The sequence below is a fragment of the Nuphar pumila genome, chromosome 11 (assembly GCF_984573655.1).
Source record: "Nuphar pumila chromosome 11, dmNupPumi1.hap1.1, whole genome shotgun sequence".
NCBI lineage: Eukaryota > Viridiplantae > Streptophyta > Magnoliopsida > Nymphaeales > Nymphaeaceae > Nuphar > Nuphar pumila.
The window spans coordinates 93,680,495-93,968,852 of record NC_143259.1 but is presented as its reverse complement, the minus strand read 5'-3'; the positions used below and the strand labels follow the sequence as shown (position 1 = coordinate 93,968,852).

The window sequence follows — 288,358 nt, the reverse complement described above, 5'->3', positions numbered from 1 at the left end:
GAAATGATATCACATGGAAAATCGTGAATTAGGACTTGAAAGATATTTCTGAGGAAAGCAAAAATCGATTTCTGGGGAAATCTTGAGATTTTATGAAAATCAATTCTGAGAAAACTTGGTTTTTCTGAATTCCAACTTTGAACTTGAAAATACAACTTGAAATTTCAAATTTTGAACTTGAGAAACACTTGAAACATACTTTGAAATTCAATGTCTTTGGGAAAATCGATTTTGCTATAAGACGGGATATTTTGAGAAAATGAATTTCTTTGAATTGGAATTTGAATTGGAATTGGCAAATGCATGAAATGAATGAATATGATTTTGAGGAATTGAGAAATACTTTTTGTATTTTTGAGAAATGCAGTGCATTTTGAAGTTAGCCTAAGAGTGTAGGCTGAATGTGGCTAATGTGAAGATCATAAATTTGGGTATCATTCATATTCTGACTATGGCCATAAATACGAATTCCACCAAGTTTATAAACTTCATAAAAGCTAGTGCATGTGTCATTCGTGTAGACCATGGTGAATTTATAAAAATATGCATGAATCATCATCCATCACACATTAAAATTATAAAAATAAGCTATATGCAATGCAACCTATGCTAAGCAGGAAATGTAAATTCTTATTCCAAAGTTTAATTACATCACTATTGAAATTTAAATACATGAAAAATAAAGTCTTCAATGTACCTGCAAAACTAGAAAACTTGGTTAATGAAAATATGTTGGCTTTTCTAGATTTATCCAGTAATATCTAGAAATTACTGGATTTTGCTAGATATAAGCATTTTCCTTGATTCCCTTAAATCAAAAGTGATAAAGTATGAAATAAAATGGAATAAATAAGGAAGATAAGATACGAAATTTCGAAATTGGGGTCCAAATGACCAAAATACCCCTAATAACAAGACTATGGCCTTGAAATTAGGGCTTTTTAGAAAGATATTTGGATAAAATGCAAGTTTTGAAATTTGAATGGAATAAACTCAAACCAAATATGCTATGACATGATTAAAAATATGAAATTAGGGTTAGGGATTTCGAAATTTAGGTCAAATGACCAAATTGCCCCCGATAGCAAGACTATGGCCTTGAAATCAGGGTTTTCTGAAATAGATTTTGGTAAAAACTTAGGTTTTATGCACTAAATGAAATCAAATGAGCATCAAATTAAACCTAAAGCATCCTAATATGATTATGAACATGATTAAACCCTAAAAATATATGCTTATGCACGAAAATCCAATAATATCACAAAAACTGTGATTTTAGCCTTGTTTTTTGATCTTTCAGGAACCCGGTTTTGCAATTTGCTTGATTCAGCCATTAAATGGATTCAAAAAACCATAAAAATTGGTACCTGCACTTGTTATAACCCTAATGTTGAATTGGAATTATAAAAATAATTTTTTGACATTAAATTAACCCGAAAATTGCATTAAACCCTAAAAATATGCTATTTTTGACCTAATTCACCAACCAGTCTTAATCCAAGACCTGAACCAGGGGTCAAATCTCCATGGAAATTTATGAAATTTTACAGAGACTAACTAAGAAGAAAAAAAGAGATTTTCCCAATTTACAGATCTGAAAAATCATCTACTGTTAGGGAGAAAACCTTCCGGCAATCTGAGCTAAAATATATCACTCTTAACAGGGATTAAAACAGCTATTCCAGATTGAAAATACAGACATAAATATAAATCCTAAACAAAGATCTCTGAATATTTAGTGGTGAACATTAGACAGAAAAATAATAATACTCACTTTTTACAGATCTAGAATCGGATCTGTGGTTTGGGATTTATGACTAACACAAGTCTGATTAGGGTTTTGGTAAACCCTAACGAGTTTTAAATTTAAAAATAGATTCTCTAAAGGGGAAAAAATATTAAACAGTAATCAAAAAATCTGAAAATTTTACAGCAGACAGATCTACTCAATGTGAATCCATAGCACTTTACAAATCTAAAATTGGATATAAGATGAGAGAAATATCATAACAGCAAGTTACCTTCTTGATTTTAACCACGATTTTAAAGCTTTAAAAACCTGGTTTGATGTCTGATTTTTTTGACAGGGTTCCCGAGATCCAAAACCTCTGATTTTTCTACAGTAACTCAATAACTCAAGCATGCATCACATATAAAAAAATAAGAAATAAATAATGAGAACTTCAACCCGAAATAACACTATCTTTACTGTTCTAAATCTAGAACACACAGAAATTTAAGAAACTTGACAAACCATGCATTAACTAATGTAAATAAATAAAATAAACCATAAAACAATAAATAAAACTTATTTCTATGCTATAGAACGTAAAATAAACATGAATAAACCATGAAAATAAAATAAAAACAGGGAATCAATGGCTGGAATTTGATATCACCTTTAAAACATAGATTTAACCCATTAAAAAGGGTAAATCATATATTTTATTGGTTAATAATGTAAAGAATCATATTAAAATTAATTCTAATGGATTAAAATCTCTGTAAATCATCCAAAACAGGGTTAGATCACCTTCTTGGATTGTTCTTGCTGATTCTTAATGGTTCTTGAGGTTGAATCCATGGTTTAATCCATGAAGGGGATGGCACCAATGGCTAAAATTGATTTAAAACATGAAAAAGTATTGAATAAAACTAAAAAATATTAAAAATATTACCTTGGTGCTTGCAGCAATGGAGGAAGGGCTGGAGAGGAGAGAGAAGCTCCAAGAATCCAATAGGAGAGAGATGGGAAAATCGACCCCCCTTATGCATCTATTTATAATAAAAAATTAGGTTTAAAAATTGTCAATTTTAAAAATTTTGGACTCTAAAGGGTGGGGCGATTTTTGGGTGGAGTTACCTATATGCCCTTGGCCTAAATTATCCTAATTAATCCATAATTAACCCCTAGCTAAAACTAAGAAAACCCCCAAATGTGGTGCCACTTGGCATTTTCTCACATTGGGTTTTTAAAACTCCTTTAAAACTCCTTTAAAAACCTTTAAAAACACTAGTTTTAAAAACTAACTTTCAAAAATGAGTTTTTCAAAATGGTTTTGACTCTTCTAAACCTCTAACACTAACCAAGACATCCACTAACCCTAGTCTAGCCCTGACTGACTCGAATATGGCGCCAACCCGAGTGGGCCCTACTTGAGTTTTTACAAAAAGATGATTTTAAAACTTGAAATTGAAGGAGTTTTCAAAAGCTTTTTCAAAAGCAATTTTAAAATTAGGATTTTTGAAATGGCATAGGGTTCTAACTGAATTAGAATCCCTCTGGATATGGTGCCAACTGAGTGGGCCCACATCGAGTTTTAGAAATTTTGAAATAAACACTAAAAATGGCTTTGAAAAGGGGTTAAAATCGATATTTAAAATTCAAGATCTTTGAAAATAGGGTCTCAAGCGAACTGGAACTCCGAGTTAGAGTCCTGAACTCTTAGGACTCTGAGATTTTAGATTTTAAAAGCCAAATGAAAGAATTTTCAAAAGATTTTATCAAGAAATGATGAAATAAGTCAGAAAACACAGTCAGGGTTAGACTCCTAACTCAACCGAACTCTAAAATAGAATCCTGAACTAACTGGACTCTGTAAAATGACCTAAATTTTAAAAACAAACGGAAAAGATTGAAAATGGAAGTAAAACAGACTTCAAAACAGACTCCTGACCGGATTAGGACTCTATGACAGAGTCCTGATCGGACTGAAACTTTCAAAATTTTGAGAAATTTGATGAATAGAGGAATTCAGAAGCGACACCACCTCAATGGGTCTCATCTGTGAATTGAAATCGATTCAAATTTGAATTTGAAATGAATCCAGATTGTTTCCTTAAGAAAATATTTCGAAATATAAAGTGCTGGGGTTGGAAAATGACAGAGTATTGAATAAAAACCCAGGTTTTGAAATTGATTTTGAAATAAAAGCTTTTAAAATTCAAATCTGGATTGAATGTTTTGAAAACAGGAGTGCTGGATCTCGAGAATGAGATGTAATGGCATGCAATGCTATGCAATGCGATGAAATGATATGCCGAATGCATGCAATGATATGCAATGACACATGAAATGGACAAACACTGGATGAGGGTGAAAATTTGGGGTGTTTACAACAGGACAAGAGGACAGAATCAACAAGCAAAATGACAGCCCTCTAGTGAGCATCCAACTAGAATTAAAACCCCAAGGGAGACCAAAACATGACGGTTGGGGATACGACCATAATTTTACTCCCTTAAAACAGCCGCTCGAGCAAGTTTTGGAATACATGATAGCCAAAGGGATGGTTAGACTCCCCAAGATAGAGGATCCTCCTGTGACCATGGGAAGGTTTAAAGATCAATTCTGCAAGTTTCATCGGACAATGGGTCACAATATCGAGCATTGTTTCATCTTCAAGAATATCTTTTCAGACTGCATTAATAAGAATCTCCTCATTGAAGATGAAAATGAGGACTAGTCATCCTGATTGAGCTTTTTCCTCAATCATTCAAGAAGCTGACAATGCTAGCATTTTCCCATTTCTCATCTTGCTTTTATTATTTTGAAGGAATAATGCAATCCCATTTGTCTTTCCTTGATTTTTCATCTTTCCTTCAATACATTAATAAAATTATCAAGTTTTCTCATAAACCTGATGTCACCTCTTATTCTCCTTCTCTGCAAAATGTTCTTGCATGAGGAATGACCCTCTTCAGAGTCTCTGAATCGATCAAAATTCAGTTGATTTGTTACCGTCGTAGAGCATTCTTCGAACATCAATTATCTTCCTTTTGTCCAAAATTTCACTCCCCAGTTATACTGGGGCATTATTTTGAAAATTGTCTTCAAAACATCTTGTATGCAGGCATGATCAAACAAATCTCTCATTTTGCACACATGTGCATCTATTTACATCATTTTGCATTCATTTACATACATTTGCATTCATTTGCATTTGCATGCATTCATTCGCATTCATTTGCATCCATATGCATCAAATTCACTTCCCCTTCAGGTTAAGGGATAAACCTGAGTTTCCTCTTCAGGTTAAGGGATAAACCTGAACTACCCATTCAGGGTAAGGGATAAATCCTGAGACCCCGACAGTTGTTTAAGTCATCGTGAGGATAAAGAATGGAAATCTCTCATCAGAATCAGTTGGGTAAATTTTTAAAATTCCAGTGTTCGTGCTGGTAAGATTTTCAAAAACCAGTGTTTGTGCTGGTAAAATTTTCTAAATCCAGTGTTTGTGTTGGTAAATTTTCAAAATTCAGTGTTCGTGCTGGTAAGATTTTTAAAATCCAGTGTTCGTGCTGGTAAAATTTTCTAAATCCAGTGTTCGTGTTGGTAAATCTTCAAAATCCAGTGTTCGTGCTGGTAATTCTTCCAAAAACAGTATTCGTACTGATCCATTTTCAAAACCCAGTACTTATACTAGTTCATTTCCAAAATCCAGTATTCACATTGATACATCTTTCAAAATCCAATTGTTATTGGTCGGACTTTCAAAATCCAATTTTTATTGGTCAAACTTTCTAAATCTGGTTTACTGGTTAATGTTTTCAAGCCTAATCCATGCTGGTCTAGTCTTCTTGCGAGATTCGAGTTCTGACTCGAATTTTCTTTCCTCAAGGATTCGAGTTTCTACTTGAATTTCTTTCCCTTCTTAATTGGTCTAGAAAATTAGAGTTTTGACTCAAATTTTCTTCCAAAACCAATTCAAATGTCCTAGAATTGGTCTAGAAGATTAGAGTTCCAACTCAAATTTTCTTTCAAATCCAATTCAAATGTCCTAGAATTGGTCTAGAAAATTAGAGTTTCAACTCAAATTTTCTTCCAAATCCAATTCAAATATCCTAGAAGCGGTCTAGAAAATTAGAGTTCCGACTCGAATTTTCTTCCAAATCCAATTCAAATGTCCTAGAATCGGTCTAGAAATTAGAGTTCTGACTCGAATTTTCTTCCAAATCCAATTCAAACGTCTAGAATTGGTCTAGAAAATTAGAGCTCCGAGTCTAGTTTTCTTTCAAATCCAATTCGCTTAGCTTTCCTTTAAGGGTTTGAACTCCTACTCAAACTTTTCTGCAATTTAGTAATTGGTCTAGAAGATCCAAGTTCCGACTCGAATTTTCTTTCAAAACCCAATTCATTTAGTTTGTCCTTGAAGATTTGAATTCTGATTCGAATCTTCTCTCAAAACCCAGTTTAGCATCTGGTCCATTCAAAGCTCACAAGTTGAATCCTTCCTTCTTAAAATATGGTCCTTAGGTTAAATTTCTATGGAATTAATCATTTGTAGGCTGAATCCCTGCTGAACCAATGTGATCCCTAGGTTAAATCCCTATGGAATTGATAGTTCGTAGGTCGAACCCCTGTGAAACCAATGTGATTTGTAGGTTAAACGTCTGTCAAACCAATATGATTCTTAGGTTTAATCCCTTTGCAACCAATCTCATTTTCAAAAATTCGATCTGTAGGTTGAATTCCTACTGATCCCCGGTTCTTAGGTTGAACCCCTTCAGAACTAATCCCACTGCCAAAAATTTGATCTATAGGTTGAAGTCCTTCTGATCCAATATTCTTTATAGTCCTTAGGTCAAACCCCTTTTGGATTGGTATTTTTCTAAAATGTGATTTATAGGTTGAAGTCCTCCTGATCCAAGTTCTTAGGCTGAATCCCTATTGAACCCATGTTGTTCCCAGAGAACCAATGTCGTTCTCAATTGAACCCATGTCATTCCCAGTAAACTGATTTCTAATTTCGACTTTCGGGTCAATGAATTTTCAAATTCAAGCCTTCGGGTTACAATCCTACCAACATCAGTCATTTTCCTACCTTCGGGTTACAACTTTATTAATATCTATCACTTTCCAAGCCTTCGAGTTACAACTTCATCAATGTCAATCAATTTCAAATCATCAAATTCGGTCTTTCAATCAAAATCCTACTTTCGAGCTGGTCGGTTATCAAAATCCTGCTTTCGAGCTGGTCGGTCAACAAATCCTGCTTTTGAACTGGTCGGTCAACAAATCCTGCTTTCTAGCTGGTCGATCAACAAATCATGCTTTCGAGCTGGTCGGTCAACAAATATTGCTTTCGAGCTGGTCGGTCAACAAATCCTGCTTTCGAGCTGGTCGGTCAACAAATCCTACTTTCGAGCTGGTCGGTCAACAAATCCTGCTTTTGAGCTGGTCGGTCAAAAATCCTGCTTTCGAGTTGGTCGGTCAACAAATCCTGCTTTCGAGCTGGTCGGTCAACAAATCCTGCTTTCGAGCTGGTCGGTCAACAAATCCTGCTTTCGAGCTGGTCGGTCAACAAATCCTGCTTTCGAGCTAGTAAGTCAAAACAAAACTCAACTTTTGAGTTGATCTTTACTGAGTGTTTTCAGGACTCAATTTGGTCATGGATGTGTCAATTAGACCTCAAGCAATTTATTTCAGCAAAGATTTCAAGAAAATTTTGCCAATTTGTCATTAAATACTTGTTGATTTAAAAAATCTTTATTGCACAAAAACATTACCTTAGAATACTTTCAGTATTACTTTCGGAAGGACAAAGCTTTCGCAAAAAAGGATTCAAAATTCAAAATCTTTCTATTGGCCAACCAAAAGGATGAATAATAGATCATCGATATGGCCAACAAAGAAAATTCAATATTGTTGCAAAGCCATAAGTGATCGGTATTGATCGCAGTCAATGGCACATTTTTAAAGATCATTCTTGGAAAATAAAGCAGTCAAAATATCATGGGTGACACAGAAAAATCCATTCAATTTTCACATCTCCTCAATCACCTAAGCTGCAATTAAATATCTGCAAAAAGGATCTCTCAATTGTCGTCAAGATAAAGATGAATTATGCGAGTTAGACCCCCGGGGCCAAAGAAGATTTGGATCATCTCCGAGATGAAGGAGTTTGTGACGGATCCTTCCAGGGAAAGTTCAGATCACCGTCAAGATGAAGGCGACTGCGATGAGCCTCCCAACAAACCCTAAAGGATATTTAATTTCTTCTATCACTAAGAGATTTCCAACCAAAGAGCCAATAACTGTCAATATAATCCCTGAGAAAAAAGAAGGATTGAAGCATCTCTGAGATGAAGGAGTTTGTGACGTACCCTTCCACAAAGAGAGAGAGAGAAAAGTTCGGACATCTCCAAAATGAAGGATGATGTAATCCCCAAAAACCCAAGAGAGCTCTAATTTTGCCAAAAAAAAAAGTGGGCAGAAAGATCATCATGAGAAAAGAATCCCAGGATATCATATTGCCGAATCTTCCAAGAATCTTCTTTAATTTTGTGAAATTCTATTATCAATATTCTTTCACCAATTGCTTCCACAATATCAAGAATACTCGCTTTTTTGTTCATATCAGGGAAATTGATAGCCTCCTTGAAAGAAAGTCAATTGCAAGAAACTTGAATTCAAATCTTGATTCTACGGATGTTAAGATTAGTCGGAAGTAATACTTCAGGTAGAAAAGAGAGAATACTTTCAAATTAATGTGCATCATTTCCAATTATTTTGAATCAACAGTTTTTCAACATTTTGACAATATTTTCTAGCTATCCTGACGCGAAGCGAGAGCTTGAGGTTCATCTTTGGCACATCTTGACATCAGTTGTTATCCTCTTTAGGACTTGATAATGGGAGTTTTCAAAATTTCTTCCCTTCTGTTGGTATAATCTGAGCGCCTGGGCTCTCAGATTCGCACACTTCTCTATGTCACCACTGTCCCACCATAGACAGTCCAATTTCGACTTGAGGTTAAGTCACCAATCATTTCCTCGCAAAAGGTCACCAATTTCAAAAGTTATTTAGTCTCATCAATGAGGCGCCCAAAATCAAACCCCTTTTCAAGCTTTAGAGACCCCAATTTCATCTTTTTGCAAAACCCCTATCGGATTCATTGTGCGGAAATCCGAAGGTTCCATCATGATTTCTTCCTTCGAGGATTCCATTCATTTCTCGCCCAATCAGGATAAGGGTACAAACCTGAGCCTTCTTTGATGAGGTATTTCATTTTTCGCCCAATTAGGATAAGGGTACAAACCTGAGCCTCCTTTGATGAGGTATTTCATTTTCCGCCCAATCAGGATAAGGGTACAAACCTGAGCCTCCTTTGATGAGGTATTTCATTTTCCGCCCAATCAGGATAAAGGTACAAACCTGAGCCTTCTTTGATGAGGTATTTCATTTTTCGCCCAATCAGGATAAGGGTACAAACCTGAGCCTCCTTTGATGAGGTATTTCATTTTTCGCCCAATCAAGATAAGGGTACAAACGTGAGTCTCCTCTAAGGAGGTATTTCATTTCTCGATCAGGTTAAGGGTTAAACCTGAGCCTCATTTTAATGAGGTATTTCATCTCCCAGTCAGGTTAAGGGTCAAACCTGAGCTTCGTTTCTACACGAGGTATTTCCTGTCTCATACAAGTTAAGGGCAACACCTAAATCTCACTTCTTTTAAAGTAAATTCTTTCTTCTTCATTCTTCATTTCATATCTACCATTTTCATCAGGGTTAATTTCTTCATACCCAGTCAGATCCTTCTAACTAGGGCATTTTTATAGCCCAAATTTGGTGTGTTTTTCTTTGCCACTAAGCTCGTCTTCAAGCTGACTTAGTAGCAAAGAGGGGCATTTGTAAACACCCTAAATTTTCCTCATCCATTCTCAAATAACCCTCCTCGGGCAGTGTCAACCCTGTTAGGTCAGTATAGGAGTCAAACTCTGAGTCAGTTTCAGAAAATCACTATTTTACCCAATTTCATTAGGAAAATTACCATTTTACCCCTAGGTCATCCCGGACCCCAGTCAGTCGGAGTCAACCAAGCTCATTGATCAGTTTAGAACATTTAGAATATCAGTCATTTCAAGCTCATTTGAGTTCACAGTGACAAGGCCATTTTCATTTCTGACAATTCCTGCCAAAATGGGATCAATTCTTTAGAAATGAGCTCATTTCTCACTCAAATCTAAGCCAATTGTCTTCAAGTCAGTCATTCACAGTCAGTCATATTCCTCTAAGTCTAGCCTAAGCTCACTAGGAGTTCAAGGGCTCCAGTTTGAGTTCAAAACCACTTCCAGGTGTCTAGGATCCCATTTTAGCCCATTTCAGCTCGTTTAGCTGAAATTGAGCTTAGTCCAGTCAGTTGAGCTAGTGTTCAAGCTTCAATTTTAGTTCATGTCAGTATTACTGATCTTGGTTCTAGCTCAAACCCAACTCAGATTCGTAATTCACTCCAGTGACCATTCCGTACCATTTCTCTAAAAATGACAACTTTTCTTGAAAATTTAATCAGAAAGGTCAGTTGAGTCAGTGTCTAGTCAGTTCACTTGAGTTCTGAAACTCTAAAACCCAGCTCATTTTGGTTCAATTCAGCTTAAATTCTAATTTCTAGTGTCACTCTAGCCCAGTAGAGTCCAAAAACCATTTCTTGAACCATTTTGCAAATTTTATCAATTTTAATATCTTTTGAACAGGTATAATTGTCAATCGGAGTGTAAAATCCAAAATTCTTCATTCAGGGTCTGCATTTCGCATAACATTTCATGTCATTTCATATCATTTCTCAGGATTTCATAACATTTCATCATATCACATTTCATTTTCAAAGTCCAGAACTCCAGTTTTATAAATTTCAATCTAGATTGAGTTTTAAAAGTTTTCAGAAATCAATTTCAAACCCTGGGTTTCCAAAATTGACATTTTTACACTCGAGAGTCTAAATTTGGAAATATTTCCTCGAGAAAAACAATATGGATTTCTTTCAAAATTAAATTTTCAAAATCTATGCTGGATTATCTTCGCAACGGGGTATTGAACTTCAAAATCCGAGCTTGTTTCAAAAACTGACAAAAATAGCTTGTTTTGTTTGAAAATTTTCTTAAAAGACTATTTTACCCCTCTAATCGTCAAAATGAATTTCAAAAGTGGAATTTGGACCCGCTCTGAGATGGTCCATCCATTTGCATTTTCTGTTTTAATTTATAAAAAGAAAAAAAATTACTTTTCTTTATTAATTTTTTATTTTTATTTTTCTTTTATTTTATTTTATTTCTTTATTTTTGCTAAAATGGGACCCACAAGGGGGTCAACCACCCTAGCCCACCTTCCAGCCCATTTCTTTTTTTTTTCTTCCTCCATTTTCCTTTTTTTCTTTCCTTCTTTCTTTCTTTTCTTCCTTTTTCCTTCCTTTTTCTTTCCTTTCTTTCTTTCTTTCTTTCTTTCTTTCCTCCCCCTCCACTCACGTATGGCAGCCCAGCCCCCCTTCTTCTTCCTCTTTCCCTCTCCTTTCTTCCCCTTTCTTTCCTTTTCTTTCTTCCCCTCTTCTTTCATTTTCCTTCCCTTCCTTCTTTCCCCTTTCTTCCTTACTCCCTCCCTATTTCCTCCAAGGCAAAATGGGTACAGCCATTCACGTACGTGGATTCATGGAACATCTTTAGAAACTTAGGTTTTGATTTTTATCAAAACCTAAGTTAGCATAAAAGCTGAAAAAACTGATCCCATTCCAATTCAACGTGTCTCTCTCTCTCTCTCTCTCTCTCCCTTGAACTCTCCCTTTAGCTTTCCCCTTTGCTGCTACAAACACACAACAACTTCCCCCTTTGTGTATCAGCCATTGCCACTCTTACATGCTTGCAGTCAGCCACCATCTTCACCTTCCAACAGGTTCAATCACCATCGGCAACTCCTCCCCACTCCAGCACCACCACTAACTGCATCAGCCCTTGCACCTTTAGCAGCCTCAACAAGCTCCTTCTAGCAGCCACAAGGAAACCTGCCATCCTTGTTGCAGCCCACCTCCAAGATCCCTGCTCTAGCCCCATCGTCTTCAGCCTCCATTGAAGTCCAGCCAGCAGCTTCTTCAAGTCCAGATTTCAGATCTTCATCAGCAAAAGTTCCAGCACCCGTTCCAGCACTAGCAGCCGCCAACCAGTGTTCCAGGTCTACATAGCTGCAACTGCTCCCCAGATACGGCCTATTCATGTTGGTGTCGATCTTGCCAAGTGTCGTATGGTTTGCCTCTTGATTGTCCATCAAATTAAGGTCCTCTTGGTGATGCTAGATGATAGGAAACAATGAGTTTTTGTTTTTTTTTTTCACTTTTCATGATAATGCATACATAAATGAGAGGATTCATCCAACCAATGGATTGAACCCCTCATTTCAATGGCTATATCAAATCAATATTTTGCCTCCATGCTTTTCCTTTGTTTTGTTTTCATATAAATTGTATAATTTAGGTATTGCTTTTGATTTATTTTATTAGGTATATTTCACATGCTTCATTAATGCATATCTTGTTAGTTTATAGGTTTTCCATTTAGCTCTTCAGTCTAGTCATCATCTTATGCTCAATTTTTGGTCGATAAATCTCGAAGATTCTGTTATGCTAGTCTCTTTATGTCTGTGTTTCCTTGCCAAAAACCTATATCTATTTGAATTTTGGATCCCTTTCTAGCAAATCAAACTTTAAACTAAGTTTTGGTTCTCCAGAAATTTCAATTTTTGCTTTAGCAGACAAGAACCTCCGACACCACCCTTGTGGGGGACTCTAATCATTCTCCAAAAATCACGGTGGATTTATAATCGAATTTACTAATGATCTGGAAATTTTGAGATTTTTCCAAGCAGTTTTGATCTCTGTCAAAAATCGGATTTCCCAGAGCCCTGGAAAAATCTCGATTTTCCTTCGTCAGGGTATAGACACACCCTAATGCATCAAGTCCGCTCAATCTGTAGCTTGTCTGCAAAAACTTTCAACACAAAAGTTGTTTCTAACATATTTTACTGTCATTTTCCAAAATTTGGAGATTTTTTGAGTTGTTTCATTATTTTTATCGAAAATTTCTTTTCTATCTGACAGATTTCAATATCCAGAAATTCCAGAGATTCGGGTCTCTAATAACAGTCTGCCCTTTTCCAAACCGTAACCTGAATCCCAATGATGCAAAAAGATACATTTTTTCCCTATCTAGCAGGGTCATTTTCCCACAATTTCAAATATTTTTCCTTCTATCTACCATTTTTCCCACATTTTATCCTCAAACCTGTCTGTTTCCCCCAAATCCTAGAGTCGCCGGATTCCAATCCGACTTGCCGGAGTGGTACAGCTCTGAACATAGGTCAAACCCAGAAAATGTAAAAGGAAAAAATCTTTTCCATACTGTCCTATGTCACCCTATAGAATTTGGGAAACTTTTATGGAAGTTTGATATCCGAAATCCCCTTTAGAATCAACATTTTAGACAAAATCACAAAATTTAGGGTTTTTATTTGAATTTTCATATTAACAAAATACAAAAAATATATATATTTTAGCTCCATTATCTTTTTAGGGTTATTTTAGGTGTATATGCCAAATTTGGCTTAATTCCAAGTTTATTTGCTCCATGTGTTAGTTTATCTTTAAATTCATAAGCGAAAATCAAGTTAAAGTTGATATTTTATGATATTTTTGCCAATTTAGGGTTTTATTCATGTAAATAAGCATGTCATATCGTATTAGGGTTAATTTCAATCTCATTTGCATTTCATATTTTTCAATTTTGTAAAATTTATTTTAGAAAACGTTGGTTTCAAGGCCATAGTCTTGTTATCAGGGGTATTTTGGTCATTTTGACCATAATTTCGAAATTTCATTTTCTACTTCCATAAATTTTCATGCATATAATTATATTTTATCATATTGTATTTGATTTATTTCATTTAATTTTCAAAATTCGAAAATTTACTAAAATTCTTTCAGAAAACCCTGATTTCAAGGTTATTAGGGGTATTTTGGTCATTTTGACCCCAATTTCGAATTTTCAAGTTTATTTTCGAAATTTATTTATTATTTATTATGTTTATCTCAAAGAGGGTATGATTCTGGGTTTTTATCTGAATAATATCTGATAATTTCCCATATTTTTGGATAAATTCAGAAAAACCTATATTTTTAAGCTAACACTGATTTCTAGTTTTGCAGAAAATTCAAGAAGACTTAGTTATTTTATTTTTTTTCTTTATTTAATTTAATGTAAAAAACAATATAATATTTGGAATAAGAGTTACATTTCTGCTTAGAATAGGACTACATTGCATATAGTTTAATTTCTGTAAATTCCAATATTTGATGTATGATTTATGTGCGTTTATTTCAAATTCACTATGGTTGACAAGAATGGCACGTGCATAAGCTCTTATGTATTTTATAAACTTCGTAGAATTTGTATTTTTGGTCATAGTCAGAATACGAATGAAACCTAGATTTATGATCTTCATATTAGCCACATTCAGCCTACATACTTAGGCTAACTTCAAAAATGCACTGCATTTCTCAAAGTTTCAAAAGAATTTCCCAATTCCTCAATAAAATTCCCTTTCAAATTCATTCATTCATTCAATTTGCATCATTTTTAGAATCATTTCCCAAATCCAATTTAAAAAAAAATCAAATTTCTCAAGGATTTACCAAGTCTTTCTCATGATTGGATTTTCTCAGAATTCTGAGTTTTCAAATGATATTTCAAAGCATTTCCCAAGTTGAAATCAAGATTTTCTAATGTTTCAACATTCTCAAATTTCAAAATCCTAAATTTTCAGAAATTGATTTTCTCAAAGTTCCCATTTTCCTGAGAAACCATTTTCCATTTCAAAAGTCATTTTTCAATGAATTTCTTGATTTTCTTAGAATTCTAAAATTCATTTTCTTAGAAAAGAAAATTCCAAATCTCAAAAATCGATTTTTCCAAAGTTCAAGTTTTCTTGAGAAATCACTTTCCAATCCACTTTCTGATTTCCAATGAAATTCAATGATTTTCCCATGAATTCCAATTTCAAGCACTTTTTCAATCATTTTTAAGCATATTTCAATTTTCCAAAGCAAACATCATGTTTCTCAAACTTGCATTATTTTCAAAATTTCATAGCACAAGCCTGATTCTTTGTGCATTCTAGGAAAAATATAGCATAATTTAGATATTTGAGTCAAGTTAAAGAACATAATTAATCCTTGGTTCAATTACCCCTGGTAAGGGCGCCAGGAATGGTTGAACCTCGTACCGATAGGCTGATCCCATTCCACAAAATTTTCCCATAAATTTTCAAAACGGAGGTGAGTTAATTTTTAAAAACCATTTTCAAAACTTTGGTCAAGTTTGACTCACAAAATTTGTTTCTCTCTCGCAAGGGAGGGGGAAAAAATTTGCGATGACAACAGGTGGGCATGTGTAAAGTGTTGGAATGTGAGGTTCAAAGTACACAGATGAGAAATTTAAAATCTCTTCTAAAGTGTACGCCTCACAAATGGAGTCATCTACTCTTGCTTTATTCCAAAGCTTTTTTTTGAGGTCAAACATGCACATGTCAACAATATACATCTCGGATTACAATAAATTTCTCAGTAGCGGAGTGACTTGTATGACACTTCTTTTGACCTCGTGCTACCATTTTTCCTTGTCTTTGGCTTGAACCGAAGATGTCCACATGATGGACATGATCTACTATTTTCTTAATCTTTGAAATACAACATGCAGTAATTTGGACAATCATCTATCTTTTGATACTTCATACTTAGAGCATTGACCATGACCTTCGCACAATAGAGATTTTCTAGCAATTTCTCATTTTTGGGCAACATAGTCTTCACAATAGAGAATAGATGGTCAAAACATAATTGACTCAAATTATACTTTGATTTCAAATTTAGTTGTTAAAGAACTGTAGACAAGATAGTGTGACTCTCGCAGCCATTCCACAGTGGCTCATCAGCATCTCTAAGTAAGTCATAAAATCTAATAGTTGCATTGTTTATTGCTTCTTCCTCTACCCCAGTTGGTGCATCACTATGTCCCATAACAGAACCCATTTTCGGTCCTGCGGCATCAAATATCAAATCAACATATTATTATCGTGCACCACATCCACCTGTGCATCAAAATTATTCCAAAAATTCTTCACCATGAAGCGTCCAATTCTGATAACCACTAACAAAACCCTTTATATATAGGTGATGTCTAATGCCATGAGGTTCTATAAATTGATTATTCTTACACATCGTGCATGGATATCTGATCCGATCAGTGTGATCCATTGTATTGACACTTTTCGTTGTGAATTCAATAAAATAGTCAACACCATCCATATATTCATGCGACACCTTATTATCAACTATCCTACGATACATCCATTCACAGTTTGCAGTCATTTTGTCCTATAATGTTATGAATATTATCATCACCAGTTAAACGAGAATCTTAATAATACTATGATGAAAAAAATATCTAATTTATCTACTAATTCTTGTTTGGTGATTGTTTGTGAGCAATTTTTTGTTTCAATTAATGCGTAAATTTTCTTTCCCTCTATACCACAAACATGCTTAACATAAAATGCAATTCCATGAACTATTATGCATGCATTGATAATTCAATAATTTCGTGTGTAACACCATCACATCATATTTATACACATCACGAGGATATTTAGAAATATAAAATTAGATTTCATAACACAATACATTCATTTGAAGCATGTTTTCATGATACAATTTCACATGGAAGGCATAATCAAATGAAAAATAACTTCATGCAAGCATGGATACAGACACATCAAACATTGCAATACATTCAAATTATTCATATCTAAACAATGTCAAACATGTACCAGCAGCAAACACACTCCAATATCCCGCTAACTACTATCATGCCTAGCATGAAATTCGTACTCCAAAAATAAGAATATTTCTATTTTCATACATTAAAATCATGCTCAGTATGATCTTCAAACTCCATCAAAGTAGTCCAAGACATCCACAACTAAGTGAGTGTGTGAACATAAAAGTGTTGCATCCAAAAAATTAAATAACATGTGATGCGCTTGCATCACTTACTCACCACGGGTATTTACCCGATTTGCATTTTGCTTGTTTATTTTTTCATAGCATTTTAAGTTGCATGCGATGCTTAGCATTAAGCATCGCACATTTTGCTCTGTTACGCACCTGCAATGCACATTACTCTTGTCTGCCAAAGACAAAGACACAAGAAAGTACCAGCCCGATAGAGCAAACACAATGGTAGGGGGCAGATCCCTCTGCCATTGTTGCTTAAACAAGATCAAAAAGTACCAGCGGCAGGGGTGCGAAGCCCCCTACCGGTTGAGCAAACACAACGACAGTAGGGGAGGATCCCCCTGTTGTTGTTGCTTAAACAAGTGCAAGGGGGCTCCACCCCGTGCAGGCAGATCTCCCTACCGCTAGAAAATATCAGCGGCAGGGGGGCTCCCGCCCCTGTCGGCCGAACAAAAAGAATGGCAGGGGGGCAGATCCCCTTGTTGCCCCTGCTTAAACGAGGGCAGAGGCGCTCTGCCCCCTGCCAAAAAATACCAGTGACAGGGGGCCGGATCCTCTGCCGCCCTTGCTTAAACAAGGGCAGGGGGCGCCCCTGCTAGAAAATACCAGTGGCTGGGGGTGTGGATCCTCTGTCGCCCTTACTTAAACAAGGGCAGAGGGTCCGCCCCCCTGCCGAAAAATAACAGCAGCAAGGTGGGGCGGATCCCCTGCCACCCTTACTTAAACAAGGACAGGGGGTCCAACCCCCTGCCGAAAAATAACAACGTCAGAGGGGGCGATCCCCTGCCGCCCTTGCTTAAACAAGGGCAGGGGGGTCGAGCCCCCTGCCGAAAAATAACAATGACAGAGGGGGCAAATCCTCTGCCAGAAAATATTGTTGGCAGAGGGGCGGGTCCCCTACCGATAGTATTTTAGAAAGAGGAACAAAGGGGAGGCACGGGTATGAGAGGCTCACCGGCGTACTTTCCTATTGGTGGGTCACCGGAGAGCGGGGGCGATCGTTGGAGAACAACACAGGGTTGTTTGGAGGAAGAGCGGGTGCGGATATATAAAGGTGGTTGTCGGAAAGCGGGAGGTGGACGGGGCAGTCGCCAGATAGCGGGAGGTGGCTGGGGCTGTCGTCAGAGAGCGGGAGGTGGTCGGAACGATCGTCAGAGCGTGGTAGGTGGCCGGGGCGAGCAACGCAGGGGCGGTCGAGGGAACAGCGGGTGTGGAGGGGGTCGGGGTGGTTGCCGGAGAAAGTGATGTGGTCGGGGTGGTCGCCGGAGAGCGGAAGGTGGCCGTGGAGGTCGTCGGAGAGTGGGAGATGGTCGCGGTGGTCGTCAGAGAGCGGTATGTGGCCAGAGCGCATGGCGAGTATAAGAGAGAGAGAGAGAGAAAGAGAGAGAGAGAGAGAGAACAAGCACATTTTCATGCTCTAGATGGGCGTTTAACATCCAAACTTAGCGACGAATTCGAGACAAAAATTTTATCGCCAACACTGACGCTAATTAGCCACAGAATAATATCCGTCGCTATGTCGTCGCTAAGTTCTGACATGTTTGCAATGGAATAATATACATCGCTAAGTAGCGGCGAATATTATTCCATCGCTAATCCTGCAACTAATTTCAATGTTAGGGATGGTTCATTTTCTCTCACTAATCCATCGCAAAATTGTAACAGATTATTTTTGTCACAAATTTTCATCGCTAATTGACATTTTTCTTGTAGTGTGAGAGCAGAGACAACAAGGGATAGGTGTGATCATCGTAAAAAATTTCCTTTCGTAATATTCTCTCTCTCTTCCTTCTCTTTTCATTTCTAACCTCTATTTCCTCCTTTCTGAAGAGAGAAAAATAAAAGTCAGAAAGAAAGAGAGAAGAGAAAAGAAAAAGAAGAGAAGAAGAACTCTTTTGCGGGATCTCACTTGACCTTAATTTTTGAAAATATTTGAGAAAATGACTCGCCTCTATTTTGAAATATTTGCGGGAAAACTGGGAGACGAGATTTGCTCGTCGGTACGAGGTTTGATCATTTCTGGTGCCTTTACCAGGGGTAATCGAACCAAGGGTCGAATTTATGCCTTTTGCTTTGCTAAAATATAATCTAAGAGTTTATTCTAAGTCTAAATGCACAAAGAATCATGCTGGTGCAATGCAGAGATGTATGCTCTTTTTGAAAAATTGATTTTGGAAATCTCCAACTGTTTCTGATAAAAATAGAGTGAAGAAATGGTTTTTAACTCAGAACTTAAGATTTAAAGTTCTAAGTTTGTGGAATAATCAGAGATTGGGAAAATAATCTAGATTTTTGAAAAGAAGGATCTTGAAATTGGGATAAAATGAGAAGAAAGGAAACTTCAAAGTCGTAAATGGACTTTGAATCAGATTTTTAGAACTCGGGTAAATGTTTTGAATTCTAACTTTGAAGTTTAAAGTGAGAAATGAGTTCTAAGAGATCCGAATAAGATTGAGAAATAGATTTGGCTTTTGGAATTTTCAAGATAAACTTTGTTTTTGAAATATAGAATGAAAGGGAGTTGGTTTTGAAGAATTGGAATTGAGAATGGGTTTTGAATCCAAGGTCAGGATCTAAGATAAAATTGAATTCTGGATTTAGAGTGGAGTTGGATCCTAGATCTAAGATCCAAGATAGAATTTGGATCTAAAGTCTGAGATTCAAGGTAAAATTGAATTTTGGATCCTAAAGGGGTTTTGGATCTGAAGTCTAAGATCCGAGAGGGAGTTGGATTTCTAGATCCTAAAATGGAGTTTGGACCTGAGATCCAAAATATGGAACTAGATTCTGGATCCTAAAATGGATGTGGATCTGAAGTCTGAGATCCAAAAGTAGAAATTGAATTATGGATCCTAAAATGGAATTGGATCTGAAGTTTGAGATCCAAAGTGGACATTCGTACTTGGAAATCTGGATCCAAGTTGGAATTAGGATCTAACTTTGAATTTGGATTCTGATAATCCAAATGGGACTACTGAAGATGAATCTGGGTTTTGAAAACCCAGATTGAATTTAAAATTTAAGAAGAGTCAAATTTTTTAGATTCCAAATCAATCTCAAACTTTGATTTTGAATTTGGAAATGAGAAAAATTAACTTGGTTTTGAAATAGAAGATAACTTCAAAGTTAAGTTGAACTTTGAAGTTTGGATTAAAATTTTGAATATAAACATGATTTTGGAATTTTTTAAAGTCAAATTGGACTTTGAAGTTGAATTATTTTTGAATTTTTGAAATGAGACAGAATTGAATTTGAATTTATAGATAAGATTTGATCTGAGAAAAGAATTTACTTGAAATTTTGAAAAAGGAATTTGGAAAATATGATGCAATTCTATCCTAAATGATGAATGAATTTAAAAAAAAAAATGAGATTGGGTTTGAAAATCATATTTCATTCTTTAAATGAATGTAAATAGGATTAATGATATAATACATTTCTGGCTATGGTCTTTGAATGTATTATATAATAATCATATCTAAATTCAAATGAAGAATCAAACATATTTTGGTGCTTTTATAGAGTTTAGAATGAAATTAATTCTCAATATATCCTGACTATGACCATTGATATATGTATTGAATCAATTTTTGAACTAAACTTTGATAAAAGAGAGAAATACTTAAAGAAAACATGATGAATTTTAAAAAGGATCCAGTGTTATTTTATAAAAGATAAAAATGCTAAGTTTTGTTTACATCCTGACTATGGCCATTGATGTAAATCATCAACTTAGGATTAGTTTACCTCTTACGAAATGGTGCACGTGCCATTCGTGTTTCACCATTGTAAGATTTTGAGAAATAAAAGCAAAAAACATGAAAATAAGCAATTTATGATACTTACAATGCTCATTCATTCTATCTAAAATAGGAAATGTAAATTCTCATTAAGATCTAACTATTACAAGACAAAAAATTGAATTTACAATTTCCAATGGTGATATCTTCCACATATTCCCTGCAGAACACTTGATTAATATGAAAGATAGAAAGAGATTGCACATATCACATGGAGATCAAAGGTGAAATGCTCACATGTCAAGATATACAGTACACAAGATGGTGTAAAATAGCTCAATATAAATTACAACAAAACTGGAAATTTGTTCCAACAGTAAATGAACATTTCATGTTTAATCAGGAATTGATCCAGCAATGAACAAACCCATGCTGATAACAAAAAAAAAAGTGTAAATTCATACTTGACGTTAGAATACATCTAGGCCCTAACCTGTATATTGACCATCTTATGAAATGTCAGGTAATTCATCACAGTCGGTGATTGAGTTAGCAGTCACCTGGTGGGTTTGCAAGGAAAATGAAGAAATTCAAAGGTAAACCTCATGATATACAGCTAGGATGGGTGAAATGGTTGGTAGTATGGAGATGATACTGTAAACATGACCATGACAGGCAAGGTGAATGTAGATCCTAGTGAATGCAGAAGATGGAAGAATGTTGGTGGATGGATAGAGAAAAAGTAGGTACAAATGGTACGAAATTGATGAATTTAAGCCAAGCCGACCACTATGAGGGGTAAAAAAAAAGAAGAAAAAAAAAAGAAAAGAGAAAACTACATTACCTGTGGACATATGGATGTCTAAACAAAGAAGATATAAACTGACAGCTTAATGATCAAAGCAACTGTTGTGTTTATAAAAAAAAAATGCTAACCTGGTTGTTATGGGGAGGTTGATGGAGGCATTATCATTTACTGACTTCAGGAGAAATTCACAGAGTTTCATAACTCAGAAAATATATTCACTTTGAGTTCTTATTGACCACAACGACTGAAATTAATATTAACTAACATCACTGCCCATCTAATGCTGAATTTGATCCTATCAACATTGGATAACTATGAATGGCAGATTCACCTCATCACGGCTCCTTCTGGAAACTTCAAAACATCAAGAAGCCTACCTTCTCATGCACACCAAAGCACGTAATTAGTGCTAACAACATCCAAACCAATGGCCTCAGTATTAGAAGCACCAACAGGAAACTGTACAACTTTTGTCAACTTGGAAAACATAATGGAACAGATTCAAGTTGGTGATCTGGGATAAGAGCAAGGAACAACTTATGTTCCTCTTTCATTAATGATACCAACCTACTCGTTGTGCTTCCAGAAATTTTGTTTTTTTTTTTTAAAAGAGTTCATCGTATCTACCTCTCCCAAGCTTAAATCTATAATAGGCATTATTGATGGCTTTCCTTAGAAATCTTGGTATTGATAGGTTTTTATCAATGGACCAGTAACTGATTTTGCAGTAAATCAGTTTCTGGTCTGTGATGAAATAGATCCTGTGACCCTTTTAATGAAGACCCTGCACCAGTAGGTCAGATAACAGAGCAGGAAAGAATGTACTTCAAAACGATATAACAAAGGAAGAGAAAGAAAAGAAAGAAAAAAAAATGATGACCCAAAACAAGAGAGGGATGTGATACAACTTGAATCAATAAGATCGAGATTATAATGAACACTGTGAAATGGGTCAGAGAGCTATATGCCATCTTCTTCTTCTTTTGTAGTATTTAAACAAACTTTAGATACAGGTATTACGAAACCAGCTACCAGTGTAATCTGATATCGCAGGTACTAATTGCAGACTTGGCTTTTTATAAAAAAATGAAAACGAAGGTGCAGATTGAACAAAATAAAAAAAATCAGATGTTAATCACAGGCATTTATAAAAAAAATGAAGACGAGAGTTCCAGTCCACTAGGAAATAAAAGGAAACAAATGTATAAAAGCCAGATATCCTATTAACTGTAAATTATGAAAAGAAATATTATACTGGCACGATATAAACCAAAATGATGAAATGGATGGAGAAGGAGAAAGGAAAAAAATTTGGGGAAATGATGTCTGTGAAGATGCAGAGGCTATGCAAACAGAGTAAAATGGCCACAGGAAAACAATATTCAGTAACAAACAACTTGCGTGATACTGAAACATGGGGACTTTATGATGCAAACATGCTTAAGGAGCAGGGATAAGATGCAGGGTTCATCGACACAATGCAGATACTAATGATAGACTTGCCGACAACGACATTGCATAATGCTAGGTTTAATCAGTACACGATAAACTTGAGAAGACATGGATCAGCCAACAGATTGAACCGAGATTAGCATAAACAAATCAAATTACTGAATCCATTATCCTGAACTCAATAAAATGAGATCGTAAAAGAAAATAGCAAATGCGAAAAGGATGTTGGAACAGGATTGTTCCCCTTGATTTTGCTTATTTGTAACTCAGTTTGTTGTCCACAAACTGATGTTACAAAGTGTGCATTAATGGACACGAGTTAAAACACAGAGAGAAGAAAACAAAAAAAAAGATGTTGAAAATAGAAAGAAAGAGGAATGAAACAAAACAAAAGGGAAATTCAATAACGAAGAAGAAATGAACGATGAAAAAGAAGAAGAAAGAAGAGGATGAGGCACTTACTTCCAGAGGTTGAATTCCTTTGGACTCCTGCATAAGAGATGTTGTGTGGAGGCCGGGATGAGACCCACAGAATAAAAATGGATGCCTCACGATGATGAACAATGTGAAGAGAATGGATGATCGATCCATGAATGGGGGGTCTCCTCTTAAAGGGAAAGAGGATGGTTCCAGAGAGGAATTCGTTGAGGATCAAAGGTGAAGAGAAGAAGAGACTGTTGAAGATTGACGGTGGAGAGAGGAGGAGAGGGAAACGCGCGGGAAGGAGTCGTTGGAGCTTTTCCTCTTTTCCAAAGAGCGGATTCCCTTTTAAGAAAATTTCTGTAAAATGGTTGAAAAGTGAAATTTTTAGAAAAATCAACATAAAAAGTTTCAAAAATATTTGTTTTCTTCGTAATTTTTTCGATTTTTTTGGTTTTTGTGTTATTTTATATTTTTTTTGTATTTTTGGAATAAAATCTAAGATTTTTACGAGAAAACAAAGATCAAAAAAAAATTTGTGTTTTTGCAAAATATTTACAAAAGGGAATTTTTCTGAGAGTCAAAAGCTATTTTGAGAAAATTTCTTCAGAAAATGGGTTTATATCTGGATTTTTTAGGAAATATTTGAGGTTTACAACCTCGCACTGAGAAATATAGGGCCATTTTTTTGTATTTTTATAAATTTAATTTGGAAATCGGACAACAAGGCTCAGATTTGGGTTTAAAGCACTGGGTTCGGGTCTGGAATTGAATTTTGAATATATCAATATGAAATTCAATCCAGAAAATCTGAAGAATGACAAATTTAGCTTTGGTTTTCTCAAAAAATGGAACCAGGGGCAAATAGGTCATTTTTACAACCCTTTGAAAATTTTTGGGTGTTCACAATAGGAGAGAGGTTGGGAGATGGTGATAGGACGTAGGATCTGGTGGTGGTGATGAGATGGTGGGTGGTGGTGAGATGAGGGATGTGAAGTGTAAAAATAAATCTTCTCTTGGTAGGAAACATTCGAGAGGGTGTTGTGTGTTCTCCCTGGAACACAAAATTCATGTGTTTCGGTGTGTACAGAGGAATATCTTGGGACCCGCGATAATTCATATGCCAATGTTGCCCACAATGACTTTATAATAAATAACATATAGAAAAGGTAGATATGCTTTTGACAGAAATGTCCTCCTGTAAGATAGATATGCGTTGGACGAAAATGTCCTCCCGCTCCCCATATATAGATTTGCATGTTCCGCCTTTATTTTTAGCTTGTGCTACAACACATGGCCGCCTTCTCGTTCCTGCCTTGTGTTAGATAGAAAACTTTTTCAGGTTCGTTCATACCTTGTGGAGATAATTATAAATTGAACAACTGGTTCGATCATTGGTGGGCGACAAGGAGGATTTGTCGGCCATCTCTTTTTACAGTCATGTCTTCTTCTTCATTTTCGTTAGGCAGTATGAAAAAAAGCAATGACACACAAACATTCCAACAAGTGCCATTAAAGTGTGGTGAGTACCTTTCCATGTCATCATGCTATTATTGAAGAACGTATGTCATCGTGAGTGTCATTAAGGCATTGTTTTCTTATTGCAGGTGGATTTTATCATTTCGATAGTTGGAAACTTGAAGATATTTATAAGGCAGTGGGATCTCCTAATAAGAATGCGTGGTTACAGATGCGAGCAAAGGCCTCTACCCAATCCGGTATCGTCCATTCACTCAGTATATGCAATGTAACCAAATCGCGGTTGTAGTAACATGTATAGCGATTTGTGAGATATTATTTTGTTTATAAATATCGATTTGTAATATATTATGCTGAATTATCGTATATTGATTTGTAAGATATTATGTGTTTTCTAGTGTCGATTTATGAGATATTGGTTTGTTTGTTGATATCGATTTGTAATATATTATACTGAATTGTTGTATATCGATTTATAAGATATTATGTATTTTCTAGTGTCGATTTGTGAGATATTATTTTGTTTGTTAATATCGATTTATAATATATTATGTTGAATTGTCGTATATCGATTTGTAAGATATTATGTATTTTCTAGTGTCGATTTGTGATATATTGTTTTGTTTGTTATTATTGATTTGTAATATATTTTGCTGAATTGTTGTATATCGATTTGTAAGATATTATATATTTTCTAGTGTCGATTTGTGAGATATTGTTTTTTTTGTTAATATCGATTTATAATATATTATGTTGATTGCCATGTATCGATTTATAAGATATTATATGTTTTCTAGTATCGATTTATGAGATATTGTTTTGTTTGTTAATATCGATTTGTAATAAATTATACTGAATTGTCGTATATCAATTTGTAAGATATTATGTATTTTCTATTATCGATTTGTGAGATATTGTTTTGTTTGTTAATATCAATTTGTAATATATTATGCTGAACTGTCGTTTATCAATTTGTAAGACATTATTATTTTCTAATGTTGATTTGTGAGATATTATTTTGTTTGTTACTATCGATTTGTAATATATTATGTTCAATTGCCGTATATTGATTTGTAAGATATTATATGTTTTCTAGTATTGATTTGTGAAATATTGTTTTGTTTGTTAATATCGATTTATAATATATTATGTTGAATTGTCGTATATCGATTAGTAAGATATTATGTGTTTTCTAGTGTTTATTTGTGAGATATTGTTTGTTTATTACTATCGATTTGTAATATATTTTGTTGAATTGTCGTATATCGATTTATAAGATATTATGATGAATTACCATATACCGATTTATAATATATTATATTGAATTATCATATATCGATTTGTAAGATATTATATGTTTTCTAGTGTCGATTTGTGAAATATGGTTTTGTTTGTTAATATCGATTTGTAAGCTATTATGTTGAATCTTTGATATTGTGATTCATTCAATTGTTTCCTTGACTTGCTTAACTAATCAGTAGTCGTTGTTATATGCATCTTGAATAAATCGTAGTAAACGCATGCGCTAGCTAACGCTAATTGATATTTTGCTCATGACAGTGTTGAGCATATTAACTAGTTGCAGTAAATATGATGTATCTCAATCATTGGGAAGTCATGAAGCAACAGATATCCGTACTATCAACGCACCTGAAGAATTGAATATGTGCACTAATGATGCATATGGTGAGAAGGGTACAGGTATTGGATTCACTCTTGACTTGAATATTTCAGCAGACAAAATGCAATTCGATAATGAGGTAGATGATCATGATAGTGCACTTGACAAAGATGCAGACACCTCAAGTCTACATGATAGTATACTTGACTCTGTTCCTATAGAGGGAATGCAGTTTAATAATGAGGAAGTTGCATACAAATTTTACAATGATTATGCCTTAAAACTTGGCTTCAGTGTTAGAAGGTATTCTTGGGCAAAAAATACATAGGGTGGCATGGTGAGAAAGGCATATGTTTGTTCTAAACAAGGTTGGAAGAAGTCAAGTAGAAATCCAACAAGAAGCAAGCCAGATTCAAGATGCGGTTGTCCAGCGAGAATGGTGTTAAGAAGACTTCTGAATGGGAAATATGTAGTTCGTACTTTAATCAATGATTATAATCATGAATTAGTCGCTTCAATTATGACTCCTATGTTAAGATTACATCATAAAGTAACTGAAGCGCATGCTGTAATTGTTGAAATAGCTGATAGCGTCAGCATTACACCAAGGAAGACATACAATTTATACACGTATGTAGATGGTGGTTGCGAGAATGTACCATTCACACCTATGGATCTAAGAAACCACTTGAGAAGGAAGAGGTTAGAAAACATGAAGAATGGAGGAATATATTCTTTGGTTGATTACCTACAGAAAAAATCAAACATTGACCTTGGTTTCTTTAGTGCAATGCAACTGGATGAAGATGGGTATACTGTAATATGTTTTGGGCAGATTCAAAGTCAAGAATAGATTATGAATGCTTCAATGATGTGCTTATTTTTTATACGACAGTAAAGATTAATACGAAACAGTGGTCATTTGCGCAGTTTGTCAGAGTGAACCATCACTCACAGAGTTGCATATTAGGAGGCACTTTTTTGTATGACCAGATAAAGTAAACCTTTCAATGGTTGTTAAGAGTATTTACACAGGCAATGAATGAGAAGCACCCTGGAGTTGTACTTACAAATAGTGATCATGCAATTGCGGCTGCAGTGTCTCATGTATGGCCATATGCACGTTATCGCCTATGTTTGTAGCATATTTTTCAAAATACAACAAAGAACATAGTACACATTTTTAATCAGAAGACATGGTTTGATAAAAAGTTTAGATAATATGTACTTGAGAGCATAGACGAGGTCACATTTATGTCTGATTGGGAGCAAATGATTCAGATGTACAACCTTGAAGACTGTGTGTGGTTACAACTTTTATATGCAGACAAAGAGAAGTGGACATTGGCATATGAAAGACAATACTTTTATACATGTATGATAAGCACACAAAGAGCTGAATCTATGCATGCCACACTAAAAAAAACATTGTATTCATGTTTAACAATATTTCGTTTCATGAAACAGTATGAATTATTTATAGACGGACTTAAACAAAATGAGCTTGAATAAAATGTAAAATGCTCCAACACCTTCTCTGTAACTTTGGGCATGAAATGATTGACACGACCTGCAGATCTGTATACAATAACTGTATTTGAATGGACTAAGAAGGAGGTTATACAGGTCATGAATTGCAACATAGAAGAACGTATGCAATATGAGAATATGCACAAGTACCATGTTGTATGGGAGGGCGAAGAGCATCCAAAAAGCCAAGAAGCACATGTTACGTACAATGTTGACAACAGAACAGTTGAATGTAAGTGCAAAATGTTTGAATTCAAAGGTATTTTATGTCGTCATGCATTAAAGGCACTTAATCAAGAGAATATACAAGAAATACATGAGTCATATATAATGCAAAGATAGATGAGACAAGCAAAGATTGAACTGCTATATACAAATAATGTCAGTCCATCTAGTGTTGATGAGAAGTGCCACATAGACTTCTTTTACCAACAACTATGTTGGTCACTTATGCATGTTGCAGATTTGACATCGAAAAGCGAAGAAGCTTATGTATATATGAGAAAAGTGTCAAGGAAATTACTTGAAAAAGTGCAGTTAATTCACCATAAATCTGTTATAGCTCATGAAGACCAATATAAGAAAACAAGATTGAACAACGTAGGTGAAAATCACGCTTCTTCTAACCCTTGTTAAAAGTTGCGCCGAAGGGTAAACATCATCTTCGACAAGTCAAAAGTAAACATTTTAGATTATGATGAAAATATTCACCTAGCGAAGAGTATCAAAAAGAAACCTGCCTGTGATAGTAGTCATCAAAGGAAAAAGGGTGCACTGAAATTGGTTGGTAAGAAAATGTCTAAGAAACAACCAACCCCTAGGCAACCAAGCCTTTCGCGTGAATAGGTATGTAATACAATATATTGTTTTCCATGTAAATTGTATTACGTGCAACATATCAATATTTAACTTGTGTAATTTCCAACATGCAGCAATACAATACAGACGTGCACTATAATGTTAGAACCTGCAATCCACACGATCTGTTTGAGTGGAACGATGGCATGAGTTTGACAAGTCTTTTGGTATGTAACAATTTTGGGAGGATGTTTGCATTTCTTGTTGAACTTAATGTAGTGTCTGATATTGTTTTGTTTCATGACAGGTTCAGTTCAATTCAAAAGTGAGCAATGCAACACAGGAATCACGTGTGGATTCTTGAGCTACAAAATAGTTGTAGCATTTAACTTTCATATCTTACAAAATGTTGTAATTATTAGCATTCTATAATTTGTTGTTGTAGTTCTATAATTCTTTGTTGCAAATCGATAATTCTTTGTTGTAATTGTATAATTCTATAAAAAAAATTTGTAAATCAATAATTATTTATTGTAATGTTATAATTCTTTGCTATAATTCTACAATAGAAATCATACTACAAATATCATAAAAATCGATACTAGAAAACACATAATATCTTACAAATCGATATACAACAATTGAGCGTAATATATTACAAATCGATACGAAAATTCAATATAATAACTTACAAATCGATATTAACAAACAAAACCATATATCACAAATCGATACTTGAAAACACATAATATCTTACAAATCGATATACGATAATTCAGCAAAATATATTATAAATTGGTATACGGCAATTTAACATAATATCCTACAAATCGATATACGGGTGCACTGGAATTGGTTTGCAAGAAAATGTCTAAGAAACAACCAACCTCTAAGCAACCGAGCCCTTTTTATGAACATATGTGTAATACATTATATTGCTTCCCATGTAAATTGTATTGCGTGCAACTTATGAATAACTAACTTGCGAGGTGAAAAGGAGGATGACAATGACAATGCATGTGAGGTATAGTGAATTAGAACATGGTCTGCTCAATGCATTTGTTCATCTGTGTGGTTTTTAGTCTGTAGTGTATCGTCAACCTTTTATATCTTTTGCATTAGATAATGTTTAGTTTGAGACAAAGGGAAGATGATGACTTTGAATACGAAGTGCTATTGCGTGATCGCGGGTAAGAATCGAGAAACCTCCATCTTTTCCACCCTCTGTTTCGTTGTTGTCTTATCGTGACACACCAATATCGTCGAAGAAAGCCATGCTAGAGAAGCCAACCCCACTAAGAAGCCGGTTGCAGTTGAAATTGGAGTCATCATCTTCCCCACTTCAATCTTCTCCTCCAAGATTGTCATACCATGTAGCCTCATTGTCGAGGAGACTCATGTTGGAGGAGCCTCCAAGAAGAAGGTCTGTGAGATTGCAGGAGCCCACACGTTCACCATCAGCATCTCTTCTGTGCTTGCCATATCAACAATTCTTTATTGTAAATCGATAATTATTTGTTGTAATTCTATAATTCTTTGTTGTAAATCGCTAATTATTTATTGTAATGTTATAATTCTTTATTGTAATTCTACAATAGAAATCATACCACAACTATCATAAAATTTGACACTAGAAAACACATAATATCTTACAAATCGATATACAACAATTGAGCATAATATATTACAAATTGATACAGAAATTCAACACAATAGCTTTAAAACCGATATTAACAAACAAAATCATATCTCACAAATCGATACTAGAAAACACATATTATCTTACAAATTGATATACGGCAATTCATCATAATATATTAAAAACTGATATTAAGCAATTCAGCATAATATCTTACAAATCGATATACGGCAATTTAGCATAATATATTACAAATCGATAATAACAATCAAAACAATATCCCACAAATCGATATTAGAAAACACATTATCTTACAAATCGATATACGTCAATTCAGCATAATATATTACAAATCGGTATACATCAATTCAGCATAATATCTTACAAATCGATATACTATAATTTAGCATAATATATTACAAATTGATATTAACAAACAAAATAATATCTCACAAAATGACAATAGAAAACACATAATATCTTAGAAATCGATATATGGCAATTCAACATAATATATTACAAATCAATATTAATAAGCAAAACAATATCTCACAAATCGATACTAGAAAACACATAATATCTTACAAATCAATACACGGTAATTCAGCATAATATGTTACAAATCGATAATAACAAACAAAATAATATCTTACAATTCGATATATGATAATTGAACATAATATATTACAAATCGATATTAACAAACAAAACAATATCTCACAAAAATCGATATAATATCCTATAAATTATAAGATGTGTCGATTTTTAAGATATTTGTATTATGATTTTGAAACGTGTGCCTGTTAAATTTATATTGTTGCGATTTGGGCACTTAAAGTGACGATTTGCATATTCAACACACGTGTGACAGGTTTGTAATTTTGGTTTATGAATCAATGTAAATTTTGTACACAGTCTTACAAAATTTGTATACACAGTCTACAAAATTTGTTACAAATGTCTGTACACAAAAAATTTGGAAATTGAAAGTTGAACAAAAAATTGCTCTCTCTCTCTCTCTCTCAGTAGAACGTAACCCTCTTCACGTTATTCTTGAGAACATGTAGATGTTTAAAAGGACTTCCTTTTACTTCTGGGGGCCTCGCGTCCTTCGTAACTTTCTAGGTAATCTTGAAGTCTGGGTTTTTGTATCTTCCTCAACTAAAAAATCCTTCAATTTTTTGCATAATTTTGTATGGAATCTAGGTATATCATCCTGGAAAAAAAAAAACCCGAAAGTCAGACCAATATAAAAATGTAGTCACAAAAAATATAGGATAATAAAACATGTTTAAGTGTACAACATATATCGGTGAATTCTAGTGCTCGTTTATAGTGTATTGCTTCAATATACTTCATTACAAATATGCCACAATCGATGCCATTATTTTGTAGTGGAGCATCCTCTGCGACATGAAGTCTCCATGGGCCAATGTTGACACCCAATCGGTCTCTAAAAAATCCAACCTGTGGTTTATGCAAAAGCAAGTAAATTCTGGGACACAACACAAGATACAGTAATCTTAAAGATAGAAACTTACCAAATGCACAATGTCACGGTCTACACCAATGTTATAGTTCAAGGAGTTGTATAACCATATTTTTTGTTCTCGTACATCCAACACGTATGAGACCCAATGCTTTTCTGATTGCCACAATATAGGAATCAATATCTGCAAATTGATTATAAAATATCTTAAAAAATAGATGTGGAAATGCATATTGTTACCATAAAAATTGATGTTAAAAATCATCATATAAATCAATATTAAGAATCAAACCAATATCTTAAATCGATATTGGGAATCAGCAAAGAAATCGACATTAAGAATCAGAATAATATCTTAAATCGATATAGAAATTCCTATTGATAGCTTAAAAATAGATATTAAGAATCAGCATAGAAATTGATATTAAGAATCAAAACAATATCTTAAATCAATATTAAGAATCAACATGGAAATCGATATTAAGATTCAAAGCAATATCCTAAATTGATTTAAAATTTTGTATTGATATCTTAAAAGTTGATATTAAGAATAAAAAAAATATTCTAAATCGATATTAAGAATCAAAACATCTTAAATTGCTATGAAAATTCATATTGATATCTTAAAAATCAATATTTAAAATCAAAACAAGATCTTAAGTCAATATTAAGAATCAAAACAATATCTTAAATCGATATTAAGAATCAGTATAGAAATTGATATTAAGAATCAAAACAATATCTTAAATCGATATGTTGATAGCTTAAAAATAGGTATTAAGAATCAACATAGAAATCAATATTAAGAATCAAAACAATATCTTAAATCAATATTAACAATCTAAACAATATCTTAAAAATCGATATTTAGAATCAGCATAGAAATCGATATTAAAAATCAAAACAATATCTTAAATCGATATGTAAATTCCTATTAATAGCTTAAAAAAATATTAAGAATCAAAACAAGATCTTAAATAGATTTAACATCTTACAAATCGATATGGTTACAAACCTTTTCACTTGAACAGAAGTCTGTCATTTGGTCATCGTTACCTCAATATTGCAGTTCGTCTAAAAATTCAGCCGCGTATGTCATTCGGCAGACAATACTCTGTATAGTCTGTTTACAACAAATATCACTTGTTAATATACATACCCATGGCATAAGTAAGTGTATAACTATGACCAAATGACATCCTTCTCCTTTTGCCTACGCTTCTCTTCCTCCTTCTCCTTATTATTCCTTTGCTTTCTCCTATCCCCCACCTCCTCCTTCTTTTGCCTTGATTTCCTTTGCTTTTTTTCATTATCCTCCTTCTTCCTTTCATTTTGCTTCTCTTCGTCATCCTTCTTCTTCTTTTTTATCTGTACTTCTTCCTCATCATTCTTTGTTGGATTATGATCTTCAATATCTAATGAATTAGGCTTTGCTCTATACTTTACCAGCAATTGCTCCCTTTCTTTATCATTCTTAATCTTCACTATTCTGTAGTATGCTTCTAGTTGCTCATACAAAGCATATTGTTCGATGATTTCGTCAAGAGATTTTCCCACTGACGATGAAGTGTTTCTTCTCTTAGGAATGTAAGTCATTGGTAACCTGCACAATACAAAAACTCATCGAGATGACAAAGGGTGATCCGACAAAAGAAGGTGAAGCGTTAGATTTTTTGTAGAACGTTTAGGGGAAAATAATGCGAAGAGCTCCTTTTATAACCGAGGAGTTCAATGCTTATAAGACCCGCCAAGATTTTTTGTCGGTTCACGCTTTTGGAGGTTCATATTTTATAATGACGTCTTTGTCGGCCACAAAGATTTGCCTTTGTTACAAAAATATTGTCATAGTATAACGCAATTCAATGATCAAATATCATACACATCGATATGGAAATTACTGTTGATAGCTTATAAATCGATATACAGAATCAAGATAAAAATCAATATTTAGAATAAAAAAATATCTTAAATCGATATTAAGAATCAAAAAATATCTTAAATCAAAATGAAAATTCCTATTGATATCTTAAAAATCAATATTTGGAATCAAAACAATGTCTTAAATCGATATTAAGAATCAAAATAATATCTTAAATCGATATTAAGAATCAGCATAGAAATCGATATTAAGATTGAGAACAATATCTTAAATTGATTTGGAAATTCGTATTGATATCTTAAAAATCAATATTTAGAAACAAAACAATATCTTAAATCGATATTAAGAATCAAAACAACATCTTAAATCGATATGGAAATTCCTATTGATTTCTTAAAAATCAATATTTAGAACCAAAACAATATCTTAAATTGATATTAAGAATCAACATAGAAATCGATATTAAGATTCAGAACAATATCTTAAATCGATTTGGAAATTCGTATTGATATTATTAAAATTGATATTTAGAATCAGAACAATATCTTAAATCGATATTAAGAATTAAAACAACTTAAATCGATATTGAAATTCCTATTGATATCTTAACAATCGATATTTAGAATCAAAATAATATCTTAAATGGATATTAAGAATCAAAACAATATCTAAAATCCATATTAAGAATCAGCATAAAAATCGATATTAAGATTGAGAACAATATCTTAAATCGATTTGAAAATTCGTATTGATATCTTAAAAATCGCTATTTAGAATCAAAACAATATCTTAAATCAATATTAATAATCAAAATAATATCTTAAAGGTTTAGGGTTTAGGGTTTAGGGTTATGGTTTAGGGTTTAGGGTTAAGGTTAGGATTTTTAGGGTTTAGGGTTTTTAGGGTTTAGGGTTTAGGGTTTAGAGTTTAAGGTTTAGGGTTAAAGGGTTTACGGTTAAAGGGTTTAGGGTTTAGGTTTAGGGTTTACGGTTTAGTGTTTATTAATATATTATGAGTTTAGGGTTAGGGTTTAGTAAGATATTAAGGGTTAAGGGTTTAGAGTATAGGTTTAGGTATAGTAATATATTATGGGATATATGTACCGTTTTGTAAAATATTAAGTGCTTTCTAGTATCGATTTGTTAGATATTGTAGTATGTAATTAAAAATTGTGCATGAGGAATTTATATTGTAGCGACATGAGGTGACCATTTGCGTGTTCAAATCATTGCTCATTTAGCGATTTATATGAAAATCGCTTTAGGGCTTCGTACTTGTAATTAAATAGTTGTCGCGTGAATCACTATCATCAACAAGTATACATCACTATTTTATCTAACGTATAAATTGTTTCTGCTTTAAATATACAAACTGTTGTTTTAAATGTACAAATTGTTGTAGAAGTCACACTCTTAATAAGTATATATCGTTGTAACATTTGGGATTCAACAGTAAATGTTGTTCCACATCTCGCTCGTTGTCAAAAATCGATATGCTTTGTGAGACCTGGATTCTGGTTGACGATTTATGTGATTTATGCAATGACGTATATGTCGGCCACAATGATTTGCCTTTGTATAGAAAATATTGGAATAGTATAACGCAAATCATGATTTGTAATCTATTATGTTAAATTTTTGTATCGATTTGTAATATATTATGCAACATGTATAGTGATTTGTAACATATTATGTATTTGCTAGTGTCAATTTGTAAGATATTTGTATTATGATATTGAAACATGTGCATGCGCATTTACATTGTTATGCGATTGCGGTGGCAATTTGCATATTCAAATTGTTGTTCAATTAGCGATTAAAATTGAAATCGCTTTACAGCGTCGTAGCTGTTATTAAATCGATGTCACGTGAATCGCTATCATCAACACACATATAGGATAAGTCGTTTCTTTAATTGGCACAGTAAATAACAACTCGATGCATAGTATAATGTGATGCAACTGATGATCATGACAGATAACATGAAGAATGATGTTCATGTAGATTTAATTTTGCATGGTCGGCAGCAAAAAATCCTTTGACTCATAAGTGCGCGTAGTTTTTATTCTCCTCCTTCTTCCTTTGCTTTTCCTTCTCTTCGTCATTCTTCTTTTTCTTCATCCTTAGTTCTTCTTCATCTTTCTTTGTTTGTTTTTCATCTTCAATATCTGATGGATCAGGCTCCACATAATAAATATCCAACAATTTGTTTGTCTTTTTTATGGTCAATGTTTATTATATTTTGGTACTTTACATAACCCTCATATATATCGGATTGGTGGATGATTTCTCCAAGAGTCATCCCCTCCAACGGCGAAGGCTTTCTTATCTTACGAATTGTAGTCATTGTTAACCTGCACAACACATAAATTTAACAGCAAATCGTTGTAGAAATTGAACCCTTCGTAAGTTCATATCGTTGTAAATCATAAATCACTACTACATTAAATGTATAAATCGTGGCTGCTTTAAATGTATAAATCATGAATCATAAATCGGCTAAATCGCTACTACTTGAAACATATAAATCGTTGTTGCATCGAACAAATCGCTACTGCATTAAATGCATAAATCATTGTTAAATTCAAACTTACAAATCGTTGTAAAAATTTAGCCTTCATAAGTACATATCGTTGTAATGTTTTGCCTTTGCTTTGTATCATTGACTCTAGATTGCTACCCATGCCTGGGTTGCGCTTGAGGAGGCCTTTGCTTTGTACTCACACAAACATGAGTGTTGTCTCCTTTAGAAACTTCAATAAAAAATTCACGTAAGGTGGCTAGACCTGATTACCTAAAAAAATTCATTGCAAAATATGCTCATGGCATAATAAGATGGAATATATAGGGCTTCACACCAATAGATAATATTCTGAACGCAAATATTAAGCATAGTCACAAATCTCATCATCGGGATTTTCTCGGGAAAGGAAAATCTCGAGTTAATTTAATTTTTCATAAAAAAAAAGATACAATTTCTACATTTTTAAATTTTAGATATATAAAATATACAAAAATTTAAATATCACATTTCATACATGATAATAGCACGATAAAAAATGATATTTTGAAAATAACATGTTCTCTTGGGATTATACACTTTTGTGAAATATCATAAAAAAAAATCAAGAGATTTTCGAAAAATGACCAATATTTGCGACTATGATATGAAGAGTGGATATGGGTCTCGCCAAGGCCAACCTCACCCAGACATGTTAAAAGCTCAACCTGACTCTTGTCGAGTTTGAACCAGGCCCAGCTCTTGTTGGGTTGAGTTCTAGGTGGGAGCGTTTGGGCTCTTTAAACCTGACTATAAAACCAGCCAGTCTGGGCTGGGCTCTGTCGAAATATGATTTGGGCCCTACTCCAGCCTGGGTCATTTACTAATCAAGTGAGGTTGGGCCTGACACTGATGGAGAAAACCTTGGCCCATCTCGGGTTGAGTATGAGATGGGTCCACCCTTAGCACCTAGCATGCATAGAGCTAAGCAACCATTTTCTTCTTTTAGTTTTTTTTTTTGAGTTTTAATCGAAAAAACCACCCTAGGCGGAGAGATCTAGCAACGCTGGCTCAGCCTGCCATACTACGGTATGTGTCCATGTCGTATAAAACTTTGATGGCTTACCCTGGACCCCAGGGAGTGGAGGTGGCTAATGGGCCAGTTAGACCTGTTAACCAGACTGAAACCAGCTTGTTGGAATCCGAACCAGCACGGCCCAAGAGCTACAGTAACGGTCCGGGCTCAACCCGTGAACCGTGTAGTGGGTTGTGCTGGTTTCACCCCTTCAGCCCAAAAACTTGTTACGATTTGGACCCGTTTAACCCATGAATCAGACTGAACCAACCCGCAAACCCACCTCAACCGGTCCAGTGAACCGTATTCATATGAAGGAGAAGACAAGTAGTCTTAATTTTAATTTTAGTTGTAATATTTATAGTTTTAGATTTTTTTCTTTCTAATTTTAATTTGAAATCTACTTGTAATTTTTTGTTCATAGTGAAATTTTGGGCTGCCAAGAGATTCATATTCAAAAAATGAGTGTAGCTAAGATGCGTATGCTTAGATGGATGTGTGAAAATGCAATAAAAGATAAGATTCGAAATGAGGAGATAAGTAAGAAGGTAGGTGTTGCATTCATTGAAAATAAGATGAGAGAATCGTTTACGGTGGTTTGGACATATTCAGCAAAGGCCTATTAATGATGCTCCAGTTAGAAGGATGGAGAAATGAAAAAATATATTATTTTAAAGAGGTCGGGGTAGGCCTAAGAAGACTTGGATGGAGATGATAGAAAAGGATATGAATGCTTTGAACCTCACCGAGGACATGGCATTGGATAGAAATGATTGGAGGAGAATGATTCATGTGGAAGACCCAGAATGATTTTCTTTTTTGGTTCATATCGCCGACCCCAATTGTTTTGGAATGAAGGCATAGTAGTAGTAGTAGTTGTTGTTGTTGTTGTTGTAGTGAAATTTTGGATTTTGGCCCCGTGATTTTTTTCCTTCGGGGCTTTCCATGTAAGATCATGGTGTCCATTTTTCTTTTTTTCAATTATGTCGGTTCAACCCATGAACTGACCCAACCATGCCAGTTTCACTGCATGTGTGGTTTGGCCTTCTCACAAACTATCTGTTTCATGAATCAGCTTGTTAATGGGCCTGAATTGGTGGGTCGTGTGTCGGGCTGTGCCGGTTCAGGCCCATCTGCCACCTCTACCAGGCAGTCGCCAAGTTTGGGGCTTTTTTTATAGTTACTACAGGACCAATCATAAGGAAAAACACGTTTACAAGCAACTCAATGTAGCAATGCTACCAATCATAGATACCCCTTTGTTGTCTTATGAAAAAAAATCTTCATCTTCCAAGGCAGAAAATATTTCCTAACTTGTCCAACAAAAACCAGAGCACATAAAAGAGAAAAGCAACAAAAAGAGGCAATCAAGTGTGATACTGGACGTATCTAGCACAAAAGAAAATGTCTCACCAACTTGGAAAATTGACAAGTTTGCATAAAAGCAAAAATATCAATCCTTCTCTAACAAAAAATGACAAAGAGATATCATATTTTAAGGTACATAGCATGTCCCTTCCCAATGTATCCTATTGGTAGGCAATGGAGACAGATGGGTGTATGTTAACCCTGGGTGGGGCCTACAACGTGTTGGATCATTTTTCAGATCACGCAGTCTCACAATCATCATCATGATATAAAACATGATATAAATCATAATATGCAGCAGAATACAAATCATGATTAACAGTAGATCGAAACAGAAACAGGGAGCAGGCATGTCGGGTTCCGCATTACACCAAAGTCCAGACATAAGCAAATGAACAAACAATTGCATAGAACCCAATAAGAACAACGAAAGCATGTTAATACTGTGTAAAAGGCTAAGGCGTACAGAAGTACTCCTCTTAGAGAAGATTTGCCCTCACATACAGTGCAAACAGGGTTCGACGTCCTTCCCCCAGGATACAATAGCCTCGACGATCAGAATCGGTGCACTCTGTTGGATCGTCCTTCGAAGACAACCTCTACGAACTAAAGTTGCAGAAAAATCCCTTTTCGGGATAACTCAGGAGAGAGAGAGAGAGAGAGCAACAGGAAAAGAGAAAACCGCAGAGCCTTTCTTCATAAATTTGAGCATCTAGCTTCTGCGTAACCCCAGCCCTAACCACACTTTTATAACCCACGAACGGTTACAAAACGTAGTAGGAGCATGTTACGAAATTCGAGGCATTGAGGCCCATTAACGGACTTCAAAGAGTCGAGATCAGTTACGGCTTTGGTCTTGATTTGATATGGCCCTAAAGGGCCAATTACCCGAACCTGAACCTGAACCCAAACCCGAACCGGCCCAGCACAGCGGGCGCGCGGGCGCGCGTGTGTGTGTGGTAGTCATCCCAACCTCTTGTTCTTAGGAACAAGTGTAAGAGTTTACATGTAGGTTATAAAGCCTACAATGAACTCAAACACCGTCAATATGGGACTATTCCACATCATCAAAACCTAACTTTTTCCAAAAAAAGGAAAAACAGCCTATGTTTCTTCTTATGAATTCTCTCTCCCCTCCCTTCTTACACCTAACACAAGGACATGTTACATAACCTGCCTTTGAAAGCATTTTTTTTTTAAAGGCAAGCTAGGAGCCCGCCTTTGAAAGCATGTTTTTTTATGAAAGGCAAGCTGGGGTTAGGCAGACCCTATCAGTTATACAAGGATATCATTGGGATTTAAACTTGCAATGTCCCAACACAAGGTGATGTGCACTAACTTGCAACGTCCCAACACAAGGTGACTTGAGCTAGCTGCCTCTACCAGACAAGTGGGGAGGGTGGTGTATGTTCGCCCCCGATGATTCACTGAATCCCACATCTGTGTTCGGAGGTCCCAAAAAGCACCACATCTATAAGCACATGGGGCTCATATTCCCGTGTATGTTGACATCACTCAGCATTGGAGTCTGGTGCGGTTGCAAAGACTTAAGTACCCTTTCTTTCTATTCTTGCCATAAAATGACAGTTTGAGAAAATGACAAAAATGTCCATTCAAAAAAGGAAAACAAATGGTTCAAAAAAAGGGCAAACATGTTCTTCATCCAGAAAGTCGATGATGATGTTGACTCTTCAAAGTCTACACAGCGAAACGAACCTTAGCCGACGATCTGATGGTGATCCGGCGAAACGATGGTGAGCCAACGATCCGATGGTGAGCCGGCGATCCGATGGCCATCCGACGAAACGAACCTGAGCCATCAAAAATGTTCGTTTGAACTTTTCATCATCATCTTCTTCTTTTTCCTTCTCCGTAAAACACTGTAAAACCCTCTCTCTCTAGAGAAGAAATCAACGGAGGCAAAGAGTTCCCCCTGGAGAAGGCCATGAACATCAACCCTCTCACTCTCTCTCCCTTCTCTTTCTACTTCTATGCAGATCCAGCAGACGATCCTACATTGCTCCATCAAACATTGACTGACCTGCACACTGACTGTAGCATTGTTCAACTTGATGAGTTGTGGAGCCTCATTCATAGTTTTTGCCCTTATAGGAGGGGGTTTGGGGGCTCCTCCTAGCGTGTGTAGCATCATTCAACTTGATGAGTTGTGGAGCTTGATTTAGAGTTTTTGACCTTATAAAAGGGGGGTCCGGGGGCTCTCCCCCAGCGCGTAGCAATTTATAGTATTATCGGGCCTTCCTACAGCGATTTGTAGTGTTTTCAGGTCTCCAATGAGCCTCACAACAATTTATAGTGTTATCCGGCCTTCCAACAGCAATTTGTAGTATTGTCGAGCTTTCTTATAACGATTTGTAGTGTTTTCGGGTCTCCAACGAGCCCCACAGTGATTTATAGTGTTATCCAGTCTTTCAACATCGATTTGTAGTGTCTTCCGCAAATTACTATAGCGATTTGTAGTGTTTTGGGGTCTTCAACGAGCCCCACAGTGATTTATAGTGTTGTCTGGTCTTTTAACAGTGATTTGTAGTATTATCGGGCCTTTTTACAGCGATTTGTAGTGTTTTCGGGTCTCCAACGAGCCTCACACCGATTTATAGTGTTATTCGGTCTTCCAACAGCTATTTGTAGTGTCTTTCGCAAATCACTATAGCGATTTGTAGTATTTTTGGGTCTCCATCGAGCCCCACAGCGATTTATAGTGTTGTTAGATCTCACTATAGTGATTTGTAGTGTCTTCTGCAAATCACTATAGCGATTTGTAGTGTTATTCAGTAAGCAAATCACTGTAAATCGCTACCCGAATTAGGACCAACTTGTCAGGGTCATATCTCCCTAACCGGATATCATATTCCAAATCCGTAAAAAATGGTGCTTTTGTTATTAAGTCTAGTTTATTCTTGTCAAATTTTAGCGATTTCTATGGTCAATTCATTCTTTATTTTAACTAAAAACCAGACCCCTATTATTCTGTGTTATTTGAGTTGCACAACACTACAAAAGTGTAGGCACTGGGAATGTACATGGAAGTACACTTGACTATGTTCCGGTAGAAAGAATGCAGTTTAATAATGAAGAAGCTGCATATAAATTTTATAATGATTATGCCTTAAAAGTTGGCTTCAGTGTGAGAAGGTTTTCTTGGTCAAAAAATGCACAGGGTGTCGTGGTGAGAAAGACATATGTTTGTTTCATGCAAGGTTAGAATAAATCAATGGGAAATCCAACAAGGAGCATGCCAAAATCAAGATGTGGATGTCAAGCAAGAATGGTTTTGAGAAGACATCCGAATGAGAAATTTCTAGTTCGTACTTTAATCAGTGATCATAATCATGATTTATCTGCATCATTTATGACTCCTATGCTAAGGTCACATCGTAAAGTAACTGTAGTGCATGCTGCAATGGCTGAAGTAGCCGATAGCGCCGGCATTGCACCAAGGAAGACATATAATTTTTTGCCCACATAGATGGTGATCGCGATAATGTGTCATTCACACCTTTGGATCTAAGAAACCACTTGAGAAGGAAGAGGACATATAACATGAAGAATGAAAAAATATGTTCTTTGGTTGATTACTTACAAAAGAAATCAAGCAATGACTCTGGTTTCTTTAGTGCAATGCAACTGGATGAAGATAGATATGTTGTGAATATGTTTTGGGCAGATTCAAAGTCAAGAGTAGATTATGAATACTTCAATGATGTGTTTGTATTTGATACTACAGTAAAGATTAATATTAAACAGTGGCAATTTGCGCAGTTTGTCGGAGTGAACCATCACTCACAGAGTTGTATATTAGGCGTCGCATTTTTGTATGACCAGACCAAGGAAAGCTTTGAGTGGTTGTTCAGAGTATTTACACAGGCAATAAACGGAAAGCAACCTAAAGTTGTACTTACAGATGGTGATTACGCAATTGCGGTTGCAGTGCTTCATGTGTGGCCAGATGCACATCATCGCCTATGTTAGTGGCATATCTTTCAAAATGCAGCAAAGAACATAAGACACATAGTTAATCGGAAGACAGGGTTTGACAAAAAGTTTACAAGGTGTATACTTCATAGCGTAGACGATGTCACCTTTATGCTAGATTGAGAGGAAATGATTAAGATATACGACCTTAAAGACTGTCTTTGGTTACAAAATTTATATGCAGAAAAAGATAAGTGGGCATTGGCATATGGAAGACAATACTTTTGTGCAGGTATGCTTGATGGAGCAATATAGGATCTTCTGCTGGATGTGCACAGAAGCAGAAAGAGAAGGGAGAGAGAGAGTGAGAGGGTTGATATTCATGGCCTCCTCCAGGGAAGATTTATTTCTCGGATAATCCTGCAGTGCAGAGACTGAGTCTTAAATAATCATCTTCGGGGCACTTAAGTCTTTACAATTATTCTTTTTCTAGAATTGTCATTTTTTTTGCACCAATGAAGGAGAGGGTACTTAAGTTTTTGCAATCGCATCAAACTTCAATACTAATTAATGCTGACAAACATGGGGATACGAGACGCACATGCTTAAATACGTGGTGCTTTTTGGGACCCCAAAGCATGAGATGCCCTGTTCGGGGGGGGACATATAACCTGCTTCAGACAAGCAAAGCTGCCTTTGAAAGCTATGGACACACTCACGCACTAGCAGGGTTTGATCTGGCACCTTCATGTCGATGTCTTCACTACCCCACTGGCCACATGAGCGACCTCCACAATGGTCTATATTCTACTGTTATTAGAAGCAAGTTCACCAGAGCCACCGGTCCCATATCTGACATGTTCGTGTACCTACCTGGAAGTGCCCCCATCACTACCACTTCCAATTCTTGTCTAATATGAACAGGTTCACTTGCCTTTTTCTTCTCATCAAGAAGCAAATTGGCAAAAATTTGAAGCGGTTTTTGTACAAGTATTTGACCAAATGCGCTACTTATGTATCTTTTGAATACCGGGACGTCACGATACAAAATTTATCAAACCCTTCAAGGTGATACTTGATTTACAAAATGCCACCTAACTTATTTTCTGTTTAAAAAAAAGCTGATATTTTAGTTATTACATTTTAACTGCCTACTTTTATAAATCATGTTTCAAAGACACACTTGGTCCACATCAGTGGAAAGCAGTCAATCGGCCTTTGTTTAGTTTTTTTTTTTTTTTTAAAGAGGAGTAATTAAAATTCCTTCATTGTTAATTTGTTTAACAAAGGAACATAAGATTAAATGAGTTGTTCGGTAAAAAGGACAAAAATATCATTTTATGCCTTGCCTAAATATTTGAACCAGCGTTGTTAAAATCAAATAGAATTGGCAGACTCCTTTAAAAAAAATTGTTTTGAAAGGCAAGCTGGGTTTAGGCAGACCCCACCAGTAGGGATTGCTATGGACCGCTCTGTCTCAAAATCTTGCCCTCCATCCCTGCACGGTTTTGATTTTAACCTTCATCCCCGCCTTCTTCCCTGCACAGGTTTTGATTAATTTTAACCTCCATCACCGGTTCAAACGGGGTGAGGCGGGGTGTTTCCTTCGATCTATTATTATCTCTAAAGAAGGATTGGAGACGAAGTGGAGCAGGGCAAGGCAAGGCGGGGATCGGGACAGGGATGGGGTGGGACAGGGCGGGAGAAAGCGTATTCATCCTTGCACGGGTGTTAATTTTAACCTTCATCCCCACCTCATTTCTCATTTCATGTCATCCATCCCTGGTCCAAACGGGGCAGCCCCCCCGGCGTCCACTGCCATCCCTACCCACCAGTTATTATTCAACGTACCAATGGGTTTTGAACCTGCAATGTCCGACCACAAGGATACGTGTACTGACATAGTAAGTACGTCCCAGAGTGGCTAGGCCTCTGTTTTTGGGGCTGGTTTCTCAATGTAAATATAAAAAAAAACAGGGAGAAGTAGTTTTCTGTTGTTAAAAAAAATGAGTTATGTACTAGATGCTCGACTGCTCTGTATAATTCAAATTCATATAAAAGTACTCATAGTACAAAATGATACATGGTTTTTTTCTCGTAAGGAAAAGATGAAAATACGGAAGGCCAGTATAGGAATTGACCACAAATATAATTTTGGTTACTTATAAAACAAATGAGGTGTGCATTTGAAATACTAATTCTTTAGGTATGACACTGAATTAATAAATCTATTAGGTATGTTCTTGTAAATAACCCAAAAAAATAAAGCAGCAGTTTCCATTTTACCGGACTTGTATTGAGCAGACAAAGGTTTCTTTTATATGCAAGTACACATGTCAAATCCATTGGTTTGACCTAAAGCTTCATATAGTTCCTTAACCAAGTAAACAAAGAATTAGAATAAACTTCTCTTCTCTAAAATAAAGTGAACAAGGTTAGGCATATTCTATGTGGGAACCAAAAAATAATAAAGGGCATGCGGTTGCCCTTTTCTGACTTGCTTTTGGTGCCCAACAAGAGTGTCAACGGGTTGGGTTTGGTTCGGATTCAGGTGAAACCAGACTTGGACTTGATTTTCGGGTATAATATCCAATTTGAACCTGGGTTTAATTGAATCATAAGAACTACATGAACCAGACCCGGACCATACCTGGTAAAATTATATTTTTTATCATGTTTACATTAAAAATTTGTGGGTCCTAATCGAAACTCGGGTTGGGTCTGGGACTGGTATAAAATTTCACAAACTATACGTTCATGTACTTTGAGTCTGGACTCGGATCTTAAATGGGTCTTCTTATTTATCACCATACCTGAACTCTATAGGGTTTGGTTCAAGTTGGGTTCGAGTAAACCAGACCAGTTGGCATCCCTAGTGCCCAAGTACAAAGCTGTTTGTCACTTCAAAAGCCAAAAACAACTATGGTTGTCTGACAAGGGATTAATTCAGATGCAATGTGATTGCACAAAAGACGTGATGCCATCATCTCAAATCAGGTCTGAGTTTGGTTCTACTTGGATACAAACCAAACCCAACCCGTTGATATCCTACCTAGTATATTTACTTGTTCATTCAAGTTAAGGAGCCAGCATTTCCAATAAATCAAGTAATCACAGCATAACGGAACTTTGCATTGCAACAAATCCTCAATCTATTTTATCCAACCCATTTTCTTTTTAACTTTGTTTAGAAGTATCGGATCTCAATTTGAAGGAGATCTTTGGATTTAAGATCCGAGCCTGCCTCGACTCCCAAATCCAAAGAGCTGACCTTTATCTGTGATCCCTCATTTAATAGCCTTGATCTTGATGCAGGGTTTGCACCCAAAACTTGTCACAATCGTATCCGACCCTTGACACGTCAAAAAATATTAGATAATACTAAAAATATTAAAATAATTTAAACATTGCAGAAACTATTTTGCCAATCGCCAGTAAGACGATGACCACTTTGCAAAAAAACCTTAAAAATAAGTCTTGGTTTCACATCGATTTTTTGACTATAGAATATGAATCCGCCGATTCTGACCAATTCGTAGCGACGCTGATAACATTATTCTTGAAAGGCAAGCTGGGGTTAGGCAGACCCCACCACTTTGGTTTGAACATGCAACGTCCCACCACAAGACGTGCACTGACAGCTCCTACCAACCACGCTGAAGGTTATATATGACATTAATGCCACTGCCGGAAAACAAGGATCCATCAGATCGACCGGGTCCAGACCAAAGCAATAAATGCTGTATCTGTTTTGTTCAGCACTAGTGTTTATGGCTTCATTAACTGCGAGTGGGACCCAGTTCACTACTAAAAGACCAACCAGGATCTGTTCTATCTTGTGTGAAAGGGTCACTGAAAGATGCAAGACACAAACCATGGACCTGACACGCTTACTGGTTAAAGTAGACAACTCGTGAACTTCATAATGTTTCCCAAAATTAATGCACCCACTAACTCAGAAAACTTTTTCCTTTTAGGGAAAAAAAGTGTATTGATTACAATGATATTCGAACTCTTGACCTCCTCCACTAACTCAGAAAATTTGATTTGGGCTGCTTCCAAACGGTATTAAAATATGAGACAGGATCAGATGGGAGCGACCTCTGATGGTGATGCCATGAGAGAGGTCTCTTCTTAGATGCCGTTCATCTTAAGATGAACGACAACCAAACTATTATGGGTGAGATGTCCATCACTTGGATGGGCCCCACCCCACCCTTTTGTCTGATGCCATGCATTGTCTGGATGAGCATCATCATAATGATTTAAAATGGACGACACACAATGGACCTTCTGCATTATTTAATGTGTATCGGTCATTTCTAATAATAATGCAAACGGATCCAATCTGAACATGTTAAATATGTACAAAAGTCAGATCTGGATCGGGTCGAAACAACCAAAAATCATAAAAGTGACACTGGAAATTTCTAATTTTTTAGAATAGATGACATCCAAGGCATCATCAAGTTTTATTAAATATGAGTGTGGATAGTAAGTACCTTACTTTTACTTACCATCTCGGCTAAGTATGTCTCCGTGTATAAAAAAATGTATTTTTTTTATTTTTACTCGGAAAAATCACCCTCAAGATAAAAAAACCTAGTTGCGCTGGCTCTCCCCTGCCATACTTCTGATAGCGTAAAACTTCGTGAGCTTATCCCTTTCCTCCAGAGAATCACCATGCTTGAGCTTGTGCAAGGGGTGACACCCATGAGATTTGAACCTAGCCCGCCTACCTTTGGGGCTGAATAGTAGGTACCTTAGGTAAGTCCAGTAGTTTACGTCTTCAAATCTGAGTCATAGAGACAAATATTATGAGAAATTGCCTGAAAGTTTAAAACGGCAATTTCTCACGAGATTTTCAAAATATTGCAAGATTTATGAAAAAAACATAAATACTGCAATTTAAACACGATATTTACATTTTAAACGGCTATTTATCGTGAAAAAACCGTGCATTTTTTATTTTTAAGTAATTTTTATTAATATTTTCTTATTAAAAATATTTTTATATTTTTAAATTTATTTTTTTAGCGCCGAGATTTTGCCAAAAAAATGAGAGATTTAAGAAAATTTTTAAATTTCTCGAGAGTTTTTGAAAAATGAGATTTTGCCCATAAAAATATTTGTCACTATGATCTGAGCATCTACTAGAAGGTTTCGTTCTTTTTTGGAAAATTTGGTTGAAGGCTAAATTTTCGCCCTTTATTCTAAAAATAGGCCATACTTTTCTGCGAATTTCATGATATGGGCCACAAAGCCTAATGGCTATGTCAATGTCACATGGACACTTCATTTTGAATGCGTCCCTTGATGACACAATCAGACACTTCGATACGGACACTGACATGTTTGGTGATTATTTTAATACAATTTAATAACATTTAATACTTTTTAATATTATTTTAATAAATTTTTTGTAATATTAAAATATCAAACAATAATTTTTATTGATTAAAAAATAAAAGGTCTGCCTTTGACTTCTTGTGTCTTATTTTCCAAAAAAAAAAATTCAAACTTGCAAATCAAACCCACCTCGCATCTTTTCAAATTGAAAAATACAAAATTTCAGGGGACCTTCAGAGTTATTTAATTTTTTTAAGCAAATCTTCCATTAAGTTGCAACTGGCAGGAGGCAGCTATTAAGAATTGTTTTTCCAATCTGCAACTTGGTCAAGAGATCATTACTCTGGGTTTGTAGTGTTAATATTCAGTAAGAAGGAAATGATAACTTAACCAACTATTGAATTTGAAAAATAAGCCATCAAAGTGTTCTCCTAGTAAGGATGTCATTTGGGCCGAATCATGCTGGGTCTGACCCTGAAACTGAAATGTAAGCAGTAGAGCCAGATCCAAATTAGATCCAATAAAGTAAGGATGAATGCAGATCCAAAATATATTTGTAAATACTTGACCCAGTAAAAATACAGAATAAAAGCAAGTTATTTAAAATGTAAAAGATACAATATAACAAGGTTTTGACCCAAATGTGAATTAGATCTGACTTAAAATACTGATCCAAATTTGAAAATTGATCAAATGAATGCACAGATGAAATCTTGCTTTAAGGGTCTGAATTCAGAAATAACATGTCAGACTCCGAGTTTTCACCCCTATGGAACACGTCCATCTTAATTAAAAAAAATGCCAATTATGGTCTTGATTGTTAGAAATGCAAATGGATTATATTTGCTAGCCAGTTCCAACCTGGATGCCTCTACATTAAGTCAAGTCAAATCCAGAACATTGATGATTGAGTTTTTTTTATGATGAGGAACCCTCGCTGAAGCAAGAAAAACCTCAGGTGAGACCCCACGACCACCCTGCCTTATGATCGAGTCTTGTTGGCAGAGCCGGACCTGTAAAGAGGCCAATGAGGCTTGGGCCTCGGGGCCTCGGGGCCCCCAGGCCCAAAAAAAATTTAGGGGCCCATTTTTAAGGCCGGAGCTCCCCATTTGATATAATATAAATATTTAGAATATCATATTTGTTTAGTAAAAATATAAATCTTATCGTTATTTGAATGATGATACTATCAGGTTGTGTCTTATTCTCTTAACTTTCTTGTTTCACTGTAATTTCTGATTTCTAATTTCTGTTAGCAGTTAATTTTTGTTAGTTAATTACTATTAATTATTGTTAGTTAATTTCTGTTAATTGATGTTATTGCTAGTTAAATCTAAAAATAATATAAACATTTGTATTAGTTAATCTCTATTCATTAATGTTGAACAACTTGATTAAACTGATTTGATAACTATTTTTGCCTCTAAAACAATCAGATAGGTAGTTTATATAAATATTTTATACATTTTTATTTAATATAATATAAATATTTGGAATATTATATTTGTTTAATGTGAATGCAAATTTTATTGTTATTTTGATTCTTTAAAAAAAAAATCGGAGGCGCTGCCCCCGAACTCCTACTATTAATAGGGGGGCCATTTTTTCCCTCCGCCTCAGACCCCATAAAACACAAGTACGGCTCTGCTTGTTGGAACTTGATCTAGATGCAGATAAGCATACAAAGTCGGGTTTAAGTCACTGTTATTATTATTAACTTGATAGCCAAGTTGGGGATAATCCTTATGAGATTCCAACACAGAACCCTCAGTTATAATAGTGCAACATAACCGTCCAACTATCGCATTCAACCTCATCAATATTAGGTTTAATCATGAACACTCTACTTTTGCATACAATAAATAAAAACCGAGTCAAGGGAATTAATCTCAAAAAATAAAAATAAAAGACAATTCTCAGTACTGCATGTAATTTGAATACACTATATAAGGAATTTTAAGTTTGCAAACAACCCTTGCCATTTTTATAAAAATATATGTTATGTGTCTCCCAAATTCTCGCATGTGTCAACCATACTTTCTTTTCTTTTCTTTTTGTTAAAAGGTGCTTAATCTCTCTCTAAACGCTATGCTCACACTTCTTAATTGCAGCAACTAGCACTAAAATAAAATCCCTCTCTCTCTGAGTTTTTTTTATTGAAACCCTCACCAAGAACCGGGTCACTTAATGGGCCCTACCAGGTAAAACATGGGTGAGATCACTGACATCCAAGCTCTCATAGAACCTACCAGTTAAAGGCACCTGCACAACTGGTGGGAGTCAAACCTGGGACGAAGGGTTCAGCACCTTTTCCTCGGGCCTACCGCTACTCGGGCAACCTGAATGGGTGTTGTCTTATGAACATAATAGATTTTTTTAATGAATAACTTACTAAAATTGAGGTGGAATTGCCCCACAGCTCACTCAATACTTGTCATGAGTTTGTTTTTTAAAGAATAATAACAAGTGAAGAAACCAGCTTGATGTCTCACACACTTTAGGTGAGTGCAGGGTTTTTATTATATATACCTTTGTTCAGTTATCTGATATACATATGTTACAGTTAAAATGATGACTAATTACACGTTAACCAGGATCAAGAGAAATCATTTTATAAGATAGCAGATATCCTTGTTTGATGAAACAATTGTTGTATTCACGAAACCACCAGCATGATGTTGATGAGTCAGCATACATTAGAGGAACTGATTTCTCCGGTTGCTATATAGAAGGCAGCGTTAATCTTGATGAGTCACCTATATTAGAGGAACCGATTTCTCTATAACCATGTTAACGCAGCTACGTTAGAGGAATTGATAATTTTGATAACTCTAGGTATCAACCTGGAGGATTATCGTTTGAGATTATCGGTTCAGAGAGGCTTATCTTATCACTCCCCTACAAGCTCAATCGGGGGGCCCGCACGTTGAGCTTGTGACGAAGATTGATAAACTGCGTGAATGGGAGCGGTTTGGTGAGTCCATCCGCAAGCTGGTCATGAGAGAAAATAAACTAAACTTGAAGGTGACCCTTGCGAATGGGGTCACGAACAAAATGAAAGTCAATTTCAACGTACTTGGTCTGAACATGAAAGATAAGATTGGCTACAAGATAGAGAGCACTGATATTATCACACCATAGTACAGGTGATGCGTGGGAAGGAAACCCAAGTTCACATAGGAGAGAGTGTAACCAAGGAAGATCATATGCAGCGCAGGAAAAGGATTTATATTCAGCGCTCGTACTGGAACGAGCCACAGTCTTTTGCTTGCGAGATGACATTTGGACAAAAAAAAAACAACAAACCCGGCAATCATCGGGACAACCTGCCCAATCCGCATCTGAGTGGGCACTGAGCTGAAGAGAAGAAAAGGACTGAAGTAGTAGGCCATGATGCAAAGTCTCCTTTAAGTAGCACAAGATTTTCTTCACAATTGTCCAGTGAGCATTAGTCGGTTGATGCATATATTGGCAGACCTTGCTGACAACAAAGGCGATGTCGAGACGAGTAAGAGAGAGATATTGCAGGCCACCAACAATGTTGCGATAGAGTGTGGGATCCTGGAACAAGGGCGAACCATCTTTGGATGACTTGAAGAAGGAGCCCATAGGAGTAAAGACGAGTTTAGCGTTAGCCATGAAAGCTCGCTTAAGTAGTGAGAGTGTAGAGCCGCTGAGAAAGAGTCATGCCAGCAGAGGAATAGAACACCTCGATACCAAGAAAGTAACTTTGCCGCCCAAGATCCTTAATAGAGAAAGCCAAACCAAGACATGAAATAAGGTGAGAGATCTCTGTGGAGGAAATATTGGTGATGATGATGTCGTCCACATAAACTAAAATATAAATAAGAAGACTGCTCTATTGAAAAATAAAAAGTGAAGCATCTGATTGAGAAATAACAAAGCCATGAGAGACCAAGTAAGAACTGAGGTATTGATACCAGGCCCGCGGAGCCTACTTGAGACCATAGATAGCGCAATCAAGCTTACAAACATAATTAGGAAACTGGGGATGCACAAAGGCAGGCGTTTGGCTCATATAGACATTTTCATCCAAGAAACCATTAAGAAAGGCATTGTTGAAATCCAGTTGATGAGTATGCCACTTAAAAGAAACTGCAAGAGATAGAACCACACGAATGGTGATGGACTATAGGTCTCAAAGAAATCAACACCTTCCTCATGTTGAAAACCTTTGGCGACAAGATGAGCCTTATAACGAGCAATAGAACCGTCTACATGCCTTTTGATGCAATATACCCACTTAGAACCGACGATATTCAACTGGGGGTGTGGGGGAAAGAGATGTCAGGTGCGATTTTGTAAGAGAGCAGCGTATTCATCCTCCATGGTAGAGCACCAATGTTGATGCTTGATGGCTTGCTTGTAGGTGGTGGGCTCATGCTCGAGAAGGTGTGCATTGAAGGCAAAATAAGCAAGAGGTTATAAAGACGTAAAAAAAATGGATTTAAGCGAACCCGTCATGAACCGGGTTACCATTTGATAAATGTGATCAGAAGGCTAGGCAGTGGGCAAAACAGGGATAGATGAGGCGGGCTCAGAAGAAGTGGCCAAAGGGCCAAAAGAATTAGAATCGGGTAAGGGAGAGTCGGGTGAACACGACATAAGGGAGTCAGATGCAGGAGACGTTGGGAAGGGGGGGGGTGATCAGTCGAGTCAGACGCAGGTTCAGAAGCGGATAAGAGGGGGAGAGCATCAAGTGAAGGTAAGAGATTAACTAACATCACCCTAGGGGAAACACCCCACTGAGCAAGGGTGGACATAGGGACCGAAGAGGAAAGCCCTGGAGGAGCAGAGAGAGATTCATCAAAGAGCACATGACAAGAGAGATAAGTGTGAGCAATAGGAGGATGAAAACAAATGTAGCCCTTATGATGAGAAGGACAACTGAGAAAGATACAAGCATTGGTTTTCAGTTAGAACTTGGTGGAGTTATAGGAAGTAACAAGAGGGTAGCAGACACATCCAAAGACATGAAGATGATGATATTCAGGGGACTAATTAAGAAGAGGTTGTGAGCTATATGACAAAGGGATGGCCAAATGAAAGTTTTTTGCTTTTCCAACAAGACAATGTTCACAAACTATAGTACGCTTATTATTAAAAGAAATAACATTATTGGATTTAAGGAAAGATATGATCTTCTTATTTGCGTGCCCGAGGCGTTGGTGCCAAAGATCAAATATAGATGGAAGTCTTGCATAGGATGCCATCATTGAGGTGTCACTCATCTTAATTGGGTAGAGTCCTGTGTTGGTTTTTTATCCCTGAAGAAGAATCTTGCCTGTCTGCCGATCCTTAACAAAAAAATGCAAAGGGAGTTAATTCAAAAATACAATAATTTTTCTCCATGAATTTGCCCACAAATAATAAATTTTTGTAATGACGGACATGTGAAGCGCATTCTTTAAAGTAAACTTAGAGCCTTTAGAGGATAAAACCAAATCACCAATATGAGATATGGGTAATATCTTACCATTCTCAATCATAATGGAATCATTGCCCTAATAGGGGGATTTGTTTACAAACTATTGATCATCTATAATCAGATGATTGGTGGCACCAGTGTTAGGATACCAACGGTCATCAGTTGATTGGTGTAATGACATGAAGGAAAAGGCTTTGGGAATATCCCAATAGTTTTTCGTAATATGACCATGTTTTCCACAGTTCTGACAGATAACAAGGCCCCGTTGATTTTGGAAATTGTTGGAGGGTTGATTAAAATTTTGGGAGGGACCCCTACTCTGACCATGACCTTGATTCCAATGGTCCCTATTGGGGCTACGACCGCGATCACTTTCTCGAGTGGTTGTAAAAGCAGTTTGAGAGGATTCTAGACTTTTGGCTTGCTTCGAATGAAGCATAATAACCCGCCTTTCTTGATTGATCAAAAGATCATACAAATCAACAAATGAGTGACAAGTGGCTCCGGTGGTAATTGAGGTGACAAAGCTCTCATATTCGATGGGGAGACCGTTGAGAGTGATTTGCACGAGATCAATGTCGTCAACTGGGCTATTTGCAGCAACAAGAAAATTGACCAAGAATTTGATTTTATTTAGATAGGTGTCCATGTCCATGCTTTTTTTCTTAATGAAGGTAAGATTCTTCTTCAGGAGCGTAACTCTCAGTGGCGATTGAGAGCCATGAGACTTCTCTAGCACGACCTAGGCTTCTCATGTAATTTTGGTTCTCATAATTTGACTCAGCATTGACTAAAAAACTATAGCTTTGATCCAGCTTAATGCAAGTTGATCGGACTTGCGCCAGATGTATAATGCGGGATTTATCTCTTATTTTTTGCCTTCTGAGGGAACGAACTCAGAGGGTTCAGGAGAAAATCTATATACAAATTTGAGAAGATCTTTACTCATTATGATTGGCTCTAGTTGAAATCTCCAAAAAGGGTAGTTTTCTTTGTTCAACTTAATGTATACGAGACTTGCTATGGCATTTCACTGGGTTGTGGCAATGCTCGAGGCCATTAAAGCACTCAAAGGAGCTTGAGGCTCTAATACCATGAAAGAATAATAACAAGTGAAGAAACATGCTTGTTGTCTCACACACTTTACACGAGTGCAGGGTTTTTATTATATATACCTTTGTTCAGTTATGCGATGTACATATGTTACAGTAAAAATGATAGCTGATTACACGTTAACTAGGATCAAGAGAAATCATTTTACAAGATAGCATATATCTTCATTTGATGAGACAATTTCTGTATTCACAAAACCACGAGTGTGATGTTGATGAGTCAACCTATGGTTGCTATATTCAAGGAACCACCAACGCTAATCTTGATGAGTTACCTATATTATGGTAATTGATTTCTCTATAACCATGTTAACCCACCTATATTAAAGGAATTGATAATTTCGATAACTCCAGGTATAAACCTGGCGAATTATCGTTTGAGATTATCGGTTCTGAGAGGCCTATCTTATTAGTTTTCAAGGAAATTGAATTTGTGATGTCCAAGGCTTCTGGACATCCTGCTACTCACCTTAACCAATTAAGTGACTCTCTAGAGAAAACACATTTTAGATTTTGTGTGCAATAAGAGCACGTTTGAAAGCGAGAAAATGGTAAAAAAAATGCAAGTAGGAAAGAAAAATGATGACTTTTCCAACAATTTCAAAAAAGACATTTTTTTTTAAAGAAAATCATTTCTAAAAAATGTGGTTTTTGATAGAAAAAATCATCCTTTGAGAGGTGGAGGAATTTTTTGTCTCAAAAAAATCTTTTTGATGAGGGCAACCATTGACCGATAACACATATCATCCCATGAGCTACCATAAAAAGAGCTTCCTTCATCTTCATCTTCCTCTTCCTCCTACTCACCACCATTTTCAGGTCTCTCTCTTGACCACCTCTCTCTCTCTCTTGACCACCTTTCATATTTTTTATTAAAATACTATAAGAAAAACAAGTTTTTTGGCATAAGTTTGTGGCAGCGCCATTGTAAAATGGGTGTTTCTGGCGCAGAAAGGGCTCTCTAATTCACTTTCTCCATATTCTGTATATCCTGCAAAGGGCCTTTCTCTAGCTTTTGTTGTTTAGTAGTAATAATCAATTGATAATGTATGAATGATGCATTACAGGCTTTTGTTGTTTAGTAGCAATAATAATAAATAATTCATGGATGACACATTACACTATGTGTTCATGTGAATTTTCATTCGAATATAATTGAATACATGGATGCATAGATATTTGAATTGTAGTTTGCCATTTTGCAAGCTTTGTTTGCCATCTTTGACACATAGATTTAAATATCTGGTTAACACCATCTTTTGTCTTCAGGAATCATCAATTCTTACATTGTGTTTCTTTGTTGGTTTATTGCTAGAAGGTTTGATCTTTTTGCAATGCATGTCCCACCATGTTAACTGGTGTTGATTGTGTTTTATGTATGTTCACATGCTTCTTGCTGCTCACAAAGTTGACTTTTGATGACAGTTTTCTTCAACCAGTGGACTAAAGCAAAGAAACAAGATTATTATTTTCCTTGCTCTATTGTCTAATGTTGTTTGGAAAAATTGTCTCTCAGAGTTGTGGTGTGAGAAAGTATTTTTTCCTTATGTCAATAGTTTGATCAACACCTTTGCCATGACATGGGGAGTCCTTTGTGAGATTGTTGCAATTGAGAGGCACAAAATCATCACTATTTATTTACTTTTGATGCTAATAACTACCTATTTGCTCCTTTTGTTTTTTTTTAATGCAATGGCTTTTACTGCATTGGGGCTGGTTAAACAAGGTTTATTAATTGAAGAAGCTTTGCTCCAGAGCAATGAAGATGTCAGAGGGTTATCATTACGCTAGATTATAGCCAAAAGAACCTAATTTTTTGTGATTACATGCTAAATCTTATTTTTCAAGTATAATTTAGATTTTAGGAATTTTACATTTTAATTGCTAATTTAAAATTTTATTTAGTGAATGCATGCTTAATCTAATTTTATTTTTAAGTATCATTTAGATTTTAGGGGTTTTATATTTTCATTACAAATTTTATAATTTATTTAGTGAATGCATGCTTAACCCAATTTTATTTTCAAGTATGATTTAGATTTTAGGGGTTTTTTATTTTAATTGCTAATTTAAAATTTTATTTAATTATTGCATGCTAAATCTATTTTTTTTCTTATATATTATTTAGATTTCAACTTATTATTCAATTTTCAACCAATGCAAAATCCTAGACTAGCATCAACGCAAAAATAAAAAATGTTTGTTGAGTCATTCAGTATTTGCTATGTGATATTGACAATGCAATATTGTTTACAATAACTAACAAATTATCAATGCATGTTTTTTCAATGCAGTAGCAAGGCAATAGGTTGTACAAATGCTTTGACTATTGTAGCCCTTCACTCTAAACAAAAGCTCAAGGTTGTCATTAATTAGTATGGAAAACCCATAAGGTGAGAGGCACAATACCTTAGTAGCTTCATATGAATCATCACAGAAGATCCTTACCAGACACCTTTACATTTTTTTTACTTGGAGTGCATTACCAAATTCTTACAAGGAGAATGCTTGGGCTTTAGTTCTGGTCTGTGTGTGTCTATATATATATATATATATATATATATATTATAATTGATTTGATCTTTAGCATTTATTCTTTCAACCATATCTAAGATACGTATATTGTTAATGTCAGAAAAATATGAAATTTTGGAGATGATGAAAGGATGTGTGATGAAAGAATACACTAGAGCCTGGAGAAACTTCATGTTTGAGCTTAGTATGATCTACAATAAGCATAGAAATCTCAAGGAGCACCTAATTGCATGCTCACCTTACATCTTTGACCATTAATGCAAATGTTTGATGCGTCGTTTTGATTCTCGTTAATTAAAGGTTGCATTTTTCATTATATGTTAATGTTGTATGCATTCATTATATCTGATTATAATAGTGTATATATATCTCACTTCATATGTTTGTAGGAACTAGGTACAAAGAACACAACCAATCATGCTCAAATTTTTTTTTACACACTATGGGCAAAAAATATTTTGCACGATATCGACAAGAGAATATATGTATCATATTTTGCATGGTTGTCATTCATGTATAAGACTTTACACTTTTTAATCATATTACATTTATTGGTAGGTTGTTCACTACAAGAAAATTGTTAATTAGCGACGGATTTTTTCCGTCACTAATTAGCGACAGATTAGCTAGAGATAGAATCTGTCGCTAATTCGCGATGGATTAGCGAAGAAACAAATTTTATCGTTAATCTGTCGCTACTTAGCGACGGATTAGCGACTAAATTTTTTGTCGCTACTTTTTATTACAAGAACACCATTTTAGCGATGGATTTAGAGAGGAAACTCTGTCGTCGCTAATCCGTCGCTAATTAGCGACGGATTAGCGACAGTATATATTTCGTCGCGGTTTTTGTATTTTGATTTAGCGACGGCTTAGCGACGGAATGTTTCCGTCGCTAAGCCGTCGCTAAATATCGCGTAAATCCCTAATCCCATCCCTCTTTCTCTTTTTCCTGTTTCGCTGTATTGCTCCCGCCCGCCGCCCTCTCCCTCCCGCCGCCCGTCGGCTCTCGCCACCGTCCGGCCGCCGCCGCCGTCGCCTCGCCGACGATCCTCGCTGCCGACCTCCCTGCTTGGCTAGCGGCTGCGCCAAGGACTCCGAGCACCGGCGACCCGCCGCCGACCTCTTCCTCCTCCCTGCTGTTCCTCTGTGGCTGCTGCCGGGAGGTGTTGTCTCCCCTTCGCCGGCGACTCGCAACCGGCGTCCTCAGCCGCCGACGACCGACGATCCTCCCTGCAGCCACCTCTTCGCCTCCGCTCTGAGTTCCGGCGACCCAGTGGCCCCCGAGCTTCGCTCCAGGTCTCCCCCTCTCTGCTGTCGACTGCGCCGGCCACCGGCGACCTCGCCAGCCGCCGCTCCCCGTGCTTTCCGGCAGGGGGGTCGACCCCCTGCGTTTCCGGCAGGGGGGGTCGACCCCCTGCCGGAAAGGCATGGGGGGTCGACCCCCTGCGTTTCCGGCAGGGGTGGTCGACCCCCTGCCGGAAAGGCATGGGTGGTCGACCCCCTGCCGAAAACGCAGGGGGTCGACCCCCCCTGCCGTAAAGGCACGGCAGGGGGTCAACCCCCCATGCCGGAACTGCCTTTCCGGCAGGGGGTTTAACCCCCTTCCCTGCCAGAAAGGCAGGTGGTTTAACTGGCTAGGTTGAGATTTAAAATTCAAAAAAAAAATTAATTATAAAAAAAAAATTCAAATCGAAATCAACTGGCTAGGTTGAGATTTAATCAACTGTGGTTAGTTAGAGTATTTCATAAATTTTTATCAATTTGTTAGTTTGTTCTAGTTAGAGTAGTTCATAAATTTTTATCAATTTGTTAGTTTGTTAATGTCTACTGGTAGTTAGTTTTACTTCAATTTGTTTTCTTGAAATCTGGTTAGTTAGAGTATTTCAATCTATTAGTCTTTTATAATTATATTTTTCTTAGATAGATTGGTATTTAATGTTCTAACAATCAGTTAGTTAGATTAGGGCTATTTGAATTCTTTATGATAGTGGTGGTTAAATGGAGTTCACATCTTTTCTAGTAAACTAATTGATTGATTTACTATTCCTTTGCTAAGTAGTTCAGATTAGAAATTGTCTATGACTTTATGTTAGTCGACTGGTTCAACATGTTATAGCTGGTTTGTTAAATTAGCATCTTCTAGTTAGATTTAACTTAACATATATACTATTTTTCTTTTCTCTTCTTTCAATTAGTTAGAGTTGTTTTAATTTGTTTTAATTTTTTTAGTTAGTGTTTCATCTTGTTTCATGATTAGTTAGTTTGTTACTTAATTTGTTTTGTTTTTGTGCAGATTTTTCAACGGAACCAACTCATGCTCGGCCACCTGTGGTAAGTAAATGACAAAAACAATGCAAATCGGGTAAATACCCGTGGTGAGTAAGTGATGCAAACGTATCACATGTTATTTAATTTATTGAATGCAACACTTTATTGTTCACACACTCACTTAGTTGTTGATATCTAGGACTGCTTTGTTGGAGTTCGGAGATCATGCTGAGCATGATTTTAATGTAGAAATATGGAAGTGTTCTTATTTTTGGAGTACGGAGTCCATGCTAAGCATGGTAGTAGTTAGTGAGATATTGAAGTGTGTTTGCTGCAGGTACATGTTTGCCATTTATTTGATATGAATGATTATGATGTATTGCAATGTTTGATATAATTGTATCCATGCTTGCATGTAGTTACTTTCAATTTGATTTTGACTTCCATGTGAAATTTTATAATAAAAGCATGCTTCAAATGATTGTATCATGTCATTAATAGTTTGCACATGAAAATATTAAGTTATCAATGCATGCATCAAAATTCTTGTTATTGTTTGACATAGTATATTGCATGATAAATTTGATATTTTCTTCATCGTCGCATTCTGATTGTTTTTTTCTTAATTCGTTAGGATATTATTCGTAACATCATACGACAGAATGACTGCAAACCGTGAATGGATGTACCGTAGGATAGTGGACAATGAGTTATCGCATGAATATATGGATGGTGTCGATAGTTTTATTGAATTTGCAACGGCGAGTGTCAGTACGGTAGATCCCACAGGTCGATTCTTTTCTTGTGTAGGCTGCTAGCGATAATCAGGGTAGTGGAGCTGAAGGGACAGATAAAGACAATGAACAAGAAGACGCACAAAATCTTGGCGATGATTAGAGGACTGTGTTGAAGAAGTTCTATTTTTTTTATTTTTCCTAATTGTAATTGTTGAATTGTAAATAATTAAACTTCTTAGTTTTAAGGTGGAACGATTAATTATTATAGATACTTGTTATATGAATTTTTTTGTGTGGTTTGTTTTTTATTTACAGGAAATATAAATTGTACAGGAAATATAAATTGTACAGTTCTCGGTAATTAATTTTTAAATAAATTTTTTTTTTATTTTTTTTCGTTTTTGCGACGGATTAGCGACGGATGATTCCGTCGCTATTCATATTAATCTAGCGACGGCTTAGCGACGGAATTAAATCCGTCGCCACGCCGTGGTCGCCGTTTAGTACCGGCGGATTGGCGACGGAATATAGCGCTCGTTATTCCGTCGCAATTAGCGACGGACTTGGCGACGGAATTATTCCGTCGCCAGTTAGCGTCGAAATATTCGCGACGTAAGCATATTGTCGCCGCGTTGTCGCTAATCCGTCGCTAACATGGTTAGCGACGGATTAGCGACGGAATGTGGTCGTCGCTAATCTACTGCTTTGTTGTAGTGGTTGATGATGGGGTGAAGCCTTTTCGAAGGCAAATATTTTTCATAATTCGTACCAATAAAAGGCTAGGGTTGTCAGTGCATAAACAAATAAATTGATGGTAGACCTATTTTCTATATTAGGGTTTATTATTATTCATAAATATATATATATATATATATAAACAAAATATTAAATATAGGTCCAAGCCGAGCATAACTCTTGCATCAAAACACTGTGAATCATGAGAAGATATATGTAATGCAAGAGTGATTCATAGGTTTGGAATATGAGGTCGTAGGGTTGAATATGCTATTTTTTAGAATAGTGTTCAACAATCAATCAAGTTCCTCAAGCTCCTTAGGTAAGTTGATATAACCAAAGATTCTAAGTTGGTTATATATATATATATATATATATATATATATATATATATGTGTGTGTGTGTGTGTGTGTGTGTGTGTGTGTGCAATTCTTTCATCTATGTTTATTAATAGACCTCATATACAAGTATGATACACTTTCAGTTTTGTGACTATCTTTCCTACATATAATTCATGAACTTGGTTTTTTTTATTATCTGACATTTATATGTATATGGATTTTTCTATATTGGTTTGAATATATGCCTTAACTTTTGAACTATTTTCTTTTTATGCATGATTTTTTTTATATCAGGCTAAATATATGCATGATGGAGTTATGGAGGGTTGAAATTATATACATGCATGTGTAAATGTTGGAGTTATAAAAGGTTGAAAATATATATAGTTTATGCATGTATACTTTAAATGTTATGTTTCTTGGAGGCCTTCAAATATAAATGTTGGAGTTATGGAGGGTTGAAGGAAGAAATATATATAGTTGGGTATATATGTATGTTTTAAATGTTGTGTTTCTTGCAGAGCTACAAATGTGAATGTTGGAGTTATGAAGGTTCACTATTGAATGAATAAAATAAATGATAAGTATAATTTAGAATACATGAATGAATGAAATAAATAAGAAGTATTATTTTAATAAAAAAATAAAATAAATGCATGAAATGAATGAATATATATATATATAAGCTTGTTTATTTGGTGATGAATATATGAATGATTGTAAGAGTTAGTTTACATTGAATGTAAAAAATGAATTTATGTATGAGCAAGTCTATTTTATAATGAATGAAATGAATGTGTATATTCATTTCGAAGGAATAAAATCAATGAGCAATATAATGAATTCATTTCATTCATTCTTAAATGAACATGCTCATATATACATTCATTCAAAAATGAATAGAGGTCCGTCCGACACCGTCCGTCGTCGACGTCCCCGACCGCCGGCGGCTTCCAGGTACATGTCTCCCTTCCTCATCTTCCTGTTTTCCTGCAAGAGGGAACAAACTCTCCCCCCTCTACCTGCAGCTCCGGCAAAGGAGTGATGCCTCCCTGCCTTGGGGTTTTCTGGCGAGGGAAGGGGATGGACCTCCCCTTTTCCCTTTGTTTGGCAAAAGGGGGATGATGTCCCCTTGACCTGTTTGCTTCCAACAAGGGGGGGAGGGGGGGGGGGGAGGGAGCCCCTCTGCCCATTGTGGATTTTCGGAAGGGCGTGAAAAGCCCCTTGCCCTGTTGTTTTGTCGGCAGGGGCAGGGCCTCTGCCTCATTTTGTTTCCCCGATAGGGGGTGGCCCCCCTGCCTCGCATTTTCTGGCAGAAGGTGGCACCACCCTGCCATGTTGTTTTTTCGATAGGGGGTGGGCTTCCCTGCCTTGCATTTTCTAGCAGGGGGTGGCTCCCCTCTACCTTGTTATTTTTTCGGTAGGGGGGTGGCCCCCCTACCTCGCGTTGTCGGGCAAGGAGTGCCCCCCCCCCTGCCTCGTGTTTTTTGCCAGAGGGTGGCACCTCCCTGCCTTGCTGTTTTTCTGACAGAAAGTTGCCCCGCCTGCTTCATGTTGTCGGGCAGAGGGTGCCCCCCTCCTGCCTTGCATTTTCTGGCAGAGGGTGGCACCCTCTGCCTTGCTGCTTCTCAGGCAGGGAGTCCCCCCCCCCCCCCCCCCCGTGCCTTGCATTTTCTGACAGGGGGTAGAGCCCCCTGCCCTTTCGTTCTTTCGGCAAGGGGTGGCCCCCCTGGCTTGCTATTTTTTCGGCAGGGGGTGGCCCTTCCCTGCCTTGCGCTTTCTGGCAGGGGGTGGCCCCCCTACCTTGATGAGTCTCTCGCAGAGGGAATGCCCCCCTGCCTTGGTCAGTTTCGGCACGAGGCAAGCCCTCTGCCTCAATCGGTTTCGGCAGGAGACAAACCCCCCTTCCTCGATGGGTTTCGGTAGAAGGGTAGGCCCCCTGCTCTGCTTGGTGTTCGACAGTCTGGAGCAGACCCCTTGCCCATTTTCGACAGGGGGCAGGGCCCCCTACCCTAATTGTTTGCTTTTTGGCAAGGGGCAAGCCCCTGCCTTCCCTTGGTGCCCTCTGCAACCTTAGTAATGCATTTCTATTCTTAAATTGAGAACTAACTTCGTTATTTTCTAGGTTGCACTATAGAGTCTTCTCGTGCCACACTGCATGAGATGGTGATCACATACGCTCGCAAGCGTATGACCTCTAGCACCCCCTCAAGGTAGGGGTTTACGTAAAAAGAAACTAAAATAATGTGGATGTTGAAAAGCAATGACTTAATGTAGAACTAAAGACACTTAATGAAGAACTAAAGACATGGATATATATTTATATGTTATATATATATATAAGTATGTACGTCTTTTACTTTCAGGATGCGGTTTCGCGATCCTGATCCTTTTCCCTTTCTGCACTTTACTTTTCATTGCTGTCATGCTATATGTGCCAAGGCTTTTTCTTTTCGTACTTCATTTTCTGTCCTTTACTTCCAAGATGGGGTTTTGCGTTCCTGGTCCTTTGCTTTCGCTCTTTTCTTTCCAGTCCTTTCATTCATGTTAGCCCTCGGCTTTGCGCCTTGGCAATTATTTTTGTATGCTTGCCTATCTACTTTCAGGACGCAGTTTCGCGATCTTGGTCCTTATTTACTGTACTTTCTATCTATTGTTTTTCTTAGGTCCGCGCTTTGTGCCTTGACAATTGTTATATGTATATATATATATTTACTTATGCCTTTACCTTCAGGACGCGGTTTCGCGTTCCTGGTCCTTCGCTTTCTTGCTTATATTTTCTGTAGCCCCGCGCTTTGCTCCAAGGCATCGTTCGAGCACATGTCTTTACATCTAGGATGCGATTTCACGATCCTGGTCCCTATTGATTTCACTTGTTGTTGCCTTTGTTATTTTCTTTATATATATATATATATATATATATAGCAAATTTCACTCTTCTTTTTGTGTAGAAGTATCAAACCACTGCCACAGTTGTCGGGTTTCGACAACAGAGCTTAGCCAAGCGCAAGAACGCAAGTATCAACGTTCAAACTTCACAGTGAGTTATGAAATTGGATACTGGTTTTCCTAACTTGGGAAAAGAGCCTCGTCACACGTAGGGCTTCTATTCCTCGTGTTTCGGGCAGCGATTGGTTGTATGGTACTAGTGCAACGCTAATATTGATTGGCATGGTGCAATGAGTACCCCGAGGTAGATCAAACCTCGATCGTGCAAGGACACTTGTTTAAAGATACACATAAATGGTTTCATGCTCCTTCAAAAGCAAGATGCTCGTTTGGGTCTAATGGACCAGAGCATGAAGAATGAGGCGGCGATTAAGAAACTCCCATCGCGCTCGATTCGACTTGGCTTTCACCAAGAGAGAGGACGAAGGGTACCAACTCCAATGGACAAGTCATTAATGGCTATTTACAGACAAAAGACTCGACTTTCTCAGTCATCGGAGGTTAGGGGAAAGAGGCTACGAAAGATAGCCTAACACTTCTGCAGCAGTTGGATGCATCCCTACTGGGCCTTTGGGGACTTGCTCTCTCGGACATCAGTCGTCCCCTTATGATAGGATTCAACCTGTCAATCGAGGTATCTCAAAATACATAGCATAATAAACCCTCGGTTTGGTCTCGACTGTTTTGGCTCGTGTGCCATGTACGTACCCGCACGGTCGATTAATATGTGATAACTAAATTGAACATGTTCACATTTCAGTTGATTTTTTTTAATTGTGGTATCATGTGCTAACCATAGTTATGAGTTTCTTGTGCATAATGATTCCTTTACTCACTGTTGATTCTGTAGTATACTTGATTGCTTTAGTTGTTAGTTGTTCTTATTATTTTTGCACTCTTACTAGTTTTTCACGAAACTGACCCATTTTTTGGGCATGTGAGGAGTAGTATGGAAAACAGGCGATGGTGCATGCGACGTGGCTCAAAGTTGTACTATTTCTTTCAGATTTCGGGTCATCGTTGCAAGGTTTTTGGTTTTTTTTCTTTGTAAAAAAGTGGGTCAAATACGAGAAAGATGCAGACAAGTGCATGGAACCAAATTATATGGAAATATTTATCATACATTTTAGTTTTTTTATTAAATTAAATCTTATGGAAGTGATCTACAACATTTGTTTAGTGTGAAATGAGTTTTGAATAATATGATTGTGACACATAAGTAGCCTTTTAAGAGATTAAAAAATGAATGATCTACAATGCACTAAAATTTTACGAGTAAAAAAACATATTTTTTGTTTGAAATAACACAATCCAAGGCTTAATCCTTAGCAACCTTGCCTTCGTGAACACATCTATGTGGTCAAATTGAGTTGATAAAGTCTCAACATATGATTTTCAGCTCAATAGTTCTATATAATTTGGCCTATTAGATAAACATTTTCTACCCTAATGGGTAAGGATTAAGGAACCCTCTAGTTGGAACTCACAGGGTGAAGTTCTTTTGATCAAACCTGACATCATCAATATGTTCAACATGGTCAAAACAATAGAAATCAAGGCCTTGGACCATAATTTTTCAATGCAAAAATATACCATTTTGAGATTTGAAATTTTAGTACATTGTAGGCCTTTGATTGTTCAACCCTCATAAAATTTGACATATACATTACAAAAATGTGATACAAGGGTCAATGCTGTTCATTTTAATACGTAAATCACATCTATAGGATTCTTTATCCACTAGGATAACAAACATTAATATATATATATATATATATATATATATATATATATATATATATATATAGAGAGAGAGAGAGAGAGAGAGAGAGAGAGAGAATATTGGCTACTAACGAAAGTAACTAACTAATGAGCTAGAAATCATAAGTACTAGTTGTATGACTCGATCTAACCACATAGATGCGTTCAACATGATTATTTGTAGAGATCAAGAGTTGGATCATTTTTTTTTTATGAACAAATATGATCTTTTGAGTTATGAAATTTTGGCATATTATGAGCGGTTGATTTTTAGACCCTTTAAAAACCTAATTACTTGTCATAATCACATGATTCAAAGCAAGTTTCCTACTAAACAAACCATGTAGATCAAATAAGTAACATTTGATCAACCAGAGAATTGGAGTTTTTTGAAGTAAAAAATGATTTCAACTCATTAGTTCCTTACATTCATTAGTACCCAATATATATATATATATATATATATATATATATATATATATATATATATATATATATATATATATATATATAGAGAGAGAGAGAGAGAGAGAGATTACCTAATGTTCCACTATGATATAGAAAAGCAGGTTAAATATGAGAAAAATGGAGGCAGGTGCATGAAACCTTTTCCTAAAAAGCGAATCTTAACATTGCATTTCAAGGCACCATGCAAGTTTCCATCTCACCAATTTTTCTCAACTAAGTTGACACTTCCAAACAAAAGCACACTGGTAAATTTTTTATTTTCAAGATGCTAAGAATTAGTCCTCTAAGCAATTGCATAGAATAAGAACTTTTCAAAAGATTTACATAGTTTTATAGTACTTTCAACATGACAACCGTGCCGGATTTATGCCGGTCAATGCGGTCCGGGTAATGCAGAGTCGGGATAATCCGCGGAGATTCCGGTTATAATTCGCTCGGTTTGAAGCTGCGGGATTTACCGATTCCCTGGCGTTTTGGAGATACACCGGGTGGATTTTTTTTTTGTTCGTCGGATTCGGTTTTTGTACCTTCTGGTTAAATTCTCGTGAATGAGTGTCTGGGATTGAAGGGATCTTGTGGACTCCTCGTTTGCAAATTTGTGATTGGTAGTCTTCTAGGGTTTCGTGATTTGGAATCTTGAATGATGAGGATTCGACAATTTCGGTGGAATTTCGGAATTTCGCGTGCGAGTTTCATCTCGAGCATTTAGTCCTTCAGGTATTTCGTTTTTGGGTTTCTTTATTCTTTTCCAATTTCTGGATTGGTTTCCTTTTTCCTTCGTTATTTTTGAGTTTATGCATTTTCTTTTATTCTGATGGAATTGCGACATTCGATTCTTCTTCTCAAAAAATTTCGTGATGGTGAAGGTAATAATTAAAGGTGTCGCATGGCTGTGCGGATGCTACGGTAACATCTAGGTTGATCGCGATGGCGAAGGTAGTCCATGAAGGATGGATGGTCCGATACGGACGGTGGAAAATTGGGCGTTCATTCATCCATAAGCGATACTTTGTTCTCGAGTCTCGGCTTCTCTCATATTATAAAAAGGAGCCACAGGATAATGTGGTAAGAATCACGATCACTGAATATGTCTGGATGCATAATCTGGACCAATTTTATTTTACCATTGCGTTTCCTTTATTCTTTTACTATGATGGCCTAAAACTTTGACCTGTAGAATCATTTAATGGGCTTTCGAAGAGTTCTTTGACAACTGCTTGATTTGCGAATGGAAATTATTTCTTTGTATAGTCACTGCAGCGTTAAAGATTTTGGTAATGGAACACTAGTAAAATAACACAATTATATGGCCAATACAAATTGCAAAATCTGTTTGACGTACCGGTGAATTGTGTTATATTACAAATCAGTAAGTTGAGATGCAAACAGCTAATAGTTCACTGTTGTGATTCAGAGATTTTATGTTGTATGTTACTTTATCTGCTGAGTTTGCAGTTGACATGAGCAGTATGGGTTTGAATGCGCTTCACTTCTTCTACATGTAGGTCCCAATCAAAACACTTCTTATTGATGGGAATTGCAGAGTGGAAGACAGGGGCTTGAAAACACATCATAGGCATGTAAGCCAAAGAATACAAATCGGTACTTCTGTTCCTTTTGAGTTTGTTTGGTTATACGTTGATCTAACTCTGCCAGTCTAATGTCATGCATAGTAGCTATAGTTTCTTCTGGGGATTTCTTCTCTTAGGGTTCTCTTGGGGGAAATGGAAAAACTTATTTTTCATTGTGTTTTTAACTGTCAAAATCATGCTCATGTATAAAGATTGGACTGAGCAACTATGTCACATGGGTGCGGGTGCGGGGATTAGGCACTTCCAAAAAACCCGGGTGCAGGGGTGCATCAGGGGCAAAAATGTAATATACATATATATATATATATATATATATATATATATATATATATAAAAGGGGGTCCGGGGGTTCCCCCGACGCGGTTTTTTTCAAATTTCATTTTATATACAGCTACACGATAGCGCACCCATCTCGTCAGGAGAACAGTGAATACTAATAGCCAGCAAGGCTACCACCATCATTATCATTTATTATAGCATTATCATTTATTATGGAGAGAGAAAATCCTTTACGAAAAAGAAGGATCAACAAGGCTACCACCATCATTATCATTTATTATGGAGAGAGAAAATCCTTTACGAAAAAAAAGGATCAGCAAGGCTACCACCATCATTATCATTTATTATGGAGAGAGAAAATCCTTTACGAAAAAGAAGGATCAGGATTGAAAAGGCAGGAGCAGCAGTAGCTGTCAGCAGATTTTTTTAAAAAAAAAATTCCGCAGCCCATTTCATAGGGATTTTAAAAAAAAAAAAAATTCCCAAAAAAATGGACCTAAATGATCCTGGGTGCGGTCAACGCACCCAGGATCGGGTTGACCGCACCCACACCCGCGTCGCGTCGACGCGGGTGCGGCACCCTGCTCTCCGAATCCCTGTGACATAACTGAGCAATTAGAGAAACAAATGATTATTATCGAAACATTTTATTTACAATAATAAATTATGCATAAGCACACAGATATATGCAATTTGTAGCATTTCGTACGATTTTTTATGATACATGTGAATTGACTTAGACGAGATGATTCTTATGCCACTCTTAACTGCCTATGCCATTTTATCTTTGTGGTAATTTGGGACACGCTTGGTTATTTGCTTCTTTAATGAAATGCAAAGAATAGTTAGAAAAAGTAGTGGATCTCCTATTTTGTGGCATAATATGATTAGGCTCAAATCTCAAACAAAAGGAAGACAAGTAACGGATCTCCTATTTTGCTACGATCGTTTGATATACTAAAAGTGATAGAATATCTTTGATCTAAGGTGGGTGGGGGTCAAGAAGGAGGAGGAGGGGATGGGGCAGGAGCTTGGGCGTTGGCCGTAGGGCATGGTCAGCATGTGTAATCATGTCTTTTCTCCATGCAATCTTCTCCTTTATATATTTGGTAAGCCATTGTCATGAAATAGCATGGAAACCAAGACATTTCAAAACATAGTCCAAATGCCAATCAAAATGTATTTGAATACTCACAATATACAAACTTGATACGAGTTGTATGAATAAATGATTTTATTCATAATGAATAATAAAATACATAAAAGAAATAAATACATAAGGACCTCACTATAATACACTAAAAAAAACACACAAAAATCTATAAGGTACCCATCATTCTCTCATCCCTCACTCACACACACCCACTACAATTTATAGAAAGAAGAGAGGAAAGAAGAGAGAGAAAAAGGGATAAGAAGCCCTTCTAGACATTGGAGCTAGTCCAATGGCTAGAAGTCTAGCCGTTGGACTAGCCTCCAACGGCTAGCCTTAGGTTGACTAAGATATATAATATATATGAAGATATATATTATATATATTAATTTATATACATACATATACATAGAAAAGTACATTCATCTTAACACCCGCCCTCAAACTTACGGTGACTCACTGTAAGTTTGCAATTACAAAAAGAAGGAACCCATTACATGAAATGTCTTCATTGACTTCATCAAGTTCTTCAATTTGGTGCTTCTTTAAAGGGTGCTCTTGTTCTTCAATCATATGCTCCATTATACAGAGGATCTTTAGGATCTTCAATATCATCAATTCTTGAAAATCTATAAATAGAGCTAACTAAACATCGCAACTATGCACATATATATCATATGAAGATTTCAAAAGATAACTATATTAGTTATATATTATGGAGAGAGGATGGCCAATCATGCCAAAAATATAATTTATAGAAAAATATTTAATAAGTCAATTTAACATTTTTCAAAATTATTAATTTTTCAAAACACAATAGGCATTGAGAGCCTCACTTCAGTCAATAATTTTAAGAAATCACCGTTCTTAATTCATAAGAGAACATAATTGCATATAAAAGGAAAGAGATGCATGCAAAAAATATTTCAAAGATAAGCTTCATAAATCATTAATTACTTTAAGAAAACATGCATCGTTCAAAATCAATACACACATATATTTATCATGAAAAACATATTAACTGTGTCACAAGGATTCGGCCAGACATGTGCCGCACCCGCATCGACGCGACGCGGGTGCTGCACCCGGTGCGGTCAACCCGACCCTGGGTGCGGTCAATGCACCCAGGGTCATTTTGGTCTATTTTTTTGATTTTTTTTTTTAAAATTTGCACTATGAAATGGGCTACGAAAGTTAAACTTTTTTTCTTAACGGAACCAATGCGCGCCACGTAAGACGACTCTTCATCAAGCTTCTCAATCGAATGCAGATACGTCAACGTAAATCTGACACTCTAATAAGTGTGTGGGAAACCCCAAGGAGTTTTATAATAATGGTTTCTGCAGAGGTGTGGTCCCCCAGTCACATGGGCAACTGAAAGCCCCTTCAAAATAGCGATCCTGTTCACGTGACCATTTAATTGAGGGCCTTCCTTGAAGGGCTCTATGTTGGCGAGGAGGAGGTGGGACGGATGAGGGATTTGACTTGAACGGTCCGAGACCTAAGGGCGCATTCATGATTGACGGGCATCCCAAGCACATTGTAAGGTCGCTTTCGCCTCCACAACTTGATGCAGACCGTAAAAACTTGCAAAACAGCCCTTAGGCCTTAGCCCTTAGCCCTCTCCTGTAGTTATAGAAAGACCAACATTAACCTTTTATGTATAAAGTATTACAAGGAAAAAGAAAAACTATTCTTAGTAATTTGACTCTTGGTTATTATTAAATTAAGGGACATGAATAATATAATAATAGTAGTAAGGTAAAGTAGTAGGGGTGGGGAGGAGATTACATCAGTAAAGTATTCTTCGACAAAGAATTATTGTTTGGTGGGGGAATGTGGGAAGAGTGTGGGTGCCCTATGAAATGGACCTGCGCCAGGGGGAACATATATATATATATATATATATATATATATATATATATATATATATATATATATATATATATATATATATATATATTACATTTTTTCCCCTGCCACACCCCCGCAACCGGGTTTTTCGGAAGTGCCGAATCCCTGCACCCGCACCCGCACCCGCACCCATGTGACATAGCATATTAATGCATAAAAGACATGAAATATGGATTTTTCAAACATACATCAATAAGTAACTCTGAAAGGAGTTTAACTCATAAAATCCAATAAGGGAGAGTAAATTTTTGCGTAGACTTTCTTTTGAGAACAAAACATTTTTACACAGCGGAATATATAGTGATTCAAATCATTCAATAAAGATCAAGACAAGACAAGACAAGTATGACAAAAAATGAATTAATCAATTATTTCATTTCCAGAAGCAATGTTAACTATACAACTAATGTATATATGAATGAATCATAAAAGGCAAATATGGGCCAACTAAGGGCATACAAAGGCACAATTCAACATACACAATCACAAGTCCACTAGGACAACATAAAAAAACCAAGGGTTTGCATTAAATATAAAACTAATAAAATTTATTGATAATATACTTAGCAAGAAGCATTAATTATGTAAAAACACACAGGACAACCAACATAGAAAAATACCTTTAATTATGCAATTAAAAATATTTGGATAATCATGTTAAAATGTACATACATTTATACTTATATATATATGGTAGTATATATACGTACATGTATATATATATATATACTTGTATATATAATATATATTACATATATAGTTAATAATATATGTAATATAGGGAGAAGTCAAACTAAGTTTGACTTGCCATTGTGAGCCATGCTCCCTCTCTAATCTCTCTCTCACTACTCTCCCTTGTGTATAAATAAGGGTGTTCTCCCCTTTGTTATGCATGCCTTTTGGCACATTCTATTTGTTAATAAAGTATATTTTTATCCCCTTTGTGGAGTTTGTGAGAGTGATCCTTTGGAACACCTTTATGGTTCTCTTTGTGGATGTTGTAAGTGTGTTCCTTGAGAGAACACTTTCGTTGAAGATTGGAGAACCTTTGGTTCATGATTGAAGTCTTTTTGTTTCATTACAAATCACAAGTAATCATATAAAGATGCAAAAAGTCTTTAATCATGAACCAAAAGTCTACTAACTAGAGTGGATAATCACAAAAGTGTTCTCTAAGGGACACATTCACAAATCCCATGAAGGGGATACTCACAACAACGAACACAATATAAAAAATATACATTTCATTCCATAAATCAAGTGTGCAAAAGCATCAAAGTATATCAATAACCATTTCCCATACAAGGACAAATGAGTAATAAAATTTAGAAATTTTATAGAGAGATTTATAAATCCTACATAACACAATGAATGATATTTGACAAATCTCAACAATAGTTCAACCACTACAACCAATCACCTCAATAAACCTCCAAAACCTCAAAATTCAAGTGTATCAACTATTAAAACAAGAGCATAACCACAATGTCGCTAAAGGGCTAAAACACACACAAAAGTGTGAATACACATCTTTTGTCTACATATAATGACATTCAAAACAAGTGTATCGACGATTAGGAGCATAATCACAATGCCACTAATGGGTTAAAAATACTCAAAAGTGTGAATAAACATCCATAATAACAATGGTCAAATAAATAAATGAGTGATACACTATACTCACAAAACTAGAGATCAAACAATCGTCAGTTAGAGCCAGACTACTGAGGTGCACATAACTCACCCCAACAAAAAGGCGAAGAAAAAATGCTACATCATATACAATTCTGTGATTGGCAATCAAATTCCATAAGAAGGCAACAAATACTCACGGAAATCAAATTCCAAATACGTGAGTTCATATATAAGAACTGATTTGAAAAAAAGAAAGTTTCAAAAAATAACGCTAGATAAAAAATTTAGAATGAATATAGTGTAATCATGTGCACAACAAGATGTAAATTGATGCAATCTTATGCAAACAAGATGACAATTGATAATTTTTTACAAAACAAGATTATATCAATAGCAATGAAGGATGAGCATGGCCAATATAAGCAAGCTATATAGAGAGGTAGCTCAATCTAGATTATAAGTGTACCTATGAAACAATAGTGATTTTTAACATTAAATGGGCCAAAACACATAAAAAATTTTCAAAGAACTGTAGTGTATACACAAGTACAACTAATCATGAATTCCTTCAAAGAGATAAAAGATCATGTATATGCAATAACTTTAAAGCCATATATCCTATACAAAAGCTTATGAAGGATCACATAGGATATGCATAGGAACATGCACAAATAACCATAAAGATACTAACATACCCAAAATATATTTTTGAATTATCATATTTACGCAAGAACCAACAAAACAATAACTCATTTTTAAGAGAAAGTAATAATTTCAATTAATTTGAGAATACATTTAATTTTTTAACAAAATACCAAACAACAAATTTGAAATGACATAATCATTAATGGCACATAAAGACATGCATAGACATATGTGTATGAGACATGACTATGTAGATGATATACCAATAGAGCAATCTCATGAGAGCATACAAACCATCCATGACATGACTAATGAGCTCATACATACAAAAATTTAAAAATTCTTAATTAGCACATCCCAATGAAAGCACCACATAAAATTTAAAGAACATGCTTTGATATGTCCATAAAGTCACTAATTACGATAAAAGACAATACAACAACAACAACAACAACAACTACGCCTTCATCCCAAAACAATTGGGGTCGGCGATATGAACCAAAAAAGAAAATCATTTTGGGTCTTCCACATGAATCCTTCTCCTCCAATCATTTCTATCCAATGCCATGTCCTCGGTGAGGTTCAAGGCATTCATATCCTTTCCTATCACCTCCATCCATGTCTTCCTAGGCCTACCCCGACCTCTTTTAACTAATATATTTTCCCATTTCTCCATCCTTCTAACTGGAGCATCATTAGGCCTTCGCCGAATATGTCCAAACCACCGTAAACGATTTTCTCTCATCTTATTTTCAATGGGTGCAACGCCTACCTTCTTACATATCTCCTCGTTCTGAATCTTATCTTTTATTGTATTTCCACACATCCATCTCAGCATACGCATCTCAGCTACACTCATTTTTTGAATATGATGTCTCTTGGCAGCCCAACATTCTGTACCATATAGTAAAGCGGGCCAAATAGTCGTCCTATAAAACTTTCCCTTCAACCGCAATGGCATTCTACGATCGCACAACACTCCAGTTGCACTTTTCCATTTCATCCACCCAACCTTTATCCTATAATTTACATCTCCATCAATTTCTCCATACTTTTGAATGATAGATCCCAAATATTTGAAACAATCATCCACCAGTATTTCTTGCTCACCAAGCTTCACTACACTCCCATTACTACTTCGTTGCTTACTAAACCGGCATTCCATGTATTCTGTCTTACTCTTACTCAACTTAAAACCTCTTGCTTCCAATGTCTGTCTCCATAATTCTAACTTAGCATTAACCCCAGCTCTAGACTCATCAATCAAAACAATATCATCAGCAAACAACATACACCACGACACATTTTCTTGAATTGATCTCATAAGCTCATCCATCACTATAGCAAATAGGAAAGGGCTTAAAGCAGATCCTTGATGTAACCCAACCGTTATAGGAAAATTGGTTGTTACCCCTCCACAAGTGCGGACATTGGTTACTACTCCTTCATACATATCTTTAATTATACTAATGTACTTAAGAGAAACACCTTTCTTCATCATTGTCCACCAGAGAACGTCCCTAGGTACTCTATCGTATGCTTTCTCCAAATCAATAAAAACCATATGCAAATCTTTGTTCCTCTCTCTATTTCTCTCAATAAGTTGTCTAAGAAGATGTATAGCTTCCATAGTTGATCTTCCAGGCATAAAACCAAATTGATTCTCCGATATCATGACAACCTTCCTCAACCTAGACTCAATCACCCTCTCCCAAAGTTTCATAGTATGACTCGTGAGTTTTATACCACGATAGTTTGTGCAATCTTGTATATCACCTTTATTCTTATATAGAGGCACCAAAGTACTCTTCTTACACTCATTAGGCATCTTATTTGTCCGCCAAATCTTGTTAAAAAGATTTGTCAACCATTCTAAACCTTTCTCTCCCAAGCATTTCCAAGCCTCGATAGGTATACCATATGGGCCAACTACCCTTCTTGATTTCATTTTCTTCAAAGCCTCTGCAATTTCTTTCTTTTGAATTTTGCGCATGAAGTCACGATTCATCTCATGAAAAGGAATGGACAAGTCTCCAAGATCCTGAGCATGCCTTTCATTAAATAGCTTATCAAAATAATCTTTTCATCTCTCCTTAATCTCCTCATCTTTGACTAAAACCCTTTGCGTTTCATCTTTAATACATCTAACCATACCCAGATCCCTCGATTTCCTATCTCTCATCTTTGCAAGCCTATAAATATCCTTCTCGCCCTCTTTGGTATCCAACTTATCATAAACCTCCTTATATACCTTATCCCTCGCGTTCCAAACAACTTTTTTAGCTTCCTTCTTTGCTATCATATACTTCTCCAAATTCTCATTATCACGACTCTTACTTAGATTTCTATAACACTCTCTTTTAACCTTAATAGCTAATTTGACATCCTCGTTCCACCACGATGTATCCTTACCTAGCGGTGCACCGCCTTTAGACTCACCTAATACCTCCTTAGCCACCTTTCTCATGCCACCCGCTATTTTATTCCACATTGATTCCGAATCCTCCTCGAGACACCAATCAACTTCCTTAACTACCTGCTCTACAAACATTCCCTGTTTAGCTCCTTTCAGTGCCCACCACTTAATTCTAGGATCTATCAAATGTCTATCCCTTTTGCGGCATTGTCTAATTCTAAGATCTAAAATTAAGACTCTATGTTGTGTAGCTACACTTTCTCCCAGTATAACCTTACAATCGATGCAACAACCCCTATCTCTCTTTCTAAGTAGGAAAAAATCTATCTGGCTCGTATTAACCCCACTTTTAAATGTTACTAGGTGAGACTCCCTCTTCCTAAACCAAGTGTTTGCTAAGATCATATCATAGGACAAACCAAAATTTAAAATCCTTTCTCCACTTTCGTTTCTTTCTCCTATACCATAACCTCCATGGATACTCTCAAATCCATCCCTACTAATGCCTACATGCCCATTAAGGTCACCGCCGATGAAAAGCCTTTCTCCATAAGATATCCCTTGTACTACTACATCTAAATCTTCCCAAAATTGACGCTTAATGGAATCATCTAAACCTACTTTAGGTGCATAAACACTAATAATATTAATAATATCCGTACCTAATACTAATTTAATAAGTAAAATCCTGTCACCCTTCCTACGGACCTCAACTACATTATCTATAAACTCACGACTCATAACAATCCCTACTCCATTCCTATTCCTATTTATTCCTGTATACCAAATCTTATATCCCCAAGGTTCTATCACTTTTGCTTTCTCACCTACCCATTTGGTCTCTTGTAGACATAAAATATCAATCTTTCTCCTACACATAACATCTACTAACTCTACCAACTTACCAGTTAAAGACCTTATGTTCCAAGTGGCTAACCTAATGTTATGGTCTTGGACTAACTTCTTTACCCCCACCCGTCCAACAAAGTGAGGGAACCCTTGCCTATTTGGCAGCACACCCGGGCGCCGGTGTGACGCGTCGCTTCCGGGCGACGACCTAGCAACCCTTGCCCATTTATCACTGCCTCCGGGCCTATAGAGTACATCGCGTCGCTCAGTAGGGAATGCCCCAACGAAATTCTCATATTGGTTCATATTCATAGGGTATGACTAAGTTTTTATGCTGGCTGTCACAGGCCTACCGCAACCCTCCTCCTTTATCCGGGCTTGGGACCGGCAGTGTATAACTAAATAGTTATACACAGGCGGAGTTGATAAAAGACAATACATATAACAAAAATTAGCATTTTTGTAAACAACATGAAAAACATATAAGCATAATATTTAAGATTTTAGGAAACCACATATTCTTGCAAAATATAATTTTTCATTAGGATATTTTTCAAAAAATATATATTCATAATCAAAATATATATTTCAAGTAAACATGCTTACGCAAAAACATATGTCAAAAGACAATAATTTCCATAAATTCTAATTTTAATTAATTTGAAAATATATTTATTTTTAATAAATAGCTACAATATTTCAAATACATTTTTAAAATCTATACCATAAAAATTTAAAGTAGAGAATAAAAAAAAATACATACCGAAATACGAGAGTCTTGAGTCCAAGCTATACATCAATTCAAATCTTTATTTTAAAACACAAATACGAACAAGATGCCAAGTCCAAGATGCCTTGCTCTGACACCATGTCACGAAATAGCATGGAACCCAAGACATTCCAAAACGTAGGCAAAATGCCAATCAAAATGTATTTTAATACTCATAATATACAAACTTGATATAAGTTGTATGAATAAATGATTTCATTCATAATGAATAATAAAATACATAAGGATCTCACTACAATGCACTAAAAGAACACAAAAAAATCTATAAGCTATCATTTTCTAAACTCTCACTCACACACACCCACTATAATTTACAGAAAGAAGAGAGAAAAAGGGAGAAGGAGAAGCCCTTCTAGCTGTTGGAGCTAGTCTAATGTCTAGAATTCTAGCCGTTGGATTAGCCTCCAACGGCTAGCCTTAGTCAACCTAGGTTGACTAAGATATATAATATATATAAATAAATAAATATTATGTATAAATAAAGAAACAAATATTCTAAATATAAATATATATAATATATATGAAGATATATATTCTATATATATACATAGAAAAGTACATCCATATTAACAGCCATGAGTTGGTTTTGGTCGCATGGATTAAAGTGGTCAAATTCAATTGATTTCTATAATGCTGTATGAATTAGTTTCACACAAGGTTACTTGAAGCTCCAATAGGCATGGGGAAACACACTTCCCCAAAATACGCTTTGGAAGCGCAAAACACGACACTTCCAAGCACCAATTTTAATTAGGAAGCACACTTCCCATTTTGCTTTCCACACGCTTCCCGATTGCTTCCTACTCGCTTCCCGATCGCTTTTCACTCGCTTCCCATTCGCTTCTCAATATCATGAAATAAGTTTTCTTTTTTGGAGGGGCTTGAAGCCTTTAACAAATTTTTTTTGCCCAATATCAGGAAAACTCGCTTTTTATTCGCTTCCCACTCGAATCCTAGGTCACTTCCCTCTTCTCTTCCTAGGTCGGTCCCGGTTCACTTCCATTCTCGCTTTCGAGACGATTCACGGTTCACTTCTAAGTCGTCCCGCAGCTTCCTAAAATTTTAGAAGTGCCTCGCTTCCCACTCCCGCTTCCTCGACTGACAACTATGTTCACACAACAATTTTAACCAGTTCACTTTCAAGCCATTACTTTAATAAATAAACATTTTCATCAATTTAAGTAGATGTAATAAAATAATTACAACATTGCTAGTGATTAGCTTTTAATTTATTCTTATGTACTTTTCCTCTGCAGTTTTTTTTTGTTTCGTATTTGTGTAATTTATTTTTAATTGCTACTGTTTGTTGCAGATGGTCTATGTCCTTTCAATTTATAACATGAAAGAGAAGAACCACCGTATTACTGTAAGTTTTCCTGATATTTTTTTGTATATGTTTAATTTTTGATTGATCATTGCTAATTGAAAATAGTATTGGTTATCCGTAACATCTTCATCTTTTGTCATATACAATCAGTTAGTTCCCTATTAAGTATATATTCTCATTCTTGGAGACATCCCTAAGTGACCACCGGGGCCTTTTGCTTCGATCATCGTAGTTGTGAAGTCGGACTAATACGCATAGTTTATGCTGTCAAGTTTAACCTGAATAAGATGAATAGATTCTCATTTCTCCATAACACACCAACCACCAATTACAATTCAATTTGCTGCACACAAACACCAACAACAGCACACACAAGACAAGATATGCTGAATGTGATAGAATCTCAGAGCAACATCTCAAACAGAATGCCGATGCAAAGACTTGCTATATGTTCTGCTATAACTGAAGTACCAATGCCAAAAGAAACCCAAAATTCTGCAACACAACTCCAAATAATGCAGAAAACAGTCATAGAGTGCTAAAAAATGGCTATTTTAGCAGAACACCCAATCCACTGCACACAATCGATAGGACTGGGAAAAACCCAACAGCCTATAGAGCCCAAAATATGGTTACCACCTTCTGTAGTCACCATCAAACCGCAGCAAAAACCCATTAAAAACCCCGATCAACTCACCCAAATCACTTCTATCACTCTTCTTACATAAAAACTACTCAAATCAACATGATTTGGGTTACAAAAACATGCAGCACAGATCACAATCAACAGATTCTTCAAAACTGTCCCAAACCAAACTTGGGAAACCAAAAATATAAAAAAAACAGCAGAAATTCCAATACATTACCAAGTGCCGCAATTCTTGATTCAATAATCTTGTAAAATCAAGCACTATTGAATCCCCAAGTCGCCAGAGTGAAAATCTACTGACCCAAAATGACATCACACAGATTGATAAGGTTTTCTTGCGCCTCAAGGCGCAGAGGGCCTCACCTCAAGGCAAGGCACGCTATTTGCGCCTTGAGGCGTGTTTTTGATAACTATGGATACTACCCAAAAAACTATTTTGGCAATAGTTGCATTTAATTTTTAATCGGTTTTCACTTGTTACTTGAGTGCACCATTTCCATGCCGGATCTTTCGATGCCATCTTCCCCCCAAAACACTCAATAACAATCCAACAATAGGGATTTTTTTTTATCTTAACTCACTTCCTTGAGTGAAAGAAATAGGTGAAAATAGACTCTTGAGAAAATCACAAAATCCCTCTCCCTTGCACATGAATCGGCTCCCAAATCGATCTCATGGAACCTAGGGTGCGTGGGTTCCCTTCCAACAACCTCTACACATGTACAATTTGTCCCTTAAGAGGTTTTTTAAACCCAAAATGAAAAAGACTCAATTTTGGGTCTTTTTAAGTGCGCCGGACCCATATCATACGATCACACGATATGGGGTGTATCGTACGATACGGGTCGATACATGGGTGTATCGTACGATACGCCCGATATGGGTACGATACACACTCGTATCGCAATACGAGTGTGTCGTATCGTTAAGGCAAAAAGTAATGATACATATCATACTGTATCATACGATACGACACAATAGAGACAACTTTGAGTCCAACAGCTCTATTGAGGTCTCCCTTTCTCTTGTATGTGTATAAATAAAGACTTTTATCCCCTTTCATTTTTTAATGCTTCTCTTAACCTATGTCACATAGACTTTTCTAACATGGCACCGCACCCGTGTCGCACCCGCACCGGGCGGGTGCGACACGTGGACACAACTTCCTTTATGTTAGGTGAAGTCAACCACACTGAGGTCCATTTCTATCAAAAAGTAGATTCAGTTAACCCTACTCAAGTCCATTTTTATCTATATTATATATATAAATATATAAATACACACAAATACACATAGTGTTAACTTAAAACTGTTAATATATATATATATATATATCCTCCCCGCACCCCCGCACCCAAGTTTTTTTAAAGTGCCAGATCCGCACCTGTACCTACATCCACACCCGCAACCGCACCTATGTGACATAGCTCTTAACCATTCATGTTCAATAAGATGAATATTTTTTATGTTTTGTGTTCTTCTCTTTAGTTCTTTAATGTCTTGAATGCACTTAGTGTTTGTGTTGTGCCTCTGTGCTCTTGTATTGTCCCTTGATTGGACTTATGTTTGTGCATGTGCACTTTGTGTTTATGAAGCCCTTAGAGGCCCTCATTTTGTATTTCAGCATATTTTCTTAGTTGGGAGTCTTGGGGCCCATACCCAACCTGCTCCATCCATAGTAAGCATAATAATGCTTAAACAACTGTATATAGGTCCAAGGTATAAGCCTTGCAAAGTTCTAAAAGTTATTAAAATAAAGAGTGAAGTCTAGTTATAAGATATCTTGATCTAAACAAATGCAATAAATTCGATGCTTTTGAGTTTTGATATTTACATTTTTTTTCCTAGTCTTGTCAGAAGTGTGGTCTTAGCATTCTTCCCCTTTACAAGAGGTATCATGAACATGCTTTGAATTTTATTCTATTGCCTTTACCTGACCCAAAAATGCACTTGTAACAATTCTTTTTTGCTAATAATTTACTCACTTTAAGGTTGTAGAGAACATTTCCAAGCTTTTGTGCCAGGTAAAGTGAAAAAGAAACAGTGTCGCTCTTGTTAAGAGTCATACACCGTTAACAGGGTTACTCTTCTCATAGGCCTTTAAGCCACTATGCATGGCTTAACCTCATAGGCTAACTGTAGTTGACCTTCTATTAGTTGAATGAGATTCATGACATGAGTTTGTTTTTGCCTTTCAAGTCATAAAGTTCAAAACTTCAAATGTTGATAGATTGATTATAATGACTGCCAGACTGCCAACAACTATCCTTATGCTAACTTAAGTGTAATGAAGACTGTCTAACATGGCAGCATCAGGGGGCGTTTGATATGCCGGACAAACACCACACAGGCAGAACTACATGGCATGTTTTCGGTACGCACTAGTCTCACCCCTAGGGTGTGACTGGCTGTTCCACGCAGCTTCTTTAGAAAAGCACTATGCCCTGTTGTCCGTCCATATCAATGCGGTATCATGAACATGCTTTGAATTTTATTCTATTGCCTTTACCTGACCCAAAAATGCACTTGTATCAATTCTTTTTTGCTAATAATTTACTCACTTTAAGGTTGTAGAGAGCATTTCCAAGCTTTTGTGCCAGATAAAGTGAAAAAGAAACAGTGTCGCTCTTGTTAAGAGTCATACACCGTTAACAGGGTTACTCTTCTCATAGGCCTTTAAGCCACTATGCATGGCTTAACCTCATAGGCTAACTGTAGTTGACCTTCTATTAGTTGAATGAGATTCATGACATGAGTTTGTTTTTGCCTTTCAAGTCATAAAGTTCAAAACTTCAAATGTTGATAGATTGATTATAATGACTGCCAGACTGCCAACAACTATCCTTATGCTAACTTAAGTGTAATGAAGACTGTCTAACATGGCAGCATCAGGGGGCGTTTGATATGCCGGACAAACACCACACAGGCAGAACTACATGGCATGTTTTCGGTACGCACTAGTCTCACCCTTAGGGTGTGACTGGCTGTTCCACGCAGCTTCTTTAGAAAAGCACTATGCCCTGTTGTCCGTCCATATCGATGCGGGACAATGTCATGTGGGAACCATGTTGTCCCTGCATATCAAATTCATCCTTAATATAATTATAGATTTTCCTCAAAAGTTTTTAGTTAGGGCTGCTAAAGGAGCTGAACAAGCCGAGCTTGAAGTGTCAAGCTTGGTTCATTCTTGTGGCGGGCCAAGCCGAGTTCGAGCTCATAATGAGCCTGAGTTAAATGAGACGAGAACGAGCTAGCTTGTTTATAGAAAAAATACATTGGTTTAGAGCTGCAAGAAATAGGATTAAAAAAAATACATGTAAAATATATCTAAAATATATATTTTAATGCCCAACGAGCTTATACAAGTTGAGCCGAGCCGAGTAGGGATGTCAACGGGTCGGGTTTGGTTCCGACCCAGGTGGAACCAGACCTGGCCCCGATTTTCGGGTATGGTATCGGGTTTGAACCCGGATCTAATCGGACCCACCATAAGAAAAATCATACCCAGACCTGATAAGAACTACATGAACCAGACCCGGGCCATACCTGGTAAAATACTAATTTTTTATCATTTTTACATTGAAAAATTGTGGGTCTTAATCGGACCGCGGGTTTCTGACCCGGGTCTGGTATAAAATTTCACAATCTATACCCGGATCCATGTATTAATCGGACCTTCTGGTTCGGACCCGGGTCTTCTTCTTTATCACCATACCTGGACCCTATAGGGTTTGGTCTGGGTTGGGTCCGGGTAAGCCCAACCCGTTGACACCCCTTAGAGGCGAGTACCTATTGTGCATTTTCAGCTTGCTGAGCCTATTTTACAAGTTTGAACGAGCTCTTTAAGAGCCGAGCCACGAGCGTCTCAGCCTGTTTCCCAGCTCTATTTTTAGTAGGGTCAAGGGTAATATTTTATGCATACCGTCCATTATCTAATTGATTTTTTTTAATCCCTGAAGGTAAATAGTCAATAGATGGCTTCTACCTATAGGTAGCTTGCTCATCACATATAACTAATTTTCTTGCTTAAACAGACCTCAACTGCTTGATAGGAGTGGGAGGTCTGCATCCTAAGCTGCTAGATATTGACTTTGATATGCATGCTAATATAGTATTTCTAAAGATGCAGTGTCCCTGTCTAAAAGGAAAATGATTTCTTCATTTGATGCTGCAAACTTTCCTCATGTTTTTTTCCCTTCCAGATGGCAGCATTTAATATTCAAGATGCTTTGATTTGGAAGAAAAAGATTGAATCTGTTATTGATCAGGTACGATATTAAACATGGTGATCTCTTATGCTTTTTGTTTTCTGTTTTATAACATGACCTTGTAGACATTGTAGGACCGCATAATGATCTTTTGAAAAGCAAAACACTATCGTTTTCAAAACTCACTCTCTAACAGAATGCATTTTATTGAGACCATGGTCTCTCACCATCCTTCTTCCCAACATCATTGGTGGATGGGAAGGACAATGACAGTAGTTATTAAAACTGAATCACCTATTGTTTTCCAGTCATTTTATCTCTGGAAACTTCCTGAGAAAACCATGCCAGAAAACATCACCTGTGATGATTTCATGTGGCTATTCTGGAAGGCTTACTTTCACTTTGTTCTCTCTTTGAACCTCTCTATCCCCAAATAATCTTCCCACTATAGAGTATCAAGGAAGTGGTCAGGTGGCTGGAAGTTGATGCGACATTCTTTTGGCATGAATGATTGTTCACACCATTTTCGAACCACCTATAGCAGCAGGAATATAATGTAACGAGAGAGAGAGGGAGATGCAATGAAATATATGAGAAAACAAAGACAAAGTGCACAAGAACTATTACAAGTCCATTAAAGAACAAAAACAAAAGCACTAAGGCACTGCACAAGCATAAAGTGAATATACAAGACTTTAAAGAGTCAAAACAATAACACAAGGACATAAAAAATATATCTTTATTGAGTAGAATGCTTGAGGAAAACATTAAAAATAAATGGGTTTTTTTACCTTTATTTATACACAAGAGGTAGTCTCAATAGAGCTGTTGGAACGGTCCACCAACTCTATTGATGAGTTAACTCTATGTTGAGGAGTCCAAAAAGAACCTAACTAAAAAAGCCCATTAAAACCAAGGCAATTACAAAAAATATAAAAAACAAAAATAAATGCAAAACTGTCCCTATAGGTCAGACCTATATACAAAAAATAAAAAGACTAAAGTGCTCCTGATGGGCATTACTTATTACAACAAACTTTATATATATATATATATATATATATATATATATATATATATATATATTAAAACTCCCCTCAAACTTACGGTATAACCACTGAAAGTTTGAAAATACAAAAAGAAAACAAAGGGAAGGATCCAAGTCTTTAATGATAATCTTCTCCAAATGTTTGCATCGGCTATCTCCATCTTCATGATGCATCAAAAATATAATTTCTTTATCAACCAATAGCATCTTTGAGAACTTGCAAAGAGAACAAAACAAAGGTTCCAACTACACAAAGGAAGATATTCTTACCAAATAGTTATTAAAAAAAAATGTTTTAACCCAACAGTTTAAAAAACAGATATAAAATACATGTATTTAGATTCAAAACAAATATATATATATATATATATTGAACAAGAATAACTATTATTAATTCATATATATGAAGGGAGGATGGTTAAGTAATAACGATATTATAAACTTAAAATTTTTTAAAAATGAATTAGATATGCACCTTAAGTAATAATTTTAAGATTTTAGAAACATTAGTAACAATTCAAGCCAGGTACAATACCCATTAAGGATAAACACAAGGAATATACTTCAAAATAAATTTTTAAGAATTTCACAATTAGACAACCATAATCATGAGAGTGACATATTTTTCAAGAAAACATAAATTCTAAATATATATTAGACATAAAATATCAATAAGATATAAACAAATTAGCAATAAAGTCCTAAAGGCTTAAGTATTTCAAATAAGATACAACTCATATGAAAACAAATATATAAAATATAAGAACTCAAAGGAGCTCACAAAACGAAGAATTAATTAAATTCATCAAAAAAATGCAAGATAACCAACGTGGAACAAATCTAAATATCTTCAACATATATATCCAACATGTAATTAAAGCATATTCAATGCGCATAATAATTCATGAAAATTTTTCAATGAATAAACATTTTCCATACAGGAAAAACGGGCAGTGGAAAAAAAAATAGAAAGTTCATGGAGAGATTTTAAAAATCCCACATTCAACAAATTATAACACAAGGAATGATAATTGCATAGCTCAACCCCAATTTGCTCACCACAAGCAACCACCTCTTTGACCTCTAACGCCAAAACCTCAAAATTCAAGTGTATCAGTGCATAGGACAAAAGATCAAACACAAATGTTAGCAATAACCATACCAGTGACCATGCACTAGCAATACTGGCTATCTCACAATACAAACCAGCTACAACCGCAAGAGGTGCACATCCCTCACCTCATAGATGATTGTAAAACTTCAAACAATAACATAAACTTCAACGGGTTCACATAACTTACCACAACCATGGTTGTAAAACTGATAAACAAAAATCTCTTATAAAAAAAAATCACTCAAATAAGAGGAAAGGGTGGAGAAAGCAAGATAGACAAATATATTGTAATGAAGACAAATTGATGTGAATAAGCAAGAAGATTTGAAAACAATATTCAAATAAAAGCAATAAATTTTGCAATAATATGAGATTTAATCCATGAGGACTAAAAAATGGTCACAAGCAAATAACAATAGATCCATCACTAACAAAAATCTATGCGAGCATCCAATAAACAATAAGGGCCAAATAAATAATTAAGTGATACAACTCACTCATAGAACTAGAGGTCAATCAACTGTCAGTGAAAGCCAAGACAATTGCCAATACAACATCCGTAAACTTGGCAATCTATTCTGACAATAAGATAGAGGTGCACATAACTCACCTCAACAACTAATTCTGGTTCCACACCATCGAGGTGCATAAAAACAATTGAGTGATACAACACACTCATAGAACTAGAGGTCAATCAACTATCATTCAGAGCAAAAAATATTGACAATCTATACTGACAAGAAGACAAAGGTGCATAACTCACCTCAACAACTAACTCTGGTTACACAACACCGATGTGCATAAAAAAACCATTGAGTGATACAATATACTCATAAAACTAAAAGTCAATCAACTGTCCGTCAGTGTAAAAAATATTGGCAATCTATACTGACAAGAAGAAAGAAGTGCACACATAACTCACCTCAACAACTAACTCTGGTTCCACAACACAGAAGTGCATACAACTCACCTCGATAAGGCCAAGCAAATAATAATGGATATATCAAAAGAAGAGTGATGAACTAACAAAGCCATATAAAGAGGCAAATAAGAAATCCTTGAAAGACACATTCCAAGGAACAAGAACCGATTGAACAAAAATTACAAGTCAAGTGAAATCCTCAAATAAGTTTAGTAAAAGATACGACAAATGCAATCATATGACAAGATAAAATTTTCACTAATGAAAGTCTTTAATAAGAATGCCTATCAATAAATACAAAATGGACAAGGACAAAAGTGAACCACAAAGGGTACACTTTCAAAACCCACAAAGGCCAAACATAGGGAAGGATCTAAAAAAAATATAAATTTTATTAATACCAAGTATGCAAAAAGCATAATACTTAAAACTCATGTGTGGTAACATGTGAAAGAAAATGAGAACCTCCAACAATGTTCTCCAAATCACCAAAAATAAATATACAAAAGAGTCACAAGAAGATCCACCGAAAACACCACCAAGAACCATAAAATAGCCTCACACACAAAAGCCACTCAATGAGCACACAAGGAACACTCACAAATAAAAAATATTATTTTATTCAACATCAATCCATGCAAGGAGCATTACGAATAAGAGGGGTTTCACCCCATATATATACACAAGAGTGGTAAGCTCCAAACTCCAAAGAGCTGTTGGGAAGGCCCAACGGCTGTTGACTAATTCAAACTTAAACATTAGTGAGAAATAAATTAACTAATCCTAATCCTAGTTACACACACACACACATATATATATATATGTAGATAAATATATATATATATATATATATATGTATTTACATTATGTATATTTACATTTTTAACAACATGATGTAAAGAACATGTAAGATAATGTTCATTAAGGAGCCATGAGTCTAAGAAATATCACAACCACAAGGACCACTAAAAGGGCCAACAATAGAACTCACAGGAATATAAATATTTTTAATAATTTTAAAAAGCACACTTAAAAAACATTCATAAACCTCATAGAGGAGTTCAACATAAATTCCACAAGAATGAGTGCATAATTCCCATAAAAGATCAAGTTTTGTACGAAGAAATCATGCTCAATTCCTTATGTACAAATAGACAAACTCATTCATCAATGTGTATGTAATACAATCACAAGTGCACAAGGATCATATATCAATATGAAAAAACATTTATTCAAGTTTCAAAATAACAAGATATCCATGATCACTAAGACCTTAACCACATAAAATCTTTAATACTACATAAAATATTCTATGTTTCACATAAGAATACATCAAAGAGAAAAGAAAGAAGTTCAAACACAAGTTAAGAAAAATCTCATAAAATCATACTTGTAAATGGCACAAAAAGCCATTTTAAAATAGATATTTCAAATCATTTTAAAATATTTAACAATATTAGGAAAACAAAGTCCAATATAACAAAAAACACAATAAATTTGAAGTCATACATAAGAACATGTTATAACCATGAAGTACTTGAATAAAGCATCTAAGTGCTCATATACGTGCGTATTAAATAAAGAGATTTCAAAAGCCTAAGATTCAAACTAGATCTCGTAAAGAATACACATATAAATATCATTTCACAAGACCAAATGAATATTTTAAACCTAACTCCATTTTTTTTAAAGTATTTAAAGGTTTTAGTTTTAACACAAATAACAAATATTTTTCAAAGATAAGAAAAATGAGTGCTTTCTCATACATAATGCATGAGATAGACAACTCAAGAAAAAATAAATATTTAAGATATATACCGGGTCAATATCTCCCTTGAATCCAAGCTATACATCGATCACGATTCCTTCACGAAGCACGAACTCGAACCAAAGAATCTCAAGACCCAAAAAGGAAAAAAATACCAAGAAAAATTTCTTGGCTCCGATACCATGTAATGAAACATGTGAAAAAAAATACAATGTGCACAAACACTATTACAAGTCCAATAAAGAACAAAAACAAAAGCATTAAAGCACTACACAAGCACAAAATGCACATACAAAACTTCAAAGAGTCAAAACAATAATACAAGAACATAAAAAATATCATATTTATTGAATAGAATGCTTAGGAAAAACATTAGAATCAAACGAGGGTTTTTACACCTATATACACAAGAGGTAGTCTCGATAGAGATGAGTTGTTGGACTGTTCCAACAGCTCTATTGACTAGTCCAAAAAGAACCTAACTAATAGAGCCCCTCAAAACCAAGGCAATTACAAAAAATATAAAAAACAAAAATAAATACAAAACTGTCCTTATAGGACAAACCTATATACGAAAAGTAAAAAGACTAAAATGGCCTTGATAGGCATTACTTATTACAAATATATATATATATATATTCATTATATTATATATATATATTCATTATATTATACATATATATATATATATATACAAATTTTAACAAGAGAGAGATAGACTTGTTTAATTATAATTAATTAAAGTAAATGTCATCCAATGCTCTTAAATGCCCAAGTGCTTTTAGTAAAATTAAGGAGAGAGTCTTTTTTAATTATAATTAACTAAGGAAAGTAAATGTCATCCAGTGCTCTTAATTTCCCAAGTGCTTTTAGTAAAATTAATTTTTAACAATGATTTTATGCAAAAGTAATTTCCAGAGTTATACTAAATCTTAAATTCTCATTGGCTTTGTACGATGGAAAGTTTCTACCAGATTACTTTCTTTCCCGTTGCCACTTCTACCATTCTCTGCACCTTTTCTTTTCTTTTAAGAAAATTCTTTTCAGGAAAAGGAAGAACCAAAACCATGTGTCATCTGTCATCTTTTAAACAAAAGGTTCCATCAATTTTTTTATGAGAAATATTTGAAACATAAAATTGTTCTCAGCCATAGAGTATTTTAGTAAGTTTGTAACAGAGTAAAACCTAAAGATCAAGCCCCCACTGAGGAATGCTACGAAAGAAGTGACCACATTTGCTAGTGCAAGGAAGCATCTGTCTCCCTTATCTTTCCAACTCTACAACTCCGTTGGGAAATCATGTTTCTATATATATATTGTGACAGCATTTGAAGTTTTGAACTTAAGATATCTCAAATAAATAAATGAACTCAGCAAATATCTTTAGAATGATTAAGTAATTGTTAATTTTGGGACTATGAGGACTATGATTTAAGGCCTCATTTGTTTCATTCCCATTTAAAGAAAAGGATTTTCATGGGAATGGGCATGGATTTCCAAAAAATCCTGCCAGCTCAGCCTTCCCATGTGAAAGCTTTCATGGGGGGAAGGTATGAAAGGTTTTAGATGGTGCAAAAAACTGCCCACTTGTGCCAACATCACACTTTCCCGCCATGATGATTTGATGTTTGTTTCATTCATGGTGGGAAAAGTTTACATCAAGATTGCCAGCTCAGCACTTTCCCATGCAAATTGCATTAAACAAATGAGGCTTAAAGAAAGTCTTTTAGATAGATCTTAGAAAGATCACTTAGGAAGATCTTTGAAATTGTGGAAATTTATGCCCTTGGATGGCCATTGGCATCAATTGCATGCTATTAGGTCTTAATAGTCTGACTTCAAATTTGATCGACCACTTTAGCAGTTTATGTTTAATTAACACCTTATGTTTTCATATTTCATATCCATTGTATATGGGATTATGTCTTTATCGAGCAACAATAAATATATACTCCATATAGTTTTTAGTAACCTGCCCACTTGTGTCAGTTGAAACACTTAGAATTGGCATGTTAGATTCATTATTAATTGGTTGGAATGTGACCATGTGTTGTAACGACCCCAACTAATACCCTTTGAAAATGCGGAATATTTTTTTTTCTAAGAGTTACGGAAAACTTACCAGAGACCCGGGGTCCTCACAGTTCTAATTCCTACTGGATAGCCAAACACCACAAACGAACTTACAACCATCATCCATAAGAACCAAAACAATATCTTTATTTATGAATAAAAGTAAATTTCAGAGACAATGTTTTATTCGACTGAAAATAAAGCAACAATTGAAAAAGCAAGAAGAACTGAAATAAAAGAAAGAGCCACTCTGTCCCCTGCTGAAATTGTCAAGATCCAAGTATGACTCTTATCCATTCCCAGTAGCCAGTCCAACTTCACTGCTCACAATTTTCTGTGAAAAACCAACAAAGTAGGGTGTCAAAACCGAAATTCTGAGCACAACTACTTCTAAAGAAACCAGGTGAGACAAAGAACATGGATAAGATTTCATGTAATAATTTGAGTGAGTGCAAATATAACAATTTGCAGCATTTAAGTAATCATACATGTAACAGTTACATATGCTAAGCAGGAAGAAACAATAAATTAGTAGCATATAGCAAGAACTAAGTAACCAAGTCTGTTAGCAAGTGCCTTTAAGAAGTAAATAACATATACCTACCATCATATCATGATTTAGAGAACAATTCAAATATGCATGATCTAGTGCAGACAGGAAAATGCATGATTTCTTTTCGATGCATGAATCATTTTATTATCTTACCTTTAAGTTCCATTTTTTTTTTCCATATGCATGCCCTATTAAATGCATACAACTTTAGGTTCCTCTTTTTAATTACCATTGCCCACGGATACACCAAGCATTTACAATCCCCGAGGTTAAGTTAGGTTCCCAGGGTAGCTTAGCACACAATTTGTAGTTTATTACTGGGTTCCAAACTTAGCCCTCGACCAAATCACCTTCGGAACATTAGACCTCCACATCTAATGTCGGAGACACAAGGGACACCCCACACTCACATGTGCCACTTCCTTGGTACAAAAAACAATCACAGCTGTAACAAACACACCACCCCCAGGTAAAATGACGGACTCTCCCTAAAACCATTGCCAGGATAAAGAACCTCAATATCGGGTTCATGAGACAAAATTTCAGCATACAAAGTTTTTGTATCCTCGCAGTCTCACCAAGACCGTATCTCTAAGATTTTCATTCTCCAGATGGAAGATCCCAGAACATATATTACACTGTTCTTTATTATGTTTTTAATTTACCTCAATTCTTTAAGTGTGCAACAACATATGCAAAAGTAAAGTGAAAACCCGCACCCTCCCTTGCGGGAACCCTTACGGGACTCCAACCCGTGAAAACCACAGGAACAGTGTATTAGTATACCATACCAACTTATGTGGTTTAAGTGATGCAGTAAAAAACATATGTGAAAAGAAAACAAACCCACGGCTCTCCAGGCCGATGATGGTCCAATTAGGCCATCGGTGCATCGTATGCAAAAACCATAACTTGCAATGTATGCAATGATTTCAACATGATTCCAAATGCACATTCATTCATACTAATGAGCTACCACAGTCATATGCATGTGTTCACCATCCATATGAAATTGTTTTCATGTGATCACTTAACATACATGCATTCATTCATAAGTACATGAAAACATTTATGCAGGATTGTACATGCTTAGACACTTACCTATGCCAAAAACCCAAAGTCTCTCCACAACTTTATTTCCATTGCACCTAAGTTAACAGCCTCAAAAATCAGTATCAGTTAATCAACTCATATTGCCCATTGGGCAAGATGTGAAAGAATTCCTAAAAGAATCAAGGAATCGGTGAGAGAGAGAGAGAGGGGAGAGAGAGAGAAAAGAGAGAACTCGATATTTGGGAATCGGCAGCCACTCTTGACCTAGAAGCTGCAGTAATGCTACATTAGTCTTAATAGGGTTACAATAACCTTTTACAAGGACAAAAATGCCCCTCATTAGTAACACATGTTATATTATAATACAAAGGAAACAAAACACGTGATTGGATATGGATCATTTATCGGATCCATATCCAATCCATACTCCATATTCTAATAAGATGTCCCATCCTGCGTTATAGCAACTATATATATATATATTTATCCAATCGTGTGTGTGTGGCAGGAAGTTATACGTGTGTTTGGCTTTTGTCAGAACCCTTAACAAACTTCCTATGCTACAATAACTTATCTCAATCATAACACAACAGCTAAAATTTATAAACATAACCATAAGAACAATCAAACAAACCAAGAATAGTCCAAGACCACAATTGTATGCTCAAACTGAAAAGAATCTACACTGCACTTTGTACTTAGTTTAATAAACAGGTAAAATTGTCAAGTTGTTTGACCCATAGTACTACGAGAATTGTGAAGCCTATATTATGTTAGGTCCAATGGTCACCAAGGCAGAAGAGGAAATCTGATGATTTCTAAAATCATAAAATCAGGTAAATAATCATAGGCCCTACAAAAGTGGGCAAGTTGTGGACTGAGACTGACTTTAATATGAAAATCTTATAGGGAACCAGTACAACATACAATCATAGCAAAGGCAATATCCTGAGCATCTTGATCATATGTATAAAAAAACATAAACTGAATATGCTACACGAGAACAACATGCAACCAATGCTAAACACAATCATTAACCGGTAACCGGATTTGCAAATAGTCTATGAAACCATAGGTAATCCGATTTTATAATAACTATCAAATAGTACAAGCGCTGAATTGACAACAGGCTACCTACAATCCCTATAGCCACATTGGCAGACATTTATCAGGATATAAACTAGTAACAGATAGATAGTACAACAGTCCATTAAAAGATCTGATTTCATATAATCTAACCCCCAAATCGAATAAAACTCCCTTTATAATAGACATCCGAGACCAGACATCCCCCTTTTAGCAGAAAATCAAAATCGTACATCCCCATCACAGTGGAAATCCGAAATCCCTAAATCATAGATTTGGGTTTTTGGATTAGGGTTGATGGAAACCCCCAATTCGTCTAACCTCACCTTGGAGACCCTGAAATCCCTGAATCAGTCGATTTAGGATTTCCATTGTCGTAAGCCCTTACCCTCCCCTTTTTACATAGGGATTTGCGGTCGACCCCATTGGATCTTGAAAACAAAGAAAAACAACCATCTAAAAGGGTTTCCATGGATTCTCATCTCGAATCCATACACGAAATCGAACCCATCTTCGATTCCTCACCCAGATTCTAAAGAAGAACCGTACCTTTTTCGGTGATTTTTCGATGATCGGAGGCTGCTGTGGCGGGAAGATGCAGGCTGGTGTCGCTCCTCTCCACTACCGTGGAGGAGGGTGCTCGCTGTGGCCTTCGATGGCAGCCGGTAGTCGAAACTTGCCGGCGACGGAGCCCCTTTCTCCGGCGTGCGCGCGCACACACACACACACACACAGAGAGAGAGAGAGAGATGACGACGACGACGATGTGAGTCCTCCCTCCCCTCTGCGTTGCTCTTAAAGAGCTCGGGGGGGGGGGGGGGGGCGATTGGGGAAACCCTAAAGGGTTTCCATGTTTAACGAGAGGCGAGAAGGGGGCTTAACGAAACCCTCTCCCTGTGACCCCTTTGTCCCTTGCAGGTTACAGATCCGGGTTGGATTCCGATCCGACCCGGGTCTGAAAGGATCTTTTTTTTTTAACCACGGGGCATGGCCCGGATATGGGTCTGAGTCCCAGTTCTAGCATGGATCTGTGGTTTGCCCGCAGTTTGGATCCGTAGGTCTCGCGGTGTGGATCCACCAGTAGGATCCAAATGGATCCACTTGCGGGTCTACATATTAACAGGTTATGTACATGTATATATTATGTTTAATATTATTTGTATTATCCTTAGTTATTTTTCTTTCAAATATATATATATATATATATATAAGTTATTATACGTATATAAATATGGATCCTTTATGGATCTTGGATCCAAAAATTTGGATCCCATGCCCAACTTTAGAAAAATGCCAATTATTTTTAAATAAATTTAAACAAATAATTGTCAAAAATCGAGGTTATTACATGTCTAACGATCCCAACTCATACCCCTTAAAAATGTGGATTTTTTTCTAAATCAATTGTGAAAATATTCCCAGAGACCTGGGCCTTTACAGTTCCACTCTCAATTAGATAACCAAACATATCACAAGGGATTTTACATTTATCACCCCAAACCATAACAACTCATTATTTATTTATTTGTGAAAGAAAGAGTGTTTAAACAATATTTGCAAGAGACATATCAGAGTTATTTAAATGACATAAAAGTAAATAAAGAAAAACTGAGTCACGCTGTCCCTACGTGAATTGTCTAGCAAAAGTATGACACTTGTAGCTCTCCCAGAAGCTAGTCGCTTTACTGATCTCCTGCGGTTGCGAAAAACCACAGCAGTAGAGTGTCAGAAATCCAAGGAATTCTGCGTACAAGTACCTCTAATGAAATAAATGAGCATAAAGAATACATACAAGATTTCATGCAATAACTTAGAAGAAAATGCAATGATGACAAATACATAATTCAATTAAACATTCATGCAATAAAGAACAATTATTAAGCATAAGAGAACATTTAATAAATAACAAGAATCACTATTTAAGCAATACAACCATGTAACATGTATGCATTCACCAACATTTAACTGTTAAGAGAACAGATAAACATGCATGATCTAATGCATATCAGGAAGCATGACTTCAGTGCAATGCATGAGTAAATTACTATCTTTCATTATAGTTTTTCTTTCATATGCATGTCCCTGTTAAATGCATACAATTTAAGTTCCTATTTTTAATTACCGTTGCCCACGAATACACCAAACGGGTAAAATTTTCTGAGGTCAAGTAGGGTTTCTAGGATAACATAACACACAAGTTGTATTTTATTATTTAGTTTCAAACATAGCCCTCGATCGAATCACCTTCGGAATATTAGACCTCCACATCTAATGTCGGGACACTAAGGACTTCCACATCCAATAGTGTCACTTTCTTGGTATACCAAAACAGTTGTGTCTACGCACTACTTCCAGGTAAAGTGGCGGACTCTCCCTAAAACCGTGGCCAGGAAAAAAAACTTCAACATCAGGTTCAGGGGTAATCATTAGTGCACACAAAGTTTTTTAATCCTCGTGGTCCCCAAAAACCGAATCTCTAAGATTTTATTCTTTCGATGAGAGATCTAAAAACGTATATTATACTATTCTTTTATTTTTATTTGATTATTATTATCCCATTTCTTTAATTTGTAATTCAACATGCAAACAAAGGCAAAAACTCCATATTCCCCTGCGAGAACTATCACGGGACTACCGTCCGCGGAAAAGCATAGAACAATGCAAAATGTTAAAGTGATTTTTGCGATGCATTATAAACAAGTAAAGAAAGAGCAAACCAAAGTTCGAGGCCCACCAGGCCTACGATGATTCATTTTGATCATCGATGCACCATATGCAAAAACCATGAATAACATACCACAATGCATTACTTTTGAATGCTTCACAATGCACATTCATGTAGACCAATTAAAGGTGCACATAAAATGATGATAAACATGTGCATGTGTATGTGCATGAGTTCACTACTTCACATTCATTGCATGTTTTCATTCGATTCACACATTCATGTCAAATGCATGATTTCATTGGATGTACATATTCATTACATGCTCTCACTCAATATCCAAATTCATGTCAATGCATGATTTCATTTACTGCATTTATTCATAACAAATGCATGTTTTAATTCACATGCTTACTTCACATGCAAGCTGTCATTCATGAATCTCTTTACTTAACCATGTCGCTACTTATGCAACTATACACATGTAACATAATCTTAAATTTCAGATTTGCACGTGCTCACAAAATAGACATGTAATTAACATTGCATTTGAATATTGATCACGCAAAATTAGTCAATCATAAGCATGCGAAAATTACTTTCTAGCATGCACATAGCTGAAGCCTTCACAATGGCAAAAATCTGAAAATTTACAAAGGCAACATATAATGTTTTTTTTTTTGTAAAAACAAGAATCTAGCACCCTCATTTTGTTTTTTCTAAAGGGGTTCATACCCAGTCGACCTAGTCGGCTGGGGTTCCTAACAAGCCCAGCCGACCTTAGTCAGCTGGGTCGGGTCTCGTCAACCCTGGGACCCTGTCCCAGTCCTGCCTAAGGGCCAGACTGGGCCAGGTAGCTCCCTGCCAAGCCGGGCTGGCCGAGTCAGCCCAGCCAACCCTGTCGGCTGGGCTTGACAGCCCATACACAGGTCTAACCCGCGCCTCTGTACGTGTGCTGTCATGGAAATAACTAAATATATTTAAAACAAAAAGCTCACTAGCATAATCTTGAAAAATTCTTTTTCAAAAACAAACTATACATGTATCATGCAAGGTTCCATAATGAAACACACTGTAAATATTCTCAAGATTGCACATACATGTGTTTACAGATTTAAGGCTCAAATATGCAGAGTTAAACATGGTTACATTCACACATGACTGTAAACAAATCAAATCATATGCACGTTCATAAGTCTAACAGGAACATTAAGCCACTTATGTATGCTTATTCCACAATGCATATGTATTCAATGTTTTCAGCAAACACATCATTACACACACGTTTTTCTGAAAAATTCATGCATACAACATGATTCCAGCATATATTTTCATGCATATAAACCACCCATATCAAGATCCATTCATGGGAATCAACATCCATCAAAGCGGTTTCTAAAAGAACCACTTCTACGCCAAAGAAATTCTGTTATAACGTGTACAGATTTTTTTTTCCATGAAAAAGATGAAAGAACAACCGGAAATCAGCCATGGAGTAAGATCCATAGATCATCCTCCGTGGGTTTTTGAGGAATCAGCCATAAAAACGTTTTTCCCATGGATTTCATCCAAGATATTGCATAAAATCGAACCGGCATTCGATTTCTCACTTATATTCAAAAGAGGAGACCGATACCTTTGTGTGAATCGAAAGAAACGAGAAAAAAAATGGTGGAAAAGGGGTTGGATGGCTGAAGAAATGCCTTCTTCTTCTTACTTCTTCCTTTCTTTTATCTCCTTCCCTTTCTCTCTCTCTCCTCTTTCCCTCTTTCTTTCTCTTCCCCTTCTTTTTTTTTCTGTATAAATCGTGGGAGAGGGGGTGACGCCCCCCCTTCTCCAGCCCTCTCTAAGAGAGTTTCCAAAAAGGAACTCTCTCTCCATCTTGTTTCCAACTTTTTTTTTTAAACTCTTTAAAGGTTACTTTTCCACATTTGGTATTTTTTTTAGAACTTTTAAAACTCTCTCTTAACCTCTCTCAAGCAAGAATAAAAACTCTTTTAAGAAGTCCTACTCAGCCCTAAAATAAAAATTCGGAATTAATATAATATAATATAATATAATTAATGAACTATTAAATATTAATTAATTAAAATTATCTAAAAACTTCAAAAAATAGCCAAATTAACCCAGAAGGCTCCCTAACCTTATTAAACCCCAAATTAAAGCTTCATATTGAATTTAAAGCTGAAAAACTTGGGGCTTGGATTTGGATCTGGACCCGGATCCAAAAATCCAAACCCATACCCAAAACGAAAATGGATTAAGATCTGAATTAAATCTAGATTAAAGTAGGTCTTAAATAAGATCCAAATCCATAATAATTTGGATCATATGCCTTGGATCCCATCCGATCCAGTTCCACAAACTGCTCAATTTTCAGAAAAACGCGATTTTTTGGCCAACCTGAACTTGAAATCAGGAAAGTAAAATATCGTTGTGCTCAAAATTTCAAGACGCATCCAACGACATATTACACGAATATCAAATTTCGAATTTCGCCAAAAAATAACTCGAATTTCACTTGAATTTAAAAGTCGAAATTAAAACTCTCTCAAGCTTCGATTGGCTCGCCTCAACCTTATCGATGAGACTTGGGACAAGCCCAGACTCAAGGACATCAGTCCAAAAATCGAGCCTGAAACGATTTTCCTCCTAGACTTAGCCAGTTTTGACAAAATTTAAAAATGGCCAAGTACCAAAATACACGATATTACACCATGACTACCAAACATAGAAGCTGGACTTGGTTTGTCAGTTCTTGTTCCTTTCTCTTTCCTCTTAACAGCATATACCCACATGTATCAGTTGAAGCACTTAGAATTGGCATATGCATGCAGTTCTTCTCTTTATTGCTTTTTTTACTCTGATGATATATTTATTTTTACAGCATCAGGATTCACTTGCAGCCAATGGGAACAAAACATATTCTTCATTTGAGTTTAAGACTCATGATGATGAGAGAACTGCTTCTTCATCAGATCGTGAGAGTCAGTAAGTAGCCATTTATACATTCTTATACTTTGATGAGCTAGTCTTATTCAGAAATGTAGCTTGACTGAGGATTCTCTGTTTTATCTGAGAAGGTTTCTTGAAGTTTTGAGATACTAAAATGTTCTGGGACATATTCTCTTAAAGCAATGTTTCATGAGTCCTGCAGGGTAACTGCAACAAGCTCTTGTTTCTACAAGCTTTTAATAACATCTGTGCGATACATGTATGTGAGTTGATGTTGATGCTTGTGAATGTAGTAATGACAGTCCGATTTGCATAATCGGAATGAAGATGGGTCTCTAGCATATCCTAAATGAGTGCTAATGCTTGCAATGAGGCCTTTTAAACCAAATATGATTTATCAATGGCAATCCTAAAATTTATTCATCAAGATGATGTGGTCAGTAGCAATGTTGTAATTACTGTATCGGAACCGGATTGTATGAGCCTGAAATATGGGTGTATCATACTGTATCATATCGTAAGATACAGGAATAAACTCGAACTAAAAATAACAAAAAATCAGAAAAATTACAAGAAAAGAAAAAAATCACCAAAATTTTAAAAAGTTCATAAAAACTCATAGAATGCAATAAAAAAAAGAACATGAATATATGCATTATGAGTAACTAAACATAATCATGGACTAGTAAAATGTTCGAAATCTGATAACACTACTAACAAACATTTAACAAAAGTCACAACTCACAAGAAAGAATGTTTGATATCAAAGTTGTATATTACGTAACAACGAAAAATAAGAAGCATCCTAATCTATCAATTATAACACCCATTTATCGTGCAATACGTACCATATCGGTACGATTATTGTAGTATATATGATACAGGTGTTGTGTCGTATTGGTTCGTCCACCGATACACCAATACAGCGTATCGTATCGTACGGTACAATACGATATTGATAATACTAGTCAGTATTCTAAGCATTGAAACTTGAAAGTCATTTTTTCTGGTTGGAGAATGAATGGGATGGTGTAATAAACGGGGAAAAAATACTTTTTTTTGGCTTGGATTCGGGTCGGATCCGGACCCGACCCGGACCCAATTGAGGCACCGCCTCCCTTGGGCCTTCTTTAGAAAACAAGGCAGGGGGTTTCAAATACGACCCCCCCCCTCACTGCCTCTCGGTCTCTCTCGTCTCCTCCGACTCCTATCTCGCTCCTCTGCGTTGCCGAGCACAGCCACCTGCGACCCTCCTCGTCGGCCTCTGCGTTGCCGAGCAACCCCATCGAAGACCCCCTCCTTCAGGCAGCCTCAGCTCGTGCGACGGATTCCGCTCGCGCTCCGCGACCCGAGCTGCCAATCGCGTACATCCGCGGACGACAACAAGCTTGCAACTCTCAAAGGTAGGGGAAGATTGCACAGAAGACTTGGACAATTGAATTAAGTTCAATTAACTAAAAATGGACCATTAAATAAATAAATAAATAAATAAATATATATATATATATATATATAAATATATATATATATATAAATATATATATATATATATATATATATATTTATACGAGTACGCATTTAACTTAAGCACGTGGTTTCACGATCCTTGCCCTTTACTTTGCCGTCGTGCATCACGCAAAGGTTTTGCGATTGCACTCCTGCTTAGAGTTCCTTTACTTGCCGCTGCGTGTTGTGCCGAGGGTTTGCGTTGCACTTCTGCTTACCGCCTTTACTTTGCCGTCGCGCTTTGCGCCTAGGCTCTTGTTTTTGCATATGTGTTAGTATTGCCTTGCTATTGCAGATGATGTGCAAGTTCTTGCTCTTTGCGTATGCCTTAAAGGCATCCTCGTGGAGGATGCAAGGGGTATTTACCACTCTCCCTCTGACGACAAGAATTCAGTCGGGAGCGAGCGACATATCCTCATCTAAGGAAAGGGATACCTCGCAAGGATCCTGGTTCTTCGTGTGTGCAGTCCTGCAGAGTCGACTTGAGATTTTAGGGAGCTGCGCAAAAGCATCAAAGACTGCTCCAAATCGAAGCATTCGGAAGGATGTGACTGACTGGTTCTGCTCGCCTTTTTGACTTATCCCGGGTGATCCCGAATTGGGGGTTCGAGCGAACTTCTTAGCGGGTGTTCTGTTGAGAAACCCGTATCCCGTCTATCGAGGCCGGTATCGAGTCATGCAAGACATGTAGATACCCCGATAGCGGATGTGATTCGAGATAATCACATGCATAATGTTAGCACAAGGTACTGCTGTTTCAAAAAATAAAGTAAAGTTGATAAACTTTAGATCTTTGCGAAACACTCCTGTTGAGGCTTCTATTGCGGAGCTATACCCCCTTTATCCTAGAGTACTTATAGTCGTGCACGACACGTCTAGTATTGCGATGATCGGATGAGACGGTCGTGCGACCTCGAACAACGATAAATGTAAAATGCTGTAATCACATAAATGGCCTCACATTCGCCTTCACAAGCAAGATGCTCGAGTAGTTTAAAGACCACAATATATGATGGGTCGTTAGTTAAGCAACCCCTAACATACCTTTTCGCTTCTATGTGTCTGTCAAGAGAGAGGACAGAGCAGTACAAACTCCAATGGACAGGTTGTTAACAACCACCCTACGGGCATTTGATCCGGCCTCCCCAGTCATTGGAGTTAGGGGAAAGGGGCTAGATTAGTTAGCTCAACACTTTTGCAGAAGTTGGATGCATCCGTGGCACAACCTCCTTTGGGGTATCCTCTCTCGGCTAAAGCCGTCCCTTTGGAGCGAACTCAACTAGCTATTCGGGTTATTGAAAATACATAGAATAACAGACGCCGAAAGTAGTCTCAGTTGGTTCTACGTTTTTACTGCGCGTACCCGCAGGCTAGTAATTATCGAAACATAAAGTCTGTTCACACTGGTCGTTGGGTTGTGAGATTCACTTGCACTACGGATTCGCTTGCACTACGAATTCACTTGCACTACTGCTTCGCTTGCACTACGGATTCGCTTACACTACTAATTCGCTTGCTTGCTCGATAGTTTAGTATGCTACTCGTTGAGCTGTGCACGCCTGTCAAGGTGTTACTCTAGTTGGTTAAACTGCTTACGTAGTTCTTTGCGGAGTAATAAGGAGCTTCTCATACTAGTTAAATGCTTATAATAATAGCATTATGCTAATTGCTACATATTAGCATCTGACTTGCTTTATCCCTTGGTCGAACTGTTTTGGTGCTTATTGTAGCGTAGCACTTCTTGGCTTGCATCTCTTATGATTGATGTGATTGCATACAACTCGTAATCTACAAACTGGTGGCAACTAGGATTGATGTGGCCGCTTGTCTTATAAGCTACTTAAATATTGTGATATAATTGCTGCCGTATGATTGCTTATGAATGGCTTGTGCTGCAATGGTTTATGCCTTACGATTAATTTAATTTCTTTTTGATGGACTGAGCCATTTTATGGTAATTATATGTTTTACGAGCATTGTTATGAGTGCTTGTCTTATTCAGTTGTTTTGTTTGGCTGACGGGTAGAGTTAGTTACTCTTCGCCCATAGAATCAACTGGATTGCCATATCTGCGCGTTCTCATGTGTCGTTTACGCATGCTTTAAGGGCCTATTTGAGGATTGCAATATTCCTTGTGGCAAAAATACGATGCGGAGGAATATATGCTTCTATGTGAAGTGATACGATGCGTATGCTAATATACATGCTTGTGCCCATATTGTGGCTACTGACCCCAAGAGTGGTCAACTGTTCGGAGCAGTCGATTGTATAGATGCGTGTATCATCGAGTAGGGTGTCTGTCGAGGACCTAATCTCCAAAGGATTATCTGCGAGGGCGTGTATGATCAAGACCAGGTACCCGGCTAGAGTGGTAGATTCTCTGTGAGGATATACATGTAATGAAAAGAGGCGGAAGCACCAATAGGGCAAAAAGTCACTCTTTAAGAGTGACTACTAGAGCCAAGAACACAAACACCAAATGTGCACACACAAAAACTCACAAATATAGAAAATGACTTAAAGTCATAAGTTGGATTTATTGAAGAAAGGAAGAGAAGGGTGTAAAAACCCATTCTTACAAGAGGGGAACACCTCCTCTATTTATAGAGGAGGGCACAAGAAGGGACCACAAGGGGGCTCCCTTGTAGTCGTTGGGAGCCCCCAACGGTCAGAAATCTGACCGTTGGGGCCCCAACGACTACAAGAGTGGGGCCCCTTGTGGTTCAAACAAAAGGAAAAATAAAAAAAGAAAAAGGTAAAAAAGGAAAAGGAAAAAAGAAAAAGTAAAAAAATAAAAAGTACATTTGTAGTTTTACAAGAATACCCCTATCAGGTATTTCACTAAAAAGAATATGTATATATATATATATATATATATTTTAACACGCCCCCTCAAACTTTACGAGGAGAAGACCGAAAGTTTGCTAAGGAGAAACATAAATCGTGGAGTCGGGAGCGCTTTGGTGAAGAAGTCAGCTAGTTGATACTCTGAAGTAACATATGGTAATGAAATAGTCCCTCTAAGGTATTCGTCTCGAACATAATGGAAATCCATTTCGATATGCTTTGTCCGCTCATGAAAGGTGTGATTGCTGGCAATGTATATCGCACTTTTGTTATCACAACAGAGTTTGGTAGGAGTGGAAATGAGGACGCCCATGTCAGCAAGGAGACTTCTGAGCCATACGATTTCTATAGTTGTCATCGCCATAGCCCGATATTCAGCTTCAATAGATGATAAGGAGACCTTCTGCTGCTTCTTGCATCTCCACGAGATGAGAGATTTACCTAAAAAAATACAAAGACCCGTAATTGAGATACGATCATTGGGATTTCCTCCCCAGTCAACATCAGTAAAAGCAGTCAATTCAAGAGATGAGGAAGAGGATAAGAAGAGTCCCTTGGAGATGGTATTCTTGATATATCGCACAATTCTTATTACGGCTGCCATATGAACCGTGGTAGGTGCGTGCTGAAACTGGCTCGCTGCATGAACCGCATGAGCTATGTCAGGACGGGTGATGGATAGATAGGTGAGGGATCCAATTAATTGACGGTAGGGAGTTGGATCTTCAAGAAGAACACCATCTTCAAGTCTTAGTTTCGCATTGATAACTTCGGGAGTCTCAACTTTCTTTTCATCAGATATTTCTGATTTGGTACAAATTTCTGCAGCTAACTTCATTTGAGATAAGATGTATCCTCGTGCGGAATAAGCCACTTCAATTCCTAAAAAATATCTCAAATAACCAAGGTCAGACATATCAAAAGTATCTTTTAGCATAGACTTAACATCATTTACTCCCTTTTTGTCATTCCCAGTGATGATCATATCATCAACATACAGCAGAAGCATAATAATGGAGTCACCTGTCCTTTTAACAAAAAGAGCAGTATCAGTATAGCAAGAAAAAAAACCTAAATTGATTAATACATTAGTAAACCTGTCATACCAAGCTTTAGGTGCTTGCTTAAGTCCATATAAAGCTTTTTTTAATTTTAAAACTTTTCCATTTAAATTCATACCTGGAGGTGGTTCCATATAAACTTCTTCATTTAAATTACTATTCAAGAAAGCATTTTTAACATCAAGTTGAAAGATTGGCCATTGTTTAACAGAAACTATAGCAATAAGGGCTCGAACACTAGTCATTCGAGCAACTGGGGCAAAAGTTTCATCATAGTCTACCCCATACTCTTGGGCATATCCTTTGGCTACCAACCTAGCCTTATATCTTTCTAATGAACCATCACTCTTAGTTTTTACTTTAAACACCCATCTACATCCAATGGGTTTCTTGCCATTGGGAGGATCAATGATTTCCCAAGTTTGCGCCCTTTTAAGGACATTAAGTTCAAGTTCCATAGCTTCATTCCAATGAGCATATTGTTTAGCATCATTGTAATGAGATGGTTCATGAAAGGAGTGAAGAGCAAGTAGACATGCTCGATAATTAGGAGAAAAAGAGTCATAAGAAACAAATCTATTTGGTATCTTGGGAATGCGATTTGATCTTCTTTGAGAGGTTTCTTCTATCGACTCACTTTGAGAAAATCTTTCAAGGGCACAAGGAGGATTTCTTTCATTCCTTCTAGAGTAGACTTGTATTTGTCTTGAAGCATTTTCTTCTAAGTTTTGATCATTATTTGGATGTTCAACAAGATCTTCATTAAGAGGTTCACTAGGATCAACATGATCATCTATGATGTTTTCTTGAGGTAACAAGTCAAATAAAAAGGAATAGTCAATATTTTCATTTGGTTGATGCGAAAAACCATTTTCTTCTTCGAGGAATGTGACATCTTTTGAGATATAAAGTTTATTCTTAAGTATGTCAAAACATCGATATCCTTTTTGTTTTTCGCCATATCCCAAGAAAATACATTCATTAGCTCTAGGAGAAAGTTTATCATTTTTGCGAGTTAAAACAAAGCATTTACATTCAAAAATTCTTAATCTTTTATAATCGGGAGACATATTGTAAAGTTTTTCAAATGGAGAAAGATTTTTCAAAGAGGATGAAGGGATTCTATTGATGAGATATGTTGAGGTTAGAACTGCTTCGGCCCAAAAGGATTTTGGGATATTTTTTGAAATCAATAATGTTATTGTAGTTTCTATTATGTGCCTATGCTTTCTTTCCGCAAGACCATATTGTTACGGAGTGTTGGGACAAAAACGTTGATGACAAATTCCATTTTCTTTTAAGTAACTTTGAAAATCATTAGACATATATTCTCCTCCCGAATCGGACCTAAGAATAGATAGATTTCCCAAAAATTGATTTTTAACCATTGCATGAAACTCTTTAAAGAAGGAGAAGACTTCGGATTTGCGACTTAGGAAGTATATCCACGTAAATCTAGTGAAGTCATCAATAAAGACCACATAATACGAAAAACCTCCTTTAGACAAGATTGGAGAGGGTCCCCACACATCGGAATGAACAAGTTCAAATGGCCGAGTGGTAAAGTAACTTCTTTGAGGAAACAGAGTAGCTTTAGATTTCCCAAAAATGCAATCTTTACAAGTCATGTGATTGTCTTTACAAGTATTGTCCAAAAAAGGGAAAAAAGACATTTTTACAAAATTTGGATGACCAAGTCTCTCATGCCAAATTCCAATACTTTTGTCTCTAACAAGATTGCAAGATGATTTAGATGGAAGAGTAAAAAAATTTATAAAATAGAGATCACCCCTTCTATGGCCTTGCCCAATCAGCTTCCCTGACTGGAGATCCTGCACGGTGCAATCTTTTGGTGAGAAAGAGACTTGGCATCCATGATCGGTGATTTGGGAAACGGAAAAAAGATTTAGATTAATTTTTGGAACGATTCTTACTTTAGAAACGAAAAAGCTTTGAGAATTTTTAAAATCAAGTGTTCCAATACTTTCAATTTTCAAAGATGTTCCATCGGCCGTTGAAACATAAGAGGGTATGGGTTCAGAAAAAACATTTGAAAGAGAGTTTTTATGAGATGTCATATGAAAAGAAGCACCAAAGTCTAGTATCCACATACCTGGAGGTGATGAAGAGTAGGCGATGGCGGCTCCGGATGTTGAAGGAGAAGACTTGAGAAGGTGTTGGAGAACTTCGGAGATATGATTAAGAGTTTCTTTGATATTTCCTTCTTTGGTACTTTCTTCCTTCTTTGGAGAACTTTCTCCAACCGCGGCAACCTTTCCTTTAAGCTTTGGACAAACCGGTCTAATGTGCCCCGGTTCATTACAATGGTGGCATATAATTCCCTTTGTAGGCCCATTGCTATTTTTGTTAAAGTGGGGAGGTCTATATGCTTTAACATTCGATCCGGGCCTATTAACGGCCAAAACTTCATCACTCCTAATGCTCAAGCCAAGTCGAGTTTCTTCTTGACATATCTCGGCAAGGGCATCTTCAATAGGTAGGGCTTTGCTTCTATGGAGAAGAGATGCCCTCACTTGTTCAAATTCCGGGCGAAGACCATGGAGGAATTGAAAAAAGTACTCCTTTTCAATTTGTTCCCTTCTTAGCTCAATATCTTGTGGAGCAACCCATTTAGGCTCAAGAAGGGCAAGCTCATCCCAAAGAGGGGTTAGAGAGCTAAAATAGTCGCGGACACTCATATCCATTTGTTTGGTGGAACGGATTTTTTCTTGACAAAAAAATTGCTGAGCAAGATCCTTTTGGGTATACATACCCTTAAGGAAAAACCAAGCCTCATTGGCCCTTCTAAGTTTGGCAATATTAACACAATTTTTAAGGTCTACATTGTTCATAAACCATGCCAGAATTTTGGCATGGTTACTTTCCCAATCCTCAATTTTGGATTGATGTTCATTAATGGCTTTGATGCGCTTATCGCCATCTAAAGCTTTTTCAACTTCATTTTCAATTTTTGTAAGAACAAGAGAGGGTTTGGGAGTAGTTCCCATAACAAAGCCCCAAAATTTCTTACCTCTTAGATGATTTTCCATAGCGGAGGCCCACATGAGATAGTTGGACCCATTTAGCTTAAAAGAAAGCTCCACTTTAGAGTCACGTTCCATCGGCACCAAATATGCTTCATTTCTTCAAAACTTTGAGAGGCACGCGTTCCAAGGTGACAAAAGAAAAGCTCAATCACCAACCGTGCTATGATACCATGTAATGAAAAGAGGCAGAAGCACCAATAGGGCAAAAAGTCACTCTTTAAGAGTGACTACTAGAGCCAAGAACACAAACACCAAATGTGCACACACAAAAACTCACAAATATAGAAAATGACTTAAAGTCATAAGTTGGATTTATTGAAGAAAGGAAGAGAAGGGTGTAAAAACCTATTCTTACAAGAGGGGAACACCTCCTCTATTTATAGAGGAGGAGGGCACAAGAAGGGACCCCAAGGGGGCTCCCTTGTAGTCGTTGGGAGCCCCCAACGGTCAGAAATCTGACCATTGGGGCCCCAACGACTACAAGAGTGGGGCCCCTTGTGGTTCAAACAAACGGAAAAATAAAAAAAGAAAAAGGTAAAAAAGGAAAAGGAAAAAAGAAAAAGTAAAAAAATAAAAAGTACATTTGCAGTTTTACAAGAATACCCCTATCGGGTATTTCACTAAAAAGAATATGTATATATATACATATATGTATATATATACATATATGTATATATATACTTACATATATACGAATGTATATATATATAAGTATATGTATATATATATATATATATATATATATATATATATATATATATATATATATATATATATATATATATATTAACAATACACTGTCCACGAACGGGTAGCCGCAAAGGCGGTGAACTCCTGTGAGGAAGTGTATGGTCCAAGACCAGGTATACCATCTAGGGCGGAATTCCTTGTGAGGTTATACATTTCCCAGACCAGGTGATCCGGCGTTGATCTTGTTGTTTGTATTAGTGGCTATCGACCCTCAGAGCGGTCATTTGTGTTGATGCGTGTATCACAATGATTTTCATTGGATATGACATTTGTTGGAGACCAGTTTCCCAAAGATTTCGCTGTGGGGGTATGTATGATCAAGATCAGGTGACCCGGCTAGAGCGGTAGAATCTCTGTGAGGATGTTCACTGTCCACGAACGGGTAACCGCGAAGTCGGTGAACTCCTGTGAGGAAGTGTATGGTCCAAGATCAGGTATACTCTCTAGGCAGTAATTCCTTGTCAGGTCGTATATCTCTTGGACCGAACTATCCGACGTGGATCTTGTGTTTTTGCTTACCATAAAAAGTTATGGTGAGCTGTGGCGATCTCCTGAGATTGTTTGTGATAACCAACTATGAATTCATAGTTTCGGCTTTCTGTTTTAGCCTGATTACATGCAGGACTCAGATGTGAGAATCCGATCATTAGCGATTTGAGTTAGTGATTATGTTTTGGACCTTCTACGGAAGGGTGAACTTTTCTAAGAAAGTATGACGCCTTAGTGAGTCATAACAGGTGGCAGTTGGCCGCGTAAGGTTTTGAAAGATGAGAATAGATTAAGGTTGTTGAGGACAAAGTGCTTGTTAGAAGTAGTGAGTGACAAACGATGTCCTGATGGTGATTTTGTCCTGATGGTGATTAGATGCAGAGACCTCGTTCTAGGAACGAGAACAAGCTTGTTGCATAGTAGTTCACAGCTTACGATCAAATGGATCGTATGCTGCGTTGGTCAGTTGCACTGCTTGCTTTGAATTGCTTACTTGCTTTGAACTGCTTACTGTTTGCACTACTTACGCATTTGCACTGCTGACTCGCTTGCACTACTTACTCGCTCGCACTACTTATTCGCTTGTACTACTTACGCGTTTGCACTATTCACCTGCTTGCATTGCTTACCTGTTTAACTGCATATCTGTTTTAAAACTGCGTAACCTACTGAATTAAATGTACTTAATTCAGTTTCTTGTAGTCTCTCTTGTGCACCTACTAGTTTTTTCGCGAAACTAACCCATTTTATGAGTATAGGTGATGATTAGGTATACTACGGGCGATGGCGCGAATGCAAGATGACTTCAAGACTTCTTCTTCCTGCTCTTAGCTCGCGTCCTGGATGCTTGAGTTTGTATCGGATTTTCCTTAGGATATCCGAATCTTGTGAATTTTGGTTCTTTTAGCTAACGTGCTCAAAGTATTCAACTTGCCTTATAATTTATCAAAAGAAAAATCTTCCGCTAATTTCATAAACAAACTCTGAAGGAAAAAGATATTTCTAGTCCCTTGCCTGTTTTTCTGAAAAGGTTCGCAAGTTTGAAATTTGGGGCGTTACAGATGGGATCCTGTGAAAGGATTTCCACCAAGATAACTGCCATTTACTCTGGCTTTTTGGATTTTGACCTTGTCAGCTTTGTAATGAAAAGAGGCGGAAGCACCAATAGAGCAAAAGCACTCTTTAAGAGTGACCACAAGAGCCAAGAACACAAACACTAAAGGTGTACACACAAAACTCACAAAAGTAGAAAATGACTTAAAGTCATAAGTTGAATATTATTGAAGAAAGAAAGAGAAGGGTGAAAACCCCATACCTTTACAAGTGAGAGCCTCCTCTATTTATAGAGATCGAGGGCTAAAAAGGAGACCATAAAGGGGGCTCCCTTCTAGTCGTTGGGAGTCCCAACAGTCATAAATATGATCATTGGGGCCCCAACGACTAGATGGGTGGGCCCCCCTATGGTCCTACAAAAAGAAGAAAAAGAAATAAAAAAAGGAAAAGAAAAAAAGGAAAAAGAAAGAAAAAAGGAAAAATACAAAAAGGAAAAAATACGTGGTGAATTACCAAAACACCCCTATCGGGTTTTTGGTTGTACAGAAAAATAAAAATAAATTATGTATATATACATATATGCATATATATACTTATATATATATATATATACGAATGTATATATATATTAATATACACATAATTTAACACGCCCCCTCAAACTTTACGGGGAGAAGATCGAAAGTTTGCTAAGAAGAAACATAAATCGTGGAGTTGGGAGCGCCTTGGTGAAGAAGTCAACTAGTTGATATTCTGAAGTAACATATGGTAATGTGATAGTTCCTCTGAGATATTCGTCTCGAACATAATGGCATTCCATTTCGATATGCTTGGTCCGCTCATGAAAAGTATGATTGCTTGCAATGTATATCGCACTTTTGTTATCACAGCAGAGCTTGGTGGGAGTGGAAATGAGGACGCCCAGGTCACCAAGAAGACTTCTGAGCCATACGATTTCCATAGTTGTCATTGCCATGACCCGATATTCTGCTTCAGTGGATGATAGTGATACCTTCTGCTGCTTCTTGCATCTCCACGAGATGAGCGATTCACCTAAAAAAATGCAAAGACCCGTAATTGAGATACAATCATTGGAATTTCCTCCCCAGTCAGCATCAGTAAAAGCAGTTAATTCAAGAGATGAGAAAGAGGATAAGAAGAGTCACTTGGAGATGGTATTTTTGATGTATCACACAATTCTCATTACGGCTGCCATATGAACCGAAGGAGGTGCATGCTGAAACTGACTTGCTGCATGAACCACATGAGCTATATCTGGACGTGTGATGAATAGATAGGTGAGGGATCCAATTAATTGACGGAAGGGGGTTGGATCCTCAAGAAGAACACCATCCTCAAGTCTCAGTTTTGCATTGATAACTTCGGGAGTCTCAACTTTTTTTTCATCAGATATTCCTGATTTGGTACAAATTTCTGCAGCTAATTTCATTTGAGATAGGATATATCCTCGCGCGGAATAAGCCACTTCTATTCCTAAAAAATATTTCAAGTATCCAAGATCAGACATATCAAAAGTTTCTTTTAACATAGACTTTACATCATTTACCCCCTTTTTGTCATTCTCAGTGATGATCATATCATCAACATATAGCAGAAGCATAACAATGGAGTCACCTGTTTTCTTAACAAAAAGAGCAGTGTCAGTATAGCAAGAAGAAAATCCTAAATTGATTAATACATTACTAAACGTGTCATACCAAGCTTTAGGAGCTTGCTTAAGTCCATATAAGGCCTTTTTTAATTTTAAAAATTTTCCATTTAAATTTATACCTGGAGGAGGTTCCATATAAACTTCTTCATTTAAATTTTCATTCAAAAAGGCATTTTTGACATCAAGTTGAAAAACTAGCCATTTTTTAACAGAGGCTATAGCAATAAGAGCTTGAACACTAGTCATTCGAGCAACTGGGGCAAAAATTTCATCATAATCTACCCCATACTCTTGGGCATATCCTTTGGCTACTAACCTAGCCTTATATCTTTCTAATGAACCATCACTCTTAGTTTTTACTTTAAAAATCCATCTACATCCAATGGGTTTCTTGCCATTGGGTGGATCAATGATTTCCCAAGTTTGTGCCTTTTTTAGAGCATTAAGTTCTAGTTCCATAGCTTCATTCCAATGAGCATATTGTTTAGTATCATTGTAATGAGTGTTAAAAGACATGTAATTCATATATATATATATATATGTTTATATACATATATATATATATGTATGTATTATCTAAAATACCCGATAGGGGTATTTTAGTCATTTCACAAGTACCCGATAGGGGTACTTGTTTCTTTTCTTTATTTTTTGTAAATTCTTTTTTTATTTTTTACTTTTTATTTTTTGTATTTTTGCCCACCTAAAAGGGGCCCACCATGGAGTCGATGGGGCCCCCAACAGTCAGATTTGTGACCGTTGGGGGCTCCCAACGACTCCATGGGAGCCCCTAGGTGGCTCTTCTTTTAAGGCCATAAGGCCACTCCTCCTCTCCTCCTTTTGTGTATAAATAGGGGTGAACCCCTCTTGTATTCTCAACTCTCGAGAGCTCTCTCTCTTTTCAATAAGAGACATTTATATTTTTATGTTGTGTTGTCTCTTGTGGGTTTGGGTGTTAGCCCTTTTGTTTGTTCATTAGTGGATGTTGTAAGTGCTTAATGCACTCTTTGCTTTTCCGCATATTTCATTACAATGAGATAGTTCATGAAAGGAGTGAAGAGCAAGTAGACATGCTCGAAAGTTTGGAGAAAAAGAATCATAAGAAACAAATCTATTTGGTACTTTAGAAATACGATTTGATTTTCTTTGAGAGGTTTCTTCGATCAACTCATTTTGAGAGAATTTTTCAAGGGCACAAGGTGGATTTCTTTCATTCCTTCTAGAGTAGACTTGTATTTGTCTTGAAACATTTTCTTCTAAATTTTGATCATCATTTGGATGTTCAAAATGATCTAAAATGGGAGGTTCACTAGGATCAATATGATTATCTATGATGTTTTCTTGAGGCAACAAGTCAAATAAAAAGGAATAATCAATATTTTCATTTGGTAGGTGCGAAAAACCATTTTCTTCTCCTAGGAATGTGACATCTTTTAAGATATAAAGTTTGTTTTTGAGTATGTCAAAACATTGATAACCTTTTTGTTTTTCACCATATCCTAAGAAAATACATTCAATAGCCCTAGGAGAAAGTTTATCATTTTTGTGAGTTAGAACAAAGCATTTACATCCAAAAATTTTTAGTCTTTTATAATCGGGAGACATATTGTAAAGTTTTTCAAATGGAGAAAGATTTTTCAAAGAAGATGAAGGGGTTCTATTGATAAGGTATGTTGAGGTTAGAACCGCTTCGGCCCAAAATGATTTTGGAATATTTTTTGAAATTAATAGTGTTCTTGTGGTTTCTATTATGTGTCTATGCTTTCTTTCCGCAAGACCATTTTGTTGCGGAGTGTTGGGACAAGAACGTTGATGACAAATTCCATTTTCTTTTAAATAGCTTTGAAAATCATTTGACATATATTCGCCTCCCGAATCGGACCTAAGAATAGATAGGTTTCCCAAAAATTGTTTTTTAACCATCGCATGAAATTCTTTAAAGAAGGAGAAAACTTTGGATTTGCGACTTAGGAAGTAAATCCATGTAAATCGAGTGAAGTCATCAATAAAGACCACATAGTACGAAAATCCTCCTTTAGACAAGATTGGAGAGGGTCCCCACACATCGGAATGAACAAGTTCAAATGGCCGAGTGGTAAAGTAACTTCTTTGAGGAAACGGAGTAGCTTTAGATTTCCCAAAAATGCAATCTTTACAAGTCATGTGATTGTCTTTACAAGTATTGTTCAAAAAAGGAAAAAAAGACATTTTTACAAAATTTGGATGACCAAGTCTCTCATGCCAAATTCTAATACTTTTGTCTTTTACAAGATTGCAAGATGACTTAGATGGAAGAGTCAAAAAATTTATAAAATAGAGATCACCCCTTCTATGGCCTTGCCCAATCAGCTTCCCTGACTGGAGATCCTGCACGGTGCAATCTTTAGGTGAGAAAGAGACTTGGCATCCATGATCGGTGATTTGGGAAACGGAAAAAAGATTTAGATTAATTTTTGGAACGATTCTTACTTTAGGAACGAAAAAGCTTTCAGAATTTTTAAAATCAAGTGTTCCAATACTTTCAATTTTCAAAGATGTTCCATCGGCCGTTGAAACATAAGAGGATATGGGTTCAGAAAAAACATTTGAAAGAGAGTTTTTATGAGATGTCATATGAAAAGAAGCACCGGAGTCTAGTATCCACATACCTGGAGGTGATGAAGAATAGGCGATGACGGTTTCGGATGTTGAAGAAGTCTTGAGAAGATGTTGGAGAACTTCAGAGATACGATTAAGAGTTTATTTGATATCTCCCTCTTTGGCACTTTCTTCTTTCTTCTTTGGAGAATTTTCTCCAACCGCGGCTACTTTTCCCTTAAGTTTGGGACAAACCGGTCTAATGTGTCCCGATTCATTACATTAATGACATATCACTCCCTTTCTAGGCCCATTATTTTTGTTAGAGTGAGGAGGTCTATATGCTTTTAAATTTGATCCGGGTAGGCCAAAACTTCATCACTCTTAACGCTTGGACCAAGTCGAGTTTCTTCTTGGCATATTTCGGCAATGGCGTCTTCAATGGGTAAGGCTTTGCTTCTATGGAGAAGGGATGCCCTAACTTGTTCAAATTCCGGTCGAAGACCATGAAGAAATTGGAAAAAGTACTCTTTTTTAATTTGTTCCCTTCTTAACTCAATATCTTCCGGAGCCACCCATTTGGGCTCAAGAAGAGCAAGTTCATCCCAAAGAGGGGTTAGAGAGCTAAAGTAGTCCCGGACACTCATATCCATTTGTTTGGTGGAACAGATTTTTTCTTGACAAAAAAATTGTCGAGCAAGATCCTTTTGGTTATACATACCCTTAAGGAAAAATCGTGCCTCATTGGCGCCCTTCTAAATTTGACAATATTAGCACAATTTTTAAGGTCTACATTGTTTATAAACCATGCCAAAATTTTGGCATGGTTACTCTTCCAATCCTCAACTTTGGATTGATGGTCATTGATAGCTTTGATGCGCTCATCGCCATCTAAAGCCTTTTCAATCTCATTTTCGATTTTAGTGAGAACAAGAGAGGGTTCAGGAGTGGTTCCATAACAAAACCCCAAAGTTTCTTACCTCTTAGATGATTTTCCATAGCGGAGGCCCACATAAGATAGTTGGACCCATTGAGCTTAAAAGAAAGCTCAACTTTAGAATCACGTTCCATCGACACCAAAAATTCTTCCTTTCTTCAAAAGCTTGAGAGGCACACATCCCAAGATAACAAAGAGAAGCCCAATCACCAACCGAGCTCTGATACCATGTAATGAAAAGAGGCGGAAGCACCAATAGAGCAAAAGCACTCTTTAAGAGTGACCACAAGAGCCAAGAACACAAACACTAAAGGTGTACACACAAAACTCACAAAAGTAGAAAATGACTTAAAGTCATAAGTTGAATATTATTGAAGAAAGAAAGAGAAGGGTGAAAACCCCATACCTTTACAAGTGAGAGCCTCCTCTATTTATAGAGGAGGAGGGCTAAAAAGGAGACCATAAAGGGGGGCTCCCTTCTAGTCGTTGGGAGCCCCAACGACTAGATGGGTGGGGCCCTTTATGGTCCTACAAAAAGAAGAAAAAGAAATAAAAAAAGGAAAAGAAAAAAAGGAAAAAGAAAGAAAAAAGGAAAAATACAAAAAGGAAAAAATACATGGTGAATTACCAAAACACCCCTATCGGGTTTTTGGTTGTACAGAAAAATAAAAATAAATTATGTATATATACATATATGTATATATATACTTATATATATATATATGAATGTGTATATATATATATATAAGTATATGTATATATATATATATATTAATATATACATAATTTAACAAGCTTATCCCCATAATCATGAGTCAGAGAGATATGAGTATCATCATCACGGCCAATGAGACACCATCATCATTGTAATAATGCAACTGTGGCTGACCATATATATGATTAAATGAATGATGCTTTTTTACTATTAACTGCTAACTTTAATTATATTGTATTATGTTAATATGGCCTAGATATAGAATAACTCCAATTCAGCCAAATAGAAAATTTTAAAGTAACTAATTGTCCAGTCAATTGGTATGCATGGTCTCTTGAAGACTTGAAATTTTATAATACTAAAAGGGTCAAGCTTTTTGGAGTGGTTTCTGTTATTGTGGGTTTTCTCCAATGGAAGAGTTCTTCAGATAATTCTGTTGTTGTGGTTCTCTACAATGATAGAGATCTTAAGATTATGGAATACAAGTTATTATCAGTGTAATAGGAATGTGGGCCAAATACAAGTATTAACTTACATACAAAATTTTGGAAATATAAGTTTGTTCAGTTTTTTTGTTTACTACCTTGAGCGATTTTGTGTTTCATCACAAAAATGTGTTAATGGGTTGTGATGCTATTGCTTTTACTTATATAATTATCTAGAACAGCATGAAACTGAACTTGCCATGTTATTAGAAAATGAAAGTAGCCTAGAAACTATGGCACACAGGTATGCCAAGATGACACGGATCATGCCATTTTTGTGCAGTTTTCATTAAGAATGGTATATAAAGGGACACTGACATATGCACAAGTTTTACATTTGGAGATTAGATCTATGTAAATAAAGTGTGGTACACACTTTATTTACATAGATCTAATCTCAGAATGTAAAACTTGTGCATATGTCAGTGTCCCTCACTTTATTTACATAGATCTAATCTCCAAATGTAAAACTTGTGCATATGTCAGTGTCCCTTTATATACCATTCTTAATGAAAACTGCACAAAAATGGCATGATCCGTGTCATCTTGGCATATCTGTGTGCCATAGTTTTGTAGTAGATGACAGGGATCATGCCATTTTTTGTGCAGTTTTGATTAAGAATAGTATATAAAGGGACACGACATATGCACATGTTTTACATTTGGAGATTAGATCTATGTAAATAAAGTGTGTACCACTACAGTACCACCATAGAAGCGCGCGCACACACACACACACACACACACACACACACACACACACATATATATATATATATAGGTGCAAAATGATACATGCTAAATGAGTTTTTTCACGGTTTTTCGTTTTATTTTTAAATTCTGACTGTACAGATGTGATCTATGTACTTGATTTTATAGGGATCAGCTGTTGAAGTGTTTGATTCGGACACATGGGTGGGTTTCTATAAGGTTCGAAAAATCAATGGTCCAAAATCTTTGTAAATTTTTGAGCTTCCAAATATCATTTTTTCATTGAAAATACATGATCTAGGTGTGGATTCCTCGTAAATCAACCATGCCCAACACATTTATGGGGTAGGAACTGTGAAAAAAACATCGGAAGGGCAGAAAAACCCATTTAGCACTTATCAATTTCACACCTACCCATTTCTCTCTCTCTCTCTTTATATATATATATATATATATAGGGAAGGGGGACTGTCCAACCAAAGGAAAGTACAAATCGTCCAAGCCACTTTTAAAAATCATATTTAATAGCATTTTTTGGCAAATCTGACCACACGGATGCGATCTTTATGATCCAAACCTAAGAACTGACTCTTATTACTTTTGATGCATATATTTAATTTTTATGACCTAGAAAACTTCAAAAATTTCAATCCGTTGATTTTCAGCACATTATAAAATCCTATGTACACATCTGAAAATTTTCTACAAGAGGTTTTTGACCATAGAGATGCATCCATACAGTCTTATTTGCCAAAAAACACTTTTAAAATCGATATTTGAAAGTAGTCGGGACGGTTTGTACCAAGGTTGCCAGACTAGGAAGTAGAAGTAGGAAATGATACGGGAAGCAAAAGCTAGAAGCAAGACATTTTAAAATTTGTAGGAAGCGAGAAACAATAAATACAAAGGAAAGCAGTATGAGAATTGAATCGGAATCAAAATGGAACGTGGATAAAAACTAAAACAAAATGACTATTCTTAAATTTCATGAATTTTTAATGTAAGAATTAAATTATTGTCAAAATCTGAAAATGATGACTACCGATTTAGAGAAAGCACAACATGAAAATGACACGTGGACACGAAGATGCGTGATGCAGATTCAATGTGCAAGTTCAATTTTTTTTGAAAAGCAGGGCACGAGGACAATAAAATTTTGAATTTTTAATGATTAAAAAACTATTTTTTTGTCATTTTAATATTAAAATTTGTTTTTTATTAAAATAATACTTAATTTTTTTTTTAAAAATCATAAAATAATATTAACATATTAGCCATACATGTCAGTGTTTGTGTCCACGTGTTCGAGTGTGGCTGCTAGTGTAATGGGGGACATGCCACCAAAATGGTGTGTTCCTATGACAGGATTTTATATATTATATTATATATAATGTGTGTGTGGTATTGTACCACCATAGATTATGGTGGTACACACTTGATTTACATAGATCTGAGCTCCAAAAGCAAAATCTAACCGTTGGATCATGTTTAACAAGTTGTATTTACTATTTTCATGTGTTAAAAAGTTGACCGAAATATGGTGTTTTATACAATTTCTGGACCACCCTTATTTTCATGAATTGTGAGTTGTTGATTTTCACTGTCGCAAAAATAGGATCTTGTGACGTATTAGACATGCTAAAACCTTCTAACAGAGGACATAAACTGTGCTAAACACATCCATATGGTTAGATCTACCATTTGGTGGCTAGATCCAAACAAACAAAAGTGTCTACCACCGTATGGTATCATGGTACAAAACCACCTTTTATTTTCTCATATATATATAAAGAGAGAAAGAGAGATGTTCTTGTCTGACTATAACGCCCCAAAATCGTGGACTTGAAACCTTTTATAAAAAAGGTTGAAAGCTTTGAAATCAATTATTTATCAGAGTTTAAAACAGAAGTTCAGCGGAAGATCGGGTTCAAAACAGCAAGTCTCTAGACCTTGGGCGCATTACAACACAAAAGCAGACTTCCCCTTATAAACCGATTTGCAATTCAAATATATATTTTATTGAAATGAAAAGAAGAACCATATTTTGGTAATATAGTTTTAGAAATCCAGAGTTCTAATCAAAAGAGATTCTTTCAAGGAAACCTTATACCACATCTATCAAAAGAGTCCCCAGGAGCGTAACGTCAGGAAAGGGCATTGCCTCGAATGCATCGCGTCATCGTGCCATCGCAAGCTGTCTATCCTGTTCACCATCTGCCCATGAAATGGGTCAGTCCCACAACAGAGTAGTAGGGGTGCAAATGACAAGAAAGAGCAAAGGCTGCAATAATCAAGATAACCACTAGCTCAAGCAGGAACAAGCAAGACTAGCAGATCTAACCAAATGTGCTGTGGAGTAAGCAAAGCTCTAGTAAAGCAAACAGCTACACACAAGAGCAGGAAAGATCAGGGTGCTAAACAAACAACTATAGCAATCCTACAAATATAATAGGTGAAGAGTAACTAACTCTATCCACCAGTCAAGCAAAACAATTGAATAAGACGAACATTCATAATGATGTTCGCAAAACATACAAGTACCATTGAGATGACTCAGTCTATCGACAAGTAGCTATGATAAGCAATCATGTAGCAGTTATATCACAATATGCAACAACTAGCATAATGCTAGTATAATAAGTAATTGACTAGTATGAGAAGCTAGTCATTACTTAGCAGAACTGCGCAAGCAGTTTAACCAACAAGGGTAATGCTTCGACAGGCGTACCTAGCTCAACGAGTAGCATACCGAACTACCGAGCTAACAAGCAAGCAAGCAATGCACGTCACAACATGCATATCCCATGATCATGTGTATAAGTTATATCTTGTCTCATTACTGAGAAGGCCGTTGTGGGTACGCACAAGGCAAAACGTAGAAACAACCGAGATCGTTTCGGGGGTCCATTATGCTATGTATTTTATTATACCCCCAATGACTGACTGAGTCCACTTCCTAAGGGGACGGCCAGTGACCAAGAGAGTAAATCCCCAAAGGCAAACAAAGGCCCAATGGATGCGCATCCGAACTTCTGCAGAAGTGGCCTAAAGGATTTCCCCTAACCCCCGATGACTGGGGAAGGTCAGATCTTTACCCGAGATTGCCATTAATGACTGCATCGGAGTTTTGTACCATCCATCCTCTCTCTTGATGAACTGTCCCGACTGAGCACGACGGAGGGTTTCTTAACTGCCGTCCCATTCTACATGATCTGGTCTTTCAACCCAATCGAGCATCCTGCTTGTGAAGGCGCATGATTATTATTTATGTGAGTTATATGCGCTATTGCGCGTTCGAGGCAACCACACTTCTCATCCTACTCACCGCAGTACACAACATACCTATTCAAATGCACAACCACGATGAAAGGGGTCAATCCATAGTGAGGGTAGAAACATCACTCTTGTGATCTCAAACACATGCCATTATATGTTCAAGGCAGACATAGGCCTCTCATCCTACTCATCGTAGTACGCAACATACCTGTACAAAAGTACAACCACGATGAGAGGGGCATTGATCTCTCGCAGGAAATCCCAACACTTCTGCTTTACAGAAGCCCGCAGTGAACTCATTCCAGTTCCAATTGATCGTGCTCGGGTCCTTTAGACAATCGCAAGCAATCTGCCTATTAGGCGAAATCAACGTAACAAGATTAGCTTAATGTGTTCATACACGCTTAGATGTTACTATAGACCTTTCGTCATGCTCTTCGTAGTCCAAACATATCGTACGTGACTAAGGGTACAACTATAAGAGGAGGAACATGGATCCCTCGTAAGAGATCCAACAATACCTTCACGAAGGAGGGAAGGCACTACAATCTTGGTTGAACCAGAAAGCCTAGAAACTGGGTCTCGCATCAGAGGCGATGTAACGCCGATCTAGCGATGGCGCAAGTACCTCGCTAGGATCTCCGCCCTACTCATGCACAGACTTCTTAACAAGGTTATTTGTGTCGTATCGGATAGGTGAACTAAGGTCGTAACACACATATCCCAAATACATCGATTTGGGAGATCCGGTCGCTATCTCTGCTTTACGAAGCTATACATCTTGAAAATAGGTTTGCACCTAGGACGATGTCTTTGGAGAACCGAAGTGCATAAGTGTGTGTCGTGGCTTATAAGACAAGTGAAACGATATACACTATACACTCGAAGCTGCACTCAGGGAGTGCAAGTTGATAAAGGACAAACCCGTGCACATACCAATACAATGGCAAATCAAGGGGCAAGACTCGATGGGCGAAGCTGCACCGCGAGGGTATAACGATAGAGCTACACACGAGGTATGAGATCATACCTCGATCATCGTAACGCACAAGCAGGCAACTACGTAAGCAACTCGTGAGGTATGAGATCCTATACTAACTACGCAAGTGTAAAGGATGACTCATGAGGTATGGGATTGCACCTCGATTCGACGATAAGCGTAAACAAGTAAGGAAGCATACAACAGAGATAAGAATACATGCACGAAGGGCAAACACAAGGTAAGGACGAACACAAGCAAAAGGCAAGTGCAAGCGCAAGCACGACAGTACAAGAAAGTAAAGTACGAAGATTAAAGCAAATAGCGAGGCCACGACGCTTAAAGCGCTGGGCAACAAGTAAATGCAAGAAGTAAAGTGCAAGAACGTAAAGGAGGACCAGGGTTTGCATCCTGGAGAACAAAGCAGACATAAGCAAGTAAATGCTCTAGGACTCTAGGGTTTTTTAGGTTTTTTTCCAATTAGAAATTAGGTTTTTTATTTTGTTTTTATAAATGAGAAGAATGCAACATTAGTTTCTGTGTTTTTATTTTCAATCAACATTACATATGATTGATGATTCCACATACTTGATTTTAGTTAGAAACAAAAAAAATAGTTTTTTTTTTTAGATAGCATATATATATTTGAATGATGTTTGTTTAGGATTTAGGTTTTTGATTTAGTTTTAATTTTTAAAAAGCATGAGCCATGAATATTTTCTTAGGTTTTAGGGTTTTAGGTTTTTTTGTGTTTTTTTTTTCAAATTAGCATTTAGGTATTTTTGTGTTTTTTCATTTCAATCAACATTAAACTTGATCCCATGCTTGATATTTTAGGGTTCTTTTTCAATTAGTATATATATATATATATATATATATATATATATATATATATATATGGTGTTTGTTTAGGATTTAAACTTGAACCATGAATGCTTTATTACATTTTAGGGGATTTTGTGCTTTTTTTTCTTTGAATTAGCACTTAGGTATTTTTGTGTTTTTTCATATCAATCAACATTAAACTTGATTCCACATACTTGATTTTAGTTACAAATTTAGAATTTTAAAGTTTTTTAATTATTATATATATAAATGATGTTTGGTACGATTTATGTTTTATATTTGTTAAAACATATGTAATAATACCATAATACCCGATAGGGGTATTATGGTCATTTCACAAAGTACCCCATAGGGGTACTTATTTTGTTTCTCGTATTTCACTATTTTTTATTTTTCTTTTTATTTTTATTTTTGTATTTTTTGGATACCGAAAAGGGGCCCCACAATGGAGTCGTTGGGGCCCCCAACGGTCACATATGTGACCGTTGGGGGCTCCCAACGACTCTATTGGGAGCCCCTTTGGTCTCCTCTTCTTATAAATAGGGGGAACCCCCCATGTATGTTGTATTGCTCTTGAGAGCTCCTCTTCAATAATAGTGATATTATTTTTCATGTGTGTAGCCTTTTTATAAGGCCCTTTGTATATCCCTTAGTGGATTTTCTCTCTTGTGCTTGTTGCATTTGTCCGTGTGGGACATAGTGAATGCTTTAGCATTCTTGGTTTCTTCCGCTTATTTCATTACATGGTATCAGAGCCATAAGATCTTCTAAAGGTAAAATCTTGTCTCTCTCTACTTCCTTTCTTTCTCACATCTTCCTTGTGTAGCAATGGAAGTCAAGATCGATCTATCATTCAAACTCAATGGAAAAAATTACATGATGTGGGCATCCGCAATGGAGAATAATCTCAAAGGCAAGAAGCTTTGGGGTTATGTAATGGGAACCGTTCCGGAACCCCAACTTAAGCTCACAAAGATGGAAGGAGATCAAGAGAAAGCACTTGAAGGCGATGCTCGTCTCAAGGCCATTGAAGATTATAATCATCAAATGGAAGATTGGGAGAGCAACCATGCAAAAATCCTTGCATGGTTTATGAATAATGTCGAACTTAAGGTATGTGCAAATATTGCAAAATTCCGCCGGGCAAATGAAGCTTGGTTTTTTATGAAGGGTATGTTTACCCAAAAGGATCTTGCAAGAGCTTATTTCTTGCAAGAAAAAGTAAGAACCACAAAACAAGGCGACATGAGCATACAAGATTACTATAGTGCTCTAAATCTTTTGTGGGATGAATTGGCTCTTTTAGAGCCTAAATGAGTATCTATGGAGGATGTGGTTCTAAGACAAAAACAAATGGAACAAGATAGATTGTTTCAATTTTTATTTGGGCTTCGTCCCGAATTTGAACAAGTGAGATCCTCACTTCTCCATAGATCCACGTTTCCTCCCTTAGAAGAAGCTATTGCCGAGATTACTCAAGAAGAGACTAGGCATAGCATGGGTAAAAGCATAGAGGAAGTTCTTGCCGTATCTAAACCCGGCAATCATGTTAAAACATACAAACCACCTCATTTTGGTAAGCAAGGGAGTGGTGGAAGAAAAATGATTATATGTCACCATTGTTATGAGCCGGGACATATTAAACCCGTTTGCCCAAAGCTAAATGGGGCATTCAAGCCAAAGGTGGCTTCCGTTGAAGAATCCACCACCAAAGAAGATGACGGCAAGAACGGGGATCTCAAAGACACTCTTGGACAAATCTCCTTGGCTCTTCAACAAATCTTAAAGGTCACTTCTTCCACCTCCGGTGCCGCCATTGCCTCATCATCACCTCCCGGTACGTACTCTTGGATTTTAGATTCCGGAGCTTCTTTTCACATGACCCCTCATGAAAATGCATTAACCAATGTGCACACCAATTCAAAAATGTCTTGTGTCTCTACGGCCGATGGAACTTTTCTCAAAATAAATGGTGTTGGAACTCTTGATTCTAAAAATGTTCAAAATTTCCTTGTTCCAAAAGTTAGAATAGTTCCAAAATTAAATCTTAACCTCTTTTCCGTTTCTCAAATAGCCGACCATGGATGTGAAATATCTTTCTCATCCCAAGGGTGCTTTGTGCAGGATCTCCGGTCCGGGAAGCGGATTGGGCAAGGCCATAGGAAGGGAGACCTTTATTTTATGGATAATTTAATGCTTCCAAATACCTCATTTTGTACTTATGTCCAAGACAAAAATATTGAAACTTGAAATAAAAGGCTTGGACATCCAAGTTACTCTAAAATGTATCTTTTTCCTTTTGGACACAAGTTTTGTAAAGAAAAAGATATCAATTGCAAAGATTGCATTTTTGGCAAAATGAAGTCTACTCCTTTTCCTATTAGATCCTTTGTGACAACAAGACCTTTTGAATTGGTGCATTCCGATGTTTGGGGGCCATCTCCGGTTCTATCTAAAGGTGGTTATTCATATTATGTTACTTTTATTGATGATTATACTAGATATGTATGGATTTATTTTCTTAACTTTAAATCGGAAGTTTTTAACTTCTTTAAAGAATTCCATGCAAAAATTCAAAATCAATTTCAAAGTCAAATATCCATTCTTAGATCCGATTCGGGTGGAGAATACTTATCAAATGATTTTCAAGCATATCTAAAACAACATGGCATTTGTCATAAAAAATCTTGCCCAAGAACTCCTCAACAAAACGGTCTAGCGGAAAGAAAACATAGGCATATTTTGGAAACCACTAGATCCTTACTCATTTCTAAAAATATTCCTAAAAATTTTTGGGCCGAAGCCGTGTTAACCTCCACCTATTTAATCAATAGGATGCCATCTTCAAAATTGAATAATATCTCTCCTTATGAAAAACTTTTTAATATGACACCCGACTACAATCGTCTTCGGATTTTTGGGTGTAAATGCTTTGTTCTTTTACATAAAAGAGATAAATTGTCACCTAAAGCAATAGAATGTGTATTTTTAGGATATGGTGAAAATAAAAAAGGCTATAGATGCTTTGATCATAAAAACAATAAGTTATTTGTCTCCAAAGATGTAACCTTTTTAGAAGATGAAAATGGATTTGACATATTGGAAAAATCAAATGAAATTGATTATATGTTTATCAATGATCTTTTAGAAGATTCAAATGATGACTCTTTGAGTCATCCGGAAATTTTAGAAAATACTCATGATTCTCATGATGATGATGTATCACCAACTAATGGTGACAATCTCCAAGTATACACTCGGCGTGAGGAAGCCCAACCTATTAGTGCTTTAGAAAAATTCTTGCGGCTTAATGAACCCCTAGAAGAAACCTCCCTTAGGCGTTCTTCTAGAGAATCAATTCCACCTAATAGGTTTGTCTCATATGAAACTCTTTCACCTAAATATAGAGCTTGTCTAATAGCCTTGCATTCTTACTATGAACCCTCCCATTATAATCAAGCAAAAAGTATACCTCATTGGGTTGAAGCAATGAAAGTTGAACTAGATGCTTTAAATAAAGCTAAAACTTGGGAAATAGTTCACCTTCCTCCAAATAAGAAAGCTATAGGATGTCGATGGGTCTACAAAGTCAAAACAAAAAGTGATGGTTCCCTAGAGCGCTATAAAGCTAGATTAGTTGCTAAGGGATACTCACAAGAATATGGCATTGATTATGAGGAGACTTTTGCTCCCGTGGCTCGCATGACAAGCGTTAGAACTTTAATTGCGGTAGCATCATCTAAGAAATGGCCTATATTCCAATTAGATGTTAAAAATGCCTTTCTTAATGGTCAGTTGAATGAAGAAGTATATATGGATCCTCCGCCGGGAATCAGTGTTAACCAAGGTCAAACCCTTCGGTTATTAAAAGCCTTATATGGTCTTAAACAAGCCCCTAAGGCTTGGTATGATAGATTTAGTGCTATCATGTTACAATTGGGATTTCGCTCATGTTATACTGACACTGCTCTTTTTGTTAAAAATGAAGGTAATAGTATCATCATCCTTCTGCTTTATGTTGATGATATGATCATCACTGGCAATGATGAAAGCGGTATTCTTAAAGTTAAAAATATGTTAAAACATAATTTTGATATGTCTGATATGGGTTTTCTCAGGTACTTTCTTGGCATAGAAGTTGCATACTCTCCTCGAGGGTATATACTGTCACAGATGAAGCTTGCTGCAGACATATGTTCCAAATCTGGGATTTCAGATGATAAAAAGGTGGAGACTCCCGAGGTTATCAATGCTAAACTACGACTGGAGGATGGAGTTCTGCTGGACGATCCTACGCCCTACAGGCAACTCATAGGCTCCCTCACCTATCTGACTATCACCAGGCCCGATATTGCTCATGCTGTGCACTCTTCAAGCCAATTTCAGCATGCTCCTACATCTGTGCATATGAGTGCTGTGCTCCGGATCATTCGATATATTAAAAATACTTTGACTAAAGGGCTATTCCTATCCTCAATCTCTTCCTTAGATTTACTAACTTATACTGATGCTGACTGGGGAGGAAACCCAAATGATCGAATCTCAACTACTGGCTTTTGTGTATTCCTAGGAGATTCGCTAATTGCTTGGAGGTGCAAGAAACAGCAGAAAGTCTCATTGTCTTCTACTGAAGCAGAATACAGGGCTATGGCAACCACTACAATGGAGCTGGTGTGGCTTCGAAGTCTTCTTCAAGATATGGGAGTCGAAATTACCGGGGCTTCGAAGCTTTGTTGCGACAACAAAAGTGCTATCTACATTGCCAGCAACCACACTTTCCATGAGAGGACGAAACATATTGAAATGGATTGTCATTATGTACGTGATGAATATCTTCGTGGGACAGTAACACTGCCATATGTCACTTCAGAATATCAACTTGCTGATTTCTTCACCAAAGCCCTGCCTGCTCCTCGCTTCTTGTTCCTCCTTGGCAAACTTTCGGTCATTCCCCCGTAAAGTTTGAGGGGGGGTGTTAAAACATATGTAATAATACCATAATACCCGATAGGGGTATTATGGTCATTTCACAAAGTACCCCATAGGGGTACTTATTTTGTTTCTCGTATTTCACTATTTTTTATTTTTCTTTTTCTTTTTATTTTTGTATTTTTTGGATACCGAAAAGGGGCCCCACAATGGAGTCGTTGGGGCCCCCAACGGTCACATATGTGACCGTTGGGGGCTCCCAACGACTCTATTGGGAGCCCCTTTGGTCTCCTCTTCTTATAAATAGGGGGAACCCCCCATGTATGTTGTATTGCTCTTGAGAGCTCCTCTTCAATAATAGTGATATTATTTTTCATGTGTGTAGCCTTTTTATAAGGCCCTTTGTATATCCCTTAGTGGATTTTCTCTCTTGTGCTTGTTGCATTTGTCCGTGTGGGACATAGTGAATGCTTTAGCATTCTTGGTTTCTTCCTCTTATTTCATTACAATATTTAGCTTTTTTAAATAGCATGAATAATTAATTTGGTTTTAAGTGTTTTTGCTTTTTTTTCAATTAGCATTTAGGTGTTTGATTTTGGTTTTTTAAATAAGGTGAATATTTAATTAGGTATTTTAGTATTTTTATTTTTAATCAACATTAAGCATGATTCTACGTGCTTAATTATAGTTAGAAACTTATAAATTTTTTTTTAAGTAGCATATGTATGTGAATGATATTTGTTTAAGACATGGTTGCCAGATTAGGAAGCAGAAGCAGAAAACGATACGAGAAGCAGAAACAAGAAGCGATGCATTTTAAAATGTATATGAAGCGGGAAGCGAGAAATAAAAAAAGATATAAGAATTGAATGGCAATCAAAATGGAACACAAGTAAAAACCCAAATAAAAGTGATTATTCTTAAATTTTATGATTTTTCCAATTTGCGTTTAGGTGTTTATGTATTTTTTTCAATCAACTTTGAACTTGATTTCATATGTTTGATTTTAGTTATAAACTTAAAATTTTAGGAGTTTCATTTTTTTAATTATTATATATAAATGTGGTTTGTTAGGATTTAGGTTTTTTTTTATAGCATGAATATTTAATTAGGTTTTATGTTATTTGTGTTTTTTTTTTCTCCTTTTCACTGTGCATTTGTGCCCACCCTAGTTTAGATTCCTGGATCTGCCACTGTGACTATGGGCCATATACACACGTGCTCATATTTGTATTCATGTACTACTTGTGAAGGTAAATAGAAAAAAACTTTCTTTAAGGAATATAATTTTAACTCTATATTTATCTTTACTTTAAAACTTGTGCAGATTCTCTTAAGGGAAGCTAAATTTTTTAAATCTCTGTAGAAACACCTGGCTGATATTCTTGTGATACCACAATATGTGTTATGACCCTTTCACTTTGACATAATCACATCCATTTGTTAATTGCTTAGCAGTTAATTTTACTGAATCAATTTCAAAGTTTTTTTTAGCAAAAAATAGATCTTACAGCATGCTTTCTCCTTCATAGTGCTTTCTTACATAATGTTTTTCGCAGATTTTCATTATTCTTAGCAGTGTGATTTGCAAAAGGTTCATTCAGTCTGAAATACTTTTGGTAATTCAATTCTCTATGTTTTCCATAGGTGTAGTGCTCTGGAGGATGAGGAGGAAAATCATCGAAGTTTGGTCAGAAGAACTACAATAGGAAATGGTCAGTCAGTGGTCATCAATAGTTTCTAGTATTTACTTAATGAGTTTGTTGACTGGAGATGATTCAATTTCCTCTATTTTGGTGTCATCTTCAAAGGACCTCCTGATTCAATTCTAGACTGGACTCGTGAGGTTGACACACCAAATCCCAATAATAATGACCAAGTTTTCTCAAGGAAGCATTGGCGTTTAATCCGGTGTCAAAATGGTAATGAGTTCTTCAAGCTTTTTGTTGCTGTCTTCACTAAACATATTAAATAGTGATCAATCTTGTTTTAGTTTATTGTAAAATAGATTTGTGTTAGTTTAGGCTTCATGAAGTAATTTAAGTTTGTGCAATATGCAGGACTTCGGATTTTTGAGGAGCTTATTGAACTTGATTATCTTGTATGTTCATAACTTGTATCTACTTGTTGAGTGTAATTTTGGCATTTGAGCTTAAACTTTTTACTTGTACAAGTGCTATATCAATGTTGAACTTGTGATTTGCAGCCGAGAAGTTGTAGTAAAGCAATGAAGGCTGTAGGTGTTGTGGAAGCAACATGCGAAGCAATATTTAAGCTTGTGATGGGCATGGATTGGAGGCGGTTTGAGTAAGCGACTTTTACTCAATTAAAGACCTTTGATGAATCCAATTGGAATAAGTTACATGTGTCAATTCTTGTGTGTACAGTAACTTAAACTTGGCCTTGATTTCACACAGATTTCATTCTAATAATTATAGATAACTTGATGTTACTCTTATGGTTATTTCATCCTAACTATAGATATCTGTACCTTTCGAAATTCCTTCTTATCCTACTTAAAATGTAATTTATAATGGTTAAAAAATGATTCTACTTTCGTATGTTAATCTTAATGCGTTGAAATGTAATTTGGGGGAGGCTATTTGCTATGTTGCTGACTTTACTATTGTACATTAGTGCAATTGTTAGAGCTGCTCTTATGGTTACTTTGTGGTTCTTTCATTCACTTTGCAAATTGTTGTTTTACACCATATTTGGATTCTTCCATTCTACAATGATCATTTTTGCTTGCATATGAAATATGCCTTTTTTTAGTTATATTTCATGCAGAGCTGGTATGCTAGTTTGAGTCCTGGAATTCAATATAAGTCAGGAAAGAAACTCGTGGGTAGAGATAGGTTGATTGGCAGCATTAATGTTGTTGGTTTTTTCTTAAACAATGACTTTTGCATAGCTATTCTTTATGATGCTGTTATCCCACTGTTGTAAAAAGTAATTTGTCAGATGTACTAAAAGGTCTTAAGAGCAAGAAAAGGAAAAACATCGAATTCTATCTTTTAAGATGTTGGAAAGAAAATAACACATCTGAATTCAAAACTAAGCAGTTCTTGATGCCTTCATATAGAATAAGATAGAACATGAATAATTAGTGAACATGATAATGATATGTAACAACTAGCAAAAAGTATGGGACCTCAACAATAGAGACAACATATTTGTCATAATAAGAACCATGCTGAACCATGTATGGAACTGTAGATAACTGAAGATAAATGGAATGTGATTGCCACATCAAGTACTGGGTTCAATAACCATGTGCAATTAGTGTTATGGTTGTACAACCCATTAAACAAAAAAGAGAAAATCATGTAGTGATCAGTTTGCAATGCCAGATTCTCTATTCAGTTTTTAATTTTCACCATTCACAACAAGAATGGTACTAAAATGAAGGATCTTCTGACTTGCCTTCCACTCCCTTCTTATAATTCAAGAGTTCAACTCTGGTCGTGCATAGTCATTGTTTTTTTTTTGACCGACTTTTGCTTCCATTTTAACTTCCAACTACCTCAAATGTATGTCATCCTTCATCACCCCAAGCTCCTTTTGTGCCCATTCATCCCATTTATCCATGTTGTTTGAGTGATGGTGTCATTGCAGCTCTTCTACTCTCTCTTTGATTTTTTTTTTCTAAAAATAAAATTATATCTATATATTTATATATGTTAACAATTTGATAATAGATGTCATTTCTAAAATTTCAAATAAAGCATATAAAATATAGGCAAGTCAAATACAAGTTATTCAAATATAAGCTTTCCAACCAATTGCTTTTGTTAGTGTTGATCATAGTGACAAAAGTTTAAAACAGCAATTTCTTAGCTGTGAATTTCTCTTGATATTTTCAAAGTTCTTTTTATTTTCTCAAGTTTTTACCAAAAAATTCTCAGAAAAATTTAAAAAATCAAATAATTCATTAAAAATTTTAAAAATCAAATAAAAGCAAACTAATTATACAATTAAATTTTACAGGAAAAAAATATGAAATCTATTTTCAATTCTAACCGGTGTTGTGAAAAGCGTTGAGGCGTAGCGAGGCACTCCACCAAAAACCGAGGCGAGGCATAAAGCGTAAGCCTCAAATTTTTTTTGAAAACTTAAAAAAAATTATAAAAAATATCTAAAAATACAAATAAATAAAGAAATGCTTTATTGATAAAATAACAACCAATAAGAAATACAAAATCTCAAATAAGTACTAAAAAATGAGATTAAAATATAAAAGTAACTAAAAACTGATTATATAATTGGAAAATATATGAGATTAACCAAAAAAAGTTAAAATATACTAAGAAACTTATTACATAACTGAAATAACTGGAAAATATATGAGATTAACCTACAAAAGTTAAAATATATGAGATTATTCTAAAAAATATGAGATTAACATATAAAAGTAGCTAAAAAAATTATTACATAACTGGAAAATATATGAGATTAACAAATAAAAGAAAAAATATACTAAGAAACCGTTTACATAACTGGAAAATATATGAGATTAACCAACAAAAGTTAAAATATATGAGATTATTCTAAAAAATATGAGATTAACATGTAAAAGTAACTAAAAAACTGATTACATAACTGGAAAATATATGAGATTAACCAACAAAAGTTAAAATATACTAAGAAACTGATTACATAACTGAAAATATATGAGATTAACGTACAAAAGTTAAAATATATGAGATTATTCTAAAAATTATGAGATTAACATGTAAAAGTAACTAAAAAACTGATTACATAACTGGAAAATATATGAGATTAACCAACAAAAGTTAAAATATATTAAGAAACTAACTACATGATTGAAATAACTTAAAAATATACGAGATTAACCAACAAAAGTTAAAATATAGTAATATACTAAAAAACTGATTACATAACTGAAATAACTGGAAAAAATATGAGATTAACCTACAAAATTCTTTTTGACTACTTCTCGGAAGTCTTGTAAAAAGAATTTTTTTTTTGCACCTCAGCCTTGCGCCTTGAGGCATAGAGGGCTGCACCTCAAGGCGAGGGGCGCCTTTTGCGCCTCAAGGTGCGTTTTTGATAACACTGATTCTAATAATAATATCTAGGAATAACATCTATCAATCATCACATCGCATTATGAATTTGAACATGACATTGTTCTATGCTCATGAACATCTATGCAATAAGACATCCATTACCAAAATCTCATATAGAATCACACATGCATTGTCTTATTGTAGATGCTTACTCACAGGCCTCACTATATGGCCTAATGTGAAATATTTATAAAGTACATGCTGGAAGTGATTAAATTCACTTTCTAACCGGATCCAACCCGTGCCCAGCCCCTCGAAAACCCTTTTCAGAGGGGCTGGCAGCCCACAGAGGGGGGGAGGGGGATCTCCGACGACACAGGGGGCGGGCCCTGTGTGCGCCCCCTCCTTATAAAAAGGCGAGAGGGGAGAGGGGATGTCTTACGAGCCTCCCCCGACCCCCCGACTCTCTCTCTCATCTCTCGTCTCTCCCCCCTGTCTCTGCTCTCTCTCCCCGCGACTCCATCTCTCATCTCTCGTCTCTCGTCTCTCTCTCATTGCCGACGCCGGCCAACGCCCCTTCACGGCAGCCACTCCCCGACGACCTCCTTTCCCTCGGCAGCTCAGGTAAACCCCCCTCTTTTCTTCCTCTTCCCCTTTCCCGTCAGGCAAGGGGCTCCGCCCCCCTTGCCTTCATCTTTTTAGCAGGCAGGGGGCTCCGCCCTCTGCCCCTTTTTATCATTCCGGCAGGGGCCATGGCCCCTGCCCTTCTCTTTCGTGTAGGGGCCGATGGCCTCTACCCTTCTCCTTAAGAAAGGAGGCAGGAGCCGAAGGCTCCTGCCTCATTTCTCGGAAACCCAGCACGGGCCAATGGCCCCTGCCCCTCTCTTGACCGACAGGGGCCTTTGGCCCCTGTCTCTTTTTTCTGTCGAGCAAAGGCTCGACAGGGGCCATTGGCCCCTGCCTCCTCTCCTGTTAAGCCGCAGGGGGGCCTTTGGCCCCTGCGCTCCCTCTCCCTACTCGTTTCCTTGGCAGGGGCTATCGGCCCCTGCCCCTCCTTTCTTTAAATTCCAGCAAGGGCCTCCTAAGGCCCTTGCCCTTTTCTTTTTGGAGACCCAGCAGGGGCTGATGGCCCCTGCCCCTCTCCAACTGACAGGGGCCTCTGGCCCCTGTCCCATTTCCTGGGCCATTTGGCCCCTGCCTTATCTTCCGAGGGCCGCAGGTGTGCATTTGGCCCCTGCGACCCCGTCTCTCTCTCGTTTTGCCTTCCGACATGCCAACAGAAGGGGGTGGGAAGCCCCCCTTCCATTCGAGGTAGGAGAAGCCGAGTCTCCTCTCTACCTTTGCTCGTTTTTATGCCTTCTAAAAGTCATATTTTTGCAGTGTTGCGCAACGGAGCCCGTTCGCGCCCCGTGAACTAAACCGACGATCACCTACGCTCGTAGACGACTTCCTCCTCGCAATACCCCAAGGTAGGAGAAGTTACACAATGACTTAAATAACTAAATCAAGCTTAAATAATTAAAGGTTGAAAGGACTTAATTACATATCTATATACATATACCTATATAAGTACGCTTTTAAATTCAAGGACGCGGTTTCGCGATCCTTGTCCTTTGCTTCCGCATTTCCTGTTTCTGTTTGCCGTCGCGCTTTGCGCCCAGGCTTTTGCTTTCGTATTTACTACTTACTGTCTTTTAATTCAAGGACGCGATTTCACGATCCTTGTCCTTTGCTTTCGCATTTCCTGTTTCTGTTGCTATCGCGCTTTGCGCCCAGGCGTTTGCTTTCGTATTTACTACTTACTGTCTTTTAATTCAAGGACGCGGTTTCGCGATCCTTGTCCTTGCTTTCGCATTTCCTGTTTCTGTTTGCCGTCGCGCTTCGCGCCCAGGCTCTTGCTTTTTTGCATTATTGTCTTTCGTTTTTGCCTTGCCATCGACTCAACGTATTCGGGAGTAATACCTATTCCACTATTTTACCCGATATTTTTTGGGAAACCCTTGATTTGGGGCAAGATCAAGTTGTTGGGTGATGGGTTCTTTTGCGAAGCCCATTCACCAAAACCAGTGTCGTGACTTGCATAGCACCCAGACACTGCGTCATCGGATGTCAGATTCGAGAAAATCACATGCCATATGTTGGCAAGTTGTGGGTCGTTTCGAAAGATTTAAAATGTTAAAATAGCTTTTTAAAACATTATATTTTTGCGAAACACACTCCCGAGGCTCCTATTAAGGACCTATATCCCTTTCCTCGTAGTGTACTCTTGAACATGCGAGGCATGTTAGTACTAGGACGATTAGATGAGATGGTCTTATGACCTCGATTAGTGCTTTGTGCATGTTGATGAACACTCATATAAAAAGAGAATGGGATCGCCTTCATAGGCAAGATGCTCGTTTTGGTCTAATGGACCAGAGCATGAAGAATGAGGCAACGACTAAGAAACCCCGTCGCGCTCAATTCAACCTGGCTTCGTTAAGAGAGAGGACGAAGAGTACCAACTCCGATGGACAGACCATTTATGGTTTTTTCGAGCAAAAGACCCATCTTCCCCAGTCATCGGAGGTTAGGGTGGACAGGGGCTACATAAGTTAGCCTAACACTTTTGCAGAAGTTGGATGCATCCCTATCAGGCCTTGGGGGCTTATTCTCTCGACCATCGTTCGTCTCCATAGGAATAAGATTCAGTCAGACAACCGAGGTATCTTAAAATACTTAACATAATGAACACTCGACTTGGTCTCGACTGTTTCGACTCACGTGCCATGTATGTACCCGCATGGCCGGTTAACAAGTTATAACTAAATTGAGCATGCTCACCTTTCAGTTTGTTGCACTTAGTTTGTTTCTCCAGTTTATTTACTTAATTTGCTCGTTACTGCCTGCTGCATAAATTATTTATGCCTAATTTAGTTCTTTCTGTTTTTGTGCTCACCTACTAGTTTTTCGAAAAACTAACCCATTTCATGGGTACAGGTGACGAATAGGTGCATCAGGCGATGGCGCGACTGCGAGATGATTTAAGGATCCATTGTTTCTGCTCGTAGTTCTTCTCCTGAACATTTTGGTTTTTGATACGGTTTTCCCTAAAGGAAATCCAAATTTTGTACAAACCTGACACTCTCTTTAAATAGAAGAAATAGTTTCCTAAGTATTATTGCAGATCGTCCATGGTAAATCTTTGTTCTCTCGCTAACGTGCCCAAGGTTGTCAAACTTGTCCTTTTTCTTTTAAAGAAATCGTTTCCGTTGATTTTAAAAATAAACCCTGTAAAGAAAAGAAATTTTTCAACTATTTCAAGGAAATTATAAAGTTCGAAATTTTGGGGCGTTACACTAGGGACAATCTCCCAAGTTCCACATTCATGCAAGGCTTCCATCTCCTCATTCATGGCATCAATGCACTTGATTGACATGTATGCATCAGACAAACTGACAGGAATTGTCAGATCCGTAGAGAAGTTATAACTGACCCATCTCTCAATAGGATGTCGAATTCTTCTAGTTCGTCTGGGCTGCACATCAATTGACTGATCATTATTCTTGTTTCATCGTACATAGACAATTCCTTGAAATTTTGCGGCATCTGAAGTAGACATGCTAGGAACCTGCACATTTCTCAATTCTTCCATCTGAGGTTCAATGACGGTCTCACTCAGTTCAACAGATGACGTGTGACGCGGGGAAGCATCATACGTCTCTATCTGGTTAAGCAACTCAGTGGCAAGCCACGACTGATACCACTCAACGGCCTCGTTGTGTCCATCTACACTTCCTGAGTCCTGAATAATGGTTTCATCAAACACAACAATTCGTGAGACTCTGATGCAGTGAGTGATAGGGTCATAGCATCAATACCCTTTGTATTGGTCAGCATATCCCACAAACTTACACACACATGCCTTGTCCTGAAACTTATTTCGTTGAGAGCTATCAATATGGACGTAACATATACAACTATTGTAACAGCCCAAAATTTCTTAACTTGACAAGTAAAATTTTCTGAGGAAATTCCCTGAAAGTTTGAATTCTGTTGTTCTGAAAACCCTTAAAAAAATATCTTTCTATTTTGGAAATCAAGTTTTGCAAATCCCAGGCACGTTAGCTCGACAATCCAAACATGACCACGATGAAAGACAACAGACAACTGAAAAGAGTATTAAATTCTTAATAAAAAGTCACTGTACAAGGAAAATCAACAGGAGGGCCAACCCCCAGTGAAAACAAAAACCCAAAACTCAAAACCCTGCAACGACAACCAGAAGTCTGGAAAGAAAAGTATAGTTTCGAGCCACGTCGCATGCACCATTGACTGCTTGTCACCGCTACTTGTCACCTGCCCATAAAATGGGCCAGTCTCGCGAAAAACTAGTAGGAGTGCAAAAAGAACAAGAACAACTAGCAGGTAAAGCAACTAAGTATACCATAACAACAACAATGAGAAAAGATATACTGCACAGGGAACTCACCAGTATGCTAGCACGTAATACCACAAGTATGCAAAAACAACAGCTGAAGGGTGAGCATGCTTAATTTAGTTATCACTTGTTAACCGGCCATGCAGATACGTACATGGCACACGAGCCAAAACAATCGAGACCAAACTGAGGGTTTATTATGCTATGTATTTTAAGATACCTCGGTTGACTGACTGAATCCTATCCTAAGGGGACGACCGATGGTCGAGAGTGCAAGCTCCCAAAGGCCCAGCATGGATGCATCCAACTTCTGCAAAAGTATTAGGCTATCTAGTGCAACCCCTTTCCTCTAACCTCCGATGACCGGGGAAGCCGAGTCTTTTGCCCGTAAATAGCCATTAATGGCCTGTCCATCGGAGTTGGTACTCTTCGTCCTCTCTCTTGGCAAAGCTAGGTCGAATCGAGCGCGACAGGGGTTTCTTAACCGCCGCCTCATTCTTCATGCTTTGATCCATTAGACCCAAACGAGCATCTTGCCTGTGAAGGCACCTGAGACCCTTTAGGTGTATTTTAAATCAGTATTATTGTACGATCGAGGTCTAATCTGCTTCGTAGTACTCATTGCACCGTGCCAACCATATTAGCGCTGCAATACTACCAAAAACCAAATGTTTGCCCAAGACTCAGGAAACAGCAGCCCTTCGTGCAACGAGGCTCTTGTCTCGAGTTAGGAAAACCAGTATCTCATTTCGTAACTCACTGCAGAGTTCGAACGTTGATACTTGCGCTCTTACGCTAGGCTAAGCTCTGCTGTCGAACCTTGCCAATCTACGGCAGGGTTGAGACTACGACATTAAAAAGAAGAGTGACATATATATATATATATATGTATGAAATAGCAGAAGCAACAACAAATAAAATCAACAGGGACCAGGATCGCGAAACCGCGTCCTGGAAGTAGAAGACAAGAAAGAAAAGTGCAAAAAGAGAAGCCTTGGCACATATAGAGCGACGACAACAAAAAGTAAAGTGCAGAAAGGAAACAGGACCAGGATCGCGAAACCGCGTCCTGGAAGTAAGACAATAAAGAAAGGTACACTAAAAGGAAAGCCTTGGCACATATAGCACGACGACAATGGAAAGTAAAGTGCAGGAAAATAAAGTATATGAAAGGTAAAGTGCAGGAAAAGACGTACATATATACTATATGTAAATGTTTTGATTTATTAGTTAAGTCCTTTGTTTTTAGCAGTTCATTGTTCCTGTTCCTTTTTATGCAAATCCCTACCTAGAAGAGCTGCGAGGGTCTATACGCTTGTGAGCGTAAGTGATCACAGTCTCGGGCTGCGTAGCACAAGAAGGCTCCGTGGTGCAACCTGCAATGCTAAAAAGGTTAATGTGCCCTTATACCACGAGGAACGGGTCCGATAAGACCTGAAGTGGTACCAAACCCTAAATACTAGGGTAGGCAGGGAGCTCAGCTCCCTGCACAAGAGGGACAAAGGCAGCAAGGCAGGGGGAGGGAGCAGAGGCTCCCTGCCAAACCCACCTCCACAGGAAACAGGGCAGGGGGGCGCAACCTCCTGTTGGAAACGAAACAGGAAGAAAGCAGGGGCTTCACCCCCTGCTGAGAAGCCGAAGGAGGCAGGGGAGCTTCGCCCCCTGCCGGCAAAATACGGGAGGCAGGGGGCAGAACCCCCTGTCGGGAAGCAATAGAAGAGCAGGGGGAGCTTCGCCCCTGCTGGAAAGCACAAGGCAAGGGGGCAAAGCCCCCTGCCGAGGAACACAGGAAGGCAAGGCCCTCACCCCTTGCCAGAAAATGCAAGGTAAGGGGGGGGGGGGGGGAAGCTCCCTGCCGAGAAACATAAGAAGGCAGGGGCTCGCCCCTTGCTGGAAAACACAAGGCAGGGCGCTCACCCCCTGCCGAAAAGCACAAGGCAGGGGGTAAAACCCCCTGTCGGAAAACACAAGAAGGCAGGGGGCTCGCCCCCTGCCGGAAAACACAAGGCAGGGGGGCTCACCCCCTGCCGGAAAACATGAGAATACCCCTGTCGGAAAACACAAGAAGGCAGGGGGCTCGCCCCCTGCCGGAAAACACAAGGTAGGGGGGCGAAAGCCCCTGCCGAAAAACACCAGGAGGTAGGGAGCTCGTCCCCTGCCGGAAAACACAAGGTAGGGGGGCGAAACTCCCCTGCCAAAAACCACCAGCCCCTCCTGCTTAGGCCACAGGCGGAGGGGTTCACTCCCCCCTCTCTTGCAGGCAAACAGGAAGACGAGGGAGAGGGGGACTCACCTGGAAGTCGCCGGCGGAGGCAGATGGCGCCGGACGGAGGCAAATTGCTGGTGTCGGCGACAACGGGTGGCAGCGACGGCGAGAAGGAGAGGAAGCCGGAGAAAGAGGGAAATCAGGGGAGTCGAGAGGGGGGGGGGGGGGGGGGAAGGGGCGTCGGGGAGAGGAGAGGTGACAGGGAGGGGAAAGCATTCGATGCTTCCCCCCTCCCCCCCTGCTCCATTTATAAGCAGCAAAGGGGGCGGGCGCCGCTCGGTAAGCCCTTACGACCTATCGATAGCCCTCCTCTTTACAGGGCTCGGATCCGGGTCAGATCCGGATCTGACCCGGGTCCAAAATTTAAATTTTTTTCTGGGTTTTACATCCAAACACTCGCAATTTATTATAATCGGGTTGAATCCCGAAAAGAGCAAAATAAGGGGATTGGTTCTCTAGCAATGTCATGGGTAGTCAATTTATGATATACACAGTTCAGTGGAAGGCCTCAGTCCACAAACTCGCGGGAACGTGAGAGTCATGCAACATACTCAAGGCACTTTCCACAATGTGCTGATGTTTTCTTTCCGCCACACCATTTTGTTGTGGTGTATGTGGGCAAGATATACGATGACTTATTCCATTATCTTGGAGAAATTCAGTAAATTCCTTTGATAGATACTCACCTCCTCCATCACATTGAAAATGCTGAATCTTAGACGAGAATTGATTACAGACTAAAGCGAAAAATGAACAAAAGAGTTTGAACACTTCAGATTTATGTTTCATAAAATAAATCCAAGTATATCTGGAGTAACTATCAATAAAGGTTGCGTAATAGCGACTACCAGATAAAGAAGATTGTGGGGCAGGACCCCAAACATCAGAATACACAATTTCAAAAGGTACTGAAGCTCTTTGATTTATTGAATTTAAAGGAAGAACATGACTCTTGCATAGTTGACAACTAGAACAAAGTGAAGTATCAGACTCAACACCCGGACTAGACTCTGGAACAAGTCTACTCGACACAAGTTTCTTAATGAAGGAACCATTACAATGACCCAAACGACGATGCCAAATCTTTGTCTTATTACACTGAGATAAACTAAAACAATCTTTGGACGACACTGGCTGGACTGACTGAATGACAGATGAATTTAATGAAGCACCACGAACAAAAGAAGAAGGAAGTTCCTTGAGGATATACATGTTTCCTTGTCGTTCTCCTTCAACGAACGTCTTCTTCATGAGAAGATACTTGACACATACAGAAGAAGAAGTGAATTCAACGGAAGAATTAATATCATCAACAAGTTTAGAAACAGAGACAATGTTCTTGACAATACTTGGAGAATGATAGACATTGGACAAATTTAGAGAAGAATTAGGGAGTAAAAGGTTAACATTTCCAGTATGAGATATATAGTGAAGAGTACCATCTCCAGCTTTAATATGAATTTTTCCACGATAAGGAACATGTTTTAAAATCTTACCGACATCACCTGTCACATGTGCTGCAGCCTCAGAATCAATGTACCAGGTTTCTTGCTTATTCTGCTTGAAGATTAAACTTGAAGGAGCAGATATCAGAAGATTCTTCACATTATCCTTTTCATCATCCTTTGAGTCTTCTCCTATTCTTCCTTTCTGAGAGGATCCTGCACCATTGAATTTTCCCTTGTTCTGTGGATTGTACCAACAGTTAGCTTTGATGTGCCTCCTTTTGTTGCATTGAAAACATGTCAGTATGTTTCTGAAGCTCTGATTCCCTGGGCAAGAATTAGGTGACACGTTGGGCGTGGGCAACAATCCTCGTCCTCGACTATTCCTTCCCTATCCACGTCCACCTCGAAAGCCTCCACGTCCTCGTCCTGTCATCATCCCTGTAACCAATACATCATGGTGGCTGGAGTGCATCTCTTCTCTTCGAATGGTAACTTCATACTGTAATAACTTCGTGCGAAGATCCTCAAAACTTGGTAAAGAAGGAAGGCATAGGAGGAATGTGACCAGCATATGATAATAAGATCCAAGACCATTTAGTGCCTGTTGAACTTTTTCTTTGTGAGGAATTTCACAACTCACCATAGCTAGTTGATCAGTGATGGTCTTGACTTTGTTCATGTACTCTGTAACTGACAAGTTTTCCTTCTTTAAGAGCTGAAATTCTTTCTTCAAATGTAGAATCTGGCCTCTGAAATCTGTGAATAGGTTTTCGCCAACCTCTGCCATAGCTCCATAGCGAAGCATTCATCGGAAATGCCCACTAATACCTCTTGAGAAAGAGTAGAGGTAATATATGCCACAACCGCCTGATCCTTTCTCCTCCATACTGTGAATTCTGGATTACGAACCAATTTGTTGGAAACCTCCTCTTTATCATCTCTCTCCTCTTGCAAAACAAACTCTGGTGGTGTAGGGACAGATCCATCAAGATATCCAGAGAGATCCAAACTCCTAATAAAAGGCAATATTTGCCTCTTCCAAGTTAAGTAATTCGAGTTGGTGAGTTTATCGAAAATAAGTTGACCAAGGAAGCTAGATGGAAGAGAAGGAGAATCCATGAAAGGAATAAGGATAAATGGAATTGAAGAGAAGAACGAGAAATATATTAGCAAGACAGTCCCACAAGTTAGTGAAACAATCGGAGTTCACACCCTTTTTTTTTAAAATACGGGCCACTATTTCTCTAATACCTTTAGTGGACTGCACGATTTGTACTGGTCAGAATCTCGACAGATCTATCGCTGACTCCAAAAATATAACATCAGGTCTGACGAAAATTAGGTATACGAGTTTGAAAATCATGAAGTTCTGTAAGATGACTATTCACGTCAGAACTGATGTTAATGCGAGACAAAGTTTGCACCAATTAGATCTGATGCACCAATCAAATCTGGAATCAACGATGAAGGTGGGTAAAAAAAGATTTTTTTTTTTGCAATAGGAAGAGAAGAGAAACAGATCTGGAACGAAATCAGATCTGAAAACCCAAAGATTGAATTGAAATAAAGAATCGATAAGAAGAGAAGCAAATCCAAAAAAAAAAAAAACAGAAGGAAGAATCGAAATTAAAAGTCAGTTTTGAAGGAAGGAGTGTTGATGGAGGAAACAGAGAGAGGCGATAGAGAAAACAAAAGATTTTTTTTTTGTGGTTTTACTAACCTGGAACAGAGGACGAATCTCTCGAGACACTTTATGGAATCGGATTCACGCCCTTGAGCTGAAGTCAGATGCGATCCCGCTCTGATACCATGAAAGAATGTATCCACCGACGTTGGGTTGATGCTAAGTTGGGAGAAGACGCCTGAGAGAGAGAGAGAGAGAGAGAGAGAGAGAGAGAGAGAGAGAGAGAGAGAGAGAGGCTGCATCAACGAGTGGTACGATCCTCAACACACAGGATCCTTTCTCCTCCATACTGTGAATTCTGGATTACGAACCAATTTGTTGGAAACCTCCTCTTTATCATCTCTCTCCTCTTGCAAAACAAACTCTGGTGGTGTAGGGACAGATCCATCAAGATATCCAGAGAGATCCAAACTCCTAATAAAAGGCAATATTTGCCTCTTCCAAGTTAAGTAATTCGAGTTGGTGAGTTTATCGAAAATAAGTTGACCAAGGAAGCTAGATGGAAGAGAAGGAGAATCCATGAAAGGAATAAGGATAAATGGAATTGAAGAGAAGAACGAGAAATATATTAGCAAGACAGTCCCACAAGTTAGTGAAACAATCGGAGTTCACACCCTTTTTTTTTAAAATACGGGCCACTATTTCTCTAATACCTTTAGTGGACTGCACGATTTGTACTGGTCAGAATCTCGACAGATCTATCGCTGACTCCAAAAATATAACATCAGGTCTGACGAAAATTAGGTATACGAGTTTGAAAATCATGAAGTTCTGTAAGATGACTATTCACGTCAGAACTGATGTTAATGCGAGACAAAGTTTGCACCAATTAGATCTGATGCACCAATCAAATCTGGAATCAACGATGAAGGTGGGTAAAAAAAGATTTTTTTTTTTGCAATAGGAAGAGAAGAGAAACAGATCTGGAACGAAATCAGATCTGAAAACCCAAAGATTGAATTGAAATAAAGAATCGATAAGAAGAGAAGCAAATCCAAAAAAAAAAAAAACAGAAGGAAGAATCGAAATTAAAAGTCAGTTTTGAAGGAAGGAGTGTTGATGGAGGAAACAGAGAGAGGCGATAGAGAAAACAAAAGATTTTTTTTTTGTGGTTTTACTAACCTGGAACAGAGGACGAATCTCTCGAGACACTTTATGGAATCGGATTCACGCCCTTGAGCTGAAGTCAGATGCGATCCCGCTCTGATACCATGAAAGAATGTATCCACCGACGTTGGGTTGATGCTAAGTTGGGAGAAGACGCCTGAGAGAGAGAGAGAGAGAGAGAGAGAGAGAGAGAGAGAGGCTGCATCAACGAGTGGTACGATCCTCAACACACAGGATCCTTTCTCCTCCATACTGTGAATTCTGGATTACGAACCAATTTGTTGGAAACCTCCTCTTTATCATCTCTCTCCTCTTGCAAAACAAACTCTGGTGGTGTAGGGACAGATCCATCAAGATATCCAGAGAGATCCAAACTCCTAATAAAAGGCAATATTTGCCTCTTCCAAGTTAAGTAATTCGAGTTGGTGAGTTTATCGAAAATAAGTTGACCAAGGAAGCTAGATGGAAGAGAAGGAGAATCCATGAAAGGAATAAGGATAAATGGAATTGAAGAGAAGAACGAGAAATATATTAGCAAGACAGTCCCACAAGTTAGTGAAACAATCGGAGTTCACACCCTTTTTTTTTAAAATACGGGCCACTATTTCTCTAATACCTTTAGTGGACTGCACGATTTGTACTGGTCAGAATCTCGACAGATCTATCGCTGACTCCAAAAATATAACATCAGGTCTGACGAAAATTAGGTATACGAGTTTGAAAATCATGAAGTTCTGTAAGATGACTATTCACGTCAGAACTGATGTTAATGCGAGACAAAGTTTGCACCAATTAGATCTGATGCACCAATCAAATCTGGAATCAACGATGAAGGTGGGTAAAAAAAGATTTTTTTTTTTGCAATAGGAAGAGAAGAGAAACAGATCTGGAACGAAATCAGATCTGAAAACCCAAAGATTGAATTGAAATAAAGAATCGATAAGAAGAGAAGCAAATCCAAAAAAAAAAAAAACAAAAGGAAGAATCGAAATTAAAAGTCAGTTTTGAAGGAAGGAGTGTTGATGGAGAAAACAGAGAGAGGCGATAGAGAAAACAAAAGATTTTTTTTTTGTGGTTTTACTAACCTGGAACAGAGGACGAATCTCTCGAGACACTTTATGGAATCGGATTCACGCCCTTGAGCTGAAGTCAGATGCGATCCCGCTCTGATACCATGAAAGAATGTATCCACCGACGTTGGGTTGATGCTAAGTTGGGAGAAGACGCCTGAGAGAGAGAGAGAGAGAGAGAGAGAGAGAGAGAGAGAGAGAGAGAGAGAGAGGCTGCATCAACGAGTGGTACGATCCTCAACACACAGGATCCTTTCTCCTCCATACTGTGAATTCTGGATTACGAACCAATTTGTTGGAAACCTCCTCTTTATCATCTCTCTCCTCTTGCAAAACAAACTCTGGTGGTGTAGGGACAGATCCATCAAGATATCCAGAGAGATCCAAACTCCTAATAAAAGGCAATATTTGCCTCTTCCAAGTTAAGTAATTCGAGTTGGTGAGTTTATCGAAAATAAGTTGACCAAGGAAGCTAGATGGAAGAGAAGGAGAATCCATGAAAGGAATAAGGATAAATGGAATTGAAGAGAAGAACGAGAAATATATTAGCAAGACAGTCCCACAAGTTAGTGAAACAATCGGAGTTCACACCCTTTTTTTTTAAAATACGGGCCACTATTTCTCTAATACCTTTAGTGGACTGCACGATTTGTACTGGTCAGAATCTCGACAGATCTATCGCTGACTCCAAAAATATAACATCAGGTCTGACGAAAATTAGGTATACGAGTTTGAAAATCATGAAGTTCTGTAAGATGACTATTCACGTCAGAACTGATGTTAATGCGAGACAAAGTTTGCACCAATTAGATCTGATGCACCAATCAAATCTGGAATCAACGATGAAGGTGGGTAAAAAAAGATTTTTTTTTTTGCAATAGGAAGAGAAGAGAAACAGATCTGGAACGAAATCAGATCTGAAAACCCAAAGATTGAATTGAAATAAAGAATCGATAAGAAGAGAAGCAAATCCAAAAAAAAAAAAAACAGAAGGAAGAATCGAAATTAAAAGTCAGTTTTGAAGGAAGGAGTGTTGATGGAGGAAACAGAGAGAGGCGATAGAGAAAACAAAAGATTTTTTTTTTGTGGTTTTACTAACCTGGAACAGAGGACGAATCTCTCGAGACACTTTATGGAATCGGATTCACGCCCTTGAGCTGAAGTCAGATGCGATCCCGCTCTGATACCATGAAAGAATGTATCCACCGACGTTGGGTTGATGCTAAGTTGGGAGAAGACGCCTGAGAGAGAGAGAGAGAGAGAGAGAGAGAGAGAGAGAGAGAGAGAGAGAGAGAGAGAGAGAGAGAGGCTGCATCAACGAGTGGTACGATCCTCAACACACAGGATCGTTCCCTATATGTTATATTTATATTGAAAATAGTTTGGGTCTGAATATTACATTTTGTTATATTAGATCCAGACCCAATACAAACAATTCAATGACTTTGAGATAAATACATGGGTTTCGAGTCCAGACCCAAACCTGTAATGGGTACAATGATCCAGTCAGTCTTAATAGTTGGCACTGTAACGCCCCAAAATTTAACCTAAATTTTGAAGATTTTTTTTATTATTATAACAGTGGAAACCTTCACTTTATTCGGTTAAGCGTTTCAGGCACATCACAGGAATCATCAAAGCAATAACATTCATTCTATTTCTAATAAAAGTGGAATCAGAGTTAAATGACAATATTAGCAAAAACCAAAATCTATCCTTAAATCACCCGGGAACACAATAAACCAAACATTTTGATCAACACCCCATCCCGCAACCACTCTAGATATTCTACTCCTCACCTGAAAAATGGTAAATTAATTGAAATTAGACTACAACCAGTCTAAGTAGAAAAATACCATGATTTTGCAGGTATATCATGTGACAAGTATGCAATACATGTGAATAGTATGATATTGAGCATAGAAGGTGAAAGTAAATAACATGAACTAAATTACTGCAATAACAAATTTTAAGTATCTAACTAACATATGTGAACAATAGTAGGCTCAAATCAAACTCACAGGTATACCAAATTTATTTCATGCTAATTTAAATAACCACATGCTAAAAGTAACTAATAACAGGTTACCGTGCAAAACCGTCGACCCCTTGTTCAACTGATGTACACAAGACGTTTTTATTTAATGTTTTTCTTGAATTATCTTGCGGGTACACACGGGCCAAGACAACCGTAACAGAAGAGAACATTTGGGGGTTCATTATGCATCGGTATTTTATTAACCCGAACGTTCTAACTGAAACTGAAATCCTAAGGGAGCGGTTGAATAACAGAGATAACCTCTCCAATGCCCAAATAAACAGGATGCATCCCTAACTTTTACAGAAGAATATGGAGCTACCACCTAGGACAACATTGGTAGTCCGGGTCCTTAACTTCAAGAACTGGGGACCAACGAGCCATTGCCGCTCGAAACAAGCACATGTCCCCAGAGTTGTGTACCACCTACCCTATCCAAGGTAAGCCCAATTCTGAGTGAGTTGCTTTTTTTATTAATTTATATTTTCTGATGTGTTCGGGTTTTCCCTAATCGGAACCCAATCGCTCAAAGACACTGGAGTTCCCCAAAATTTGATTTCTATTACCAGAGTAGTAGATCCCCAACCATTCATACCTTGAAAATGTATAACGACCAGACTCTGTCCATTTGATTGGGCAGACCCACTCAGAGTGCTTCAATACCTTTAAACTGTGAAGCACGAATGCCCCGATACCTTTAAACCAGTCAGGCAAAAGAGTTAATTTAAGTTTCACTTATGTGTAATTGATATTGCGCACGGGCTTAGCAACCCAGGTACCCACATCAGGTACCCCACCACATTGCCTATAAGGCATAGGGTCCCATACAACCTGCTCATGGGAGTGGATAAAACATTTCTAACTTCTTAAATTAACGCATTAAGTGGTCGGATACTATTAAATCAATCAGGTTCAATAATTTATTTATATGTGTGCAGGTAGTTTAACTTTCTTAGTTGGGTGCACCAACGACACCTTGCTGGTGTATTTTAACCTCGAGCCCAGACCTGGGCAACCCAATGTACTCGTATTCTTAAAATATACTACACTAGTACATGTCATGGTTCATCTAGGTGGTTTCAAAGTCAACGAAAAGCTAAACCATTCAGTTATGAGATTGAGGATAGATGGATTCACTTAATGAATACAACAACAACAACAACAACTACGCCTTCATCCCAAAACAATTGGGGTCAGCGATATGAACCAAAAAAGAAATTCATTTTGGGTCTTCCACATGAATCCTTTTCCTCCAATCATTTCTATCCAACGCCATGTCCTCGGTGAGGTTCAAAGCATTCATATCCTTTCCTATCATCTCCATCCAAGTCTTCCTAGGCCTACCCCAACCTCTTTTAACTAATATATTTTCCCATTTCTCCAACCTTCTAACTGGAGCATCATTAGGCCTTCGCCGAATATGTCCAAACCACCGTAAACGATTCTCTCGCATCTTATTTTCAATGGGTGCAACACCTACCTTCTTACGTATCTCTTCGTTCCGAATCTTATCTTTTATTGTATTTCCACACATCCATCTAAGCATCCGCATCTCAGCTACACTCATTTTTTGAATATGATGTCTCTTGGCAGCCCAACATTCCGTACCATATAGTAAAGCGGGTCTAATAGTCGTCCTATAAAACTTTCCCTTCAACCGCAATGGCATTCTACGATCGCACAGCACTCCAGTAGCACTTTTCCATTTCATCCACCCAACCTTTATCCTATGATTTACTTAATGAATGATGGTAGTAATTCTGGAGTATTCAGATGTTACAATGCCTCCCTCGCAATGCATGTATAAGTACCATTTGTTACAACATGATTTCGGTACAATATAAAAGCATGTATTATGCAAAAGAAAAACTGTTAGAAATCTATACTCATAGCTCTAGTTTATGCAGGGTATTCCAGCTTTTCAGAACTCGGAATTCAACAATTTACATAATATTGATAGACATCCTACAACTTCAGAGATATAGCAGATCATAAAAAAAAATAAACATATGAGTTTGATAAATGCAATAATAAACTGATACATGAATATATTTTTATGCAACAATTCATGTGGAAGTATACAATTCATACGCAGTGTAATATCTACGAATTTTAAGGTTTTCGGCCCGGGATCCGTTACCCATATCCAAAAGAAATATAGATATGGGTATTAAAAATATATATGTAATAACAATATTTAATAAATAAATAAATAAAATTATTTTTAAGAGAATAATATTAGTATAAAAACTAATTATTTGGGGTTGGATCCGTGGTTGGACCCAAATGGATCCAACATGTGGATCCAAAATCCATTACGGATCCACGTTCATTGTGAATCTAATACTAAAGGGCCAACTCGGATCCATGCTAAAGGTGGATCCAGCGGCATCGCGGGGCTCAGACCCGAACCCGGACCCGGACCCGACACCTTTTTATTTTAAAGGGGCTCGATTACAAGAATCATGCCTTGGGCACGATTCTTGCAGAGCGTCACGAAGGGACGGGGGGGGTACAGAGGAGAGAGAAGGTGGGGTTTGGTTCGACAAAGGGAGAAGGAGGGTCAGGTCTCTCCCTCTCACTTCTCATCTCTCTCTCTCATCGTCGCCTGTAAATGGCGTACGATGCTTAGAACACCACAACAAGGAAGCCTCTTGCGATTCAGATGACGAGATCTTCCCCTCCAACGCCGGACTTACCAGTGACAAAGATCAAGAACAGGTTGCCGTCACCGAAATCCAGCCTTCCTTCGGGAGACTCGCCTTACGTCAAGGCAAAGCAAGTACACTTGATAGATAAAGATTTGAGCAGGACGATCCCCTTGTTTTGGAATGCAATCAATGCCAGGGATCATGTGGGTAGCACACTTAAAGACATGGCTGTGGTGATGAAACAGCTGAACCGAGTGGTAGAGGGGATCAAAGCAATCAAATCCTTTTGTCATCTTTGTTCACCAGAAGCTCAAAGTTTTCTAGATGATCTCCTCCGATCGTCGGAAACAGGTAGGATTTCTGCACTTTTCTTGTTTGGTGTTGATTGTATCTTGTGTGTGTTGTGGGTCGGTCAAGAAAGCAAACCTATTGCATGCTCAGTCGTTCTTGATAGGGTTCTTGGCTGCCAGGAAGCAAAAGACAGTAGATGATTTGGGGATTTCATATTCTAGAGTATGATAAACCTAGATTTGGAGAAAGGGCTTGATTCTTGGTGTTGGGAGACCAAAATCGGGGTTTTTTGTGGTGATGACAGCGATTTGGGGGTTTTTTGTGGTAGAGTCGGATTTGCTATGTGTAGTATCGGGTAACTCAGGGTTTTAGGGGAAATTCTGATTACCCTGAAATCCCATTGGTTTGGCTGTAAGAAACCCTCAGATCAATCCTCTAATTTGGGGATTTCTGGTATTGAACAAAGAAACCCCAGATTTGGGGGGGGGGGGGAAGGGTCCAATGTTGATATTGGATAACCCCCAAATCTGAGGAGACAGTAAGCTTGTCTCTCTTGTACAAGTTGATAAGCTTTCATTTTAGTGATTGCTTATTCCTTTCCATCACGTGAAAGCATGTTGTGCTTCATTTTCTACAGCCTTGAGACCTATCGACTGTTACATTACATTGTGATTATTCAGGCAATTGTTATTTTTATTTTGCTTCTTGCTTTGAAATTTGCTAATTCCTAGCATTTATTTGGTTATTTGAATTATTGATCAAGACAACATTAAAATACCTCTTTTAGTTACAATGTTAAATAGTCGTGAGTGGTTTATTTTGGATTTTTTTTCATGGCATGCTTAGCCTATATTAGCTGAATTGTGGAACTGTGTTCTCATGGGGTTAGGGTTTCCTCTTGTGCATGTCCGTGTGTTGGGTGACTTTGATATTCGTAAAAATTATAGGAGGGGTGTTATTTTGGTGCATTTTGGTTTTTCCAAATATTGACAAAGTAATTGGTGTGACATTCAATGAGCTGGATCATGCAAAACTTCATATGGCTGTATCTTTCTTCTCAGTTGAACATAAATGTGGCTCTGGTTCCTTGGTTGCGTTTGCATTCCTGAAACATGTCAGCCTCATTATTGTTAATTCGATCTTTTAAATCAATTTAGTTATGCAAATCGGGTGTCAAAAGGGTTGTGACAATCTCTGGAAAACTGCCCATTTTCTTTGATGATAAGTGCATATTACACTGCATAAAATCTGACATTCGAAGTGCATACTTTTTGGACGGTTCTGAGTAAGCTACACATGTGCTCATGTTAAAATGCCTATTGGGTTGCTTATTCTCTAATGATTAATTTCATGCTAAGGTGCATAATTTGTCTTCTAGCGATCAATGGCCTAGCACACTATATATTTTTCTGAAATTAGCAAATGGCATCAAAGGCAGCATAGCACTAGGAGTGGGTGCTTGGGAAATCTTGCCTAATGGGCAGTATGGGTTGGGTACCTAATGCGGGTACTTGGATTGTTAACTTGGGTACAAGTTTCTTTAGGAAAAACAAAGAAAATATGCATATATCATTTGCATTGTGTGCTGCCCGTTGTAGATTCCAGATTCTTACCTACTTATGATTAACACGTTTTGCGTGATCGACATTCAAAGGCAATGTTAACTACATGGGTATTTTGTGAATATGTACCAATATGAAAGGTTGGGTCATGTTGCAGCTACACAAGGGGGGGTACATGTTTAAAGAAACCCGTGGGTGTAAACTTTCGTGTGACATAAGTATGGTGTGCTTAATCTGAGGAATGTAGTTCTCATATTATAGTTTGATTTTAGCATGTTGGATATGAATGCATGCTTGTTGTCAATTTAAGGCAAAGTTTGTTTTGGGAAGTGCATACATAATATGAATGTGTGCAGCCCTGAACATTTAATTTCTATATTCGGGTGATGTTAATGTGTGTGGATGTTAATACATGAAAAGTTCATGTGCCTACATTTATGGGACATGTTTGATTATCGTGCATTTATGAATCAGTTTCAAGTACATGTGTATACATGAAATCGATGTGTGTTTGACATGTACAATTATGCATAAATGTTCTCATGTACTTATGGATTATGGATGAATGCATGTGTGTTAAGTGATTACATGAAAGCACTTGCACATGGATGGTGAACACATGCATATGATTGTGGTAACTCATGCACATTGTTAAATTGGTTTGAATGGATGTGCATTTGGAGGCATGTTTACCTCATTGCATAAATTGCAAGTTATGATTTTTGCATACGATACATCGATGGTTAAATGAATCATCAGAGGCTTGGAGAGCCTCGAGCTTGAGTTTGCTCTTTCTGTAATTGTTTAATTGCATCACAATAACCATATTTATACTATGGTTTTAATTGTGTTGTTTTATTGTTGCCACGGGTGGTAGACCGTGAAGAGCTGCACATGTTGAATTTGCGAGCTTATGGTTACATGTTGATTTGTAAATGTGATTATATTGCACTGTTCGATGTATTTCCACGGGCGGGAGTCTTGTGATAGTTCTCGCAGGGGTAGATGTGAGCTTTTGCCTTATTTTTTGCACGTGGAACTACAAAACTCAATAATTGGCTCTTAATAAAAAGATAATGAATAAGAACAGTGTAATATACGTTCTGGGATATCTCATCTGGAGAACGAGGATCTTAGAGATCCAGTCTTGAGGAGACTGTGAGGATACAAAAACTCCGAGTGCTGAAATTTTGTCCCCTGAACCCGATATTGAGGTTCCTTCTTCTAGCCACGGTTTTAGGGAGAGTCCGCCACTTTACTTGGGGGTGATGTGTTTGTCACTGCTGTGATTGTTTTTGGTACCAAGAAAGTGACACTTGTGGGCGTGGGGTGTCCCTTGTGTCCCCGACATTAGATGTGGAGGTCAAATGTTACGAATGTGATTCAGCCGAGAGCTAAGTTTCGAACCCAGTAATAAACTACAAATTGTGTGCTAAACTACTCTGGGAACCTGACTTGACCTCAGGGTTTGTACCCGTTTGGTGTATCCGCGGGCAATCATAATTAAAAAAGAGGAACTTAAATTGTATGTATTTAATATGGCATGCATATGGAAGGAGAAACTTTAATGAAAGATAATAAAGTGTTCATGTAATGCACATAAATCATGTATATTCATGCTATGCATTAGAACATGCATATGTTATATGTTCCCTTAATTGTTATATGTTTGGTGAATGCATGATGTTTAATTTCTAATGCATGTTAAATGCCCTGTTCTACTTGAACTGTAATTCATGGTATTGATTTATGTTCTTTTGGGCATAATGGATGTACCATGTGGTATGAATGCTTACCTGAATTATGTAATTGTCATAATTGCATTCTTCTGAGTCATTGTGTGAATTCGTATCTGTGGTTATGAGATATTTAAATGATGCTATTGATGTTATCTGCCAGTTAGCTTCTGATAAATTGTTGACTGACGTAGCATAGACCATTACTTATTTTTGGTATGTGCTGAACATCATACTTGACACCCATATCACATACTAGATTCATGATACACCACATTAAAAGTTACAGATTTCTTACTTAGACTGTTGTAGTCTAATTCCTATAAATTTTCAGGTTAAGACTAGAGGTTATGAGCGATTGCGGGATGAGACTTCGATCGAGATTTTGGATTTACTGTTTCAGGGATAGTATGAGAAACTCTGATATTATTTATTGATATTGAAATAAATGTTTTTGTTTTGCTCCACATGTAATGTTCTGGAATGCTTAACCCTATGGGATGACTTGTTTTCGCTGTATTAATTTTTTTTCCTCACAATTTGGGTTAAGATTTTGGGGCGTTACACGCACTGTATCATGACTCCCTCATGCTCATTATGCAGTATGCATAGGTATCATCAATGTATTAATAGCTGTGATTTAACTCAAGCAAAACTTGGTACTTTTTTTTTAATATACACAGAAAATACTAGCTATTGTAACACAAAAATTCTGTTTTCTCTCTCTCTCTCTCTATATATATATATATATATATTCTCATTGACTGTAATATAGAAGACACTGACTGCAGCAACCACTTTTCTACGTCAGGGGATTTAACACCAGAAACATGAAATATTTGTAAAAGAACACACAGACATCCATTATCGTTATCTATACTTCACAAAGAACTTTGAACAATGTATGCACACAGATCTTGTTTCAGGAGCATACACAGCAGTCGACTTTATTGCCATAAATCTCAATAATGAAAATCAACTAATGCAAAAACATAACCATCTGTTCTTGCTGTCAGTTAACACAAAACAACAAAAAGAATTCACAGTAACGACATGTGCTCATCGATGTTAACCCAAGGGAATTTGTTTTTCACTGTATGCACGAATACAACAATTACACAGGAGTCATACATAACACAACCCGTCCCCTATATCTTTTTTTCGCAGCAGCCACAACATTTAAAACACTACCGCATCTACGCAAGCTCAATCTATGCCGATGAGCTATTAAAATACAGAAATGCAATTCAAATGAACATCAAAAGAAATAAAACAGCACGAAGACGATTAATAATCATGCAAAACATGGAAACCCTACCTTCTAATCGAAAATCCCCAAAATAAATTTTGATAGCTTTAACAGTAACACATTTCATGCTTGAAAACAGGATACTCCTCCGAAATTCATAAAAACCCTATTATCAGAAATCCAAAATCCCCAAATCAAAGATCTGGGATTTTCGGCAAACCTAACCCCAATTTTTTTCTTGATTTGGGGCTCACGGCAAGCCTACTGAATGCTCGAAATTTAGGGCATCTACTGAAATCACCGTGAAAACCCACATTATATGCTTGAAACGTAGTACACTTGCAAAAATGCAGTAAAATCCTACCTTTTATTGAAGTTTTTTCCTTTTTTGTAGTGCTCTCGATCAACCTCGAATCCGAGAAATCCCTTCCTTGAACCGTGAATGAGAGAGAGGGAGAGATAACGAGAGGAAGGGGATGGGGGTCTCATGGTGAGCGTGAGGGTCAGTGAGAGAGAGAATCAGGGAGGAGATCGTGGGGGAGTGGGGTCGGTTATCCCATTTCTCTTCAGTGGCTGCGTGAAAACACACAACCCTTCTTTAAAGTAAAACCCCTTTTAGGGTTTGCATAACCCTCCCTTTTTAACTTTACGTTTTTTTTTTTTCACTTACTTCACTGCATTGTTTTTAACGTGAACCCTCTATTTTATTATTATTATTTTTCATGTTTACCTTTTTAACGCACCACGGTGTGAACACCTCAAAATTTTCAAAAGGTTGTAAATATTCCCTTTTTGCCCCTGACCTCATTTTCTGAGTAGTTGAGTCAGTTTTAAATTTAAATTCTAGCTTATTTCTCAAATTTTACTGAAATTAAATTCATTTTATATATCTGACTCGATTTCGGATTCGGGTCCAATATCAGAATCCAAATCTGAGCTTCGTCATCCATTTTTTAAACCAAAGTCTCAAAATTACCAAAATAACTTTTGAAAAACTCAGACAGTTCGTCCGGTATTCGTTTGGATCCATCGCGTTGTATTTCTCGATTCGAGGTTCAAAACTCGAATATTTTCTCAAAACCTGGATCCAAACCCGTTTTCTAAAGAAATTTTTTCAAAAATAACCCCAATTTCTCAGAAAACCCTTTTGTAAATATTTTTAAAATTTTGCAAAATTAGTTTAAAATTCTTAGTTTTTTAGAGTTTTATTTCAAAAACACAAAAAAATGCAGAAAACATGAAGAAAAAAAGCAAAAAACTAGAAAAAGAAAAGAAATTCAGAAAAATATAGCTTAAACCCTTTTTTTTCGCAAATAGAAAACCCCTTTTCTAAAAAGTCTTGTTAAAAGAGTCCCCTTTTTATAAAATTTTGATAATAAGGACCCATTTTGAAGAAGGCGTAACGAACTTCTGTTATAAAACAGAGCCGATGTCGCCTCTTCCCATCATCCGCCTTCGCCCTGCCATCTCAACACATTACCTTCTCCTCCGATCTTCCCTTCTTCCTTCTCTCCCTAAGTCCATCGAAGAGACCTCGACTCCCTTCCTGAGAATCCCCCTTCCTCCTTTAGAACCTCCGTGGAGCCACACTTCTTCCCCTGGCGGATTGAGGAAAACCTTCGCACCTTCAGCAAGCAAATCAGGAAGGAACATCGCCTGATCGATCAAACCATGGGTAAAACCTCTCTTCTTTTCCCCTTTCTTTCCCTATTTCTCTGTCATCATCTTACCTTCTCCTCTTTCCTGGTAATTTTGTTTAGAAGTATTGCTTAATTTTCATGATTTTCCTTTTACTTTTTCTTCCCTTTTTCTCTTTGTTTCGATTTCTTTCAAATTCCTTTCGTTCTTGCCCCATCGAAGCACCAGTGATAGTGTTGGTTTGCCCTTAGTAAGCTGATCTATCTCAACGCTACATTAAAGGAATAATTAATTCCAACATATTCATCCCTTTCTGATTCATTATTGAGCTTCTGCGATTTACATATGTTCGAATATTTATACTCTTTGTTCTTCCTCTCGATTTCATAAAGCCTTGTCGGTCTTATTTGCATCCTAATGAATTTTGGTATTCGATGGTGCCTCGCAATGGCATCATCAATTTGCTTGAAGTATTGTATTTCCACGTACGTTTCATTTCATTTCAATTTTCCTCTCTTGCTTCAGCCCTGCAAAATCACTGTAAGTATCCCTCTTCCCCCCCTTTTTATTTCTGTTTCCTCGTTTTGCCGATCGCTCCAGTAAAGCACCTCTCGGTGATATCGATTTGCCTGTAGCAATATCGATCGACCGACGTGCAAAATTAACGGAATGGTCATGCTCCGACATCTTGACTTCTCGTTTGCATTGCTACTTTCTGTTTTGTGTTGATTTTAGTGTCGATTCATTTTTTCTTTTTTTTGAATCGTGATTCTGGTTTTCTTTGCTTAATCTTGATCCCTGTTCCTGTTTTGATTTCTCTGTATGTTTTTTTTTTCTTTCTGTGTGATCCCTACTCTCATCTTCATCTTTGATTTGCTTGACTCCCGTTTTTATCCTCCTCTGCTTAGTTTTTGTTCCAATCCCTGTTGATAATTTTGACTCATCTGATTTCTGTTCAAATCCAGTTTTGAGTCATACGGCGTTTTTTTTAGTCATCTTCTGTTGTATCCTGATCTCTGGTTTTTGCTCCTATTAGCTTTGATTCCTGTTAACAACCACTCTCACGTGATGCTCATTATGGTAGTATCTGTTAAAACATATGTAATAATACCATAATACCCGATAGGGGTATTATGGTCATTTCACAAAGTACCCCATAGGGGTACTTATTTTGTTTCTCGTATTTCACTATTTTTTATTTTTCTTTTTATTTTTATTTTTGTATTTTTTGGATACCGAAAAGGGGCCCCACAATGGAGTCGTTGGGGCCCCCAACGGTCACATATGTGACCGTTGGGGGCTCCCAACGACTCTATTGGGAGCCCCTTTGGTCTCCTCTTCTTATAAATAGGGGGAACCCCCCATGTATGTTGTATTGCTCTTGAGAGCTCCTCTTCAATAATAGTGATATTATTTTTCATGTGTGTAACCTTTTTATAAGGCCCTTTGTATATCCCTTAGTGGATTTTCTCTCTTGTGCTTGTTGCATTTGTCCGTGTGGGACATAGTGAATGCTTTAGCATTCTTGGTTTCTTCCGCTTATTTCATTACATGGTATCAGAGCCATAAGATCTTCTAAAGGTAAAATCTTGTCTCTCTCTACTTCCTTTCTTTCTCACATCTTCCTTGTGTAGCAATGGAAGTCAAGATCGATCTATCATTCAAACTCAATGGAAAAAATTACATGATGTGGGCATCCGCAATGGAGAATAATCTCAAAGGCAAGAAGCTTTGGGGTTATGTAATGGGAACCGTTCCGGAACCCCAACTTAAGCTCACAAAGATGGAAGGAGATCAAGAGAAAGCACTTGAAGGCGATGCTCGTCTCAAGGCCATTGAAGATTATAATCATCAAATGGAAGATTGGGAGAGCAACCATGCAAAAATCCTTGCATGGTTTATGAATAATGTCGAACTTAAGGTATGTGCAAATATTGCAAAATTCCGCCGGGCAAATGAAGCTTGGTTTTTTATGAAGGGTATGTTTACCCAAAAGGATCTTGCAAGAGCTTATTTCTTGCAAGAAAAAGTAAGAACCACAAAACAAGGCGACATGAGCATACAAGATTACTATAGTGCTCTAAATCTTTTGTGGGATGAATTGGCTCTTTTAGAGCCTAAATGAGTATCTATGGAGGATGTGGTTCTAAGACAAAAACAAATGGAACAAGATAGATTGTTTCAATTTTTATTTGGGCTTCGTCCCGAATTTGAACAAGTGAGATCCTCACTTCTCCATAGATCCACGTTTCCTCCCTTAGAAGAAGCTATTGCCGAGATTACTCAAGAAGAGACTAGGCATAGCATGGGTAAAAGCATAGAGGAAGTTCTTGCCGTATCTAAACCCGGCAATCATGTTAAAACATACAAACCACCTCATTTTGGTAAGCAAGGGAGTGGTGGAAGAAAAATGATTATATGTCACCATTGTTATGAGCCGGGACATATTAAACCCGTTTGCCCAAAGCTAAATGGGGCATTCAAGCCAAAGGTGGCTTCCGTTGAAGAATCCACCACCAAAGAAGATGACGGCAAGAACGGGGATCTCAAAGACACTCTTGGACAAATCTCCTTGGCTCTTCAACAAATCTTAAAGGTCACTTCTTCCACCTCCGGTGCCGCCATTGCCTCATCATCACCTCCCGGTACGTACTCTTGGATTTTAGATTCCGGAGCTTCTTTTCACATGACCCCTCATGAAAATGCATTAACCAATGTGCACACCAATTCAAAAATGTCTTGTGTCTCTACGGCCGATGGAACTTTTCTCAAAATAAATGGTGTTGGAACTCTTGATTCTAAAAATGTTCAAAATTTCCTTGTTCCAAAAGTTAGAATAGTTCCAAAATTAAATCTTAACCTCTTTTCCGTTTCTCAAATAGCCGACCATGGATGTGAAATATCTTTCTCATCCCAAGGGTGCTTTGTGCAGGATCTCCGGTCCGGGAAGCGGATTGGGCAAGGCCATAGGAAGGGAGACCTTTATTTTATGGATAATTTAATGCTTCCAAATACCTCATTTTGTACTTATGTCCAAGACAAAAATATTGAAACTTGAAATAAAAGGCTTGGACATCCAAGTTACTCTAAAATGTATCTTTTTCCTTTTGGACACAAGTTTTGTAAAGAAAAAGATATCAATTGCAAAGATTGCATTTTTGGCAAAATGAAGTCTACTCCTTTTCCTATTAGATCCTTTGTGACAACAAGACCTTTTGAATTGGTGCATTCCGATGTTTGGGGGCCATCTCCGGTTCTATCTAAAGGTGGTTATTCATATTATGTTACTTTTATTGATGATTATACTAGATATGTATGGATTTATTTTCTTAACTTTAAATCGGAAGTTTTTAACTTCTTTAAAGAATTCCATGCAAAAATTCAAAATCAATTTCAAAGTCAAATATCCATTCTTAGATCCGATTCGGGTGGAGAATACTTATCAAATGATTTTCAAGCATATCTAAAACAACATGGCATTTGTCATAAAAAATCTTGCCCAAGAACTCCTCAACAAAACGGTCTAGCGGAAAGAAAACATAGGCATATTTTGGAAACCACTAGATCCTTACTCATTTCTAAAAATATTCCTAAAAATTTTTGGGCCGAAGCCGTGTTAACCTCCACCTATTTAATCAATAGGATGCCATCTTCAAAATTGAATAATATCTCTCCTTATGAAAAACTTTTTAATATGACACCCGACTACAATCGTCTTCGGATTTTTGGGTGTAAATGCTTTGTTCTTTTACATAAAAGAGATAAATTGTCACCTAAAGCAATAGAATGTGTATTTTTAGGATATGGTGAAAATAAAAAAGGCTATAGATGCTTTGATCATAAAAACAATAAGTTATTTGTCTCCAAAGATGTAACCTTTTTAGAAGATGAAAATGGATTTGACATATTGGAAAAATCAAATGAAATTGATTATATGTTTATCAATGATCTTTTAGAAGATTCAAATGATGACTCTTTGAGTCATCCGGAAATTTTAGAAAATACTCATGATTCTCATGATGATGATGTATCACCAACTAATGGTGACAATCTCCAAGTATACACTCGGCGTGAGGAAGCCCAACCTATTAGTGCTTTAGAAAAATTCTTGCGGCTTAATGAACCCCTAGAAGAAACCTCCCTTAGGCGTTCTTCTAGAGAATCAATTCCACCTAATAGGTTTGTCTCATATGAAACTCTTTCACCTAAATATAGAGCTTGTCTAATAGCCTTGCATTCTTACTATGAACCCTCCCATTATAATCAAGCAAAAAGTATACCTCATTGGGTTGAAGCAATGAAAGTTGAACTAGATGCTTTAAATAAAGCTAAAACTTGGGAAATAGTTCACCTTCCTCCAAATAAGAAAGCTATAGGATGTCGATGGGTCTACAAAGTCAAAACAAAAAGTGATGGTTCCCTAGAGCGCTATAAAGCTAGATTAGTTGCTAAGGGATACTCACAAGAATATGGCATTGATTATGAGGAGACTTTTGCTCCCGTGGCTCGCATGACAAGCGTTAGAACTTTAATTGCGGTAGCATCATCTAAGAAATGGCCTATATTCCAATTAGATGTTAAAAATGCCTTTCTTAATGGTCAGTTGAATGAAGAAGTATATATGGATCCTCCGCCGGGAATCAGTGTTAACCAAGGTCAAACCCTTCGGTTATTAAAAGCCTTATATGGTCTTAAACAAGCCCCTAAGGCTTGGTATGATAGATTTAGTGCTATCATGTTACAATTGGGATTTCGCTCATGTTATACTGACACTGCTCTTTTTGTTAAAAATGCAGGTAATAGTATCATCATCCTTCTGCTTTATGTTGATGATATGATCATCACTGGCAATGATGAAAGCGGTATTCTTAAAGTTAAAAATATGTTAAAACATAATTTTGATATGTCTGATCTGGGTTTTCTCAGGTACTTTCTTGGCATAGAAGTTGCATACTCTCCTCGAGGGTATATACTGTCACAGATGAAGCTTGCTGCAGACATATGTTCCAAATCTGGGATTTCAGATGATAAAAAGGTGGAGACTCCCGAGGTTATCAATGCTAAACTACGACTGGAGGATGGAGTTCTGCTGGACGATCCTACGCCCTACAGGCAACTCATAGGCTCCCTCACCTATCTGACTATCACCAGGCCCGATATTGCTCATGCTGTGCACTCTTCAAGCCAATTTCAGCATGCTCCTACATCTGTGCATATGAGTGCTGTGCTCCGGATCATTCGATATATTAAAAATACTTTGACTAAAGGGCTATTCCTATCCTCAATCTCTTCCTTAGATTTACTAACTTATACTGATGCTGACTGGGGAGGAAACCCAAATGATCGAATCTCAACTACTGGCTTTTGTGTATTCCTAAGAGATTCGCTAATTGCTTGGAGGTGCAAGAAACAGCAGAAAGTCTCATTGTCTTCTACTGAAGCAGAATACAGGGCTATGGCAACCACTACAATGGAGCTGGTGTGGCTTCGAAGTCTTCTTCAAGATATGGGAGTCGAAATTATCGGGGCTTCGAAGCTTTGTTGCGACAACAAAAGTGCTATCTACATTGCCAGCAACCACACTTTCCATGAGAGGACGAAACATATTGAAATGGATTGTCATTATGTACGTGATGAATATCTTCGTGGGACAGTAACACTGCCATATGTCACTTCAGAATATCAACTTGCTGATTTCTTCACCAAAGCCCTGCCTGCTCCTCGCTTCTTGTTCCTCCTTGGCAAACTCATCTGATTTCTGTTCAAATCCAGTTTTGAGTCACACGGCGTTTTTTTTTTTAGTCATCTTCTGTTGTATCCTGATCTCTGGTTTTTGCTCCTATTAGCTTTGATTCCTGTTAACAACCACTCTCACGTGATGCTCATTATGGTAGTATCTCCACCTTTGCTTGGTTGATTAGTTTTGAGCAATTGAATGGGTTTGTTCACTTGAATTTTTTTTTTTTACACGTCTCATAACGTGGAAGTATTGTGTAAAGTTAGGGTGATCATCTACAGATGCCCATTCTAGATCGACCCCATTGGGTGATCTTATTGCAATGAGGGAATTCAAACCTGCGTTATCCGAGTATGCAACACCAGTGTATTGGCCGTTTGTTCAACAAAGGGGGTTATGTCGTAATTAGCAACTAGATAGTTTTCCTTTTTTTTTTACAGGGAACTATTGCTCATCTACTAGGAGCAGTGGAAGCATTTTTTTTTTACAGTACCTGCCATAAACACTGCTTTTATGTACGTGTGAGTGCCTGCGTTCTTTATTTTCTTTTCCCCATAAGATGAGTTGAAGCAATTGTTAGTGCAATCTGTATGTTTTGGCCCAATATTTTCTTGATCTTTGAGTGTCCATCTGATTTAGCACTTGATAAAATTGCTTAACTTCTTGAAAGCAACAACATGGCTGCCATCGGTAGAATTGTTTCTCCTAACAGTCCACTGGTTTCCACCATATCCGGTCCTGTTTCCAAGAAAGTATAATGGGACCCGTTGCTAAAATTCCTTCAGATGGTAAGTTGGTTCAATATTCAAGTGGCAGCCCTGTGATCCTTGAAAGATCAAATCAGAATAAATTCAAAGAAAGTAATGCAGAAGACTCACTTCAGAATCCTGAAAGTAAGGGTTCACAGATCAGTAAAGAACTCCCTGCGTTTGGCTTCAGGCAGGGCATAATGGTATGGATATCGTTCCCAAAAACAAAAATATAAACAATACCCTGGCTAATACTGGGGATCAGTTTGGGGATTTCATTTTAGTAAATTCCCACACAAATGGTTCTAGTGGGTCTCAAGATGTTCAGCCCAGGTAGAACGTAGATGGAAAAGAAACCTATAAGAATGGTTTAGATATCACTCAAGGAAGTAGTTTTAGATTTGGGAATAGAGATGTAAATACCATCGTGTGGTTATTTACCTTCTCGTCAAAAGTTCTGCTATTTAGGTTTGCATAAGACTCATCCAATTTAAAAGATATATATGGGGATTTATCTATGTTAGTTCATTTTTTTTTTGTTAGTTCCCTCACCTTTTATTTGAGCTTTTGCTTTATCTCTGCCTTTAAGAATTTGTCAGGTCTGTGAGTGTTGAGTGTTGTATAATGGAGAGTGCCATTTTGTGCTTATGTTTCAACAGCCAGTGGTTTTGATTAAAAAGTAAAAGCACTTGTATGAAAAATCTGTAGAAATATAGATGAGAAGCCGGTATCTGCTGGCCTGTCCATTCATTTTAAGGAAAGTGCTCAAATGTTAAAGGCACCTATTCAGAAGTGTGCAGACTTTGTAAACAACACTGGCTGTTGGTTGCTATCATGATGATACTGTTGCAGCAATTGTCATTGGAACTGGGATAAATGCAGGTTATGCATATACAATTACAAAATGCCAGGGGCTTTTTGCGAATGCTGGAAGCATGGTTGTCAATATTGAATGAGGTAAATTTTGGTCATGTCAGCTCCCAAGAATCTCATATGCTAAAGTATTAGATGATGAGAGCTCAAACTCAACAGAACAAGTAAGTCTCTTTAGTTTCAAGAAATACTTGTTTTGTTACTATCTTCTCCACTACGCTTCTGCATCTCTTATATTCACCTGTACACTCTTCTGCACAGCCACCTGCACTTTCACATCATCCATTGCTTCTTCACCACTTCCAGGTTCAGCCCTTCACTACTTCTTCATCGTCCCTTCACCACATCAGTTCCCCTTTACATTTATAGCATTCCACCTCACTCTTTCCATTCCAGCATAATCAATCTTCATCAATTCCTGCATGTTCCATCCCCGATATTACTTCACCATCATAGTTGCAGCAACACGTTTTTCCCACTTTCATTTTCTGCTGCAGCTCCTGCCAGCATATGGTCACCTATAGACCCCATCCCTCTTGTCATACCTTCTTGTCAATACTCATGAACTCCGGCCACCTGTGACCAGTACCCAACCACCACCTTCCCCATCTCTGCTACACAGCAGCACCACCTGCCGTTTCCAGCATCCTTGCCATCTATTCCCATTTCCAGCACAATGTTGCGAGTTCACCTGCATTCATTCAACCCGCTGCAGCCCCTATGCCTGCTGTGGCTCACCCCATCACCATTGCTCATCCCTCCAGCCACATGTCATCTACATATCTTAACTCTACCTACTATCCACAACATCTATATACCTTCACATCACCAATGGTCTACACCCCTCACTGTTGCATTCTTGCTGTCATTTGCAGCAGTATCTACACTTAAGTCCCGCCCCAATTTACCTATAGCGGCAAATCAATATATCTCCATTACAGCATTACAACCTCCAGTTGTAACCATACAGCTACATTTACTTTTCCATCTCACACCCACACTTTACACCTTCAGATGAACCAGCTACTTCATCTCCAACGCCTCTTTTCCCTCAATATCACATCCCTACACTTAAGCATATCATCATTTGTCACAACACTCACTAAAGGCATGTACATTTTCATTTTCCCCTCATTAGCATATAGGCACCTCCATAGGCACTTTGAACCTCAATGTAACTTCTTAATTTCCTTTACATTTCATGCTTTTGCTGAGGCTAACTCAATTCTTGCAGGAAATATATAGAAATGTCATTTTCTTTCCTTAGCTTAGAAATTACAATTTCAAACTCAATTCAAGTTGTAATAGTTAGATTATAATGAGAATTTTACATTTCTAGCCTAGATTAGAATGTATGAGCATGCATATTTTCATGAATCACTTGTTTCATGTTATTTTTCTCTTTTATTTCAAAAATCCACCAATGGGAAACACGAATGGCACGTGCACTATTGTATAAAAGGTGATTAAATCCTAAGTTATTGATTTGCATCAATGGCCATAGTCATGATGTGAACAAGACTTAGGATTTTCATCTTTTATGGAATAACATCGGATCCACACTGGATCTCCTTCAAAAATCATCATATTTTCAAATATTTTCTTCCTTTATTAAAAGTTTAATCTAAAATTAACTCAAAATATATACCAATGGCCATAGTCAGGATATATTGAGAGTTAATTTTATTTTAAACTCTATAGAAGCACCAACATATATTTTATTCTTCACCTGAATTTAAATATGATTATTATATAATACATTCAATGACCATAGTCAGGGATGTATTATATCCTCAATCCTATTTTTAATTCGTCTAAAGAATGAAATGTGCTTTTCAAATCCAATTTCAAGTTCTCTAATTCATTTCATCATTTAGGGCAGAATTGCATTATATTTTCAAAATTCTTTTCCAAAATCCAAGTGATTTTTAAGATATATCTTCAAGTATCTTCACTTCTCAACTCGACCTTCAATTCTTGTAAATTCCAATTCATCTTTTCATTCTCAAATTCTATCTCATTTTCAAAGTCCAATTTAACTTTGAGATTTCAAATTCATTTCTGTATTCAAAATTCAATTTCCAATCAAATTTCAATTCAACTTTGAAAATTCAAATTCATTTTTTATTTCCAAGAATCAATTTCAAATTTAATTTAGCATTTCAGATCAAATTTGCACAAACTATCGTGGTATAAAACTCATGAGTCATACTATGAAACTTTGGGAGAGGGTGATTGAGTCTAGGTTGAGGAAGGTTGTCATGATATCGGAGAATCAATTTGGTTTTATGCCTGGAAGATCTACTATGGAAGCTATACATCTTCTTAGAAAACTTATTGAGAGAAATAGAGAGAGGAACAAAGATTTGCATATGGTTTTTATTGATTTGGAGAAGGCTTACGATAGAGTACCTAGGGACGTTCTCTGGTGGACAATGATGAAGAAAGGTGTTTCTCTCAAGTACATTAGTATAATTAAAGATATGTATGAAGGAGTAGTAACCAATGTCCACACTTGTGGAGGGTTGACAACTAATTTTCCTATAACGGTTGGGTTACATCAAGGATCTGCTTTAAGCCCTTTCCTATTTGCTATAGTGATGGATGAGCTTACGAGATCAATTCAAGAAAATGTGCCGTGGTGTATGTTGTTTGCTGATGATATTGTTTTGATTGATGAGTCTAGAGTTGGGGTTAATGCTAAGTTAGAATTATGGAGACAAACATTGGAAGCAAGAGGTTTTAAGTTGAGTAAGAGTAAGACAGAATACATGGAATGTCGATTTAGTAAGCAACGAAATAGAGATGGGAGTGTAGTGAAGCTTGGTGAGAAAGAAATACCGGTGGATGATTCTTTCAAATATTTGGGATCTATCATTCAAAAGTATGAAAAAATTGATGGAGATGTAAATCATAGGATAAAGGTTGGGTGGATGAAATGGAAGAGTGCAACTGGAGTGTTGTGCGATCGTAGAATGCCATTGCGGTTGAAGGGAAAGTTTTATAGGACGACTATTAGGCCCGCTTTACTATATGGTACAGAATGTTGGGCTGCCAAGAGACATCATATTCAAAAAATGAGTCTAGCTGAGATGCGTATGCTGAGATGGATGTGTGGAAATACAATAAAAGATAAGATTCAGAACGAGGAGATACGTAAGAAGGTAGGCGTTGCACCCAATGAAAATAAGATGAGAGAGAATCGTTTACGGTGGTTTGGACATATTCGACGAAGGCCTAATGATGCTCCAGTTAGAAGGATGGAGAAATGGGAAAATATATTAGTTAAAAGAGGTCGGGGTAGGCCTAGGAAGACATGGATGGAGGTGATAGGAAAGGATATGAATGCTTTGAACCTCACCGAGGACATGGCATTGGATAGAAATGAATGGAGGAGAAGGATTCATGTGGAAGACCCAGAATGATTTTCTTTGTTGGTTCATATCGCCGACCCCAATTGTTTTGGGATGAAGGCGTAGTTGTTGTTGTTGTTTTGTTGTTTTATTTCAGATCAAATTTCAAAGTTCAATTTTTAAAATTTCTGATTAATCTTCTGATTTCAAAACTCAAGCTTTAAATCAAGTTCATCCTCTATTTTTCAAAGTTCTATCTAAAGATTGAGTCTTGATTCTCAATCAAAGTTTTGAGATTGATTCTGAATCTCAAAATTCGATTCTTTTTCCTAAGTTTTTCAAATTCAAATCTGGATTTCCAAAATCCTGATCCATCTTCAAAGTCCCATTTGGATTTTTAAAATCCAATTCCACCTTGGATCTAGATTTCCAAATCCTACCTCCATTTTTTATCCCAAACTTTGGATCCAATTCCATTTAGGATTCTAGAACTCAACTTCATCTTGGATTCCAGACTTCGGATCCAGTTTCATCTATGATTCCAGACTTCAGATTCAATTCCATTTTTGGATTCCAGACTTCAGATCCAATTCCATTTAGGATGTCAGATTTCGGATCCAACTCCATCTTCGATTCCAGACTTCGGATTTAAATTCCATTTAGGATTCTAGGTTCTGGATTCAGTTCCATCTTGAATGCCAGATTTCGAATCAAAATCCATTACAGATTTCAAAACCAATTCCATTTTCAGATCTCATCTAAACTTCTTAAATCCAATTTTATTTTCAAATTCCATTTGGATTTCTTAGATCCAAAATCCCATCCTGATTTCGAACTTTAAATCTGGAATTCAATTCCATTCCATCTCCACTTCGAAATCCAGATTCAAAATTCAAATTCAAAGTCCATTTTGACTTTGAAACTTCATTTTGTCTATTTCAGCTTCAAATTCCCCTTTCTCTTCATTCTTTCCAATTTAAGATTTATTTTCCCAACTCTGATTATTTCAAAACTTAGAACTTCAAAAAAATCTTTTCAGATCTATCTCAAAGTTCTAAGTTAGATTCAAACTTTCAAAAACCATTTTTTTCACTCCATTATCAAGTTCATCTCAGAAACACTTGGAAATTTCTAAATTATTTTATCAAAAGAGCATACATCTTTGCATTCACACAAACATGCTTCTTTGTGCATTTTAGACTTAGGATAAATTCTTAGATAATATTTTAGCAAAGCAAAAAGGCATGAATTCGATCCTTGGTTCGATTATCCCTGATAAAGGCGTCAGGAACGGTCGAACCTCGTACCGACGAGCGAATCCCGTCTCTCCATTTTCCCGCAAATTTTCAAAATGGAGGCGAGTAATTTTTCTAAATATTTTTCAAAATTAAGGTCAAGTGAGACCTTCGCAAAAGAGTTCTTCTCTCTTCCTTTTTCTTTTCTCTTTTCTCTTCTTTTTCTATCTTTTATTCCCCTTAAAAAAGGGAATAGAGATTAGAAAGGAAAAAGAGGAGGAAAAGAGAGAAGGAACACCAAGAGAAAAACATTTTTGCCATGATCACACACGGTTGCGGGTTTAGTTCGACCGAACCCGTGACTCGCGACCCACATCAAGTTGGGTCGACCCTTGGGCCTATCCAGATCCATCCGCGGATCCGGATCTTCATTTAGATTTTTAAGGTATTAATCTTTAACTTTTTTTTTAAATAGAAACCCTAACTAGATTTCTTTGGACCCAAATACATTATCATGGATCTCAACAACTTATTATGGGTCCAAGATCCATCATTCTCATAAAATCCTTTTAAGAAATACGGATCTAAGGATCTGAAATTTTCTTCACACAATGGATCCGAATTACCATACATGGATCTAGGCCACTATTTCGGATTCAAATCATAAAAAAAAAATTTAATTGGATCATCGCCATATTTAAATCTCTGATGTCCAGGATCCAAATGCATTATTGTGGATCCGAACGTCGCATGGACTATTACGAATCCCCCTAAGGCGTTATAGGTCCGATATAGAAATTTTCTTATTAAGAATCTGATTTAAACTTCGTGGATCCACTCCATTCATCCTGGATCCAATATCAATTCTAACCCGGATATTGAGGATCCGATATCAGAGGCCCAAACAAGAGATTGAAATTTACTACTAGATATCCACATAATAGGTTTGTGATCCCATATCTACGATTCAAATAGAATATTAGGGTTTTGACATTGAAGATCCAAACAGGATATCCAAGATCCAAATACGTATTAAACAAATAAAATAACAAAAATATCCTTGTATCAGCTTAAGGATATAAATTTCAAGTTTATGTATTTGATAAAGTTCTCGGGTATTACAGGCACAATATAGTGCATGACACAGTGATATTTCAGGCAATATAGTGAGGCTAGAAACTATGATTAGATAGTGCCACATGCATTAACTAAAAATGGTAACTGGGATAGTGTGATATTTTGCAAATTACATACAACTGCATTTATGTTTTCCTTTCAATCATGCTATGATCCAACATTTAAATCCTGAAATATATATCATTGCCATTTTTATAGAAAAATGAAAATTTGTTTTGATGATATTATGATAATTATTTTTTATTTCATTAGTGTTATTGTTAACTGTTAAAAATTATATATATCTTTATATAATTATATATATACCCTCCCGCACCCCCGCACCCAAGTTTTTTTAAAGTGCCGCATCGCCGCACCCGCACCTATGTGACATAAGGTATACCTAAAGTATACATTGAATACAATGAATTAAAAAAATACAAGAATACACACAAAAAAGCGAAAAACACCTAAAGTACATTTAGGTGTACTTTGGTATATACAAGACAAATAACATAGGGAAATGTTACAAATATCTTAACAGGTGTTCTTATCCTGGAAAGTTTACAAGCTGAATAGTTCTTCCTATACACTGAGCTTAGTGTCATAAGAGTAGATCCATTTATGGATATAGTTGTGGTGGTTTTGTTACTTTTGAGTTTTGAGATGGAGCAGTAATTTTTATTGTTGAATGCTTGTTTTAGTTAGAGTTCTTTTGGTTTTGCCAACTTTAAGAATATTACTTCTATGTTTGTTTGTTTTTTACTGCTATATTTGCATGTTTTCTGTTATTTGTGGCTATCTCATCCAATATTTGATAGAAACATCTAATCATGTCATCATTGGCAGTGTAAATATGGAAGTTATTCATGAGTCTGAAGGTGGAGTTGTGAAATTTTTTATCAGCTGCGATCCTGAATAAACTTTGCATTCTGTTTGACACTTTGTATGAATGGGTTGACCATGTATTGGAAGCTTATTGGGGTTTCTTTGTGATTATAATGATGCAGTCATCAGCATATGCTGGTCTATGTTTTTCTTCTACTTATGCCTGGCCTTATATTTTGCACTGACTTATTAGGTGGGACTGTAGTTTTCAGTATGGTAGCTTGGTTGAAGAAGTAGATGGACATACTGCAATTCTGTACCACAGGTTGCAGCTCGATTGGTTCCCAATGTAAGTTTACCTACTTGATGTTCCAAGTTTGCGTTGCATTTACTGCATAAAATTGGAAACCTATAAAAGAAAATGAACTGTTAAATATGAAATCTTATGTGTAATGCTTACTTTAATGCACAATATCTCTTTAGTTCTTTCTGTGCGAGCGCAGATGGGTGGAGGGGTAAGGATGGAGTATCTTAATATTTTATTTATGATACTTCTACTCGCAAATCTTCAAACTTAAATTTTGACCAAAGTTTCTCATGAATTCCATGTGCCATGCCCTTGAGATTGGCATTTAAACATATAACCACATTTTTTTATTTTTCAATTTCTCAATTTTACTTTGACAAGTTTGCATTCTCCAAGTCCTCAACTGTCACATGGATGCAGATGCGGGTATGAGACATGACACAGATACACTCTGTACAATATAACAATTTTCAAAAATTAGGATTCTGGGGCATGGCTGTACATTATATATAAATAAATTATATATATATAAAATACATTAAAACCTAGAAAAGAGGCTAAAGTGGGTTCAAACCAGAGTTACCGGAAGCGCCTAGCCTAGTGGGGAAGCACGCTTCCACGAAGCGCATTTTGGAAGCGCGAAATGTCGCGCTTCCGAAACACGCTGGGAAGCGCCAAGTTTTTTTGGGAAGCACGCTTCCCATTTATAGGAAGTGCGCTTCCCCCACGCTTCCACCCATTTTCATTTTTTTTTTGTATTTTTATTTTTATTTTTTTTCTCTTTTTTCGCTTCTCCCTCGCTTTCTAGGTCGCTTCCGAGATGATTCTTGATTCACATTAAAGTCATCCCACGCTTCCCGCTTCCTAAAATTTTGAAAGTCCCTCTCTTCCCGCTTCCCACTTCCGCTTCTCGTATCGCTTCCCGCTCCCACTTCCTCGACTGGCAACCATGGTTCAAACTCAAGACTATAAAAATGGATGGCACAAAGACATGCCACCCAACCACCATGGGTTATAGTTTTCATTTTGATTATGTCAGAATATCAAATATCGCCAAAAATGAAAAAAATGAAAACCAACCCACAACGTTATTCGACCCTGGTACCTCATACCAAAAAACCGAACATGATTCCCAAGTCGATAGTATAACTCGATTTTCCTATCCCAAGTCGGCAGTATAACTTGATTGGCCTTAGTTACCAACTATAATCTATTGAACTTTAAATATGTGAGCGACGAGCAAAAAACTAGGCTTCGAACTTGGAACACCTATCACAAAGGTAGCCAAGTCCCCCACTTTAACATGATGTTAGGGACTGCAAAGGGCCTCTAGGAAGTTTAATTAATGCTTACGCTATCCCGGACAATGAAAAAAATAAAAGATGCAAAGAGTAGGCAAATGCATGCATTAATACATCAATACGGGAGGGAACTTTTTAGTCCCATATTGCTTGTGGAGGAAAATGAGGGGGGTGGATTTCCTCTATAAAAGGGGGAGAACACAACCCTTTCTGTCTTGCTAAGTGAGCAAGCAGGAACGGTGTCGGTAAGTGGCGGGAGATGTGAATTTTGGGTTGAAAATTTAAATTTGAATACCCAGATTCAAATAAATAGAAAACTCTTAAGATAGATATGGTCAGATTCGTTTTGACCATGTCAGACGTGGCGTTGCCCATGTTTTATGCGAATTGTGAAGTGTCCCATGTCCAAATTCGTGTCCATCATACCGACACGTGATTCACCCATCAAGTGGCGTGTCCCTGTGACATAAATCCTCAAGGTGTGATGTCGATCTGGATCCTTCAAAGATTATGTCCGTGTTTGTGTGCATGTGCATGTGCATGTGCATGTGCATGTGCATGCGTGCATACATACACATGTATATGTATCTGTTGTGTTTTTGTGTGTGCCAATCTTTAAAGTAAAAGATTTCCCTTTTGGGGTTTGTGTTCAAGTATCTTAAAATGTGATATTAATGGAGATGATAGTTTGTGGAAGGATTTCCCTTTTCTTAATTTGCACATGTTATCTTTCCCTCCTCTGAAATTGAGCAATAGTGCACTGTAGCTCTGTACTTTTTTGAAGTTCCCCCTGTGAACTACTTGACAACGAATTGGAATAATTACTGTGATTTATTTGATAGTTAAAGGAAGAACTTGATAAGTTAAACTTGCAATTGTGAAGAATGTTGTTGACAATCATTAGCACGTCATTTTAAATATCCCTTAGCTAATAATCTTACCCTATAGCTCTTTATGCTTTCATCAATGATGAACTTTAGAGTGTATTCCTATTTACATTTTACAACTCTTTTCTAGGTGGAATTTCAATAGTTTTCGAGTCTCATTCTTGATCTGTTGCACACATTTCTGTGATAATAGTTTCTTCTTCTACTCACCCAGCTTGCTTAGCCCATAGACCTCATTTCCTTAACTGGATGAGTAAAATCCCCCTTTTGATATAAGACTGAACTTTTTAAAGTTGTCTGCTCGGGATTCATCAATTCCTCTGAAGCATTTTAGGTTTGGAATTACAAATTGGCTATGAAGGTTTATATGACTGACATTTTGTGATCTATGTCACATGTCCATGGATTTGGACCATCTATATGGGTTGATGTAACTGTGAAATTGTCTATGAAGAGACAATACGCATACAAGCATAAATACTTTATAAAAGAAGTGCACGAAAGCACTCTCACAACACTTCAACAAAATACGCAAAAAGCGTAAAATTAATAAACATGCAACAATGCATGTATTTTATAAAAGGAGCAAATGCTTGAGACTCTCAAGCTTATTTTACAACAAGGGGGAACACCCCTATTTATACAAGAGCAAAGGGGTGCAAAAGGGGGCTCCCCAAAGGAGTCGTTGGGGAGCCCCCAACGGTCACAATTGTGACCGTTGCCCCCCCCCCCCAACGACTCTATTGGGGGGACCCCCAATGCACCTTTTTGTAAAGCAAAAAGGAAAAATAAAAAAATAAAGAATTACAAAAAAATAAAAGAAGAAATACAGCATATTCCAAATGGAATATGCGCAAAATGTAAAAAGACAGGAATACCCTTTTTGGGTAAAAAGAGAAAAAGGGGAAAATATATAAATATATATACTTATATATAGAGATACGTATACATATAATATATGTATACGTATCTCTATGTATATAAGTATATATATTTATACTTACAATAATGTTTTTAAGTATACATTTTAACACCTCCCCTCAAACTTACGGTGTGATAACCGCAAGTTTGTCAAGAAGGAAATGAAATCTGGGCGAACAAAGAGCTTTTGTGAACAAGTCCGCAAGTTGATACTCAGATGTCACGTATGGTAGATCAATGACCTTCTTCAAGTATTCTTCCTTGACATAATGGCAGTCCATCTCTATATGCTTTGTTCGCTCGTGAAAGGTGTGGTTTTTGGCAATATAGATTGCACTTTTATTGTCACAGCACAACTTTGTTGGTTCTCTGATAAGCACTCCCATATCTTCCAAAAGGCGTCGAATCCATACAATTTCCATGGTAGTGGATGCCATGGCTCTATATTCGGCTTCGGTGGATGACAAAGAAACCTTCTATTGCTTTTTACATCGCCATGAGATCAATGACTCACCTAAGAAAACACAGAAGCCAGTGGTAGAGTGACGATTACTAGGGTCACCTCCCCAATCCAAGTCAGTATAAGCAAGTAATTTTAATTCAGAGGAAGAGGATAAAAATACTCCCTTGTTCATTATTCCTTTCAAATATCTGGTGACGCGAAGGACAACACTCATATGAACGGTTGTAGGAGCGTGCTGAAACTGGCTGGTGATGTGTATAGCATGAGACAAATCAGGTCGAGTAATGCTAAGGTACATTAAAGAACCTACCAACTGCCTGTAAGGAATAGGATCAGTTAGAGTAACTCCGTCATCAATTTTCATTTTTGATCCCACGACTTCAGGAGTCTCGCATACTTTGTCATCAGAAATTCCTGATCTGTCAATAATCTCACAAGCAAGTTTAGACTGAGATAGAAAATAACCACGTTGCTAATAGGCAACCTCAATTCCAAGAAAATATGTCAGAAAACCCAAGTCTGACATCTTAAATTTTGAAGTCAAGACGAACTTAATACCCTTGACTCCTTGAACATCATCACCTGTAATTAGCATGTCATCAACATAGAGTAATAAAATCACAATTCCTGCGTTAGATTTTCTAGTAAATAGAGCAATATTAGTATAACATGAGGAAAAACCATTCTCCATCATTACACTTGTAAACCTGTCATACCAAGCTTTGGGGGCCTGTTTTAAGCCATAGAGGGCTTTGCGAAGGCGAATAACTTTGTCTTTAGGAATCTTCATGCCTGGTGGGGCATCCATGTATACTTCTTCGTTAAGATCACCATTTAAAAAAGCATTTTTCACATCCATTTGAAAAATGTTCCAATTTTTAATAGATGCAATAGTAATAAGACATCTAACTGTAACCATTCGAGCTACAGGAGCAAAGGTTTCTTCATAATCAATTCCATATTCTTACCCATATCCTTTTGCGACTAAGCGAGCTTTGTACCTTTCCAAAGATCCGTCGCTCTTAGTCTTGACCTTAAAAACCCATCGACAACCTATAGTTTTCTTTTCTATGAATAGAGTTTGGAAATACCAAGTTTCAGCCTTTTTAAGAGCATTAAGTTCATTTTGCATAACTTCTTGCCATTCTATACATTTTTTAGCTTCTTCAAAATTTCTTGGTTTAAAATAAGAATGAATGACACTAAGACAAGCCCTATATCGGGGTGAAAATGAATCAAAAGAGACAAAACGAGTTGGAGGTCTCCTATTCCTCTCAGATCTTCGGTGATGGAGAGCAGGAACAAGTTCACTCTCTTGACCAATAACACTTCTAAAGGTGTCTTGGTTTCTACGTGAGTAGGTTATTGGATCACTTGAAATTCTGTTTTCTTGTTCATTGAGTGGGTTATGTTCTTCAACATCACCATCAATTTCCTCATCATGGTTTAATGATATATCATCATCACTAGATATATCATCATTACTAGACAATAAGTCAAAAAGGAAGGAGTAATCAAAATTTTCTTGTTAAGAAACATTTTTTTCAAATCCACTTTCATTTTCCAAACAAGTTACATTTCTAAAGACATATAACTTATCATCTCGAAGATCATAACAAAACCCTTTTTGAGTTTCCGAATATCCAAGAAAGGCGCAAGGGATAGCTTTGGGAGAGAGTTTGTCATTTTTATTCGTAAGTATAAAACACTTACACCCGAAGACTCGTAACCTATTATAATCAGGTTCAAGCTTATATAAAATCTCAAAAGGGGATATTTTCCCTAATATCTTAGATGGTAAGCGATTTATCAGATAAACAAAAGCAAGAGCTGCTTCAGCCCAAAATTTTTTAGGAATGTTTTGGGAAATAAGAAGGGTTCTAGTGGTCTCAATGATGTGCCTATGTTTTTTTTCGGCCAACCCATTCTGTTGAGGGGTTTTAGGACAAGATCGTTGGTGAATAATTCCGTGATCCTCAAGATATACTTTAAATTGGTTGGAGAGATATTCTTCTCCAGAATCACTTCTAAAAATCTTTATATTACTGTTGAATTGATTCTTGATCATTGAATGGAATGTTTTAAAACACGAAAAAACTTCATGTTTGAACTTAAGAAAATAGATCCATGAATATCTAGAGAAATCATCCACAAAAATGACATAATAAGAAAAGCCTCCTTTTGAGACAACAGGTGCGGGTCCCCAAACATCGAAATGAACAATTTCAAAGGTTTTAGATGATAGCATAGTTCTTTGCTTTAAAGGTAAACTTTGCATTTTTCCGAGAATACAATCATTACAAGAAAATGAACTTTTATATAGGTCCTTCGCAAAATGTAAATAAGATAACTTGGTGATATTAGGATGACCAAGTCTTTTGTGCCATATATTTATATCTTTGTTTCGGGCAACATTACAAAAAGATTTTGGAACTTGAAGAGATTCCATATAGTATAAGTCTTCTTTTCTAAAGCCTTCCCCAATCAATTTCCCGGACCAACGATCCTGTATTAAACATTTATCACACAAAAATTTAATATCGCAACCATGGTCCGAGAGTTGAGAAATAGAGAGAAGGTTTAAGTTTAGTTTAGGTATGAATCTAATTTTTGGAATGAAAAAATCTTGAGTTTCAAAATTACCTATTCCTTTAATTTTAAGAGAGGTTCCATCCGCAGTGGAAACAAAGGATGGAGAAACATTTTTTGAGTAGTTGGAAAGCGAAAACATGTTTGGGGACATATGAAAAGATGCACCTGAGTCCAAAAGCCAAGCGACTTTACCTGGAAAGGAAGAAGTAGACACAGCGGCACCGGAGGTAGCTCCCTTGAGGAGAGGTTGAAGGGCTTCCACTATTTGATTTAAAGAGAGTGACCCACTTGATGATGCCTCTTCCTTTTGTGGTACACCGGTGGTAGCCATGGCGAGAAGCTTCTTTCATTTGGGACATATGGGCTTGATATGCCCCGGTTCTTTACAAAAATGACAAATAATCTTGCTATAGTGTCTCTTTCCTCTTTGTCCACCATCACCTCTTAGATTTTGTGATTTGAAATGAGGAGGACGATAGGTCTTTACATTATTTTCGGGTCTTGATACGACATTGACCTCATTGTTTTCTTCATAATTACAAGGAACCGTAAGAACATTTGATCCTTGTTTACATAAACTCATACGAGTCTCCTTACCACTTAATTTGGTGAGAACATCTTCAAGAGAAGGAGGAGTAAATGAGGATAGAAGTGATGACCTTATTTGCTCAAATTTCGGTCTTAACCCATTTAAAAAATTGAAGAACCGATCTTCTTCAAGTTGCTTGTGGCGGAGTTCAATTGTCTCTCCACTCCATTTTGGTTCAAGCATGGAAAGCTCATCCCAAATGGAGGAGAGGTCGGCAAAATATTCCCTAATAGACATTTCACCTTGAGTAAGGGAGAGGGCCTTCTTTTGAAGGTAATACTTATGGGATAAATCTCTTGATGTATACATTTTCTCGAGATAATGCCAAGCTTCCGATGCTCTTTTGAATTTGACAATATTGGCATAAATCTTTGTTTCAACGGATGCGAAGAACCAAGAAAGAATCTTGAAGTTCTTCATTTCCCATTCGTCGTGCTTCTTGGAGTATTCTTCAACAGCTTTGATCCTTTCCTCTCCCTCAAGAATCTTGATTTCACTTCCGTCTATTACGGTTATTTTGGGTTCCGGTTCCGGAATTGTGCCTTGCACATAACCCCATAATCCTTTACCTTTTATGTGAGCCTCCATGTTCCCGGCCCAAATATGATAGTTGGACCCATTTAACTTGAAGCTAAGAGCGAAGTGAGACTCTTTAACACCCATTAAGGAGTAAAGAAAAGGAGAAAAGGGGCGTACCAACACAATGCTTCAACTTCTAGCTTGCACAAGATCCTTTTAAAATATTTGAGAAGCAAGATCCACCACTTCAACTTCTAAGGATCCGAAGGCACGATTTTCGAGGTACTTGAAAAAAAAGAATCCCACGATCCTCAATCACCAACCGAGCTCTGATACCATGTGAAATTGTCTATGAAGAGATAATACGCATACAAGCATAAATACTTTATAAAAGAAGTGCACGAAAGCACTCTCACAACACTTGAACAAAATTCGCAAAAAGCGTAAAAATAATAAACATGCAACAATGCATGTATTTTATAAAAGGAGCAAATGCTTGAGACTCTCAAGCTTATTTTACAACAAGGGGGAACACCCCTATTTATACAAGAGCAAAGGGGTGCAAAAGGGGGCTCCCCAAAGGAGTCGTTGGGGAGCCCCCAACGGCTCTATTGCGGGGACCCCCAATGCACCTTTTTGTAAAGCAAAAAGGAAAAATAAAGAATTACAAAAAAATAAAAGAAGAAATACAGCATATTCCAAATGGAATATGCGCAAAATGTAAAAAGACATGAATACCCTTTTTGGGTAAAAAGAGAAAAAGGGAAAAATATATAAATATATATACTTGTATATAGAGATACGTATACATATAATATACGTATACGTATCTCTATGTATATAAGTATATATATTTATACTTACAATAATGTTTTTGAGTATACATTTTAACAGTATCATGGCACTTTGCATACCATGGTGCATGGACACTGTCAATGTGTATTGGTTAGTTTTTCTAGGATTTTGTTTTCACTACTTTTTTAATGATCTTGAGTTTTGACCTCAAGGTGCAGACAAATGCTTGAGGAATCTGGAGCCTTACCTAGTCATACACACAAAGAGATCGTTGAATAACATTTTTACAAAAGTGTTTCTCTGTCCTGATTTTATAAAGTTATAATGTCCTTGTTTCTGGCATTTTTGTCCTTATCTGTGTCTTATAGATGGTGATGAGAAAAATGAAGTAATGATATGCAGTGCAGCCATTTTTTCCTTAGGCAATAGGAAGTTGAAGAGATGATTGTTCCGTGCTTTGGTCTTGATTCTTTAACTGAAGGGCAGTAATGAAAGACCAAGTTTACGGGATCTTTAGAAGTTTCTATTTGAAAGTTGAGGAGAATGTAACCTAGTACTCCCTATGACATGTCGTCTCATGAGTTGAAATCCTTGTGGTTCATGCTTATCTTCTTGGGTATTTACTAGGATGAGAATCATAGGGAATGGGAAATATTCTAGATTTTTCTTTTCATATAGATCACTACTAATATCCATTAAGAAGTATGATTTAAAAAGGGGGGAGCATCTATGTTACACTCTTCTTGGGCACAAGATTGTTGCACTTATGACAACTTTTGAGGCCGCTGAGACAATGACCATGGATATGGCAGGCAAAGACCAGCGCAACCAGGTCCTTGATCTTGGGTGCGGTTTCTCCATGTAACAAACGAAATGGGGATCTCATTTATGTCAGTGGGATCCATGCAACCATAAAAATATTTTGGAGAAACATGAAATAAAAGATCTTGAGGTTGCAATCCCTGGAGAGAAGCCGTCTCCCTTTGTATTGTGTCATGTTTGTCAACCAAGTATGCTTCCTAAAAAACAATCTCAGACCAGTATAATGAGTCACATTTCTTCCAAAAATTAGTATTAGGTTGTCTGTAAAAGATTATCTTGTTCTGGAAATAGATTCATTTTGTTTTGGAGTATGATGATATGAATTCGTTGTAAATTCATTATCATGTTATTGAAAAATATTTAAATACATATGGATAGATGTATTGTCAAAGCATAGTATCTTCACAAGGCACTGTATTGATTTTTAGCCATCTAATGAAGTATGACACAACTAGAAGATGGGGCTGACTTTAGAATTTGTTTAAAAAGCCATTATTCTTGTCTATTTAGCAACAAAGGTAGAAATTGTCTTGATAAAGAATGACAGTGAAATGAAAATGACATGAATCCCGATGCGCTCCGGAATGGATCAAGAACTAACAAATACATTGTATTTGGGTACTTATTCATCATAGAAATAACAATGGAATACAAGACTTAAAAAATAAACAATTTCATTAAGAATGAAATTTAAAAAATGTAAAAGAAATGCAAAATTACAAAGAGCCTCGCTAGAATCACTCAATACACTAAAAACTACCCATACACTCTCAAAAGTCACATATGCACACACCCACTTATTTATAGAGGGGAGAAGAGAATAAAAGGAGGAGAGAGAGCCCCTTCTAGTCATTGGAGAGGGTCCAACGACTAGAAATCTAACCGTTGGACACCTTCTCCAATGGCTAGAAGTCAACCATATGTTGACTAAACATATATATATATATATATATTAATATATATACATATACATATACATATATATGTATAAAAGAATACATCCATCTTAACACCTCCCCCCCCCCCCCCCCCCCCCCCCTCAAACTTAGAGTGACTCATTGTAAGTTTGAAATTACAAAGAACCCCATTACATAAAATGTCTTCATAGACTTCATTTATTTGGTGCTTCTTTAAAGGGTGTTCGATCATGCGCTCCATTATACAGAGGATCTTCAATATCACCAATGCTTGAAAAGAAACCTGCAAGAAGATCTAACAAGAGTAATCTAACACAAAATAATTGTACTTATATAAATTATGGAGAGAGGATGGCCAAACACACAAACATACAATGTGTAGAAAATATTTAATAATTCAAAATAATTTAAAGTAAAAATTGATTTTGAACACTCATTAACTTCAAACATGATAGTCATTGACAAACTCAACTTAATAGATAATCAAAAGTTTTTAATTTATAAGAGAACATAATTGCATTTTATCAAAAAAGAGAAATGCATGCACAAAATATCTCAAAGATAAACTCATAACTCATTAATTACTTTAAACATTCATGAAAACATGCATTATTCAATACACACATCTATTTATCACATTAGTGCATAATAGACCTTAAATATGATTTTTTTAAACAATCCTTAATACCATGACAAAATAACCCACAAAAGAGTTTAAATCCCAAAATATTTTTACACAGCGGAAGAAACAAGAAATGATTTCCATCATTTAATTAAGAGTTGTCAAATACACAAAGATCAATTACATTTTTGAAAGAAATATCATTCATGCAACTAAAAATGTCACTTATGGATCAATTGTAAGTGATAACAATAAACAAACTTTCAAGGGCACATGCTTAGAAACAAGTGAAAATACAAAAAGGGATCCCAATGAGGATCCACACAAATACAATATGAGTGCACAAGCACTGATTTACCAAAAAGAATACAAAGTCAGAATAATGCAAACCAGAGTTACCAAAAGCTTCTTAGGTAGGTGGGAAGCTCGCTTCCCAGAAACTCGCTTCGGAAGCGCGATAGTCCTCGCTTCCGAAACTTCATGGAAAGCACGATTTCGCCACGCTTCTTTTATGCTTCTCATACACATGGTGTATGCATACTATTATACTTTTCTCATGTTTCTTTTCATCTTTTTCATGTATTTTCTCTCACGCTTTCACTCACTTTCCATGTACTTTCTTTAAATTGGTAACCATCATTGCTAGATTTTAACAAAGAATGATTTTCTTTGTTGGTTCATATCCCCGACCCCAATTGTTTTGGGATGAAGGCGTAGTTGTTGTTGTTGTTACAGAAAAATCATGAAATATAAGAATGATCAATTTTATTTTAGTTTTTATTTGTTTCTTGTTTGATTCCATATTGCTACATTTTTTATTCATATTTCGCTTTTAAATTGAAACTTCGCTTCCCGCTTCGTATAAATTTTAAAATGCCTCGCTTCCGCTTCCCGTATCGTTTTCCGCTTCCACTTCCTAGTTTGGCAACCTTGATGCAAATAATGATACAATTATTTTACAAAAATCATGCATATATATACATATTGCAAATGGGACATGATTATTAAAGAAAGAACTCACAAAAGAGTTAAAATTACAAGACAGATTTACTCAACGAAAGACATGAAAGACGAGTGTTAAAGATACATTAATTTTTCAAAAGATAATATCAAGTGTCAAACACACACAATAGCCACTATAGGCATACACATAAGAGATTTTCACTAATGAAATGCTTATAAAAGCATGTAATGAAATATGAAGAAGTACAAAAACAAAGTGTAAAAGCCCATACAAGTCTAAGCATGGACAACACAAACATATGAAGGCACAATACAAGCACAAAAGTGCATAAACACAAGTCCACTATGGGACAATATAAAGAGCCAACAAAGGGCAACACAAGCAAAAAAAAAATATATTTGTTTATTGAATATATGCTTGAAAAAATATAACCTTATGCAAAACAATTAATCTTGGAATAACTCATGCAACAAAAGCATATACATTGCAAAATGCATGAAAATATTTCAACAACCATTTCTCATAAAAAAGCAAATGAGTTTAGAATAATTACGAAGAGATTTTAAAAAATCTCATACATCATAATAAATGAATTTTATAAATTAAAACACTAGTTTAACCACCACAAGCAATTACCTCCTAGGCCTCCAAACCTCAAACATCAAGTGTATCAGTGATTAGAACAAGTGCATAATCATCATGCCACTAAAGGGCTAAAGACACACACGAAGATGTCTATAAACATCTCGTCTACAACACTTAAAAAAAGTGTATCAGCGAGTAAAACAAGAGCATAATGCCAACAAAAGGCTAAAATCCAACACCAAGGTGTAAATAAACATCTTTTGTCTACATATAATGACACTAAAAAATCAAGTGTATCAACTACTAGATTAACAGTTTAATGCCAATAATGGGCTAAAATCACACACGAAGGTGTGAATAAATATCTCTTGTCTACATATAATGACACTAAAAAATCAAGTGTATCAGTGACTAGATCAAGAATATAATCTCAATTCCAACAAAGGGCTAAAAACACACACAAATATGCGAACAAACATTTCTTGTCTACATAAAATGACACTTAAATAAGAGGTATTATAGGAGGAAACACAAAAGGTAAGATAACATGTAATGCCTCAAAATTTTAATTTGTGATTTTGAAAACATTAATGAAAAACCTTCCAAGTTTTAGGATTTGACTTTTAAAATTATCAGCGTAAGCAATTTAGAAAGGAAAACAAGTTGACAATTCTGAGCACGGTAGCTTACAAACCAATCTTATCCGCAAAGAAGAGCCAGGATGCCAGCAGAAAGAGGGTGATCTCGAGCGATGTTGCAACGCGCCATTGGTCGTCTGTAAAGTCCTATTTGCCACCTGCCCATGAAATGGGTCAGTTTCATAACAAATTGATTGGTGCACAAATAGACAATGTAGAATAAATAAAGTAGGACATTTATAAGATAAGCAATTTATTTCATTAAATGCAGTAATCAACACGTGCAATTGAAATGCGAGAAAGTAAATTTACTCTAGTATGAGCAATTTATTTCACATGCAAAATACAACTAATATGAAGGAAAGATACAACACAAGATGTAAGTAATGTTATATGCAGTTAACTAGTATGAGTAGCTAATTATTTTAAGTAAAGAACTACGTAAGCAATTTGATTGACGAGTGTAATGCCACAACAGGCATAGACAATTTAACAAATAGTGAGAACAAGTTATTTTATGTTTTGATATTAGCTGGCCTGTGGGTACGCACAAGGCACGAATCGTAGAAACAACTAAGACTAGTTCGAGGGTCTATTATGCCATGTATTTTCAATACCCCGATTAGCTAGTTGAGCCTGCTCCCAAGGAGACGGTCGGTGACCGAGAGAGAATTCCCTAAGGGCCACTTGTTCCAAAGGATGCATCCAACTTCTGCAAAAGTGCCTGAAAGCTATCTTTTGTAGCCCTTTTCCCTTAACTCCGATGACTGAGGAAGCCGAGTCTTTTGCCCGTAATAGCCATTAATGGCCTGTCCATCAGAGTTTTTTACCTTTCCGTCCTCTCTTTTGACGGGAGTCAGCGGTTCAAATGTGTAACGCCCCAAAATTTCAAACTTGCAAACCTTTCAGAAAAACAGACAAGAGACTAAAAAGAAATCTCTTTATCTCAGAGATGGTTTATGAAATCAGCGGAAGACTATTCTTTTATTAATTTCAGAAAGGCAAGCTGACAACTTTGGGCGCGTTAGCTAAAAGAACCAAAGCGCACAACCCATGCTACTTGCAAACACTTGGAAAAGCCACTTTAATTTAAGAAGTTCTTCAAATAGTACAAAATTCGGATATCCCAAGGAAAATCCGTTATAAAACCCCAAACATCCAGGACGCGAGCTAAGAGCAGGAAGAAGAAAGTCTTGGATCCATCTTGCTATCGCGCCATCGCCCGTGGTGTACCTAATCATCACCTGTACCCATAGATTGGGTTAGTTTTGCGAAAAACTAGTAGGTGCACAAGAGAGACTACAAGAAACTGAATTATGTACATTTAATTTAGTAGGTTAGGCAGTTTAAAGCATATATGCAGTTAAACATGTAAGCAATGTACGCTGGTAAATAGTGCAAACACGTAAGTAGTGCAAGCGAATAAGTAGTGCAAGCGAGTCAGTAGTGCAAGCGAGTCTCACGACCCAACAACCAGTGTGAACAGACTTTATGTTTCGATATTACTGGTTTGCGGGTACGCGCAGGCAAAACGTAGAAATAACTGAGACTAGTTCGGGCGTCTGTTATTCTATGTAGTTTGAATAACCCGAATAACTAGTTGAGTCCGCTCCTAAAAGGACGACTTTAGCCGAGAGAGGATTCCCCAAAGTCTGAAAAGCAGTGCCACGGATGCATCCAACTTCTGCAGAAGTGTTGAGCTAACTATTGTAGCTCATTTCCCCTAACTCCAATGACTGGGGAGGCCGGATCATTGCCCGTAGGGTGGTTGTTAACAACCTGTCCATTGGAGTTTTTGTACCGCTCTGTCCTCTCCCTTGACAGACAACAAGAAACGAATGGGTGCGTTAAGAGTTGTTTAACTAACGACCCATTTTATGCTGTGGTCTTTAACCCACTCAAGCATCTTGCCTGTGAAGGCGAATGTGAGACTATTTTATGTGATTACAGCATTGTGCATTTAGCACTATTCGAGGTCGCACGACCGTCTCATCCGATCATCGCAGTACTAGACGTGTCGTGCACGACTACAAGTACTCTAGGATGAAGGGGGTATAACTCCTCAATATATGCCTCAACAGGAGTGTTTCACAAAGATGTAATGTTTATCAACTTTACTTTATCTTTTGAAACAACAGTATCTTGTGCCAACATTATGCATGCGATTTTCTAGAATCTCATCCGCTATCGGGGTATCTATATGCCTCGCGTGACTCGATACCGGCCTCGATAGACGGGATACAAGTTTCTCAACAGAACCTCTGCTAAGTAGTTCGCTTGAACCTCAACTCGTCTGCAGGACTGCATACTCGAAGAGTCAGGATTCTTGCAAGGTATCCGTCTCCTTAAACAAGGATGTAACGCTAGCTCCCAACTCAACTCTCGTCGCAAGAGAGAGTGTTAAATGCCCCTTGCATCCTCCATGAGGATGCCTTTAAGGCATACGCAAAGAGCAAGAACCTGCACGTCATCTGCAATAATAAGGCAATACCAACACATATGCAAAAGCAAGAGCCTAGGCGCATAGCGCGACGACAAGGTAAAGGCGGTAAGCAGAAGTGCAACGCTAAACCACAACGCGATGCGTGACGGCAAGTAAAAACTGTAAGCAGGAGTGCAACGCTAAACCTCGACGCGATGCGTGACGACAAGTAAAAACTGATAGAAGGTAAAGGGCAAGGATCGCAAAACTACGTCCTTGAGTGAAGTGCATACTCGTATAAATATATATATTTGTATATATATATATATATATATTGATTTAATGATCGTTTTTAGTTGTATTGAACTTAATTCAATTGTCCAAGTCTTCCATGCAATCTTCCCCTACCTTGGAGAGTTACGAGCTTGCTGGTGTCTTGCAGATGTACACGATTGACGGCTCGGGTCGCGGAGCGCGAGTGGGATCCGTCATAGCAGGGGGGTTTTCGGAGGAAGCTCGCCGAAAGGAAGGGAGTCGCCGATGTCGGTGGCGACGGGTTGTCGGGGGTCGCCGACGTCTGTGACGGTGGACGAGCGAGAGGGTCAGGGAGAGAGACGAGAGAGCAGAGGGGAAGGCGGTGAGGGGGGTTTCATAACCCTCCTCCTGCTTGCCTCACTGTCTTTAATGACAGCGAGAGGCGGTGGTTCGGGTCGGGTCTGGATCCAGCCCGAATCAACAAATTTTTTTTTTGAGTTGTTACAAAATGGGTGCATCAGGTGTTAGTTAACTGAAGACCCATTTTGCATGCTCTGGTCTTTCAACCAACTCAAGCATCTTGTCTGTGAAGGCGAATCATCACCATGTATATGATCTCAACGTTGTGTTATTTGTACATTTCGAGGTTGCCACAACCCCACCATCCAATTATCGTAACACAAAACCGACGTACCTGTCCAAAGGTACGACTACGATGAAAGGGTAGCATTTAATATGTTGTAATTCATTTAGTTCATACATGATATGCATTGCTCTTTGAGCATTTGGCCTGTGGAGGCGAAGATCATTATTTTTATTTATTTCAACAGAGTGCTCATTGTATAGTTCGAGGTGTTCATCGACCTCTCATACTACCCATCGTAGTGTACGTACCGTACCCGTCTAAAGGGTTTGGCTACGATAGTAGGTCATGGGTTTTTCGAAAGATAACCCCATATAGTGTTTCGTATGACATAAAATCAGTAATATAACTTGGCATGCTCAATCACTACGAAACAAGAAATCTCAAACAAGTTTTGGGATCGCCGTGGATCCAATCATTCCTTCCGAGTAACATACTCGGGGTACAATTAGTTGCATCTAGCAATGCACATATGAAACACAAGCTAGAACTAATACTAGCAAATCTAAGCTTATGTAGTACGACGACAACAAGAAGCAAGTAAAGGAAATCAACGACAGGAACTAACTATAAAACTAAATAAGCATGCAAAATATGTCGGATATAGGAAGCATATAATTTGAGGGATACAAGGACAAGCAAGGAACAATAAATCACAAGACATATAAGTATCGTCTGTCATTATCTCAATTTCCTAAATCTTTATTTAATTCATCCAAAGTCCTCGTGTGACTTTCCCCTACCTCGGGAGGTTGCGTCGCTGCGTGCACCTACGAGTGTAGGTGATGTAGGGCTCGAGCTGCGGGGCACGGGCGAGATCCGTCGCACGAACTGAAAAAGGTAAGAGTACATAGCATGATATAGCCGTAATAATGTTCGAAAAGGGGCAGAGGTACAACCTCTAATGGCAACAAAAAAGGAAAGGGGGCGTACCTGGGGAGGGGGCCGGCATCGTCGGCTGGTGCTGCCGCACGCAGGGAGCAAGAGAGTGAAAAGGAGTTGAGAGGGAGGAGGAGCGTAGGGGTGAGGGGTTTCCCAAGATCTTCCCAAAGGTAAGAAAAACATTATGGTGTAGATGGGTTTTTAAGGTAAAAACTAAGAGCGATGGATCTCTTGAGAGATATAAAGCTCGGCTAGTTGCTAAGGTATATAGTCAAGAATACAGAATTGACTATAAAGAAACATTTGCTCCTGTGGCTTGAATGGTCACTGTCAGATGCGTCATCACTGTTGCTTCAATTAAAAAATGGAATATCTATCAAATGGATGTTAAAAACGCCTTTTTAAATGGTTATCTAAATGAAAAAGTATATATGGATGCTTCGTCAGGAATGGAGACTCCCAAAGGAAAGGTGTTTCGTCTTTGAAAATCACTTTATGGTCTAAAACAAGCCCCTAAGGTTTGGTATGATAGATTTAATTCTGTAATGTTAGAAAAGGGATTCTCATCTTGTTTCACTGACACTGTTTTGTTTGTTAGAAAAACCGGGATAGTAATATTGCTTTAATATGTGGATGATATGCTAATAACTAGAAGCGATACTAAAGGAGTTAAAAGTATAAAATCAATTTTAAAGGATAAATTTGAGATGTCTGACTTGGGATTTCTAACCTATTTTTTCGGTATTGAAGTGGCATACTGTCATAAAGGGTATTTTTTATCTCAAACTAAGCTTGTCTCTGAGATTCTTGACAGGTCAGGTATTACAGATGCTAAAGTTTGTAAAACTCCTGCTATAGTAGGATCCAAAATGAAAATTGATGATGTTATTCCCCTCACAGATCCCACTCCCTACAGACAGCTTGTGGGATCGTTAATGTATCTAAGTATTACTAGACCAGATATTTCTCATGCAGTTCACATGAGTGCCATTTTGCAGATCATCAGATACATAAAGGGTACATTAAATAAGGGAGTATTCTTATCATCTTTCTCTGAATTGAAATTAATTGCTTATATTGACTCTAACTGAGGAGGTGACCCAAATAACCGTCACTCCACCACTGATCTTTGTGTGTTTTTAGGAGACTCGCTGATCTCATGAAGATATAAAAAGCAACAAAAAGTGTCACTATCCTCTACCGAAGCTGAATATCGAGCCATGACAACTACTACCATGAAAATTGTATGGATTCATCAACTATTAGAAGACATGGGGATTAATGTAGAAGGGCCCACCAAACTATGTTCTGATAACAAGAGTGCAATTTATATTGCCAAAAATAATACATTTCATGAGCGAACCAAACATATTGAGATGGACTGTCACTATATTCGAGAAACATATCTTAAAGGAGTCATAGATCTTTCGTATGTAATTTCAGAATATCAGTTGGCAGATTTCTTCACCAAAGCACTGTGCTCTTCGAGATTCAACTTCCTTCTTGGCAAACTTTCGGTCATCATGCTCTAAGTTTGAGGGGGGGGGGTGTTAAATTATAATCCCTCAACGTTGTAATTCTATATATATTTTATATATATAAAGGAAGATACATATATATATCATATATATGTACATATATCTACCTACTTATATATATAAAATATATATTCTTTTCTCGTATTAGCCGTAGGGGTATTTTAGTCTTTTTATTTATTTTATGCATATTCACTTTTTGAATATGTTTATAATTTCCTTTTTCTTTTCTTATTTTTATTTTTTCTTTTGTACTATTGTACCTTGGGGGGCCCACCCACTAGCCGTTGGGTCCCTCCAACGGTTATATTTGTGACCGTTGGAGGGGCTCCAACGACTATATGGGGAGCCCCTCCAAGGGTCATTAAATGCCCTATAAATATGGGCCTCCTTAAATTAAGAGATACCACCCAAAATAACAATGACAATAATTGCACTTTATTTTCACTCATTATTCGAGTGCCCCATTGCCATGCCGGATCGTTTGAAGCCATCTTCCCCAAAAAAAGCTCAATAAAAAGCAACTAATAAGATTTTTTTTTTTACCTTAACCCACTTCGTTGAGTGAAAAAATGATGAAAATACACTCTTGATGAAATCGCAAAAGTCCTCGCTCTTGCGCATGGATCGGTTCCCAAATTGCTCTCATGAGTCCTAGGGTGTGTGGATACCTCTCTAATGGCCTCTACACAAATGAGGGAGTCGGCCCTCAAGAGGTCTTTAAAACCCAAAAATAAAAATAAAATACTTTTCAGCCATTTTTAAGTGCGTCGAGCCTGTATCATACAATATGCCCAGTATCGTACGACACAACCCCGTATCATATGATACGGATATGATATGCACTCGTATTGTGATACGAGTGCGTATCATATCATTTTTCTACATAATAACGATATGTATCCTACCGTATCGTATGATATGGTACGATACAGACAACCTTGGGAAAATTAGCAGATGAACAAAATATGCAAGATGGACGGCTAATACCACATTTACAATGGTTTGTGATTCTTGGATTTTCTCAGCTTCCTATGATTGCAAATCATAGTCACAACACTCGAAACATGATAAAATGCAAGTTATTTTTTATTCCCACTTGAAAATGCTTCTCCCGTGAGTCCTATGAAAGTCATGCGGGAGACTGTCCTTGTGACCAACAATGACAAACTTCTGGATTCTCATATGTGATTGCTCATCCCTTCTATGACCAAAGCAAACATATCCTAACTAGGTGATTGCTTTCTCATTTCCAAGTTCTGTGATCCTTGAATTTTCTCAGCTTCCTATGATTGCAAATCACAGTTACAACACTTTGAAATTTAGTGAAACATGAGAAAGTGCAAGTTGTTATTTGTGATTCTCACTTGAAAATGCTACTCCCATGAATTCTATGAAAATCGGTCAGGAGACCGACCTTGTGACCAACAACGACAAACGTTTGTATTTTCATTTATGATTGCTCATCCCACCTTTGACCTTAGTTGTCATAGGCGCTAAGCGGAGCCTAGGCGGTGAGTCCCTAAAAAGGCCTAGGCGGTACCTAAAACAAAAAAATTAAAAAAAACATAATAAGAAGCATGTATCCAAAATAAAATCAATCAACAATAAGCAATAGATAAATATGTAAAGCAATTATATTGCATAACCTTAAACTCCCCAAATAAATTAAGAATAAATTAACAATTGAATAAACAAATCATGCAACTAACAATGTGAATGAATAATACACAAAAAATAAAATCATGTATACAAAAAAATTAACAATAATAGACATAATACAGGCAATCGACAAATAAATTTTTTTCCTTCTTATTCTTCTCAACAATAGACATAATACAAGCAATAGACAAATAATGTCTTCTTCTTAACAATAAACATAATACAAGCAATAGACAACTAACATATCTTCTTCTCCTCAAAAAAGAAAACAAATGATATGTCTTCAAAAAAAAAATCTTCAAAAAAAAATCCTAGGCAGTAATATAGGGCCCCACCACGCAAACCTGGTCGCCCAGGCGCTGGGGCTACACCTAGGCACCGCCTTTGACTACTAAGCCTGTGACCAAAGCAAATGTGCCCTAAGTAGGTGATTACTTTCTCATTTCCAAGCATATGTTCGGGAGACCTAGATGCAAGTTTTTTGGTTATGCCTTTGAAAGGGTATAACCAGTGAATAAACCCTTCATTTTAGTTGCCTGTCCATTATCTAGAGGCTAGATTAGCAGGAGCTTTCATACATTCTTGTGTGTGGGAATGGATATATAATGGTGAAGATGATATGATGTCACATGCATACTGAATTATCTTAATTCCGAGTCTTCAATTCTCTACTTCAGAGATGCACTTCCAAATCTATTAAATGGAGTGAAGAGTGTGCTGTGTACTAGTTTTATCTGAACTTCTCTTTACGATGTAAAATATGCTTCTTCAATATGTGGTTTACACATGGTAATGGCATTTGAATGCAACGGCTTGCAATAAACTCTTACCTGTCCTTTGCAGGATTGTTTGGCCCCGTGATCTCTGTTATGTGCGTTACTGGCGTCGTAATGATGATGGGAGCTATGGTGATTTTACTTTCATTAGCTTCTTCTGGTCAACCTTTTTCATTTATAATTGTCCTTTTTCTAAGATTTCAGTGACCTTTCATTTTGTTCAGTTGTCTTATTTCGTTCAAGGCAGCATCCAAATTGTGACCCACAACCGGGGTTTGTACGGGCTCATATTGAGAGTATATTGTTTCCCTAATTTCTATGTTGTGTACTTTTACATTGTATTTATTTCATACACATTCAAGCATTACATATGTACACACAGTGTGTGTGTATCTTGAGTTATGAGTATTTCCTAAACAGTTTATGTCCTAAATCATCCTAAATACTTCTAAAACCCATAGCTGCACATGTTTTTGGCTTTATCCTAACCTGTAGATGCGTTCATCATTGCTTATGCTTATTCACTAAAAGTCATACTTTGTATCAAATCGATTTGACAAGAAACCTCGATTTTATAAGCCATCAAATTTCAATCCCTCTTAATATGCATCTAAACACAAAAAATGCCTAATCAAATACATGTTTTCTACTAAGCTATAGGGAACACATCTATTAGTTGAGATTATGCAAACACCTGAAGCTTTATCCTTTTGAAACCTTTTAGGACGGTGTAGGAGATAAAGATTGTTTAGGATCTACTCATCACTCTATAATGTTTATCTATATAAATATATATTGTAAAACATTTAGGTTCAACCTAAAGTCACTTAATCTTAATGATGCAGGTGGAGGATTCACTATTTCTTCACTTAGTCCTCGAAATGGAAGACCTCGTACAAGAGTTCAACATCTCATGCAGATTGATTTGAAGGGTTGGGGTGTTGGTTATTTCCCATCATTTCAACAACATTGCTTACTGCAAATGTTGAACAGTGTTGCTGGTAATTCTTCTAATTGTTGATCTTTTCCCTTGTTTTGTTGCTTTTTTTTATGTTGCACTCTAATGCACTATTTGGTGTCGTTTCCTTTTTCCTTGTATTTAATCTATTTTGTTGCTATTGCATGTTGTACATTGTTCCTTTATGGGAAACACAATGAGGGGCCTTCTCTCCAAAATGATTAATTTGGTCACCATTACTGTACCTTCTTGACTACAAAAGGGAAATTATGTTCAAGTCTTTATATTTTGGTTTTAGCGCCAATTTTGTTTCTCTTTTGTACAGATAATCCTATTATTATCGTCTCTTGCCTTTTCATCAACATGATGAGGTTTTGTTATTTTTCAGATGTTAGATTAATTTAATGTCAATGTTATGTGCCTTTCTGTTATTTAATTACTCAATCTCATCCTTTCAAAAAATGCTTCTGCACTAGTGAGAAGAAGAAAATGAAAGAGAAAGAGGAGAAACTACGATATTAGGAATGAGCAAACAGATTTCTGTTTCAGCAGATTTTGTTTCTGACACTTGATCTTCTATGTCATGTAGATAGGGATATAGATGCAGATGGGACATACACGTGCCATGGATTCAGTTATTTCTATGAAGATTAGGACACAAAGACACATACACATGTAATGCTATTAGATAGGTTTCTTGTTTCTTTTATTCATTGTTAGCTTTGCACTCACTATCTAGTGGTGGTAGCTATGCTATGTTACTTGGACATTAACACGGTTGTGAGTGTCGGACACAACACATCTTGGAAAACTAGACAATTAGACTTGGCACACACACACACACACACACACACACACACACACACACACACACACACACACACACATATATATATATATATATGAAAAAATATATGGTGGTTTTGTACCATGATACCATATGGTGGTACACTCCACCAAAATGGTAAATCTAACCATACAGATGTGTTTTAGCATGATTTATTTACTATGTTATAAGGTTTTATCATGTTTACTACACCATAAGATTCTATTTTTGAGAAGGTGAAAATCAATTGCTCACAATTCATGAAAATAAGGGTGGTTTAAAATTGGTATAAAACATCGGCTCAACTTTAACACTTGAAAATAATAAATAGAACATGCTAAACATGATCCAATGGTTAGATTTTGCTTTCAGAGGCTAGACTTGTGTAAATCAAGTGTGTACCATACCACCATAGAAGTGGCCTATATATATTGCTGCGGTGCCCCGGGAGCACCTTCTCCCACATGCTAGAATTCATAGTTGTAGGTTGCATCTTCTCAATCAGACGTTATAGATGTACTCAACATAATTTATTTGATAGGAATTATGATTTGGATCACGTTTTTTAGACATAAAAATAGGATTTTTTTAAGTCATGAAATTTTGGTACATTGTGAGCCATTGATTTTTGAAGATCTTAAAAACCTACATGTATGCCATAATCACGTGATCCACAATTTGTTTTCTACTAAATAATGCTTCTAGACCATATCTATAAGGTCTAATAAACAAAAAAAGTTCAAGAATTTTGAAAATTTAAAGCTTCTATTAGGTGGGAGTAGGTGCTCTAGGAGCACCCTATATATATGGGGTTAATGTTTGCTACAAATATTTGTATAGGTTCCATAGGTGCAAGTCATTTTGATCCATCAGACCTCTGATGGATTTGGCATGGTCTGAATGTTAGGAATCAAAATTTGGATTGTGTTTTTTCAGCCAAAAGCCATGATTTTAGGTGTCGTGAAAATATCAGACATTATGGAATGTTGATTTTTTAAGCCTTCAAAAATCATGCCTAGGTGTTGTAAATGGATGGTCCCAATGCCGATTTCCACTAAACAAAACATATAGATCACATCTATGATGTTAGTTTCATAAAAAAGAAAAAAAGAAAATAAGGAAAAAAGAAAAAAAGAAAAAAAGAAAAAAAGAAAAATGCATTTTTACATACAAATGACTAGCAGACATTAGCCCATATATATATGTTAATTACTATCATACTATGATATATATAGGGTAAATATTGTCTACTAATGAAGGTAAGGAACTAATGAGTAGAAACCACTCTTTTCTTCAAAAATTTCTAATCTTTTGTGGATCAAATGTTACAGATGTTCTCTACATGGTTTGTTTAGTAGAAAACTTGTTTTGAATCATTTGATTATGACAAGTAATTATATTTTTAAAGGGTTCCAAAAATCAACGGTCCACGATGTGCCAAAAATTCATAACTCAAAAGATTATATTTTTACACCAGAAAAGCACGATCCATGGCTTGATCCTTAGCAAACAAACCATGTTGATCACATCTATGTGGCTAGATTGAGTCGATACAACTTGCACCTATGATTTCTAGCCCATTAGTTCCTTACCTTTATTAACCGCCAATATTTACCCTTAAATATGTATATATCAATATATACATTATGTGTGTATATATTGATAATGTTTGTAGAGCAGGCAGTTAAGGAAGCTGATTGGTATCTCGAGGAGGATTCAGAATCAATGTGGAATAAGATAGAGGGTGGTATGAGAAAGGTGGCTAAGGAGGTATTGGGTGAGTTTAAAGGCAGTGCACCGCTAGGTAAGGATACATCATGGTGGAACGAGAATGTCAAATTTGCTATTAAGGTTAAAAGAGAGTGTTATAGAAATCTAAGTAAGAGTCGTGATAATGAGAATTTGGAGAAGCATATGATAGCAAAAAATGAAGTTAAAAAAGTAGTTCGAAACGCGAGAGATAAGGTATATAAGGAGGTTTATGACAAGTTGGATACCAAAGAGGGCGAGAAGGATATTTATAGGCTTGCAAAGATGAGAGATAGGAAATCAAAGGATCTGGGTATGGTTAGATATATCAAAGATGAAACGCAAAGGGTTTTAGTCAAAGATGATGAGATTAAGAAGAGATGAAAAGATTATTTTGATAAGCTATTTAATGGAAGTCATGCTCAGGATCTTGGAGACTTCTCCATTCCTTTCATGAGATGAATCGTGATTTCATGCGCAAGATTCAAAAGAAAGAAATTCCAGAGGCTTTGAAGAAAATGAAATCTAGAAGGGCAGTTGACCCAGATGGTATACCTATCGAGGCTTGGAAATGCTTGGGTGAGAAAGGTTTAGAATGGTTGACAAATCTTTTTAACTTGATTTGGCGAACAAATAAGATGCCTAATGAGTGGAGGAAGAGTACTTTGGTGCCTTTATATAAGAATAAAGGTGATATACAAGATTGCACAAACTATCGTGGTATAAAACTCATGAGTCATACTATGAAACTTTGGGAGAGGGTGATTGAGTCTAGGTTGAGGAAGGTTGTCATGATATCGGAGAATCAATTTGGTTTTATGCCTGGAAGATCAACTATGGAAGTTATACATCTTCTTAGACAACTTATTGAAAGATATAGAGAGAGGAACAAAGATTTGCATATGGTTTTTATTGATTTAGAGAAGGCATACGATAGAGTACCTAGGGACGTTCTCTGGTGGACAATGATGAAGAAAGGTGTTTCTCTCAAGTACATTAGTATAATTAAAGATATGTATGAAGGAGTAGTAACCAATGTCCGCACTTGTGGATGGGTGACAACCAATTTTCCGATAACGGTTGGGTTACATCAAGGATCTGCTTTAAGCCCTTTTCTATTTGCGATAGTGATGGAGGAGCTTACGAGATCAATTCAAGAAAATGTACCGTGGTGTATGTTGTTTGCTGATGATATTGTTTTGATTGATGAGTCTAGAGCTGGGGTTAATGCTAAGTTAGAATTATGTTGACAGACATTGGAAGCAAGAGGTTTTACGTTGAGTAAGAGTAAGACAAAATATATGGAATGTCGGTTTAGTAAGCAACGAAGTAGTGGTGGGAGTGTAGTGAAGCTTGGTGAGCAAGAAATACCGGTGGATGGCTGTTTTAAATATTTGAGATCTATCATTCAAAAGTATGGAGATATTGATGGAGATGTAAATCATAGGATAAAGGTTGGGTGAATGAAATAAAAAAGTGCAACTGGAGTGTTGTGCGATCGTAGAATGCCATTGCGGTTGAAGGGAAAGTTTTATAAAATGACAATTAGGCCCACTTTACTATATGGTACGGAATGTTGGGCTGCCAAGAGACATCATATTCAAAAAATGAGTGTAGCTGAGATGCGTATGCTGAGATGGATGTGTGGAAATACAATAAAAGATAAGATTCGAAACGAGGAGATACGTAAGAAGGTAGGCGTTGCATCCATTGAAAATAAGATGAGAGAGAATCATTTACGGTGGTTTGGACATATTCGGCGAATGCCTAATGATGCTCCAGTTATAAGGATGGAGAAATGGGAAAATATATTAGTTAAAAGAGGTCGGGGTAGGTGTAAGAAGACTTGGATGGAGATGATAGGAAATGATATGAATGCTTTGAACCTCACCGAGGACATGGCATTGGATAGAAATGATTAGAGGAGAAGGATTCATGTGGAAGACCCAGAATGATTCATGTGGAAGACCCCAATTGTTTTGGGATGAAGGCGTAATTGTTGTTGTTGTTGTATATTGACACTGTAACGAAATGACATGGATCCCCATGCACTCCAAAATGAACGAGAATCAAAACATAATGTATTTGGACAAAAACATAAGAACAAAAATGAAATGCAAGGAATGTGAATGACTGAATAATTTTATTAAAAAATAAAATAAAAAATACATAATATCCTCACTACAAAAATGTAATGAAATATGCGAAAACAAACAAAGGCCTCTAAGGGCTTACATGATCATAAAAACAAGGTGCACATGCTCATACCCAAGTCCAACTAAGGGATAATGCCAGAGTACTAAGGCACTACACAAGCACTAAATGCTTACAAGACATTAAGAAATTAAAAAGAACAGAAGAATATAAAATTATATATTTTATTGAGCATGAATGCTTAAGAGAAGCATTAGAGAGTAAAGGGGGACAAAGCCCCTATTTATATACAAGCAGCGGTCTCAATAGAGTTGTTGGACTGTTCTAATAGCTCCATTGACTAGTCAACTCTTTGTTGACTAGTAAAAAACGAACCCAACTGTAAAACTTAAAAAAAAAAATTTGGACTCGAGTCGGACTCAAACCCGGATCCGTCACGGGCTTAGTCGGCTGCGTGTTAATAAAAGCACGCAACGACTGTAAAAACCACACAAAAATTTTTTATTGTTTTGGACCCGGGTCGGGTCGGGTCCGGACCCGATCCGAGCCCCTTTTCTTTAAGGTTTTAAAATAACCCGACTCAGGATCCCGAGCGCCGCAACACCCCTCTTTCTCCCCCTTCGTTTTCGGGTGGATTAGGGAAACCCACCGGGGTTTCCCCTTTCATCGCCCCCCCTGAAGCTTTTAAAAGCTCTGCAGGAGGGCAAAGGGAGGCACATCCCTTCGCCCCCCTGTGCCGCCTCCTCCTTCTCTGCGCTCGCTGCCGCTGCCGTCGCAGCGCCCCGCCGCCGACGCCGGCCACCGCCTCCCAGGTACGCCGTCCTCCCTCTTCTCTTCCTCACCCCTCTCTCTGTCACCTCGCCGGGAGGCCGACAGGCGGCGCACGGCCCCTGCCGCGCCCTCCTGCCTCTCCTGTACTCATTGGAGGGCCGACAGGTGGCCTGCGAGGCCCCTGTCGCCCCCTCTTCCCTCTGCGGGGTGCGCCGGAGTGCCGGCAGGGGACCAATGGCCCCTGCGACACACCCTCACCTTTGTGGGTGATAGGGAACCCGACGGGAGGTCGGTTGCCCCCTATCACCCCCATTCCGAGCTCTCTCTCGCTGGCAGGGGTTAGCCCCCCTTCCGCCTCTCGATCTCCGGTAGGCAGGGGCAATGCCTCTGCCGTTTCCTGTTTCCCGGCAGGCAGGGGCTCGCCCCCTGCTGCCTCTTGGCTTCTGGGAGGGCAGGGGATATTCCCCTGCTGCCCTTGATTCTCGGCACGCAGGGGGGCCAGACACCCTCTGCGGCTCCATAAATTTGCCAGACAGGGGTCGAGGCCCCTGCCATTTGTTATTTCGTCAGGCAGGGGCTGGGGCCCCTGCCATTCCCCATTTTCGTCAGGCAGGGGCCAAGGCCCTTGCCAATCATTTTTGTGCCTGGCAGGGGCCGAGGCCCCTGCCATTCCCTGTTCATCAGGTAGGGGCCGAGGCCCCTGCCATGCGTGACCTTTTTGTGGCAGGGGCAGAGGCCCTTGCCCTTCGCTTCTTTGTCAGGCAGGGGCTGAGGCCCCTGCCATTAGCTATTTTGTCATGCAGGGGCCGAGGCCCCTGCCATTCGCTACTTTTGTCTGACAGGGGCCGAGGCCCCTGCCATTCGCTACTTTTGTCTGACAGGGGCCGAGGCCCCTGCCATTCACTAGTTTGTCAGGCAGGGGCCGAGGCCCCTGCCATTCACTATTTCGTCAGGCAGGGGCCGAGGGCCCTGCCATTTGTGTTCAGTCTGGAAGGGGCCGAAATCCCCGGTCACCTAATCCTACCCTTGCTCTCGTCGCACCATTAAATTAAATTATCATAATTGAATACTCACATTTTTGCAGACATCGTATTGAACCCCGCTCTGGCTCTGCGGCCTGAGCCTCGTATCATCTACACGCGTAGACGCACGCAACTGCACGACATCCCGAGGTAGGGGAAAGTCGCACGAAGGGTTTGTAAGAATGAAATAAAATTATAAGGATTCTGTGATAGAATAGTTTATTTGGCATGCATTCTCACTCGTAGAATTTCCTAACTGGTGATTGTCTGTGTTGTGTTTCTGCATCCGTATTCTTTTGAAATTATATGCTTATTGTGAGCTCTACGAGTAGACTCATTGCTAGAAAGACCTTATTACTGTATTTTCGCCTTGCTCACTGTTATAAGTTACTATAGATGCCTTATTGGTTATTGCCTGATGAATCTTGTATGCGACTTCTTGATTCTTAGTATTCGAGCATGCCAAGTATAATACATACATTTATAAAACCTTGTGATGGGTTATCTATCGAGAACCCACAAATTTATTTTCGTAATTAGACCTGAAGACAAGTATGATACAAATAGTACGGGAGGTCATTGAGTACCTCGAAGTGATTAAGCAACTCCTTATTGATATCCATGAGATAATACCGGCCTCCATAGGCCCATTTGCTCAAAGAGCAATACATGTCATGTATGAACCAAAAGAATCATAAAACATTATGTTGCCCTCTCATCGTAGTTGTACCTCTAGGAAGGTACGATCGTACTTTTGGACAAGTACGTCCCATGTGGGTTACGATGGTGGGATGATGAGGTTGTAGCAACCTCGATGCGTGCATTTAGCACAATGCTGAGATCACATAAATGGTGACCATTCGCCTTCACAGGCAGGATGCTCGAGTGGGTCTAATAGACCAGAGCATGTAGGATGGGGCGGCGGTTAAGAAACCCCCGTCGTACCCATTCGACCTTCACGGTTCATCAAGGGAGAGGATGGATGGTACAAAAACTCCGATGGACAGGTTGTTAACAAAAATTTCTGAACCGAGCCAGCATACTGCAGTGACGTATGAGAAATTTTTGAAGCTTGACACCCCGACCTTCGATGGCAAGCCCGACCCAGACATGGCCGATAACTGGGTGAAGGAGGTGAAACGAGTGTTCGAGGTCTTGTCAGTCCCCGACGACAAGAAGACGTTATTTGGGACCTTTAGGATGAAGGACAATGCCCGCAGTTGGTGGGACATGGCCCGGGGTGTGCAGTTTTTGGGAATTTCACCCATTCCTTGGGAAGCTTTCTTGGAGAACTAAATCCTGCCACATGCGAGGGAGAAGAAGGTGGAGTTCTTGGAGCTCAGCTAGGGCAATTCGAGTTTGACGATTATATCGCCAAATTCCAGAGTTTGGAACCCTACTGCCCCAACCTATTTGCGGATGATCGCGAGCGGGCAGAAAAGTTTATTCGGGGGCTGAAGGAGGGGCTCATGTATCGGGTCCTAACTAGTATGCCCTAGACCTTCTCTGCGGCAGTTGCTACCGCCACCCTCCTGAGTAAAACCTAGGAGCGCTCTAAGAGTGCACAGAGCAGGAAGCCACCCACTGTGGGTGGTGAGCCGAAGACACCATCTGGCGGCCCAGGCAAACGACCATTCTTTCCCATAAAGATCGAAGTAGGAAATAAACAGTTTCCTCCTTCGAAGCGTCAGCGGCCTCAGGGCAACCCTCCAGCCAGGCAGCAGACTGACAATGTATGCCCCAGATGCCGACGTTCTCACTATGGGCAAGTGTGCCCGCTCGAGACAGGCGGATGCCTGTATTGTGGCAAGATGGGCCACTACTTCCGCGATTGTCGCAAAAAGGCGGCTGATGACCTTAGGCAGAACAACGGATCACCTCTGCTCCCTTGGCCACAGCAGCAGCAGCATCAGTCACCACAACCGCAGTCGAGCGGTCAGAGGAAGGCGCTGGGACGCGTCTACACCGCTAAGGCCGAGCAGTTGACCAAGGGCGACCTAGTGCAAGATACCTTTTTTGTCGCTAACCAAGCGGCCTTTGTGCTTTTTTATTATGGTGGCACACACTCTTTTATTTCGGTAAATTTTGCCAAGTTTTTGCACATACCTGTAAAACCCTTGTATAATACCCTTAAAGTGTATAACTCGATTGGGAAAAACACCGTTTGTGTGGCCTACGTAACAGAGTTGGACGTAGTCTTGACAGATCAACAATTACAAACTTGTGATATCCTACTAGAGATGACGAAATTTGACGTCATCCTAGGCATGGATTGACTGCACAAATATCATGCCAAGATTTTCTGCCAAGATAGCATGATTGTCTTATCTCCACCAGGAATGCCCAAGGTGGAATTCAAGATTGTGAAACCCGTTCAGGCGAGCAAGTTGATTTCGTAGCTAAAGGCGTAGAACTACCTGAGGAAGGGATGCACTACCTTCTTGGTTAGTGTCATCGAGTCCGAGCCGACGCGAGTCCCGATTGGAGACTTGGAAGTGGTTCGAGATTTTCCAGACGTCTTTTCGGAGGAATTGCGAGGACTTCCTGCACCTCGTGAGGTGCAGTTCAGCATCGAGTTGCTGTCGGGTACTGCGCCAATTTCAAAGGCTCCATATCGGATGGCGCCAGATGAGCTCGAAGAGCTCAAGAAGCAATTGTAGGAGTTGATGGATCAGAGATTCATTCGCCCCAGCGTCTTGCCCTGGGGAGCTCCTGTCTTGTTCGTGAAAAAGGACAGATCATTGCGGTTGTGCATCGACTATCGGATGCTCAACCATGCAACAATAAAGAATAAGTACCCATTGTCACACATCGAGGATCTGTTCGACCAGTCGTAGAGGGCCAAGATCTTTTCAAAGATCGACCTTAGATCTAAGTACCATCGGCTCAGAATCAAAGGAGATGACATCTTCAAGACGGCCTTCCGGAGCAGATATGGGCATTACGAATTTACTGTCATGCCCTTCGGACTCACTAACGCAACTGCAGCGTTCATTGATCTCATTAATAGGGTGTTCAAACCCTTCTTGGACACCTTCGTGATCGTGTTCATCGACAACATCCTGGTGTATTTAGATAGCTGGGAGCAACATCGTGAGCACTTGAGAGTAATTCTCGAAACCTTGTGAAAGGAGCGTTTGTTTGCTAAGTACTCCAAGTGCGAGTTTTGGCTCGAGGAGATCATGTTTTTAGAGCATGTCATCTCTAAGGAAGGTGTGTTTGTGGATCCAGCGAAGGTTGAGGCTGTACTCAGTTGGCAACAGTCGAGGAATGTTCGTGACATTAGGAGTTTTCTTGGATTAGCTGGGTATTACCGGGGATTTATCCAAGACTTTTCTAAGATTTCTCTACCCATGACGAAGCTCCTAAAGAAAGAAGTTAAGTTCGTGTGGGACGTCAATTGCGAGAGCAGTTTTCAGATGTTGAAGGAACGTCTTACGACTGCTCCTATTTTGGCCTTACCTTCTGGTCAAGGCGGCTTCGTGATTTATACTGATGCTTCCGAGACAGGCCTGGGTTGCGTCCTAATACAGAACGATAGAGTGATCGCCTATGCATCACGCAAACTTAAAATTCATGAGAAGAATTTTCCGACTCATGATTTGGAGTTAGCAGCGGTGGTCTTCACATTGAAGATATGGCGACACTATTTTTACGAGGAGCGGTTCAAGGCTTTTACAGATCACAAGGGCTTAAAATACTTATTCTCACAGAAGGAGTTAAATATGAGGCAGCGACGTTGGCTGAAATTCCTCAAGGATTATGACTTCACCCTGTCCTACCACCCAGAAAAGGCGAACGTCGTGGCCGACGCCCTGAGCCGCAAGTCTCTCAGCGTTTCTGTTAGCTTGTTATTCGCTGGGTGGAGGCTGATCGAGGATCTGATATCATGGGAACCGTTTGCAGTCACTCAAAATTCGATCAATCTATCCAACATGGTAGCTCAACCTAAGCTTATTGGCCAAGATCTTTGTCAGACAAAAGATCGATGCGCAGTACGAAAAGCTGAAGGCTCTAGCGCAACGGGCCGATACCCCCTTCCGTCTGAGTGAGGACGAAAGTGTATGGCATAAAGATCGTCTCTAGGTGCCATAAGATCCTATTTTGAGTGATGAGATTCTCGCAGAAGCCCACAAGTCTAAGTACACGATTCACCCTAGCGGCATGAAGATGTTCAAAGATTTGCAATGCAGATATTGGTGGAGTGGAATGAAGCGAGACGTAGCTGAGTACGTTTCAAAGTGCTTGACTTGTCAACAAGTTAAGATCGAGCACCAGCGACCAGGCGGAGTGATGCAATAGATGGTGATTTCACAATGGAAGTAGGAGGACATCACAATGGACTTCATTGTTGGTTTGATGAGGACGCGGAGAAAACACAATGCGATTTGGGTGATCGTGGATCGACTCACTAAATCGACGCATTTCCTCCCTATCTGCCTCAGTCAGTCACTGGACAGCTTGGCGAACCTCTATGTCCGGGAGATTGTGAGATTACACGACGTTCTTGTGTCAATCATCTCCGATCGTGACCCGTGGTACAACTGGTCAGACGTAGATTGAATTCACGTGTTGGTTTGATTAGGCCAAACTCTCTCTCTATATATATATATATACCAGGCTTTAAATATTTTTTTCTTTCTTATTTTTCTCAAATCTGACCATACAAATGTGTTCTCTGGATCAGTCCTGGGTCAAAGCAAACCCAAACCCAAATCAGACCTAGGTACGTGTAAAACTTGTAAATTTTAAGAGAAAGTAAATAAAGAAATTGTCTTATTTCGAGTTAAAAATATGTCTATATCATTTATTGTTACAGATAACCTTGTGGAGGATTGAACCGAAGTACAGGTTGCTGCGTAGCTGAAGGCTCCACTTTTACCTAGTACGATTCATGGAGGGATCAGGCAAAAGTTTTGAGAGAGTTAAAAACTTGTGTAAATTTTACTTTGTGTCTTAATCCTTACATTTAAAGAAGTGTAATCTTTTTGGAATCAGAACATTTTTAAATTCTGTCATTTCATTCCTATTATATCTTGCATATGGTTTAAAACTTTAAATTTTAATGTAACTCCTCAATTATCTCAAATCTTGATACATTTTGTCTTCTGTGTTTTCTTTTTCACATGAGAAAAACCTTTAGAGTAATAATCCAAATCAAGTTGTGTCTATGGATGATTTCATACTGGATCTGATACTGAGAGACTCATATAACTCACGCTTGTGCTGAGGTGAGCTGTCTAGTGTTTGGAACGGTTAGAATGTGGCCATAGATGAACTTGTTGGCATATTACTTTTGGAAACCATGTGAATTGTTTATATAAATAAAAAGTTTTAATTTTTTTTCAAAATTTGGGATTTGGGAAAGTTTTTAAAATGTTGGATTTTTGAGGGACGTTATAGTACGGCTGGTGGGACGTAGATTGAATTCACGTGTTGGTTTGATTAGGCCAAACTCTCTCTCTCTCTCTCTCTATATATATATATATACCAGTCTTCAAATAAATTTTTTTGTCTTGGTTTTCTCAAATCTAACCATACAGATGTGTTCTATATGCTTGATTTTATAAGAATAGACTCTTGACCGTCCAATTCTGATACATTGTTAGGTTTTTATAAGGTTTGAAAATCGATGATCTATAATTTTCATAAATATTCAAGCTGAAAAATCATGTTTTTCATTAAAAAAGCATGATCCAAGTGTCATTTTCTAGAAAATTGACCATGTCGAACGCATCTGTGGGGTCAGATCTGAAAACGCCCCGAAAACCTGTAATGAAGTGCCAAATGAAAAGAGCAACGTCTCCAAGTGAAAGCACGGAAGCACGCACATACACAAGATGCCACTAAAGGGCAAAATAAACCACAAAAGTGGTCAAGCACAAAAAGAAGATAAAAATATATCTCACTTCATAGAATGCTTCAAAAGAAGCTTAAGGAATACATGGGGCTGAGCCCCTTATTTATACACAGCAAGGGACCCAAGGAGGGGCTCCCATAGAGTCGTTGGAGCCCCTCCAACGGTCATAAATATGCATATGTGTCGTAATCGATATATATAGATATATATATATAAATATACATCATATTTTAACACCCCCCCTCAAACACACGGTGAAATCACTGAGAGTTTGCTAAGGAGGAAATAGAAGCGAGGCGAAGGCAAGGCTTTGGTGAAGAAGTCCGCCAACTGATATTCGGTAGGAACATATGGGAGTTGAATGGTGCCACATAGGAACTCATCTCGAACATAATGACAGTCCATCTCAATATGCTTCGTTCGTTCGTGAAAAGTGTGATTGCTAGCGATATAAATGAAGCTCTTGTTGTCACAGCATAGCTTTGAGGGAGTTGAGAATGAGACACCCATATCTTTAAGTAAGCTTCTTAACCATATAATCTCAGTTGTGGTGGTGGCCATCGCACGATATTCAGCTTCAGTAGATGAGAGAGAAACTTTACGCTGCTTTTTACATCTCCAGGAGATAAGTGACTCCCCAAGAAACACACAATAACCTGTGGTAGAAATACGATCATCGGGGTTACCCCCCCAATCAGAGTCAGTATACGCAAGTAAAGTAAGAGGTGAAGAAGAGGATAAGAATACTCCCTTAGTTATGGAATCTTTTAGATATCTGATAATCCTCATTACTGCTGCCATGTGAGTGGTGGTAGGAGCAGTCTGAAATTGGCTTGCACTATGAACTGCATGGGAAATGTCAGGCCTGGTAATAGATAAATATGTTAATGATCCAATCAATTGACGATAAGGCGTGGGATCTGCTAAAGGAGTGCCATCATTGGCTCTCATCTTGGCATTGATCACTTCTGGAGTCTCCACCCTTTTGTCATCTGTTAGCCCAGACCTAGCAATAATATCAGAGGCAAGCTTCATCTGAGATAGGACATACCCCTTGGGTGAGTATGCAACTTCAATTCCTAAGAAATACCTCAAAAAACCCAGATCAGACATATCAAAATTTTTCTTAAGAATATTTTTAATAAGATCAATACCTTTCTTATCATTACCTGTGATAATCATATCATCAACATATAATAACAAAATGGTTATGTATTCATTAGAGGATTTAACAAACAAAGCAGTATCAGTGTAACATGAGGAAAAACCATTATCAAGAACTACTTTGCTAAAGAGATCATACCACGCTTTTGGCGCTTGTTTTAACCCATAAAGAGCTTTGTTTAATTTTAGAATATTGCCTTTCCCAATTTCAAGACCCGGCGGAGGATCCATAAGAACTTCTTCACATAAAGTTCCATTTAAGAAAGCATTTTTAACATCAAGTTGGTATATAGGCCATTGTTTGATGGATGCCAAAGCAATTAAGGTTCGTACACTAGTCATTCTGGCCACGGGAGCAAAAGTTTCTTCATAATCAATCCCATATTCTTGGGCATAGCCTTTTGCTACCAAACGAGCTTTGTATCTTTCAAGAGACCCATCACTTTTAGTTTTGACTTTATATACCCATCTACACCCAATTGCCTTCTTCCCTAAAGGTTGAGGAATAATGCTCCAGGTTTGGGCCTTGTTAAGAGCCTCTAATTCGATTTTCATGGCTTCAATCCAATGAGGGTGATCTTTAGCTTCCTTGAAAGATGTAGGTTCGTGATACGAATGTATTAACATAAGACAGGCCCTATAATTTGGAGAAAAAGATTCATAGGACACAAACTTTTGTGGTGGCCTACTGGTACGAGAAGATCTCCTAGGTAGATTGTTGTTAGTAGATTCTTCTAAAGAGAAGTCTTGAGAGTATCTGTCAATAGCAGGTTGATGTTCATTTCCTATCCGTCGGGTATAAACATTTATATCATTAAGGTTTTCATTTTGGGAGGTATTGTCATGTTGTTCTATATTATAATGTGAAATTCCATCACAACTAGTATCACAAGAAATAGCCTCAGGAGACTCAAATCTAGGAGCTAAGTCAAATAGAAAAGAATAATCGATGTCTTCCTTAGATGTGTGGATATCGAAACCATTTTGTTCTTCAATAAAGTTTACATTTCTCGACACATATAATTTATTGTTTCGAATATCAAAACATCTATAGCCTTTTTGATTCTCACCATAGCCAATGAATACACATTCAATAGCTTTAGGTGACAACTTATCTTGTCCTAAACTAAGTACAAAACATTTGCATCCAAAGATTCTTAATCTATTAAAATCGGGAGTAATTTTAAATAATTTTTCAAAGGGCGAAACATTTTTCAAAGAGGAAGAGGGCATACGATTCACAAGATATGTTGCGGTAAGAAGAGCTTCGGCCCAAAAGTTTTTAGGAACACATTTAGACACAAGAAGAGTTCTTGTGGTTTCAATTAAATGCCTATGTTTCCTTTCCGCAAGACCATTTTGTTGCGGAGTTTTAGGACAAGATCTTTGGTGCAAAATTCCATTTGTTTTAAAATAATTTTGGAAGTCTTTAGACATGTATTCTCCTCCTGAGTCGGATCTAAAAATGGCTATATTGTGTTGGAATTGATTTTGAACAAGAGCGTGAAACTCTTTAAAATTAGTGAAGACATCAGATTTATTCTTGATAATATAAACCCATGTGTATCTAGTAAAATCATCAATAAAAGAAACATAATAAGAGAAGCCTCCTTTGGACATAATGGGTGCCGGTCCCCATACATCGGAATGCACAAGTTCAAAAGGCCTTTTTGACACAAAATTGCTATGAGAATATGGAAGAGAGTGAATTTTCCCAAGAATACAATCATTGCATGTAAATGTATTTGTATTACAAAATTTTTCCAAAAATGGAAAAAGGTACAATTTGGAAATACTAGGGTGCCCAAGTCTCTTATGCCAAGTCTCAATATCTTTGGATTGAACATGATTACAAAATGATTTGGATGGCAAAGACAAAAAATCCATATAGTAAAGGTCCCCTCTTCTATGGCCTTGCCCAATCCGCTTCCCGGACCGGAGATCCTGCACATAGCAATGGGTTGGTGAAAAAGAGACATTACACTCAAAATCGGTGATTTGAGAGACGGAGAAAAGATTTAGATTAAGTTTTGGGATGATTCGGATTTTGGGAACAAAAAATTCTTTGTTTTGGTCATAAATTTTCTCAAGATTTCCAATACCCTCAACATTTAAAGAAGTTCCATCGGCGGTGGATACATATGATTTAAACTTATTGAGACTTGGTTTTGACAAAAGTGATGCATTTGGAGTCATATGGAAAGAGGCACCCGAATCAAGAATCCAAGAAGACATACCTGGGAATGAAGAGATGGCGGCACCGGAAGTGGAAGGTGAGGATGATGATGTAGAGGCGTTCATCTTCATAAATTGTTGGAGAGTTTCGGTTAGATGAGCGATGGAATCCTTTATGTCACCATCCTTCTTTGAATCTTCATTGATGTTTGAAGGAGTTTCTCCCACAGAAGCTACCTTCTTCTTGAATTTAGGGCAATCGGGACGAATATGGCCCGGTTCATTACAATTATGACAAATGATTTTCCTTCCTCCACCATTGTTCTTCCAAAAATGTGGTGGTTTATATGATCTTACATTGTTGCCGGGTCTAGACACGGCATGTACTTCATCAACATCCCTTTTTAAGGCCAAACGGGTTTCTTCTTGACATAAATCGGCCAAAATATCACTTAGAGGAGTAGAGGCTCTATGAAGTAGAGATCCTCTAAGTTGTTCAAATTCGGGACGAAGCCCATGAATAAATTGAAAGAACCTCTCTTTTTCCATTTGCTCTTGTCTCATAGCAATAGCACTTCCTTCCCATTGAGGTTCGAGAAGGACAAGTTCATCCCATAAAGAGGATAGAGCACTATAGTAGTCTCTAATGCTCATATCACCTTGCTTGGTAGCTCTTACCTTTTCTTGAAGAAAAAAATGCCTAGCAAGGTCTCTTTGAGTGTACATACCTTTCATGAAAAACCATGCTTCATTAGCCTTCTTGAATTTAGCAAGATTTGCACAAATCTTCAATTCGACGTTATTCATGAACCACGCTAAGATTTTAGCATGTTCACTTTCCCAATCTTCCATTTTAGAAGAGTAATCAAGAATAGCCTTTTCTTTTTCTTCTTCATTTAAGGCCTTTTCTTCACCTCCTTCAAATTTAGTTAACTTAAGTTGTGGTTCCGGAATGGTTCCACATACATAACCCCAAAGCCTTTTACCTTTGAGATTATTCTCGATAGCGGCCGCCCACATACGATAATTGGTCCCATCCAATTTGAATGAGAGATCGATTTTTGCATCTTTGTTGGCCATTAGAAGAAAAATTTATAAGACAAGAGAGAGGAGAGGTATTACTTGTCAATGGAGGATCCAATGAAGCCTTCTTAGCCAAGGCTTTGATACCATGTAATGAAGTGCCAAATGAAAAGAGCAACGTCTCCAAGTGAAAGCACGGAAGCACGCACATACACAAGATGCCACTAAAGGGCAAAATAAACCACAAAAGTGGTCAAGCACAAAAAGAAGATAAAAATATATCTCACTTCATAGAATGCTTCAAAAGAAGCTTAAGGAATACATGGGGCTGAGCCCCTTATTTATACACAGCAAGGGACCCAAGGAGGGGCTCCCATAGAGTCGTTGGAGCCCCTCCAACGGTCATATTTATGACCGTTGGAGGGGTCCAACGACTCTATGTGGACCCCTCTCTAATGTAAAAAAGGAAAAAGTAAAAAATACAAAAAGGAAAAAGAAAGAAAGGAAAAAGCATATCAAGGATATGCGTGTACAGGTGAAATGACAGAAATACCCCTGTGGGGTTTTACAATATATATATATATATATATATATATATTTATATATATAGATAGACACGTAGACATATATATATCATATATATGTATATGTGTCGTAATCGATATATATAGATATATATATATAAATATACATCATATTTTAACAAAACCCCTGCTCACTCGCAATAGGCTCCTTTGGTAGGCACCTACTCTCCACTCTCTCTCTCTCTCTATATATATATATATATCATAGTCACAAATATCGGTCTTGGCTATATCTCGGCAAGGAAATTTCTCGTGATAATATAGGTTTAGTTGATAAATCTAGGGAAAAGCTTGGTGCTTAAAAAAAAATTAAAAATACAAAAATAGTAGAAATAAATAAGAAAAATAACATGTTTAGATAATAAAATACAAATATAATGAAAGAAATAAGTAAAAGATATAAAAGCAAGAAGGAAAATGTAGTTAAGATATAGAAAAGAAGTAACGGAGTAAAAGGTAACTCATATTATCATGATAATATCATGACTTAAATTTCTGATATTTTTCAAATATCGCCTATATGTGTGTGTGTCTGCAGCCTTGTCACCCTTGATTTTTGAAATTGTTGTGCCACACCCTTCACACTTGTCCCCTCATCTGCACCTACACCTATGTAACTTCCTAAAACTGTCATACATTAGGTACTTCATGGAAAGTGTGATAAACTGGACACTTCATGCCCAAGACATGACACTTTGTATCAATGTTGTAAGTATCGTACCATATCATACAATACAGTACGATACATATCGTTACTTTGGGCCTTATCGATATGATACACACTCGTATCGAGATACAAGTGTGTATCGTACCTGTATCGGGTGTATCATACGATACACCTTGATACACAATTATTGCATTTTATGTTGCACTCAATTCATTTTTTTTTTTAAATATATATACAAAGACTCCTTAAGGTGAGTTTGTGTTCACTTCTAAAGAAGTTGAGAGTGATTTAGGGCTTGATTTCTTGCAAGAAGAAGAAGTCTTCATTTTTGTTTGAACACTTGGGGATTTTGTTTTTGTTTATATAAACATGCACTGTTGTGGATCTTAGACTTGTTAGCTTAGTGTTGTTTATTTTTTCACAATTTACATTTTTCTTATAAGGTATGCATACCTGTAACGACCCCAACTCATACCCAAAAAAAGTGCGGAATTTTTTTTAAACCATTGCGAAAATCTTCTCAGAGACCCGGTCCTTTACAGTTCCAACACAACTAAAAAACTCGAAGAACCACAAGGGATCTTACACCTATCGTCTAAACCATAACAAGCCAACTTTATTAATTCAGAAATAATAGAGTCAATGAGACAAATGCTGAATTATCAGAGTGCATAATAATTAAATAAAAAGAAAAGAGTCACGCTGTCCAAGAGAGTCTGTCAAGTAGTTGTGTAGTCCCCTCATTGTAATATCGCGTATTTTCACACTTCGTCATTTTATGATTTTGTTGAAAATTTGTCTAAGTACAGAAGAAAAATCGTTTGATTCTCGATTTTAGGCCGATGCTTTGGAATTTGGGTTGGGCCTAGGTCTCATTGTCAAGGCCTAAACGAGTCAATCGAAATGTGAGAAAAAGTTTTATTTTTGACCTTTAAATTCAAGCAAAATTCGAATGAAATTCGGGTTATTTTTCGGCGAATTTCAGAAGCTAAATTCGAGTTATATATCATTGGATGCATCTCAAAATTCTGAGCGTAATGATATTTTATTTTCCTTGATTCGAGTTACAGTTGACCCAAAAATAACATTTTTTCAAAAATTGATCTGTTTGTCGGTTTAGATCCGGATTTGGATCAGATCAAATCTGATGGATTTGATCCAAATTAATATGGATTTGGACTGTATCCAATACCCATATTAATCTGAATTGGATCCAGCTCAAGACCCATTTGGATTTTTGGAGATGGATTTGGATCTTGGATCCGAATCCAGATCTAAATCCATGCCCAACGAATTTTCAACTTTAAATTCATTAGAAACCTTTAAATTGGGGTTAATTCATTTTCATAAGCCTCCTAAGTTAATTTGGTAATTTTTGAAGGCTTCTGAAAATTTATTTGTTATTTAATATTAAATAATTAATTAATTAATTAATTAATTTAATGTAATTCCAAAAATTTAATTTGGAATTGTTTAGGACTCTAAGTAGAGTCTTTAAACCCATATAAAATCACTTTAGAAGTGTTCTAATTCAATAATATAATTTTTGGAAGTCTCTAGGTATTTATTTATTAATAATAAATAAATAAATAAATAAATGAATAAATAAATAATTTTAATTAATTCTGAGATTATTTTTTTTAGAGTGTTTAGGACTCTTTATAGGGCCCTTAAACATACCTAGAAGCATCTAAGAAGGTTTTAGAAAGTCTACTTAAAATAAAACTTTGAAAAGTCAACTTTAGAGTTTTAAAATTTTAGGAAAGTGAGAGTCCCATAAGGGGAGAGCTCTCTCTCTCCCCAGCCCATTTAGAAGGGGCTGGAGGGATAAGGCCCTTTTTCTATATAAATGGCCTCAAAAGAGAGAGAGAGAGAGAGAGAGAGAGAGAGAGAGAGAGAGAGAGAGAGAGAGAGAGAGAGATCATCCTTCTCCAATCATCTGACGTTTCCACTATTGCTTTCTAGTTCTTTTTCAATCTAAGGTTAAGGTACATGTCTTTCTCTTGATTCGAATGAGAAAAAGAACATGGATTCGATTTCCATGCAAGATTTTAGTGAAAATCCATGAGAAAGAGTGAATTTAGATAGTTATCTAATATGGGTTTTATGTTTCCTCTTTTTCGGTGTTTATTTTGGAAAAAAAAATAATAATACATATATCGATGTTTGTGTTTGCATATGTATTTCGGTATGTGTCTTGAATCCCTAAATAAGGACATATTTGCCATGTTTGTAACATGCGCAAATCTGACCCAAATTTGGTGTATAAAAAAAAAATCCTGGAAACCTAATGCAAAAACCAACATATGCATGCTGGTTTGTGAGAAAAGTTGTTCATACATGCATGTCTACAAGTAAATTTGCATAAGCATATTTATTCGGACACGAATCTATGCATACCTGGATACATGTTTGCTTATCCATGTACTTTTGAATTATGCAGTCATAAATTCTTGTATTCTGATTGAAGAGACCTATGTCACAGGGATTCGGCTAGCAGGGTGCCGCACCCGCGTCGACGCGACTCGACGCGGATGCGGGTGCGGCACCGGGTGCGGTCAACCCAATCCTGGGTGCGTTGACCGCACCCAGGATCATTTCGGTCCATTTTTGTTTGGATTTTTTTTAAAAAAAAAAAAATTGCCCTACGAAATGGGCTGCGATTTTTTTTTTAAAAAAAATTTCTGCTAGCAGCTGACAGCAGCTGCCTTTTCAATTTCGTAAAAGATTTTCTCTCTCCACAATAAATGACAGCAGCTGCTGCTCCTGCCTTTTCAATTTCGTAAAGGATTTTCTCTCTCCACAATAAATGACAGCAGCTGCTGCTCCTGCCTTTTCAATTTCGTAAAGGATTTTCTCTCTCCACAATAAATGACAGCTGACAGCAACTGCCTTTTCAATCCTTTTTCGTAAAGGATTTTCTCTCTCCATAATAAATGATGATGATGGTTCTTTTTAGTAAAGGATTTCCACTGTTCTCCTGTTCTCCTGACGAAATGGGTGCGTGCAGCTGTATATAAAATGAAATTTGAAAAAACCCGCGTCGCATATATATATATATATATATATATATATATATATATATATATATATTTTATATTTTATATTTTTGCCCCTGCCGCACCCCCGCACCCCCGCACCCGGGTTTTTTGAAAGTGCCGAATCCCCGCACCCGCACCCGCGCCCGCACCCGCACCCGCACCCGCACCCATGTGACATAGGAAGAGACATACATTCATGCATACTTAATTGGAGAAGAGCTGCATATGCTTGAATATAAATCTAGCTACTTATGATTACCTGAAATTTAATCTAAACATGCATGCAGTCTTGAACGTGAAGCTCCTTTTATGCATCCATACTTGCCATGTAAACCTTTAGTTATGGGCAAGGTTGAATGAGGCGACTGTTTTCTCTTTTAGAAAACAAAAAGGGGATCTTGGTGTTTAAAAAAAAAGAAACTTTTGTCTTCGGGCTGGCTGGGTCGGCTATCTGCCAGGCCATGGCAGATCACACACGGGCCCGGGTTGGGCCTGTGTATGGCCTGTTAGGCCCAGCCGACCTGTCGGCTCGGCCGGCTTGGCTAGACCGGGTTGGCAGGGTCCTATGGCTGGACTGTGCTAGCCGGCCAGACATGGCCAGCACCCAACCAGGTGCTGACAGACCTGGTTACCAGGCCTGTCGGGCATTGTAGGCCCAGCCGAGTGGGCTCGGTTGGGCAGATGGGTGCAGTGAATTTTTTTCAAAAAAAAATTGCTTTTAAAATGTTCAGTTTTGTTTATGATAAAGATATAGTTCATGCCCTGTTGTTGTGTCCAGATTATGTACAGTTGATGTTCACGTGTGAGTATGACAAATGTTCAACATTTTGCACATTAAATGCATTGATTTGAGCTTAAAGAAAATTCAGTCTGATGCACTAAATTTCCATATTTTGCCTATTATACATGTTTAGGCTATACACATGCAAAAATGGAATGGACTCATATTTACTTTTATACATGCAACATGAATTTGTATATGCATATGCATGCATCATCGAACCTAAATATGGGTGCCTTTGCATGTAAAAGAAAGAAATCTCCGCATGCTTAATCGAAGTATTAATGCACCATTGTTCTTGTGTGCATGTGCATGTGCATGTATGAAATAGATATGTTTTGCATGTAAGTAATCGCATAAATGTTCACATGCTTAACCTGGATATTCTATGCTGAGTTAAAGTGTTAATATAAGGTTGTTTTCTTATGCATGAGCATACGTGAAATTAATATGTTGATGCACGTAAATAATTGCACGAGTGTTCACATGCTTTAATTGAAAGGATTCATGAATGAAAGCATGCATTTGACATAAATACGTGTATTAAATGAAATCATGCATTGTACATGAATATGTATATTGAATGAAAGCATGCATTTAATCTGGATATGTGAACTCATGCACATGCATATGAATATTATGGGTTCGTGCACATCTCTAAAATTTGCATACATGAATGTGCATTGAGAAACATTCAAAAGTAATGCATAGTGGCATGTTATTCATGATTTTTGCATAAGAATGCATCGATGATCAAATGGATCATCAGGGGTTGTGTGAGCCTTGAGCATGTGTTGCTCTTTGTTTTAGTTGTTCTATGCATTGCAAAAATCAAACATGATATTGTTGTTCTTATTGCACTGATCTTGTATGCCATAGGCTATGGTCTCGTGAAGAGCTTCGCATGTTGATTTGCAAGCTAGTGTTATTAATTTTGCATGTTGAATTGCAAAATCAAAAGAGATGAATTAATAACAACAACAACAACAACAACTACGCCTTCATCCCAAAACAATTGGGGTCAGCGATATGAACCAAAAAAAGAAATTCATTTTGGGTCTTCCACATGAATCCTTTTCCTCCAATCATTTCTATCCAATGCCATGTCCTCGGTGAGGTTCAAAGCATTCATATCCTTTCCTATCATCTCCATCCAAGTCTTCCTAGGCCTACCCCGACCTCTTTTAACTAATATATTTTCCCATTTCTCCAACCTTCTAACTGGAGCATCATTAGGCCTTCGCCGAATATGTCCAAACCACCGTAAACGATTCTCTCGCATCTTATTTTCAATGGGTGCAACACCTACCTTCTTACGTATCTCCTCGTTTCGAATCTTATCTTTTATTGTATTTCCACACATCCATCTAAGCATCCGCATCTCAGCTACACTCATTTTTTGAATATGATGTCTCTTGGCAGCCCAACATTCCGTACCATATAGTAAAGCGGGCCTAATAGTCGTCCTATAAAACTTTCTCTTCAACCGCAATGGCATTCTACGATCGCACAACACTCCAGTTGCACTTTTCCATTTCATCCACCCAACCTTTATCCTATGATTTACATCTCCATCAATTTCTCCATACTTTTGAATGATGGATCCCAAATATTTGAAATAATCATTCACCGGTATTTCTTGCTCACCAAGCTTCACTACACTCCCATCACTACTTTGTTGCTTACTAAACCGACATTCCATATATTCAGTCTTACTCTTACTCAACTTAAAACCTCTAGCTTCCAATGTCTGTCTCCATAATTCTAACTTAGCATTAACCCCAGCTCTAGACTCATCAATCAAAACAATATCATCGGCAAACAACATACACCACGGTACATTTTCTTGAATTGATCTCGTAAGCTCTTCCATCACTATCGCAAATAGAAAAGGGCTTAAAGCAGATCCTTGATGTAACCCAACCGTTATCGGAAAATTGGTTGTCACCCCTCCACAAGTGCGGACATTGGTTACTACTCCTTCATACATATATTTAATTATACTAATGTACTTGAGAGAAACACCTTTCTTCATCATTGTCCACCAGAGAACGTCCCTAGGTACTCTATCGTATGCCTTCTCTAAATCAATAAAAACCATATGCAAATCTTTGTTCCTCTCTCTATATCTTTCAATAAGTTGTCTAAGAAGATGTATAGCTTCCATAGTTGATCTTCCAGGCATAAAACCAAATTGATTCTCCGATATCATGACAACCTTCCTCAACCTAGACTCAATTACCCTCTCCCAAAGTTTCATAGTATGACTCATGAGTTTTATACCACGATAGTTTGTGCAATCTTGTATATCACCTTTATTCTTATATAAAGGCACCAAAGTACTCTTCCTTCACTCATTAGGCATCTTATTTGTTCGCCAAATCAAGTTAAAAAGATTTGTCAACCATTCTAAACCTTTCTCTCCCAAGCATTTCCAAGCCTCGATAGGTATACCATCTGGGCCAACTGCCCTTCTAGATTTCATTTTCTTCAAAGCCTCTGCAATTTCTTTCTTTTGAATCTTGCGCATGAAATCACGATTCATCTCATGAAAGGAATGGAGAAGTCTCCAAGATCCTGAGCATGACTTCCATTAAATAGCTTATCAAAATAATCTTTTCATCTCTCCTTAATCTCCTCATCTTTGACTAAAACCCTTTGTGTTTCATCTTTGATATATCTAACCATACCCAGATCCTTTGATTTCCTATCTCTCATCTTTGCAAGCCTATAAATATCCTTCGCACCCTCTTTGGTATCCAACTTGTCATAAACCTCCTTATATACCTTAGCCCTCGCGTTTCGAACTACTTTTTTAGCTTCCTTCTTTGCTATCATATATTTCTCCAAATTCTCATTATCACGACTCTTACTTAGATTTCTATAACACTCTCTTTTAACCTTAATAGCTAATTTGACATCCTCGTTCCACCATGATGTATCCTTACCTAGTGGTGCACCGCCTTTAGACTCACCCAATACCTCCTTAGCCACTTTTCTCATGCCACCCGCTATCTTATTCCACATTGATTCTGAATCCTCCTCGAGACACCAATCAACTTCCTTAACTACCTGCTCTACAAACATTCCTTGTTTAGCTCCTTTCAGTGCCCACCACTTAATTCTAGGATCTATCCTATGTCTATCCCTTTTGCGGCATTGTCTAATTCTAAGATCTAAAATTAAGACTCTATGTTGTGTAGCTACACTTTCTCCCAGTATAACCTTACAATCCATGCAACAACCCCTATCTCTCTTTCTAAGTAGGAAAAAATCTATCTGGCTCGTATTAACCCCACTTTTAAATGTTACTAGGTGAGACTCCCTCTTCCTAAACCAAGTGTTTGCTAAGATCATATCATAGGACAAACAAAAATCTAAAATCCTTTCTCCACTTTCATTTCTTTCTCCTATACCATAGCCTCCATGGATACTCTCAAATCCATCCCTACATGTCCATTAAGGTCACCACCGATGAAAAGCTTTTCTCCATAAGATATCCCTTGTACTACTCCATCTAAATCTTCTCAAAATTGATGCTTAATGGAATCATCTAAACCTACTTGAGGTGCATAAACACTAATAATATCCGTACCTAATACTAATTTAGTAAGTAAAATTCTATCACCCTTCCTACGGACCTCAACTACATTATCTATAAATTGACGACTCATAACAATCCCTACTCCATTCCTATTCCTATTTATTCCTGTATACCAAATCTTATATCCCCAAGGTTCTATCACTTTTGCTTTCTCACCTACCCATTTGGTCTCTTGTAGACATAAAATATCAATCTTTCTCCTACACATAACATCTACTAACTCTACCAACTTATCAGTTAAAGACCCTATGTTCCAAGTGGCTAACCTAATTTTATGGTCTTGGACTAACTTCTTTACCCCCACCCGTCCAACAAAGTGAGGGAACCCTTGCCTATTTGACACCACACCCGGGCGCCGGTGTGAAGAGTCGCTTCTGGGCGACGACCTAGCAACCCTTGTCCATTTATCACTGCCTCCGGGCCTAGAGAGTACATCGCGTCGCTCAGTAGGGAACACCCCAACAAAATTCTTATATTGGTTCATTTTCATAGGGTATGACTAAGTTTTTATGCTGGCTGTCACAGGCCTACCGCAACCCTCCTCCTTTATCCGGGCTTGGGACCGGTAGTGTATAACTAGACAGTTATACACAAGCGGAGTTAGATGAATTAATAACAAGATAAAAGAAATTAAAGAACAGTGTAATCTACGTTTTCTTCATGCCCCTTCTATATTGTGAGAATTTTGGACATTGAGGTTTTGGAGAACCGTGAGGATACTAAAACTCTGTGTCCGTTGTTGTTGCCCCTGAACCCGATATTAAGGTTCTTCTAGCCACGGTTTTAGGGAGAATCTGCCACTTTGCCTGGGGGTGGTGTGTAGATACAATTGTTCTTTTCTCATGGATTTTCATCAAAATCATGCATGGAAAACCCATCTACATTCAATTTCTCACTTGATTCAAGAGAGGAAACCCATACTTTCACCGTGAATAAAAAAAAATGGATTGATGTGAATAACGTGGGTGGTTTTGGAGAAGATGGCTTCTTCTCATCTTCTTCTTCCTCTCCTTCTCTCTCCTCTTCCTTTCTTTCCTCTCTCTTTTTTTTTCTTGTTGTTTAAGTAAGCCAAGAGGGGGGGTGATGCCCCCGCACCCCCCCTCTCTAGATGGGCTGGAGAAGGAGAGTTTCCTCTTTGGAGGATTCTCTCACTCTTTCCAAAAAAAATTCAACTCTATTTAAAATTTGACTTTTCAAAGTTTTCAATTTTTTTAAAAGTCTCTTCTCAAACTGTAACGACCCCAACTCATATCCATTGAAAATGTGATTCTTTTTTTTAAATCATTGCGGAAACATTCTCAGAGATCCGGGCCTTTACAGTTCCACTCACCATTGAATAACCCAACCAATCACAAGGGATCTTACATTTATCATCTATATCAAATCAAACCAAACTTTTATTGAATAATTAATGATAGTCTCGAGACAATTGCATAAGGAAGCAGAGTGCATAAACAATTGAATGTAAAGGAAAAGTAAAAAAAAGCAGAGCCACACTATCCATCTGTGAAGCAGTATAGCAAACGTGCATCACTCGTAGCTCTCCCAGAAGCGAGTCACTTCACTGATCATCTGCGACTGCGAAAAACCACAGAAATAGGATGTTAGAAATCCGAGAAATTCTGCGTACGAATCCCTCTAATGAATTAAATAAGCATAAAGAATAAGATAAGAATTCATGCAATATTTTAGAGGTATGCAATTATGACAAATTCATAATTCGATTAAGCATTCATGTATTAGAGACAGTTATTAAGCATGCAGAAATATTTAATAAGTAACAGAGATCACAATTTAAGCAATACAATCATTTAACATGCATTAGGGAACAACATTAAGCATTCACCAACATTTAACAGTTAAGGGAAGCATGCATTATCTAATGCATAGCAGGAATATGCATGGCTTCAGTGCAATGCATGAGTAAATTATTAGCTCTTATTAGAATTTTCTTTTCATATGCATGTCCCTATTAAATGCACACAATTTAAGTTTCTCTTTTTAATTACCGTTGCCCGCGGATACACCAAATGGGTAAAAATCCCTGAGGTCAAGCTAGGTTTCTACGGTAGCTTAACCCACAATTTATATTTTATTACTAGGTTCCAAACTTAGCCTTCGACTGAAACAACCTTCGGAACATTAGACCACTCATTTAATGTCGGGGACACCAGAGACCACCCATCCACAAGTGTCACTTTTCTTGGTATACCAAAAGAACAGCTGTGTATACACACTACCCCTAGGCAAAGTGATAGAAACTCCTTAAAATCGTGGCTTAAAAAAAGAACCTCAATATCGGGTTCATGGGTAACAACAATGCACACAGAGTTTTTGTATCCTCGTGGTTTCCCCAAAACTGTAACTCCAAGAGTCCCGTACTCCCGACGAGACATCTTAGAAAGTACATTACACTGTTCTTTTATTTTTATTAGATTATTATTATCCCATTTCTTTAATTTGCAATTCAGTATGGAAACAAAGGCAACAACTCGCATCTACCCCTGCGAGAGCCATCACGGAACTCCCGCCCGTGGAAATACATAGAAGAGTGCAATACAGTGCAAAATATTAATGTAATTTTTGCGATGCATTTAAAATAAATAAAGGAGCAAACCACAACTCGAGGCCCACTCGGCCCACGATGATTCATTTCGATCATCAATGCACCATATGCAAAAACCAAAGCAATATGTCATTTATAACACAAATTACATGTTCTAAATGCACATTCATATATGCAAACCTTTATCATGCATATGAAACAAAAATATTCATAAGCATGTATTTATTTAATTCATATGCAACTATGTCAAGTGCATTCTTTGATTTACATACACGTATCCATGCCAATGCATATTTCCTTTGAATGTATATGCTTATATAAATGCATATTCCCATCAAGTGTGCATATTTATGCCAATTGTATGATCTCAATAAATCAATGCATATTTTTATCAATGTTTACATGACTATAAGTGCACTGTTTCTTTTGAAATGAACATCGATGCACATTCTTTTATCAAGTTACACATAACTGTAACTTTACGATTTCGCTTTAGAACCAATACATATATTTATTTATTTTTTTGAAGGAGTTTACACGCCGACCTAGTCGGTTGGGGTTCCAAACATGCCGAGCCGACCCTGGTCGGCTGGGTTTAGTCTGGACTGAACCCAGGCCGGCACCCACATTATATTTTTTTTTTGAATGTATGTGACCTAGCCGACCCAGTCGGCTGGGTCTGGCATGCAGCCAAACCCACCCAGCCTACCCAGTCGGCTGGGTCAGCTACCCAGCCCAGCCGACACAGTCAGCTGGGGGCTGATGGCCCATGGCTCAGCCGACTGTGGTCGGCTGGGCCCAAGACACACACAAAAATTTAAACTCCTTTTTTTTTTCTGAGTGCATGCCGAGCCGACTACTTGGTTGGGCTCGGCTACACGCAAGGCATGGAAAATCAGGCCAGCCGAACTGGGTTCGGCTGGTCTGACAAGCAACCCCCCCCCCCCAGCCCTTTTTTTTATAAAAACTTTGTTTTTAAACATATATTTCATTCATCACCTTATTTTTTTTTTTAAAGAGGCCTAAGCACTCAGTCCACTGGGGTCCAGATCAGGCCCAGCCTACCCGGGTCGGTTGGGTTTGGTCTAGTCAGAGACGGCTAGGCCTAGCAAGAGGCTGCCCGGCCTGAACCAGCCAGCTAGGGGACCGGGCTGGGCCCGACAGCCCTGCCAGCTCAGGCTGGCCAAGCCAACCCAGCCGAGCTCACTCGGCTGGGCCTGACAGACCATGCACAGGCCCGATCTGGGCCTGTGTATGTGCTGCCAGAGCCTGGCAGCCAGCCCCAAACAAAAACTAAAAAAAAAAGACTAAAAGAATACAGACTTTATATATTTACCATGACATAGTGTGCCAAAAAGGAAGCTGCAGAAAAAAAAAACATTCCACTATACACCTATAAGACTTTTTCATTAACGTAGGTTCAGATTTGTCAGACTGTAAACATACTTATAATTAATGTTCGGGAGATATGGTCATCCCACTTGCTAGCCTGTGCTACTATACCAATCCACACCACATGCATAATCAACCTTTTAAAAGTGACATGCATGATTAGAATATATATATGTATATGCTTGATCTAGAACATATACATTGTTGGATCTCTCAAGTGTTATACATACATAAACAGAATTTCTCTCACAAAATAGCATTCATCCAACGGCTCAATCATTGGAAATCAAATCTAGCATAGATCAAGCACACTATAGGCTATTTTACCATGAAATAAGTTCTGTTTAGGATAAAAGAAACATACACAAATTTATTTTGAAAAAGTGTGAATGAAATCAGAAACAAATCCATGGAAGAGGATCCATAGATCCTCTTTCATGTATTATGGAGTAGACATATAGATCTACCCATTTTTTCATGGATTTACATCTAAATCTTGCATAGAATGAACCGACATTCGATATCTCACTTGGATTCAAAAGAGGAGACCCGTATCTTTGCAAAAATAAAAAAAAAATGATGAAGAATAATGGTGAAAAGGGACTTGTTGGCTGGAGAAGAAGGTCCTCCTTCTTCCTCCTCCCTCTCCCTCTCTCCCTCTTTCTTTCTTTTTCTCTCTTCCCTTTTTTTCCTCTTTCTTTATTTCTTCTCTTCTTTGTTTAGGTAAGCCAGGAGGGGGGTTATGCCCTCCCTCTTCTCCAGCCAACCTGGGTTTAAAATTTTGGAACTCTCTCTCCCTTTCCAAAATTTTAAAAACTCGACTTTTTTTTCCAAGTTTAGTATTTTTAAAAGTTTTCCTAAATCTCTCTCTTAGGTAAGAATAATGACTCTTTTAAGAAATCCTACTCAGCCCTAAACCCAATTTTCGGAATTAATAAAATTTATTTATTTAATTAATTAATTATTAAATATTAATTAATTAAAATGATCTAAAAGCTTCCAAAAATAGCCAAATTAACCCAGAAGCCTCCCTAACCTTATTAAACCCCAAATTAAATCTTTATATTGAATTTAAAGCTGGAAAACGTGGGGCTTGGATTTGGATCCAGATCCAAAAATCCAAACCCATACCCAAAACGAAAATGGATCAAGATCTGGATTAAATCCAGATTTAAGTAGGTCTTAAATAAGATCTAAAACCATAATAATTCAGATCATAGGCATTGGATCCAACCCGATCCAACTTCGGATCCGTTTTGACAAACTGCTAAATTTTTAGAAAAATGCGATTTTTGGACCAACCGTAGCCCGAATCAAAGAAAATAAAATATCGTTGTGTTCAGAATTCTGAGACACATCCAATGACATATTACACGAATATCAAACTCCGGATTTCGCCTGAAAATAACCTGAATTTTGCTTGAATTTAAAGGTCGAAAATAAAACTCTTTATCTCGCTTCGATTGGCTCATTACGACCTTGTCGATGGAACCTGGGCCAAGCCCGAACTCAAAGACATCAGTCTAAAAAATGAGCCTCAAACGATTTTTCTCCCAGACTTAGACAAATTTTTGAAAATCTCATGAAATGATTAAGTACGAAAATACGCGATATTACACAAACCTTCCTTAACCTTCTTAGGTATGCTTAAGGACTCTATTTAAGAAGTCCTAAACAACTATAATTAAAAAATCAGAATTAATAAAATTAATTAATTATTTAGTATTAAATAATTAATAATTATCTAAAAGTTTCCAAAAATAGCCAAATTAACTTGGGAGACTTCTTAACCTTAATTAACTCTAATTTAAAGCTTTTTATTGAATTTAAAGCTGGAAAATTGTTGGGCATGGATTTGGATCTGGATTCAGATTAAGATCCAAATCCATCTCCAAAAATCCAAATGAATTTTGGACTGAACCAAATCTAGATTAATATGGGTCTTGGATAGAGTCCAGATCAGAGTTACCAGTCGAGGAAGCGGGAGCGGGAAGTGATACGGGAAGCGGAAAGTGGGAAGCGAGGCACTTTCAAAAATTTAGGAAGCGGGGAAGCGTGGGGCCACTTAGAAGAAAATTATGAACCATCTCTGAAGCGACCTAGGAAGCGAACCGGAAGCGAGGGGGAAGCAAAAAAAATAGAAAATGGGGAAGCGAGGGGGAAGCATGGGGGAAGCGTGGGAGAAGTGTGCTTCCCATAAATGAGAATCGCGCTTCCAAAAAAAGGGGGATGCTTCCCCACGCGTTTCAAAAGCACGACGTTTCGCACTTTCGAAGCGCGTATCGGGGAAGCGCACTTTCCCATACGCCTAGGCGCTTCCGCTAACTCTGGTACAAATCCATATTAATTTGGATAACATCCATTGGATCCAGTTCAATCCAAATCCGGACCCAAACCGACAAACTGCTTGTTTTTCAAAAAAATGTGATTTTCGGGCCAACCTGTAACAACCCCAATTCATACATTTTGACAATGCGGATTTTTTTTTAAGCAGTGCGAAAAACTTCCTAGAGACCCGGGGTCGTCACAGTTCCAATTTCAACTGGATAGCCAAACACCACAAACGAACTTACAATCATTATCCATAAAAACCAAAACAAATTCTTTATTTATGAATCAAGAATCAATCTCAAAGATAGTGTTCTACTCAACAGAAAGTAACGTAACAACTGAAACAAGTAAATGAAAAAAACACTAGAACTGAAAGACAAAAAAACAAAAAGAGTCACTTTATCCACCAATGAAGCTGTCAAAAACCCAGTGTGACTCTCACGCCCTCCCCCAGTAGCTGTCGACTTCACTGATCACCTGTTTTTGCAAAAAACCAATAAAGTAGGGTGTCAGAATCAAAATCCTGAGCACAACTACTTCTTAGTGAAACATGTGAGACAAAGGGTTAAGATATCATGCAACATTTGAAGGAAATACATACAGAATAGTTTATAGCATTTAAGAAATTTTTCATGCAACAGTTATAAACACTAAGCATGCAAAAATATTAAAACAGTAGCAAGTAATAAAACTTTAGCATGCAATAAGTAGTAAACATTTCACATTCACCATCATTTATTGATTGAGGGAGCCACTAAAATATGCATGATCTAATGCATAACAGGAAAATGCATGATTTCTGTGCAATGCATGAATCCTTTTGTTATCTTTCATTTAAGTTTCTTTTTTCCATATGCATGCCCTATTAAATGCATACAACTTTAAGTTCCTCTTTTTAATTACCGTTGCCCGCAGATACACTAAACATGTATAATCCCCGAGGTCAAGTTGGGTTCCCAGGGTAGCTTAACACACAATTTGTAATTTATTACTGGGTTCCAAACTTAGCCATCGACCGAATCACTTTCGGAATATTAGACCTCCACATCTAATGTTGGGGACACAAGGGACACCCCACGCCCACATGTGCCACTTTCTTGGTACAAAAAACAACAGTTGTATCAAAACATGCCACCCCCAGGTAAAGTGGCGGACTCTCCCTAAAACCGTGGCTAGGAGAAGGAACCTCAATATCGGGTTTAGGGGCCAACATAAAGCACACAGAGTTTTTGTATCCTCACAGTCTCTCCAAGACCGGAAGTCTAAGATTCTCATTCTCCAGATGGGAGATCCTAGAATGTAAATTACACTGTTCTTAATGATTATCTTTTATTGACAGTCATTCATTGACATTTGCAATACCAGATGCATAAATAAAGTCAAAAGCTCGCACGCACCCTGCGAGGACCCGTACGAGACTCCAGCCCGTGAGGATATACAGAACAGTGCAGTAGTGTGCAAAACCAACTAATGTGATTCATGCTATGCATTTACTCATATAAAGGAAGATTCTCCCATGCCCGAGGCTCTCCAAGCCTATGACAATTCACTGGAATCATCGATACATCCTGTGCAACAATCATCGCAATACACCACACATGCACTAACTTACACACATGCTCAACACCCGTTCATACATAACAGATCAACATGCATGGAATCACAATTTCAGGTGCATGTGTAATAACATTAATGTTGTGGAGTTTGTATATGCTTCTATAACAATACATGTAGTTACAAGTTCGCAGATGCACCTTTCCAATTAATGCTCCAATGCATCACACTGAAAATTACTTCATATTAAAACAGAAGAGTACATGATAGCATACAAAGTTTTCTTTTCATTATGTGCTACATATTTTAGGCCTATGCATACTGTCAAACCGTGCAGCATAGCACCCCATAAAATAACTTTTTCTATGAGGCAAAACGAGCCAGATCAAAATATAAACCCCTTATTTTTTTTTTCTTCTGCTAAACCTTCCAGCCCGTGATTCCCAACAAGCCCAGCCGATTTATATCAGCTGGGTCGGGTCTGGTCCACCCTGCCAGGCTGAACTGGTTTAGACAGCCCATACACAGGCCCCAATCCGGGCCTGTGTGTGCTATCAGGCCTGAACAGCCACCAGCAAACAGGAAGGAAAAATATTATATATTATTTTTTTCTTTCTACGGAAGCACACACCCAGCCGATCCTGTCGGCTGGGTACCCAAACAGGCCCAGCCGACCAGGTTCGGCTGGCTCGACAGCCCGTGCACAGGCCAAGTTCGGGCCTGTGTGCGTGCTGCTAGGTCTGGGCAAATCTACAATTCTGTCATGTGATGAGCCTTTGATTGCATACAACCGTAAACCATAGCGATTCTAAACAAAAAGTATGCACATGTTTTTTTTTTCTAAAAGAAATTACCATGGGTAACACCTACTCACGAATACCCATTCCAGGAGTATGAAAGTTTCAGTTATTTCAATGACCCATTGTTATAGCATATTTACACAAGGAAATACAGTCCTATAACATGATTTCCACAGGAAGATTAGTGCCTTTACTAAGTCCACATATGATCATCCGTAACAATTAACTTCTACAAAGATTAGGCATTGAGCGGCATGCTTATTCATCATTTAAAAATTCTGTTTTTAATACAGAAATAATATGCATAGAAATATTAGCTTTTGAAGGTTGCAAAGCCTCAACCACATGTGTATGGAGGGATCCATACAGCCCCTCTTCTACACAACCTAGAGTAGGCATGTAAATCCAGTCTTTTGCCCATGGATTCCCATCAAATCATGCATGGAAACCCATCCATGTTCGATCCATCATCCAAATTAAAAGATAATACCTGTACCTTGATCAAGAATGTGAAAAGAGGGCTGTGGAAGGTGCTTGGCTGAGCAACGATGCCTCCACTCTTCTTCTACCTCCTCTCCTCTCTCCCTTTCTTTCTCCCCTTTCTCTCTTTTCTCTCTTCCTTTCTTGTTTCTTTTTTTTTCCTAAGGCAAATGAGGGAGAAGGGCTGCCCCCCCCCCCCCCCCCCCCTCTTTTAATAGCTGGAAACTCTCTAGAGAGAGTTTCCAGAATTATGTCTCTCTCTCTCTAGGGGAGTTTTCAAATTTTATGAAACTCCCTTCCTTTCTTTTTTGTTTGAATTTTGACTTTTTAAAGAATTGGAAACCTCTAGTCTCCTAATTAACTAAGGAAGAGGGTTAACCCTAAACCCCTTAAACCAAATCTCGAAATTAGCAAAAATTAATAAATCAGTTAATTTATTTTTTTGAATTTATTTATTCTTAAATGTTTAAAAGCTTCCAAAATTTGTCATATTGACCATGGAGACTTTTTATATGAGATTAACCGCAATTTAAAGCTCCTAGCTGAATTTAAAGTCATAAAAACGTTGGGCTTGGATTTGGATCCGGATCCAGATCCAAACCCATACCCATACCCATACAAAAATTTGGAGCAAGACCCGGATCAAGTACAGATTTTTATAGGACCTAAGTAGGACCCAAATCCAAAAAAATCGGATCCTAGGCCTTGGATCCAATCCGATCCAACTTCGGATCCGTTTCAACAAACTGCTAAAATTTAAAAAAAAAACGCGATTTCCGGGCCAACCGGGACTCGAATTCAGAAAAGTAAAATACCATCACGCTCAGAATTTTGAGACGCATCCAACGATATATTACACGAATACCAAACTCCGAATTTTGCTAAAAAATAACCCGAATTTTGCTCAAATTTAAAAGTCAAAATTAAAACTGTTTACCACGCTTCGATTGGATCGCCTCAACGTTGTCGATGAGACTTGGGTCAAACCCAAACTCTAAGACGTTGGTCTAAAATCGAGCCTCAAACGATTTTCCTACTAGACTTGGCCGAATTTCGAAAATTTCATGAATTGAGTAGGAACCAAAAACACGTGATCTTACAAACCGAAACTCGAATTCATAAAAGTAGCATGTCGTTGCGATCGACATTTTGATACGCATCCTACATGAATATAAATTCTGAATTTTGCCTGAAAATAACCCTAATTTCGCTTGAGTTTCACTTGAATTTAAAGGTCGAAAATAAAACTCTTTCTTACATTTTGAATGGCTCGTTTAGACCTAGTTGATGAGACTTGGGCCAAGCCCTGACTCAAAAATGTTTGTTTAAAATCGAGGTTCAAACGATTTTTCTCCTGTACTTAGCCATTTTTTTTTGAAAAATCTCAAAACGACTAAGTATGAAAATACGTGATATTATAATACCATTCATATTTATGATTGTGTTTTGTGCAATTCATCATTGTTTCATGTGATGTGATTTTTTTTAGATTTTTTGCTATTTTTTTCTGATTTTTCTTGATTTGTTTGGATTTTTTATTAAAAATATATGATATTTTATGATACAATACGATATGGTATTACTTTGGGACTAACCGATATGGGTAACAGTATGATACTTTCAACCTTTCTTTGTACACTTCACGTCCAAGACATTTGATGCTTTATGTTCAAGATTAGACCCTTCATCTCTTAAACTGGTTAAAAACAATGTTGCCATACTAGGAAGTGGAAGCAAGAAGGGAGATATTTCAAAATTTATAAGCAGGAAGCGAGAAATCAATTTAAAAGCAAAATATGAATAAAAGAGGAAGTGACATGGGATCAAATGGGAAGCAAAATACAAATCAAAATAGAAACAAATAAAAACTAAAATAAAAATGATTATTCTTAAATTTTGTGATTTCGTAGTGTAAGAATTAAATTCTTCTCAAAATCTAGAAATGATAGTTGTCAAATTAAAGAAAATACATGAGAAGTGAGCGGGAAGCGTGAAAGGAAGCACATGGAAAACATAAAGAGAAGCGTATAGAAATCATGTAGGAAAGCAGAGAAGAAACATGTGGGAAGCGTGGGAGAATCAAGATTCCTATTAAGTTTCAGAAGCGAGGAGTTTCAGGGAAGTGCACTTCCCACCTATCTATGAAGCTTTCAGTAACTGGTTAAATATGGTTTACATGCTGCCAAACCTTTTAGATCTAGATAGGTAAGCTCTAAGATGTTGGTCTTCTTTGTTTTTATTCTTACTTTCTAATATGGAGTTATTCTTGGAGCTTCTTTAGTGGTTAGAGATTGTGTTATGTGAAATATATGATTGCTATCTTGCTTTCCTGGTGGAATTGTTGATTGAACCATGACTTTGTTCTTCCTATATTACAGGCCTGCGCGAATGGTTTTGTCAAACAGAAGAAAACCATGCAGTTTCACGGATGCCAGTGATAGTTAGCATGTCATCTAATTCTCTACCTTCTAAGAAGGGACATAAACACCGGCATCCTAGCTTATCAATGGATCCAGTGCCTACAGCAGGTCAGGATATTGTACAGATGGATGAAGATTCTGAGGAGGATGAAGATTTTCAGACTACTGATCCAGAGGTGCAACTGCAAAAGTTCTGTTTTGGGTTTTGCATTCATGACCGTATCTCTAAAAGATTGTATTTTCTAAATATAGGCCTATGATATTGCTGTTGGAAATGAAGTCAAACAAATAGGTTCATCAAAATACTTGTGTTGTTTTACTATGTTTTGTTACCACTTCATACTGGAAAATGTCATTGTTTCTAACAATTTGTCCTTAAAATAAAGTGGATGAGAAGACCGAACATCTTGATTTATCCTTTTTCTCTGGAAATCTGCGTCGTGATGATCGTGATAATAGTCGTGACTGTTGGAGAATATCAGATGGAAACAACTTTCGAGTCCGGAGCAAACATTTCCTTTTTGACAAATCAAAGGTTGTTACATACTAACTTTTGGAATACCTAACTTTTTGTTCTAACACTCATTTTGGTCAGGGATTTTCTTTTGTAGTGGTTGACATTTCATACTGATGGTGTCTGTAGATCCCTGCGGGAAAGCCGCTTATGGAGCTTGTTGCAGTGGACTGGTTCAAGGATGTCAAGCGCATGGACCACGTTGCAAGGTGTCCAGGCTGTGCAGTGCAAGTAAATTTTATCATTTGGTCATCATTTTCTTTTGTTGATATGCTTTATGCATATTATGTACCACTGGATGCATGTAGCTCTAACAAAACTAGAACTACTGAGTTGTTGGAGGCAGGAGAAATTGCTGGTTAAGTGGTAGGTTTGCAAATATATTTATGAATGAGATGTAGGTGGCATTCTCATTTGGTTGGTCTTGTGCAGTCAATGCATACCAGCCACCTAAAATTCTTAGGTGTTGGCTGGCACCTATGTGCAGTCCATGTAGGCCCTGTATCTAGGATTTTGACAACTTCTTGCCCCTTGCCTTTGTGTCAATTTTGAACTTTCTCAATTCATAGGAGAAATAGGTGGGCATATTTGCTGGGATAAACCATTTACATACTACTTTTAAGGTTCAATATCTCTATTGAAATTTAGCAAGGAGAGAAGATCAGTTTACTAGTTTTCAGAGATATCTTGACCTTAATTTTGTAAGGTTGTAATCATCTCACATCTTTTTTCTTGTCTTGGAAGTTCTTAGTAAAATTCTTTTGGTCTCAAAGGCATTAAGGACCCTTTAGTTCACATATAAGAGCTGTGGCGCTTTAAAATTTCATTTTATTTTATTAGTGATCCTGTTCTTATCTTCTGATAAGACATCAATCTATTCACAGTTAATTTTCTTGCCTATAAAGTTGTGGTTGTTACCTTTCGAGTAAAATAAAAATGATTATTGGATCAACAACCATGCATAGATTAGCTGGCTATTCTGCGAACTATTGAATTTCCATTGGCTTCAATTTAGCTATTGTTATTTTGAATGTATACTTAGCTCATGTTGAAATAGTAGAAAGTATACAGGCCACAAGTGTATGTTGCCTTGGGGTTTAAAATTGAGTCTATTCTAATTTACATATAGCTATTTCCATTTATATTCTCATAAAATCAAGATTTGATCTTTTCTTCCTTATTAAGGCCTTGATTCAATTAGATTGCCTTCTGCGTTAGCATTAAGATGCACACACATATGATAGATAATGTTCCTCATTGTGCTGTACCGTGCTGGTTCAGGTTGCGTCAGAGAAGGGGCTGTTCTCATTGGCTATAAATCTTCAAGTAAGTCGAAGTATACATTTGTCGGATCCATTTTCTTGATAAGTCTAATGTATACACTGATGCACATAATATGTTTATGAACATGCTATGAAGTGCACGTCTTGCATGTGCCTAGTGTCTATGTATTTTACTCTGCAATTATTTCAGTCACTTGCATATGATTTGTTAGTATGAATTCCTGAAAATCATAGTAGTCTCTGTGTGAATCAATGAGGAAGTTGCTTCAGCCATCATGACCCCTTATTCTATGACAAGTGGGGTTCATTTGAATATGCCATTAATAGATTACTTACAGACAAGAAATAAAATACAATGATATTGCAATGTGTGCCGCTAAATTAAGATGACACATTAATGAACAAATACAACACGACTGTCAAAGCATGCCAGAACAGCCTACTGATGACCGAATTCCCAAAATATCCCATGAAAGCCAGTAATATGAGAAATAGCCATAATACCCTTTTGGTCTGACATTCTTCAATCACAGGTGTGTATTTCGAAATAAAGGCTCAAGATCAATAGAAAACACAAAATAAAGTTATAGAAGTAATAAATTATAGAAAAATTGCTTGACACACATCGACATCCAACACAACACGCCTTGGCATGTCAAGTTTGTGGCCTTTGCTCCTGTGAAATGGGTTACTTCTTGAATGCAACAAGCTAAGAAATCATTGGTCCACCTTTTTGGCTCCATATAGTGTGGGAATATTGCTGATTTTAGGATAGTGCCGTGGGGACTTGCTACAAAAATATGATCACAGATTATGAGTTCCACATGGGGACTTGCTACAAAAATGTGATCACGGATTATGAGTTCCACATGCAACCAAAATATTAGGCTGCAATTTGGCCATAATAGTATGCTTGTGCTAAATTGTTTGTAGCTTGTTGGATATTAGAATCTGATATTAAATAAATAATGACTTGATTCTCCTACAGGTTCCAGGATCAACACATTACAGTATGGTCTTCTATTTTGTGACAAAGCAACTTATACCAGGGTCGCTATTGCAACGATTTGTTGATGCTGATGATGAGTTTCGGAATAGTAGATTTAAGCTTATCCCATCAGTTCCTAAGGTCCTTGATCTTTCATTGTTTACTTTGTGCATAGGGCCTTTGTTGTTGCTTGTGTTAGGTTTTCTTCTTTTCCTGGTTTCTACAGGGTTCATGGATTGTGCGGCAAAGTGTTGGAAGCACCCCATGCTTGTTGGGAAAAGCTGTAGATTGCAATTATATTCGTGGACCCAAATACCTAGAAGTGAGCAAAAATCTTTTTTTTTCAACTAAAATAGTTGCAGATAGATGTTAATCTGATGAACATTTCCAATATGCAGATAGATGTTGATATTGGTTCTTCCACAGTTGCAAATGGAGTATTAGGACTTGTATGTGGTGTAATTACTACTCTCGTGGTGGACATGGGATTTCTTGTCCAGGTATAAAGTTGAACCAGGTTTTTTCTTGTTTTTCTTTTCCCACTTGTGCATGTTTATTGGTGTGCACCCTTCTGTTGAACTGTAATAACACTTGTTAAAGCACGATTTAGCATTCTGAAATGAAAACCATGCATAATAAGCATTTTAGATTGGTTAATAGATTTGTGAAATTCTCTGTGGTACTTTCTTTAATTGATTTTTGTGGTATAGGAAGAAGGTTAATATTGCTTTGCTACATGTGTTGAGCTTTGGTTAAGTTCAAAAGTGTCTGGGCATGGGGGTGGGGGTCTGGTTGTTTGTCTCTCTTTATGGATTATACACGTCGAGAACATTGTTCAAAGGACTAATAGGTAAGTGCAAGTGTTCAACAAACTTTACGAAAATAAAGGAATGAGTGGCACCCCAGTCAAAGAGTACCAAAGCTGCTTTGTTAGTGTTGAGAGTAGGTGGTTTAAGGTTAAACCTTCTTAGTTTGGAGGTTATTTGAAAAATTTATTAAATATTAGACTTAGATGTAATTTATTATTTTGGACTCTCTCTATTTAACATAGAGAGAGCCCTAATGTCAATACATCGAGTTTCTCTTCATGTGCTGCCGTCTCTCTCTCTCCCTTCCTCCTCTCTCTCTCTCTCTAACCAGGGTTCGATACATCATTCTACATGGTATCAGAGCATCGATCGTGGGAACTTACTCGATCGTGATCAAACTGTTGCCGAGTTTCTCCCTACACCAACGAAGAATTTTTTTTTCCAGGTTAGCTGTTTGTGTTTCTGTGTAAGATCTGATAACAAATCTGGGATTTGACCAAGGTCATGGCCCAGATCTGTCATCAGATCTAAGGAACATGATGTGTGCCTCTAGTTTCCTGTTTTTTTTTCTCTCCGTGATTTTCTGTTGTCGTGATATCCCTGCCGTGATATCCCTGTCGTGATTCCCTGCCGTGATTACTGTTGCCGTGATTTCTTGGTGCTGTGTTTTTTTGTTGCCGTGATTTTCTAGATGTCTTGCCGTGATTTGCTTTTGATTGCCAAGTTCTTATTGCCGTAATACCCTGATGTTTGGGCACAACAACAATCTTCTTGTCGAGATTTGTTTATTTCTTGTCGTGACTTCCTGCTATTTGGGAGAAACAGCAATCGCACTTGTTGTGTTGTGCTGGTGATTAAGATATGACTGTCGAGCTCTATATGTCTGGGAGCAGCCTCTCGTATGATTCAATTTATGCATATACAGAGTTATGTTGGTCGTGACTTCCTGCTGTGCTGAAAAAAAATATATTTTGGAACTATTATTCATGTGTATGGGCTGTTGTTCACTACTGTCGTGGAAATTGCAGGCTTGATTTCCTGTTGTGCTGGGAAATTACACTTGTTGTGGGCTGTTGTTTCTTATTGTCGTGGTTTTGTGTGTGTGAACAACTGTTGGTTGTCGTGTGAATGTAACACACACTATTCCCTGTATTGGTTGAAGTCTCTCCAGTTTTTTTTCTGCTGAAACAAAAGTATATCTTCAGTATGGCTGAAAGTTCGAAATGTGATTCCAAATTGGAACATGTTGGAGAGTATAAGGCATTTGCCAATCCCTTTTCGTACGGATCTTCTGTAAGGTTGAATGAAACTAACTATGCCAGGTGGTCCAGAACGTTCATGATGTCAGTATCTGAACATCGTAGAAAACATATCTTGTTGGAAGAAGAACCCATTGAAAAATTGGGAAAATATGCTACCTGGGATGAAGATAATGACATAGTTATGTCATGGATCATGAATAGTGTCGAAACCTATATTGCAGATGGTTTAATTTATTATAATACAACCAAACAGATGTGGGACAATCTTAGAGATACGTATTCACAAGAGACTAATGTGAGTCGTATCCTGCAAGTCGAACAGGAGATATATAATTTACAGCAAGGAGATCAGACCTTGGCCCAGTATTATGCATCAGTAAAAGCTGCGTTTGAAAGACTCAATGCTCACAAGCCTCTTTGTTGTTCGAAGCAGAAAGATCATCAAGAACAGACTATGGTTGCTCGGTTTCTTACAGGTTTATCTTCAGAATTCTCTGTTGCAAAAGTCCAAATGTTGACTGGATCAGATGTACCTACTCTTGTTGATGCATATAATCGCCTGAGTAGACTTGCGATATCTCTTCCACAATCACAGCCTGTGACCCAGTCATCTGCTCTAGTTGTCTCCTCTGGTTATGGGCGTGGAAATATTCAGAATATCAGAGGATGAGGTCGTGGACGAGGTATGAGAGGCAGAGGAAAGCTTCAATGCACATTCTGTGGAAAATCTGGACATTAAGAAGATCGGTGCTTGGATAAACATGGCCGGCCAACCTCTTCATCAAATTCATATGCTTCTAAAGCAAATGTTACTACTCTCAAGGCAACAAAGGTACAGAAAAATATCTCTGCTAGTGACAGTAGTATCACCCTCAGTCGTGCTGAATATGATGAGCTGATAGCCCTTCGTTCTATGAGTTCCACCCCTCCTGTAGCTAGTGTTGCCTATTCAACAGAAAATCATCTACATCCAACTGACAGTAAGTGGATTATTGACTCCGGTGCATCCAGACATTTGTGTGGAAATTCTCTTGTTTTTTCAGATTTAAAGGATATTAATGCTCATCGAGGAGTCTCATTAGCCGATGGGAGTTCCTCTCCTATTGTTGGTCAGGGAAATATTTCTATATCCTCCTCATTACAGTTGCAAAATGTTCTTCATGCTCCAAACTTTCCTTCAAGTTTACTTTCTGTTAGTTGCCTTATAAAAGAACAAAACTGTAGAGTAATATTTGATCCGATGGGTTGTCATTTTCAGGATTTGCTGACGGGGAAGAAGATTGGTGGAGGCTATGAAGCAAATGGAGTTTACTACCTACATCATCCAATGGGTAATGTTCATGCTGCCGTGGAACATTCATCCAGTCCTGTTCAGTGGCATCGTCGTCTTGGTCATCCTTCATTGTCAAAGCTTCGTTCAGTCTTTCCTTAAATTCCTTCCACCACATCATTTCAGTGTGAAGCATGTCAACTGGGCAAGCATCATCGAAGCTCGTTCCCTTCAAGTCAGAGTCAGTCTAGTAATAAAGTTTTTGAACTTCTTCATGCAGATGTATGGGGTCCTAGTAAGATTCCTACTAGGACTCAGTGTCGTTACTATCTTGTTATTGTTGATGATTTCTCTAAGTTGTCATGGGTGTTTTTAATAAAGGAACGATCTGAAGTTCCAAGTATTATTAAATCCTTAATTCTTGAAATAAAAACTCAGTTTGAATCTATTGTCAAGATTGTTCGCACTGATAATGCTCTCGAGTTTAAATCAAAAGGTCTGTTACAATTTTACCAAGATAATGACATCCAACCCCAAACTTCCTGTGCATATTCTTCTCAACAAAATGGGGTGGCTGAGCGAAAACATCGGCACTTGCGTGATGTTGTCAGGACCATTATGATTCAATCCAATGTTCCTGCGTTATACTGGGGTGATGCGATTACCACTGCTTGCTATCTGATCAACCACATGCCTTCGTCTTCTGTGGGTGATCAAATTCCATTACATATCCTAAAACCTAATGCCCCACTCTTTTCTTTCTCACCCAAAATATTTGGATGTGTTTGTTTTATACACAAACTTGGCCCTGACCGTGATAAATTAGTTGCTCAAGCTACAAAATGCATATTTATAGGTTATCCCAAAAATCAAAAGGGATATCGATGTTATGATCCTATTTCTCGCTGAGAGTATGTCAGTGCGGATGTATCTTTCTTGGAATCCACTCCATATTACTCTAGTACCGGTTCCCCACTACAGGTTGATCCAGCTGAGTCTTTTCCATTACCTATACCTCCTTTTCCGTTGGAATATGTGCCCTCATTACCGAACCAAACTTTATCCTCTTCCAGATTTAATAATCCTTCATTAGTATATGTGCGTAGAGCTCCATCTCCGCAAGAGCCTTCATCTTCTTCTTCCCCTGAGGTAAGTTCTACTGACAATAGTGATCTTCATGATGATGATAACAGGCCTATTGCTCTATGAAAGGGGACACGATAATGTACCTTATATCCCATATCTCATTTTGTCTCCGATGTCAGAATTGGAAATCAGATGAAGTCATTTCTTTCAGCCTTATCTGCTGAAACTATTCCACTGAACTATCAGCAGGCAGAACTTGATAATCGATGAAAGTTGGCTATGCAAGAAGAAATGGATGCTTTAGTATCTTAGCATACATGGGATCTAGTTGATTCCCCAGCAGATGCTGACATTGTTGGATGTAAATGGGTATATACAATAAAGTACAAATCTGATGGTTCTATTGAAAGGTACAAGGCCAGATTAGTAGCAAAAGGGTATACTCAGACATATGAAATTGATTTCTTTGAAACCTTTTCTTCTGTTGCACGGATGGGTACGATTCGTCTTGTTCTCTCAGTAGCTGTTCAGCATGGCTGGAGTTTGTACCAATTAGATGTGAAAAATGCGTTTCTATATGGGGATCTATCTGAGACTGTTTACATGCAACAACCTTCAGGATTCGAGGTTGAGGGGGAGTGTCAGAAGGTGTGTAGATTGAGAAAGGCGATTTATGGCTTGAAAAAAATCCTCGCGCATGGTTTCAAAAGTTGTTTGAAGTGATGTCACGCTTTGGCTTTAATAGGTCAGCAGCCGATCATACACTATTTATCAAGAAAACTAGCTCTGGCATAGTTGTTATGGTGGTATATGTGGATGACATTATTCTTACAGGAGATGATGTGAAAGCCATTGAAGCCACAAAGGCTCATCTTCAAAAACACTTTGTTACAAAAGACCTTGGTTCACTGAGGTATTTTTTGGGTATAGAAGTTGCCAGGAGCCGTGAAGGGATAGTTTTGTCTCAACGGAAGTATGTTCTTGACTTATTAAAGGAAACGGGAATGTTGGGAGCCAAACCAGCAAATATTCCCATGAGCCATAAAGTTCAGTTGTTTGAAGAAGCGTAAAAAACGGTTGATAGCAAAAGCTATCGCTCCCTAGTAGGGAAGCTACTGTATGTGACTGTGACCAGACCGGATATTGTTTTAGCAGTAAGCAAAGTTAGCCAGTTTATGGACAAACCAACTGAGGTACACTGGAATGCAGCTATTATGATTCTCAGATATCTAAAATCTTCTCCTGGAAAGGGGTTATTGTTCAGGAAAGGTGGAACTCTGGAGATAGTGGCCTATTCTGATGCTGACTATGCAGGATCTGTAGTGGATAGAAAATCTACCACAAGATTCTGTGTGTTTCTGGGAGACAACTTGATTTCTTGGAGAAGTAAGAAACAAAATGTGGTTTCTAGGTCAAGTGCAGAATCAGAATATCGGGCTATGGCCCAAACAACTGCTGAATTGATGTGGGTTCGTACTGTTTTTCATGATCTTCAGGTGAAGGTTTCCTCTCCTATGACCATGATGTGTGATAACAAGGCTGCAACATATATAGCAAACAATCCTGTCTTTCATGAGAGAACAAAGCACATTGAGGTTGATTGTCACTATGTAAGAGATATGGTTCAAGCTGGACATATCAATACCAAATATCTTAAGTCAGAAGATCAAGTTGCAGATATGTTTACAAAACCCCTTGCTAGACCAAATTTCTCAAAATGTTGTGACAAGCTGAACATGATTGATATCTATGCTCCAGCTTAAGGGGGAGTGTTGAGAGTAGGTGGTTTAAGGTTAGACCTTCTTAGTTTGGAGGTTATTTGAAAAATTTATTAAATATTGGACTTAGATGTAATTTATTATTTTGGACTCTCTCTATTTAACATAGAGATAGCCCTAATGTCAATACATCGAGTTTCTGTTCATGTGCTGCCGTCTCTCTCTCTCTCTCTCTCTCTCTCTCTCTCTCTCTCTCTCCCTTCCTCCTCCTCCTCTCTCTCTAACCAGGGTTCGGTACATCATTCTACAGTTAGCAACCAGAATGGTACCTTGCACGAGCTCGCCCTTGGTCAACTGCTCGATCGTGGTGGTGTAGAGGCGTCCTGGCGTCTTCTTCTGGCTGCTGGATTGCGGTTGTTGTGGTTGGTGTGGCTGCTGCGGTGGTCGAGGAAACAGAGGTGCTCCGTTGTTTCGCCTGAGATCATCGATCGCCTTTTTGCGGCATTCATGGATGTAGTGGCCCATCTTGCCACAATACAAGCATCCACCGGTCTCACGAAGGCATACTTGCCTAGGATGGGGTCGTGAGCACTGGGGGCAAGCATCACTTGCTTGCTGCCTGATTGGAGGGTTGCCCTGAGGGCGCTGACGCTTGTGAGGAGGAGCCTGCCTACTTCCTCCTTCACTTTTTACAAACAGGGGCGACCGCTTGGCTTGGCCGCCGGAAGGGGTCTTCTTCTGCTCTCCACCTACAACAGGTGGCTTCCTGGCCTGGGTGCTCTTAGAGCGCTCCCAGTCTTCATTCAAGAGGGTGGCAGTCACAACTGCCGCGGAGAAGGTTGGGGGCATGCTGGTGAGGACCCTAGGTCGGAGTCCTTCCCTTAATCCTCTAACAAACTTGTCGGCCCGTTCTCACTCACCGTCGAATAGGCTAGGGCAGTAGCGCTCCAGTATTTGAAAACTGGCGATATAGTCCGCCAATTTGGAGGTTCCCTGGTAGAGTTTCAAAAATTCGACCTTCTTCTTCTCTCGTGCATGAGGAGGAAAATAATTCTCCAAAAATGCCTTTTTGAAGGCTTCCCAAGGAATCACGGACGAATCTAGGAACTGAACATCTTGGGTCGTGTCCCACCAATTGCGGGCGTCATCCTTCAATCGGAAGGTCCCAAACAAGGTCTTCTTGTCGACTGGGACTTCCAGTACTCAGAAAACTCGTTCCACCTCTTTAATCCAGCTTTCTGCCAAGTCTGGATCGATTTTGCCGACGAAAATAGGCAGATCAAGTTTCAGAAATTTCTCATATGAGACCGTCGTATGTTGGCTTGGCTCGAAGGAGGGTGCCTGAGCGCACATTTGGCCTCGAATTGCATCAGCCAAAGCACCGAGGGAATCCATGACAAATCCTCGTTGATCTGACCAATCATTAGACAAACCTTCGTTCATACCTTGCATTATCCTTAATATAAAAAGATACATAAGTCAGGATTCAAAGAGACATAGTGAAGAACCCAAAATATTGTAGTATTTCTAAGTGTCAAAGTTATAAAACCCCAGCAACGCTGGTACAAAAAGATACTTTACAAAAATCAACAAAGTACACAAACTCTTGTACAAAAAGTTACTTGATAAACAAAAGGACAAGCCGATTATCGAGAAAAGACAACTAGTCCTATATCCTTTAGGGTCGACGAGAGTATTTCTTCAAGTACTCTCTTGCGATACCCGTATGCCTTACCCCTCGCGGAGGAAAAAAACAATGTAAATCTTCATTCAGGACTCCTTGACCGTAAAGAGGGGTCGTGGGGGTGTAATGCGGTGAAGCATTTGGCGCATAAGGTGGAGAGGCCAGAGTGTATTTCGGAGAATCTGCTGAGTATTGGGATGGGTAGGAGGCAGGTGTGTATATTGGTGAGTTAGGTGAGGGTCTATAAGCGGGCGAATGATTGCCCTGAGCACCCTGGATTGAGGAAGCTGTGTCTTCCAAATCTTGGGCTGCAGACACCTTCTTGTCGTATGCTTTTCTAAGTTGGCAATTAGTCATTGTGTGCCCATCTTCGCCACAGAAAAATGCATTCCATCAGGGCCTGCCAGGGAGATTCTGCTTTTCATGATTCATCTTGTCATAAAAGCATCCATGCCATAACATGTGTGAGCAACCTATACCTTTGTGACAGTATGAGGATTTTTATTCACTTAAATGCTTTTAAGGAATCAAATAGTAGGATCCTTCAATGCATTTTGATATTTTAGACAATGGTGAGCAACGAGTTGAGCTTCTTGTTAGAGGGACGGGCTCGGCTTGCTAAAAGCTTAGTTGTAGCTTGTGTAACAAGCAATCTAAGCTCAAGCTCAATTCTGATCCTGTTAAGTGAATTGAGCCTAAGCCGAATTCAGTTTCATTAAAAGCTTGATTAGCTTATTTCAAATTCAATTAAAATATGTAAAGACTTTTTTAATACCAAACAGTAATATAGTATAATGACTACTTACCCTCTTATTTAAAGGAGAGGTGGCAAGCTCAAATCTCATAATGTTCCTCAACCAAGTGTTTTTTTCTTTTCCTTTTTTATTGCTTGGCCGAGCATGGCTCAAGCTCGAGTGTCACACAAGAGGTATTGGCCTAAGCTCAGACAGCAAGCTTCAACTTGCCTTGGCTCGGTTTGTGTGCAGCCCTATCCAGAAGATGGCATCACCTATTTGAGAGTCTTTAAAGATTCTAATCTATTATTCACTTTTTGTCTCATATAGAAATTTTTTTGAAAACAAAGATGGCAAGGCATCAATCTCATCAAAACAGCCGTCAATCTCCAACTAATCTGCCAATTCTTTTTTTCCTAATGAAATCCAGATTCACTAGGGTACTTGTCTATGACATTAAAAAACAAGGGCATTGGGAGAGAGAGAGAGAGAGAGAGAGAGAGAGAGAGTAGATCAAGGGTAAAAATGTAAACTTAAGTGCAAATCCTAGGTGATCTGCCAAACAGTTTGTTTTTTATTAACAAAGAAAAGGTTAAGTGTGTGTTTCATTGTTGCCCACTATTTAGAAGCTATTTTGGAAATTCCCTTCCATTACTTGCTCTGGTTATTGTGTCATGCTAATCAGAGGTGGTTGTGGGAAAACAAGGAAATGGAAGGAGAGGAAGCAAGGGTTGACTTGTCTGTTTTGATTCTTTTGCAGGCAAGTACGGTAGATGAGCTGCCGGAGCATCTAATTGGTGCAGTACGCGTCTCACATATTGAGCTGTCATCTGCAATCAATCCATCACTTGATGAAATACAATCAACGGAATCAAACGAGTAGCATTGTTCAGAGGTTCTATTTGGATCACCTCTCTCTATTGTTTTCTATTGTCTGTGCCTGTACGCTTGCATTCTGCACTGATTTGCAAGTTATTGTAGCTCTCCATCATTCTCTTGTGCTCTATGGAATATGTCCTTTGTTTTCCCAAACACAATTTGCAGCAGAAATAGAAATGTTTTACTAGTTTTTTTACAAGAAAAAAGGAAAATTTTCAAAAAAAACACCTAAGAACTTTGGTTGATTTACTCTCTCTCTCTCTCTCTCTCTCCATGAAACCTATTTTTAAGGGTGGAGAAAATGGCATCGAGCTTCACCGACCATGCAACAATGGTGGCGTCATTGCACGGTAGGCTGAAAGTACCCAAAGGAGAGCGTTGAGCATATGGTGAGGGTGACTATGCTGTGCGTACACAGGGGGTGGGAAGGAAGAGATGGTCAAGGCATCTTTTGTCTCACTATAAATGCCATTTCAAAGCCTCATGTTTGCTTTGATATTTGAAGTTCGGATATAGAGGGATTCTTTTTCCGGTACTATGGAGAAAACAGGGTCCTTTGAAGCTGTCTAGCACCTTTGTCCCTTTCGAGAGATGGGTATTTTGATTAGCATGGTGTTAACCTATACTAAGCCATGGATTGGCGGTAGTCATTGCTTGAACTTCGGTCGGATGCGCCCCTCTCTTGATTCTGTGGCCACTTGACAGATTAGGAGCTTTTAGCTAAAATTCAGATGTGGACCCTTGGAATCTATATGAATCAACTGGTACATCATGGATAATGTTCATGCCAAAAGGAAAAACCTAGAGGGACCCATTTTTGAGTTAAGGTGACCTACATGATTTTCAGCCCATTTCACACACACACACACACACACACACACACACACACACACACACACACAGAGAGAGAGAGAGAGATTGAGAGAGAGAGAGACGATGGGTTGTCTTTAGTTAATAAAAGAGAATTTAAACCTAACTTCAAACGTTTGATGCACCTTGGTGTAGGGTAGAAATCTAACTGCAACTTTGATTGAAGAGAACTTTGGAGATTTTTTACTAACCATGAAAACATTTTAGGTGATCTTCAAAGTGTGTTATCGCCAAAACTGAAAATTTCTCCCGAAAAAAAGGGTTGTACCAGTTGGTCAACATATTTCCCTGCAAAGGGTGTAGTGCCAATCGAAAGACTACTCAACGAACTGCTGAGGTCGGTTGGTTATTAGCGGTCATGATTTGTGCATTCTTTAGTATGCCTATGTGCCATTCTTGGATAGTTTTCACGAAGGTTTATTCAACGGGTATCGGATAGGGCCAATCTCTTCCTGCGGTTATACACTTTCCAGGTAGTTTTCTCTGAGAAAACAGGTAAATGTGGCTTCTTTCGCATTGACCCAGACAATAAAAGATGTATATTTGCTACTGTGTACAATTAAGTCGGAAAACCATATGTGCACGTTGTGTCCACTCAACTTTTTTTTTTTTCGACAGAGAAAGCAGCGATTAGGCAGACTCCTACCAGTTATACAACCATATGCCATTGGGATTCAAACAGCTGTGTTCATGGTTTGATTACTAGAGATATCACTTTCATCTTATTTTTTATGTAAAAATATGATTCTTTGAGTCGTCAATTTTTGGTGTAGACCATTGTTTTTTAAAGCTCTTAGAAAACCAACTTCATTTTTGCAAAAACAAGAACTAAAACATGTCATCTATGTAAATAACATCTATATTTGTCTTAATGTACATGCAATACTTGAACTTAGGCGAAAAATTAAATTTCATGCAGGAATGCTTGTCATATTTTGTTACAAGTATATATATATATAAGCTATTGTTAGTTGTTTATTAATAACATTTTTTTTAAGAATGATCTATTTATTTACAGGAAGCATATGATGAAATTATATAAACGTGAGATGAAAAATGTCCGTTTGTAGTGGGCCAAAGAGATGACTGAGGGGGAGAAAGAGAGGGCATCAGATGATGATGTCTAAGAGAAGTGTGTTGAACTCTGGACAATCTTGAGAAATGTGCATTGATGATTATATATATTATATTTCAATAATAAAAAATAAGGATGCAATTTTGACAGAATGAATAAAAACTAGATGTCATTTGGATGTAAAATTCATTCATAATTGTATTTAAAACTTGATTGTAATTTTATATGTTAGGTTAGACAAAATTTGTAGTTCCATTATGTTGGTGAATAAATTTTAGCTTTGTTTGTATGTATTGTTAAATTATTAAATATGAGGGTTTATTCTATAATAATAAAATTTAAACCAAATTATTGCATATTTAATGAAATTTTGCATATAAGTAGGAGATCCGCATATGTACGTTTGAATTTTTATAGAAAATTCACATATTTAGATGGAAATTTATAAATTTAGGAGAAATTCACATGTTTTGTATACGTATGATCTGTTTTATGTACGTGCAAATTTCACACATAATGAGAAAATTTGCTTTCGTGCAAATTTGCATAGGAAATTGCATATTTAGTTAAAAAAATTTCCATATTTTGTATACATGTGATTTGTAATGTATACTTTCGAATTTCTCATCCTTTTGCAAAATTTTGCACATAAGGAGGAAATTCGCTTACATGCGAATTTGCATCGAAAATGCCCATATTTAGTTAATTTTTTTTGCATATTTTGTGTAAGTGTGATATGTTTTGTATACATGCGAATTTCTTATCCTTTTACAAAATTTCACACATAAGGAGAAAATTTACTTATTTAAAGAAAAACTCATATGTATATGTGAAATTTTACATAGTAAATTCGTATATTTGGAGAAAATTTGTACAATTAAATCTTTAATTCAAACATATTTCAAACTTCATTCCAAACTAGAATTTTTTCTGTTATTACACAATTCAATCTTCAATTCAAACATATTTTAAACTTTTATATATACAATTTAATCTTCAATTCAACCACATTTCAAACTTCAATTTAATAAAGTGCCACCAGTTATATACACAATTTTTCAGTTCAAATATATTTTAAATTTCATTTTAACAAAGTGCTACTTGTTATGTATAAAATTCAATCTTCAATTCAAATACATTTCAAATTTCATTTCAACACAATCACATGTTACATATATACAATAAAATCTTTATTTCAAATACATTTCAAACTTCAATTCAAATACATTTCAAATTTCATTTCAACATAGTCACATGTTACATATATACAATCAAATATTCATTTCAAACACATTATATATACAATTCAAACACATTTCAAATACACATCAAATATACATGCATATACAATTCAAACTAATTAAATAATAATTAAATTATAACCATTTACAATCATATACATAGCAAAGTTTAATATTGTTTCTATTTTACAAAACAGTAAAAAAATATGCAATTACTGCTCATATTGCTTAATGCATGATAATAACTCCTGATTGGCCATATTCATGTTTTCGATAAGGCCAGCTTGACTTTGTAGCATAACGCCGTTTACTTTAAGCAACTCCTTTAGCATGCCAACTTCTTTCCTTAAAAGGGTCACCTCTACATCTGCTCTGGTAGCATTTTTTCTTGTGTGCTTCAAACTCCTTGTCCCAACTTTCACCTTCATGGATGAGTTATCGATGTCTTTCTTGTCGTCGTACTAATCTTTATGTTCAAATTCAAATGACGTCGGGTAATTCTTCTTACTATACTTGAATGCGCCATGGTTAGTTTTTCTTATTACACTAGAGTGACGTGGTAGTTGCTGAATAAAACCAAATTGTCGGACTACTCGCTTGGCTACTTGGAGCTCAACTTCATTCATGTTGTGCAACTACATATTCCTTCTCGCGAGACCCTTCATTGCAACAACTATATTTTGTTTATCCTCATCCACCATGTCTACATAGAGGCACAACATTACTTATAACAACATTTCATTTATGATTGTTGTTATATCACATTATAATAAAAAATATAAGAAATTGTTTCAAGAATACTTACATGTGTCGTGGTCATCTTGCATGATTTTGTAATACAAGTTTCCCTGCTGATACGAGGGCTCAACCCTCTTTGATCATTCCTACCCTTGTCATTGTGTAACTATCTCCACATTACAATACGAGAAAATTAAAAAAAAAGGTCACGTCTCACAAAAATTTTAATGGATATGTGCTCTCATATCCAGACTTGCAAAGATTAATACAAATTAATACACAATATAGTACATCAATAATTTTTACATAATGTTTGAGCATAAATCAAAAGTTAATAAAAATTAAAAGAATGAATACCTCGAACAACACCAATATTTTGGTGATATTTTTTTTGCTATTCCTGCACTCATTCAAACTTGCATATATATATAAATATATATATATATATATATATATATATATATATATATATATGCATGTGCAATAAATTCTCATGTGTACTCATCGATGTGATCTAATGACTGCAACTTTTTCAAGTACGATCCATAAATCATCTTTTCACTAGTGTTGATGAAAAATATATGCAAAAAAAGTAGAGCAAAAATTCTCTCACCTCCATGTCTAGATTATAAATGCCCTTGTTACAGACCGACCTAGATCTGTTCTTTTTCTATTCGGATCAATCATATCCATTTTTTTCTTGTTTGGACTCGTGTGTATTTGGGTCAGGTATTTCATTGGGTTTTGGACTTGTTGCTTTAGTTTGGGTTGATTGAGTTTGGATCCATCTTAGACCGATCTGTATTGGCTTTTGTATTTGTTTTGTTGGGGCCGAACACCTTGTAGGTCTTCGGCCCCAAGCATTGAATCTGCTCTCCATAGTAAACAAATGATGACTCAGCTTTTCCTAGTCAGAAAAATTTCATGCCCGAACTGGGTTAAAAGGAAGATGGTTCATTTGAAGGCCTATCATATCATATATCAAGTTAAATACACAAACCAAGTCCAACTTCAACTCATATAACGTCCTACCATTCCCAAAATTTGTAAAACAATGAAGAATTTGTTTGAAAAGGGAGGTAATATAAGAGAGCTTATTGTACTAATGCCGCCTTTATCTTCAAGAGGGATGGTGTTATCAAGATACCCAACAATCGGCTCATAGCTTTATGTATTTTTCTCTATAAAATCCAAACAAAGATTATGGTCTTCAAAATGTTTAAGATATCTTTAATAGGATGACTGGACATGATCAAGGGGCTTTTCTAGAGAGAAGAAATTCATGATAGTATATTAATATGATGATTGCACATGATCAAGGGGCTTTTCTAGAGAGAAGAAATTCATGATAGTATATTACTTGCACATGAGATAGTAAACTCTATTGTACACTTTAAGGAGGTAGTATGCCTCAAGGCATATGACAACATGGATTGCGAATTTATAGAAATCTCAATGTTGTAATTAGGGTTCCATCAGTAGTGGGTTAAGAAGATCATGCTCTATTTACCTTCAACATGCTCTTGATTCTGATCCATGCCTTCTTGGTCATGTGTTCAAAAAACAAGGAATAGTCATGGAAAGATTTTTGAGAAAATTATTAACGGCTATACTGTAAATCGAGGAGTTTTGTCTTAAATACATGGCTACCATCTTTTTTGCTTCATTCATGTTTGTATAATTGCATCTACTATGAATAAGATATTTTTTCAACTTTTCTGTATTTAACATAGATACAAAATGCTGATGCAAATGTTCACTAGAAGGCATGTATGTAAGGGCAGATAGGGTGGGTACGTGCCCACCCTGACCCAGAAAAAAATGCTCAAACGGTAATGGGTCAAGGTGGGCAATGCCCATCCTGACCCCGAGCGTAGGTGAGTAGTGCCTACCCTGACCCAGACTGCAGGTGGGCATTGCCCCGGGTTGGGGTGGGCCCCACTCATGCTCGACCCAAATGGGTCAGGGCATAGTTGGCAAACTCGTTCGAGTCAAACCCAAATGTGTCATTGCCCTGGGTCAGGGTGGGCACCACTTTAAATAGGGTTTTAAGGTTTTTTGTATATTTTTTAATTAACAATTAGGCATGTAATGAATGCTTGATTTTAGTTAGAATATTAGAGATTTTGTTTTGTTTTTTCAATGAACATAAATCCATGAAAATTATTTTTTAGAGATTAGGGTATTCATTAACATTTTTTCAAATGATGCAAAGGTTTATTTACATTTTTTTTGTTTTTTGTGTTTTTTTTTATACATCATTAAGCAAGATTCTATTAATGAATGCTTGATTTTGGTTATTACTTATTAAGCCCCATAAATCTTTGATTTTTTTAGAATTTAAGTTTTCTATTTGGTTTTTTAAATGCCATGAATATTTATTAAGTATTTTTGTCTTTTTTATTTTAATAGACATTAAACATGATTTCTTAGAATTTTAAGGGTTTTATGTTTCTTTTTCAATTAACATATCTATGAATCATGCTAGAATTCATGGTTTTGATTTATTTTTTTACTACATTTGTGCCCACCCTAGTTTAGATTCCTGGCTCATGCACATATGATGTGCTATGTATAAGTAGCTTTCCAGTAATGGTTGTTTTCTGCTTTGATTTCTTTATTTGATAGATTGTATCAAGTTGACACTTGGTATAAACATGTTTGCCATAATTCCTTGGGGTTTTGGAATCTGTTAAGCTTCTTGTACACTCAACTTTGAAATAAAGTGGCTACAATTTCAGGTGAATAGGGAGCTTTTGGTCATAGGGCATCTTATCTTTTATTTTTTTGGTACTTCTTTATCTGCAATTACTAAATTCTTTTTATTCCTGTCTATGCAAGGATTGATAGTTGTCAATTCAATCAAATGTTATGATTTTTTTAGAAAGGGCTGAAAAGCTTCTATCAGAGCCAAAGGCACTATCTGCGTCTATGAAGTTTCTTTTACTTTTGCCACCAGATCTTCCATATTATGGACAGATTATTTAGTTTCTTTTTTATTCCGTAGCTTTATTTGAGGCTACGAGTGGTCTACTAACATGGTTGACTTGGTAATTGCATGCCTCTTGAAAACAGAGCAGAAGAACCTGCTTATGGTCCACAGAAAGAGGCCTCGGTGCTTAAGAACTTAAGAGCCTCAAGTGAGGTGGTTCTTACAGACTGGATCCTTAGTTGGTTCAAGTTGTCAATGATGATGAAGATTTAATAGAAAAGAAGAGACGTTTATAGGATTTTTCTTTGAGAACAGCCGGATAAGGATACGTCCCTTTCTTATCACTCAGATCCACAGGCCTCGTGGTTCTCTCAACGGACCCGACTTGTAGAAGCGAGCATTTTGCCGATGAAGAGTAGTGGTGGCCATGTCCAAAAATGACCCACCACTTTCACAAGCTACGGAATAAAAAAAAAATGTCCCAGAAAAACAAAAAGCGGACCGACCACATTCAGGAACACTTATATAATAAGAAACAGTTTTTTTATGGCAGTAACTTATGGCAATGCCTCACATTTCCTAAAGGTCCAACTTAACAGATGTCCTACACTAGCATATATATATATATATATATATATATATATATATATATATATATATATATATATATATATATATATATAGAGAGAGAGAGAGAGAGAGAGAGAGAGAGAGAGAGAGAAGTTCGTAGCTACTCAATTGTTAACATCAATAAAACTGACCGTTGGAGCTGCTCAATTTGCAAAAAATAAGAAATATCATAAATTTATTATAATTTTGCAAATATTTAAGTATAATATTTATGCTATCTAAAGATTCACACATAAATTTATGCGATTCTGGAAAGTATATGTGAAAAAATAAGATATTTGCGCATATCTGAAGTTTCACACAAATACATTTATACGAAATATTAATTATTTGCGAAAGAATAGGATATTTGTGATTTTGGTGGTTTGAGTTTCACCAAAATTTTGCAATTAAATTTATGTGAGTTTGTGAGTTTTTGCATAAATAAAACTCTAGATTTAAGTGGGTGTTGAACATAGCTGGCATGTGGTGCAATTTTATCTTAAAAAAAACCTAAATTAGCAGTTGTGAAGAGTAAAAACGAAGCAGGTTATATGTCCCCCCCCCCCCCCCCCGAAGATGCACTATTTGCTACAGTGCATGTTTGGGGGTCCGAATGAGTGCCATGTATATAAGCATGTGGGGCTCATATCCTCGTGTGTGTCTGCATCACTTAGCATCAGAGTCTGGTGCGATTGCAAAGACTTAACTACCCTTTCCCGCCATTCTTTCCATGAAACAATGGTTCGAGAAAAGGACAAAGTGCCCTCTATCTAGAAAAGCGAAACGACGGTTCGAGAAAAGGACAAAAATGTCCTCCATCCAGAAAGTCGAGGATGATGTTAACTCTTCAAAGTCCAAACATTTTGTTTTGCCCTAAGCAGTGAGCTTTTGCACCATCTACTGTAACAGGAGCTCCTTTTGACGACACACCCTTTGTCGTCGTCTGCTGCCACCGAACCCTCCTTTATCGTCGTCTGCTTCCATCGAAGCACCCTTTGTCGTCGTCTGCCACCGTCGAAGCAACCTTTGTCATCGTCTGCTGCCGTCGGGGCACCTTTTGTCATCGTCTGCACAGTGACAGCATTGTTGCCACCATCGGCTACATCTACCTTCTAGGTGTTTCTCCTCTACTATCAGATTACCAAAACTCATATTATTTCAGTGAGTTTTGTGTAACGTTTTGTTATGCAAACAAATCGATTTGTAAATCTGAATGCTAAATCTTACAACTGGTTGTACTATTCACGTTAAATAACACCTATTTTCATACTAAAATAAATCAATTTGTACCTATCCACCTTTTGGGAGTCAAAAAATAGTTAGCACCGTTTGTTCTTATAAAGCAACAACGATTTAATGAAATTACCACAATTTGTACTTAAGTTTGATAAATCGTACATCAATATTTATGTATGAAGCCCAAACATTACAACAATATGTACTTATGAAGGTTGTGATTTCTACAACGATTTATAAGTTTGAAGCAACAACGATTTATACATTTAAAGCATTAGCGATGTGTATTTATGAAGTTACCTCGATTTGTACTTAAGTTTGCTAAATCTTATAACTATGTTTACTTATGAAGCCAAATATTGCGACGATTTGTAATATTATATACTTGGGGGGGGGGTGTAACATATAATGATGCGATTAAATTTCTGTGTTGTGCAGGTTAGCAATGTTTAAAGCTCGTCAGACAAGAAATCCCCTGCCGTTCGATTTCATGAGAGTTACTAAAATGATCCGCCAGTCCCATCTATATGAGCGTTATGAAAGGTACTCAAATATAATGAAGATTGAGAATGATAAAGAAAGATACAAAGTGTTGGAATTATATTATGCAGAGTAATATTTATCAGATATTGATGCTGAAGATCAAAGGAAGCATGAGGAAGAACTAAAGATGAAGAAGAAGAAGAAGGATGACAAAGAGAAGAAAAAGCAAAGGAAGGAGGAGGAGAATGAAAAGCAAAGGCAAATTAAGAAAGAGGAGGAGCGGGAGAGGGAAAGGCAAAGGAAGAAGGATGAGGAGGAGCGGGAAAGGCAAAGGAAGAAGGAGGAGAGGGAAAGGCAAAGAAAGAATAAGGAGGAGGAGGAGGAAGAGAAGGAAAGGTAATTGAAGAAGAAGAAAGAGGATGAAAAGAAGGAAAGATGAATGATGAAGATGAAAGAGGAAAGGCAAAGGCAAAGGCAAAGACAAAGAAAGAAGCATCAGAATGAGGAAGAGAAGGAAAGGCGAAGGAAGACGAGGAAGAGAAGGAAAGGAAAATGAAGGAGAAGGAGGACGAAGAAGATAAGGAAAGGCAAAGGAAGGAGGAGGATGAAGAAGATAAGGAAAGAGAAAGGAAGAAGCAGGAGGAGGAAGAGAAGGAAAGGAAAAGGAAAAAGCAAGAGAAGAAAGAGAAGGAAAGGGTAAGGAAGAAGTAGGAGGAAGAAAATGAAAGGGAAAGGAAAAAGCAGGAGAAGAAAGAGAAGAAAAGGAAAAGGAAAAAGCAAGAGGAGGAAGAGAAGGAAATGAAAATGAATGAAAAAATTGAAAAGCAGAGTAGGGAGCCTAAGGAGCGAAGGAAGGAAGGAAGAAAGACAGAGGATGAAGGAAGGGGATGAAGAGGAGAAAAGTGTGACCAAGGTATATAAATCGATCATGTTTGTCATGATTTACTGTGATAGTTATTACTATGTATAGCGATTAATGTGAGAGTGATTACTATGTATAGTGATTATTGTGATAGCGATTACTGTGAACGATTTACTGTTATAGGGATAATTATGTATAACGATTATTGTGATAGCGATTATTTTATATAGCGAGTGTGCAACAATTATTATTTATAGTGATTACTGTGTACAACGACGTGTAGAAGTACAAATGGGACTAATTTTGATTTGATATGAATAATATGTTATTTTGTGTTACAGGGAGGTCACAAGAGAAGTAGAGAATCGGGTGAAAAGCTCAGAGGGCAGTGTCAGTGGTCTATAGTTTTGTCGTGGTATGGACAACTGAGTGAATATGATAAGGATCGATTGCGAAATATACACTTCGGCGGCCTTCTGGATCAACATTCTTTTGAAACGTGCTGGAACACCATGACCCACCTGGTAAATAAGTGAAATAATAAGACGAACATATTCCAGTTTGATTCTTTTGAGATCACCATGACCCTAGAAGATGTGGCGCGGATTACGGGCCTTAAGTGCCATGAAAGTGTTGTCTTATTACGGAATTCAAACTATACCGCAAGGGACAAGTGCATGGCCCTTCTAGGATTGTCGATGGAGAAATAGAGGCAATGTATTTCTGGTAAAAACTATTCTACATCGATGAAAGTTTATTCTTTTTGTAATAAATGAGAAGGTCGGTCCGCTACATGTGCATCTGAAAGAGCTGACCAAGAGTTGCAAGGCTTATTTCTTTATTTTTTTGGACTTACTTTATTTTCTGATTTATTTGGTTTGAGAATAAGTTACCTATGACTGCAATTTTTGGAAGACTTAGATAAAGTCGACAACTGTGCATGGGGTGCTGCTATGCTCGCACACTTGTACAATCAACTTTACCGTGCGAGTAATGGTACAAAAATTGTCACAGGGTTTTGGCCATTTGTCACGGTAATTGTTTATTACATATTTTGTAGTTGTAGACTAAGATAGTTGAAGGTTATAGTCTTACTAATATATATGATTTTGTAGGCCTGGTTGTGGGAGCATATTGTCGCGTTGCGTCCTCAGTATGGCCCTGTGATTTGTGGTTTTCCAAAGATTGGCCGGTGGGCTAGAATAAATGTAAAGCACGATAATGCTAAGTTCATTTTAGATTTTCTGCAATTAAATGAGGTAAATGGTTTAAAACCGTTTATAATCGTTTCAACATTTATCATTCGTTAGTATAAATCATTGAAATGTTTAGCATTTTTAAGTAATCATCGCTGCAAAATTTTCACTTCGTTAGTACAAATCGTTCTAATGTTTAACATTCTTAAGTAATGATCATTGCAGGATTTTGTATTCCTTAGTACAAATCGTTATCACTTTAACATTTAACTTTCATTAGTGTAAATCATTGTAATCATTAGCATTCTGAAGTTATGATCGTTGCAGGATTTCGTATTCTTTAGTACAAATCATTATCGTGTGTAAATCGTTGTAATCATTAGCGTTTTTAAGTAATGATCGTTGCAGTATTATTTCTTCGTTAGTACAAAGCGCTATTTTTTTAGCATTTAGCATTCATTATTGTAAATCGTTGTAATATGTTGCATTCATTAGTGTAAATCATTTTAATACAAAGCTCTCATTAGTAATAGTCGTAATATATTTAGCACTCATTATTATAAATCATTTTAATACTTAGCATTCATTATCATGAATAATTATATTTATACCTAAACCATAATCTCCAATGTACAGGTTATGTGGAGACCGTATGGAGATGGGGAGGACAGGGACCAAGAGATTGTTGCTCAGGCTACGAGACTGTCTGGCTGCGATATTTGGTTGTTTAGCACTTATAAAGCTGAGTTGCAGCATGGTAGTCAAGTTCTCATACAAGCTGGCTTGGGACAGTCTACCTCAAAGCAACCTGTGAAAGTGAGAAGGAAGATGAAAAGTGGTGGGGCCAGAAACCTGAATTGGCACGATCGCTTTAGGAAACAATTGGATAGCTGGAACAAAAGAAGTGTTCGTGCCATAGCGTATGATTATAAAAAATGACAATATGACCCCAACTATTTCAAAAAATATTGGGAACCCATGCGTCGAAATCTGGAGATTGAGAATAAGGAACATGAAAATGTTGGGAACCCATGCTTCCCTCCTGTCTCCCATCATGTCGTCTCCCAACATAGAAAACAGGTCCATCATATCCCTTCGGCTACAATAACGATTCCTTCAGTTGCAATACACGATGAGGAGCGAACACAGCTCACAAAAAAGAAGGTAGTCTCTGCCACAAGGTTTGAGATGCTAGAGAGGGAGAATAAGGAGTTACGGAAGCATGTGAGGAATTTGGAGAGACAAATGTGGTCACTGGTAGAGCTGATTACCAGTGATTTCAATAAGATCGCGGGAACCAAGAGGCCACCGAGGAAAGATAGTCTACCAAGAAAAAGAAAGAGACAATTTGTATGTCAAAGTCCATATGAGTCGTCAAGTGCCACTGAATAAACATTATATGACTTTTTTATCTCAATATTTATTTATTGTAATTCTATAATTCTTTGTTGTAATTCTATAATTCTTTTTTTTAAAGTGACATTCTATAAATGTATAATTCTTTTTTTAATAAGCGTAACACACAAGTGCCACTGCACAAATCGTTGTAATGTTCGGCCTTCATAAAAAAAATCAAAGAAGCGTTTAGCGTTGTGTACTATGCAAATTATGAATTGCTTTTATGAGCTGTCTTTATATTGCGATTTATACAAACATTGATAAAAGGATGAAACGATTTATACATATAAAGACTACATACTATCGCAATTTGCGACATCATGATCTGTACAACCATGCCACCAAAACCCATCAAATAATCGAACCAAATCCGTTTGAATATCCTATTATGATTTGCCTTTACGAGCTTTGTCTAAGCAAACAATACGTTTTATCATGATTTACACAATGACATTCATATATGGTAGACAAGAAAACTAAACAAATTGACACGATGTATCACTCTGGGACAATATCTGGTATAACGATTTGGATACATTATATTTACAATGATTTGTCTTATCGCGATTTACACTGACTGATAAAAGGCAAATAAATACAAATCTACTTAGAACCATAATTCTTTAAGTATCATAATATAATAATATTTTTCTCTAACGATTTACTTTTATGAGCTATGTCTATGTGAATGATATGTCCATCGCGATTTACACAATGACTGATTCATAAAAGGCAGAAAAGAAAAACAATAAACCAATCAACACGATGTTTAGACTTAGTAAACTACAAATCCTAAAATAGTAGCAAATCGATTTCACTGTAACGATACTTGCTATAGCGATTTGCTTGATACCGATTGTCCTCTCACGAATTAATTTTACGAGCTTTGTATATGTGAACAACATGTCCTACCGCGATTTACACAATGACTGATTAATAAAAGGCGGAAAGGAAAAATAATAAACAAATCGACATGATATTTAGACCTAGTAAACTATAAATCGAGTTAACTTCAACGATACATTACAACCACATTCATTTACAAAACATATGAGTATTTAGTTACAATACACCCATCATCATCAAAGAAAACAAATATCATAATCAACATCATCCCCACGTCCAAATAGTTATGTGCTTCGAGTGCAATCCAAGTGCGCATGAAATCCAGCTTGCTTTTAGGCAGAACTAAAGTATATCAAAGGTATGGATTGCAACAGGCAGAGAAGATGCAGCCCGCACGACTAGCATCTTAAGTTTAATGAGTGACCTTTACTAGTCACTGGGAATGATAGAAGGCAAATCTATCTACCAATGAAGATCTATCTACCAATAGAGGTCCTTATCTCTTTGCAAGTTTTTTTTTGCAGTACATTTGTACCTCTTGATTATGCATAGACTTGTTCCCATGTGTTCCTCCTAACGTATAAGAGCTGCTTGACTTTTTTTATGCATAGACTTTTACCAAGATATGCAGCTGCCCTTTGACATCCACTTCTACCAAATATCTTAACATCAAAATCCAAATTACCATTATACTTGAACACCAAAAATTCTCCAAATTGCAAGGAATGACATGCGACAAATGCTGACCAACCATTCTTGAGAAACATGGCACCATCTTTAGCGTACACTTTCACACGCCAAGGGCTGCCTGTATGGTTTTTTAAGGTGACATTAGCACATTTATGTAACTTCATACGCCTTGCAAAGGCTGGAGGAATGTACTGCAAAAGCAAATGGTCTTTCAGGTAATGTATTTATCACTAGCCAGAGGGGATTTAACACTCAATCAAATGATTCCAAAAGTTCTCAAATTCTCATCCCAGATAGAACCTCACATAGAACAATCAAAACAAATGAGTATTTAGTTACAATACATCATGGAAAGCTATTTATGGGAGAACATTTCTGTCAAGCGTATATCTATCTTTTAGAGACTTCTATTTTTACAGAAGAGATCACCAAAACATCTATATTGTTCATCGTCGAGTTCATTTTCTGCTGCAAAATGATTCTATGTGCAGTTGAGGATACATCATCTCCAAGAAAATGAGCTCATTAGTAATGGCAGCCCAGTGCACCATTTTGTCATGAAGTATATCGAAGATTAGGTAGATATTTTTCAACTACGAATTATGGTTTGCAAACAATGGAGGGACCGACAGTAGGAATAGATCAAATAGATGGATATCAGCATCACCCTCTGTCTATCATGCAGAATATTTGTGCTTGCTTCGGTATGGCGACAACGATTGAAGATGATTATGGTCGTTATATTCTGCGTAAGCTTCGATATACTTCACAACAAATATGCCACAATCGTATGTGTCATGAATATATCGTTGTATACACAGAAAATAACAACCATAATCATCATCGAAGATTATACAGATCTTTCCTCATGGCGTGAAACAACTACGTTATCAGCATCAAACCCCATCTATCAAGCACAGGTAGAAGGAACATAGAACAACAAAGAAGAAGAAAAAATACAAGGAAGAAGAAGAAGAAGACGAAGGCGGAGGAGAAAAAAGAAGAAGAAAAAGAAGTTGCGCAACCGCAGAAAAGAGGAAGAGAGGTTAAATAGATTAGGGTTTTAGACCTGGACAATGGGTCGGGTAAGGTTTTACATAGGGTTTTACACATATCTATATTAGGGTTTTACATAGAATAGGGTTTTTACCCACGTGTACACAAATTGACACGATGTTTAGACTAAGTAAAGTACAAATCGATTTACAACTTGATATAACTATTTAAGTAAAAGTTGCAAATCGCTATCACTGATTTATAGAAGGTCTTATATCATGATTTGTACAACAACAGACATAAAGCGAAAATGATTTGTCCTATCGTGATTTGTGTTTACGAGCTTTGTCTATGTGAACGATGTCCTATCGTGATTTACACAATGCTATATTAGTAAGAACCCGTTATTATAAATCGTCATCTCATGTTTAGCACTCATAAATAAAAATTGTGATTTACACAATAATGCTATATTAGTAAGAATCAGGATTAGGGTTTGTTGTCCTATCGCAATTCGCTTTTACGAGCATTTTCTACATGAATGATATATCGTATCACAATTTACACAATGACTGATTCATAAAAGGCAAAAAGGAAAAATAATAAATAAATCGACACAATGTTTAGACTTAGTAAACTATAAATTGAGGTAACTTCATAAATACAAATCTACGTAACTTCATAAATAGAAATCGACATCATTCACAAAGACAAACAAAGACATATCGTTGTTGCGTTAACTTCATAACTACAAATCGATATGATTTATAACCACATTCATTTATAAAATATATGAGTATTTAGTTACAATACATCATGGCCAATGGTTTGGCTTAGATACAACACATGACTATCATTATCAAAGAAAACAGACATCATCATATGCCCAATCACGACTAGGGTTTAGGATTTTAGGGGTTTAGGCTTTAGGGTTTAGGATTCAGGGTTTGGGGTTTGCGGTTTAGGATTTAGGATTTAGGATTTAGGATTTAGGGTTTAGGGTTTTAGGGGTTTAGGGTTTAGGTTTTATGTTGTAGGGATTGGGGTTTAGGGTTTAGGGTTTAGGGTTTTAGGATTTAGGGTTTAAGTTTTAGGATTTAGGTTTAGGGTTTTAGGGGTTTAGGGTTTAGGATTTAGGTTTTTGGGTTTTATGTTGTAGGGATTAGGGTTTAGGGCTTAAGGTTTAGGTTTTAGGGTTTAGGGTTTAGGGTTTAGGGTTTTAGGTTTTAGGATTTAGGTTTAGGGTTTTAGGATTTAGGTTTTTCGGTTTTATGTTGTAGGGATTCGGGTTTAGGGTTTAGGGTTTAGGGTTTAGGGTTTAGGGTTTAGGGTTTAGGGTTAAGGGTTTAGGGTTTTAGGGGTTTAGGGTTTAGGATTTAGGGTTTAGGGTTTAGGATTTAGGTTTTTGGGTTTTATGTTTTAGGGATTGGGGTTTAGGGTTTAGGGTTTAGGGTTTACGAGCTTTGTCTGTGTGAACGATATATCCTATCACGATTTACATAATGGCTGATTAATAAAAGGCAGAAAAGTACAATAATAAAAAAATTGATACGATGTTTAGAACAGATAAATAAAAAATTAAGGTTACTTCATAAATACAAATCGATTTACAACTTGATACCGATTTAAGTCACAGTTGCAAATCAATTTCACTATAACGATTTGTCCTATCGTGATTTGCTTTGATGAGCTTTGTCTATGTTAATGATTTTTCTATCGTGATTTACATAATGACTGCTAAAAGTTGAAAAGAAGAAAAAATAAATCGACATGATGTTTATTGGTAATGTGAACGATTTGTCCTATCGCAATTTGTTGTTACGAGCTTTGTTAATGTGAACGATATGTCAAGAAAAATAATAAATAAATTGACACGATGTTTAGACTTAGTAAACTACAAATCGAGACTTAGTTGTAAATCGATTTCACTGTAACGATACATGCTATCATGATTTGCATGATACGTCCTATCGTGTTGACTAGTTTTGTAAAAGGCAGATAAAACGATGTGCAATGCATTTTATTTACTCACACTTTTTAAAAACTAGCAGTATTTTTTGAAAAGTGGTGGTATATGAAATGACGTTTCCTTTATATATGAATGACACGTCGCACAAGTTCAGAAGGGTGTCGTTTCGCTTTGCTTCGTGATTAAGGAACAAACAAACTGATGTTTCTTTTATAAACGACGTGTTCATGAATTGAACATATAACCTGCTTCATCGTAAATGGGGTATTGATGTCGAGGAAGGAGACAAGAAAGAAGATGACGACAGCTACACGGCCAGTGATGACGAGGAAGGAGACGACGACAGCTACACGACCAGTGATGGTGAATCAGGCGTATATTATCTAAACCTCATGACGAGTTTCTTTAAATTTGTCTCTTTTATGGTGCATATTCGATTTGTGTTGTGTACTGTAGAAAAGAATTTTAATATCGGTTATTGAATATTCTGCTAATGCCAGTGGAACTTCCACAAAAAGCGGTGCCCAAAAACTTGACAAAAAGCTCTAAGATAACATCATTCAGTTGCAAAACGAATTTGTAGAAGGAAACACTATCAGTAATTTTGTACGTATGAAACCACTATCAGTTATATATTCCATATGTCATGGGTATGTATGTTAACACATGCATATTTGTTGCAAACAGACTATATCTAATTTTGTCATGTATATTCAAAGCAACGCAACAACCAATACTAGACGCGTCGTTACTCCTTATTTCATGGTATATCGGTTCTCTTATATGTTTATTTTCTTTTTTTATTTACTCTTGTTGCTTCGTATTTTAATCTTACTATTATCACTGTTTCGTTCAACAGAGTTTCGTCCGCCGATTGTCATACTCCATTGGATTTCAAGATAGACTACCATACTGGGGTAACGATGATCACTGCAGAGACTTTTGGTCAAGTGAAAAGGTAAGTGAAGAAACCTCTTATCTAAGGTTTAGGCATAACAGTCCTAAAACGATTTATACTACCGATTTATAAGATATTGTATCGATTTGCAGATATTGATTCTTATACTCTAACAAACTGCCCAGCATTGGGTCTTATACGTGATGGATTTACAAAAAAAACAAATATGGTTCTACAACCCATTGGACTTTCACACTGGTGTACAACGTGACATTTTGCATTTGGTAAGTTTTCATCTATAAGGGTATCATATCATGTACGGTGACCCAGAATTTACTTGCTTCTGCATTAACCACAGGTGGGATTCGTCAAAGATGTTTTGGGTGTCGACATTGGTGAGTGGAGGTTTCACTCAACACACGATGCTTCTTTACAAAATAATGGCGTCGATTGTGGCATATTTATAATAAAGTATATTGAAGCAATATAAAATGGACGAGAACCTGATTTCGACACTGTATGCTCTTTATTATCCTCTATTATTGGAGACTCAATTTATATATTAGTGTCACATTACATTTTTGTTGCAGGATGATATACCTAGATTCCTTATAGAACTATACGAAAAATTGATGGAGTTTTTAATTGCGGAAGAGAAAAAAACTCAACCAGCAAGAATACCTAGAAGGTAATGAACGACGCGACCCCCTCAAGAGTAATATGATGTACATTGACTTCTAACAGATTTTATAGACTGTACAACCAAATTTTGTATACAAATTTTATAAGATTGTGTATATAAATTATGTAAATCTCTTTGGGTTGAAATAAATAAAATTTCAGTTTTACTAAACACGTCAATAAGTTGGACTGTTATTTGTAGTAAAGGCAAATCGTTGTTATGTTCACCCTTCATAAATGAAAATCATAAAAGTGATTAGCATTGTGTATAGTGAAAATGAGCTCTTTTAACGTGACATTCTATAAGTGTATAAATCTATTTTAATCAGTGTACACACAAATGCCACTAAACAAATCGTTGTAATGATCGACCTTTATAAATTAAAATCGAACAAGCATTTATATAAGGTTGAAACAATTTACACAAACATTGATAAACGGCTAAAACCATTTGTACAAACATTGACTATGCACTTTTACCGCGATTTGTACTCATGCACAGTGCAATTTTCATCCAGTTGTGGCTGACATAGACGTCATTGTGTAAATCGTTATACCATCACGATTTACACAATGATGTCTGTCTTTTAGACAATGAGCTTTGTCTAAGTGAACAACATGTACCATCGCGATTTACACAATAATGTATGAAGGCCACGTGCTATCGCGATTTGCTTTTACGGGCTATGTCTATATCAACGATATTTCCTAATCGCTTTTACGGGCGATTGGGGTTTAGGGTTTAGGGTTTACCTTTTAAGGTTTGGGGTTTAGGTTTTAGGTTTAAGGATTTTGGGTTTTACTTCAATGATACAAATCAAGTTAACTTCTTAAATACAAATGAATTTCGTTCACAAAGGCATATCGTTCTCGCCGTAACTTCGTAACTACAAATCCACATGATTTACAACCACATTCATATACAAAAAATATTAGTATTTAGTTATAATGCATCATGACCAATGGTTTGGCTTAGATACAATACATGACCATCATCATCAAAGAAAACAAATATCATCACCAGTATGAAACCCACGTCCAAAATAGTGATGTGCTTCTAATGCAAACCAGGTGCGGGAATGTGAAAAACTATTTATGGGAGGACATTTCTGTCAAACGCATATCTATCTTTTAGAGACTCCCATTTTTATAGAAGAGATCACTGAAACATCCATATCGTTCATCGTAGAGTTCATTTTCTGCCACAAAGCTATTCTATGTGCAGCTGAGGATATATCCCCTCCAATAAAATGAGCTCATTAGTAATGGCAGCCCACTGCACCATTTTCCTCGGACTGAGACTGATTCTTAGAGACTCTAGCAATGGTGAAGTCTTGAGAATATGCTTCACAAACTTTAGCTCAAGCACTGTCCTCTTGAAGGAGCTGATGGGCTACATGATAAATCGCTTTTACGTATTTGTCATGAAGTATATCGAAGATTAGGCAGATATTTTTCCAACTGTGAAGTATGGTTTGCGAATAATTGAGGGTCCGACAGTAGTAATAGATCAAATAGATGGACATCAACATCACCCCATGTCTATCATGTAGAATATTTATGCTTGCTTCAGTATGATGACAACGATTAAAGATGATTATGATCGTTATATTCTGCGTAAGCTTCAATATACTTCATGACAAATACGCCAGAGTCGTATGTGTCATAAATATATCATTGTATACACAAAAGTTAACAACCATAATCATCATCGAAGATTATATAGATCTTTCCTTATGGCGTAAAACAACTACATTATCAGCATCAAACCCCATCTATCAACTACAAATAGAAAGAACACAAAAGAACAAAGAAGAAAGAAAAATACAAGGAAGAAGAAGAAGAAGAAGAAAAAGAAAGAGGAGGAGAAAAAAGAAGTTGCGCTGCCACAGAAAAGAGGAAGAGAGGTTAAATAGATTAGGGTTTTAGACCTGGACAACGGGTCAAGTCGGGTAGGGTAGGGTTTTGTTTATATATATATATATATATATATATATATATATATATATATATATATATATATTAGGGTTTTATATTTTGCAAGGTTTTTACGCATGTGTGTATAACTCAACATGATGTTTGTACTTAGTAAAGTACAAATCAATTTAAGTAACAGTTGCAAACTGTTATGAGTAAATCGTGATATTACATATCGATATCGTTCTCCTAGACAAACAAAGACATATCATTGTCGCAGTTACTTCATAAATACAATTAGACATCCTGATAATTACCTCCTGGTGATGATATCTATTTTTTTTATGATGATGTTCATGTATTTTATATAAGCCAAACCATTGTGGTCAGGTAAAAAAGAATTGGTTTTTTCGTAAATGATTGATGTTGTAAATCACATCGATTTGTAGTTTTAAAGTTACTGCGACAACGATATGTCTTTGTTAGTATTTGCGAACGAAATCGATTTGTATTTATGAAGTTACCACGACAATGATATGTCTTTGTTAGTCATTGTGAACGAAATCGATTTGTATTTATAATGTTACTTTGATCTGTATCATTGAATTATTCTTGATTTGTACTTTACTAAGTCTATACATCGTGTGGCTTTGTTTATTATTTTTCTTTTCGACCATTTATTAATTAGTCATTTCGGCCATTGGTCATGATGTATTGTAACTAGATACTAATATTTTTGGTAAATGAATGTGGTTATAAATAACGTTGATTTGTATTTAAGAAGCTACAACGACAACGATATATCTTTGTTTGTCTTTGTGAACGATATCGATATATAATATCGTGATTTACTCATCGATTTGCAACTGTTACTAAAATATTGTTTCTGAATAAAACGAAAATCAGTATCATGCTATAAATCACTTCGAATTTACCTTGATTTTTTTTGTTGAATTTCATGTCGATTTATATTTATGGATTTAGGTAGGGGAGTGATTGGATTGGGTTGTACAATGATGTGTATATTTGAAGGCTAGATGAGACAACAATTTGTTCGTGCACTTTTATCGCGATTTGTACTCATGCACATTTCGATTTTCATCCAGTTGTGGCCGGCATAAACATCATTGTGTAGATCGCAATAGGACACTACATGGCATAACATCTTACAAATTGATACTAGAAAACACATAATATCTTACAAATTAATTGATATACATATCGCATAATATATTACAAATCGATATGGAAATTCAACATAATAGCTTACAAATCGACACTACAAAACACATAATATCTTACAAATTGATATACATATGGCAAAATATATTACAAATCGATACAGAAATTCAGCATAATAACTTACAAATTGATATGAAAATTCAGCATAATAACTTACAAATCGATATTAACAAACAAAACAATATCTCACAAATTGATAGTATGTTACTACATCCGTGATTTGCGATACATTGCATATACTGAGTGAATGGACAATACCGGATGGGGTAGAGGCCCTTCCTCGCATCTGTAAACAAGCATTCTTGTCAACAGGTAGCACGACTGTCGCATATTTGTCATGAAGTATATCGAATATTAGGCAGATATTTTTTCAACTACGAAGTATGTTTTTACACAACAATTAAACTATAGTATATATATAACGATTTGTATATATGAAGGCCAGATGAGACAACGGTCTTCACTAATTGTATAAGCACCGAGCAATGGCGATTTACCAACGATATCAAAATTCTAGCTTTGTAGGCTAGATGAGACAACGATTTATACATGTAAATGATACATATTATAATGATTTATACATGTGAAAGATATATTATTAAACAGAATTCACACATCATTCCTATGTTTCATAGCTTTTTGGTTGAAGCCATTTTCGTGAACGGTGATCCACAAAAATATTAACAATTCTATTTTTGTGGCTCACGATTCATGAAAATGGCTTCATCCAAAAACTCTTTCTTAATAAGACCATCCAGTGTATAAGCACATTCAACTCCTATTTTGTTAAACTCTTAACAAATCTGACAATGTGAAAATTGGGTCATGCAAAGAGGCATAACAACTAACTTTATGGTAAGACTTAAACAGAATTCACAAGTGATTCCTGTGTTCCATAGCTCGCTTTCGAATTAATCTGAGTCTGTCATGAAACAGAACAATATAAGACACTACATTAAGTTTCACAAAAAATGCAAACATCCTCCCAACATATGATTACATACCAAAAGACTTGTAAAACTCAAGCTATCATTCCAAAAAAACTGGTTGAGAGGATTAAAGGTTACAACATTATAATGCACATCTGTAAGGTATTGCTACATGTTAAAAATTACACAAGTTAGATATTGATATGTTGCATGCAATGTAATTTACATGGGAAACAATATAATGTATTACATACCTGTTCATGCAAAGGGCTTGGTTGCTTTTGCTTAGATGTTGGTTGTTTCTTAGACCTTTTTTTGCCAACCAATTCTAGTGCACCCTTTGTCCTTTGACGACTGTGATTAGAGGTAGGTTTTCTTTTGATACCCTGTGCTAGGTAAATTTTTTTATCATAATCTACAACATTCACTCCTGACTTGTTGAAAATGATGTTTACGCTTCGGCACAACATCTCATGAGTGTCGAGGAAATCATGATTTTTACCTTCGTTGTTCGTTCTCATTTTCTTGGACTGGTCTTCATGAGCTGCAACAGACTCATGGTGAATTAACTGCACGTTTTCAAGTAACTCCCTTGACACTTTTCTCATGCATACATAAGCTTCTTCACTTTTCGATGCCAAATATGCAACATGCATAAGTGACCTACATAGTTGTTGGTAACAGGAGGCTATGTGACACTTCTTATCAACACCAGATTGACTGACATTATCTATATTCAGTAGTTCAATCTTTGCTTGTCTCGTCCATCTTCGCATTAAATATGACTCAGGTATTTCTTATATCTTCTCTTGATTAAGTGTCTTTAATGCATGACGACATAAAATACCTTTGAATTCATACATTTTGCATGTACATTCAACTGTTCTGTTGTCAACATTGTACGTAACACGTGTTTCTTGTCTTTTCGGATGCTCTTCGCCCTCCCATACAATATGGTATTTGTGCATATTTTTTATTTGCACTTGTCCTTCTATGTTTCAATTCATGACCTGTATAACATCCTTCTTAATTCATTCAAATATTGTTAGTGTATACAGATCTGTAGGTCGCATTAATATTTTCATGCTCAAAGTTACAGGGCATATATTGAAGCATTTCATATCTTGTTCAAGCTCATTCTGTCTAAGACCATCTACAAATAATTCATATTGTTCCATGAAGCGAAACATTGTTAAACATGAATACAAGGTTTTCTTCAGTGTGACATGCATAAATTCAACTTCCACATGCCAATGCCCACTTCTCTTTTTCTGCATATAAATTTTGTAATCACACACAATCTTCAAGGTCATACATCTGAATCATTTCCTCCTAATCAGACATAAAGGTGACCTCGTCTACGGTCTCAAGTACATACCTTGTAAACTTTTTGTCAACCCCTGTTTTCTGATTAAATATGTGTCTTATGTTCTTTGCTGCATTTTGAAAGATATGTCACAAACATAGGCGATGATGTGCATCTGGCCATACATGAGACACTGCAATCGTAATTGCATGATCACCATCTGTAAGTACAGCTTCAGGATGCTCCTCATTCATTGTCTGCGTAAATACTTTAAACAATCACTCAAAGCTTTCCTTGGTCTAGTCACACAAAAAAGCGCCACCTAATATACAACTCTGTGAGTGATTGTTCACAATGACAAACTGCTCAAATGGCCACTGTTCAGTATTAATCTTCACTGTCGTAAAAAAACAAGCACATCATTCAAGCATCCATAATCAATTCTTGACTTTGAATTTGCCTAAAACATATTCACAGCATATTCATCTTCATCCAGTTGCATTGCACTAAAGAAACTAGAGTCAATGCTTGATTTCTTCTGTAAGTAATCAACCAAAAAACATATTTCTTTATTCTTTATGTTATTTGTCATCTTCCTTCTCAAGTGGTTTCTTAGATCCATAGGTGTGAATGGCAGATTCTTGAGACCACCATCTATATGGGTGCATAAATTGTATGTCTTTCTTGGTGCAATGCCGGTGCTATCAGCTATTTCAGCAATTGCAACATGTGCTTTAGTTACTTTACGATATGATCTTAACATAAGAGTCATAAATGAAGCTTATAAATCATGGTTATGATCATTAATTAAAGTACAAACTACATATTTCCCATTCAGAAGTCTTCTTAACGTCATTCTCGCTGGACATCCACATCTTGAATCTGTCTTGCTCTTTGTTGAATATTCACTTGACTTCTTTCAACCTTCCTTAGAACAAACATATGTCTTTCTCACCACGACACCCTGTGCATTTTTTGACCAAGAATACCTTCTAACACTGAAGCCAAGTTTTAAGGCATAATCATTATAAAATTTATATGCAACTTCCTCATTATTAAACTCCATTCCTTCTACGGGAACATAGTCAAGTGTACTATCATGTAGACTTGAGGTTCCTGCACCTTTATCAAGTGTACTGTCATGATCGTCTACCTTATTATTGAATTGCATTTCTTTTGCTGGAACATTCAAGTCAAGAGTGAATCAAATGTCTGCACCCTTCTTATCATGTACATCATTAGTGCACATGTTCACTTCTCCATAACTTTCCAATGATTGAGATAGATCATCTTCACTGCAACCACATGATAAGCTCACCACTGTCATAAGCAAGATATCATTTTGCTTTAAATGGATATCGATAAGGTTATGCAAGTCAAAGAAACAATTGAACGAATCACAGTATAAAAGCAACAACGATTTCTTATTTGCTTATACTATGCATCAAGTTGTTACTTACCATGCCAATAAAATAAATGATTTATCGTATATGCGTGTTGACGATAGCGATTCATGTGACAACGATTTAATTATATCTACAACGCTGTGAAGCAATTTCAATAGAAATTGCTAAATGAGCAGCGATTTGAATATGAAAATTGTCACCGCAAGCGCGCAACAATGTATTTCTGCATGCACTTGTTTTAAAATTCTTTCTACAAATATCTTACAAATCGATACTAGAAAATATATAGTATCTTACAAATCGATATACATATCACATAATATATTACAAATTGATACAACAATTCAGCATAATAGCTTACAAATCAACACTACAAAACATATATCTTACAAATCGATATACATATCGTAAAATATATTATAAATCAATACAGAAATTCAGCATAATAGCTTACAAATTGACACTACAAAACACATAATATCTTACAAATCGATATACATATCGCAAAATATATTTTAAATCGATACAGAAATTCAGCATAATAGCTTACAAATCGATATTAACAAATAAAATAATATCTCATAAATCGGTAGTATGTTACTACAACCGCGATTTGCGATACATTGCATATACTGAGTGAATGGACGATACCGGATGGGGTAGAGGCCCTTCTTCGCATCTGTAAACAAGCATTCTTGTCAACAGGTCCCACGTCTTACAAATATCTTTCATTTTTCAACTGTCGAAAGGACAAGATCCACCTGCAATAACAAAACAACACCTTAATGGCACTCACGATGACATACATTCTTCAACAATAGCATAATGACATGAAAAGGTACTCACGATGCCTTAATGGCACTTGTTGGAATGTTTGTGCGTCATTGCTTTCTTCCATACTGCCTAACGATAACGAAAAAGAAGAAAAGACTATAAAAAGAGATGGCCGACAAATGCCCCTATGACGCCCACCAATGATCGAACCAGTCGATCGATTTATAGTTATCTCCATGAGGTAGGAACGAACCCGAGAATGTTTCGTAACACAAGGCAGAAACGAGAAGGTGGCAATGTGTTGTAACACAAGCTAAAAACCATGGTAGAAACCTAGACTTGAGACGATGGTAAGAGCTGCTCTAGTGGCAGCAGACGACGGTAAAGGGTGCGTCGTCAAAGGGAGCTTCTGTTACAGCAGATGGTGCAAAAGTTAACTGCTTAGGGTGAAAACGAAACGTTTGAACTTTGAAGAATTAACATTATCCTCGACTTTCTGGATAGAAGACATTTTTGTCCTTTTCTCGAATTATTGTTTCATGGCAGAAATAGCAGGAAAGGGTACTTAAGTCTTTGCAACCGCACCGGACTCCGATGCTAAGTGATGCTGACACACACGGGGATACGAGCCCTACGTGCTTATATACGTGGCACTCATTCGGACTCTCGAACACGCACTGTAGCAAATAGTGCATCTTCGGGGGAGAACACACAACACCCTCTCGAGTAAAAAGGTCTTAACGATGTCTAATATTTGCGATTTTTAGACATTGAAAGAATATCGGGTCTAGCCAATCTGAACACTCGATGCTCTCATTCGAGCCCATTTCATGAGCCTGAACTAGCTCTTTACAAGCTGAACACAAGCAAAACTACAAGCAACTCATCTAGTTTCCCAGCCTTAGGCTTAACACCAGATGGAGGGTGCTTAAGTGCAGTGCACCTGATCCTCCTTCTCTTTGTTGCTTTTCTTTCTTAATTTGAGACACACACACATATACATATATATATATATAGAGAGAGAGAGAGACACACGTTCATGCAATATGGTAAACAAACCAATGCAGACGATGGGGAAGCAATCAAAACCAACTTTACTCCTGGCAGAAACTTTGTCGCAGATGCGGCCCAAAGAGCAAAATCTCAGTTTGGGTGATCCGCCGGAACGTCACCACCGCCTCCAAGAATCAACTAGAGTGAGAAACATCGCCCTGGCCACCGAGTCCAGTGGCCGCTCCGTAACCATCAAGAAGAAGAAGAGTGTCCGGCATGATAGACAGGCATCAGAAAGCCACCACCATGGGACTGAACCGAGCCAAACGGAAAAGAGAGACCGAGCTCAAAATCTGAACTAACGCTCGGTAAGGGAGGTGCAAAACTCCAACCAGCTTCAGAGTGGAGGCAGAAGAGAGAAGCATCATCTTCTTCTTCTTCATCAACCAGCACCACCACCTGCATGACTTCAATAAGATATCAAGGCCTAAGGATCGGAAGAAGATGGCCGATAAGGGTCCAGTGATAAAAAAGATCGGCGGGTAGCCCGGCCGATCAGCTTCAGGATATGGTCTCACCAACAACTTGACCCTTGCTGATCAAGCGAGTGCAACCCATCACGTCCTCACCGAGTCCAATTCTGATCCGGCCTGATGGGACTGGGAAGTTGAACCGAGTCGGATCTGCCAGGTGGCACATTGCTGAACCTGGTTAAGATACTGACTCAAGACGGGCAGGAGGAGGATCGGATGTACTGGGTTCAGGACAGCACTATGCGAACCAAAAAAGAACCGCTGCTCCGGACGTTAAACATGGCGAAGAAAGGTCATGCCGTCTCAGCTGGGTTAGAGAGAGAATCGGCTTGCTGCCCCCATTCGGTTTCCTTATCAGGATAACAGCAGCGTGACAGCGAATGACCTAGAGATGACGAACCGGAAGATGAATCGGAAGCCTCCAAGTGCTAGAGAGAGCGAGACGAGCCTGGTGTTGACTCGGAAGCAGGATACGAGTCAAGGAAGGAAGAGTGAAAGCGGGTGCAGAAGAGGGAAGCTGAACCCCGCACATCCACAATAAGGTGACGGTGGGCCCACTTGAGAGGAGAAGCCTGCCACATCATATGCCAGCTGGGCCCAACACTGCTCTGTGCTGAGTCAGACAGAATTCTCATCCAGCAGGAATCAGAAATGGAGAGCGAGTGGATGATGAGTTGGGCTCCAGCAGCAAGGCGACCCGGAACGGATCCATCTTGGACATTGCCAAATCAGATGCCATGTAGGGCCATCAAGGGAAGCCGATCCCTACATCAACTGCTGAGCCATCATAAAGAAAAGATCAATTTGCCACACCGGCACATGAGAAGAGAGATTGTGGTCGAAGCAGGTTATATGCCCCCCCCCTAAAGACGGCTGTTAGCTACAGTACATGTTTGGGGGTCTAAATGAGTGCCACTTATAAAAGCTCGTGGGGCTCGTATCCCTGTGTTTTTCGGCATCACTTAGCATCGGAATCCGGTGCGGTTGCAAAGACTTATGTACCCTTTTCCACCATTCTTGTCATGAAACGATGGTTCGAGAAAAGGACAAAAATGTCCTCCATCTAGAAAAGTGAAACGACACTTCAAGATCCTCCATCTAGAAAAATGAAACGTCGGTTCGAGAATGATGTTAACTCTTCAAAGTCCAAACATTTTGTTTTCGCCCTAAGCAGTAAACTTTTGCACCATCTGTTGTAACAGGAGCTCCCTTTGTCGTTGTCTGCTCCCACCGGACCCTCCTTTGCCGTTGTTTGCTGCCGCCAGAGCACCCTTTATTGTCGTCTGCTGCCGTCGGAGCACCCTTTGTTATCGTCTGTTACCGCCAGAGCAACCTTTGTCTTCGTCTGCTGCCGCAAGAGCATCTTTTGTCGTCGTTTGCGCAGTGGCAACATCGTTGCCACCATCGGCTACGTCTACCTTTTTGGTGTTTCTCCTCTACTGTCAGATTACCAAAACTCATATCATTTCGGTGAGTTTCGTGTAAGGTTTCGTTATGCAAACAAATCGATTTGTAAATCTGAATGCTAAATCTTACAAGTGGTTTTACTATTCATGTTAAATAACACCTATTTTCATACTGAAACAAATTGATTTGTACCTATCGACTTTCTGAGCGTCAAAAAACAGTTAGCATGATTTGTTCTTATGAAGCAACAACAATTTATACGTTTGAAGCAGTAACGATTTAATGAAATTACTACGATTTGTACTTAAGTTTGATAAATCGTACAACAATGTTTACGTATGAAGCTCAAACGTTACAACGATATGTACTTATGAAGGTTGCGATTTCTACAACGATTTGTAAGTTTAAAGCAGCAACAATTTGTAAGTTTAAAGCAACAACGATTTATACATTTAAAGCAGTAGCGATGTGTATTTATGAAGTTACCTCGATTTGTACTTAATTTTGCTAAATCTTACAACGATGTTTACTTATGAAGCCAAATATTGCGATGATTTGTAATGTTGGTGATTGTTTAATGAATGAGATAATTTGTAATATTATATACTTAGGGAGGCGGTTGTAACATATAATGATGCAGTTAAATTCATGTGTTGTGTAGGTTAGAAATGTCTAAAGCTCGTCAGACAAGTAATCCCCCGTTGTTCTATGGGATGATTATTAGAGAAGTTATTCGTCAGTCCCATCTATATAAGCGTTATAAAATGTACCAAAATATAATAAAGATTGAGAATGATAAAGACAGAGACAAAGCATTGGAATTGTATTATGCAGAGGATTATCCATCAGATATTGAGGCTGAAGAGCAAAGGAAGAATGAGGAAGAATTAAAGATAAAGAAGAAGAAGATTGCGAAGAGAAGGAAAAGCAAAGGAAGAAGGAGAAGGAGAATGAAAAGCAAAGGAAGAAAAGGCAAATGAAGAAGGAGGAGGATGAGAGGGAAAGGCAAAAAAAGAATAAGGAGGAGGAGGAGAGTGAAAGGCAATTGAAGAAGAAGGAAGAGGAGTTGGAGAGGAAAAGGCAAATGATGAAGCAAGAATATTTTTTAAAGCAAAGGAAGATTAGGCAAATAAAGAAGGAGGCGGAGGAGAGGGAAAGAAAAAAAAAGAATAAGAAAGAGGAGGAGAGGGAAAGACAATTGAAGAAGAAGGAGGAGGAAGAGAAAGAAAGGCAAATGATGAAGATGAAAGAGAAAAGGTAAATGAAGAAGCATCAGGATGAGGAAGAAAAGGAAAGACAAAGAAAGGAGAAGGAGGACAAGAAAGAGAAGGAAATACAAAAGAAGGAGAATGAGGACGAGGAAGATAAGGAAAGAGAGAGGAAGAAGCAAGAGGAAAAGAAGGAAAGGGAAAGGAAAAAGCAGGAGGAGGAAGAAAAGGAAAGGGAAAGGAAAAAGCAGAAGGAAGAGAAGAAAATGGAAAGAAATGAAGAAATTAAAAAGCAGAGTAGGGAGGCGAAGGAGTGAAGGAAGGAAGAAGTAGAAAAGCAGAGGGAGGCGGCGGAGCAACAAGAAAGGTAGATGATGGAGGGAGGGGATGAAGAAGAGAAAAGTATGACCAAGGTACGTAAATCGATCATGTCTGTCACGATTTACTGTGATAGATATTACTGTGATAGCGATTACTATGAATGATTTATGCTATGTATTATTATGTATTATTATGTATTATTATGTATAGCAATTACTGTGATAGCGATTAATATAATAGCGATTATTGTGAATGATTTACTGTGATAGGTATTATTATGTATAACGATTACTGTAATAGCGATTACTATGATCGCGATTACTATGTATAGTGATTTACTATTATAGATATGATTCTGTATAGCGATTACTGTTATAGAAGTAGAAATGCGACTAATTTACAATTGATACGAATAATATGCTATTTTGTGTTACAGGGAGGTTAAAAGAGAAATGGAGCACCAGGTGAAAAGCTCAGAGGGCAGTGTCAGTGGCTTGTAGTTCTGTTGTGGTATGGACAACTGAGTGAATATCAGAATGATCAATTATAAAATATGCACTTCGGCGGCCTTCTAGCCCATCATTATTTTGAAACGTGCTGGAACACCATGACCCACCTAGTAAATAAGTGAAATCTTAAGACGAACACATTCTAGTTTGATTCTTTTGAGATCACCATAACCCTAGAAGATGTGGTGCAGATTATGGGTCTTAAGTGCCATGGAAGTGTTGTCCTATTATAGGATTCAAACTATAACGCAAGGGACAAGTGCACGACCCTTCTATGAATGTCGATGGAGGACTGAGGTCAATGTATTTCTGGTGGAAATAATTTCACATCGATGAAAGTTTCTTCTTTCCGTAATGAATGGGATGGCCGGTCTGCTACATGTGCATCTAAAAGAGCTGACCAAGAGTTGTGCGGCTTCCTTCTTTATTTTTTTGGTCTTATTTTATTTTCTGATTTGTCTGGTTCGAGGATAAGTTACTTGTGGCTGCAATTCTTGGAAGACTTAGATGAAGTCGACAACTATGCATGGGGTGCTGCTATGCTCGTACACTTGTACAGTCAACTTTACCGTGCGAGTAATGGTACAAAAACTGTCGCAGGGTTTTGGCCATTTGTCTAGGTAATTATTTATTACATATTTGGTAGTTGTAGACTAAGATTGTTGAAGGTTATAATCTTACTAATATATTGATTTTGTAGGCTTGGGCATGGGAGCATATTGTTGTGTTGCATCCTCAGTGTGGCTCTGCGATTTGTGGTTTTCCAAAGATCGGTTGGTGGGCTAGAATAAATGTCAAGGAGGATAATGCTAAGTTCATTTTAGATGGTCTACAATTAAATGAGGTAAATGGTTTAATGATCGTTGCATGATTTTGTATTCCTTAGTATAAATCGTTATCGCTTTAGCATTTAACTTTCATTAGTGTAAATCATTGTAATCGCTTACATTCTTAAGTAATGATCGTTCCAGGATTTTGTATTCCTTAGTACAAATCGTTATCATTTGAGCATTTAACTTTCATTAGTGTAAGTCGTTGTAATCATTAGCATTCTTAGTAACAATCGTTATAATATATTTAGCACTCGTTATTATAAATCATTTTAATATTTAGCATTCATTAGCATAAATAATTCTCTATACCTAAACCATAATCTCCAATGTACAGGTTGTGTGGAGACCGTATGGAGATGGGAAAGACGAGGAGCAAGAGGTTGTTGTTGAGGCTACAAGACTGTCTGACTGTGATATTTGGTTGTTTAGCAATTATGAAGCCGAGTTGCAGCATGGTAGTCGAGTTCTCCTACAAGCTGGCTTGAGATAGTCGACCTCAAAGCAGCCTATGGAAGTGAGAAGGAAGATGAAAAGTGGTGGGACTAGGAACGTGAATTGGCATGATCGCTTCATGAAATAATTGGATAGCTGGAACAAAGGAAGTGTTTATGCCATAGCGTATGATTATAAAAAATGACAATATGACCCCAACTATTTCAAAAAATATTGGGAACCCATGCGTCAAAATCTAGAGATTGAGAATATTGAGAACCTATGCCTCCCTCCAGCCCCCCATCATGTCGTCTCCTAGCATAGAAAACACGTCCATCGTCTCCCTCCGGTTATAACAACGATTACCTCAATTGCAGTACACTATGAGGAGCAAACATAACTCACAAAAGAGAAGGTAGTCTCAGCCACAAGGTTTGAGATGTTGGAGTGGGAGAATAAGGACTTACAGGAGCAAGTGAGAAATTTGGGTAGTCAAATGTGGTCACAATTTGATATAGTGGTAGAGATAATGACCAGTGTTTATAATAAGATCGAGGGAACCAAGAGGCCACCGAGGATAGAGAGTCCACCAAGAAAAAGAAAGAGACGATTTGTATGTCATAGTCCATCTGAGTCGTCAAGTGCCACTGAATAAACAATAGCGATTTTTTTTATCCCGATAATTATTTGTTGTAATTCTATAATTTTTTTTTGTAATGTAACATTCTTTAATTGTTTAATTCTTTTTTTAATCAGTGTATCACACAAGTGCCACTGAACAGATCATTGTAATGTTCGACCTTCATAAATAAAAGTGATCCCGATTTGTTTTTTATAAGAGATCACAATTTATTTTTTATAGAAGGTGTTCTATCACGATCTGTACAACCATCCCACCTAAACCCATCAAATAATCGAACCAAATCTGTTTGAATATTCTATTGTGATTTTCCTTTATGAGCTTTGTCCTAGCGAACGATATGTTCCATCGTGATTTACACAATGTCATTCAAAAATGGCTGAAACAAAAAATAAATAAATCGACACGATGTTTAGACTTAGTAAAATACAAATCGAGTTAACATTAACGATACATACGATTTGTATGTCATAGTCCATCTGAGTCGTCAAGTGCCACTGAATAAACAATAGTGATTATTTTTATCCTGATAATTATTTATTGTAATTCTATAATTTTTTTTTGTAACGTGATATTCTTTAATTGTTTAATTCTTTTTTTAATAAGTGTATTACACAAGTCCCATTGAACAAATCGTTGTAATGTTCGACCTCCATAAATAAAAGTGATCGCGATTTGTTTTTTATAGAAGGTGTTCTATCACAATCTGTGTTGCCATCCCACCTAAACCCATCAAATAATCAAACCAAATCTATTTGAATATCCTATTGCAATTTTCCTTTACGAGCTTTGTCCTAGCGAACGATATGTTCCATTGCGATTTACACAATGACATTAAAAAATAGCGGAAAAGAAAAAGAAACAAATTGACACGATGTTTAGACTTAGTAAAGTACAAATTGAGTTAACATTAACGATACATATGATTTGTTTGTCATAGTTCATCTGAGTCATCAAGTGCCACTAAATAAATGATAGTGATTCTTTTTATCCTGATAATTATTTGTTGTAATTCTATAATTCTTTTTGTAACGTGACATTCTTTAATTGTTTAATTCTTTTTTTAATAAGTGTATCACACAAGTGCCACTGAACAGATCATTGTAATATTCAGCCTTCAAAAATAAAAGTGATTGTGATTTATTTTTTATAAGAGATCGCGATTTGTTTTTTATAGAAGGTGTTCTATCCGATCTGTACATCCATCCCACCTAAACCCATCAAATAGTTGAACAAAATCTGTTTGAATATCCTATTGTGATTTTCCTTTATGAGCTTTGTCCTAGCGAATGATACGTTCCATCGCGATTTACATAATGACATTAAAAAATAGCGGAAAAGAAAAATAAATAAATCAACATGATGTTTAGACTTAGTAAAGTACAAATCGAGTTAACATTAACGATACAGATGATTTATATGTCATAGTTCATCTGAGTTGTCAAGTGCCACTGAATAAACGATAGCGATTCTTTTTATCATAATAATTATTTGTTGTAATTCTATAATTCTTTTTTGTAACGTGACATTCTTTAATTGTTTATTTTTTTTTAATAAGTGTATCACACAAGTGCCACTAAATAGATCGTTGTAATGTTTGGCCTTCATAAATAAAAGTGATCGTGATTTATTTTTTATAAGAGATCGCAATTTGTTTTTTATAGAAGGTGTCTATCATGATCTGTGCAGCCATGCCACTAAAACTCATCAAATAATCGAACAAAATTTGTTTGAATATCCTATTACAATTTGCCTTTATGAGCTTTGTCTAAGCGAACAATACGTTCCATCGTGATTTACACAATGACATTCATATATGGCGGAAAAAAAACTAAAAAAATCGACACGATGTTTGGACTTAGTAAAGAACAAATCGAGTTAACTTCAAAGATACAGACGTCATTGTGTAAATCGCTCTGCGACAATATCTGGTATAACGATTCAGATACATTATATGTACAATGATTTGTCTTATCGCGATTTACACAATGACTGATTCATAAAAGGCGGAAAGGAAAAACAATAAACAAATTGACATGATGTTTAGACTATAAATCGAGTTAACTTCAACGGTACATTACAACCACATTCATTTACAAAATATATGAGTATTTAGTTATAATACATGACCATTATCATCAAAGAAAACATATATCATCAGTAGTAGCATCCCCACGTCCAAATAGTTATATGCTTCAAGTGCAATCGAGGTGCGCATGAAATCCAGTTTGCTTTAAGGTAGAACTGAAGTATATCGAAGGTATGGATTGCAATAGGTAGAGAAGATGCAGCCCACACGACTAGCACCTTCAGTTTACTGAGTGGCCTTCGCTAGTCACTGGGAATGATAGAAGGCAAATCTATCTACCAATAGAGGTCCTTATCTCTTTGCAAGTTTTTCCAACTGCGAAGTATGGTTTGCAAACAATGGAGGAACCGGTAGTAGGAATGCATCAAATAGATGGACATCAACATCACCCTCTGTCTATCTTACAGAATATTTGTGCTTGCTCTGGTATGGCGGCAACAATTGAAGATGATTATGATCATTATATTCTGCGTAAGCTTCGATATACTTCACGACAAATACGCCATAATCGTATGTATCATGAATATATAGATGTATACACAGAAGATAACCACCATAATCATCATCAAAGATTATACAGATCTTTCCTCACGACGTGAAACAACTGCGTTATCAGCATCAAACTCTATCTATCAAGCACAGGTAGAAGGAACACAGAAGAGCAAAGAATAAAAAAATACAAGCAAGAAGAAGAAGGAGAAGAAGGCGGAGGAGAAAAAAGAAGAAAAAGAAGTTGTGTTGCCGAAAAAAAGAGGAAGAGAGGTTAAATATATTAGGGTTTTAGATGTGGACAACAGGTCAGGTCGGGTAGGGTTTTACACACATCTATATTAGGGTTTTACATAGAATAAGGTTTTTACCCACGTGTACACAAATCGACATGACGTTTAGACTTAGTAAAGTACAAATCGATTTACAACTTGATATAACTATTTAAGTAAAAGTTGCAAATCACTATCACTATTTTATAGAAGGTGTTCTATCACGAACTGTACAACAACAGACATAAAGCAGAAATGCTTTATCATATCGCAATTTGCGTTTATGAGCTTTGTCTATGTGAACAATGTCCTACCGCAATTTACGCAATGCTATATTAGTAAAAAACCGTTATTATAAATCATCATCTCACGTTTAGCACTCATAAATAAAAATCGTAATATAAATTGATTTACATAATGTTATACGAAGTCTGATTCATAAAAGGCAGAAAAGAAAAACAATAAACATATCAACACGATGTTTAGACTTAATAACGTACAAATCGAGGTAACCTCAACCATACAATGGAGAACACTTTATACATAAAATATCGATTTTGTTCTCAAAGATATAGTGTTGTTGCAGTAAGTTCAAAACTACAAATCGACATGATTTACAACAACATTCATTTAAAAAAAAATGAGTATTAGTTTAGAATACATCATGAGTAATATTAGGGTTGATAAATATAAATCAACTTACAACAACATCGATTTAACAATATTATAGTAACAAAGGCAAATCGTTGTGGCAGACATAGACGTCATTGCATAAATTGTGATATTTGCTTTAACGGTCTTCCTATCGTGATTTACACAAACATTGATAAAAGAATGAAATGATTTGTACGTATAAAGACTACGTACTAACGCGATTTGCTTGATGTTTAGGGTTTAGGGTTTTAGGGTTTAGAGTTTAGGGTTTAGGGTTTAGGGTTTAGGGTTTAGGATTTAGGGTTTAGGGTTTAGGGTTTAGGATTTAGGGTTTTGGAGTTTAGGGTTTAGGGTTGTAGGGTTTTATGTTTAGGGTTTTAAGTTGTAGGGTTTAGGGTTGTAGGGTTTTATGTTTAGGGTTTTAAGTTTAGGGTTTAGGGTTTAGGGTTGTAGGGTTTTATGTTGTAGGGTTTTAGGGTTTACGGTTTAGGGTTTTAGGGTTTGGGGTTTAGTGTTTTAAGTTGTAGGGTTTTGGGTTTAGGCTTTTAGGGTTTAGGGTTGTAGGTTTTGAATTTTAGGGTTTAGGGTTGTAGGGTTTTATGTTGTAGGGTTTTAGGGTTTAGGGTTGTAGGGTTTTATGTTGTAGGGTTTCAGGGTTTAGGGTTTTAGGATTTAGGGTTTAAGGTTTAGGATTTAGGGTTTAAAGTTTTATGTTGTAGGATTTTAGGGTTTTATGTTGTATGGTTTAGGGTTTTAGGGTTTAGGGTTTTATGTTATAGGGTTTTGGGTTGTAGGTTTTGGATTTTAGGGTTGTAGGGTTTTATGTTGTAGGGTTTTAGGGTTTAGGGTTTTACGTTGTAGGGTTGTAGGGTTGTAGGGTTTAGGGTTTAGGATTTAGGGTTTTATGTTGTAGGGTTTTGGGTTGTAGGTTTTGGATTTTAGGGTTTAGGGTTGTAGGGTTTTATGTTATAGGGTTTTGGATTTTAGGGTTTTAGGGTTTAGGGTTTTGGATTTTAGGGTTTAGGGTTTAGGGTTTAGGATATAGGTTTCGGAGTTTAGGGTTTAGGGATTTAGGGTTTAGGATATAGATTGGGTTTGGATTTCATGACAACTAAATGGGTCTCACAAACAACCCAATCCAATCACTCCCTCACCTAAACCCATCACACAAATCGAGACATTGTTTAGACTAGATAATGTAAAAATCGAGGTAACTTCATAAATACAAATCGATTTACAAATCACCACGATGTTTATTGGTAAACTACAAATCGAGGTAACTTCATAAATACAAATCATTTTACAAATTGAGAACGATAAGTGCTCTCATGATTTGCTTGATACGTCCTATCGTGTAGACTAGTTTTATAAAAGGTAGATGAAATGACGTTTTTTCATTTAATTAATGCGCACTGCAATTAATTTGCATGCGGTTTTTAAAAATGGGCAGTAGGTGAAACAACATTTTCTTTATATATGAATGACACATCGCACAAGTTCAGGAGGGTGTCGCTTCACTTTGCTTCGTGATTAAGGAACAAACGAACTGGCATTTCCTTTATAAATGACGCGTTCGTGAATTGAACATATAACCTACTTCGTCACAAAGAGGTATCGATGTCGAGGAAGGAGACGACGACAACTACACGGCCAACGATGGCGATGAAGGAGACGACAACTACATGACTAGTGATGGCGATTCAGACATATTGTCTAAACCTTGTGACAAGTTTCTTCAACATTTGCCTCTTTTATGGCATATATTTGATTTTTGTTGTATACTGTAGAAAGGAATTTCAATGTCTTTTATTGAATAATCTGCTAATGTCAGTGAAACATCCACAAAAAGGTGCTCGAAAACTCTGCAAAGAGCTTAAAGACAACATCAAGCAGTTACAAGATAAATTTGCAGAAGGGAACACTATCAATAATTTTGTACGTACGAAACCACTATCAATTATATATTTACGTATGCCATGGGTATGTATGTTAACGAGTTCATATTTGTTGCAAACAGACTATATTCGATTTCGTCATGTATATTAAAAGCAACACAACAAGCAATACTAGACGCATCGTCACCCTTTATTTCATGGTATATCGGTCCTCTTATTGTTTATTTTCTTTTTTGATTTACTCTTGTTTCTTCGTGTTTTAACCTTACTATTATCACTGTTTCGTTCAACAGACTTACGTCCACTGAATGTCATACTCCATTGGATTTCAAGATGCACTACCATGTTGGGGTAACGATGATCACTGCGGAGACTTTTGGTCAAGTGAAAAGGTAAGTGAAGAAATGTTTTGTCCAAGGTTTAGGCCTAACAGTCCTAACACGATTTGTACTATCGATTTGCATATATTGATTCCTACACTCTGGCAAATTTCTGATCATTGGGTCTTATACGTGATGGATTTATGGAAAAAACAACTATGGTACTACAACTCATTGGACTTTGACACTGGTGTACAACGTGACATTGTCCATTTGGTAAGTTTCTATCTATAAGTGTATTGTATCTTGTACGGTGGGCCGAAATTTACTTGATTCTGCATTAACCACAGGAGGGATTCCTTAAAGATGTTTTGGGTGTCAACATTGGCGAGTGGAGCTTGCTTTGTGCACACCATGCTCCTTTACAAAATAATGGCGTCGATTGTGGTATTTTTGTAATGAAGTATATTGAAGCAATATACAATGGACAAAAACCTGATTTCGTCATTGTATGTTGTACACTTATATTATCCTATATTATTGGGGACTCAATTTATATATTGGTGTGATATTACTTTTTTGTTACAGGATGATATACCTGGATTCCGCATAGAACTATGCAAAAAATTGATGGAGTTTCTAATTGCGGAAGAGAAAAAAATTCAACCAGCAAGAATACTTACAAGACAATGAACGACATGACCCCCTAGGAGTAATATGATGTACAAAGGTTTCTAATAGATTTTGTAAACTGTGTATACAAATTTTGTATGCAAATTTTGTAAGACTGTATACAAATTATGTAAATCTCTCTAGGTTGAAATAAGATTTCAATTTTACTAAACACGCGAATAAGTTCACTCTTATTTGTAGCAAAGGCAAATCGCTGTCTCTGAGATAAGTCCAATGATATAAATCGAGTTAACTTCTTAAATACAAATCAATTTCATTCACAAACACAAACAAAGTCATATCGTTGTCGCGATAACTTCATAACTATAAATCCACATGATTTACAACCACATTCATTTGCAAAAAATATTAGTATTGCAGCCCACGTTCATCACCAGCATGAAACCCACGTTCATCGTCGAGTTCATTTCCTACTACAAAGCGATTGTATGTGTTGTTGAGGATACATTTTGTGCAAGCAAACAAGCTCATTAGTAATTGTAGCCCACTGCACCATTTTCCTCACCACTCTTGTGCACTACTTTATATAGAATTATGGAGGCAAAGCTGACAAAGCTGCATAAGGTATGAATGCCAACATGCAGAGAAGATGAATATGCACGATTGTCGCATATTTGTCATGAAGTATATCGATGATTAGGTAGATATTTTTTCAACTGCGAAGGATATATACAAAGAAGATAACCGCCATAATCATCCTCATGGTGTGAAACAACTAGGATATCAGCACAGGTAAAAGGAACACAGAAGAACAAAGAAGAAAGAAAAATACAAGAGAGAAGAAGGAGAAGAAGAAGAAGAAGAAGAAGAAGAAAAAGACAAAGGCGGAGGAGAAAAAATGGATTAAAGAAGAAGAAGTTGTGCTGCGGCAGAAAAGAGCGAGAGGTTAAATATATTAGGGTTTTAGACCTGGAGAACGGGTCGGGTTAGGTCGGGTAGGGTTTTACATAGATCAGGGTTTTACACAGATTTATATTAGGGTTTTACATAGATTAGGGTTTTATGCACGTGTACCTCTTCTTCTTCTTCTTATGTCATTTTTTTTCTTCTCCTACTTCTTTATTATTTTTTTTATGTCTGAAACGATTTTTACCATCGGAATTTGCACAATGACTGATAAAAGGCTGAAACGATTTAAACAAACATTGATAAAAGGTTGAAACACTTTTGTCCTATCGTGATTTGCTTTTACGAGATTTGCCTATGTCAACGATATGTTATATAGCAATTTACACAATGACTGATAACAAAAGAAAAAGAAGAAGAAAAAACGAATCAACACGATGTTTATTGGTAGCACACAAATGTCACTGAACAAATTATTGTAATGATCGGACTTCGTAAAGTAAAATCAAATAAGCATTTATATAAGGCTAAAATGATTCGCACAAACATTGATAAATGATTAAAACAATTTGCACAAACATTGACCATGCACTTTTACCATGATTTGTACTCATGCACAGTGCGATTTTCATCCAATCGTTGCTGACATAGACGTCATTGTGTAAATCATTATACCCTCACGATTTACACAATGACGTCTGTCTTTTAGACAATGAGCTTTGTCTAAGTGAACGATATGTACCATCATGATTTACACAATGACGTATGAAGGCTACGTGCTATTGCGATTTGCTTTTATAAGCGATGTCTATGTCAACGATATTTCCTAATTTCTTTTACGGGCAATTGGGGTTGAGGGTTTAGGGTTTAAGGATTTTGGGTTTTACTTTAACGATACAAAACAAGTTAACTTCTTAAATACAAATCAATTTCGTTGACAAAGACATATCGTTCTCACCGCAACTTCGTAACTTCAAATCCACATGGTTTTCATGATTTACAACCACATGCATATACAAAAAATATTAGCATTTAGTTACAATATCTATGGGAGGACACTTCTGACAAACGCGTATCTATCTTTTAGAGATGCCCATTTTTACAGAAGAGATCACCAAAACATCTATATCGTTCATCGTTGAGTTCATTTCTTGCTGCAAAGCGATTCCATGTGCAACTTAGGATACATCCTCTCCAAGAAAATGAGCTCATTAGTAATAGCAGCCCACTGTACCATTTTTCTCGGACTGAGGCTGATTCGTAGAGACTCTAACATTGGTGCACTCTTGACAATATGCTTCACAACTTATGCTCAGGCATTGTCCCCTTGAAGGAGACGAGGGGCTACATGATAAATCACTTTTATGTATTTGTCATGAAGTATATCGAAGATTAGGCAGATATATTTCCAACTGTGAAGTATAGTTTGTGAACAATAGAGGGTCCAGCAATAGGAATAGATCAAATAGATGAACATTAATATCACCCTCTGTTTATCATGCAGATAACCACCATAATCATCATCGAAGATTATACAAATCTTTTCTCACGGCGTGAAACAACTACGTTATCAACATCAAACCCCATCTATCAAGTACAGGTAGAAGAAATACAGAAGAACAAAGAATAAAAAAAAATACAAGGAAGAAGAAGAAAAAGAAGACAAAGGCAGAGGAGAAAAAAGAAGAAGAAGAAGTTGCGCTGCCGCAAAAAAGAAAGAGAAAGAGAAAGAGAAAGAGAAAGAGAGGTTAAATAGATTAAGGTTTTAGACCTTGACAATAGTCGGGTAGGGTTTTATATATAGATCTATATTAAGGTTTTACATTTTGTAGGGTTTTATGCATGTGTACACAAAGCGGAAGAGATTTGTATCGCGATTTACATAATGACTGATAAAAGATAAAAAAGAGAAAGGAAAAATGAATCAACAAGGTATTTATTGGTAAACTATAAATTGATTTACAACTTGATATTGGTTTAATAACAGTTATAAATCAATTTCACTGTAACGATTTGTAAAACCATGGACATAAAGCGAAAAAGGTTTGTTCTATCGTGATTTGCTTTTACGGGCTTTGTCTATGTCAACGATATGTTATATAGTGATTTACACGACTGATAAAAGAAGAAAAAGAGGAAGGAAAAATAAATCGACACGATGTTTATTGGTAAACTACAAATCAATTTACACCTTGATACCAGTTTAAGTAACAGTTGCAAATCGAATTCATTGTAACGATTTGTACAACCACTAACATAAAACAAAAAAGATTTGTCCTATCACGATTTGCTTTTACGGGCTTTGTCTATGTTAACGATATGTTATATAGCGATTTACACAATGCTTGATAAAAGAAGAAAAGTGGAAGGAAAAATAAATCGACACGATGTTTATTGGTAAACTAAAAATCGATTTACAACTTGATATCGGTTTAAGTAAGAGTTGTAAATCGATTTCACTGTAACGATTTGTACAACCATGGACATAAAGCAGAAAAAATTTATCTTATCACTACAAGAAAAATGCGTATTAGCGACGGACGCTATCCATCGCTAATCTGTTGTAAACTCTGTCGCTAACGTGTTTAGCAATGGATAGCGTATGTCGCATAATCCTAGTCGCTAAACTGCGACAGAATTTATCTGTCGCCAATCCGTCGCTAATTAGCAATGGCTTAGTGGCAGATCATGTTTGTCGCTAATCCGTCGCTAAATAGAGATTGATTTGATTATACGATGAAATTTAATCCGTCGCTAAACTGTAACGAGGGATACGTATCTGTCGCTAATGTTTGTCGCCAATTTGGCGACTGACATTAGCGATGACTTAAATTTTGTTGCAAGCCATCGACTGATTTAAATTGGCGACGGATGATATCTACCACTAATCCGTCACTAATTTTAAAAAAAATATTTTGAAATATGAAACTCAAGAATTTTTTTTCATTATACAATTCATATAACCTGCTTATAGAAAATAAAGTACACATAAAAAATACATATATAGGTGAAACAAATTTAACACAAGTTCTAAGTTAAACAACTTTAACAACCAAATACAGTCCTTGCCAAGTTATAATTAGTTACAAGTACGTCAAATAAATTAAACACATGAATCTAATCCTCGCCAAGATTTGGGGCATCATCCTCTTCATTTTCTAGATCTGCCCCTCCCTCCATGACTCCATCAACTCCTCTACGTTGATCATCTCCAACATCCTACAAGAGAACCAAAATGTTAGTATTTATAAACAAAATATAATTAAATAAATTATATGCAATGCACCTAATCTAATGCAACAAAGTAAATGGCTGAATGACACATAGACTAGCAACAAACTGAAGGACATTAACAGAATTTAGATATGTGTTCTAAGACTGGAAAAAAAATTTATAGTGATTCACGCATGCATATATGGGTTCTAAGGTTGTCAAAAAATGTCACAGTGATTCACGCATGCATATATGGTTTATAAGGTTGTCAAATAAATGTATTATATATCACAATCACGCATATATGTATTACAAGGCAGTCAAAAAACTTTCATAGTGATGAATTCATGCTTATATGTGTTCTAAAGTTGTCAAAAAACTTTCATAGTGATTCAAACATGCTCATATGTGTTCTGAGGCAGTAAAAAAACTTTCATATTGATTCAATCATGCATATATGTGTTCTAAGAAAAATTTTATAGTAATTCAATCATGCATATGTGTGTTCTAAGGCAGTAAAACAATTTCATAGTGATGAAAGCATGCTTGTATGTGTTCTAAGGTTGTCAAAAAACTTTCATAGTGATTCAATCATGCATATATGTGTTCTAAAATTGTCTAAAAACTTTCATATTGATTCAATCATGTTTATATGTGTTATAAGACAGTCAAAAAACTTTCATATATGCTAATATCATGCTCATATGTGTTATAAGATAGTAAAAAAACTTTTATAGCGATTCAATCATGCTCATATGTGTTCTAAGGCAGTAAAAAAACTTTATATGTGATTCAATCATGCATATCATGTTCTAAGGTAGTAAAAAAATTTTATAGTGATTCAATCATGCATATATGTGTTATACAGCATTAAAAAACTTTCATATATGCTAATCAGGCTCATATGTGTTCCAAGGTTGTCATAGTGATGAAAGCATGCTTGTATGTGTTCTAAGGTTATCAAAAAACTTTCATAGTGATTCAATCATGCATATATGTGTTATAAGGCACTAAGAAAATTTTATAGTGATATAATCTTGCATATATGTGTTGTAAGGTTGTAAAAAAACTTTCATAGTGATTCAATCATGCGTATATGTGTTATAAGGGTGTCATAAAAATTGTATAGTGAATCAATCATGCATATATGTGTTCTAAAGGTGTCAAAAAATTCATAGTGAGGCAATCATGCATATATGTATTCAATCATGTATGTACTAGCTTGAAATCTAATGACATGAAACAAATGACATGAATCTTTATACCTGACGAGCACCAGTGCTCATGTTGAATGCAGACGAAGCTCCTCTGTCCCAAAAAAACTTACACAACTCATTATGGACAATGTTCGGAATGACTTTATTTAAAAAGTACTGCATTTTGTCCTCAAGACACTGATAGACACCATCCCAAGACATTGCAGGGTCAATCAAACGTTGGAAGTTGATGCTGGCGGGAAAACTCTGAGAGCCATGGTTGCAGGAGGCAATGACTGTTGTGGTGTTCATGTTACTCCCAAACCCAAACACACGACCCTTTTTGGGTTCACCGGTTGCAGTCACCCATGCTGCAGGATCAAAAGGCGGACACTGAGTGGAGTCATCGCCATATCGCTCTACCATTTGCTGCTCGTATGACTCCTACAAAGTAATGATTAGAATATGAATTAATAATTAAGAATTACAATGTTTATGATAACGTAATTCATAGTAACTTGTATATTATAATGTTTATTGATACAATAAATACATACCAATGTCGCTCTCACCTTCTCTGATACAAAATCTCTCGTGCTCTTACGTTTATGTGTTTCAACAAACATATCCTTGTAAGACACAATGTCTCCTTTTTCTACTTTCTGCAATGTTAAATGATAAAAAAATCAATTAATAAGTATGCAAAAATACTTACAAATTTGACAATATATATATATATATATATATATATATATATATATATATATATATATATATATATATATATATATATATATATATTGATGAGTTACCATTTTCTTTTGGTGGCTCCCAAAAGTCCTAGATCCACCTGTGTGTAGATGGGCATCGGGCATCTTCGCTCGAATTTGTGCATCCTTTGCTGAGCGGTTTTGAAATTCATTGCTCGCCCACTTGTCGCACATGCCCTCCCAATAATCTCTTCTGATAGTAGAAGACCCATGGCCCTTCCACTGCAGTGGATCATCTATCCCACCAGCTATTTTTTTGTTGCAGTCTTCATATTGTGCAACATGTTGGAAAATCAATTGGCAGCCACCTTCTGCCACACTACCCTCGCGTCTTTCTTCTCATTTGCAGTAGCGAAGCGATGGGGAACCTACAAATACTTTCAGAAAGTTAGCACACATGAGTATAACAAAAAATTAAATATAAAACACATTAATTATGATAAACGATTATATACCATGAATGAGGTCATTAATCTGTCCAACACCTCTGTCGGGTACTCTTTCTATTGCGCGACCGGTCTTGGAAGATGTTGCAATAGTGACTTCCTAATTTCTAGTATTAGTTCATGTTGCTCGAACCTCGCACTGCACATGAATTGATACACATTAACAATCGACTGTCGATATACACTATTTATAAGATAAGTATTGGACAAGTGACAATAAAATACTTACGATCGACTATTGATATACACTATTTGAATGAGTCGTTGTGTGTCACACTGAGAAGACCCTGCATCCGGTGTTGTCTCGTGATATGTATGAGTAACTGGTGTAAGTAGGTCATGTGTAGGCGAAACATCACCTACAAAACAATGAGTTAGAAATTCACACAATGTACATTTAAACTAATCAAGTATACAATTATTTAAATGATATACCTATCGAAGCACTGTGTGAAGATGAAGGTTGAGACTGCCTATCACTGAGCTGGGATCCTATAAAGACGATTAACAAGTAACAATGTTTATATCAACATATATGCAAAAACATAATGAATGCCTATACACAAAGACATTTACCTAATGATGTCCCACAACCTCCACTTGGTCCTCGATCACTGTGACCTCCACGAACCATAAACTAACAAATAAAAATGTTATTTAGATCAGTTACATGATATGCAATTTCATAGATACATATTGAAATCGAAAATAACTTCATGCAAACATGGATACAATCACATCAAACGTGGCAATACATTTAAATCATTTATAGTATATCAATGTCAAACATGTACCTGCAGTAAACACACTCCAATATTCTACTCACTACTACCTCATAACTACTACCTCATCAAACATGACAATACATTCAAATCATTCATAGCACTCAAACATGTATTTCACTAGATCAAGTATGCTTCCTCATCACTTGTTTCACTTTCATATTTTTCTTCTTCTTCATTTTCTCCGTCCTCTTCGTCTTCTTCTACATTGGGCGCCCATTTACTTGGTATATTATTTAGATCACATTATTTCATATGTGTGCCATCGGACGATAGAGATTTGACATGCAGACCATGTGTGACATCATGACCATAAGAGAAGTCATACATATCATCTGACTGATAGTATTAACCTCTTCAACAATTTGGGCTTCTTGTAACTGATCATACTCGGGGTATAGTTTAGACTTCACCTTGCAAACTGCCCACCATTCATTTTTATCTGACTTCTTTGTATTCAGATATGAAGTATAGTAAACTTGTTGATCTTGCATGCTAATATGAATGATTCATATGTTTCAAACCTTGATTTATGATTCCTTTGTCGTCAGAATGCATGATCGCTGGGTAGAAATTGATGGTGACAATCAAACCAACACGGCTTTTTTTCATGCGTCAATCTAAAAGATTTTGTATCCTTCATGCAGTATGGACATGCCAACCTCCCATGTGTGCTCCAACCAGATAACATACCATATGTAGGGAAGTCACTAATTGTCCATAGAACAACAACCTTCATATTGAAGTTTTATTTTTTTTGGGCTTTGTACGTGAGAACACTGTCATCCCACAGTATTTTCAGTTCATCAATCAATGGCCTTAAATATACATCAAGATTTTGGCCTGGAGAAGTCGGACTAGGGATCAATAGAGACAAGAAAAGATTTTGACGCTTCATACACAAGCTTGGAAGAAGGTTGTATGGGGTGACAAATACCGTCGAACACGAGTATGGAGTTGATCTACCCCCAAATAGATTAAATTCATCTGTACATAAACTGAGCCTAACATTTCTCACTTCTATTGCGAAGTTCTGATGAGTGCGATCAAAGTGCCTCCAAGCTTCTGCATCAGCAGGATGTGTGATCTTGTCTTCATCATGTCGAACTTTATTTGCATGCATATCATTTGTTTAGCTATCCTCAAAGATATACACAGTCGTTACAATCTAGGGGCGAGAGAGAAGTAGCGGAGTGACTTATATGACACTTCTTTTGACCTCGTGCTACCATTTTCTCTTGTCTTTGGCTTGAATCGAGGATGCTCACATAACAGACATGATCTGCTATTTTCTTGATCTTTGAAATACAACATGCAGTGATTTGGACAAGCATCTATCTTTTGATACCCC

The 288,358-nt window shown here is 37.1% G+C and overlaps 1 protein-coding gene across 1 annotated transcript; it reads left to right on the top strand.

Annotated features, from left to right (window-relative positions):
- The first annotated feature begins 66,812 nt into the window (after positions 1 to 66,812).
- LOC149822518 (protein ENHANCED DISEASE RESISTANCE 2-like) lies at positions 66,813 to 240,322 on the top strand. Its single transcript, XM_089981603.1, has 22 exons — positions 66,813 to 66,982; positions 67,132 to 67,330; positions 67,771 to 67,845; positions 78,851 to 78,904; positions 83,717 to 83,782; positions 98,892 to 98,995; positions 128,487 to 128,554; positions 128,651 to 128,761; positions 128,900 to 128,940; positions 129,046 to 129,146; positions 169,177 to 169,272; positions 190,088 to 190,152; positions 190,245 to 190,316; positions 190,866 to 191,021; positions 227,901 to 228,137; positions 228,329 to 228,477; positions 228,586 to 228,687; positions 229,738 to 229,782; positions 230,728 to 230,868; positions 230,954 to 231,049; positions 231,126 to 231,227; positions 240,051 to 240,322. Exons 2-22 carry the CDS (start codon positions 67,193 to 67,195, stop codon positions 240,171 to 240,173), a joined length of 2,142 nt encoding a protein of 713 aa, XP_089837729.1. The 5' UTR covers positions 66,813 to 66,982; positions 67,132 to 67,192; the 3' UTR covers positions 240,174 to 240,322.
- The last annotated feature ends 48,036 nt before the right edge of the window (positions 240,323 to 288,358 follow it).

Bases quoted from the DNA above. Each gene is read 5' to 3' on its own strand.
- LOC149822518 (XM_089981603.1), top strand. From the start codon at position 67,193: ATGGCGAAGGTAGTCCATGAAGGATGGATGGTCCGATACGGACGGTGG. The intron at 67,846-78,850 runs GTAAGCCAAAGA...TGTTTGTTGCAG, and splicing joins TGAAAACACATCATAGGCAT to ATGGTCTATGTCCTTTCAAT. The intron at 169,273-190,087 runs GTAAGTTTACCT...TGTCCTTTGCAG, and splicing joins CAGCTCGATTGGTTCCCAAT to GATTGTTTGGCCCCGTGATC.